General features: G+C 50.4%; 5 protein-coding genes, 1 long non-coding RNA gene and 2 pseudogenes across 24 annotated transcripts; 2 read left to right on the forward strand and 6 right to left on the reverse strand.

Moving 5' to 3' along the window:
* The first annotated feature begins 10,026 nt into the window (after positions 1-10,026).
* Positions 10,027-57,628, forward strand: PIK3CD (phosphatidylinositol-4,5-bisphosphate 3-kinase catalytic subunit delta). Of its 8 annotated transcripts, XM_036228377.1 has the most exons (25): positions 29,276-29,435; positions 31,116-31,232; positions 35,524-36,123; positions 44,865-45,037; positions 46,934-47,162; positions 47,262-47,491; positions 47,863-48,042; positions 48,350-48,499; positions 48,911-49,000; positions 50,028-50,249; positions 50,853-50,949; positions 51,041-51,171; positions 51,681-51,731; positions 51,818-51,985; positions 52,078-52,199; positions 52,373-52,516; positions 52,676-52,775; positions 52,908-53,086; positions 53,164-53,276; positions 53,479-53,557; positions 54,081-54,248; positions 54,689-54,812; positions 54,973-55,118; positions 55,360-55,492; positions 55,926-57,628. In XM_036228377.1, the coding sequence occupies exons 4-25, from the start codon at positions 44,897-44,899 to the stop codon at positions 56,061-56,063; spliced, it is 3,135 nt and encodes a 1,044-aa protein (XP_036084270.1). In that variant the 5' UTR covers positions 29,276-29,435; positions 31,116-31,232; positions 35,524-36,123; positions 44,865-44,896; the 3' UTR covers positions 56,064-57,628. The 8 variants fall into 8 exon arrangements, with proteins under 8 accessions (XP_016019063.1, XP_016019064.1, XP_036084270.1 ...); XM_016163577.2 differs by lacking the exons at positions 29,276-29,435; positions 35,524-36,123 and adding an exon at positions 10,027-10,139; XM_016163578.2 differs by lacking the exons at positions 29,276-29,435; positions 35,524-36,123 and adding an exon at positions 10,779-10,954.
* Positions 57,629-58,629: 1,001 nt separating this feature from the next.
* Positions 58,630-113,660, reverse strand: CLSTN1 (calsyntenin 1). Of its 4 annotated transcripts, XM_036228406.1 has the most exons (19): positions 113,355-113,659; positions 88,528-88,650; positions 79,687-79,716; positions 78,363-78,558; positions 76,599-76,807; positions 75,137-75,286; positions 74,854-75,039; positions 72,727-72,975; positions 72,235-72,356; positions 68,123-68,285; positions 65,281-65,337; positions 63,944-64,101; positions 62,700-62,848; positions 62,202-62,428; positions 61,631-61,801; positions 61,095-61,240; positions 60,094-60,229; positions 59,587-59,771; positions 58,630-59,271 (listed from the first exon to the last, which is right to left on the reverse strand). In XM_036228406.1, the coding sequence occupies exons 1-19, from the start codon at positions 113,443-113,445 to the stop codon at positions 59,077-59,079; spliced, it is 2,943 nt and encodes a 980-aa protein (XP_036084299.1). In that variant the 5' UTR covers positions 113,446-113,659; the 3' UTR covers positions 58,630-59,076. The 4 variants fall into 4 exon arrangements, with proteins under 4 accessions (XP_036084299.1, XP_036084308.1, XP_036084302.1 ...); XM_036228415.1 differs by lacking the exon at positions 65,281-65,337 and having other exon boundaries at positions 113,355-113,660; XM_036228409.1 differs by lacking the exon at positions 79,687-79,716 and having other exon boundaries at positions 113,355-113,500.
* Positions 102,358-102,476, reverse strand: LOC118604993 (annotated as a pseudogene).
* Positions 113,661-116,798: 3,138 nt separating the features above from the next.
* Positions 116,799-121,996, reverse strand: LOC118609340. 5 transcript variants are annotated; one of them, XR_004953302.1, is made up of 6 exons: positions 121,560-121,923; positions 120,888-121,081; positions 120,556-120,724; positions 120,333-120,457; positions 119,648-119,733; positions 116,799-117,473 (listed from the first exon to the last, which is right to left on the reverse strand). It is a non-coding gene; the product is annotated as an uncharacterized LOC118609340 (long non-coding RNA). The 5 variants fall into 5 exon arrangements; XR_004953303.1 differs by having other exon boundaries at positions 119,648-120,457; positions 120,888-120,992; positions 121,560-121,996; XR_004953297.1 differs by having other exon boundaries at positions 119,648-120,457; positions 121,560-121,994.
* Positions 121,997-132,777: 10,781 nt separating this feature from the next.
* CTNNBIP1 (catenin beta interacting protein 1) lies at positions 132,778-176,770 on the reverse strand. Of its 3 annotated transcripts, XM_016163604.2 has the most exons (5): positions 176,542-176,770; positions 156,331-156,415; positions 151,731-151,849; positions 151,021-151,111; positions 132,778-135,197 (listed from the first exon to the last, which is right to left on the reverse strand). In XM_016163604.2, the coding sequence occupies exons 3-5, from the start codon at positions 151,824-151,826 to the stop codon at positions 135,139-135,141; spliced, it is 246 nt and encodes an 81-aa protein (XP_016019090.1). In that variant the 5' UTR covers positions 151,827-151,849; positions 156,331-156,415; positions 176,542-176,770; the 3' UTR covers positions 132,778-135,138. The 3 variants fall into 3 exon arrangements, with proteins under 3 accessions (XP_016019090.1, XP_016019089.2, XP_016019092.1); XM_016163603.2 differs by lacking the exon at positions 176,542-176,770 and having other exon boundaries at positions 156,331-157,474; XM_016163606.2 differs by lacking the exons at positions 156,331-156,415; positions 176,542-176,770 and adding an exon at positions 152,447-152,819.
* A 13,666-nt stretch (positions 176,771-190,436) lies between these two features.
* On the reverse strand, positions 190,437-198,878 carry LZIC (leucine zipper and CTNNBIP1 domain containing). The gene is made up of 7 exons (XM_016163597.2): positions 198,314-198,878; positions 195,316-195,424; positions 194,149-194,284; positions 193,742-193,840; positions 192,364-192,459; positions 192,096-192,177; positions 190,437-191,614 (listed from the first exon to the last, which is right to left on the reverse strand). Exons 2-7 carry the CDS (start codon positions 195,414-195,416, stop codon positions 191,556-191,558), a joined length of 573 nt encoding a protein of 190 aa, XP_016019083.2. The 5' UTR covers positions 195,417-195,424; positions 198,314-198,878; the 3' UTR covers positions 190,437-191,555.
* A 38-nt stretch (positions 198,879-198,916) lies between these two features.
* Positions 198,917-220,397, forward strand: NMNAT1 (nicotinamide nucleotide adenylyltransferase 1). 3 transcript variants are annotated; one of them, XM_036228448.1, is made up of 7 exons: positions 198,917-199,074; positions 199,766-199,892; positions 205,768-205,842; positions 214,769-214,937; positions 216,022-216,205; positions 218,283-218,425; positions 218,743-220,397. In XM_036228448.1, the coding sequence occupies exons 3-7, from the start codon at positions 205,831-205,833 to the stop codon at positions 219,141-219,143; spliced, it is 909 nt and encodes a 302-aa protein (XP_036084341.1). In that variant the 5' UTR covers positions 198,917-199,074; positions 199,766-199,892; positions 205,768-205,830; the 3' UTR covers positions 219,144-220,397. The 3 variants fall into 3 exon arrangements, with proteins under 3 accessions (XP_036084341.1, XP_016019081.1, XP_016019082.1); XM_016163595.2 differs by lacking the exon at positions 205,768-205,842; XM_016163596.2 differs by lacking the exons at positions 199,766-199,892; positions 205,768-205,842 and having other exon boundaries at positions 198,949-199,074.
* Positions 220,398-241,612: 21,215 nt separating this feature from the next.
* On the reverse strand, positions 241,613-241,731 carry LOC118605270 (annotated as a pseudogene).
* Between the last annotated feature and the right edge of the window lie 12,238 nt (positions 241,732-253,969).

Genomic DNA, 253,969 nt, shown 5'->3' on the forward strand with positions numbered 1-253,969 from the left:
CACTGTGGGCTCGCAGGCCCAGAACAAAAACACACCACAAATAGAAATCAAAGTCTGAGAAAGAGTCGAGGAGCCGTGACCTAGCCGTGGGAAAGGCTGTGTGGCCTCAGACGAGTCACCGGGCTTCTCTGAGTCTGCTTGCTCATCTGTACAGTGGAGACATCGTGCTAACCTTTGAGGCCCTGTGAGAAGGTAAGAGAAGATATAAGATGCAGGATGTAGGTGTGATGTTTAGGCTAAAAATAAAGCCCCTCGTGGCCAAAGGGTCCCACGCTGGAGTCCCCCTCGCCGCCCCCGCGCCCCCGCAGCGCGGCCGGGGCTGCCCCCCCGACCACTTTCCTGTAAGGCTGCGGGTGGAGGGGCTGCTGCGGCCCCCGCCCGGGCCGCGCTTCTGCAGCCATGCTTTGCTCTCAGGCACCACTTCCTGTTTTTCTCCCCAACGAATTTTGCACCACTGTCTTTCATCACAGAGAGCTGGGGGGCTGGTGAGGTGAAGGCGACGCCTGCCTGGGGAGGGAAGCCGGGGGTCAGGGGGAATCCAGGGGGTCATCTAGAAGCCGGGGAAGGGATGGACGTGCTGCCAGGCTCTGGACTCTGTGGTCTCCAGCTCAGGTCTCCAGGCGATGCTGCCGGCCCAGACCGGGAGGCTGCCGGGGGGGCCTGCGAGGCGGCCGAAGGGAGGAGCAGAGAGGGGGCCTTGCTCTCATCCTCAGTCTGGAAACATCGATTTTTCCTAGGCTGGGGGTGAGGCCTAGGGATGGACTGAGCCAGGCTGGACCTGCAACTCTGGTGCCGTGAGGGATGGAGGGGCCACTCTGAGAGATGGGTCCAGCCTCCCTGCCTCCCTGAGGCTGTCAGCCCTGGAGCATCCAGCCCGGAGCCACTGAATGTTGGCTTCCTCCTGGAAGGAAATGAAGGAGCTGTTCCCACACTGGCAGGCCCCTGGCCCCCTGTCCTGCCTCTGCCATGGCTGCAGACCTGCAACCCCTCCCTGGAGCAAAGCCTGACCGGTCCAGCCATGACCTCTCCACTCAGCATTTCTGCAGACTCGCTCATAACAAACGCTCTCTGGGTGCCTGACACAGAGCTCCGGTCCAGGCGGCCAGCCCAGGTCCGTGCAGGGTCCCTGCTCCCAAGGTGGCCGAGCACACAGGCCGTCACAGTGGGGATGGTGCAGGCTGCACTAACGACCCCAATCAACAAGGGAGCCAGCGGATAATATCTATGCTGAGTAGTCAGGCAAATGGAGTGATGGGGACGCAGAAGAAAGAGCTGGGAAGGGCACTCCAGACAAAGGGAACAGCATCAGCAAAGGCTGAGTCAGAGAGAGAGCCCGGGGTGTCCTGGACCTGTGGGTCACAGCTCACGGTGCAGCCCCATCAGCTGTGGCCAGTGGGCAGGTCTGCGTGCTGAGCGCCTGCCTTCACGTTCACATGAGGGGGACTTACCTGAGAAGGGGGCCAGGCGGACAGCGTAAGAGCCTAAAAGATGAGAGCGTCTGCCACAGTCCATTCCGCCCATCCCTGCCCAGCACACGGCCTTGCTCCACTCCCTCCGTTCTTCCCAGATAGTCCTACCCCAGCTACTTCTGCTTAAACCTTCACAGCACAAAGTCAGCCACGAATATCTCTTCCTTTGTCCAGGGTGGGGCAATCCATGTTGCGTCAAACTGATGCATCCAGGCCTCCACCCCAGAGCTGCCATGTCCAGCTGACACCCACCCCCATCTACTTCTGCTGGATCTCCTCTATGGTATCTCGTTGGGGTCCCCTGCCCTTCATCGATGGATTAAGACACCATGCTAACTTCTCCTACCACCCTTGATCTATGGGAAGCACACGCCGTGGACGAACACGTTCCAGATGAGTAGAACAAATGAAGCATTAGGAACAAACTCTCATATGGGGTTTGCTTTGCTGGTTACCTCCCGTGGCTCCTGGGTTGGTGAATATGGCTGTCCCCAGCTCTGCCCATTGGGACAGAATCCCTTGTCTAAAGTCTTTCAGGCCCACCCTTGAGAGGTTCATGGGAAAGATTTTTCTGGGAGAGGACGCAGCTGCCCTAGCAGCCTGCCTCTTGTTGGCACCCGTATGTGGGCCAGGTTTTCGGGTTTCCTGGAGCTTCAGTCCCCATAAGACCCTAGTTGAGCTGCCTGTCGATTTTATTTTGGGTCATGTCATTTTCCAGTACCTGATTCCATGAAATTCTGTCCAGTTCGACATGGAGCCTTAGACTGGGCCATGCCCTGGGGCTCGGGTCTCTTCCTCCAGCCAAAGGGTGAGAAGAGGAAACCATCATCTGGCTTAGGGTGGAAGGAAGGCGTTTTCTCCAATTTCTCTTGGAACGCTCCCCTTGCCTACCCCGACGCCCACTGACAGTGGGAGGCTTTACAGGGACTGGAGGTTGAGGGTTGTTGACCTCCCAAGACACCTCGCAGTTATCCCCATTCCGACTGTGAGCTGGGACTTACTTCTCTGTTCGGTGTGCCGACCTTGGTTGCCGTCAACAGGGCGTGGCAGAGAACGTGCCTGCTCCACGTACACGTGCATGATTACCTGATGCACGGTAGTCACGGGCTATAGGGAAAAATAATTACCCTTAACGGAGCGTTTGCCCTGCTTTTTCCTCATCTTGAGCAGAATTAGACCGAAGTTTGTCTTACAGCACCTTCTGAAGGCGGCTGGAAGTAATTCGCACCCCAATATCCTAGATGTTTGCCACCCAGGTTCCTAAAGCTTCAGTTTTGGTTGGCACGTGTTCTAAGTCCCATGAGACCATTGAATATGGTTTAATGGATCTGTTACTACATAGCAAGAATGGCCAATGTCCCATCAAAGAATTAGGAATGCTCGTGGTCCCTCACTCTGCCTCAAGACGTCTAGTTTCAATACTTTCTTTGAAAAACTGTTTCTTTCAGCATCCCATTTCTGATACCTCTTTGTGTATTAATTGGGATTTTGTGTTCATTTGTTTCAAATAACGTAAACCAACTCAAAAGAGCTTGTCCTGGGTTGAACATCGTCTCTCCGAAATTCATGCCCACCTAGGATCTCAGAATGTGACCTTAATTCAAACTAGGGCCTTCACAGATCTAATTCGTGAAGATGAGGTCACACTGAATTAAGGTGTCCTTATGAGAAGAGGAAAATTTTGGACACGGATGCACGGGGGGAATGACCTTTGAAGACAGAGGAAGAGATTAGAGAGATGCATCTAAAAGCCATCGAATGCCGAGGGTCGCAGGCAGCCCCCAGAAGATGAGAGAGAGGAACACAAAGGCCTGCTGGCTGCCACCAGAGGATAAGACAGAGGCATGGGACAGACTCTCCCTCCCAGCCTCCAGAAGGGACCGTCCCTGCCGACACCTTGATTTCAGACTCGTCACCTCTGGAACTGTGAGAATAAATTTCTGTTGTCTTCAGCTAATCCGTCACAGCAGCCCTAGGAAACTGACACATGTTTTAAGCAGAATACAGGGGAAGGCCTAGGCTGTGGGGACTTTCAGAAGAACTCGAGGGCAAGAATGCAGTGGGACCTCAAAAAGATACAAGGACCGAGAGCTGAAAAGTTGCCCGGAATCTTATCTCCCATCTGTGACCCTCTCTTCCTCTCGGCGCATCTGCTTCATGGTTTTCTCTCATCCTCTCTCGGCACAGCATCTCCTTTGCTTTCTTTAGTCCTTCCGATACACACAAGAGGCCCCACAGCTCCCAGCTGACGCGTCTCAGCGCCCAAGCTCCAAGCACCTGAAGAAGAGTCGCTATTCTCTGGGTTCTAACGCCATAGTCCTGGGGAAATCATTGATTGGCTCACCTGGGGTCAGGTGATGACCCCCTGGTCCAATCAGCTTGGTCAGGCTTGAAGGCAAGCCTGCGCGCCCAGAGGATGCTGGTTGGTCCAGCCATGGGATGCGCAGGAGGCAGTCCGAGAGAAGGAACTGGGCACACACCCCACGAGCGCTGTTCTCGCCATCTGGACGTTTCCTTGGCTCAGAGCTCCCATTGGCTGAGGTCCTGCCATCGCTGACGGTCTTTCCTGGTGACAGAATTCCCAAAGGGGTTCTTCTCCTGAGTCCTCGCCCTTGTTACTGATGGACGAGGCAGGCATGTGAGCATCTGGCTGCAATGCGATATGACCGGAGCCTGGACAGAGTGGAACACCTGGTTATCCCAGGACTGGCGTGAACAGCAGTAGGAGAGGTTAGCACTCTCTGACTTGGGGAGAGGAAATAAAGGTTTATATTTTTGCATTTTTATTACGTGTTTGGCAAAATGTGAACAGAAAGGAAAAAATGGAAAGAAAAACATTGGTAACCCTCCTCCCACACGGCTTTCACTGTTCTAAGTCCCCACCAACCACGTCCACGTGCCCAGAAGCAGTTCTGCACTGAGCCTGGTCACGTGACGACGTGACCATTTCCCATGATGCAACGGGGCTCCAGGATCGCCATTTCCTTGGCTGCATAGTATTCTACCACGTGGCTGTACTGAGCCTTTCTCTGAATGGTTCTGGCCCGGGGAGAAGGATTCCCCTCTGCGATATTGAGGGACACATTTCTCCCTCTCAGTTTTGGTTTGTGAGTCAACATACCGCTCTTGTTTGTCCAGTAGACCCCACAGCCTTCCAGCAACTCAGGGTGAAGCAGGTGACTCAGAGCTTAGGTGGCTGGTGCTCAGAAACTCCCACCTGTCGCCTGGCTCTTTTTAGTTTCACAGCCTTTCTGAAGTTGGAGTAACAAACCCCATTTTATAGGAGAGGGAACAGACTAGAGGGTGTTGGGGGCAGAGCTGGGTCTCGGGGTCCCCAGAGGAGAAAGATCAAAATTACCCCCACCCCAACCAGGTCAGACCCCAGGGTGGAGAGTAAGGCCTTGCCTTCTCGCTTTCTGCACTTCCCCCTTCCCTGACTCTGCCACCCCCTCTCCTCCCAAAAAAACAACAACATTGTATTCCAGGCTTTTAACATAATGTCTCTGCTTTCTGCATACCCTTCCTGGCTCGTCCTCCCTCTCTCCCCACCCCAACCATTCTAAGATCTTTTTTCTTTAAATAAGCTTCTAATTTTAGAATAGTTTTAGATTTACAGATAAGTTGTAAAGATAGTATAGAGTGTTCTCATACCCCCACACCTGGTTTCTCAAACTGCTAACGTCTCTCAGTGCTGTGGTACCTTTGTCACAACTAATGAGCCAATATTGATACATTATTACTAAGTCAAGTCTACATTTCATTCATGGTTTACCGTGGTTTTTACCTAACGTCTTTTTTTCTGTCCCACGAGCCCATCCAGGACAGCAAGCACATAACATTTAGTTGTCATGTCTCCTTAGGCTCCTCTGGGCTGTGACAGTTTCTCAGGCTCTCCTTGTCTTTGATCATCTTGAGTTTTTGAGGAGTAACTGGGCAGAGAACTTTGTAGAACGTTCCTGATTTGGGGTTTGTGGGGTGGGCGGGTGTGTCAGCGTCCTCTCATGACCAGACAGACTTATGTTTATGGGTCCTTGGGAGGAAGACCAGAGGCAAAACGTCATTCTCATGGCATTGTATCAAAGGTGGTGTTTGCCCAGTGGGTGTCTCTGCTAGAAAACTCCTCTTTATTCCCTATTTCATACTTTCTTCTTCTGAAGGAAGTCGCTAGGCAACTTCCACACTTAACAGCAGACAAGGTACCTACATAACTTAGTTGAAATTCTTCTGTACAGAAGATTTACCCAGTCTCCCTCATTAATTTATTCAATCATTGATTTATATCCATCCGGACTCATGAATATTTATTTTATACCCTTGGGTTCTAATCCAATACTACGTCATTTCGTTGCTCAAAGTGTCTCAGATTCAGCCCTTGGAGAGTGGTTCACCTCACTACCGTGTCCCTTGGACAAGCCTCCATCTTCGTGGTGTTTGTCTTTGTTGTTGATTTGGGGCACTTCTTGACGTCCTGGCACGCTAAGATGTTCCAGGCTCATCCCCTCTATTTCCTGCCCCCGTCCTAAAATCAGACTTTTTTCCAAGGAGACCTGGTTCCTTTGAGGAGGGTGAGATTCGAAACGCAGACGTAGGTGCTGGGTGTGTGCTCGTTGCTACTTCGGTGTTACTGTTTCTGGGACTTTAGAGGTAGCAGAGCAAGGAAACGTAGTGTCTGTGGTATACTTTAGCATATGTAAATCACGGCCCAACACTCCCCAGCTCAGGCTGGAACCCTCCTCCTGCTTCTCATCACTCAACCAAATCACAAATCCCCAGCTGCCCCCTCTCCAGATTTTCCTCCTTGCTGCTTCCGCCCCACTCACCCGCAGCCTACCTGGTCTCCTTGCTGGCCTTCCAATGGGATGCTGCTCAGAGCCTTTGCATTGGCTGTTCCCTCTGCCTGGGATGCTCTTCCCCCAGACTCTGGTAGGGTTCCTCCCTCCCCTCATTAAGATCATCACTCTGCTCCAACATCCTGACCTCAGAGAGGCCGTCCCCTCCCCCACCTCTCTCTCTGTCTATCCCGCCTTCTGTTTCTTTGCCGTACTTACCACTTCACGACACTGTATCTTGTTTTAATCCTTCAGGGAGGGCAGGATTTTGGCTAGTACAATGCTCTACCCCAGTGCGGAGAACTGTAGCAGCCACAGCTTGCCGAATGAGTCAGTGTTGCGAAGCCTGGATCACCCCCGGTGTACTGAGGTGTGAGGCCAGGTCCACCTTGTGACCCCAAACCCCTCTGCTCCCCCACCATGCCCTTCCCACAATCCCTTCACGCCCTGGACTAGGAAGAGCATTAGAAGATTTGTTTAAAAGCCAACCACTTTTTCTTAAATGGTGACTTCGTGTCCTTAAAAGTCACATTTCTCCAGGAATCTCGAACCGTCCACGCTACCCTTTCATTGTCACCACCGTTATGTTGTCGGGGGCAGCCGCTTTCTAGTTGTGCTGACTGAGACCTGCAGTGAGAACTGCATCTTACATCTGACTTAACGCCCACTCGCACACACCTGTAGACAGAACGAAAGCCTCAGGGTGTGATATACACTCTTACTGCGTAGAACATCATCGAATATTTTCTACTGTGCTCCGCTGTTGCTGCTATTATTGAAAAACACTGTTCCAGAGCAGAGACGTCTGGTCTTGCAAAGCACAAAGACTGTTCTAGAAGAAAAACTCAATAGCTACACTTTCTGGGTGTTCACTCTGTGTCAGGTACCGTTATAAGCATTTTACATGTATTAATTCGTTTAATCCTAGGAACGATTCTAAATGTTGAACGCCATCATCAGCGTCCCTGATTTTTAGATGAAGAAATGAAGGCACAGAGAGGTTATGTCACACGCCTGAATTTCACTGCCCACAGCAGCAGTGGCGGGAAGTTTGGCTCCAGGAAAGGTGCCCTGAACCATTAGGCTTCGCCACTCATTTCTTGGCTAATGCAAAAGAACAAGAGTTAGAGATGGACCATTTTTACTGTGCTGGGAAGGAAAGAAATAAAAAAATTAAAGTGGGCTTCCTGCCTGGACAGGGCCTGGAGGCAGGTGTCTGGAGCCCTCTGGAGCGGCTGAGCAAGTGAGCTCCTCACACCCGCAGCCCTGTGCCTAGCAGTCAGTGTGCCTCTGGCCGCCCTGAGCTACCCCTGCAGAGGGGGATGCGTGGGTGTCAGTGATGGCGGAGCCGCTGGGTGTCTGTGATGGTGAAGCCGCTCAAGGTCGAACAAAGCCTCGCTGCTTACTGTGTCTGCGAGAAGCTGTGGAGGCTTTTGGAGGGGGAAGTTCTGCAGGTGAGAGGAGCAGGGACAGAAGGAAATGGCTCTGCGTGCTCCTCCATGTGGCCTGCAGCCTGCCTTCTGTCCATGTGAGCCTGTCCACCAACCGGTCTCCGCCTTAATAACTAACACCTCCTCCGTCTATAAATGGGGCCAAAGGATCCCCGGTCCAGAGCTCACGTGAGTGATACAAAGTGACTTCTTTCATAGCTAAGGCTGCATCTTCTCTACTGTCACTGGTCCGTTTCATTTACAGTTCAAAGGGAACTTGAAGTAGCTTCCTCCAAAACACTCATGACAAGAGTTAAAAATAAAGTATGAAAGATCAGACACCGTGGAGGGGGGCAGAAGGCAAGTTGATCAGGAACTTGGGGGAGAATGATGGCTGACTGTACTTGACATTGCAGTTAGCCTCAGTTTCCTGGTCCCGCAGGCCGAAGAGAGGACTGTCCTATGGTGTGGTTTCCAAAAGGAAGTACGTCAAGTTTTTGGGAAAGTGAAATTTTCAAAAGAGTGAGGATCTGGAAGCAGTTAGACATTTACTGACGGTGTGGCCTTCCCAGGACGATTCGAACTTTCTGAGCCTCAGTTTTCATATCTGTGAAGTGAGGACGATAAGATTTACGTTGTAGAGCTGTTGCCTGTCACAAAGCATGATTTGATTGGCTGTCAGCAAATACATATTCAATGACGAGTTCTTCTGGATGATGCAAAAGCATTCCTCATCTGCCCGTTTCTTACAATGAATCCTGGAGGCCAGGGACCGGTGTTTCACACGGCAACCTAGCAGAAGCAGGGCTGGACAGGCACCAGAAACCTCAGTCAGGGGAGGCTACTTTTTCAGATTTGCTCTCTGAAATGCCCATTTCTCTTTTAGCTTTTGGCAGGATCGCCCTGGATGGGGGTTAGAGACCTCTGTGGAGGGCTGGGGATCCGGGCCTGAGGTCAGGTGAGGTTGCTACCTTCAGATGTCTCGCAGGAAGGACGTGAGGGTACTCTTCTGGGGACAGACCCTCCATTCTCCCCCTAAAGAGACCTGTGGTCCCTTCTGGCTGCTCCACAGGTATCCGGTTGGGAGTCCAGAGTCAGTAACACACTCCTCTTGCCCAAGTTCTCTCCTCTCTTCCTGGCTGAAAACGGAACCATCCCTACCTCTCCCTTTGTGGCTGGTCCAGGGAGGCCAGTCTCGGGTAGAAGGAGGCCTTCTCCAAGCCTCAGATTCCTCATCTGTTCAAGGGAACAAAACAGCAGCCCAGACCTGGTTGGGAGGGTGCTTTAAGCCACTGTTTGTGGACCAAAAAAAAATTAAAAAAAAAAAAAAAAGGAAGAAGAAGTTCTATGGAAAGTAACCTCTCCAGGGGTTATCTGACCATAAATTCCTAACTGGGCAGGACCTGGTGGGTAGTCCCCACCCCCTATATAAATTCTTTAGTGAAAAGCTAATCTTTGCCCTAAGCAGCCCTGTCCATTGTGTCTGTGCGTCTCGGTTTCAGACACCTTTGGAACGCCCCGGTCAGCCCTGTCCTTCTAAATCTGTGCGCAGAGCACACGAGCTCAGCTATCCTGGAATCCCGGCCAGTCTCACTTTCTCCCCCCTTCCTGTCGTTTTCCTTACGTCTCCTCTTTCATTTCGAATGCGTCAAAGAAACCGCAAAAACTATACTCCGGGACATTTGAGATCTTGCTCCTTGGCACGTGTCTTCCGTTTGACTCAAACTCATTAAAAAATTTCTACAGGTTTGGACGTTTCTTAGTTGACAGGCTCATCAATCGGCTGGCTCCTCCCCCCGCCGACCCCCACCATACCCTAGAGTGATTTAGAGTCACCTGTGTGATCTTGGGGAGCGGCTGGGCCCCTGCCCCCAAGCTTTTGGCTGCCCAAAGCCTGGAGGCCAGCGCTTTCGCTGCGGGGCTGGGCCGGGCGGGAGCTAGAGCGCTGTGCTCGCTGCGGCCTGGGCTGCGCCCTCACACCCAGGTACCCCGGGGTCTTCTCCGGCCATTGCTGAGGTTCTTTGGGTGTGTGAATGTGGAAAACCTGGGGGCGGGGGTTGTGGGCTCCTGGGGTCTTTATTTGGTTGTTTTCCTTGTATAAAAGAAAACTTGTTTTGAAGAGGGGCAAGGAGCATTTCCAGAGGCACCTGGGGTGATGCCGCTCCAGCCGCAGACGGGGCAGGGGTTCGGGGAAGGGGGGCGGAGGGCGGGGGAGCAGAAGAGGCGGCGGGAGGACCTGTTGTTTTTCCTGTAGCAGTAAAAAGGAAACAAAGTGGGAAGTGGAGTGTGCGGGCTGTCAGCAGGCGGGGCGCCCCGGCCGCGCCCCGCCTTCCTCCCCCAGGCTCGCTGTAGCACAGCGCCCTGGCCGCGGGCGCCCGCCGGGCCGAGCCACCCCGGCCGCTCCGGGACCGGTAAGTGCTCGCCTCTGGCTGCGTCGGGGGAGGTGAGGACGAGAGGACCCGGGCGCGGGGCTTCGGGGGAGGAGGGCGGCTCGCGGAGCCGCGGGGTCTCCCCGCGCGCGCTGCTGGTGCGCCCTGGCCCGGAGCGCCTCCGCTCGTCGCCTCGAGTGCACCCTGCGAGGCGCGGTCCAGAGGCGCCCCGGCTGCGTTCCCGCGGGCGATGCGCGGGCGGCCTTCCTCCGGGCACCCTCCTCCGGCCGTGCTGCCCGCCAGGCCCGCCGGGGCGCGAGGGGAGAGGCGCGCACACCTTCCCGGCCACCTGTGCCTGCACGCCCTCTGCAGCCCGGGCAGCGAGGACCGGGCTGGACAGAGGTCGCCGGGTGGAGCAGAGCCGGGCGCCCGCTCCGGGCTCGTGGTCGTTCGGCCGGGTGCCTCGGCACAGCACCTGGGGCGCCGGTGCCGCTGGCGCGCGACCAGCCACCGGATCTGCGGCCGAGCCCGGGTTAGGGCGGCAAAGCCGCCTCCGGCTTTGCATTTCCGGACTCTTTTTTTTTTTCCTCTTCTTCTTTTTAATACTCTTTTGCCCGTAATTCAGCCTGAATGAGGCTTTTTTTTTTTTTTAAACCGAGTTTCCTGTTTTTATTTAGGCTTCCTCCTCTGCAACTCTTTTGAAATCGAGGACTGGGATACAGGGGGCCCTTAGGTGGGGACCAGTGTGCGGAGCACCGCGTCCCGGCTGCGCTCTGCCCTGGCGGGCGACGGAGGTCCCGAGGGCCGGAAAAGAACTGAGGGAGGCCCTGAGAGGCGCGCGCCCGCAGGGGAAGAGGGTGAGGATGAGATTTCCGGGGCCGGGGTGGGGGGCGCTCTGGGGCGACCCAGGTCTCAGGTCCCGGCGCGGCACCACTCTTCGGGATCTGCCCTGTTTTCGGATGGATCGCTCCGGGGCCCTCGGATAAGTGAGCGGCCTTCGCCTGCTCGGGTGCCCCCTGCGGCCTGAGGGGGTATCAAGCGGGGCTCCTTCGCCCCGGCTCCTGCAGAAGCCCCATCAGGCGCCACCCTCAGAGATGTCCTGCGCAGTAGAGCCTGTATGTGCGGGCGGGTGTCTCTTTCTGGGCCCGCGGGGGGCGCGGGGTGGGAGTGAAACCTTCCCCAGAGGCTCGGAGGGGAAGGCTCACTGCCCCAGGGACCTTGAAACCGAAGGCTGGGCTTCCAACTCGCTTCCGGAAGGGCTGGATCCCGCTGCACTGCCTGACAGTGCCTTGGGCTCTTGTCAAGTGAATGGTGCCATAGGGACGGCCCCCTCCCCCCGCCCCAAGAAATGATGGGTTTTTACATGTGTTCTCAGTTAAACAACCTCAGGAAAATGAATGGTGTGGTCTCCAGTTTCCAGTGCAGAAAACTAGGGCTCCAAAAAGCCAACTAACTTGTCCACAAGCAGCTTACAAGCAGCTCTCCGAAATCCCAGCTTGTTTAGACCCAGTGGCCTTAAATATCTGGAAGGTGCTGTTGCCCCCCAGTTGAGGAGCATGTTTCCTAATAGTTCTGTGTGTGTGTGTGTGTGGGGGGGGTGTCCTTTCAGAGGTGCAGCCTCTAACGCACCCACCTTGATACGCCTGGGTAAACTTGCTGCTACCGTTAGCCACCAGCTTTGTTGGATATGATAAGTGCGGGTGAAGATTCTTCTGGTTTAGGAAGCTGGTACCGAACACAAGGAGATAGAAACAGATCTTTCTCTTCTGCGCTCTCTGGAGCAGACATGTCCAACCCCGCAGCATGTCCAAGCCCTGCTGTGGTTTGATCTCCCTCTCGACTTTGGGGTTCTGTCCATCCTGGCTCCGGAAAGCACTGCCTAGAGCGTGTCGAGGTTGATGATTCCCCTTGGTGCTTTCAGAACCTTGTACAAGTAACGGAAGACACTCTGGGGAGCAGGCATGGGGTGCTCTTAAAATCTAGTTAGCAGTGGCCTGCTCTAAAGACAACCAGGCTCGCCTCTTTCTGAGACTCGCTCCCCCCGCCTGTCCCTCCCATGCTTAGAAACAGCACTGGCCACTCTGAGAATATAGATGTTTCCGGAATTAGGGCATGCGCCCCTGAGGTGGTCCTGGGCACGTGATGTCCCCTTCCAGCAGGACAAGCTGCATTTCTGCAGCCTGGGTCCATGCCCAGGACAGGCGCATAAAGCATGTCCGTGCACGATGCTGTGGGCTTTATCTTTTCTTTTGCTTTGCTGTGTTTACAAAGTGTTTACTGAGATCCAGCTGCAAGCCAGGGGCCGTGCTGAGAACCAGGCAGGCAGACTGCTAGGGTACCAGCCTCTGGGGGTCCTACAGGACACAGACAGTCCACACATAATTAGAGACCAGCCTCAGGTCCCGTCAGCTTCTGCGCCCAGCACAATTGTGTAGAGTGAGTTTGTGGGGGTGTGAGTGGGGGGTGAGGGGCCAGTTCCTGCTTTACCTTGTTTTTCTTCAATTGCACTGCTAAAGGGAGAAGTGAATGTGCAACTTATGAAGCAATTCCCCTTTGGCTGGGTTATTTTTCAAAATCATTTTTGTTTAGAGAGCAGTTCCCTCCTCCCGGAGGCCAGCTGCTTGTGCTGGTCGGGGCTCCGCCAAGCACGTCCTTACCTTACTGTGGTTCCTTAGAAAAGCTCTCAGACACTCCCCAAGGACAAACAGGTTTCCCAGCAAAGCTGCTGGAGGGGCAGGGCCAGAGGGACATGGTCCTGTCCCGTGACGGAGGGACGCGTGAGGTTGCTGACCGCCCGCCGGAGGGTGGCAGGAGCCTGACCGGTCTGGGCGGGAGGGAAACATGCTCATCTTTGTGGCAGTGCCAATGTTTCATAAATGACAAAGATTGCAAAATACCTCCTCTCTCCTTGCAGTTAGTGTTAAAACGGAATTTTCTTTAATTGGGCTTGTGGAAATCCCCCGCAATCATATCAGAAATGCTGCCAGTTTCAAGATGGAAAAAATAACTTAAAACACGGGAACGTCCCCCCCTCACTCTTTCCTTGCAAACACTGTGACTTTCTGTGGGTCGTCCCAAACTATGGCCACTCTCCTCTCCCTAAGGGAGTTCCCCCTCCAGCCGCACTGGCTGGATGAGTATGAGAACCCCACCTCCACACACACACACACACACACACACACACACACACACACACACACAGCCTCCCCAGAAGTGATATCTTCACCTCTCCTGTAAGGTCAGGGCTTCTTCTAGAAATGGGTGCTTTCCAAGGCCACCTCCTATCTGAGCCCAGAGGGCGAGTGGCTGGGAGTAATGAGTGTGGTGTGTCTGCAGGGGTTAGATCCTGTTTCACTCACATTGGGAGAAATTGCCTTCTACTCAGACGCAATGCCTGGAGAGTGACAGTGGGCGGGGCTTTGGGGGGCGAGGGGGTGGAGACTCAGGCGCAGGTAGAAAGCAAACTGCCAGGTTGGGTTGGGATTTTCCAGCCGGGAGGGATGCTGTATTCCTGTCTTGTGGCTGCGGTAACAAATTACCACAAATTTTGTGGCAAATTTTGTGGCTCTATTAAAATAACAGAAATGTATTCCCTCATACTTCTGGCGGCCAGAAGTGCGAAATCAAGGTGTGAGCGGGGCCCTGCTCCCTCCAGTGGCTCGGGGAAGGGTCCTCCCTGGCCTCCTCCAGCTTCCGGTGGCTCCAGGCACCCACTGACCTGTGGCAGCACCACCCCAGTCACGTGGCCTTCTCTGCATCTGAGTCTCTATCTCTCCTCTTCTGTCTCTTGTAAGGACACGTATCATTGGATTTAGGCCCCACCTGGAAAATCCAGAATGATCTCATCTCAAAACCCTTAACTTTATCATTTCTGCAAAGACCTTTTTCTCACATTAGTATTTTTGCAAGTGATTCATAGTTTCCTGGGGTGAAAACTCGGACATATGTTTTTGGGAGCCCGTTCAGCCAGCCGCAGGTGGATGGGAGTGTGTCTTCTGGGATGTTCCGGGGAAGTGCTGCAAGTAACCAGGCCCCCTGCCTCTGGCTCTTTGTGCTGCTTCTTTTGGGGACCTCAGGCAAGGATTTCGGAGTCCGTGGAGGTCTGTGCGCCCCCATTGTCTCTAGCCTCCTCCTCCTCCCTTCCGCCTCCCCTTCCCCAGCTTGGCGAACTGACAGCCACCTCGGCTCTGCTACAGCAGCCTCCCTGCTCCCCAGGGTCCAAGTAGCAGAAAAGGAATTTTCTGGTCCTTCTGAGGAATCCCCTGAAGACTTAAGTCCGTCACCTGCAGAGAGCTGCTGCAGGCCTCTTCCTTGTCGCCTTTCCTGGCCACCCCCCCCTTCTCTGCAAGGGCCACGTCTCTGGTCAGGTCCCCTCCCACCCCGGGCTCCCCTCCTCTGTGTGGGGCCACACGGCCCTCACACTTGGGGGTTTTGTTTGTTGAGCAGGCCCTGGGGGAGGTGGGAGCAGAGCTCAGCGTGGCTGCTGTGTCCCCATGTCCTCCTCCGGGGACTATCATTGGGGGGATGGGGCTGGAAGGGTTTTGGGGAGCTCCCCAGTCATGGAGCTTGTTTGGGGGGGTGGTTGCAATAGACGGTGTGCTCCATGGCTCTTGCCTACTTTCCTCCCCAGGGAGGGGGCAGAGCCTTTTTTTTTTTTTTTTTGCTTGGATGTGAAATCTGGAAGACGTGCTTCCCTCTCAATAAGGAAACAAGATCAGAGCCCTGCTACTGAAACTTTGAAAAGTCATTTATGTACGGGTTGGGCGGGGCGGGGTGGACATGGGAGGATCGCCACAAGGAAGAAAAAGTATTATCTTTTGAGTCAGCCAGGCTGGGTGTTTAATCTCAACCACTTTTTATCTGCTGGGTGAACTTTGGCAAATAGCTCAACCCTTCTGAACCTCAGAATCCCTGGCAGTAACACTGGAATTGAAATACCTACGGCCAGTCTGTAAGGTTTCACGTATTGTCACACGGAAAATGCCAGGCTCACAGAACATGCCATGTCTGTAAAGGAGCTGGAATGTAGTGGGTGGTCCTTACGTGATATATTATTACCCCACTAGCTCAGCGTAGACACTTTCTTTCTTTCTTTTTTTAATGCGTTTTTAATTCACTCGTAACTAGTAGGCATGCACTTTTTTATCTTCAATTTTGTTTCATTGTGGTGAAATACACATGACGCAATTTATCATTTTAAAGTCTGCAGTTCTGTGGTGTTTACACATGCACATTGTTGTGCAACCATCCTCATCATCCATCTCCAGAACTTTCATTGTGCAAAATGAAACTCTTCGCCCATTAAGCAACCACATTCTGCTTTCTGTGTCTACTCTGGGTGCCTGAGGTAAGTGGGATCGCGCAGTATTTGTCCTTACGTGACTGGTTCGTTTCACTTAGCATAATGTCCTCGAGGTTATCCATGATGCAGCATGTGTCAGAATAGTCTTCCTTTTTAAGGCTTAATGACACTCCATTGTATGCATACACCACACTTTTATTCCTTCCTCATCAGGGGACCCTTGAGTCGCTTCTACTTTTTGGCTTTCGTGACTAATGCTGCTATGAACCCGGATGTACAATCATCTGTTCATGCCCTTGCTTTGAATTCTCTTTGCACATATACCCAGAAGTGGGTATGCGAATTACATGTAATTGTTTGAGGAGCGAGGCGTATGCTTTTATGATTTGCTTTTTTCCATTGATTTTTGAGTTGACATACAATATTATATTAGTTTCAGCTGTATAACATAGACATTTATATACCTTATGAAGTGATCTCCACAATAAATCTAGTACTCATCAGGTACCACAGCTAGTTATTACCATATTATTGATCACATTGCCTATGCTGTATGTACTTCACATCTATGTGACTTTTTATAACCGGCAGTTTGTACTTCTTAGCTTCCTTCATGTAATTTGCCTTTTTCATTTAACATGGGCTCATTACATTTTCCTACCTTGCTTCATAACCTAGCCATCCTTTTTAGTGGCAGTATAAGTGTCCTAAAGCAGGACATCATTATTTTCTTAAGCATCCTCCATTGTGGGACATTTATTTGCTTCCAGACACACACACGTGCACACACACACCACTCTCAAAACACTGTAATTGACATTTTCAGGCATATGACTTTTTTCATGTTCAAGAATGATTGCATCAAAGGCATTGAACTTATTTATAGCACTTAGAGCTGAACGATTTTCCAAGAAAGATTGGACCAGTTCACCCTAGTGATATGTAATAGTTTCAGGACTCTCTGCCAGTGTCGAATAAAAAAAAAATGTTTTACTACTAGGTCTAAAACGTAATCATCTTAAATGTGATTCTTTTATTGCTTACGAAGTTAAATAGCTTTCTTTTTGGTTGCTAGCTGTATGGATAGTGTGAGGTGTAATGTGGCAGTTACACCCTTGAACTCTGGAACTGGATGGATTCAGTTTCGAACCCTAACTTCCCCACTTCCCAGCTGTGTGACCTTGAGTGGAATCCTTACCTTTTCTGATCATCCGTTTCCTCGTCTGCAAAATGAAGCTAATGAGATCTATTGTTAGGGTCATCTTCTGAATCAATGTAAACTAGATAATGAACATCACCTAGCACATAGTTGATACTTAGTAAATATTAGCTGTTATTGTTAACATCAGAATTTAATTTAATAAATCTCCATTCACCCTCAAGATTCATCTTGTTTCAACAAGGAGAGACAGTTTATACTTAAACCAAGGGGATTTAGATTAGCACGGGGGTTGACTTTTCTGTACTGAAGGCGGGTGGTCCTAGAAGATGCTGACAAAATAGACCCTGTCCTTGTCTGTCTGGCCAGATTTGGGTCTGAACCTCCCTGGGACAAGCAAATGAACCTGTGCTGCGCGATGCTTCCTCACTGAGGGATGAGGAGGGGCTGCGATGGGCTGTGGGCGATCTCGAGGTCCCGACAGGGCTGTTTCTGCAGGAGCCTGTCCTCCTTTGTTCTTGCAGCCTCCTTAGCGTGGCAGCGAAGCTTACTTGTGGTTGAGTCTGACTGTCCCACTATGGACATCTGGTTGCTCCTTCATGCAGTTTGGGAGCCTGAGGCAGGCGCTTCGGGGGCCAGGACCCTGCGGGCTTTGGCATCAGCTTGGGTTTCTGCCTGCAGAGCCTGCTTTTGCAACCCTTCAAGTGGGCTTTGGGAGCCTCAAGTGACAGGGGACCCGAGTCAAGCACACGGCATGTTTACTTGTGCTTAAAGTGTGTGCTTTCCTCTTTGCTGCTGGCCTCGTCTAAGGAGGAAGTTCACAGAACCAGGATCTTGGGTTCATTTAAACTGTTTCAGGAGAGGTTTCTTCTCGTGGGGGAAAAACACCCAAAAGCCCCAACTCTTCCCCTCACCTGACCCTCTCAAAAAACTCCATTAAAAATGTTTCCCGCGTTCGGTGCCAATGAATGGTTGAGCGAGACCACACCTCCTGCTTCTCACGATTCCCGGACAGGAGCCGCATGGCTGGGTCGTGCACCTTTCTTCCCCCTTGTGTGGCATCATGACTACTTGCAAAGTGCAGGCCATCCACTGTCGTTTGGAAACCAGCGACGAAGGGTGGTCTATTTTTAAATGAGGTGCAGCAGCACATCTCATACGTGGTAGTTTCTTAGGATGTGTGTGGCTTCGTATTTCCAGCAGGAAGCGTGGTGCACGAAGGCACAGCGTTTCGAGAACACATAAAGAGGACACGACGTCAGTGTCCAAAGCAAGAGCTTTAGAGTTAGACGCGAGTTCGGATCTTGGCTTTGACACGTAACAGGTGTGCGACCTGAGCAAGCCGCCTTACTTCTCTGAGCCTCCGGGTTTTCATCTGAACATTAGGGTAGTAACAGTACTTCTTTCACTGGATTGTCGTGAAGGTTAGAAACAGGGGAAAACCTGCAGTCAGTAATGGGCACGGTAAGGGAAAATGTAGTCATCCGTTATCTTATTTGACCGTCTATGAATGATCCGTAGGAAATTCAGAGAGCACATGTCAATAAATACCTCCTTTTACAGGTAGATATCGGAATCGCTTTGTCCTTTGTTATCTGCCTGTTCCTCTCTGATATGTCGCAGCTGGAGGTTTAGTTTTTCAGCTTTTTTTTTAACCCTGTGAGGTCTGAAGGAGTTTGGGGGACAAGAGCTGAGGACCGTGGAGGTTCCCTTCCTTTCCCTGGCAGGTGGCAAGAGCAGCCTTGAACTAGCTTACCCGGCCTGTACTAGTGACCTTGGCCGTGGCAGTGGATCCTGGCTTGGTCTCGTTACCTGTCCGATGAAGCCGCGAGATGGGGTCCCAGGTGGGTGGGCTGCTCTGGGGCAGCCACCTCAGGACCGTTTGTGCTGCGGGTTTGTGGGAAAGTGGTTGGGAGAAGGCCGGGTGGCTGGCAATGACCTTGACCCTCACGGACTGTGCTTCTCCAACTTTCCCACCCACTCCTCCAGCCAGAGGATGGGGTGTGCAACCCTGGCTCGCAGCAACCCACCCCAACCGTGACCTCGCTTTGAAGCTTCGAGTTTTATTTTTAACATGAACGTTAATTTTACATGCTATGCTCTGATAAATCCATGTTTATTTTACTGTGGGGAGTAGTTCCCCCTAACTTTTCAGTTAGATGGATGCTCTGGGAAGATGTTTATGTTTTCTTTTTTTTTCCTGTGGCTTCCGCTACTCCCAGCACCGTATCTCCAACCGTCATTTGAAAAACATTGGGATTAGGGCAAAATAGTATGGAGAATGACTCAGTGAAAGTTTTTAGGTAGAGAATATTAAAATGCCGCACCTCGAACAGTTTCTTTTAATTTAAAAAACTTAAAAATGCACATTGGTTCACTGGTCTGCAGTTTTATAATTCTCCCCAGTCTAATTCAACAGAAAGTTTGCTTTAATGACTTGTCCTTATTGAGTTTCTAAAGCATCCTTCTTCGTTTTCATGGAGACAGCTTTTCACACCCATATTTCACTCACTTATCTACTTACTGTGTTGTGTAATTGCAGAGGTGAACACCCGGGCACATCTAGGGATAAGGGTGGGGACCGGGGCCTGGCATCTCGGCACTCCGAGGAGCAGCCTGCTGGCCTGAGTGGTCAGCGCGCTGAGGACAGCGGTCAGGGTGTGTTGAAGAGGGCCTGGAGAGCCGGATTCACTCCTGATTCTGCTGGTTAGAGGTCGGCTAAGATGCAGGAATCCCAGAGCCTGGGCCGGAGGCGGGGTTTGATGCAGACTCCCAGCTAGACTCCAGCAGCCCCGCACTCTGAGAATGGGCACGGCGAGGTCTGGAAGGGGGGCAAGGTCTGGAAGGGGGGCGCTGCACGCCGGTTCTTCTGTGGCTCCCATCAGCAATGTCCTTACGGGCTCTGCTCTGAGCCACCTCCGAACGGCCACCTTCGTTAATCTAGCTTGCTATTTCTTTGTCTAGTAATGACAACAGCAAAGACCTTTGTAGTGTCCACTCCGTGCTAGGCAACGGTCGGGTACTTCGGAAATACAAATTCACTCAACATTCTGTGGTCAGTACTGTTGTGACCCTCGTTTTACAGAAGGGGGCACCAAGGCACAGAAAGGTTTAGAAACTTCCCTGGGTGTGACTCAGCCGGGAAGCGGCGGAGCCTGCTCCTGACCCCTGACCCCTGTCCCATGCTGTGTCCACATGTGGATGCTTGTTTCCCAGGAGGACAGGTGATGGGCTGGATCCGAGGAGGGAGGAGGGGTGAGTCCGTCGGCTGCGCAGAGTGGCCTCCCAGCCCCGGTCTCCCTCGGCCCCTCTGTCCCCAGGCTGTCTTCCCTGTGCCCTCTGGTCCCTTGTCTCTGGGGGAGCTGGCTTGCTGGGCTCTGCCTTCCTGCAGTGGCAGAAGCCAGGAAGAAGCAGCTTCTGTATGCAGCCTGGCCCACACCCAGCTCTGTCCGGAGGAAGCAAGGCCTGGCCTCTGAAATCTCAATGGCCTCCTGGCCCAACTCTTGACACTCTTAAGGGAAGTCGACCTAAGTGTTCTCGAGCTGGTGGGGGACCCAGCCAGGGCAGCGGGACTCGAGCGTCTTCGCGGCCGACGGTCCAGACCCGGGGCCAGGGAAGCAGTGTGGCGCAGTGGCAGGCCCAGGGCTCAGGCGCAGGCCGTCGACCCGGGTCCACCTCTGCCGCTCCCGTGTGGACCCTCCGTGTGGACCCTCCTTGAGCCCCACTCCCCCGCTTCGTAAACAGAAGGCCTGCCTTAGGGGCTTGTCGTGACGATTCAGTGAGAAGATGGGCATGAGGCACCTAGATCGAGCTGGCTTGTGGCAGGTGCTCAGTGATGGGGGTGCTGCCCGCCGTAGCCCCAAAGTCAGGCCTAATGAACGACGCAGAGACCCTTGCGCTGGGACAGAGTTGGACCTTGTCCCAAAGGCTCACAGGGGTAGAAGTGGGCTGGAGAGCTGCTCCGGGGGTGGGAGGGGTTGGCGCAGGAGCACCTGACAAGGACAGACTGACCAGGTGATGGATGACGGGGTGAGGTGTCCAGAGTCGTCTGTGTCGTCCCCAGTGCGTGCAGACCTGGGGTTTCCTGAGAACAGGAGAGGAGGAGGACATGTAAGCCCCTGGCCCAGTGGGGAAGGGGGCCGGGGCCTGAGTCCCTGGGTGGGCGGCCGGCTGCAGAGCCGGCTCCGTGAGAACAGAGTAAACTGCTTAGACGCTGAGACCTCCGTGCGGGGAACCTGTCTCCACTACCAGCCTGTGCGTGCGCGTGTGTGTGGGGGGTGTGGGGGTCAGGCTTGTTGGACTGAATGTTTAACTGGTGGGATGTGATGCCATCTCCAGGTAGATAGTGTCAAAATTTAATTAAATTCTTGGACACCCCCCTGGTGTCCAAGAATTCTTTGTTGGTGTGAGGGGACCTCCCCCTGATTACGGAACTGGGCCTGGGAACCCCATTCATCACTGACCCTAGAACCTCAGCACCCAGTGGTTCCTCAGCTTTTTCAGATTTTAAGTCTTTTCAAAAAGCTGCGGAAACCCGCCCCCACCTCCAGCCCCAAAAAAGGCTCCTATAGATAAGAACGTTCTTGCGTATAATTCCATGGGGTTCCTGGTTGTCCCCCAGGTTCATCCAGGTCTCTGTTGGGATTCACCGAAGGGCTGTTGGGTTCCGACTGCTGGCTTCTTTTCATTGAGATTCTGAATCCAAAACCCACTTCAGATGCCTGAGGCCTCCGGACCACAGGCTTCTGACCATTTGTTCAAAATCCGCTTGAAGCCACCTGAACACCTCTTAAGTGCCAACATGGAAGTTTACTCTGTGCCATTTAAATCCCTTTCTTTGTCCTACATTGGCTCCTCTTTTCGGGGGGCGTTCAGCAAGGACCAGCTTCCCCGTTGTCATTTGGTGACTCCCCACTGTAGGATGGCTCACTTGCGAGGCCTGCCGTCCTTGGGGAGAGTTGCAGCCTGTGGTTTTGTGGCCCCCACTTCTGCGTGAAGGGCCCGGGCTTGGACAGGGGGAAAGCCCACCTGTGAGGCCTGGTGTAAGTCACGGGTGGGAGTCAGGGCTGTGTCCAGGTTCTGTGTATGGGGCTCCAGGAGGCTTGAGACCAGGCAGAGTCTCCTGAGAGATTAGCATGCGAATCCCCTTTGGCTGAGTGAGCGGGACTGGCGTTGAGCCCCCCACACCATGGTGCCCGGTGCCCTGAGATCTTAGCATCACGCTCTCTGCCCTAGGCCTGGGGAGGCACCCCCCCACCCCCACGCACACACACACACACTTCAAGCACCTCAGCCCTGCGGGTGGCCAGGCTCCCTGGTGTCACCCCAGCTCAGGACCTGTGTCCTTGCCCAAGCACCTCTTCCTCCTTAATTAATATAATGAGCTTTACTGAGATAGAATTCACACACCATAACATTCATGAAATGTGCACAATTCAGTAGTTTTTAGTATATTCACAGAGTCGTGTGGCCATTGCCATCACTGATTTTAGAATATTTCATCACCCCAAAAAGAAAAGCTGTACCCATTGGCAGTCAAACCCCAACTCTTCCCAATCCCCCCGGCCCTCGGCACCCACTCATCTGCTGTCCGTCTCTGGGGATCTGCCTCCTCTGGACAGTTCTTGTACGTGGAGTCACACAGGATGTGGTCTCGGGGGCTGGCTGTTTTCACTCAGCCTGTTGCTTCTTGAAGAATATGTCTGGCTCGCAATTACAGTCCAGGGGTTGTTTGTACTGACCATCTATTTGGTCACAACTGTTGATGGGGCCTCTGCTATACTAAGCCCGGAGCAGGTACTGGGCCACCCAGCTGCCATGGTGGTGTATTAGTTATCGACTGCTGCGTAACAAATTACCCCAAACTTAACAGCTTGAACAACGAACACGTATCATCCATCCTACCGTTTTTGTGGGTCGGGAATCTGGTAGCAGCTGGGGAAGCGAGGTTTTGTTGGCAGGCCTCAGAGACTCGCCTGCTGACGGCCAGATATCTCAGTCCCTCTCCACGTGGGCTTCACAGGGCAGCTCGAGTGTCCTCACAACATGGCCACTGGCTTGCCTCAGAGTGAGAGAGGAGAGGGACAAAGAGTGCCCGAGACCGAAGCCCCAGCCTTTGATAACCGAATCTTGAAGGTGACCTGCCACCTCTCTGCCATATTTTGGTCATACAGACCAACCCTGCTATGAATGTGGCTAGTGGCTGCACAAAGGTGTGAAAACCAGGCAAGTGACTAGATCTAGTTTCATACAGAGCATGGCCTGGCGATGCCCAGCAGGCGAGTTCATGAGAGGACCCCAGCGCCGCCCCTAGATGAGCCTTGGGTCAGCTATGACTCCTCCGGGTTCCATGCTCTATTTAGGCCTCTTCCACCTTCCCCCTACTCGGTATTTAGAGAATTTAGCCTGTAATTATGTATAGTTCCACCAGATCGATCCACTTCTGGTAGAATAATTTATTTATTTATTTTTACTATGGTGATGTTGGCTAACAAAATCGGAACCGGTGTGCCAGTAGAATAGTGTTCGCCGATGACTGCTAGTCGTATGGATGGCGCTCGGAGGGCCAGGGCCAGCTGGGAAGGCTGAAGAGTGCTGCCGAACTCTCGAACGGCTGAGGGCTGGCACCACCTGGAGGTCTCTCCATTCACGTCTCAGTGCCTGGGTGGGGATGACTCAAAGGCGGAGCTCAGTTGGGACTGTCAACCGAGCGCCTGCACGTGGCTTCTCTTTCTGGCCGGGGCTCCGTTACCGTGTGGCAGCTTTGGGCTGTCACACTTCCTTCTTGGTTCTGAACCAAGGCAGAAGCCACATAGTAGTCTTTTAAGACCTAACCTCTCAAGTCACTTAACATCACCCCCGCTACCTTCTTGAGGTCAAAGAAGTCACAGCCCACCCAGATTTAAGGGGAGGGACAAAGACGGCACCTCTCAATGGGAGATGTTAAAGAATTTGCCGAGGTGTTGTAAAACCTCCACGGTGAATAGAAAGCACTCAGCACCATGACTGCCGTGTGGTATGGGCCGGTAGGAGCTAGCTGCTGCTCCGTCTGCTGCTACTGCCCATCCCGTTACTGCTTGTAGAATCTCCCAGGTACTGAAACTTAGCACACGGAAACCAGATGCTGGGAATCTGGCTGTGGGACCCCGGCAAGGCCTGCCTGCTCCCCGCCTTCCCTAAAAGATCTTTCAGGAGCAGCTCTGTGAGTATGATTAGTCTAACGCTGTCAGATTTATTCTTCGCATTTGGACTCAACTTAAAAAAAACGTTTCTTAGTTTAATTTTCTTTCCCTCCACGGCTTCTTACACACATCGAAAGGTTTCACAAGGAGATTCTAGATCAGTTTTGTGAGTCCGCAGGGGATTTTCGACGGCCCCGATGTGTGATTCACACAACGTCCTGTTGTTCAAGGGACCCTATTTCTCCCCTTAAAGTCCTCCCAATAAATAGTCACAATTGATCTTTTCCACAAACAGAGGAATACTTTCTCGTCTCTAAGATATAAAGAAGGCTAAGACATGGTGTCCTCCCACGAGGGTCGCATACTAGAATTGGACACCTAAGAAGAGGGTCGCATATAGAATTGGACACCTAAGGCGCACAGGAAGCAGCGGCAGGATTGGAGGCCCGGCCCGAGCGCGCCCCCCCTCACCCCGCCCTGGCGCGCCCATGCTGTGGGATCGCTCCTTCCCGCCACTGCCTGCAGTGGGCGCTGCGCGCGTTTACAGGAACCAGCTCTGTAGTGATGGGAACTTTTCCAAGTCTACCCTTTTGCTGGGAGAGTCCCTGCAACCATAAATGCTTTTGGGGTTGACACTTGAAAGAATGAGCATTGCAAACATGAGCATTTTTTTCTCTGCTCCCTCCCAGGTCACAAACTCTAGACGTCTCAATTAAGGCAGGCTTTGGGTCTAAGCTAGGGGACTTGGCGAAAGAAAGAAAGAAGCTCCCAGTTCTAATTAACTTTGCTTTTTAACTACCGATGAGCCAATTTTTGAGTTACCTGGGGGTGAGAGTCTCAAAGATTAATGAACACACGTAAAGGCGGCAAGAGCACAGGGGCCAGACACCCCTGTAATTAGGCTCCCTTATCCTTGTGCCTTGAGAATAAAAAGATTGGGGGAACAAAAGGTTGGGGGGGCGGATTATGTGAATAACTATGGAAACGCTCTCCCCTTTGAGGAAGATTATTTCCCAGAATCCCCCGTTTTCCCAGTAGAATTAAAAACAAACATTTAACGTTTTTTTTCTGTCGTCGTTAGTTCTTTGCTTTTTTTTTTTTTTTTTTTTTTTGTGGCTATAGCCTTCCTAGTCTTGTCCCCACTGAGCATCTTATCTGACTACACCTAAAAATGCCATAGAGGAGGAACAATAGTTCTCCCTCTACCCTTCTAGGTTCTTGGCTGAGACCCCCCTGTAATAAAAAGCCAGACTTACAGGAGGAAAACATTTAATTGCCTACAAAAGCACAGAAGCCCCACAAAGATGGGAGACTCCAAGACGTGACCAGAGCAGGAGCTTTTACACCTTTTAGTCAAAGAAACAATATATGTGTGAGGACAAAGGGGTTCGGGCTTGGAGCAGTAAAATGGTGAAGAAGGATTAAGGTTTGTTTGTGCAGCCTTTTGGCCCTGGAGTCCCTGTCTCTGGTGATAAGGATGCCCCTAGTCCAGAGAGGGCGGCTTCACACATGAGGTTTATCTCCTGCTTTCAGAAGGACAAAGGCTCAGAATGGTCCTTGCACTGGCTGTTTCTCAACTACCTTTTAATTCAAAATAATATGCCAAGGTGGCACTATTTTGGGGTGACGTATTCTGACCCTCTAACATGCTACGCGCCAGATTTGAGTAGGAAGAGCCAACCAGAATTCCAGAAAGGTTATGGTTGGGGTATTGGTGGGCGGCTGGGAGAAGCTGACATTTGATCACAGTGAGGTTACCTGGGAGTGTTAGGAGAGGGAGAAAGGAGGAGGAGGGACTAGGAAGGAAAATCAATTTTCCTCTTACAGAGCTTGTTGAATATAGCCAGGGCTGTCTGGCTGGGAGCAGAGGCTCAGCTGGCTTCCTGCCTCATGCTTGGAAACTTAGTAGCAAGTAGAGGGGTGGTGATCTAATTTTTCTATTTACTCTGATTTTCTAACAGTAGTTAAGTGAATTTATTTATTCAATAAACTACAGCAGTTCCCCGCCCCCTTATCCGCGGTTTTCACTTTCTGCGGTTTCCATTACCCGCAGCCAACCTCGGTCTGAAAATGTTAAATGGAAAATTTCAGAAATAAACAACGTGCACGTCTGACATTGCATGCCCTTCTGAGCAGCATGATGAACTCTCGTGCTGCCTGGGATGTGAATCATCCCTTTGCCCACGGGATCCACAGTGTTCTTAGTTTCGCGTACTGTCTTCGCAACAAGCATTTTCGCTGCATTTTTGCCACATAACTGGCCATGAGGCAATCGTAGCTAGCCCTCAGAATGGTCTGTATGGTGACAAGCATTTGCTCCAGATGATGATGATTTGCCCCATGAGTCGTCTTCTGATTTTGAAATATTTGCCATTGGGAGGAGAGAGCCGAGGGCCCTCTTCAAGGCTACGATTAGTTGAACCGCATTTCCCATAGAGTTGAGACAACTGCTTAGGTACGATCCACGAAATAGAATCAGTTATTTGTGCAGTATTGCCATGAATTGACAGACATTTGAAATAAAGTGTTAGTAGCCACTTAGGAGCTGCTTGGGTTATCGGTATTATAGTTTACATGGTATTGCAGAGTTGTGTCCAAATCACCCTTATTTTACTTAATAATGTCTCATTCACCTCATTTCATCTTATCAGGTAGGCACTGAGTCCAGGAATGGGGAGATATTTTGAGGGAGAGAGACCATATTTCACGTTTTATTATAGTATCTTGTTATAATTTTCTATTTTATTGTTATTGTCGTTAATCTTTTACTGCGCCTTATTTAGAAATCTGACTTTATCATAGGTATGTATGTATAGGGAAAAACGATATATACAGGGCTGGGTGCTATCCGCGGTTTCAGGCGGCCACTGGGGGCTTTGGAACCTCCCCTCCGTGGATAAGGGGGAACTAATGTAATTTATTCATACCTTTAGCTGTATTTGAGAGAGGACACCCGAGCCTCAAACGAGGAATCAGGAGGCTGGTTGTTCTTCTATCTCTGCCACGAACTAGCTGTGCTACACTATCACCCGATATCTTTGTGTGTTTCCCATCCGTGAGAGCAGAGACCTACCGAGAATATGCTACATGCTCTAGGCACAGGACACTTTCCGTATATCTGTATTCATTCACTTACTTCTCTCCCACGCACTTTATATGATGTGTGTTTCTGGAATTCGTCCGTGCAGTTCCAAGTATTTCTTTGTAATACCAGAAGGACGACTTTTGGTGGCTTTTGCCATTTCAAAGAATCTTGGATTTTTCTCTGGGCTCCAGAGGAACCAGTACCTGAGACTCTCCATTTAAACCCCGAGCGAGGTCATCGGGGTCCATTTCTGATGAGGACCTTGTGTTTGAGCGTGGCTTGCATTCGGACCTGTGCTGTACAGAAAAGGAAGTCTACAGAACTGAGGGGGAGGGCGCCCACAGCTGGGATGGGCCAGTGAAACCACCGACGCCTGCCTGCCTCTTGGAAAACCTTGGTGGCCTGGGCCTGTCCATCATCATCCTTTCCTGGCGGGGGGTTAGGAATACCACCTCTCCCCCAGCCAGGGTGGCTGTCAGAGAACTCTCAGCTTCTGTCTGCCCACAGACGGCTCAGCTGTGACTTTCAGTGGCTCATTTCTTATCCTAGGATGTAGCCTTTGCCCCCTTCCCCCTTCCCCCACCTCGGTCAAGGGCCGTGCACCAGGGGGCCCAGGCACGTCTCTACCAGGAAGCCTCTGGCAGAGCCCTGGGTTTGGGGAGCTGGGCACATCCCCATTCTGGAGCCCATGCTCCGCCTTCTGGAGATTGCCTGCCAAGCGCACAGCTCTGCCTGTGCGGCTGAGCATTCCCAGTGTGAATGGGCAAGACTGTGTGTGTGTGTGTGTGTGTGTGTGTGTGTGTGTGTGTGTGTGTCTGCAGTCTTGGTGTCTGTGGCATTGCGTGTCAGTTTAAGCAATTGTGTGTGCACATGGAGTGTGTCTTTGTGAAAGTATGCATCTTCGTGTGTATACGTCTTTGGTCTCTGAGTGCATGCGAGAGTATGTGACAGTGTGCCACTGTGTGTGCTGGTTTACAAAGCTGTGCCCAAATGCGTGTGAAGTGTATGCGAGTGTGTGTGTGTGACATCTGGGGACAGGGTACAGAGGGGGGATTACCTTCTCCCGCCCTGACACCCCGCTTTCTCCTCTCGAGATACTCGGTGCGCCAGGATCCTGGGGCGCTGGGACCCCAGCCCTGACAGCGTTGCTAGGTACTGGGGGCAGCGACACAGATCAGTGAGGGTCACGGGACCCCCTACGACCCCGCCGCCTGGTCCTCTCCTTCCACCCTTCTGGCTGAATTTGGCGACTTGCGTGCTCTCAGCGACGCTGGGGCCGAGGGAGGCTCTTAGTGGTTCAGATGGGTGGGCCCTGCCTTGGGTGCCTCACCTGGAAAACCCGATGGCGGCGGAGACGCGCGGAGCACCTGGACCACCACGAACTGTTCCTCCACCCATGTCTGCCCCGCCTGGTGGGACACCTCTGGGGTAATTCCGAACCTCACGCTCCCCTCCTCCTCTTGTGTTCCACGGTGGCAAAGGTTTAAGTCCAGGGCTGTGAACCGAAAGCACGTTCTGAGGGGACATGGGACTCTGCAGGGCAAGAGCGTTCGCGTCCGGAACCAAACCAAGGCGTCTCCGACGCTCTGCCGCTGAGCGGCGGTGGGGCTGCGTGCGGGAGGGCGTGTATGCGTGTGCGCGCGCGCGCGCGTGCGTGCATGTGTGTGTGTGTCTTAAGTTCCTTGCCCTCCAAGCCTCGGTTTTCTCATTCACAGCCCCCACCTTACGGCGTGATGCCGGGATAAACACCGCAGCGCCTGTGAAGGGCAGGGGGTGACCGCGCCGTTGCGCCCGCGCTCTGCTCGCACGCATGCAGTGCATTGTGATGGAGAGGCGTTATTGAAAGTCCCGGGCGAACCCATTTATTTTCTAAATCAGACTTGTAATGAGAACCCGGATGGAAAGGAATGACCGGCGGCTGAGAAACAGCTCGCAGCCTGGATTTGAGCCCAGAGCCCGGGATGGCCAGTTGCTCGGGTGACCCTCGCTTCCGATCCGCGACTGGGTCCAGTGCCACACCCTTTCTAGTGATTCCCTGGGAAGCCGGGAGCAGAAAGCGGTTTGGCAGACGACCAGCCCTCGCTCACTTTGCAAATGGCACTTTCTGTCCTCTGGTTACGAGGCGGGAGGGGAGGCCTGGGCCGGCGCGCACACGCCGCGATCTGGCGTCGGACGGCCGCGCGGGCTCCGGGATCCCACCGTGCAGGCCGGGCGGGTGCGGATCCGGCCGGGAGGGACTGCCGCCCGAGCAGCTCCGCGCCTGGCTGCCGCAAGCGCTCTAGCGCTTCGCCTGGCTGGGGCTGCGAGAATTTGGCCACGGTGCCCGCGCAGCGGCTGGCCCCGGCCCCGCCCCGGCCCCGCCCCGGCCCCAGGGAGCCCCGCCCCCGGCCCCGCCCGCGCCCGCCCACTGCCCCGGCCCCGCCCCGGGCCGCGCCCCTCCGCGGTTGCCCCGCTCGCCGGCTCCGCGCCGCGGGCCTGCCCCTCAGGCCCCCGCGGGCTCCGCGCTGCCGCCTGGAGCCTTGCGCCCTACCGCAGCTCAGGGACCCGCCTGCCTCGTCCCCTGGGCAACCGTCTCCAGGGAGACCGGGCCCCGCCCCCGGCACCGACACCGGTATGGAGCCCACCTGTGCGCGCGTCTGCGGGGTCCCAGTGCCCCCTGCCGCACGTCCCGCCCCGCCCAGGGCCGGGCTTTGTCCGCCTGGGGCGATAGGGGGTCCAGGGGCGTGGGGGCTGGGGGAGCCTGGCGTGTTCTCGGGGCGGACTGGACTCCGCTGGGGAGGCCGGGGCAGGGGGCCGCGCTCTGGTGTGGGCTGCTTCGTGCCCCCCTTGCCTGATCTCGTCGCATCCCTTTTGTGCCTCCCAGGGGCCGGGAATCGGGGTGTCCCGCTGTCGCCCTTGATGGGATGAGCAGGGCCCTCAGCCTTTCAGGACAAGCTGTTTACTTGTCAGGGACCCAGCAGTTGCTGCGCGCTTCCTCCCCTCCCCCTGCCCCCGATTGGGGACGGAGCATCCTGCGCTCTGGCCGTTCCTAGCGTTGCCTCCCAAGCTTTGCCCTTGAACCCAGGGGGCTAGAGGGCGGCAGACCCAGGTCCTGAGGTCCTGGCCAGCCTGAGCAAAAGACCCACCTTTCTTCCGGGGAAGAGCCTCCTCGCTGGCCGCCCTCTTGTGAATTCTGTCCCGGCTTCGTATTTCCTGACCTGAATTCCTGAGGACGAATTCCTTCCTTGCCTTCTCTAATTCTTCCCTCTTTCGGCTCCATCATGCCTTCTGCTTTGTCTTTCCTCGTTTTGAACGTGCTTTCTCTACGCTCATGTCTCATTTCCCTGTGAGTGAGCTGCTGTTTTTCCGTCCTCTTGTTTACTCCATTGGTCATCAATGGAAGTTATTTCTTTCTCGATGCTGACCTCTTGTTTCTCTCAGTGCCTTGGGAAGTCCTTGCCATCCTCCCCTGGATGCTGAGTGAAAGAAGCATCTATAAGCCCAGGCTCCTGGGCTCCTGCAGTAGAGTCGTGGGTGGGTGGGGGACACCCCTGGGGGTGGGGTACCCCCTTCATGCGATTGGGCTGGCAGCAGGGAGAATCCCCGCTTGGGCTTGGGAAATGCGTTCTTGGAATGGATACCTTTTTGCAGTGGTTTCCTAGTACTGGACTTTTCGTCTCATGGAGAAGCCAGTGGTTTAGGCTTCCTGTTCCTCAGGAGACCCTCCACCCCCACCCTGGTGGAGGTCCGGGGTTAGGTGAAGGGGCAGGTCCTCCTTTCTGGGGGCCAGATTATTTCCAGGTGCTGCCCGCAGAGGCAGCAAGTGAGAGTCCACCTCCCCATTCTCCCTCCGTTTTCATCTCCAGGACCTGGGAGGGATCTTCCTTTATGATGCAGTTTGGGTCTTGAATGGGAACCTCAAGTTCACAAACCTGCTTTTTGCAGCCATCGAATGGAACCGGGGCCCAGGCTTGGCTCAGATCACTTACTTTGCTTTCAGAAACCAAACAAGACCAACAAACAACCCTAAAAATGATCTGAGTCATCTGTACGTGTATCTGCTCCTGCTGCAGACACTGGGAATGCTCCTGCGGTTTGCTTCGGTACCGCCAAAGGGAGCTGGGGGTGGCACTGCCACAGATGGTGAAAAAGGCCCATCAGGCAGGATGTGATTGGTTTGCAAAAAGGGAGCCTGGGAGAAACAGTCGCTTTTGAGCTAAAGTTCTGTAAGGGAATGCACAGGAGGTTTCTGGGGCTCTTTTAATTTTTTTTTTCTTTCTTTTTTTCTCATATATATTTTTTTCCCTGACAGATAAGGGGAGCTCAGAGTCAGGCAAGGACGGAATGACGCTCACTGATTCCAAAGCATCTTTAATCTGCCAGGCAGAGGGGCCTTTGCTGCTGGTCTTTCTTGGACCATTCCAGAGAGGTAGGTTGGACGAAGGAGACAAATGGGGTGGTGGGAGAAGGAGAGGCGTTATTTTGCAGACCGGGTAGAATTTGAATGTAATTCCCCATCCTCCCTGGCCGTCCAGCCAAAGGAGAACCTGTTTGTAGGACTAGAGCCAGAAGGAAGAGAATGACCCATATTTGATGGGAGGGAAGGGAACTAGACCTCAGCCAGCTTCCTCCCAGAGGGGTGCTGCCTGGGAACAGGGGGACCAGCTTTGCTCTGATGAGTCCTCAGGGCACAGTCTCAAGCCACAACATTTGTTATGTGACTTGCTTCCGTCATGGTAGAGTTGGGCCGGCCGGTTTGGGGAGAGAAAAAGTAAAACACTCTTCCAAAAGAAGTGGATTGAGTTTTTATAACTCGGTATTGCTTCTCAAGGAGTCCTTCCTGGGAACATGGTTACTCTAAGAGTCAGCAGTAACCATATCCGTAATAGGATGCTCCTTGGAGCTTCTAGAGCATTAGTTTGGAAGAAGAATGTGATCCTCCTTGTGCAAATGAAGAAACTGAGGCCAGAGACTGACATTGGCTGGGCACTGGCTCAGCAGCCCTCTCAGGTGTCCGGGACGGCTGGGTATGGTTAGCAAGCTCCCAGGTCAGTAGGCTGGCAGTCCCTTCTCGAAGCTCAGTGGGCACTTGCGTATCCTGTGGGCATACAGCTCCTTCCGCCTTGTCCAGGCACTTAAACAGCTCTGTCATCTGAGGATGGAATGGGGAGTCGGGCCCCAGCGCAGCGTCATCCTCGGAGGTCTCCCCGCCACACCTTAACCTCGTTTTCTCTAGATCTTCATCCGTACGTTCCATACTTCTTTCTTGGTGTGGATCTCTTTTAAAAGATCAGATTAAGCAGAATGTTAACCCTTAAAACAGGTAAAAACAAAGAGGCACAAGCAGATGGAGACTGGCCCGATGCCTTCCATCCAGCACCTGCCCAGCCCCACCACCCTCCCGAGGCCTCGGGCGCCTCCGTGGGACCCCAGGCCTCCCTGGAACGTGGGCGAAAGCCACAGATCACGTAGACCGGGGTCGTGGCGATTAGAGCTTCTTCTCCACACTCATTTCCATTATCTTGATTCCTGTTTCAGAATGTGTCTTTTAAGAATAGTTTTTAACTCTCATACTTCTTTATTTATAAAAATACCTAGTTCCTGTCAAAGATTTGCAAAATACAGAAGGAAAACAATAAGCATAACCCCCTGTAATCCAACCCTCCCCCCCTCCCATTGTTTTTGGGAATACCCTCCCCTACTCCCCGGACAGTCTTCTGCGTGTATCTTTGGGAAACTTGAGTTTTTAATTTATTGTTAAGTATTATCATGGGCTTCCACATAAACATAACCGATTGAATGTACGTTTATTTCTGCTGTTTCAAAAAAGCCCGCGAAATTGAGAATAAAGGTATAAATCCTTAAGAAAACAGAAAGGTAGATGATAGAGGAGGGAGGATGTGAACGGAGCACTCGAAAGAGAGGAACCAGGTGCGTGAAAGGGAAGCCAAGCACTAGGTGCTGAAAGTCCCATGCTGTGGGGGAAGCAAGCCCGAGTGCCCGCAGGACCCCCCGAGGCTCGTGAACGGGGCTACGGAGCATCCCCGACGTGGGGTAGAGGGCGGCTGGAAGCGGGAAGGTTGGTGGAAAGTGTATGTGCCAGACCCCTTGCTCGGCCCACATGGCCAGGCGGCTCCTAGCTCTGCTCGGGCCAGCGAGATGCCAGCTGAAGCCGAGTAGCTCAGGGCCAGCCTGGGCCAGGGGCGGCCGTGAGGAGGTCCCGCCGTATTGAAAACAGGAGGGTTAGGGGAGGGTCTCCATACTGAATAGGAGACCCTCTCTTTCCTCGGCTCCCAGAATATGGCAGGCTGGCTCATATCCACCCCCCAGGCAGGGCCTTGAAGAACTTCTTTCTGAGAACACTGACCTTACGATAAAAATGACCCTCAGGTCTACGGCCATGCCACCCTGAACAAGCCTGATCCCGTCGGATCTCGGAAGCTAAGCAGGGTCGGGTCTGGTTAGGAAGACCGGGTGTTGTAGGCATAAAAAAATAAATAAAAAATCAGGGATTGTAAGCTGACAGGGTCCTTGCAATCTGTGAGGTTAACCAAGGGTTGCCTCGCAAAAAAACAAAACAAAACAAAACAAAAAATGACCCTCAGATACTGACATTTTGGGAAGCCCAAAAGTTAGCTCACTACTTCATCACTTCCCATTGATACCTACCAGGCAGCTAGCCCTACCTGTGCACAAAGAGCTCTTAGCGCCTCTCTCTTAGATTTAAATGGGCAGCCACGGATCATCCCACCTAGAAGGAGGCCTCCAGCATGAAAGACAGAGACCCAAAGGAACAGAAAAAAGAGATTCAGAAATCATAAACATGATTGTTTCAAAAACAGAGGAATAGTGCTCGTCCCGTAAGCGGCTGGAGGTGACCTCTGAAAATGGTTCGCTGTTTACTTGACCCAGAAAACCCCACAAAACCATGCAAACCCAGAGGTTCCAATCTGCGTGTTCATTTTAAGAACACTGGTGAAACTGCCTGGACCATCAAGGGTTAGCATATCCAGAAAGTCACCAAGTGTCTGAAGGATGTCACTTCACAGAAGCAGCATGTGCCATCCCGTCGTTACGGGGCTAGAGTTGGTAGGTGTGCCCAGGCTGGACAGTGGGGCTGGATACAGGGTCAATGGCCCGAAAAGTGCGCTGAACTTTTGCTGCACGTGCTTAAAAATGCAGAGAGTTTAGATGTGGACTCCGGTCATCGAGCACATCCAGGCAAACAAAGCTCCCAAGATGTGGCACAGAACTCACCGAGCTCATGGGCCGATGAAGCCTTACACGAGCTGTCCCTGCCACAGCGAGATGACCCTTCCTGGAACATCCAGATTGTCCCTAACCCAGAAGACGAGGTTGCACAGAAGGAAAAGAAATCCCGGAAGAAACGGAAGAAACAAAAACTTAAGGCCCGGGAGTAAATTTAGCATCAAATAAATGCTAATAAAAGTTGTTTTTTTTTTTTTTTTAAGAATATTCATAAAACAGTAAGTAAAAACTTCAATAGAATAATGCCAGAAGATTGAATAATAAATTTCTGGAAAGTAGAACAGAAAGACTTGCGAGATGGAAGAACGGAAAGGAAAGATAAGAAAGTTAGAGAATCATTTTGGGAAGCCCAATATCGTCCTCACACGAGCTCAAGAGAAAGAGGGGAGAGATGTGGAGAAGAGGAAGTTATCAAAGAAATGACAGGAAAACCACTCTAGACCTGAAGGAGCTCCTGCCCTGAGAGTCTGCGAGTCGTCCTGAGCACAGTGAATAATGAAAGCAACACTATGTAAAAGCAAGAGCTATCACTACAAGGCGTCATCATGAACTTTCAGAACCCCAGAGATAGAGAAAAGTTACAAAAGGCCAACAAAGAGAAAAGAGGCCACGTACAGAAGACCAGAGAACAGAATGGCGTTGAATGAACTTCACAAAAGAGAGCAAGAGAGCGGGGCTGGTTCCTGCCCCACACCAGAAGCTGGAGGACAGCAGAGCGACTCCTTCAGATGTCAAAGGAAATGGATTTCCAACCTAGAATTCTATAATTGTCATTCAAGCAAAATATTAAGGTTTTTTTTTTTTTTTTTTTTTTTTTGGAGCGGGGAGGGATGGACATGAATTTTCAAAAACTTTACCCACCCTGCTTTGTATCCCTTTTCAGGGAAGATCCTGGAGGGTGTGCTCCGCTAAAACGAGAGGGTAAACCAAGAAAGAGGAACAAGGGGTCGGATGTGCAGTTATCTCTTGTTCTCATTGGGCTCAGCTGCCAAACTGGCCTCTTGTACTAAAGCTATTAGTTTACTTTGTGTCCTGGGAGTGGGGAGAATAAAAGAAATGCTCACCTACCCCCACCCCCCATGGGGACTGGAAAGTATTCACTTCCCAGCCAGATGACCGGGGCTCCATTGATAAGATGCTCCATTGACACAGAAGAGAGGGAGGGCGCCTGAACCGAATCCACGCCTGGCCTGTGGCGGCGGTGGCAGCACCGATGGGCTTCAAGGGGGAGCTCCTGGCCCCGCAGTCGCGGAGGCGCAAACCGACACCCGCCGCTCAGGGGCAGTAGCAGCGGTTCTGCAGCCAGACGGGCATCGCGGACTCCGTGTAGCAAACTACAATTACATTTCCTCATTCAACTTTCTGTGCTTCCTGGAGCTGAGAATGGCCTCATCTTTTCATCGGCTTTGTTTTCAGTGTACTGACTACTAATCCTTCTTCAAACTCTCCAGCAGAAATACGAAACGCCTCACGAGGCAGCAAATCTGTCATCACCTGTCAGCAGCGCCTTCCCTGCTTAAGCAGTGAGAGCTGGCTTCTTTACCTGAAACCAGGTGTACCCTGGCTGGTGGAGAGGATGGTGAAGGGGATTCCCGGAACGATGGCGAAGAGACGTCTCAGTACTGCGTAGCGCTGTGCTGCTGGTCTAGCGAGCAGCCAACAGGCCCCACGTGGAGCAGGATGGCTGAGGGTCCCAGGAGGAATATCTCCCAGAAGAGAAAAATGGAGCCGATGGATTCGTCGACATCTCTGCTGCGTTGTGAGGAGTTCTCTCGGAGAGTGTGGGGAGAAATTACACGTTCGTACGTAGGAAACAAGGAGAATGAGACATGAGGCAACTATCAAAAAGACGAGGCGACAGGAACAACAGAAAGTTGAACAAGACAGAAAATAAAGTCACGGCATACCGTGCGGCTTTCGTGTGTGGCTCAGGTTTGAATAACATAAGCACCGATGTTTGATTAACAAAAAATTATCACGTCGTGATATTCAGAGGAGGGAGGAGAGCAGGTGTGCAAACATCCGTGTGTGGGAAAGCACGGACTCCCAAGGTAAGAAGTTCAAAGTTGAAAATCAAGAAATATCGGTATAAACCCGTTATTTAGAAACGTAGAGATAAACATGCGAAGAAACACCAAAATTGAGGTGATTATATTTGGATGCGGAGGTCAGGGGACTGCTTTTTCTTCTTCTTCTTCTTCTTTTTTTTTATTGCTGCAAACATTTTAGTTGTGAGTAATTTTACAAATCATCTGCTTGCATAACTTTCCCAGATAAAAGTCATTATTATGACAGCCATGTCCACCCATAACATAGCTGTTTTCATTTTCTCTCTGCTTTCTGAAATGTTTTGTTCACAAACGTGTTGTGTAAGGTAAATGCGTGTGCATTTTAGTGTCGTTTACTGGGGGGAGAGCTTGCAGTTCTGTGTAATGTGCACAAGTGTCAAATGAGTGCATTCACTCAACCGTTAAGTTAACGTGGGGCACTGTTGGGCCATTTCCTTATTATTTTTGATTTATCACTTTCACAAATAATACCACAGTCAATATTTTTTTTTGCATATAGCATTCCTTTAACTTTGAATTGCTTTCTTAGGACAATGCCTGAATTCCCCAAATTACCAGATCTGAGATCAGGCATTTTTTCTATTAATTTTGATGTGTAGCGTCTGGGGACTCCACCTGGCGCAGGCCCAAGCCTCCCCTCCCCCCAAGGTGGGCCATGAACTGACCCTCGTAAGGGATAGTTGGGATAGAATTTTTTGCAGGGTAGTTGGCTCTTTTTTATCCGATGGCAGCAGGAGTCAGAAGTCTTTTTTCCCCTCCAATATAGAACAGAATTTCCAGAAACCCACACCTCTCACCTTTGATGTCTGTCTTGGTTTTCCCCAACTGAGGATTTTTTTTTTCTTTTTAAATATTCAAATTAAAACTTACCGTCCTATTAAAAAGTATAGCCTCATGGGAGATACATTTTAAGTGGGAGAGAGTAAAAATAAAAGAAGAAAAGAAGAAGTTTGAAACAGAGAGGCAGAAGTGAGCAGACCAGACACCAGGCGTGAGGCCGTCCGTGGCCCGGTTTACCTTCCGAGCAGACACTGTTCTTCCATCCATTCTCCTCCTAAACTCCTCCGACCCCTTCTTCTCCTGTGGTGGGAGCCGGGGTGTCAGACACCCCTCCAGACAAGCCCTTTCTTTCTAGTCCTGGGCATGGACTGTGGCATGTCTGTCTTGCCCGGCCTCTGGCTTCCGGAGCTTCCTGTCCTGCTCCCTTTTTGAGGACATGTTCCCCACCTGCGCTGACCACCACGGGACAGTAGCTTTGCATTCCGTGACCTTGGCGGCGCTGCGTGTGTTGGATTTGCCAGGCGTCCGTCTTGCTGTGGCTAATGGCTGTGGTCTCCGGGCAGCTGTAGCCCGGGGCCACCCCGCGAGACACACCGAGATGGTCCCCATGAAAGGCGTACTTTGGGAGGACAGCACGTCCATCCTGAAACTGTGCCTGTCGGGGCCCCTGGACTGTTTGCTCTTCCTTCTGTTCTGTGGATTTGGTTCTCTCTCGAGCTTTTTAGGGACAAGGAGCTTCAAAGCTGGGGAGCTGGGGTGCCTGCTCCTCAGCAAAAGCAGAGGCTCAGGGCGTCGTGTGGCTTGCAGGGCCCAGTGCGGTTCCTCGTTCCCTCCGGCCTTCCAGCTGCCCCCTGGGGCCGGGGCTGATGGCTTCCCACTCCCATGCTTGCCTCCCTCCCTCCCTCCCGTTTTCCTCACAGCCGCCAAAGCGATCTTCCTTGTAGAGTATAAAATCCCGTCATCTCGGTCCCGCACTCCAAATGCCCCAGCAGCTTCCAGGTCCACCGACGGCGAAACCTGACCTCCTCGCGTGGCCCACGGCCCACCCGCCTCACTGTCCCCTCGCCCTGGGACTCCCGACTCCCAGCTCCCAGTGCCTGCTCTCCTGCCTCAGGACCTTTGCACTTCCCATTCCCGGAACCTGGTTCGTAGAGCTTTCCTGGATCCTTCTCATCACCGGGGCCTCGGCTCCGCTGTGATCCTGCCCGAAGATGCTCCTGGACAAGGGAGGCGCCCCCTGCCAGCCCCTTTCTGTTGCACCCCTACCGTCTGAAATCAGCCCGCCCAGTCATCGTTCTTTTCCTTCTTCGCTTTTCTCTCATTAGAACAAAAACTCCACGAGAGCGGGGATGGGTCCTGCCCCATTCCCCATGCTCAGATCAGTATTCATTGAATGAATGAATGACCAGGACTTGGGGCTTGCAGCCTTCTGGGACAAAGAGGGGCGCTTCGCATCCTTTCCCGCCGAGGGTCTCCAGGAGGATGGGTGGCTGAAGGATCGCTGGGGCTTTTCCTAGCTTCCAGAGCAGGGGCTGGTTTCTAGAAGGCTCCTTTAAGGCAGACATGCAGGGGCCCTTCCGGGAAGCGGGCGCTCTGGGTAAAGCACCGTCCACTCCGCTTCTGAAGTGCCCACTTGCCACAGAAGTTGGGCGATAGGCAAAGTGTCCATTTCACTCCCCGTGAGAGGGCAGCTGGGAAGCAACACTTGAGGAGAAGGACTTTTCGAGGCTGAGAAGTACCTGAAAATAAATAAACCCAGGTCACGAGGCCCGACGCGGATGCCGCCCCATTCGGCACGGTGCGAAAGGCCGGCCTGTGGGCCCGGCTCCTTGTCACGGCTGGTCTTGTGTCCTCCCAGCCTCAGTTGGTGGTAGACACCTGGCGTATGCGTATAAACCACCTTCTAGACGTTTCTGAGGCTCCTTCTCTTGAGCCACAGGTGTTGCACAGATGTTTTGTCCCAGAGTTAGTCATCATCTCTCTCCACAGGCAGATCCACAGGAATGACCTGGCGAGACCTTCACATTCCTGCTCTAGAGAGACTTCTGGAGGCTCATGGCATGTTTTGCCTAGGGCATCCTCAGGGAGAAGATGTTTATTGTATAAATAAACAGGACACACTTCTCTATTCCCTGCTGCCTGTCCCCTACATAGAGCTTGCTGCGGGTGACTCATGCGCTGCCTTGGGAAGCTACTCCCCAGGACATGTGACTGTAGCCCCAGAAAGCCTGCCTTTATGTTGACAAAGACTGGGCAGCAGCTCCTGGTCCGAGCGTCAGCCACGTCGGCGATGGCCACTGGGAAGATGAAGTCTGACAGATGTGGGAGTGGCCAGCTCAGAGCCCCAGGGCATTGGCGTTTCAGAGGGAATGAAAGGGATTCTTCGGCAGTGTCCAGCTTGGGACAGGCCACCAGCCAGCAGCTCTGCTAGCCCAGGGGACTCTAGATGGGCCGCGACCTCATTCTCAGTCTGGAGGGAGTGTTCGTGGCTCTGGGATACTGCATCCTTGGCTTGCCTTCCTTCTGAGAAATATGTTACCCCCCCCCCCCCCCCGATCCCTCACCCCCGAAGCTGCCAGCTGGGAAGGATGATGGCAGCATAAGCACTTTGACTGAGATCTTCGGTTAACTCCTCTGCTGGCTGCTCAGGACTCCGGAAGTCAGACCCCCTCAGACATTCTCAGCTGGAGAAACTGTCCCTGACCTTGGGCCAGAGGAAGTTCATCTAAGAACATCTAAGAGCAACTTGCAAAGGGATGGCGTGGTTCTATGATAGACACCCACAGCCGGGGCTGCTTCTGTGGATCGTCTGGCCAGAGCGGGAAGGTGAAAAGAATTGGGTGCCTTCCCTCCCAGGTCTCCTAGATATTTTATTAATGATTCAGATATGGACTGACAGAAGTCTGCCTCAGGAATCTGGGTGACTCAGAGTGAGGAAGGGTTACTCATGGTTCATTTTCGCTTGATTCCACTCTAGAGCCTTGAGGGTGGTCCTGGCCCTTTCTTAGCCTCTGTCTCTCGGCCATGTGACCTGTCCCCACGGCTCCACCTCTGTGTGTCACCTCCAGACCCCGAATTATATCTTTGTGACCCTAGAGACCTCTCCCCTGAGCTCCAAACTGGGGACCTTACCCTTCGGCTGTCTTCACTGGGTTGTTCAGTAAGTAGCTTCGATTCAGCACGTCCGGAGTGTGGCCCTTGCTGTTTTACTGCTCCGCCCCCTCCCCCCAGATCTGTTTCTCCCTTACACTTTCCCGTCTTGGTAAATTCCCACCACCCGCCTAATCTCCCAAGCCTAAACCTGGCTGGCAGCCTTACCTCTTCCCTCACTGTCCCACATCCCATCCACCCAAGCTCCGAAATATATCTGATTCTCTCCCCAGCTCCAGCTCCTTCTCCTGGGTCCGGCCACTCTTGTCGGTGGCACAAGCTCCCACTGTCCCCTGCTCACCTGCTTGCTTCCTCCAGCATTTCCACACACGCGGCTCCCTCGCCTCAAACTTGCCTCCCGGGCTGCCCGTCACTCTGAGGTGCTGCCCTTGTTCTCAGGGCCCCACAGGACTCGGTCCCTGCTCACCTCTCGAACCACCTCATCCCACGCCGTCCCCTCCCTGCCCCCAGCCGAGGCTCTGGGGTGGCCCGCCTTCTCGCAGCTCTGGGTGGGCCCGGCACACTCTGCCCCTCCACGCTGCTGTGCGCTCCTCGGAGGCACGTTTCCCAGCCCCTCTTCTCAGTCACGTCACCTTCTGATATGCTGCCCGCTGCACCGATACGACACGTGATCGTCACCATTCTTCCCTGCCGTGTACGCGGGTGCGTCTCCCTTCTCAGGGTGGGGGTGGGGGAGGCTGATACACATTGAGGCTGAGCAAACGAGAGTGTGGTGCCTAGAACGTTCCTCTACAGTTGGCCTGCCAGGTCCCATCTGGAAGCACCAGACTTTGGCAAAAGAGTCTAAAAAATGCATCGTAAGGAAGAACGGTCAAAGGCCCTGGGGCCACAGCTGGAAGCGTCGACAGATACAACTCCGTGTGCCTCGAAGACAGCGCAGAGGACAGGGGCTGACCCTGAGAGGCCAGCCAGTTTCCAAGGAAAGAACTTGGTAAACACTAGACGGTTCCCAAAATGGAATGTGTTGCTGTATCAATGGATACTTTCAGCTTTAAGGGACCAAAAAACTCAAACTCAAACTATGTTGAAAAAAAAAACTAAGTAAAACAATGGAGATTCATTGGCTGACCGAACTGACAAGTTCAGGGAGAGAGGCTAGCTTCAGGCACGGCTGGATCCAGGACATTGAAGGATGGCCTCGGGACCCCGCTTGTACTATGCTTTCCCCCATGCTGGGCTCCTCAGGTTCCACCCCTAAGGGCAGCAGGTGGTCACCAGCAGCCATGTCATCTGCTGCCCGAGGAGGAAGTCTCCATGTAAGTCCATATGTCAAAACCCATTATGCTAATTTGCTATTCACATGCCCCTCCTGGAATCCCCGTAGCCCAGAGACGCTGTACGATGATTGGCTGAGCCTAAGTCTCACTCCCGCTTCCAATGGCCAGGGGACCTTCAGGGCTCTGGTTGGCTGGGCTTGGGTCCCAGGCAACGCCAGTGTCCAGGAGTGAAGTCAGTGCATCAGAACCACATGGGCCGGGGGCATGCTGAGTTTGTGAAAATTAAAGTCTCTAGCTTCCAGATCAAGAAACCAAAAATTGCCAGCACCCACGTGCCCCTTTCCCCCAGAGTAACAGCCCTCCCCGAGGGGGAAGCCCCGTCCGTTCTGCCAACATAGTGTTGTCTTGCCCTTGCTTGTTACGTAACTGGAGTCACGAGCACCGGCTCCTCTGTACCTGGCTTCTTTCGCTCACCTTCGCATTTGCGAGACGCATTTGTATTGCTCTGCGTGTTTGTAGGTCACTCGTTCTCGCTGCTGTAGAACTTCCTGTTGGGAGAGGGCACCGCAATTTATTTTGCCATTCTACGGCTGACATGCGTTTAGGAAGGTTCCGAGGCTGTTAGGAATCGCAATGCCGCGGGTGCTCTTGGGCTCATCTTCGGTGCACGTGGACTTGCATTTCCGGGGGGTGTATACCTAGGAGGGGCATTGCTGGGTCAAGGGGCATACGTGTGTTCTGCTTTAGTTGGTACTGTCAGTTTTCCTGTGCTTGTACTAACCTGCATTCTTGGAGCAGTTTTAAAGTCCCCGGATTAGCTGACATCTGTGTCCCGCACATACTGCGGAGCAGTGATGAGTCTGGGCTTCACAGAGACTTGGGGCTTGTTAGCAGCTGGACCATGGGTCCTGGGCCCACATAGAGGGAAGACGTTTCTGCTCTCTCCCATCCCCTCTCTGGCATTTGGTTGCGTCCTGCCCACGCCATCCCGAGTCTTCCTCTCTTAGTTTTTCACACCGCAGTATTTCCCTGCATCCCAGATGGATGTGTGGTGAAGGCTCCGTTTCCACAGCGCTAAGGGGCAGGGGAAGGAGGGCGCGTCTGTCTTGGAGCCCCGTCTGTCCCTTCGGCTGGAGTCCCGGGGAGCTCATGCCTCACAGGTTCATCTCGGCCTCAGGTCACATGGCCCAAGGAGCCCCTGAGTCCCCGAGCTTGGCCAGAGCACTTGCAGCAGCGGTCCCCAGCCTTTGTGGCACCAGGGACCGGTGCTCCTATGAGAATCTAATGCCTGAGGATCCGAGGTGGAGCTGAGGCCGTGATGCTAGCGCTGGGGAGCGGCCGCAGATACAGACCGGCTGACTCTTCGCTCGCTGGCCCGCCTCTCATCTCCTGCCATGTGGCCTGGTTCCTAACAGGCCACAGACTGGAACCAGTCCGCAGCCCAGGGATTGGGGACCCCTGACATACAGCATTGTGAGTGGGTTCTCCAGGAGTCCTGACTAGCCCCAACATTTTAAGTCAAAAAGAAAGCCTTTGGCCCAGCCATTCTCAGAAAGAGGAACCCAAAGTAGGATGTGGTTTTACAATCAGGGGAAGTGGATCCGCGCCGTGGTGGCCGCGTAGGGCAATGTGCAGTCCCGCTGCTCCCAGCGGCTTCCGCGTCCCACCGAGGCCCAGGCCCGGGCTTGCTCGTGAGCCCGTGACGTCCACGTCTGGAAGCGGCCTGTTGCTTTCCTTTCCCTTCTAACAGAGCTGTTCTTTTCCGCTGTAAAACAAAATTTAAAAAGGGGGTGAAAAGATGGCTTGTTCTAGGAGAAGATGTTTCCAGCTCCTTTAATCAGCCAAAGGAATTCAATCTCGAGTATAAAAAAGAAGCCCTACGAACTAATAAGAAAAACGAAAACCCCATAGAAAAAATGGGCAGAGTTTTATAAGCAGGCTATCAGGAGAAGATGCATGTTTCGTGGAAACGCAGATTAAAATAGCGAGGGCATTTCACGCCCATCAGGTCGGCAGAAGTGAGTGAGTTTAACGATATCGCGTGCTGGTGAGGCCGAGATGAAGCGCGTGCCCCGGACCCGCAGACCCGGCTGCCGCCAGCCGCGCGTGGTCCTTGAGGCCCCGAACTGTGGACCCTGTGACTGAGGAGCAACATTTCTGAACTTTTAATTTAATTTTAATTCATTGAACTGTGAGAATGAATACTTGATTCACTTATCTGAAAACTTAAAAGTGTATCTGGAACGACTTGTGTCTGCGAACCTACTCTTTCACCAGTCAGTTGTGTGAAGTCTACCTACAGATGAAGATTTCCGATGAAAAATCTAGAATTGCAGTGTGCTCTACATGTGAAGCAGATTTTAGACTTAACGCCAACGAAGTTTTAAAAATCTCCTTAGTAATTTTTCTATATCGATAACATTGAAATGACGATATTTTGAATCCATTGGGTTAAATATATCACTAAGCTTAATTTTGTCTGTGTCTTTTTTCCCACTGTGGCTGCTGGTAACTTTGACATTACAGATACGGTTTACATTATGACATTGGACAACATTCATCTAGACTCTGACATGTGCGCGAGGAAACGTGAGCAAGAATACATGTCGTAGCATCATTCATAATAACCAAAAAGAGTAGAAACAAACCTTGAGGTTCGTCAACAAGAGAAGTTGGGTAAATAAATCGTGGTTTATTTACACGGTGCAATGCCACACAAGAAGTAAAATGAATGAACTAGAGCTACATGTTATCAGCATAGCCGGATCTAAGGAACGTAAGCAAGTTGCAAAAGACTGTTTATACAAAGTTCTCGAGCATGCAAAAATATTGGAAATTGTTTGTGGATACACATTAGTATAATGAAAGTATACACACATGCATGGGAATTATAAACAATCAGGATGTAGGTGGTAGCAACCTGAAGCCGGTAAACGTGGGGCGGGTGCCGAGGCAGGCACCCGGAGTGGGGAAGACGCTGGAAGACCTTTCGTCGTGTCTGTAACAGTTCGTTACTTAACTAGGGGGTAGGTGTGACTGAGGGGTTTGGTATGATTGAGATATTTCAACAAATTGTTTGACGGCCAAAGCCATTGTTCAGCCACTCGGTTTCCGGTTAGAGAGTTTCAAAGAACTGTAGCCTTCGGTCCTTCTCGAGTCTCAGGTTGTCACACCAGTGTCCTGCCATCTAGTGTCTTCGCCAGCTGGTGGCCATGGCGAGATCTACCACAAGTGTGTGTTCCCGAGAAAGAGTGATTTGGAATGGAATCGGTCTCTTGGTGTCTTGAGTTTGAGCCACTGCTGTCGAGATGCAGACAGAGAGCCTGCCTGTAAGAGATTGGCAGCTCAGCCCAGCGGTGGCCTGGGTCTGTAGGAGCCACTAGCCACCCCAGGCCGGACAAGGCCCAGAGAGGTGGCCTTTGGATGCCCACGGGCCGGGCCGAGACTCCTTCCTGAGCTGTCAGAGGTCCTGACATCCTGTTTTTCAAAGGGTCCTTTCCAAGGACTTACCTAGTACACCTGCGGGGGCTCATTTTGCCTTTGCTTCCTTTTCAGAACAACTGGTGTCTGAGAAGTAAAAAAGCAGGATGCCCCCAGGGGTTGACTGCCCCATGGAATTCTGGACCAAGGAGGAGAATCAGAACGTGGCAGTTGACTTCTTGCTGCCCACGGGGGTCTACCTGAACTTCCCTGTGTCCCGAAATGCCAACCTCAGCACCATCAAGAAGGTACGATCTTAACCTTAAAACTAATCCTCGGAGTTTGGAGCTCAGAGAGAAAGACGAACAAACTTGCACTCACATGCATAGTTTATCAGATTTGCCATCCTCAAATATGCATTTTAAAAGATCGATGATATCCAAGAATTGTTTAAAAACTTGCTGGTGGAGTCCACCTAGCATTCCGAGTTCAGTTTCCCCCAGGATCCGTGCACATCCCTCCGCCTGCACTAGATTTCAGGGGGGTGTCAGGGTGTAGTTCCCACGTGGCCTTTCATTCTCTCCACGGCTGCACCCTCATTTTTGGAACTACACCCCATCCATGGCCGCTTAAGCATTTTATTGGTCTTTTGTCTTTTGGAGCTGTCGTCCTAGTAAACATCATCTTTGGAAATGGTTTTGTCTTGTTGAATAATTTTCAGGGTGAATTACTGAGCCAAAAGAGTAGACGTCTGGATAGTATTTGGTAGCTACTGTCTCGTGACCTTTCGAAGGGAGTATTCTGCTTAAAAAGTGTGGCATTTAATGGGTCATGCCAGAGGGCAAGACCTTAGCTCAGAATTTTAAAAGCAGGAAAAAAAAAAAAAGAGAGAGAATGGACCATTCTTGAGGTTTTTTTGTTTTGTTTTGTTTTGTTTTAATCTTTCTTTCCTGGGAAATTTAAAAAAAAAAAATTTTTTTTTTTTTCCCGTTTCAAAAGTAATGTGGACACATTGAAATTTAGGAACATGAGAAAAAGTAGGAGAAAAGTATCTACGATCTGGCCACATGTTACTGTTACCTGTTTTCTTTTTTTATAGATATACAATGTAGTGTTGTTTTTGTGGTAATTCTCATTATGAACTGTTATATTCATTTATTTCTGAGTTGACATTATAACATCTTTTTCATGTTATTAAGTTTATCTAAATACCATCTTCAGGTTAATCTTATTCATCTGCTTACAGAGCTATAAATGCATGTTATTCAAATGAGAACACTGCTCAAACGTAAGACCGCAGTCCCACCCTGAGTCTACTTCGGTTTCTTCACATGTTCATTTATTCTGGGGGCCGGATAGTAAACATTCCAGGCTTTGCTGGGCTTGTGGTATTTGTCCCAACTACCAACTCTGCCCCGAAGAGTGAAGGCGGCTTGGGACACTATGTAAATGATGGGCGTGGCTGCCTTCAGGAGTCTGGTGTACCACATCCCGCTCTATGTAATTAATATGTGTATTATTGTTGTTTTTATGAAATGGGCTTGAATTCCATTCGCTGTTGTACAGCTTGGTTTTTTCCCCCCACGTAATGATGCGTCTTGGAGCACTCTGTCACACAGGTACCCCTAGGTTCTGGGTCCCATCCCATGCTCTCCCTTGGCGTTGACGGGCCATAATTACCCATCCCCCCAAGGAAGAAACGCAGGGGCATTCTCCCGCGTCCCTCTTCACTGTGACATAGTGGCAACACCTTTGCACTACAGCGTGACCGTCGGATGCAGCTCCAGCGATTCTTAGGGGCACCACGCCCCGAGGCCACACCTGCCACAGAGGGTTTTATGGCCCCCCTCAGTTCAACTTTTCTAACTTAGGGCACCGAGCCCCAGATGATTAGCTGGGGGTGTCTGGAGGTCATGGTCAGTGGGCCGTCTCTCAGAGTAACCTGGAGGGGAGACCGTAGGACTCGGTTCCAGATTCTAGTGCATGCCTGGCACCCTTCACAGGAATGGGGACTCCTGGTGCCCCACGTGGGCATGGCTCCAGGGCTCTGGAGAGGGCAGCGGTCTTGGGGTCTTGCCCTTGCCCTCCTGTCAGGGTCGTGCAGGCCGGGACGCCCAGACTGAGGCCAGCCTCTACCCACCTCCCAGCTCCCTGGGGCCCCGCCTGCCTCGGTCGGAGGGGCTGACGGCCACTGTCCCTCTCAGGTGTTGTGGCACCGAGCCCAGTATGAGCCGCTGTTCCACATGCTCAGCGACCCCGAGGCCTACGTGTTCACCTGTGTCAACCAGACTGCGGAGCAGCAGGAGCTGGAGGACGAGCAGCGGCGGCTGTGTGACATCCAGCCCTTCCTGCCGGTCCTACGCCTGGTGGCCCGTGAGGGCGACAGGGTGAAGAAGCTCATCAACTCGCAGATCAGCCTTCTCATCGGCAAAGGTACCCGGCCGGGGTGGGCCGCGTGGTCCAGGCGGCCCTGCCTGCCCGGGGCACGGCCCCTGGCCCCCCACGCTGACTGAGCCCCTCCCCGCCTCTCAGGCCTCCACGAGTTTGACTCTTTGCGCGACCCGGAAGTGAACGACTTTCGAGCCAAGATGCGCCAGTTCTGCGAGGAGGCGGCCGCCCGCCGCCAGCAGCTGGGCTGGGAGGCCTGGCTGCAGTACAGCTTCCCCCTGCAGCTGGAGCCCTCGGCTCGCACCTGGGGGCCTGGCACCCTGCGCGTCCCCAGCCGGGCCCTTCTGGTCAACGTCAAGTTCGAGGGCAGTGAGGTGAGCCGTGCGTGGCTCCTGCCGGGGCCGCACCCAGGTCACTGTGTCCATGGGGGACGCTGCCCCCGTGAGACTCCCCGGTCCCCTCCAGCCCACTCTCCCTCCCAATAGCATCAGATGCTATTTGTGAGGTATCCATGCATGCGAGGGACTCAGCCAAACATTCCACCGGGCAGGTTTGACTAGGCAGAATGACCAGACGGCCTTGGCCATCGGTCTGTTCATCCGTCCAACAACTGTTTCCTGGGTACCGGCCGTGCGCCTCTGTCAGACCCCGCCCTCTCAGGGCTCACATTCAGGGGGCAGCGGGCCCACCCCTGCGCCCCAGGACCCCGCGGGCCCTCCACAGGCAGACTCTCCCTCCCCCCCAGGAGAGCTTCACCTTCCAGGTGTCCAGCAAGGATGTGCCCTTGTCGCTGATGGCCTGTGCCCTCCGGAAGAAGGCCACCGTCTTCCGGCAGTCCCCAGTGGAGCAGCCCGAGGACTACGCCCTGCAGGTGAACGGCAAGCACGAGTACCTGTACGGCAGCTACCCCCTCTGCCAGTTCCAGGTGAGGGCCGAGGGCGGGGCCTGGGGGCCTGGGTTCCCCGCGGCCTGGGCTGGGGTCTAGTGGGGGTTGGGGGACCTGGGTCTTTGCCCCCTCTTGAGCCCGATAAGCCAGGCCTTTGGGAGTCACAGTGAGAGTGCCCCCTGCTGAGCCGGCCCTCTTATGAACATGGGGAGGTGGGTGGGGCCAGGCAGGGCCAGCAGGAGAGGTCAGAAGGGCCGGAGGCAGGCAGTGGTCAGCGTGGGGGGTGCCCCGGGCAGCCAGGGAGGGCCGGGCCTCCCGCCGGCCGCTCACTGCACCCGCATCTCAGTACATCTGCAGCTGCCTGCACAGCGGGCTGACCCCCCACCTGACGATGGTGCATTCCTCCTCCATCCTGGCCATGCGGGACGAGCAGAGCGACCCTGCCCCCCAAGTCCAAAAGCCGCGCACCAAACCGCCCCCCATCCCCATGAAGAAGGTGAGCCGGCGCCTTCCTCCCCCCTCCCCTCCTCCCTTCCTCCCATCTGTTGTCCAGCCAGAGCCCCCTGGGCAATGTCCCAGGCCGGTGGCAGGTCCAGGGGCCCCTCATCTCATGCCCCTTGGCTGGTCAGCCTGTGAGCTTGGCAGCCAAAGCAGCTGGCTGACCGCGGACATGCCGGGCCAGAGGCCTGTCCGAACTGCCCGAGGCAGTCTGCGGCCTGAGCTCAGGAGTGTGGCCCAGGCCACCAGGGCAGCAGGTTTTCTGGCGAAGGATGGCGTTGGGAGCAGGGAGCTGAGCCTCGTCACAAACCTGCAACGCTCTCACCCCGCCCCCAAGAGCCACCCAGCCTCTGCGTCCGCGTGCCCTGGTGGTGCCCTAATGGCCCTGCTTCTCCCCTCCGCTGCCCAGCCCTCCTCCGTGTCCCTGTGGTCCTTGGAGCAACCCTTCTGCATCCAGCTGATCCAGGGCAGCAAAGTGAATGCCGACGAGCGGATGAAGGTAGGAGCTCCTGAGCCGGAGGGGGGAGCGGGTGTTTTTTTGCACAAACAAGGTGGCTGTGGCCTGTAGGGGCAAGAGGAAGAAGGGGGGGGGGTCACATGAAAGCCACCTGACCACATTACCCAGCATCCCTGACTGGGGTGGTTGTGAGCTGCTTCAAAACAGGAAGGGGGGAGGGGAGCAGGCCGCCGGCCAGAGAGGTGGATTCGTAGAAACCCGGCCCAGTGAGTTCTGGGTACTTGACTCTGGAGGTTGTGGGGCCAGGCCCAGCCCAGGGACATGAGAAACCACAGTCGGGGAGTGACAGGAGTTGGAAGAGGGGCCGCTCCAGCTGGGCCGGGCACCTTGGGACGGCCGGGGGTCGCAGGTGTGGGGGAGGAGGGCGTGCAGCACGTGCTCGACCCCAAGGGGCCAAGCCCACTTCCGAGCTGGTCACATGCCCCGTCCCCCCAGCTCTTGGGACAGCCTGCAAGGTCCGGGTCTCATTGTCCCATTTGCAAGATGTGAAGCCGGGGTCTCTTTGGGGAGCCCTTTTGTCGGGGTCGTTTTGCAGGCAGGCGCGTCTGGGTTCCCCTGGTGGAATCCTGGGGTACCAGGCAAAGGCAGCTTTCAGGCTGGGCTGTCACGGCAGAGCTGGGGGACGCAGGGCCGGTGTTCACGCACCGTTCAATCCTTCCCAACCACAGAGGCTCCTAGCTGTGGAGGGGGCCCGTGGGCGTCAGAGTCAAAGAGTCCCTGGAGTTCCCGAGGCCCCGATGAGGGCCCCATGGTGTCAGTGGGGAGCTGAGACCCGGTGCCTGCGCACGGCCCCCTGCGCCCCTCCCTTCACCCCTGGATCCCCACCTCGTGGCCGCTCCGCCCACCCAGGCTGGCAGCATCCCCCCCTTCCACGTGGGACGTGGGATGCGGACCCATTTGGAATGAGGACATTTCACGAGATTCTGGCCTCAGGCGGGTGGGAGAACTTGGGAGGGGAAAAGGGACCCGGGCCCCTGCCGCCTGTCACCTGTGCCCGCACCTTCGCCAGCTGGTGGTGCAGGCGGGGCTGTTCCACGGCAACGAGACGCTGTGCAAGACGGTGTCCAGCTCCGAGGTGAACGTGTGCTCGGAGCCCGTGTGGAAGCAGCGCCTGGAGTTCGACATCAACGTCTGCGACCTGCCGCGCATGGCCCGCCTCTGCTTCGCGCTGTACGCCGTCATCGAGAAGGCCAAGAAGGCCCGCTCCACCAAGAAGAAGTCCAAGAAGGCGGTGGGTGGGGCCGCGGGGAGGCTGGGGCCAGGCCTCAGAGGGCCGGTGCACTCCCTGCTGGGCCCAGGCCAGCCCTGCAGCCCCCCGGGCGCCACGGAGCCTGAGGACACCACCCTCCCACCCTGGCTGCGGCCCCGTGGTGTGACGGCTCTGGGTTCCTGGGCTCGGGAGCAGGGCAGCTCTGAGCCTGGGCCTTCGGTCCTTGGGGGAACCTGGAGGCAGCTGCCTGGGGTGCAAGGACAGATCGCTGTCCTCACAGAGAGCCGGGGAGCCTGAGTCAGCAGTTGGCCAGGAAAGCAGTGGTGGTTGGGCACTGAGTCACCAGGCCCCGGATGTGACTGACCGCTGAGCCATGCTGACTCCTCCATAGCTGAGCGGGGCAGCTTTCTGGGGCCAGTGTGGTTCGTTTGGGGGTTCCTCCAGAAGCCAGGAGTGGGGATGCAGCTGCAGCAGAAGGGAACCGAGAGGTGGCCAGCCTTGCTGGCTTCCTCACGGGGAGTCTGGGTGCGGGCGGGGAAGCCGGCCTGGAGGCTGGGCGCAGCCGTCAGAGGAGCGAGGGGTTAGTGCCGGGTGCTGGCCGTGACGCGCCTCGTTCTCTCCCAGGACTGCCCCATCGCCTGGGCTAACCTCACCCTGTTCGACTACAAGGACCAGCTCAAGACGGGCGAATGCTGCCTCTACATGTGGCCCTCTGTCCCAGGTGGGCCTAGGCCAGGAGGGAGGGGTGCGTGGGGCGGGGTGTCCCCGACGTGAGGCATCGCTCCTGCAACTCCATCTGTCCCTGTGTCCAGACGAGAAGGGGGAGCTGCTGAACCCCACGGGAACCGTGCGAAGCAACCCCAACACCGAGAGTGCTGCCGCCCTGATCATCTGTCTCCCCGAGGTGGCCCCCCACCCTGTGTACTACCCTGCCCTGGACAAGGTCAGTGAGGGCCCCCGGCCACTGGGGCCCGGGACCCACCCTGTTCGGAGGCTGGGCGACTGAAGGCGAATTTCGTGATGCTGCCTCTGGGGCTCCCCGGGGTATGGTCCCTGCACCCTATGAGTTGCCCCGGGTAGGCCCCAGTTCGCCACACGTATTTGGGGACTTTCTTGACTCTCTGTAGTCCTCATGTGCCTTAGAGCTGTGGTCCTCAACCGGGGGCCACGTTGCCCCCAGGGGACCTCAGGCAATGTCCAAAGACATTTTTGGTTGTCACATTCAGTGGGAGAGATGCCCCTGGCTTCTCGCGGGTGGAGGCCAGGGATGCCCGACAGTGCCCGGACAGCGTTTGGACAGGGATGCCCACCTCCGAGAGTCACTGGCCAGCTGTGCTGCCGCCTGCGCCGGGGCCTCGCCGTCTGGCCCGGGCCCGGGGGCCTCTGCTGACCGGGGCGTCGCCGTCTGGCCGGGGCCCGGGAGCCTCTGCTGACCGGGGCCTCTTTCCGCAGATCCTGGAACTGGGGCGGCACGGGGAGCACGGCCGCTTCACGGAGGAGGAGGTGAGGGGGGCACCGCGGGCCGGGGGGCGACGAGCCTGGCCCTGGCGCGGGGCCGGCTGCAGCCCTCACCTGCCTGCGCCCCTCAGCAGCTGCAGCTGCGGGAAATCCTGGAGCGGCGGGCGTCGGGGGAGCTGTACGAGCACGAGAAGGACCTGGTGTGGAAGATGCGGCACGAGGTGCAGGAGCGCTTTCCGGAGGCGCTGGCCCGGCTGCTGCTGGTCACCAAGTGGAACAAGCACGAGGACGTGGCCCAGGTGGGCTGCGGGGGGGGGGCCTGGGGGCGGGGGCCGCCGCGGGTCAGGCCCGGTCTCCGCCCGCCCCGCACCCTGACCGCCAGCTCCCCCAGATGCTCTACCTGCTCTGCTCCTGGCCCGAGCTGCCCGTCCTGAGCGCCCTGGAGCTGCTGGACTCCAGCTTCCCTGACCGCCACGTGGGCTCCTTCGCCATCAAGTCCTTGCGGAAGCTCACGTGAGTCCCCGCCCCCCCCCCCCCGGCTTCACCCCGAATGCCCGGCAGTGGGCCTTGGCTGAGGGCCCGCTCTGGAGGCCGGCCCCTCGCCCCGGCCCTGTCCCCCACGCTGGCCACAGACCCCTGTCCCGAGCCATGATGCTCCAGGCACTAGCCACCTCCCCTCTCTGCAGGGACGACGAGCTCTTCCAGTACCTGCTGCAGCTGGTGCAGGTGCTCAAGTACGAGTCCTACCTCGACTGCGAACTCGCCAAATTCCTGCTGGACCGGGCCCTGGCCAACCGCAAGATCGGCCACTTCCTCTTCTGGCACCTCCGGTAGCTGGACTGCCCCGGCCCCTGCATCTCCCTGGGAGGCCGAGAGGAGGAGGGTTGCCTGCCGGCCTCGCGTCTCCGCCCGCCTGGGCATCCCGTTTGGGCCCCGGGGCGCTGTGCGGCCCCGCCAGGTGAGGCTCAGCTGCTTCCCCCTCCCTCCAGCTCCGAGATGCACGTGCCGTCGGTGGCCCTGCGCTTCGGCCTCATCATGGAAGCCTACTGCAGGGGCAGCACCCACCACATGAAGGTGCTGATGAAGCAGGTGAGGCCCAGGGCCCAGCGCCCTCACCCCAGGCTGGGCTCCACCTCTGGGCAGGGTCAGCCAGGCCCCTTCCGAATCACCGAGGCTGCCCCGCCAGGCCTGCCCATGCCGCCCTCCTGTCCTCCTGTCCAGGGGGAAGCGCTCAGCAAACTGAAGGCCCTGAACGACTTTGTCAAAGTGAGCTCCCAGAAGAGCCCCAAGCCCCAGACCAAGGAGCTGTTGCACCTGTGCATGCGCCAGGAGACCTACCTGGAGGCCCTCTCCCACCTGCAGTCCCCACTCGACCCCAGCACCCTGCTGGCTGAAGTCTGGTGAGCCCCGGCTCGGGCCTCCTCCTGCCCCCCGAGGCCCGCGGAGGGGCCCCTGCTGACCGCCCTGTGCCCGGCAGTGTGGAACAGTGCACCTTCATGGACTCCAAGATGAAGCCGCTGTGGGTCATGTACAGCAACGAGGAGGCAGGCAGCGAGGGCAGCGTGGGCATCATCTTCAAGAATGGGGACGGTGAGCAGGCCAGGCCCCTGGGGGGACCTGCTGAGCCCTTGGCCTCGTCTCACCGAGCCTGCACTGCCCTCAGGGGACCCTGGGGGGTGGCTTCGGAGGGTGAGCAGAGGGGAAGTCCCAGGACTCTGGGGCCTGGGCATGGCGGGGGGGTGGAGAACCCACTGGAAACTCATGCGTTTCCTTCCGGGGCTGGGGGGCACAGACCTCCGGCAGGACATGCTGACTCTGCAGATGATCCAGCTCATGGACGTTCTGTGGAAGCAGGAGGGCTTGGACCTGAGGTGAGGAGCCCATCGTGCGTCTGTCCCTGCGCCAGGCCCAAGACCCTGTCCCTTTGGAAGGGTCCCCTGCCAAAGCTGACATTACCACCTCAGGAAAAACGGCGGTTCTAAGACGAGCAGGGTGCAGATCATTACCAAGGCCAAGAGGGTGGTGATAGGGCCATACGGAGAGGGTGGAGGCCGGCTCTGGCCCAGCATGTCTCGCCACTGTTCCCTGTGCCCCAAGCATCCGTGGCTTCCTGCCCCTTGTCCTTCCAAGCCAGTGGCCTTTTCTCTCTGAGCCACCGTGAACTCGGCCGTGGTGCTGGCCTTTGCTCCGCGTCTTGGATGCTGGCACCAACGTCTCCAGAGAGCCTGCCCCGGGGCCCCAGGAGTCACGGGCTCCTCCCCAGCTGCCGCAACCCCGCTCAGCAACTCGAGTAGCATCTCCTGTGGCTAGTTTAGGTGTGGCGCTCAGCCCCAGGGACAGCCCCTGACCACGGCATTTGCCTGTCCCCCCGCCCGCCCCCTGCCACCTGGCTAGGATGACCCCCTACGGCTGCCTCTCCACGGGGGACCGCACGGGCCTCATTGAGGTGGTGCTGCACTCGGACACCATCGCCAACATCCAGCTGAACAAGAGCAACATGGCGGCCACGGCCGCCTTCAACAAGGACGCCCTGCTCAACTGGCTCAAGTCCAAGAACCCCGGGTAGGTTTCGGGCCTCGGGGACAGGTGACATGTGCGGTGTGGGAGTCGAAGGCGAAGGCAAGGGCCTGTGACAGTCTCGTGGCTTCTTGGCTCAGCCGGGGACCAGCCGTGTTGTGCCTGTGGCGGGGTGGGGTGGGGTCCCTGTCCCCCATGTTTTCAGCCATCTATCACCATGTAACAAATACCCCGCGCTTGGGGACGTAAAGCCACCACCATTTATTGTTGTTGGTTCAGACATTGTCAGCTCGAGCTGTCTCGGCTGGTGGCTCTGCTGCCGGGGTCGCTTGCCCTCCGGCAGCTTTGCTGGGCCCGGGCTGGCTGTCCACCGCGCCCTGCTGCGTGTGGCCTGTCCCCGCTGGATCCTCGGCTGCCCCGCATGGCAGCAGGGAGGGCTCAGGAGCTGCTGTGACTCAGGCCATGGTTTCATGTCTCCCCCCCAGGGAGGCCCTGGATCGTGCCATCGAGGAGTTCACCCTCTCCTGCGCTGGCTACTGTGTGGCCACCTATGTGCTGGGCATCGGAGACCGGCACAGCGACAACATCATGATCCGCGAGAACGGGCAGGTGCGGCGGGGCGGGGGCCGCGTGGGGGGCGGGCAGGCCACGCCTGTCTGCCGGCTCAGCCTTTCTGCCCTCGGCTGGAGGGAGAGGCCCCGCCCAGCCCTTCGGCTCCCTGCCGCTCCATCCTGGCCCCCTCTCAGCCTTCGCCCTTCTCTTCCCGTAGCTCTTCCACATCGACTTTGGCCACTTTCTGGGGAACTTCAAGACCAAGTTTGGAATCAACCGTGAGCGAGTCCCATTCATCCTCACCTATGACTTCGTCCATGTGATCCAGCAGGGGAAGACTAATAATAGTGAGAAATTTGAAAGGTGAGGGTGTCTCAGACCCCCTGAAATGGCCCTCGTGCCCGGGGCCCCCAGACAAGGTGCAGGGAGGGGACCTCGGCTCAGCCGGCCCTTGGAGGAGGCCTGGGTTCTGCAGGAGGAGGCAGGCCGGGGCTGGGGTCACTTAGGGCTGTTTTCAGGGCGAGGGCGGGCCGCCCGCGGCTGGGGTGGGCGTGGCCGGTGGGGTGGGCGTGGCCGGCTGGACCCAGGGCCCGCCTCCCCGCAGGTTTCGCGGCTACTGCGAGAGGGCCTACACCATCCTGCGGCGCCACGGGCTGCTCTTCCTCCACCTCTTCGCCCTGATGCGGGCGGCAGGCCTGCCTGAGCTCAGCTGCTCCAAGGACATCCAGTATCTCAAGGTAAAGGCCAGGGCGGGGCCCCGCCAGGCGGGAGACCGTGGAGGCCCAGGCTTCCCAAGGCCTGTCTCCCAGCAGCATGATCTGGGCCTCCCCTGCCGCCCCCCCACTACGACTGTGGTGGACCTCACAGGGCGCCCCTGACTCGCATGTCCCTCTCGCTGGCCGGGACCCAGCATTGGGGTCTGATGCAAGCGGCCGGAGGTAGTCCCGGTTTCGAGAGTGGCATCTTATTTGGAGAGTGGGTCAGGGGGCCCATTTTGGTTTGGCATCGAAATAATGAGCTCTTCCATGGGAAGTGCTGGGTGGCCATCTCCTGACGCTTCACGCACTTCTTTTAGGAGGGAATTGAAAATACGCAGAGGGAGGCGGGAGGGGTCGCCCTGCCCGCCCGGCAGGGGCCAGGCCCTCACTGCTCCCGGTGGTTTCGCCCCAGGACTCCCTGGCGTTGGGGAAGACGGAGGAGGAGGCGCTAAAGCACTTCCGAGTGAAGTTTAACGAGGCCCTCCGGGAGAGCTGGAAAACCAAAGTGAACTGGCTGGCCCACAACGTGTCCAAAGATAACAGGCAATAGCAGCCGACCCGACAGCACTGACCCCTCCACGCCCGGCCGACTGATGAGCAAACCTCCGATCCTGGGATCCTGGGAACGGGCCCTTGTCCCCGGGCCTCAAGGCCTGCACTGCACCCCTGATGGGAAGGAACCTACACAACTGCCTTTTGTTTACACTGGTTATTTATTTATGACTTGAAATGTTTCAGGAACTCAACAGCCATAAATGGAAATGCATCCTTAGTGCGGGGGAGGGGTGTTGCCCTTGGCCTCCCCCTACCCCCCGCCCCCATCAGAGCCCTGGGCTTTGATGAGAAGACACTGAGGTGGACAAGTGGAGGCGGCACCCTGTGCAGGGTTATAACCCAGCGTCTTCCAGCTGGCCATCTGGACCCAGCAGACGCTTCTCCCCACCGGGGAGCCGGCCCGCGTCCCAGGCTCCCACTGGCCCGCGTGGGTCTTAGCACCTGGCGGTTACCTGGTGCCTGCTGTCTGGACAGGCACCCTCGCCTGCGTTCACCCCTCCACCTCCGTGCTGTTAACCGAATTCTGGGCAGCTCCCAGAGGAAGCCTGGTACCCTCTACATTCAGGGATGCTTGCTTTTCACTTTTAAAGTGACTCTTGGGTACGGGAATTCTCTCATTTCTCTGCTGTAAAGCGATTTTGTTTGCGGGTAAAAAGTAAACTATTCACTGAACCTCTGTGGCTCGGGAGAACGGCCTCGGCTCCCGTAAAGTATAATACATACTGGTCCTCGAGACACATTACAAAGATTTGAGCTTGATTTAGCTCATTTTGGTCATGGATCAAGGCAAAAGCAGGTCAGAATGTTTTGTGCGATTACCGGTATGCCGCCTCTTAAAGCAGGTTTCAAGGGCGGACCTGAGGTCTCCCAGGACTCCCGCCTTTTAAGGCTGGCTGTGAGCAGCAGGTACCAGAGGTGTGAGTTAGGGTGTGATAGAAACTTCCTCTGACGGTACTTTGCTTGGTGTGGGTCAGACTTAGCCGTAGGCGGATCTGGGGAGCTCTAGACATGCAGGTTCCTGGGCCTTCTACCTTCTGAAGCTGGCTCTAGGGATGGGGCTGGAGACCTGGGCCTTAGAAGCCCACGGGGATCCTGCTGTATTAGCTGCTGGCTTGGGACCTACCAGGCTACACTGCTGATGTCGCAAAGGCCTCGCGAGGCTCCATCGAGCCAGGAGCAGCTGCCCTGTCCGCAGCCCAGGGGCCGACTCCGTCTTGGTTAGAAGCAGCGGGGCAACCGTGTCTCCCCCGGAGCACCACTGACTCCCTGTTCCCGAGCAGGTGCTGAGTGCCGCAGACCCAGCTCACCTGTGAGTCTCCCCGTTATTTATGTAAACGAGGCAGCTCCCTGGCGCACACGCTGCACGTACAGAGCGATTTCTGGCGGGCGCTTGGCCCATGAGCCTGGTGGGGAGAACGGTGTCTATTTTTTAAAAAACCATTTCATGTTTCTTGTGTATGGGGAAGGTGGTAACTGCTAGAGGCTGAGGGCCGGCACCCTGTGAAACTTTGAAATGAGAGGCAAAATCAGATGGAAAGAAATAAAAGCCCTTTTATGTTACGTTGTCGGCTCAAAAAAAAAAAAAGAAACGAGGAACGCGGGATTAAAAACTAACGAGACGGAAGCAGACACTCTCCACCGCAGTTAGAACCAGAACTTTATTACAGCGGAGATGCTTTCTGACCTAGCGACATACACATCGGAGAGGCTGGGCTCGCGCGGACGCCTCGTCTCCGCGACGGCGCCGTCCACTGTCGGAGCAGCGGCCACGGGGACGACACGCAGAGGGAGGGCCGCACGCGACGGAGACGGCGGGCGGCGGCCTCGCGACTAGCAGTGACGGTCGCAGAACGGGATTCGAAGTTATTCCCCCCCACCCCCCGTTTTAGAAATCTAAAATTGTACATGTAAATTAAAAACAAAGTGCTGTAGGGGCTTCGGCTCGGGGCCGTCCTCTCCCCTTCGCCACCAAGCTCGGCAGCGGGCGCCTCACTCCTGGCGAGTGGCCGTCACCCCTGGGGTTCCGGGGTGGGCAGGAGAGCACCTTGCAGGAATCTAGTTCTTTGCCTTCGGGCCGCGGCACGTCCCTTCAGGGAACCTGCTCCCCGACCCGAGCGTGGGTCACCCCAGCCTGCCGCTGTCCCCGGACCAGGCGGCCGTACGGCTGGCACCGCTGTGTCACCCACACGTCCTCTTGCCGGCAAGGACACACATCTAAGTGAACCCAGGGCTGCGCACAGGAAGTCCCGGTGCCTGCACGGGGAGCTGTGTGCAAGAGCCCGGGGACCCCAGCTCCCCACCCCGCTGCCACACGGGAAACAGGCAGAGCCCCAGAGACAGGGCTCCTGGTCTGGTCCCCTCCCACCAAGCAGCACACCGGTCCCTGTCCCCGACTGCCCTGGCCACCCACCAAACCGACACCCGAGGGCGGGAACTGTCCCCCTGCCCCTTCCTCCTTGTGGGGGGTGGGGGGGAGGTGGCGGCAGCCCCCTGGTTCCCCTGCACCCAGGCTCTCGCCCTCGCCTGCATTCCCATCCTGGGTTACACTAACACAGAGGACGTGCGGAGTCCCAATTTATTTACAAAATATTAAAAAGTTCATCATCTACATATTAACCCCCGTTCTGCCATTTTATACATGCACTAGCTTGGAAAAAGTAAAAATTTTTAAAAAAAGAAAACGGAAAGGGATTACCCGGTGGGAGTGAGTGACTTCAACCCCTTGTCAGTGAGTCCGGTCACTGCGGCTTTCCTGGGGGCGGCAGGAGGGGGCCACGCAGAGTGAGGAGACGGGAGAGCGCAGGTGTCAGCCCCTCACATAACTTAAGGGAGATCCAGGCGGGGGTGGGGGGGCCTAGGGTCCTACGCGCCAAGCACGGCAGACGGTCGGCAAGGGGGGTCCGCAGACCTACTGGCCGGAATGATTTGTACATCGTGGACCCTTGGGGCTGCTCGCCGGTGGCAACGGCCCTCAGGTGGGAGGCAGGCGAGGAGGGCGCGGCCGCAGCTCAGTAGCTGAGGGTGGAGTCGTCCCACTCCAGCTGCTGCTGCCGGCTCGCGGCCTGCCGGTCCCCGTGCTCCCCGCCCTCCTCCTCGCTGCTCTCCGACTCGGCGCTCGTGAGGTCGTCGTCCTCGCCGTCCTCGCTCTCCTCCTCCTCCTCCTCCTCCTCCTCCCCCTCGCTGCTGTGCTGGTCCTCGTACGTCTGACAAAGAGACAGCCCCGTGAGGCCAGGGACCCCCCGTGCCCCACGGCAGCGAGAGGGCAGGACCGCGCCGGACGCCGACTCAGGGTCTGTGCACGTGGGCAGCGTGCGTCTGCGCTCTTATTCGGTGGCATGACCTTGAACATGCCTCTGGGCCTCGGTTTACCCTCTCGGGGGACAGGGCCACCTGCGCCCCACAGAGCATGCACGTGCAGCATGCAGACGTGGAGGTGCCGTGGTGCTCCTCTGAGGTAAGCCCGGCTTTGCCCCGGCCTGCAGAGGGTTCTCGGTCACGGTGCACCCGTCCGCGCCTACCTCCATGGGGTTCACGGTGATGGTCAAGGCGGAGTCGTCCCAGTCCATCTCGTTCTCCTTGCCGGCGTCTTGGTCCCGCATGGTCCGCTGATGAGCGGCCCGGATCCGGAACACCCCCAGGATGATCATGAAAACCAAGAAGCTGACACACACCACGATCACGACGGTCGCCGTGCTGGGGACAACTGCAGAGAGAGACACACGGACGGGGCTGTGGCGACGGACCCTGAGCCGGGGCCGCCAGGCCCTGACCTCCTCCGCAGACGCCGCACGCTCCGCCTGACCCCTGGGGGACAGGACAAGGGCTACAGAAGCACGGCACAGGCTCGAGATCAGGGGCAAGGGCCAGTACGTCCAGCAGTGCTCTAGCTCCCTGTGCGACGGGGACTAACGGCCTGAGTGGCCGTAGGCGGCTGTTCTGGGCAGGGGCTGGGCTCCCGGCAGGGAGGGGAGAGGGGTGTCCGCCCAGAGCCTCCCTGAGGTCAGGGCTCCGCCCCACAGTGCTACCTGCAAAGGGGTGCGGGTTGGCCAGGTTGTGGCCCGACAGGTCCACGAAGGAGCGATGCTCGGGGTGAACGAACTGCGGCTGCGCGGCCATGTGGCTGGCGTGCTCCACGGGGCTGGCCGTGTGGATCACGCTCACCTGCAGCAGAGACACAACGGCAGCCCGAATGCTGAGGCGGACACGGGGCGTCGGCACTCAGAAACCACTGCAAAGCCTGACACGCCGCACGTCCGCGGGTCGCGTCTCTGTTCTAGTTCGTTTTGATCGTGTTTTGTGAAAGAATCTGTCCACGGTACACTGGCAGCACCGCGACACCGCCGGCCCTCCCCCCTCCTCCCCAAGGCCACGGCCACGCGGACGGGCGCGAAGCAGCCGTTTCTTTCCTTTATAACTGTCACTCTTTGGCTCAGGTCAAATACTCGTCAGTTCTGCTTGGAAGTCACGGTGGAGACATTTAAAATTGCTTTGGGTCCCTGTCCCCACACCACAGGGGCCGAGTGGTAACGGAGCTGCGATGTGGGCCCCTGAAGATTTCAGAGGAGGACGGGTGCCCTCCGGCCACCGTGGCCCGAGTCACCACCACGGGCTCGGCAGGCGGCAGCCCTGCCTGGGGCTGCCCCGCGTCGGTGGCCCTCACCTGGGCCAAAGGTTCACCCACAGCAGGGCCGCTGTCTACAGCTACGAACAGCCTCCGCCTCCCTGGCCTCCGCTCTAACGCGCTGTCCAACCTCAAGAAACCACCTTTCCCCTGTCCCTCGCTCTGCACCACCTCCCGATCCCAAGGTCCCTCACGCCCTCGGGCTGAGGCTGCCTGTCATAGGGGACCACGGCACGGCACCCCGCCCGTCCACATGTCTCCTACCCCCCTACCCGCACAGGTCTGATTCACCACAGGCCCCTGGGACGAACCCAAACAGCTGCCACCACAAATGCCCTAAAAACTGGAGTTGGCGAACATCAGGGCCGTGCACAGGGCCTTTCTCCACGGAAGCCCCGCACTCACCTCCACCTGAAATTCATTGCTGACGTAGCGTCCATTCAGCTCCGAGCAGACGAGCTTGAACTTCCGGTCGAGCAAGGACCTGGAATGCCAGTTCCGATAGCGCAGGAGGTGCAAGACCTCCTCGTAGCTGGCCATGGTGTCCACGCCTGCAGGTGGACGTGAGAATCCGGTCTGGTGGCGGAGGCTGGGAGCAGGGCCAGGGCCGGACCAGGGCCAAGGCAGGCCGCAGAGAGGCGCCCGGGCCGCCTGGGCCAGCCCGCCACACGTCCTGGCTCTCGACCGCAGGAGCAAGTGCAAAGCGTGCGTGTGTTGGGGCAGGGGGGGGCTCCCTCCCGGGCTCTGCTGCCACACGCCTGACTTCCACCTCCTGTGAGGGCAGGACGCGGGGCAGCGCCTGGACATCCTCATCCCGCTGGGGAGGATGTGTGTCGCTGGCACTGACCCTGGTTAGCCGCCCAACTCCCATCTCCTCCCTGACACTGAGTTCCCGATGGGGGCAAGGTTCGGCGCCCCGAGACTGGCGGGCCCCCCCTCACCTGTGAACGTCATGCCCAGGCCAGAGCTGCTCGCCTCGATGCCCCTGTGCTGCAGGCGGGCCGCGTCCACCTCCAGGCTCTCCCACTCCGGGCTCAGCTCCTCCCCCTCCACAGTGACCTCGCAGGAGTCCAGGTCGTGCACGACCTCCTCAGACACCAGGGACTCTTGAACTGCGAAAACAGCCCACCCAAGAGTAGCAGAGGCTGCGGAACCCAGGGCGGCTCGTCCGCAAAGTCACAGAGGCCTTCTAAGGACAGGCGACGGAGGAACGGGAGAGTCGGTTTCGAGAAAAGGGGCACTCGCATCCAGGAGCACTGGCCACTGGGAAGGCCTGCGATGGAGGCGCAGCTCCAGGTGCGAGACATTGAGTGTCTCCTGCAACAGGGTCGCCCTCGAGCTCCTCGGGGACAGCGAAGGCCCCTCCAGGTGGGTTCCCCAAGGCAGAATGCGCTCTGGCCCCGGCCAGATTGCAGAGGCACACCCAGAGGCACCCACACCTCCTGAACCCCCGAGAAGAAGGGCCCGTGTGGGCAGTGGGGTCCCCGCCGCCCCAGGAACAGGGGCTGTCACCTGTGGGGTCCTCGTCCCCTTCACCATCGGGCTCCACTTCCCGCGTGATGGTGCTGATGATGCGGAGCTCGGGGAAGAGGAAAACCCCCTCCGCGCTTTCAAACTCGGAAGCCGCTCGAGCAAAGTGGTGGACGCCGCTCAGGCTGATCTTGGGCTCCTCGGGCTGCAAAACCATCACGGAGCTGTCGACCAGGGGGACTGAGATGCAGGCGGCCTCGTTAAAACACCTGCCGGCGGGGAAGGGAAGGCAAGGTCAGGGCTCCGAGGGGCAGGCGGAGGTGGCCCACACGGACGCCACAAATACGGACGACAGTGGCCACTCCCGGGATGTGCCCCCAAACACCACTGAAAGACATCATCGCTCAGACCTGCTGGGAATGAGTGACAGCCACCGTTCCTTACAGAAGGGAGGTGGGGTCGTCTAAACACCTGCGCACACACGTTTCCTTCTCGAGGATCAGCGAGCCAAAACAGTTCCTGTGAAGAGTCGGCGGGTACCTGACCGTGCTGCTGAGTTTGAGCCTCCGGATCCCAGGTGTGGGGAACTGCCGGGAGTTCAGGTAGGCGACGTGCTGCGCGGCCTTCTCCAGCTCCCTGACATCCTCTCCCGCCAAGGTCAGCACTGACTGGCTGGGGTTGGCTTCGATCTGCAGTCGTGCCGGGTGGAGAGAGGAGAGGCATGAGGTTCTGACTGCAAGAGCCGAGATCAGCAGCGCTCTGGCCCAGAGGACCAGCCAGGGTGGATTTGCGCTGGTGGTCCAGAGGAGGACGGCGCACGTCATCGCAGGGGCCCAGGCCCTCTTCCGTGGTGGTAACCGCCTGAGGGCAAACCCACCTCTGGTATAAGAAGTTTGCATCTGGCCTTGGTCCCTGGTTTCTGGCACAAACCCTAGGGATTGCCTAAGTGACAGGAGCATCTTCTACAATTAACAACGAGCCTCTTCCAACCACTCCAGGGTTTATCTGACTGAGGTGACTCTTGGTGGGGCCCAAGACAGTTTCGGGATGGGGCCTTTTGCCAGAGGAACCAATCGTGAGATGGGAGGGCTGCAAATTTCACCCACCCCCAGAGCGATGGGACAGGAGAGGGGCTGGAGGTTGAGTCAGTGCCGATGGCCAAGGACTTAATCATTCATGCCTGTGTAGTGGGACCTCCATAAAAATCCTGACGACAGGGCCTGGGGCGTGCAGCCAGTGACCCACATGCGGGTGGCACCCTGGCAGGGCGTGGAGGCTCTGGGCCTCGCCCCCAGTCCTTAGCCTGTGCGGTTCTTACGCTGGGTTGAGTTGCATCCTTTATAGTAAACCGGTAACAGCAGATAAAGTGTTTTCTGGCATTTTCTAAACAGTTCTAGTAAACTGTTGAACCTAAAAGGGGGAGGGTGTGGAGAACGTGGGAACGCTCAACTCTGTAGCCTAGTCAGAGTGCAGGTAACCCAAGGGCCCGAGTCTCACAACCAGCACCTGAAGCTGGGACAGTCCTTGGGACCGAGCCCTTGACCTGTGGGACTGAGCCCTTCGCCTGTGGGATCTGGAGCCAGGTGGTGTCGGAAGGGAATCGTAGGACACCTGGAGAGCTGGTGTCCGGGGAGTTGACTGGTGTGAGAAAAAAACCCACACGTATCACGTCAGAAGCGTTATGAGTAAAAACGGCTCAGGATCGACCACAGGTCAGTCCTCACGCCAACAGCCGTCACCTCCGGTCTAGAAGTCTGTGCAATGCAGGTGACTGCCAGTCTCACCTTCACGCCTCTGCCGCTGTCTTCGGGGACTTGCAGGTCTAGCCCCTCTTTGCAGGTATACAGACAGTCGATCACCTTCTTGTCTGCCAGTTTCCCAGGACGGATCGTCAGGCCAGCCAGGTCACCTCGGAAAAACTGGGTCATGCGCTGGTCACCACCTTCGGAACACGGGGGAAAGGCAGGCAGTTACGCGTGCGGCCCGGAGCCTGCTGCTTCCCTTCTGAAAGTGGTGTTACCAGCGGTGGCAGCTCGATGGGTGGACATGCGTGTTAGTTCAGACCAAGTCCCGTTAGCCTTGCAATCTACATGGAAGCGCAATGAAGAAATTAAACCGTTGATGGTCATGCACATGGCCTGCGGAAGAGAGGAGTTGGGGGCCCCTCGCCTGAAGCCCTGAAACCAAGAGGTCCGCGAGTCCACACACACCTGGCCACTTGCTGGGAACGGTGGTCTAAGCCCACACCTGCCACCACGGTGTGCAAGTGACATGTCCCACCAGCACCAGCCTCTCCGACATTGCCTATCAACCAGCTGGTTCATGCTCTGGGCTGCTTTTATGGCTGAGCATACTCAGGGATACAACCAAACTTGGGGGTGAACCTTCACACACATAACTAGACGGAAGAAAGGGAGGCTTGAAACCCACCCTGCACCTACAAGCCTCATAGCAAGGCCTTTCAGGTGGTTGTTTTATTGGGTCCCATCGTGCCTGTCTCCCACTACTGAGGACAGCTGGGAAGTGAAGAGGGTGTAAGGAAACACCCAGAAAACGGCCCCTGACAGACTGTGGCAAAGAGGCAAACACAGGTGCATTTGCACTTGGCGCTCGACACTAACAATGGAGACGAGCCCGGTGTTCGGCAGGGGTCTCGTTCCTGCTGAGGACGCCAGGCGCGCAAATCACTGCTGGGGACTGAGATTTCTCAGAAACGTGTATTTAAACTTTAGTCTCAGTCAGGCTCAAGTAGCCTCGTGGGTCAGCCACATGAGAATCAGGAACCCCCCCAAACCTGGCCTACGAGATTCCAGTGGGGAGCCTCGTGTAGGGGGATCAGGGTAAAATCTGATGAGAAAAATAACAATCCCATTAGCGCATCGCATTAATGAGTCATCTGCCTGTCACTTTGACTGGGATCAGAGCGGGCTAAGGGAGAGACCACGAAGCCGTGGGGGTAGGGGCTGGGGGGGTGGGGGGGCAAAAGGCCAAGCAGCAGCTCAAATGGAGTCTGGGGCCAAAATGCAATCTGGGCATTTCATGCAAATGTGGAATGAATCGATGTGCCATCTTTAAATGAAACACAAACAATAGTGAACCGTAGGGAGAAAACTCCAGCCACCTGCAGAAGCCACAGGCGCAGGCTCCGTTCCATTGTCACTTTCAACTGCTGAATACTCTGTAGAAACAAAGCAAGACAAAGACAACAGAAAAGGACCTCCAGGTTAGGCTCTGCAAACTGGATGTTAAAAATCAGTTTTCTAAAGCTACCAAACAACAAATCACAAAGAGGAAAATCCCCCTTGGGGCACGTACTCCACCTGGAAGCAAGCTTGTAGCTACCTGACCGCCTTCGCCCGGAAGCGACACCTGCCACCCTTTAAGCCACCGCCCCACACCCTCCTTGCCAAAGCATAGGGCGGATTCGATACAGGAGGAATAAAAGAAAGTCGCATTCGGAATTCACTCATCTCGACCTGCGCTGCGGGGTCCACCATCGTGAGGTGGTGCTTCCACTGACCGCGGAGAAGTGCCAGGTGCACGTGACCCCGATCCGCGCGCGGCCCACGGCACTTTCTTAACAGGGAAGACAGCTGCGCAGACATTAAGGGACGGCACGTGGGAGCGTCCGATGGCTGGTATGTGGTAAGCTTGCAAAAGTCTTTTTCGAAAGCTCAAAACAAGTTCACATCGGTCCAGACTTTAATCTCCAAGCGACAGAGAAAAGAGGGCGTTTTCAACCACTTTTTCTAAACCGGATGGGAGGGCAGAGGAGAAGGAACTTGTCCAGAGAAACTGGCGATCACCAGTGGGGGCCTGGGGCTCCTCGAGCCCCCCGCCCCCCCCGCCAGGCGCTGAGCGAAGGGCAGGCCCGGGAGGCCACCCAGTGACCGAGCGCAGTTTCCACTCTCCAGGTCAGGCTGCGGGGACCACGCTCCACAGCCGTCAGGCACAGGCACTACTGGGCCGAGGGGGTGGGGGGTGGGGGGCGGGGGGGCCTCCCAGAGCGCACACGGCCCCTCCCGTTCCTTTCACTCACTTCGGCCCACGCTCTCCATGGTGAATTTTAAAGAAAGTGGTTTCAAATCCACTGAAAGCAGGAATGGATGTCTTCCTCCCTGTTTACTAAATCTTTCAAGTTTGTGTTTGGTCTGGGAATTTAGGCAGATTTTTCTGGCTGGGGATGCTGAGAGGGCTGAGGTCGAAAGAGCTGAAATGAAGAGAAAGGCACTTCGATGGCGGAGACGTGGTGGTGGTGAACAGGAGCCAAGGGAGGCGGGTGGTGGCGGCACGTGGGGCTTTACCGGAGCCGAGCGACAGAGCGCCCAGGGCCTAACAGTCAGGTCCGCACGGGTGTTCGGGTTCCTATTTTTTAGATAATTACTCAGAAATTGTTGTGTGACTCAAGAAGCAAATTTGAATTGAAAATTTAAGAACAGCCACTAAAAAAATTCCCCCGTCTCTAATAATTTACTCTTCATTCTTCGGTCTCACCGCCCACTTCCTCATGGATGAACTGTCGGCAGAATTAAATCCAGGATTCGCTGAAGAGGTTCACTCTAAAAAATACTGTCTTATTCCTTTTCATTTGCAAGGATCTGCAGGAAAATTATGAAATTCAAATTCTCCCCAGAGCGGCGAAGCTGTCTTGGGAATTGGCCTCTTTCACAAATTGCTAACCCAACTCACAGCACAGGGTTTCCGTCGGGAGGGGGAAAGGGGCCTACTGAGCTGGCACAGGCAGGGACAGTGACACCCTGCGGTGGCACCAGCGTCACGTGCAGGGACTAACGTGAGGCTCAGGAACCCGGAGGGTCCTTGAACTTGGACGGGGAAAATGACAAGCTTATTTTCACTAACTTCTGGTATTTAGTTTTCCCTTTGGTTATGAAGTCACCCACAAACCACAGCGGCACTAGCAGAAACTACGACTTTGTCATCGATACGAATCGCTGCGGCTTTATCACATCGCATTGTTGCAGACATCACAAGAATTGTCGCAAAGCCCCTTCTCACTCTGAAATTACGGCAGTTACTGGACCTGCTGCTAGTCTGTTTTTCATCTGTTAATAAAGCAGCACAGGTATTACTAACTCACACGTTTAGTCTGTTGGTATTCTGATAACTATTTCGATTTAGTTGGTTACCTTCGAAAGCCTATATATTTTATAGACTGGTACTAAATTATCCTGAGATGGAGTCCACAGGCTCCACCAGACCAGCAGAGAGCCCCGTGGAGAGGTTAAGACCCCCGGTCCGGTGGTCCAAGCTCGGGCCCTGGGCACACGGGCTTCGGGGGTTTCACCTCCTAGTGCCATGACGAGCCAGCTGGGCAACTCGGGCTGCCTACCTCTCGGAGCCTCAGCTTCTTCCGCTATGAGATGGGGACATGGACAGCTGCTCCCCCAGACTTAGGAGCATTAGCGAGGTAACTACATAAAAGAATCGGCACACGGTCTGTCACCGAGAAGGCACAAATAAAGGGCACTGTGGCTCTGGTGGCTGTCCCGAGGCCGTCCCCGGTCCACGACAGAGATGCCCACGAATCCTCTCCACACGCAGCACCTGTTAACGGTGCTGCCACCACGTCACCGAGCGCTACACACTCCAGAAGAGTCTGCCGGGCCGAAGCACAGTTCCGTTTCTGGGCCTGACTGCTGCCTCCTTGTTTTCATAAACTTGTCAACAAACAGGTTAATTTCTAAAAACACTTCCTCAATTTCACGCTCCCTCTCAGGGTCCCCAGGAAAGGGGTCGGTTCCTTAACACAACTTCAGTGCGGGCCCGTCAACAGAGCCGCCCAGGAGTACGGCACCGGCAGCGTCCCCAGGAAGGCTACGCCCAGGGCGAGGGATGAGAAGGCAAGGGGGGAGGGCACAGTCACCGAGAGGAGCGCGTGTCCACTGCACGGCAGAGGCCGTCTGACCCCGAGGCCTGCGGGAGAAGGCCGGAGCGGCCCTTACCTTGCCAGCAAGCCCCGACCACGAGCTGAGTCTCCGTCCTGGACGGGTGAAGTGGGTGGTCTTCAGTCACGGAGAAGGGCTCGTGGGAAACGCCGTCCACGTAGAGGGTCACGCTGGGGATGTCCACGTTGAGGACGTAGTGATGCCATTCCTCATCGCAGACCTACGAGGGGCCAAGGGGAGGGTCAGAGCGCGAATGTCCACCTTCCTCTCATCCAGACACAACAATGACAGTGATACAACCGGATACGGAGACCGAATCACCCACAATGAACACCTGTCTTCTCAGGAGGAAAGTTTGTTTTTTTTTAAAGTATCTAACAACAAAACATCTCACCCAACCACATCTTACCCGAAAGGGCCAAGTTAACACTGTCGCCTCTAGGACATTTCAGACCAGGGGACGTTGCTCACTTGTCACATGATGGGGCCCCCAAACGGGGAGCTGCCCAACATTCTTCTGCCAAGTCTTATACCGGCGGGGTGGACACCCACCCACTGAGCTGGTGTCACCTGCTGACTGGCCAGCCCCTTTCCGGATCAGGAGTAAAAGCACCTCCCATCAGAATAAGGCCCACTGCAGAACATGTAATTTCTTTTCCAGTTCAAAGCTGAAGACCTACATAAACCTGGACACATAGCTCTGCTGGCACACCGAGCTAAAACGAGTTCCTTCCTGTCTTGAGTGAGCATCTCCCCAGCTGCGGGGTGAGGACGCTGGTCTGTAGGCCCCAAGACCCCTTCCGGGTCTGGCATCCCCTATTTGGGGCTTTAGCGGAAGAAGCAGACACGCAAGAACAGAGACAGGTAGAGAAACAGGAGCCGTGAGACAGATTTTTGAAATGTATTTCTAAAACACTCGCGCAGTTTACATTTAAATTCTGAGAAACCGAACCAATGAGAAAGGGAGGCTCAAACAGACCTGGAACATCAAAATAAATGACGTAACCAAAGGATGCCACGAAAGAAACGCGGCTGCTCCTGACAGATCAGGAAGAATTTAAATCTCTATGTCATATACGTGTTTATCACACACGCGTATGTACAGACGTACACATGTATGTGACACGAAGAATCTCCAAATAAGGGAGATTGCAGAGTAATGCAATTTCGCGACAGATAAAAATCTTAATTTTAGTCTGTCCATATTTAAAACAAGTTCTATCACAGTATTATTGACTATTTTCCATATGCTATACTTCAAAATGAATAACACCACCAAAAACCTTAACAAGTAAAAGAAAAATGTAAAAACAACAAGAAAGTACAAGTTCTGTAATACATGCTCCTTCAGGAAGCAACATCTGTTACATCCCCAGTTTTTAGAGTACTGCAGGTTTCTCGGGGATTAGAGTAATACTGTATTTAAATATCAGTAGTATTTTGTCAAAATCCATGAATGTATTCTGAGAAGATAGCAGCATTAGTATAATTTTCTTATTTCTCTGAAAACAGGGCGATTAGGATAGGAAAACCCAAAGCTACAGACAACACTTGGTGACAAGGTACCTGCACGAACCCTTGGCACGCGGGCGGGGGGCAGGCGGGGGCTTCTGATCCCAGGGATACGATGGGGCGTGAGGCCACGTATTTTTAACACTACGGAAACCACGAAAGGGGGAAGCAGAACCCTCACACTAGGAAAAAAGCCACCCTGAAGAACTCCGTCTTTTCAAAGTACAGGAAAACTAATTTCATGCAAAAATGAAGGGGAAATAGGATCACAACTCACTCCCATACAGAGTTTTTAAGAGCAAAAAGGAAATTAAGGGGAATAATATCCCTCCGGATAACAAAAGCACCCCTGAAAGACATGCCTACCAACAAGATGGAAACAACCCATTCGAAGGTCGCTAAGACACTCGGAAAGTGACAGGAAATATGAACGAACGTAGATCAAAACGGGAAAAACTCAGAAATGAGGTGACAAACACAGGAATGCATTAAAGAAAGTGATAGGTACAGGAAACGGGTAAAGGACATCAACAGAAGGTAAAGAAAAAATCAAAGTGATTGGAAGAGAATACTAAAAACTTTCCTGAAATACCAAAATGGTTCAAATTATGTACTAAAAGGGCATATACCACATACCTAAGATAACAGATCCAAAACGATCAGGACATAGTCATAAAATTAACTGATGAGAAAAAAAAAAGAAGAAAAAAACACCCTTTGGTCATCCAAAGAAAAAGACCAAGTATTTTAGAAGGAAAAGAAAAGCAGACTGTTGTCAGGTTTTAATAGCAACATTTTATGTCAGAAACAACGGAAAGAGATATTTTCTGTTCTTGGAAATCTCCAATATGAACAAGAGATTTTATATCCAGCCAAAATGACCTTCGGTATGAAGGCCACAGACAAACTCTTAAAACGACATGCGAGAATTACTGCTCCCAGGAGCCCTTCCTGGGAACACACTTCCTACAACCCAAATGATCAGAGACAGGGCTGGCGGCACTCGGCATGGAAGGATACTTCAGTCACAGAAGGACGAACAACCAGACACAGCCTGAGCCCAGATCTGGTCCCACCCTCACCTTCCAGGGCATAAAAAGGATGGAGGAGCATGTCAAATGACACCGCGGGGTGCGCTCGGCCTCGCGTCAACCACGGGAAACCACGGGACGAAAAGCCCGAGTTCCGTCACCAAACAAACTCCGAGAGAGAAGAGAAAAACCTACAGATCAGAATAAACTCACAGGTGCATCGACTAACCACGACGCATGGCCCCTTACCTCAGACAAATTTTAAATACGAAACCACCTTCAAGATAATTGGACATTTGAACAGTGACTGGATATCTGACGATATCAAGGAATTGTTAATGTTTTAAGATGGGAAAAAGTATTATGATCATACTTATCTTTTAACCATCCACATTCCATTATCTCTACACAGAATTAAAAGCTTTAGCTGGGATTTGCTTAAAATTTACTAAGTGGTTTTCTAGGGGGTAATGAAAATTATTAACGATGAGCGGGGCCGACGACGAAGCGAGAGCTGGTGATTACTGAAGCCAGGTGAAGGGCACGTGTGGCTGTTCTTCACACTAACCTGTCTGCTTCCACCTGTCTGAAATCTCCCATAGTAAAGCTTTAATGTAATCAGAAAAACTAACCATGTAAATACAGACTACAGTTACTGTAACAGAACCACACCTGGAATATTTGCCTACATTGCAAAAATGTTTTTCCTGGACTATAGTTCCTTGAAAAACATTGTGATCAAGTTTCTGAGAATGAAATGATCTGTGTAAATAAAAATTTCATCAGCAAGAGATGAATGCTACCAACTGCATTTGCTTCGTCTTTCCACTATCACACACTTTCCTTCTCATTTATACTCCTACATATTCATCTATCTTGTAGCTGTTTCAGACGATGTTATATTTTAACAACTACCGGCACATACCACATACCTCAGCTCTTGCTCACTAACTCCGTGAGGCAAATAAAAATTAAGAGAAGGCCAAAGGTTTCCTTCTGTCCACACCCCAAATCAAAAGAAGAAATGATCTGCTGTGATGTTAATGAAAAGGCTTTCTCAGTTTATAGCAACCTCCCATTTCCTGTAACGAATCAATTTTTCTTCCACGTGGTACTTGCTCTTCATCATGGCAATGGCGGAGAAAGCCGCTCTGCAGAGATGTAACATCGTCAAAAGGAATGCAACGTGATCAAATGTCAAAAGTGCAAACTCCCTCGAGCCAGCACTTCGTGTGGTATCTAAAAGATGTCAAGATTGCTGGTTTCTTGAAAATTTTAGATATCCTGTGGTGGCCTGAATTTGCTGAGGCCCCTGGGGCTTTGTGGGACAATTTGGGAGGCAAGCAAGTGCTGCTGATTTCAATAAATTATTACACAGTATTTTGAATGTAAATCATAACTTTTTTTTATATTAATGTACATAAAATACATGCATTTTATTTTTTTTAAAAAAAATAGGCTTTCAGTGGAAAGATGTTCAATGGATTCAATTTGCTACCTTCTTAGCCGCAGACGTAGAAACCATAAAATCATAAAAACACTCCTCGGAAACAGTCCTGTGCAAGGCCACCGTGTCTAGTCCTCTCTCTGAAAAGACGGCGAGCAGAGCTTCTTCCCGTCACTCACCTGATTCAGCTTCCAGTGGAATTCTGCGGGTTTGTATTTCTTGTCCCCCGGGGGCTCTTGGCGGAGCAGGAAAACGAACCGGCAGCCGTGGACGAAGAGCGAGTAGTGGTGCCGGTTCGTGTCTGCAAAGAGAACGCCAACTGCTGAGCTGCCGGCCTGAGCCCCGAGGGAGACGCGGCGGCCACTTCTTTAATGGACTTTGAAGACATTTTATCGGCCTGAACGAAGTCTCCAGCCGGGCCAAGACCGGGCTTAGAAACGATGCATCTGGGTTTTCACCGAGACGCATGGTCCAATCCACTGAGTAAAACGAACAAATGTCCAAAGACCTGGGCGGTCACCTTGAAGACGGAGCACACCCCAGGGCTCCACGCGGGACAGTGGGCGTAAACCGGCCGGCCCGCGGGGGCCTCCACGGGAGGAACAAGGTGCCCGCCCCCAGCAGCCACTCCAGTGGACACCGAAGTGCCGCGCCTTGCCGGCGACACTGACCCGTTCTGTCCGAACTGCACAGGATCGTCTCCTTCTTCCTGCCCAAGGGCCCGTGCCGCATCCACACGGAGACCGTGAACGGCTCCTTCGGGCTGACGGAAACGAGGCCGTCTGGGACCCTGACGGCCTGAGTGCCGTTGAACTCGAAGACCTGGTCGCTGTCGTGGCCGTTGTCGGTGGGGAGGCCGACGGTCCAGTTCGCAGAGCTGCTTGGGGAAGGCAGCAGCTCGGCAGTGCCGGACGCAGCGCCTGAAACGGCACAGTGCACGTCACACGGTCAGTGCATGTAACATGGTCAGTGTACTTCGCACGAAGAACTCGAAAGGCTCAGCCTCTCGGAACCCTGCTGACTGGACTGTCCTCGTCCCACGCTTGTACGAGTGCCAGGTCCAGTTTACTTCTCAAAGAAAAGGGTTTCTATAAGGAAAATTCATAAATAATAACCATGGATTTAAAAAAAAAGGACAAAAAAAGCCTTACCTGCAATCTCACCCAAATGTATCCACAATTAGCACCTGCATATAAGCACGTCCAGTCCTTTATGAATACGTTATAAAGACAGAATACCATATATTCACATTATAAAAATGGAGTCCCATGTTCATACGTGCAGATCCTGTGCACATTCTTCTACAGCGTAATTTACAACGTCTGCATAGCACCACATCGCGCAGATGGGCCATAATTCATTTAACTGATCTCCCTGATGGACTGCAGTTGTCCCAAATTTTTTCCATGATAAACCTTGCCTGATGAGCACCTCTGCGTGACTCCATGATTATTCCCTTAGAATAAATTCCTAGAAATGGAATTACTAAGCCGAAAAACATGAAAAAATCTTACAGCTTTTGCTACATACTGCCAAGCAAAATTTCTTAATATTTGGTGTGCAGAAGAATTTCTGATTCTGCAAGCTCTTCCTGTCGCCTGGCCCGTGACTTCTCTACTCCCAGGAGCGGCATGATGTGGCTGGAACGACCTGGCCTTTCAAGTCATGTGAGACCTCGGTCCGAATCCCACCTCTGCCATTTCCCAAAGGTGTGACCCTGGGTGAGCGACTTTGCCTCCCCGAGTCTCAACAAATTCCTCTGTGAAAACGAGGTCAGTACCACCTGACACATGCGGAGCACCCAGCGCACAGGAAGCTCTCAAATGCAAACCTTTCCATTCTCCCTACCCTGAAACTAAAAAAATGTTCACAATATCGCAAAGAAATAGCTTTACGAAAAAGTAAGTTTTATACTCACATATACAGCTTAAGACAGAAAATACTCCGGACCTCTTAACTTACGTAGATTTAGGTTCATGATCGTGAATATTTGGACCCAGAGTCATAAAACCCCTGAGTAGGCTCATTGGCGGGATGAGCCAGCAGAGACCATACTTCTTCCTTTGGCTTATTTGCCATATAACGACTTCCAGTTATGTAAAGAAACCGGCCGGCTGCGCCTCAGCGTGGTCAGGAAAGGCAGACGGCATCGGAAAGCGCTCCCTGCCGACACTCAGGCTCTCGGAATACAAAAGACCCTTCTGACTGTGAAGAGGCCATTTCAGTGACTGGGAGTTTACCACCCAAGGCAAACACTCTTTCTCGGCGTTCTCCGTGGGAGGCCATCCACACCTCGCCTCTACATCGTTTAGATACACTAGAGAATGTTCCACTGACAGGGAAGACAAGGAAGCGGGCCTTCGGTCAGCTTCGCAGCCCTGCTGCCTCCGGCCTCTCCACGCTGCGGTGCATCGGGTCTGCGGAGGCCCCAGACCACATGTGGCTGTCTGGAGCTTTTTCTGCTTATCGGTCGACAAAAGCTATTGCATTGCCTACAGTTTTTTCTTCAGTCCTTAAATAAACACCTCGCTTCATTTAAAACTCACTCCGCCTATACAATACCCATTTTAATGGCTGTCAGGGTAGGTCAGAGAAATACTTTCTTCAAACAGTGGTTCTTAACATGGACGCACACAGAACACTTTGAACAGACTCTGAGGGGCCACGTACCCCTGACACCCGGCCAGCATGAAAAGCAAGCAAGGCGGCAGCAGCCATGGCGGAAAGGTGGGATCGCGAATGCGTTCCCACGTGCCAGGGTCCCTGTCGCCTCCGCGAAGACTCCCGGGCTCCCTTACCACACAGCCGGTGCAGGGACTTCTCAGAGTAGGTGTCCCGGTCGCAGCCCTTCCCGATGTGGCCGGTCTCCAGCTCCACCGTCACCTGCACCGAGGCCACCGACGCATCGCACGTCTCCAGGTGGATGTCTGGGAAGAGGGCCAGTGCTCCCGTGCCCGGCTCGTACTCGACCCTGTTGCTCCATCCTGTGTCGGGCCACAAATCGAGGAGAACTCGCTTTAGTGTCTGCGGCGCACAGGCTTTAAGAACAGGTGCGAGAGCACACGCGAGAACGGAGCTCACCTTGCCACGCGGGGGTGCAGGTGGGCTTGACGCTGATCTTCACCAAAACGTCTTCTGTTGCCCTCTTCTTCCCGCAGTCGTAGGCCGTGACCGTGAGCTTATACTGGTGCTCCTTCCCGTAGTTCAGCTTCTCCGTGTTCTTGATGTAGCCTTCCGGAGGGAAAACACAACAGTGAGAACCCAAACCCACGCCCGTCTGGACCTCCGCTGTCCTCTGCTGAAACAGAACATGCACGCGCCTTCGGCCCTGTACAATCGGACAGGGCAATACACTTACGTTTGAGGTCATCTACACCCGCCCTGGCTTTCCCGAGCTTGCACACACACTGCCACCATCTCTAAGGATTGTCTGAGCAGAAGGAATGAGCCCACACAATTCAACTCATTTATTCTTACAGGATTTTTGTTTTTATATTTACTTTTAGATTTACCAGTTAATACATAAGAGAAAATAAAAAGATAAAACAATTCAACGACTGCAACTATTAAACACTAGATCAAGCTGCATTAAATACTTCATGCAAAAGATTCGCTTTACTAGAGAGAAAGATTTCCTAACCTCGTCCACCAGAACAAAAGCCCACTTTGAACGTGAGGACAAACTGTTTGCAATGTCCACAACTGCACCAAAGATTCTGGGCTGGTGCTGACAAGGGAGACGCTATGTCATCGTCCCAAAGCCATAACCTAATGAAGCAGCTGAGCTCTAGACTGAGCTTATTATGTTAATTACTGCGAATAGAGGGGTCTGGCAGTAGGGTGCAAACCTTCATCTTTAGGATGAGGCAGATTGAAATCTGATGGAGAACAGAAGGGACAAACCAAAGGTCAGTCTGATTGAAAAAAGAGGAGATAAAAAAACAAAAGTATGTTAAGCGGGGGATTCTTATTAGATTTTGAAGGGAAAGGAAAAAAAGAAGAACATCCCATAAGAAAATACAAGACTTTGAGAGGACAGAAAAAAGGATTTCAGGGGACAGAGTAAAAAGTCAGGAAACAGACACACCATGTTAGATCTCTGCTACGGACTGAATGTTCCTGTCCCCCAAAGTTCGTGTGCTGAGGTCCTAACCCTCGATGTGATGACATTAGGAGGCGGGGCCTTTGGGAGCGACTTAGGGTTAGACGAGGTCATGAGGTCATGAGCGTGGAGCCTGGTGTCTTTACAAGAAGAGACCTAAGTGCTCTGTCTGTGAGAAGGGGGCCGGCCGTCTGTAAGCTGGGAAGCAGCCCCTCACCGGACTCTGAATGGGCCGACACCTTGATCTTGGACTTTCCTGCTGTTTTAGCCGCCCGGCCTCTGGCATTTTATCATAGCGACCCCAACGGACTAGGACCAAGAGTGTCTCCAACCTGTAGTTCACTGAAGTGCAAAGTTTGGGTTTGAAACCGACTGGCTTAGAAGGGGCAGTCTGCCCGGACTGTCCTCCGCAGTAAGGAAAGCTCGCTCGTCCGTTCTCACCATCTTTGTCGACGGCGAAGGGCGCATCTGGAGTGACGATCTCGTAGCTGCAGATCTGGCTGAACTGAGGGGAGCAGTCCGCATCCACGGCCTCCACCCTCAGGACGCTCTCGTACTGCTTCCCCTCGACCACCGTCGCTTTGTAGGACTTCTCCTTGAACACAGGTGCGTACTCGTTCACGTCGCTCACCTGGATGTGCACGGTCGCTCTGCAGGAAGGGAGAAAGCTCTGTGCTTTGTCTTGTCGCCCCCAGATACTCTGCTGTATCTTTAAAGTTCCCTTTTTCTGATTATTTTGTAGTATTGAATTTTACAACGAAGATAGAAAATCAAACTATTGTTTTTAATTTAGTGTGGAGACAACGGAAAGTTAAAATAGGAATTTTGATGGATTCTTCCAAGTACTAGGAATAAAGTTGCTGGCAGGAAGGCCTGGAAGTCTCTTGACGATGTGGGATGGGGCACGCAGAAGGGAGGTAAACTCGATGAGATAATCTGTTAGCTCTCTAATCATAGTTAAAAATATTTTGTTGCAAAATTCAGAAAAAAACTCAAGCCAAAGGAAGAAAGGGTAAGAAATAGAAGATGGGAAACTAGGAACATTAAAACACGTTTTGTCCTGATCCTAAGGAACAGAGACGGTTAGAAACCCATGGTCGGGACGCCACCCGTTGTCTACTCAACCCCTGAGGGGCGGCGCCGCGACCTCGGTCCTGCCCTTCCCGGGGAGCCCCGTGCGGCCACGTTCCACCCGCCCCGCTGTGGGGAGAGGAAACGAAGACGACGTCTGGCCACAGAGAGGAGACTCTGGGTTCCAGGGTTACTGCTCTGGGTGCGTTTCTGAAGCAGTCAAGATCTTTGATTGAAATTAGATCTTTTTCAAGGAAAATAGTTACATCTCACTGTGAAAAGGATGAGAAGTGATTCACCAGTACTCGGCAACCCCGCTACTCACCAAGAGCCTCCAAACCCCAATGCCGACCATCCGGCCACCATCCACCACCATCCCCCATCCATCCACCATCCACCCACCTATCCACCACCCACCCACCCATCCCCCCACCATCCACCCATCCACCATCCATCCACCATCCACCATCCACCATCCACCCATCCACCACCCACCCACTCATCGATCTACCATCCACCCACCCACCCATCCTGACCCTCGCAATGGTTATGTGACATCATCTCACACACACACACACCTCTTTCTTTAGTCAATGTACTAAGTAAGAACTGAGACTGAACAAAATCGAATCTGCCTAACGTCAAAGGGCGAGGAAGCAGCGGCGGAGGGCAGCCTAGACGCCTAAGTGCGTCTCGTGCAGAGGCTTCTCAAGTCACCAGGAGCCCTCGACGGGCGGGGAGGCTGTGAACGCCCCCGGGATGGGGCACAGAGACCGATCGGCTTTCCTCCACCAGCTCAAACGAATTTCATGCCCTTAGAATTTAAACAAACCTACAAAATATCTTCTTAGGGAAAAAGTAGGCTTTTCATGTTTTCACTAGAGGGCCTTGGTTTTTTTCCCAGAGTACTTGGTGGGATATAATCACGCATCTTTCGTTTATTCCACACCTGCCACGTGGCCTCCTCTTGCTGGAAGCCGTGTACAAGGCTCTCTGACCAGACTGCTCACAGCCTCACTGCGGGTGACCGAGAACCACCTCCTGCCTCACGTTTCAGAACCACGCAGAGTCCTGGGGGCGGGGCCACGACGGTCACTCGGGTTCCCGCACCCGCGCCCGGCCCAGCGCACTCACTTATGAGACTTCTTCGCGCCGGCACCGTCGGGCCCCTTCCCGCAGTCGTAGGCCTGGATGGTGAACGTGTAGTCTTTCTGCAGCTCGCAGTCCAGCTTCTCCTTAGAGCGGATTATTCCCTCACCAGTGGACTTATCCACCACCACCGCGTCGAAGGGGACATTCTGCCCATGAATTTTAAATCCGCAAATCTCACCTGGGGGGGTCAAAGGAGCACAGGTTAGAATTTCTGCCACACACCACATGCACAGACCCCTCCTCCCCCAAAGAAAATAAACAACAATTCGGCAGCCAGGGGTTTAGAGGGTCTGTGGACAAAGCAGGGGGCTGTGCTTGAACGGGGTAAGTTCTGGGGCTTTAGTAAAAAGAAGCATGTCTGGCTTCCCAAGCAACTTTTTAAACTTTGCATCCACTCATGCAGGAATACAAAAGAGAGAGAAAATATAGACAGGCATTTCACAGGAGTACTTAGGACAGCTCCAGGGTCAGGGCGGTCTTATGAGCCCACAGCCGAGGCCCCGTAACACCGAGAAACTGCCCCAGCTACGGGGACCGCCGGGCAGTCATTCTGATTTAGACCAGACAGAAGGCTAAAACGCACAGTTACGTGTTGAGAGAGCAAGAAGTGTGAGATATAGGTTCAGCACCATAATTACAGAAAGTCTGCCAAAAAAAAAAAAAAAAAGAAAAAGAAAAAATCAGAAGAGATAAGTCTTCCTGTGCAATGAGCCTGGCTAAAATTAGGGAATCAAAACAAACTACCGAACAAGAAAGGTAGAAATACCAACGTTTCAGGCATCCATTTCAACAGCCAGCGTCACACTGAAGCACAGTGTGTGTGACGGGAGGGACCTGCTGGGTCCCCTGTCGGACCAGGACAGGAAGCCTGCCCGGGACTCAAGAACGTCCAAGTTGGCTTACGCGCTTAATCAGGAGTTCAAGTCTAGGTTTCTGTGCTTGCCCATGGGAGAACAAAGGTGAACGTTTCAACGTATATATAAAACTTCACAAAATGTCTTTCACATGAAAATAAGATTGAACTCTTCCAAAATTATGAAATACAAAATGGTCATGAAGTGACTCTCGTAAGAGAAGATGTACAGTATTATCCACATAGTTCAAATGGATGTCTGATTTACAGATATTTCTAACCAAGGGTTTGGTTACAAACAAATTCTATCGATATATTTCAAAGCAAATAGAGGAGAAGAAATTGGGGTAAAATAGCATGACAGCTTCTTCTGTTTAAGGGCTGATTCCCAATTTTATAAACAAAGTTAGTGGGTTAATATTCATAAGAGGGAGAGAAAGAACCCTTTATCACCTTCTTTGGTGACTGTCACCTCAAAACTCTCTAAAGGGAGAAAAGATAAACCCATGTCAGTAATACAGGAAAGAAGGAAGACGGAACAATCAGAAAAAGTCAAAGATGCACATGTGACATTGAAAAGCTTGACATAATTTAACAATTAGCTCAGTAGCCATGTGTTAGAATTTGCTGTAACAAAACTGGGCCTGCAGGAACAAAATGTCTCTCTGGATCCTACTTACCACAAACTACTGCATGATTTTGAAATTACACTAACCTACGGATGAAACATCACTATGAAGTTTCGCATTGCCCTCAGGTGTCAGGACTTTTAACGAACATGAGATGATGATGGTATACTACTTGTCCTTTCACAGTTTTCAGATTTTCGTTTTCATGCTAAATTCTTGTGCTCAGATTCTGGTAACATTCAGCTCATCGTTAGATTTAATGAAACAAGAGGTTGGAGCAACAGTTCTTATTTTAACCCTTTGTTCTTGAGCCGAGTAAATTACAATGATTTCTAACCTAAGCGTGGCTCTAATCTAACCAAGGCGACATATGTAAACACCTTTCTGAATGGAACATCTGCTTAAATGTGGACCGAAATGAGATTCGGCACTGTGGAGAGGCTCGAATGACCATCCTCAAGCCGACGTCGTCCTGCTCGCCCGGCCCCAGGACCAGGACAGGAGTAGGAAGCGGAAGGGCAGCGTGGCCCGGCTGAGGGCACCTTATGTCCCCCAAATGTCCCACCGCCTGAATTCTCCTGCTTGTCTTTTTTTCACAGTGGTTTTACCATACATTTCTATATCCCCAAATGGCGTTGTTTTGTTTGGCTTGTCTTTGAGGTTTGAAAAACGGCGTTGCACAGTATGGAATTCTTGTGTCTCGCGAAAGCTCAGCCGTGCATGTCCGAGACCGTCTCACCCCGACGGCTCCTGCAGCTGTGGTGCGACCGTTCTCCCTGCTACGCACGGTGGGGACCCGGCGAGCGGACACCGGAACGGTGTCACTGCGTGGCACGGAGACAGCACCCAGCCAACGTTCACAGTTTCTGGAAGCACTTTCCACTGTGTGAGCAAACTTTTCTTGCTGCCTGTGAGCAATGCTGTTAATGCGTGTTTCTGTACGTGCTTCCTGCCGCACAAACAGCCCCTCTTTCGGTCTGTGCTGGCCAACGAGGCAGCCACCAGCCACGCGGGGCGGCTTCGAATTAAACCATTAAAACCGATATTAAAAGTAAATAACATTAAGAATTCGGTTCCTCCGTCGCATGGGCCGCATTCCGAGTGCTCGGGGGCCACACCTGTCCGGTGAGTACGGACAGGAGGACGTGGGAGCCGGCTGCCCCGTCGCCCCGGCAGCCCTACGGGACCGCCCACCCGAGGGGCCCGGGACCACCACGGCCTGCAGGCCAAACCCACCGCGTGTGTTTCTGAACAACCAGCGTGCTAAAAACGGTTATCCTTTGAAATATTTTATAAACAGCTACAGATACCAAATATTTTATAAAATGCATCAAAGTGTGGGTAGAAAAAGGCCAAAAAATGTCATATGGTGGGATGAGAAAACTGTACGAAGTTCGGGTTTCAGGGTCCGCGAGTGACGTTTTCCCAGGACACAGACACGCCCGCTCGAGGGCCGCTCGCCCACTCCACCGGCAAAGCGGGGTCACCCTGGCCGCCACGCCTGAAGTATCCACTGTCCAGCCCTTCACAGAAAAAGTCTGGTCACTGCTCTGGAGACGACCAGTGAGCAGAACTGCGGGGCGCAGGTACGTCACACTGTCTTCCAGAAGGTGCTGCGTCACCACGCTGTATTTACACTTTTGGGGTGTATATTAGTACTGCATACCATGTTTTAAAATAAGTCAAGCTGCCTAGCTTTAATTCAGAGAAAATTTGCCAGTTTCTGACTCAGAGTTGACTGTTCTGCAGTTCAGTCATCGGCTGACGGAGCTGAGTGACTGTGTGCCTTCACGACAACGGCCACTACGCAGGTGAGTGCCGGTCTCGGACCTGGATCAAGTGTGTGACCTGGGCCAGGCCACCTCCACCTCGCTCCGTCAAACGAAGGGGTCAAAGACACTCATCATCCGACAACGCCCCCGAGGTGGTTTCTGGGAGGACAGAGCTGTGTGCCAGCAGCTCACACTCCCTACACCTCTCTCCCCTTTGAGATTCCACGCCGGGAGGCGGGGGAGGGAGACCAGGAGTGTGGGAAGGCACTGGGGTGGTTCGATTTTATGAGTCGGGTGCCGGGGAAGGCTTCGTTGACAAGACAACCTCTGAACAGAAACCAGAGGAAGCTGAAGGAAGAATTTCGGATGTGAGGCAGCGAGCGCAAAGGCCCTGAGGCAGCCCGGGGCCTGGCCTGGCTCCGGACAAGGAGGCCGGTGCTGCTGCAACGAGCTCAGACAAAGACGTGGCATCCGAGGCGACACCGGCCACCACGAGGACAGCAGCTCGTCTGTGAGCAGAAATCAAAACGAGTCTCCTGTTCTGAAAGACTCCATCTGGCTGCTGTGATGAAAACAAGCCTGTGGGCGTTCAAAGATGGTCACTGGGGTGCTCCGGGGGGGAGGTGCTGATGGCCGGAACGGCGGGGGGTGGGGGGTGGCGGGGCGGGGGGCGGGGTGGGGGGGCAGACGTGGGCAGATCGGGGTGCATCTGCAAGCGAGGCCGCCGCTGTGGGTCCGTGAGCGAGGACCCACGAGGAGGCAGGTCTGGAGAGGGGGTCTGGGAATTTCGCGGGAGCCCTGGACATGTGCCTGTCCCACAACTTTTGGAGGAACAGTGTCTCAGGAAGGCACGATTGTCAAATACAAGTTATTCTGAAGCTCCTTACGTATTTCCCGGCTGTTCTCTGAACACCTGGATCCACTGACGATGAGAACAGCAAAGACGCGCACTACGCCTCAGCCGCGCGCCCCCGACGCCTCGTCTACACGCCCCCGACGCCCCGACCGCGCCCCCAACGCCTCTGCCGCGCACCGCCCCCCCCCGACCGCGCCCCCCCCACGCCTCGTCTGCGCACCCCCGACACCCTGTCCGCGTGTCCTCCACCGACTGCGCTGACGTTGGCGGCCTGAATGGGCGGCGCCCACAGGTTCTGGTGCCCCAAATCCACGGGCACTTAGGGAACCGCGAGGCAGGCCGAGTCCTTTTGCCTACGATGACGGAACGGCCGTCTCGCCAGGCGACGCCCGGCCTTCCGGGGCTCCAGGCTCCGGAGGACCTGGGCTCCCAGACCAGCCGAGCGACCCGCCCTACGCGTCACCACCGAGCCATCGCCTGCGGCCGGTGGTGGGGCGCCCGCCACACGGTCCGTCCGTTCGGTCCATCTTGGACCACGTCTCCGTGAGGACGGATCCAAGCCCGGCACGGCGTGGGGGGGGGGGGACACGGTGGGACCTGCTGGGGGCTGAACTCAGGCAGCTCTGGGAGGAAGGACCAAGGAATTTTCAGGAGGACGAGACTTCGTAAGTGACCGCACAGGGAGAGTTAAAGAGTGAGGGGTGACTGCCTGGCTTCCGGCTGATGGCGCCCCTAAAAGACTAAGGACCCGCGAGAGAGGCAGACTCGGGAGAGAGGCGACGTGCTCCGCTGTCTGGCCACTCACCCCCGCAAACTTCTTGGCTCCGGAGCATTTTAAAGCCAGACGTTACACTGTTTCGTCCACACAAAAGCCACTAGAGCTCTAGCAGGTAAAGACTTTCTTTGACAGAACTACAGTAACGTTACACGGCCAGCAACACTGACGGCCCCTTACACGCGCTCACGGTGAGCATCCCGCCGCCTCCCAAAGCACACTGCTCACGGTCTTCCTCCCCACACCTGCCACCGGCTTCTGCCGGCAACGCCCCAATCCTCCTGGGCGCTGGTTTCCTAAACTTTAAAGTCGTCTCGGACCCATTCTCCTTCCCTCTCCTCATCCTGGCATGTGCAGTTCTACTGGTCACGCACGCAGGACGATTACGCCCGCGTCCTCACAGAGCAGTTACATGCACTGCATGGAGTGATATCCCCGTGACGTGCAGAGATGCCTCTCTTCCTCTTCGCACTGCGAGTCCTCTGTCCTAGACTCACCTTCTCTCCACCTGTGCGAGGACAGACCTCTCAGCACAGCCCTCCCCTGTGCCACTGCCTTTCTGCCCGGCCCCTTCTCATGCCGGTCGACCACGTGCCGCCGCTCAGCCAGGTGGCGCACGCTGGGAACACCCCACCAGGTCCCCGGATGAGTTCTCGGGCTGAGCTAGCCCGGGACGGGCCAAACCTTTCTCTAGCTCTCTCTCCCTTTGCTCCCCTACAATCATCTAAAACAGTCAAAAAGAACTTTACACTGAAGAATTTTTTTAAAGCAAAACATAAAAATGTAACCATGGATGAACTCAACGTGCAGGACGGATGTGACTCCCCCATACCCACAATCCCGTGGGGGCGCTCGGAGGGCGGGGTGGGGGGGGGGGCCTGGCTCTCAGCGCCCTTCCTCGCCGGCCTGGGCAGCCTTGGCCTTGGGCAACCCCCGCGTTCCAAGTCTTTCATCACATCTGAGCACGGCCTCCATCCGTGCTGCGCTCCCCCGAGAGGGGGGCGTCTCTGAAGCCTCGCTGCAGCCTCCCCCACTCCCAGGCCGTCCCGCCCCTATACCGCAATCCTAATGGAGGTCATTAGCTCTGGCTCGAAGAGTTAGGCTCCCTGTACGCAAAGAGAAACCCATTCCAACTAACTTAGGCGAACAGGACTCCACTGAAGAGCCATCGGGAACTCAAAGACTTGACTGCAGGCCAGAGAAACGGACCTGGAAAGCAAGGCAGCTCGAGAGACCAGGAAACGGGCCACGACAGGCCCAGAGCACACGGTGGACAGATGGAAGGCAGCCTCGGCCGGTACTAGCACCTCCGTCCCTCGACTCAACAGCCGATTCCAAGAAGAGAGGGCATCTGGTCAGCCTCGCATGGGCCTTCAATGCTTTTGGCTGGGGAAGGAGGTTAAGGGTTGTCGACCCAGCGATCTGGACCCAGTGGGAGAGAGGTTAGGGGCGTTAACAGCAAGCACCCTGACAATGTCCCTGCTGACCCATGTCTCCCCGCTGGCCCGGCACCCACGCCCCCTGGCTGGCCGTCTGGGCCCGGCGCCTGCAACCCCTGGCTGGCTGTCCAGGCCCGGCGCCCGCGCTCCCTGGCTGGCTGTCCATGGCCGTCCAGGCCCAGGGCCCACGACCCCCGGCTGGCTGTCTGGGCCTGGCACCCACGCCCCCTGGCTGGCTTTCCATGGCCATCCGGGCCCAGCGCCCACACCCCCTGGCTGGCCGTCCGAGCCTGCACTGGGTTTTGGTGACTGGCCCAAGCTCAGTTCCGGGACAAGCGCACGTGTGGCTCCCATCGGCACAGTTTCTCATGGTCCCTTAACAAAAACCACGCAGCCGAGGGTGTTAGCCCCACGGCCCAGCTCAGGGGCCAGGCTCTGGCTCCAAGCTCCTCGCCGAACACAGCAACGGCTCTCCGTGTCTGAATGCCAAGAACTGCCCAGGAAGCTTGTTAAAAATGCCGTCTGCCAAGCCCATCATGCCCAGAAAGTCCTATCCAGCAGCTCCGGGGAGCCCAGCAATGGGGGTTTTGCTACCAGGCTGTTCTGGTGCAGGCAGGCTGTGGTCTGTGCCTGCAGAAGCCGCGAGGGGCAGTTTCCGCACCTGGCCTCGCGGGCGGGATGGCGGCGGGCCCTCAGCTCCGCCCTGAGGCCAGACTCGCAGCATGGGGAGTGGCTGGACACAGCATGCAGTCCCCAAGGACCTGGATGCAGTATCGGGGTCATGCAGGTGCCGTCACACTGCAGGGGACGCTGTGAAGCCCGGGCTGACCCCCAACCTTCTGCTCCCCGACGCTACATGCCACACAAGCTAACGTCTGCCTCTCTCTCTGGAAGCCATGACAGTTCCCACCTGGTCCTGTCCCCGTCACCCCTCACCGCCTGCCAGTCCAGCCATCCTCCAGGGAGCTGCAGCCCAGCCGCAGGAAATCACGCCGGCCTGCACCGCCTCGCCTTCTCATGAATCCAGTCCTTCCTGCATGGCCCCCCCCACCCCTGGCACTGAGCCAGGAACCACCCAGTATCCCGGGGTAGCTCTGTCCACGCTGGTTTTGCCCTCCCACCTGGGTACCGGTGCTCTGAGAACAGAGACCCCCTTTACGCTGCTTAGTCTTCGGAAAGCCTAGCGGACCCTCCAATATTTGATGATTACGGACCCCAAACATTTTCTGAGGCAACTGCATTTGAACTGAGTTCATGCTAGTGGGTAACTGTTACTATGTAATTTCTGTCCTAACATCCAGATGTTTACTTAAAACTGTTATGCGACTGAATCTTGCTTTATGTTAACTAGGCTAAACCACATGAAATGTCTGACATTCCATTTTCTCAACTATTCTGATAGATTTAGTATATAAAAATGGTAATTTCGTGTGGTTTCATCCAATATATGCAACTCATTGCTACAAACACAATGTCTGCCCTGTTACATAGGCTCAACAACAAAACTGGAGGGTGACGTGTAGTTAATGCCATCGGCCACCCTCAGAGCACAAGTCACATCAACCACAGAGAATACTAAGAAAATTATCACAGATCTGAGTTGGTTCTAATTAAATATCAACAAGAATAAATTCCTCATTCTTGCCCTCAATTTTCTTTTGGATTCTGTTAATACAGTAACTGTTTAATCTCGTAAAATATCTGTAAAATACTCCGCCTGGAAAGGCGTGGGACCACCCACCACGGGGAAGCTGATGAAGGGGCGGGGCTGCCTGGGCTTCTGGTCCAGGAAGTGAAGAAGAGAAACCGGTCGAAACCGCAACAGCGCGGCCGGTGCCAGTGGCTCCGGCTTTTCACTCCCATCAGACACACGAAGTGGACGTTTTCCTACCCGCCTCTACTCAGGTGTCTAGCGGATTAAGGAAAAGGGGCTGAACGAGGAATTGAGTCGCTTTAACTTCCCAAAGCACCTGACAAATGCCAAGACTTTATTCTCTTAGTTCCGTCCCCTCCAAAAAAAAAACCTGACCAGACCCTGGTTCAACACGAAGGTCTCATGAGTGACGAGTTACGACACACTTCGGTGACCGAGCGCCCGACATCACACGTGTCCTTATTTCAGAGCTTTGCTGAGTGGCTCTGGGGGCGACCCCCACACACATTCCTGTGATGGGTAAGACCGCGAGCCAGAACGTTTGCAGCGTGCCAAAGACGACGTCACGAGAGCAGTCATGGGGGACCTGTGAATCCAGGCTGGGCTCGGACCGCCGCACTCCTGGGCTGTGCGACGTGGGCTCAGTCCTTCCTTCTACAGCATTTAGGGAGTGTCACTGGCCCCAGGCGCTGGTCGAGGCACGAACCACAGGGCCCTACGTGGCTGACACTTCAGAGAGGAAGAGAGGCCCGAGGGAGTAAATGCAGAACTTCTAACTGTAATCGCTTTAAAATGCATGAAACGTCATGAATATTTAGGTCCACTCACAAACATGCACTAGATACTCCTATTAAAGTTCCTTGCAGGGCACTGAATGTCAAGCTCGTGAAGGGGACTGCGTAGGATCACTGAATGTGGCACGCGTGGCAAGTGTGTGTACATACGTGTAACTACGTGTAACACACACAAATCTACTCGGTTCAGAGGAAACCAAGATGCAATGCCAGAAGCGATTTTAAACGGGAGGGGGACAAACGAGGAGACCACCCGAGCTGCGAGACACGCACTGAGTGCACGGGCGCCGCTCAGACGGCCGCCTCTCCCGGCCACCCAGCCAGGCTCCTCTCTAACTGGGGAAGCCCGTCTCCACCACGGACTCGGCACTGGTTCTCGGGGGACCTTCCTGAAAACAGGGTGTGGCTCTCGAAGAGAAAGAACAAATTTATTTTTTAATAGCTTTTCAAAAACATATTCGTCCTCCTCAATTTACACAGTCAAGTTAATGAGAGAGAAGATGTGGCAAGCTAACCGACTTTTTCTCATTTGCCCCTAGGCCAATGCCAGGCATCGACACAAGAAATTTTGTCCTAGAAAAATATTGAGACAACTGCTCTTTAAAAATTAAATCCACGACGCCGGTTTGGCTCCGGGGCGAAGGAAGCTGCAGAGGCACCTTCTCCACCAGCGACCAGGGGTCACCACGGACATGGACGCGCCAGGAAGCAAGGCCCGCACGGCTCCCACCTGCCAAGCACCATCCAGCGTCGGGAGGCGGCACATGTCCCAAGTGACCCCGGATCTGTCCCTGCAGTCAGACCGCGTCCTATGAAATTCCTCGACTGTAAACATTTACTGGCAGTTCCATCTGAGCCGAAGGACCTCTCTACAGAGATCACGCGACGTTTTCATGTGAAGTCCTGCCAGGTACCTGACACCGAGGTCGTGCCGGGGAAACCTCGAGCTCTGGCTGCTCAGCCCCCTGCCTCTCACCGCCAGCAGCACCTGCAGCACCCGCGCACAGGTCAGAAGCGCAATGTCTCGGGTCCCCCCAGGCCCTCTGCACCCAAACACACATTTTAGCACCAGCCTCGGGCGCGCTGGGCACTCACTCCCTTTGAGATGCACTGGCCTGCGCGCTGTCTGCCTGATCGCATGAAGACAAGGAAGGGAACCATGCGATTAAATGTTCTGCTTTTCAAGCTCAAGTACAGGCTTCTGTGGGGCGCCCCAACGATTAAAATGAGAAGGGAAAGCGTGGTGCATGGGAGGCACAGACAGACGGCTCTGCCCCGAGACGCGCTCGGAGAGGGAGAGACGAGCAGCCTGGGACTGGCGAACACGCGCCCCGCAGAGCCCACGCGCCGGGAGCAGGGGCGGGGCGCCCCGTACCTGCGAACCGCAGGGGCGCGTCTTTGTCCAGCGCAATCAGCGGGGGGTCGAGGAGCACGGCGTCGTCGTTCTCCGTCACGATGCCGTGGTAGGTGGGCTCCAGCCAGGGCTTGTGCTTGTTGGCTGTGTTTGAAAAAAGACAGGAAACAGGCCAGATTAGAGCGATCATCTTAAACTCGACTGCCGCAGACATCCACTATTAAAATAATAAAACTCGTCAGTATGGAAGGCAACACCTGTATTTTTTTTTTGCAAAGTTTGGCCTCCAGACCCAAAGTGGATGAAATTCTAAATTCTAGAGTAACGTAGAAATGATCTGAATCCAGGAAGTACCCAGAACTAAGAAATTGCTCTAGAAATTAAAAAAAAGAAAAAAGGCTGACTATAGACAAACTGTTTTCAGATCACAGAAAAGTTACAAAGAGAAATATTTAATACAATATTCTTATCTAAAATTAGCATTACAAACAAAAATGTAAAACCAAGATGCAAATGAGACAGAAATATAAAATTACAAACACACGGTATTAAAATTCACGACGACACAGACTCGTCCACTCCGGAGTGAGGCCGACGTGGCGTCAGTTTCCGGCTCCCCTGTCACTCTGTGGCCTGGAGCACGGAACTGACCTCTCGATCTCAACTTCCTGGTGTGCAGGCCAGGGGCGCCCCCACGGGGCCGGCTCCCCTAACTCGGTGATGTTTTTCCTTCCACACTGGACTATAACTGCTGCTTCCGTTTTCAAGGTGAGAACGGTGCTGGCTGGCAGGTGCTTACCTGGCACAACCCATTTTCAGTTCCTCCCACTCTGCTTAGCCTGGCCTGGCTCCCGGGGGGGGGGGGGCGGGGTGTCTATGCCCAGCCGTGGTCCCGCTCCGGCCCCCGCGTCCTCCCTGGGCCCCCGCCTGCACCAGCACGTCCCGGGCTCCGTCTCACAGCTGGAACGCCTCCGTTCTCTTTCCTGTCACCTCAAGCGGGTCACCAGCTCATGTCCCACCTCAGGACGTGCATTAACCACAGGACAGCCACTCCATCCCCCGTTAAGCTGATTTGATTAAAAGGGACGGTGCGGAACTTTATTGCCAGGTGGGTGGTGCCTATTTGTTGAACGAACTACCCGGATTCCTTCCCGTAAGTGCAAGTCAATCCAGAAGCACCTGAGACTACAGGTACGTGTTTAACCATCTCCACCGTCACGGCACCATGACGGGGCGACACCTTTTTTGCTGTCACGACGACCGGCAGGAGACAACAGGAGAACATGACGTGGGGCCGTGGCGGGGCCTCCCCCGCCCGCCAGCGCGGCGCGCCAGGCCCAGGTGTGGCAGGGACGCCACGCCCCCAGCCCCGGTTAGCGCCACGCCCCCGGACACGTGCGCACCAGCAGCGAGCCCTTCGCCTCTTCGCCTCCGCCTTCAGGGCAAGCCCAGGCCCCCGGGACTCGGGCCTCGGTGTTCGCTGGGCAGCGTCGGCTTCGCAAGGCGGGGAGAGGGCGGGCGCAGAACCCCGCGAGCCGCCGCCGAGCCGCACTCGGAAGCCGCACTCGCAAGCGGCGAGGCCGGGCAGTCCTGCTACACACCCTTCGCCGCTGCTTTCTGAAGGCCGCGCACAGACGCGGCCGTTTCTCGTCATCCGGGCGTGACGGCCTCGTCCCCGCCTCCTGCACCCACGCTTCACACGGCGGCCACACAGACTCTTCTCGGGACCGTGCTGCTCAGACCTCCGGCTCAGGACGGTTCGCACCAAGGCCGCCGAGGACCCGGCAGCGCCTGTCCACGTGGGACCATCTCCCTACCCACACTCCCACCCGTATTTACCGCACTGGAAATGAAAACCAAGAGAAGCTGTAATAAGCAAACCCAGTACGCGTTAACATAACATGTTTTATGAACGCAACTCAATTCTAAGCAGAGTGGCCACGTTTTACATCTTTGCCCATCTTTGCAGCGCCGGGCTCTCGGCTCGCTGCAGCCGGACGCTGCGTGGTCACACGGCACGCGGCCTCCAGGACCCTCCCCTGGGCCAGGGGAAGGACAGAACGTCAGCACTGCAACAGCTCTGACCTCCCAGGTCCCCCGACAGTGGCTCCGGGACCCAGGCGCCTCGGGGACCCAGGCGCCTCGCTGCAGGTGGCCGTTCAAACGTTCCCGCCTCGGACGAGGACCGCGCTGGCGGCTCTGCCCCCGGCCACTCCCTCTTTTCCCTTCTGCTGCGCGGCGCCGCCCCGGGCACCGGGCACGGAGAGGCAGCAGCGCCAGCCTGGGACCAGGGGCGGGGCGGGGGGCCTGGCTTCCTCCACGGGCCTCAGTTTCTTCACCTGTGAATTGAGGAGAGCGACAGTACCCGCCTCGTGGGCTGCTGTGTGATCAAGCTGGCCACACGTAACATGCTCACAGTATCAGACACGCAGGAAAGGCCACAAGGTGCTGTTGTGACTTCTCCTCTACTCGGACCGGTACAAAAACGCAGATTCAGGGAGGTTGTGACCTTTTGTTCTCTGCTAACTAGCGCTTCATCACCCAGGAACTATTTGGCCCATGAAAGGGTGTGCAAGGAACCTCACATACAATACAAGTAAAACCAGAGTCCTGGGTTGTAAGTTCTCTCATAAAGAAGTGCGTTTCAGTGCTAAGAATCAAAAAATAGGTATGATTTCATGTTGTAGACACTAGGAAGGTGTTTTTCGTTTTGTTTCTGGTAGGTGGAGGTGAGATCCTGGGGTATCTGTCCAGAAAGGACCTACTGTGACACCAAACCTAGATCATAAAGACCCAAATTTAAGGGCCTTTAGAAAACATCTTCTCCCCTCACAAAAGCTGCTCCTGGGACAAGAGGTTTGGTCAAGAAGAGAATTCAGAAGGTTACAGCCCCCAGGACCCCCAGGACGGCGTAAGCTAACTGGTGGAGGGCCCTGCGCTGTGGCCCTCGGGCTGGGAGGCGTCCACTGAACACGGAACAAGCTCACACTGCAGTGAGGCTGAACCTTTGACCCGCTTGCTGAAACCCCCATCTCCTCCAGATCTGTCAGGCCATGCGATGACGCAGGCCGGCACACGGCCCGGAGGCAGAGATACGGATCAGCAGCTGCGTCACAGAAAGCACGCCCAGACCGCCGCTGTGCGTCACTGCCCTCTCGTTTTAAAACACAGAAACTGTTAATTCGCTTTACTGTTAACAGTGCACCATTAATAGCAATAGTCAATTACAATGTTTTCATACTTAGTTTTATTAATAAAATTGTAAGTGTAGCAAATAAAGCTGAAGATTATCCCAATATACGTGTCCATAAAACTCCTCAGACTTTAAACCAATGACTTTACCTCAGTAGGAAGGTAACAATACGAGGCAAACTGCAGAAAACCTAAAACTGCAGAAAATATAACAAGGTAGTAGCACAAAATACGTTATTTCTGCTACACTAAGGAAAGACCTGCAGCTGAAAATGACTAATGGTTCAAGGCAAAAAAATAACTTTATGGCATTATTCTTAATTCCTTTATTTTTCCCCAGTATTCTCACTTTATAATTAAAAATTTCTAAATTGCTTCTTTAAGCTGGCAACAGAATGAAAAGATGTTGGCCAGTTCCAAAGACTGAACTTTTTAAATATTTAATAAATGATATTTTTAATATTTCATCACATTCAATTGGCATTATAAAATATTTATAGTAATAAGTGATTGATATTTCTGTAATCATCCCAAAAAAATCACAAATAAAGAGACTACCAGCCGTAAGTCTAGGAAACAGGTCACCCAGGCCGAAAGCCTGCCTGATTCATGTCATCACATTCTAAACCATGAAAAAACCAACGATTTTTAAAATTATTATTATGGTGGCATTGGTTAACAAAATCCAGTAAGTTCCAAGTGCACGATTCAACAGTAAGTCACATACGCACTGCATTGTGTTCACCGCCCACAGTTAGATTTCTTTCTGTCACCACATATTTGACCCCTTTTATCCATCTACCCGCCACCAACCCCTCCTACCCTCTGATAACCACTAGTCTACCGTCCATGTCCACGAATCTCTAAAAGCCAACACAATTTTGAATGGCACAGCATTAAATACTGTCATAAAGTGGCAAGGCTGGCAATCAGACCTATAAATATAGGCTGTGTCTGGGATGCACGCCTATTACCTTAGGACGTGGCTAGTTCTTGAGGTTGTAGTAGATTTTAATCGTTAAAACTTGCTACTGATTTAAAAATCAAAGTGAGAAGAACACAGAAGTCAACTTCTGGGTTATCTTTAAATATAAAAACGTATACCTTCCTAGTACGTCAACTCTGTAGGCAAAAGAGAGGGTGGCCCCTTGTCCGGGCCACGCAAGTCACAGGCCCCTCAAGGTGGCTGCAGAGCTTGCATGCTACCGCCCTGACATCAACCCAGCACCACAAAGGGCTCCCTTCTGATGATTTGTTTACAAAGAGAAATCTCTCTCCCAAAAGGAATTTGGTGAATGCCCCTTCTCATTCCATAACACCTAGGTAGGTCATACAGGCCCAGTAGTGACGTAATAATAAATAATGACAGGAATGTGTTAAGAGACTGTAGGCATTTCACCAGTAAACCTTAGATGATGTTACATGTTTTGTTTGCACGTTTAACCTTGGTCCATTAAAAGAATCTGCAATTAAGAAACACTGCCACTAGGTGGCGACAGGTGCCTTTGCTTGCAAGCTGCAATTCCAGCTCCTGACTTACTAAAGGAGCAGAATGCCATCCGAGCAGACCCCTTGTTAAAGGTATGCAGAGAAAAATGCCTTAAATGATGTAAGTATAAAATCTCCAGCTAATTCTTTTTCTCAAAAAAATCTAGAATAAGAAAAATATTCATACAGCTTCAAAATGAAAATTAAAAAGTCATACATGCTGACGGACTCCCCACGTACTGTTCCCAGTCATAAATTCTTATTTAGACTAGACCATCCCTGAACCTCCAAACCCGCTTCACGTCAAAGGTCTGGCTTCACATAGCCACCAACTGCCTTTGTTCCACAAAGTTCTTCCTGAATGAACACCGTCTATGCCAAAGCACGCAGCCAGGGGGCGGGCTCTGGGGGCAGAGGGTCACAGCCTGCGGCAGAACGCCAAAGCATCTAGGGCCACCCACGGCCACCCACACGCTAAAATGAGGGGCTGTGACCCCAGCGTTAGGGAGGGTGGTAAAAAACCAGAGACGGGAACAATTCACTCAGGGCTGGGGACATCACCAGTCAGCAGAGACCAAGGGGGATAACCACGTAGCCACCGTCTGAAATGTGGCCATGTCCCTTGTCAGAGGGATGCGGTGAGGCTCTGGAGGGTCTGTCTCCTGGAGGGAGGTGAACCTCCCACCCCGGGGACACAAGCTACTTCGGCTCCTAACACCTGGGCCAGAACCAGTCACGTGGCCCCACCCAAGTTCACCAGGGTGGGGAAGTGCCGCGTGTCCGGAAGAGAGAGCTGGAACCACCTGAGATCAACTCTAGGGACCACCAGAGACACACTGGAGACCTAAGAACATCCTTAAGAGGGATTTATCCTTTTGAGGAGGTATTTTAAACAGAATAAAAATACATACAAGGTACAAAGGCAGAAAAGTCTACGGCTCATTCTGGGACTAGCAAGACCGACAAAGGAGTGGCCCTTGCAGCGCAGGGGGGAGGCGCGGCTGGGGAGGGGCCTGAGCTGTGGGTTAGGGTGACAGGGCCAGCACCCCTCTCCTCTGCTACACCAAGGAGCTCCCTCAAGTCTTCAGACAGCAGGAACCGTGCAGTCTGGCAGAAAAGGCAGGAACCATGGGATCAGCTAATGAGTGGATTCTCTTTCTGACTCAGCTGTCACTAGGGGCAGAGGTCTGAGGCTGTCGAGACCTCGTTTTACCCCTTTTACTCAGCAGAAGGGAGAAGGAGACGTATGAGACAGAGTGATTACTCCTGACTGGAAAACAAAAAGCAAACGAAAACACTTGGGATCTTTTTTTTTAACAAAAAAGGAATCAAAGTTGGTACGTGACAATCTGTCTGTCTTTTAATAACTGGCTTCTTTCACTCAGCACGACATCCTCAAGGCTCAGTCATGCTACAGGTGCCAGAATTCCCTTCTTTTTAAGGCTGAATCATATTCCATTGTGTGTATCTACCACATTTTGTTCATCAGTTCATCCAACAATGGTACTTGGGTGACTGCACCTTTTTCTTACTGCGAATACTGCTGCTTTGAACATGGTTGTACAAGTATCTGTTCCAGTCTGTTTTCAATTCTTTTAGGTATAAACCCAAAAGCGAAACTGCTGGATCATAGGGTGATTCTATTTTTAATTCTCTGAGAATCTGCCAATATTGTTTTTCATACTGGCTGCGCCAACAGTACACAAGGGTTCTGATTTCTCCACATCCTCAACAACATTCGTTATTCTCTGGGTTTTGACGGTAGCCACCCAATGGGCATAATTAAACACGTTTTATACCAAGTACTTTTACCTTTCTATATTAAGTACGATACGGAAGTTGATGGAATAATGAACCGCATGTGCCCAAGATTCAACCACTGTAGTTACCAGCACAGGACCGACCTTTGACTTACACACTCCCGTTCCTGTCACCGGTTCCAATTATTCTGAAACAAATCCCATTCGTCCTGCAACCTCGCCCCTCGATTCTTCAACATACAACTCTACAAGATACCGGCTAAAACTGACCATGACGGCAACGTCACCTAGAAAACTCACAACTCTCTAACATCACCGAATACACATCAGGTTTCCTACTTACCTGATTGTTTTAGTATGTCAAATAATTTAACTCGATACAGCTCTGTGATTTAGCTATACCATTAGGCAAGAGACAACAGCCACAAGGCTATTTTTGAGAAACTAGGGTGTGATGATCTCAGATGTGCCTTTATGAATTAGGATTAAAGAACAAGTGGGATGAATATTTCTGATATTAAATCTGGCTTAAACATAGCATCCCCAAACCTGAGAGACAAGTACCCAGAGGTCTGTCACTAAAGTTCGTAACCTTTTCACGGGCTCTTTTGAGAATTTAATGAAAGGCATGAATTTGCTCCCAAGGAAAAAAAAAACAAAAAACAAAAATACACAAATGCTCAGCAGGAAGTTGTAGGGGCTTCGGGCACCGCAAAACAGGGAAGAATCTCCGTTCCGAACAGTGATGATCTAGCCGATCTGCGGCGAGGGGGCGGATGAGAGGGGGCGGATGAAACTGGAAATCGAGTTGTAAAACAAGGTTTCTTTTACATTTGTGGTTGTGAAATTTTACTTGTATTTCACTGGTGTGTGGCTGCAACATCTTAACAGTTCACTGAGACTTCTCTGCTGCTAACACCCCGACCCCACTGCAAAGAGCAGGGGAGGAAACAAACAGCTGCATTTTTAGAGGCAGAGCCTGGGGACACAGAAAGGTTCAGAGTAACAAAGTTGCTCCTTTGAAGCTGGGATGACAGAGGAAGCGCTGAGTAATGACGAGTGCAAGATGCTTTCGCTGAGGATAATTTTTTAAAAAACAGCAACTTCCGATTCGTTTTCTAGATGGACACCTCTGTTACACTGTTCAGGAGGTTACATGATGCAACATTCTTACGTCATGGGTACGAAAGGTGATGAAAAGGAAACTCCAGACGGGTAGGTAGGTGGACAGACGGACAATGTAAGGATTTCCGCCTTTATGCTAGCTCCAGGTGTGTCCTACAGCGGGTCTGTACTCACTACCTACGGTGCAGGATGGGGACTGACCCTAAGCTACCACGGACGGTCAGCATATTCAGGGGAACTGTGAAATTTTTATAGAAATCTCTGACAAATGTTTCCTTAAACGTTTCCATTTAAAGAGGCTACCCTTCAGTTACCCATTATCTCATTTTTCTACCACTCGGATTTTCATAGTTACAATTTTCCAAAGCAATTTACTATCATAGTCACAAATTTTTCTAGTAAGCAAATGAAATATTTCACTAGCACGAAGTGCAGAAGTCAACTGCTTTTCTAATCAAATTGTTTTAATTCAAGATTTACCCCACAGAGTCAACAGGCCAGGCGCCAACACAAAGTGTAACCACACACAAAGTCTAACGATAACGTGGTCCTTACTTATTTAACCTCCTGAGCTTCAAAAAAAACTCTCACACATCACATTGAGCGCCTCTCATTACATGTCACAAATGTGACGTGGCAGCCACTCTAGCATGGGAGCCTCGTGACTCACTACGAGATTTCCAAGGGCAAAAGCTCTTACACGACACTTCCGGAAGTTTCAAACGGTGACAGGGAAGGTGCACAGGGAAGACAGTCCTTAAACACTTAAGAAGTCAGGGGCCTAGTGGATTCAGCCGTAACGACAGGAGCCTCCAGGTGTGAGTGCTCACAGGGTCAGAGGGTTTCTCTCAGGTCCCAGTAATGACCACCCAGGCCAGCCTCGCTCCCTGCTCGGGGGCACAGAACTGCCCCCTGGTGCTGGAGCCCTGCCCTCGGCTACAGCCTCCCTGGGAACAGAGGAGGCACTAGGCCTGAACCCCGTGACCCCCCAGGTGACACATGAAGATGGTGTTTGAGGCCAACATCCCCAGGCACCTCGGGGATCCTCTCTGACCAATATGCTGGGGTTAGGTGCCCAGGGTCCGGAGCCCTTCGCAAGCTCCACGCCCTTGGGTGGTGGCTGGTGGGTATGAGAACAGAGTAGCCACCTCTCGGTTTTGCAAGGCGCGACAGGGTGGGGGGCAGGGGATGGAGTTGGAGAACGTGTCTTCCTCATTCGGATGTTTGTCTCTGTGGTAAGGGGAGGTGGGAAACGAGAAAGTTTGTTTATTAAAATCGGTGTCCAGAAAAGGGACCCCAAACCAGAGGGCAAAGAACATGCCTCGACCCAGCACCCGCAGCGCGGTCTGTGCTGGGGCGCAAGGCGGAGTGTCCTAGGTGTCCTCCCTCAGCTACACCTCCGGGGACGCGCCCTGGAGTCCGCATCCGCCAGGCTGACCGGGGGCTGGGCAGGTTGGAATGGAACATTCTCCAAGGATTTCGATGCTCTCGCCAACAATGAACAAAGCCTGTCACAGAAGGCTCACCTGTCACAGACGCATTCGGAGTTACCTTGTCAGAGAAACTGGGCGACTTTCACTTTGCTCTCTTGACCACTTTCTTGCTCTCTGTGCGCCCCCCTAGTCCCCTCCGCACCCCGCCCCCACCCCCAGTGGGGGCCGGTCTCTGGCTTCACTCCTCGAGGACAATGACTCATAACTGGCGCAGCTAGAGCCATTGGCTCCTTGCCCCCCCCCCAAGCAAAATCCTCTCCCGCATGACTATTAATTCTCTGAAATGTAACATCTAGAATTTCTCACAGGCAGAGCAATGCAAAACTGCACACCTTATCTTCAGCGTCAGGCCCTGTCTGCCGGTACTGCTGGGACCAGGTCCCTGCAGCGTCCCCACAGGCCGCCTTCCAGCGAGGCCGGCCGCGCGGCCCCCATCCAAACGTGCTCCAGACCGCCCCCGCCTCTTCACCTGCACCAAATCCAAACTCGCCTGCTCCCGCTCCCATCTCCTCGCAATTCTGGCCAGCTCGCTGTGAGTGGGGTGCTAATGAAGGATGACTTCAGGCACCCACACTCGGATTTTGCAAAGAACTTCAATGATTTAATATAGAAGTAGAAACTCAGACGAAATATGCAAGCACCCTGCAAGCTGGCAGAGGAAAGTGTTTCTGGAACAGAGTCCTTTAACGCCTCTCAGTTCGTATCTTACATGCAGAGAAATTATTCAGAGTTCATGTATTTTTATGCGGTTTTCTGCAGAAGGGATCCTGCAGCACGACAGGAACGCGCCCACTGCCAAACCGCTACCGGGCCCCGTCCAGTTGCTGATTTGTACCATCCATTTATCAATGAACTCTTCCGATGGAAGTCCATCAGAAGTCCAGTTATGCAAACAAAGTACATGCCACGTTTCCCTAGATTTCCTGTTTTGCAACATTATCAGAAAATCCAGGCCAGGTTTGCCCTTTTCTTTCTCCTTTATCACATTTGTCTTGCATTAAAATAAGACAGGGCGCTGTCCTGAATGGTAACATAATAGTCCAGTGGTAATTTCCAAATTCTGTGTTTTTTCAGTCTCCTGACCTTCATATACAATGGAAAACTTTATCATACGCACTTCAGAAAAGGCCACGCAGTATTCAGGACCTGCTGGCATTCGCTAGCAACGCAAAGTTCTCAACAGCTGTTACCTGAAGCACTGTCACGAGGTGACTAAAATCCTCTAATAAACCCAGGATGGCTAATCAGAAGAATCAATACTCCGCCCTTGCTCCCTCATTTTCTGTTCCTTTGTTACATTCTTACAATATTAATGATGGCAAGATAAATGCTTTAGCATTGAGTTTCTTACATGATAAAATAAATGTAATGTTTTTACAATAAACACGGAAAATAAAACAGCTCCATCTCGCTTTGCCACCGAGTCTCTCAAGAAGAAAGCTGGTATCAGAAAAGAGCAGAATCAAGACGATGATGAGGGAACTAAAGCCCAAGACCGGAGAGACAAGGAAGAAGGGACGTGCTTCCCGTGAGTTTCTGGGGTGCTGTGAACCCCAGGACACTGAGATAAATCATAGGCAGAATCGCTAACCTACACCGCGGTCGATCTTTAAGGGATTCGCGAAGCGTGTAACACCTGGTTCTAAATGAGAAAAAGATGGATACGCAGTTTTAAATTGTATTTCAATGAGTTTGACACTGATCCCGGACGAAATCCCACCTCCTGGTGACTGGCAACGAAGTGGCGAAATGCAAACTGGATGAAAATAAAGGCAGGTGGGCTCAGACAGGTTTACAAAGGTCCCTGAATCACGAACCCTGGACACCTGGGCCAGCCTCTCGTAACCTTCCGAAGGCTCTCACACTTGGTTGGCTCTCTTCGACGTCTACATCAAGTCTGAGGATGACATGAAGCTAGAATGAATGGGTAAAAGTCAGGATTCACAATTACCTGGCAGGATGAAGTGGCGGGTCCCGTGTGGCAAGGTGAAGTGTACCCAAGACGAACACACCAGAACAAAGCGGCAGGGCAAGACACACGGTTCGACGCGGATGTGGAGGGAGGCCTTGAGGGTTCAGTGTGACGGCGCAGCCGAGAGGCTTCGACAGGGGATGCTAACCCCGTGCCGGCCGCTCCAGCTCCGCACGTGTGTGAGGGTCTCTATTACACCGCCTGCCCATCTGAAAAGTGGCATCTGCACCCTGAAGCACCTGAGGAGAAAGATACCTGGCAGGCCGGCAGATTTCCGAAATAAACAGAGGTGAGAGACCCAGAAGGGCCAACGCAATCCTGAAGGACGATAACGAAGCTTTACATAAAGCTACAGTGATCGAGACGGTGTATGGTACTGGTGAAAACAAACAGATCAGAGGAACAGAACACAGAGCCCAGGAATACAGCCGACGGATCTCTGACGAAGGAGCAAAGGCAACACACGGGGACAAAGTCTTCCTTAGCGAATGGTGCTGAACAACTGGACGACCACGTGCAAAAAAAGGAAAAAGAATCTAGACACAGACCTTACATCCTTCCCAGAAAATTTACTCCAAATGGACGTAGACCCGAATGTAAAATGCAAAACTATAAAACGCCTAGATGATAGATAACACAGGAGGAATCCTAGATGACCTTGGGTGTGGTAATGACCTTTTAGATATAACACCAAAGGCACAATCCATAAAGGAAATAATTGATAAACCAGGCTATGTTAAAATTAAAAACTGCTCTACCAAAGATAATATAAAAAGAAGGAGAAGACAGACCACGAACTGGAAGAAAACATTTGCAAAATATCTGATAGACTACCATCCAAAGAACTTGACAAAAGAAATCAACCTACACAATTTAAAAAAATACATATACCTCATCAAAGATATATAGACAAGAAAAGTAAGCACATGAAAAGATATTCAACATCATATGTCATTAGAGATTGCAAATTAAAACAATAATCCACTAACACCTATTAAAGTGGCCAAAATTCAAAACACTGATAAAACCAAATGCTGGTAAGGATGTGGCACAACAGGAATTCTCATGTATTGCTAGCAGAAATGCAAAATGATACAGCCATTTTGAAAAACAGTTTAGCTATTTCTTACAAAGTTGAACATATTCTTACCATATGATCCAGAAGTCATACTCCTTGGCATTTCTGTAAGTGGAAAATTTACGTCCACACAAAAAACTGCACATGGATCTTTACACCAGCTTTGTTTGTAATTGCCAAAACTTGGAAGAAAATAAGATGTCCTTCAGGAGGCAAATGAAGTGTGGACCAGCCAGACAACGGAATACTATTCAGTACTAAAAACAAATGAGCTCTCGAGCCATGGAAAGACGTGGAGGAAACTTAAATGCTCGTCACTAAGTGAAAGCAGCCAGTCCTAAAAGGCTGCACACCGCAGGATTCCAACTACGTGACAGTCTGGAAAGGGTGAGACCATGGAGGCGGTGCCAGGCGCCCGAGGGGGGTTAGGAGAAACAGGCAGGGCACAGGAGGTTTGCGGGGCGGTGAAACTCCTCGGTATGATGCGACAGTGGTGGTTACGTGCCATGTGTCTGTCAAAACCCATGAAACGTGCGATACTAAGAGTGAACCTTAACGTGAACTGTGGACTCTGGGCGACAAGGCTGTGCCCACGCAGGCTCCTCGACGGTGACAGCCGCACCGCTGCGGTGTGGGTGCCGGGGGTGGGGCAGGTGTGTGGAAACTCTGCACTTTCCACTCAGTTTGCTATGAACCTAACGCTGCTCCCAAGATAAAGTTTATTACTTTTTCAAAAAGCTACCTTCATTTTACATAATGGGAATTTTACCTCAATTTCTAAAAGCGGGGAGGAGTTATGGGGAACAGAGTTCATAAAAGAGCAAACATGTAATGTTTACGACAGTATTCTAAACACGGAATCTGTTTACTCCTCCATCCCTATGAGATAGGTACTATTATGCCCCTTCCACAGATGGAGAAACTGAGGCACGGAGAGATTAAGCAGCCTGTTGTTCCAAGAGCGCAGAGCAAGTGAACGGCAGAACTGGGACTGGCCCTGGTCACCCAGCTTCACCATGGCCATGTGCTTACCCACCCCCCTCCGCTCCCACAGCGGCAGCATTTGTTCTGTGGAGACCCAGAGGCTAAACGTCCTGACACTGGACACTGCCCTCCACGAGGAGGATTTCCCTGATCAGATGAGTCGCAGTGGAAAGTAGCTGACCGATGCCGGTGCTCGCTGTAGAGACGGACCACACACCCAGAGCCGCACTAGGTCATTTCCCTCTAAAGCTCCTGTCAACTCCAAAACTCCAATTTGAGCACAACCTGCAAACTTCTGAGACACTCTTGTAAAAAAAGTGTTGCAAGATTAAAAAGAATGTAACTTTGTTAACACAATATACCCTTTCTCCAGAACCTTTAAAACTCCTCTCCAGTTTTATACCCTTTCCTGACTCAACCCCATGTGAAAGGTTTGTAACAAGTCGCACAAATTTATGCTGAATATTATTTATTGCAGAAAGACAGAGGGCTAAAAACACGCTAGATTGGTTTCTATTATATTCCTACTTTTCATATTCTGAGCTATAAAAATATCATGCTGACAATAACTTCAATTGTTTCCTCTTTGGTCAATGGGCTTATTGAGCTAAATGATATCTAAAATCCCTTTTATTTCTAAAATTCTAGACTTGTAATTCTGAAACTGATTTTTCTTTTTTTAGGCGAGGCAACCTTTGGTTGACCTCACGGATTGCAAGGACTTTGTCAGCTTACAATTCTTGATTTTTTTATTTTTTACGCCTATAGCACCTGGTCTTCCTAGGTGGTCTCCCATCCAAGTACTAACCAGGCTTCACCCTGCTTAGCTTCTGAGATCAGAAGGAATCGGGCTTGTTCAGGGTGGCATGGCCAGAGACTGAAACTGATTTTTAAAGATTAGCAGATTTTTAAAGTTTAGGGGTTTAAAAGTAATTAACATTTAAAAAATATATTATGGTGACATTGATTAACGAAAAGTAATTAACATTCTAATGCAATGACATACAGGTAACCAGATTACTTCAGTAGGAAGACAAACTGCCAGATTTTAAAAGCACGGGAAAGACTTTTTATTATAAATGGGAAGAAAGGACTAGAAAACCTCTCGAGGGGAAACTGGATTTGTGAAATGAAGTCTCTCCAAAAACTAGATCACTGGCAATCAGGAGTAACTGGCGAAACAAATAAGTAGACGACCATTCCCCACCCTGACAAACAGCACAGGTACAAGCCCATACAAAATTTATTCCGATTCTGGGAAAACACCCAAGATCTTTCAGGAAAACAAAGCAAACAGCAGTGCAGACTTCTTTAATCATGGCAGTTATAAAAAGCATGTTTGTTTGTTTTACAATGAAACTGGCAATTTAAAGGTCTCAAAAGGGCCACCTTGTGAGAGGGGGAAAAAAAAAAAAGGTCATCTTTTTTTTTAAGTACTTAAAAAAAGCTTGATTTTCTGGATCTCATTCTACGAAAAATACTAATAAGTGTCTACTACCAAAAAAAAAACCCAAATAAAACTGATTTTAATGTTTACTTTTACACTTTCTCACCTGTTCTTGCCTCATTAAGAAGGCGTCCTTTAGTAAAATTTAAAAGAAAACCAAAAGTAACAATCCACAGACCCATAAGATCCTGATTCCACACTTGGAGAGTGCGGGCTGCCTTCCTCCATGGGCCCCTCCCTGGGAGGCCGCAGAAGGTGCTGGGCTCAGAGGCAAATGCGAGTGAATGTAAATGAGAGAGATGAGTCTAGGGATAAGCTGAATTAACTCTGATTTGTTTCTTTTTAAGTAAATCGTTTGTAAGTTTTGGCTTCGACCATGACTTAGGAGCAAATCGCTGGTGAGGTCTCCCCTCAAACCTGCACTTTGCCGACAGCCACTGTCCAACGGCGCGTCATCAGAATGCGGCCTGAGGATCCCGGGGATCCCCAGGACCCTTTCAGGGGGGTCTGCAAGGCCCCCCCCTTTTCCAGCTACGTATCTGTGTGAGGTCACATTTTCTTTACGTACGTCAGTCAAACAACAGGTAACAGCAGGTTGAATGCAACCCCACTGTCTTCTCCTAACCCACATTAAAGAGATTAGCCGAAATGTGAAACGATGCCGGTCCGCTTACTAAATTTCTGTTTGGGGAAATATAGTCCTTTTTAATTAAAAATGTTGTTACCATCTAATGGATTTACTGTTGCTATTTTAAATAAATCAACAATATTTTAGGTGAGTCTCAGTTTAATTTCTATTAGAGTAAATATTGATGGGCAAAACCCACATACACAAGCTCTTTGAGGTCCTCAGTGGTTTCTGAGCACGCGGTCTGGGACCCCTACAGGGTTAAACAGAGCCCACTGCTTTCCTCTGATGGACTATTATAACCACCACACCCAGGACAAATGTTTGTTAATGAATGATCACTGAGAGAGTTATAAAACACCCTGTATAAAATGAATTGTGTTTAAAACTTTGACTATAGAGGTATGTTTTTACATGGGAAAAAAATCTAGATACATAACACATGGGAAGTTTTAAGACTAATGATCTCAGGTAGTATTTTAGATCATCTTATTCTTTCTTGCACTAGAGTGTACTTTTCTTTTTCTACAGTAAGAAGGTAGGGGGACACCCGGAGTAGCATTTCCCAAAGTATGTTCTATGGCAGCGGTCCCCAACCTTTTTGGCACCAGGGACGGGAGCTCCTGTGAAAATCTTGGGCCTGATGACCCGAGGTGGAGCTGAGGCGGTGATGCGGGTTCTGGGGAGCGGCTGCAAAGACAGATGAAGCTTTGCTCACTAGCCCACGGCTCACCTCCTACTGTGTGATCCAGTTCCTAACAGGCCACGGGTCAGTACTGGTCCACAGCCCAGGGGTTGGGAGCCCCTTTTCTATGAAATACTGGTGCTCTGAAATGCTCCAGGGAGAGTCCATGATCAAGTCAGCTGGGTGAAAGTTGATTACACCCCCCACTCAGCAATTCGACACACGCCAAGTACACTTCAGACTCCGGAGTCTCAGCATAGCGAAATCTATTCAACAGCAGTTACCAAACTTAGGAGACCAACAGATATCCCTTTAACCAAATAACACCTGTCCACGCAACGTACTTAGGGAAACGCTGCCTTAGAGACCAACTTGCCATCCCACACCCTAACTACCTGCAGTTGAGCCTCTAACGAGACCTTTAGACGTCACTATGTCACCATTATTTAGAATGGATGACTTCTAGTAAACACATACAAATCCAATCAAGATGATTTGAGGGCTGTGTAAAGTACACTTCTCACATCTGCTTTAGTAAAATACCTCCAACGAAGGAGTAACTTTGACACAGATGTAGGAATTCACGAACAGTTTTAAACGGCAACTCTTAAGTATAATTTTCTTTGATGAAAAACGCTAAGTACATTTGACTGTGATTCACCCCTTTGAATAACGTGTGTTCTCTGAAAGGGTGACCTGCACCGACAGGCAGTTCCTGGCGCGGGAGCCGCCCACCACGCTCACCTCCCATCCCCCACTCCGGGCCAAGGCTGGGTGGGGGGAGACGGCGGCTTGCTTCCCAGGCTGCCCCCCCCCCTTCCACCTCGTACTGCCTCCTTGCTCCAGGTGCGGGCCAAGGTGTGCCTGGTGAGTGACTGATGCCCCCAAATCTTTAAGCTTTCTTCCACTTCAAGGTCTACTGACCACAAAAATTTAACAAGCACGTCATTGTGGGTTTATATCATTATTAATACTGTGACAGCGTGTACGCTGTTTTACTGCGAATTTGCCCATTTTCGCTGGCATGGGTTAAACAGGTTTCTGGCAATCACTTCGGGTGCTGAAAACAATTTATAACAACGTTTCCTGGGGAAAAGACAATTTGAGTTCTAAATTCAATTCCTGATAGACTGATATTACTTTTTCAGGTCACCTGGGAATCCGAAATGGGTCCCAGGAAGCAATGCATCAAGACGAAGCCAGGTTAAGGCAGCTGACCGTCACTCGAAGATGACACAGAGCTGAGGTGGCCACAGAAGCCCAGCTGGGGCGAGTCCACGTCTCCCAGGTAACCGACTCTGAAAACAGAGCATCTCAGGAGAGATCTTAATCTGACCAGACCCGGACTTGCTGGCCAGCACTGGAGGGGCCTCAGACGTCAGGGTTCCGGCACTGCCATGCGCCCGCCTGCCTCAGTTTACCGGTTGAGACTTGGATTTCCAGAAGACCAGAAGGCACAGTCAGGGCCGCTCTCCTGCAACTCAGCCAGGCTTCTGGACAAAACAGAAACTTCAGGAAACCCTCTCAGCCTTCTCCCTCCAGGCAACCAAAAGCTGGCCAAAGCGGCCATTTGCTCTCTCACTGCCCCTGGCCTCACTGTATCCACCAGCACTGACAACCACTTAAAAAAAAAAAAAAAAAAAAAAAACAAGGAAGACAAACTTCCCTTTTAAAAAGAATTACTTTTCAAGAATACTCAGAATAATTCTAGAAAAAATGGGGTTAATACACTTTATTAGTTGAATAAGCAAAGTGTATTAATCACTCGCATTTACGACCTAAAACATTTCATCAAACAAATGTCAATGCGGCAATTATTACTAATATGAATCACCATTAGGAGAGAAAGCAGAGGCTACGTTATGAAATGATCCCATTGGTACTTGTTCCTCCAGTTAGTAAAGGTTTAAAAACATCAGATTTCATATGAAAAGGCATTTAAGCCATTTCCTATTCCAGGCTTTGAATGTGTAGAAGAGGCTTATTAGCTGCCTCTTTTAATTAAGCAAGAGAAGGCTTCATGCACTGGGGAATGGACTTCCTAAACTGTTGCCAATCGAAAATGCTTTTATTCAGGAATCACGGCCGATATTAACAGATATTGACAAACAGCTCAGCAGCAAGGTCAGGCACCTCGCTAATTCGGGGCTTTACAATCCGGGCGGCCTACCGCTAACGCGACACCAGCAGCTGAGGTGCCGGTCACCGCGTCCCCCCATCCACGCTTCAGTAGTTGTACCCCAAAGTGAGTCAGGCCTAGGGGGGAAATGAAATGCAAGCCAGTGCATTTTACTGCTTAGTAGCCCTTCTGATAAATGTTGGAAATATATAGCAAAAAAAAAAAAAAAAAAAAAAAAAAATGAGATTACCCAAGAATTTTTATTATTTGTTATTCTTCTTACTAATTCATTAACAGAAAACTGGCATGAATTAGTCAAGGCGTTTTAAAGGTTAAAAAAATCTGCTTGACGCCAAGGCTTTAATCCTCCAATTAAAAGTGACCCTGCTCCTCAATTAGCCTCACAGTCTGTCCTTTGATAGTTTCTGGGGGACAGAGAAGAGTCCACCCTGAGGCCACCAGAGACTAAGTCTTCCTTCCAATGAGGGGAGGGGGCAGGAGGGGTGCCCCAGGACACCCGTGCATCAGCTGGCTCATCTGAAAGGGTGCCCAGAGGACCAAGGGCTTTGGCTAAAATCTCAGGGCCAGGCCTGCATTCTCCCTATTAATGCTCTGCCCTATAGCTCATCGATGCTTAGGGCCGGCTTCCTACGTGTGACAAGTCCACGCCTGGTTTAATGCTATTGCCACCATGAAATTCTTAATTCTTGAACAAAGGGGCCCTGCACTTTGATTCTGCACTTGGCCCCATGTATTATGCAGCTGGTCCTAGCAATATTCATCAGTAACTATACCTGAAGCACACAGAACTAAATGTGACTGGAGTCTGCTGCATTGCAGATGGAGAAATACCGTTCGTGAAATGCCGCTTAACAACCTCATACGAATCATCCCCAAGTTTTACATATCTTCAAGTTATGACATTCGATTTTTTTTTCTTGCTGGTCCTTAAAATGAAAGTACTGTATTATAAAAGAAAAAAATTTTGAAGTATTAGGAAGAGCTCAGAATAAATGTCTTTGTTAGACTGTAAGCAGGTATTCAACAAAGATGACATTCACTGTTACCGAGTTTTAAAACTCATTTTGAATCGAAAGACATATTTCTAAGTGTTTTATTCTACGACTGAAGACTGGGTAAATAATGAATAGTAAATTAAAGAATAAAAATCAAAGGACCAGACAAAATAATATACTTCAACGGAGCACACTTTTTAGCCAATTAGCCTAGCAAGAATTTAATGAAGAAATGGCATTTTCTAACCTAGTTGTAGTTTAAGAATTCTAGTGACTCTTCCAGTCTCTCTGATAAAGTTAAACCCTGCTCCTGAACTTAGTGACTCTGCTTGTGACCAGGCTCACCTCCTCCCGTCCCCCAAGTCACTCAGCGGGCAGCAGCAACGCGCCAGCTAATTCCTCAGATCTCAGGCAGAAATCAGGGCCTGGCGGATGGATGCTGAACAGCAAAAGCTGTCAGCTCTTCTTAAAGTGACAGGTGGTAAAGAGGCAGCGCTGCGGGACTGGATGCTGGCAAAGATCTGGAGGACTGATAAGATTTAGTCCTAAGGAAAGCCGACTAAAGGCTCAAACGCTGTCTTAAAAGGGTTCCTTTGTGTGCCACCAAGTGCCCAGGCTGAAAGATCAATTGTCAGGGACGAGTGAAGTGAAGGTCTGTCCATCTTACAGGAAGGCCGCTTCAATGCAGAGAACAGACCTTTCAAGGCTCCTTTCAACTCAAAGTCTAAAGTCCGAGGTAGAAATGATATGGGAGATGATGGCCAGGGAAGGAGCTGGTTGGATGAAATGCCGGTTTATCCCGAGAGCAGGAAAAACAATCAGCAACTTAAAAGTCTAATAAAAATTCTGACCTTTGAAATACACACCTGATCAGAAAGCTGCTCCTGAGGTGATTATGAAGGTCGCGGGTGAATGCAGGATGGTGCAGTCGCTTCAGAAAAAGAGTCTGGCAGTTCCCCAAAATGTTAGGTACAGAATTGTCGTAAGGCCCAATAATTTCACTCCTAGGTATACACCCAAAAGAACTGAAAATATACATCCACACAAAAACCTATGCACAAATGTTCACAGCGGCATTATTCACAGTAGCCACGAAGTAGGAATCAACCCAAATGTCCATCAGCTGATGGACGGAAAAACGAATGTGGTACGTTCATACGATGGAACACTGTCTTAGTGTCTGGGCTGCGTTAATGAAATAACATGAATGGATGGCTTCCAGACAAATTTATTTCTCACTCCGAATGCTGGGAAGTCCGGAACCATGCCAGCGGATTCCGTGTCTGGTGAGGGCCACTTCCTGTCTCCTAGCCATCTTCTGTGTCCTCACTCGGTGGAGGGGACAGGGGGCTCGCTGAGGCCTCTTTTCTAAGGGCACTAATCCCATTCATGGGGGCTCCACCCTCGTGACCTTGTCACTTTCCAAAAAGCCCTGCCTCCAGATACTGTGACCTTGGGAATTGGGTTTTGACATATGAATTCTGGAGGGACGCAAACTTATAGCAAATATTATTTGGCTATTAAAAGGAATAAAGTTCTCACACGTGCTACAACATGGATGAACCTTGAAACGTCATGCTAAGTGAAAGAAGCCAGTCACAAGAGGCCACACATTGTATGATTCCATTGCTATGACATGTCCAGAAGAGGCAAGGCCACAGAGACAAAAAAGAGATTAGTGGTTGCTAGGGGCTGCGGGAAAGGGGATTTCGGAGTGACAGCTAAGGGCTATGGAGTTTCTTTTTGGGGTGATGAAAATGCTCTGAAATTAGGTGGTGGTGATGGTAGCATAACTTAATATACTAAAATCACTGAATTGTGTACTTGTAAAAGGGTGAATTTCACGGTGTGTGAATTGTACTTCAATAAAGCTGTTTACATTTTTTAAAAGAGTAGATGTAGGAAAAGTCTTTTGTCCTAAACAATGAGTTAAAGAAATTACAGATCGAGGTAGACTTGAAATGCAGCACGCTCTATAGAAGCTCTTTTCGCAAGAGAAATCGGGCTGATCCAAAACAGATGACTGAAAGATAATATTCACTCTAGCCAAAGGTTAAAAAAACCACACACATGACTCTTCCTTTACTATGTTACCTACCAGCTACTTCTTACTGGGGTTTTGGAATGGAAGAAAGTTAACTTTCAGATGTGTTTTATAGGTTTTTAAGATGTTCTAAATTCGGTTACTTTGAAATAACTGAATCTTCGCCTAGAACTTTAAAAATAAAGCCTTAGCAACAGATCCAGCAAAAAAAAATTTAATCTAATAATATCAACCTACGGCTCGATGAGAAAATGAACAAAAATATGCCTAACATAGGGGAGAAAGGACCTACCAAACCAGGGACAAGTGACCACCAGGGTCCAGTCCCTGGGTGATGGCGGCTCCACGCAGGAGCTGGGCACTCCGTGCTGGCCTGGCACACGGGCAGGGGAATGTCACAGTTCGAGGGTTCCTCCTGCCTCTGGCCTTTGCACGGTCTCTACTGGTGTCAAAATGTCACAGTGCAAGAACACAACACTGCATAATCATCCCCACTCTTTAATCCATATCCCTGAAGATCCTTATTTTAAAACAAACCAGTATCTTAGATCTCATTTATAAAAGACAACATTTCGCCGAGCACCTCTGCTCTTACCAAATCAAGACCATAGGAAAAAGCGAGGTCTATTTTTAAAAGTATAATGATCTAAAACCTCAATTAACCCAAATATGTGAGAAATAGACTCTGGGTAGTTTCCAGGATAATCAGATTTCTTATTTTGTTTCAACTCTCATAAACGAAAATCCTATTAGAAAAAATTACATTTTCCTGTCTTAGAAAACATTAATAAAAATAATTCGATCCTTTCTTTCTCATGTCCTAAAATTCTAACATCCCTCAGGTTCCTCATTCTAAACATTAAAAGTTGGTTTAATAAACTTAATCAAGCCCCAAAAGCAGCGGTCATGAAATTACAGCATTTTTTAATTTCAATACAAAAATAATGTTATTGTGTTACTAAAATTTCATTTAGTTTCGTATTCCTCCTAAAACTGAAATATTGCATTTTTGCTCAAAAATAAAACAGTACTGCACAAATAATGCATATTAACTAGTAAAACTTCCTTTTGACATAAAATTCCTATGGAACTGCTAGATTTTGTACTTTTTTTCTTAACAGTAGTATGTAGCCAGAAGATAGATTCTATTTAACTGAAAGTTCTGGTTAATCAGTTACACTCTTAAATCAGAATACATTCAGAATTATTAATATTTTATTATCTTTAGAAGTTAGAGGTCTATGTGGAAATGACATTTACTTTAACAATAAAAATGTTAGATTAGGTATAATATTGAAGTCTACATTTAAATGACTTCTTCCTCAAAGCTGTTTCTGAAAAACAAGGTAACAAATTAAGAAACCATTTTCTAAAAAGCTGCCAACTACAGCATCTTAAAAAAATAGATTCAGAGTGGTAGCCACAACAAAGTAAATAACAAAGGGTGTTGGAATAAGATAAATCCTATGGGAATAAAAACAAGAGACGGAGGGAAGGGAGGATTCGGAAAGAGAGATGAGATTTCAAATAGGATGGTGAGGAGAAGCCTCACTGATAAGTCTGTGTACAAATAGGAAAATAACAGTGAACCCTGTTTATTTGGCTTTGAAATGCATTACGTGATTGCATTTGTTTTTTATTATTCATATGAGCTTTCTATTTTCCCTATTTCAATTTTCTGTTTCCTGATCACTGACTAAAGAAAAGGAAGGCAGCCTAGGGTATGTCGAGGATATTCCTCCTAATATTCTGGTTTATTTGATGTTTTTTAAGAACTAAAGGTACAATTAAAGTGAAATTTAGGGTTCTCCATAAAATGACTAATTAACAGTCAAAATGTAACTTAGATTACAAAACCTAACATTCTCTCCAGCAATCTACATGTGAGCTTTATCCCATTGATATTTATTATAGGTAGCTAGGGCATGAACTTAATAATGTCATATTGTCTGCAGCAGTAAAAAAATCATATATTAGTCAAAACGATCCTTTTCAAATAAGCCCACAGAACACGTCTCCACAAAATGCATAGTTTTACACATAAAACTCATCATAAGATTTCAAGATGAAATTGTTTTATTAGCATTTCATGTAATATTCAAGAGATATTCTCTAACTTGCAAGCTAAAAAAACCAAATGTAACAGCATAACTGATGTTTAAATGTTTTTATTTTGAAGACTAAGAATTCTTAAGTACTATAAATGCACCAAGAAAAGCCTAGAGAAAGTTATCAAATTACAAAAGACTCAAGACCTCTTTCACCTAAGATTTGTTAGGGTACCATAGGCAAGATATTTGACATTGAAATTTATACTGTTTAAGTATCCCAATAGTGCTATTAGGCAAATTAGCCCATTTGCTATTTCATTAATGAACAGCAAATATAGGTGAGTTGACAAAAAAAAAAAAATTAAAAAACATGGATTTTAACAAGAAGTGTTATCACCAACTAAACTAAATATACTTGAACTGTTCCCCAAATACCCAACCCGGGCACATATTTTTAAAATGTGTTTTTCCCAAGAGAAGCAAAACTTTGACATTTTTTTCTTGGATACATTAGACTTTCAGATCTTCATCCCACATCTGGAAAGAACATTACAAACAGCTTGATGTAACTTTTGAAAATCAAACTGAGAGCAATTTGATACTTAGCGACTAAGCTGAATCTGACAGTCAACAGAATGTCAGAAATGAAATAAAAGAAGTATTCAAAGTTTATCATCCTCCATGTGATGAAGGGAACATGGAACAAAAGCTGCATTTGCCTCTTCTGCCCTTTAATTTGTTAACACCATACTTCTCTCCGTATGTCATGCCAAGGGAGAGAAAATAAGAATAATAAAAAAAAAAAAACTTGCCACATTGAAATATGACCGTTTCATCTACCCTTGCATCAACCCCAACCCCAAATTCTGTTTGATTACAAAAGTCAGAAGAATAGATCCAACTACTCTCCAGATTATCCTTGGATTACTTTGCTCCAAGGCCAAGTAAAATGGTTACGATTCCAAGATCCACTGAGAAGCATCTATCTGCAATGCGTAAGCTTTTCGTTGGCAAGATCAGTCAACATCAGAAGGCAAGTAACGTTTAAAAGGTTCTACGGACGAAGGTTGAAACAAAACAGTCAATTTACTATGAAATATTTTTTTTGCCAAGGAACCATAAAACCATCTCGGCCCTAAGAAATCAAGGAGGACTTTCTTGTTTCTGTTGAGGCCATCGAAGCCCTCGCACGATCTAAAGTACAGTCAGGACACCGGCACCAGGGCGTCGGGGCTGGAGAAACGATTTCTTAAACACAGGGTGAGACTGCGGCCGTAAACCTCATCACAATCTCACCTTCGGGTACAAAGGTGGGAGGGGAGCAGAAGTTTCAGCGGCGGCTGAAAGCGCCCTGGGAGGCGGACAGGGGCGAAGCCGCGGCGCAGCGGCAGAGACTCGGGTCTCGCAAAGGGATGCGGAGGAGGGGGCGCTTATGTAAGCACACACCAGAACCTGCGCGCACCCCCAGCCCGCACCCCCAGCCCGCTGCACCTCCGCGCACACGGCACGCGAACGCGGCGTCTCCCCCGGGGCTGCAGCCCCAGCCTGCGGGCGCTGCCGAGGGGCATGCACGGACCCCTCGGCCCGTCTGCACGTCCCCCAAACCCGCGCCGCCGCCACCGAGCCGCGAGGCGGGCGGCCCGGGCCCAGGTGCCGCGCGCGGAACGGAGCCTGGCGCCCCGCGGCGCCTGCAGCGCGCGCCCCCGGCCCTCGCCCCCCGCGCCCCGGCTCCGACCCCCGCGCCCCGCCCCGGCCCCGACGCTTACCTCGCGCGGCCCAGACGCCGCGGCCGCACAGCAGCCCGGCCACCAGCAGCCAGGCGGCCGGGGCCAGCGCGGGCGCGGCGCGGCGCGGCATCGCTCGGGCTCCCGGCGCCGCGGCCGGCCCGAGGCGGGAGCGGCAGGGGGGCGCGCGGGGCGCCGCGCGGAGCTCTGGCGGCCCGGGGCCGGCTGCGGGGCGCCGCGGCGAGCGCTGGGGTCCGCGGAGGAGCCGGCGCCGTGACGCTGGGCCGCGCGCTGCGGCCGCGGGCGCCCTCCCCTCGGCGGAGGAAGCGCTTCGCTGGAGGCGGCGGCGGCGACTAAGATGGCGGCGGCGCTCTCTCTCGGGTCCGGCGAGGGTACCCGGCCGGGGGCGGGGGCGGGCGGGAGGGGAGGGGCGCGGGGAGCGGCGGCGGGGCGCGCGCGCGCGGCGGGCCCGGGGAGCGCGCGGGCTGCGGGCGGGGGCGCGGCCGAGGGGCGTGCGCGCCTCCGAAACCGCCGGCGAGCCGGGGGCGCGCGCCCGCCCGCAGGGACGCGCCCGTGGGTGAGATCCCGAGCGGCTGGGAGGGGCGCGGGGACTGAACCCCCGGACCCAGCTGCGGCCCGGAGCATCCGCTCCTCATCCGCACGCGCGCGCCCCGGTTCCCAAGCCGAGCGAGCGGTACCGCAGGGCCCGCGCCTCCCCCTCTGTCCCTCTCACCCCCACCCCTAAGGAGTGCAGACCCCGCTGGAGGGTGCAGGGCCCTGGGTCCCAACGGCCCGGGCCACTTCGGGCAAGTCACGTCGCCTCCTAGAACCTCAGTGTCCTCTTCCGCCAAGCAGAGGCGACGAGAGGGAGCCCTCGGGCTCGGGAAAGGTGTCCAAGGGGAGCAGGTCAGCGAACCGCGCTCTGAGAACAGCCCAGGGCTGCGCGGCGCGTGCTGCCTGTGTGGGCTGCAGCCCTGCTGGAGGCGGGGGATTGCCTGTTCCGGGGAGTCTCCGGAGTGTGTAACTCACTGTTCCTCCTTTCGTTGATGAAATCCGTTTCTGGCTTTTTTAGGGGTCGCGTGTGCGCGTGCCCTTTCCAGATCTTAGTGTGATGCTAACGGTTCCTTAGAAATGCGGACATCCGAATGGGTGAAAAGGGTCCCTCGGGAGATCCCGACAGGGGTCTCTGGTCTTCCCCCTGTCCTCCTGTCCTGGGCCTTCCACCTTCCCTTCACCCCTGGGACCGCCCCACGCCAGAGGAAAGAACTGGAACAGTCATGGAGGACTCCTGTGAGCCAGGCACTGTGCCTTATGAGACGACGTTATAGGCTCCATTTTGCAGATGAGGAAACGAAGACAAGTGAAATGACTTCCCTGGTTGCCATAACTACCGTAAAAAGAAAAATCAGGCCGGGGACAGGGCAGTGGCATGAGGGAGACACCAACAGCAAAAGTTAAATGCCAAATGTTAATCCTTCGGGCTGCAGGACGAGCTGTTGAAGGTGATTTGCTGCACGAGGACTTGTCACAGCCGTGTTTGCTGAGAGGGTCGGGCTGGCTGGTGAGACTTGTGGAGACCGGCTTGGGGTGGGGCGGGCACTGGGAGGAGAATGAGTCACTTGCTTTGTGAAGAGCAGCGGACGCATTTAGGAGAGTAGTGGGTGAGGAGCCCAAAACAGTAGCTTGAGGCCAGATTGTGAGGTGCCTCAAATGACAGGCTGAGGGAGTCGAGCGTAGTCCTCCTGCAGGGCACAGAAAGGCCTTGAACAGCAGTGAACAGAGGGGCGATCAAGTGTTTCAAAGCCATCTGTAATGGATATTTGCTCTTCCTGCCTTTTGTCCCTCAAAGGCATCCTCCACCAAAGCCCGAAGAGTCCATCTCTGCTTCCCCTGCCACCCCCTCCCCTGGGTCCTGGAGGACTAGGCTCCCCTTGGGTGGACCCCTCCCAAGGCTCCTGCTTGGCCCCTGCCATCCCCTGGCCATGCACCTCCACCCCTTCCAGCTGGCGCGGCAGAGTCATCCTCTCCAGGCGTTGCTGTTGCTTCCTGGTGGCTGGGGCCCTGCCTCGTCAGGTCCAGACAGCTCTGCTGGGCCTTCCACCCCTCAACACCAGCCCCGCCCTGCAGCTGACCTCAGTGTCCGCAGTCTCACCACTGAATGCCAACATCACATGGCACACCCTCCTCCACCTCTGCCCTGAGCCTCAGGTCCCAACAGTGTACCGCCGGGCTGCCTCCTCCAGGAAGTCCTCCTATCAGTCCCTCCCTCCCCAAACCCCTCCTGCTCTTAACCACCTGAGGCTTGATAATCTGCTACTTTCTTCTGTCCTTTTCTTCTCTCCACTCTTCTGGTGGGAAGGACCCAAATGGTACCATCGGACGGCCCTGAATGCGAATCCTGGCTCCCTCTCCTGCCGATGACATTGAGCAACTTACAGAACTTTGAGCCTCTGTCCTCACGTGCGAAATGGGTTAACGATACCTGTTTCCCAGAGTTGTGAGAATTAAATGAGATGATGCAATTAAAGTGCCTCACAGAGCCTAGCACACAGTAGGTCTAAACATGGCAGTTCCTCTTTATTCCTCAGGAGCCTTCTGAACTACTAATGTACTGCTGAATACACACACAGTAGCTACTCAATAAAAACCCAGGGACGAACTCAACAAATTGCTTTGTTCGTGTTTTGCATTCTGTTGATCACACTTCGCAGGGTAGAAGGTGAGCCCTCTAGGTTTCCCGGGACCTTTGAGATTTACAAAGAAATCAGAAAGGTATAATCTCAGAACTGTGTTTTGAGTCAATAGGCTGATGCCAAGAAGGAGAATGTAATGTATGCAGTTCGATTAGAAACTCAAACAAAAGCTCTGTGGTGTCTGGAATCGTGATCCCTTTATCTTCTTTCCCTCGCTGTCCCTTAAAGAAACAGATCAAAGACATCCACCTGCCGCTGGGCAGACAGACAGCCAGTAAGCTCAGTGCAACCTGCACACGCTGAGATTTTGCCCACAGGAGAGTCAGCCCAGCTGCGAGGCTCAGCGTGAGTGTCCAGGAAGCCATGAGCTCCATTTCCGGGTGGCCTGACAATAGCCTCGGCCATATTGGCACTTTTCACAAATGTCTCCGCGTGATGGATTAGTTAATCCTCGAAAAGACCTTATGATGGGGATCAATGCAGACTTGTGCTATGATTAGCAGAGAGGGGCTTCGCCTGAGCTAAACCAGCCAAGCCAGGGGCCCTGGAGCAGCGGGAAGTGAGACAACATCCCGGCCTGTCCTTAGGGGATTCTTAGACGGGAGGATAAGGAGGTGGCTTTGTCAGCTGGGCAAGGAAGACTTGAACTTCTAAACATATAGTCTACCCGTCTGTGCAGTGGGAAAGAGGACACAGAATTTCCAGGATGCTGCATCTTTTGGAGTGATTCTTGCTAATAACAGGCTCTGTACTGAGCTCTTTACCTGTAAATGACATCATTTATGCTTCTAGCAACGGTTTCCAGAGGTACTTTTATTATTCCAGATGAGAGTAATGTAACATTTACTCAAGAATCCACTGCTAAAAAAAAAAAAAGGACACCTGAGATTCAATTTTATGTCTGCCTGAGCCCCAAACAGTGCCTTAGTCGCTATGTGAAATTATCAAAAAAAAAAAAAAAAAAAAAAAAGCCCTTCCTAGGACCCCGCCCCCAGCTGGGAGCCTGCCTGCTCCACTCCAGTCAGAAGTGGGGCTTCACCACCCTACAGCTGTATGAGGCCATGGGAGCAAGTCCTCGCCTTTCATCACCAGGAAGACCATTCCCAAGTCCAGAGTTGTCGTGAGGATTAAATGGGATCTCGTGCAGGAAAGCCCTTCGCCAGGAAGCCAAGCCATTCTCACGATGGCGTGTTATCACTGTTAGCTCTGGGAGCCTCACCGAGTGTTTATGGGACCAGGCTGGAGCTGGGGGCAGGTCAGCAGCCGTGGCAGTCGCTGTCCTGACAACGCACGTGGGAGCAAACGTGGTCCAGGGCTGCTGGGGAGAAGCTTGCGAGAATCTTGATGACAGCCACTGACTTACAAACCTCCAAGGGTACTAAAACCACAGCCACCAGCATCACCACCAGGGGCCCTGTGTGGCCCCATCTCCGCTTCCAGGGGCCTGGTCAGGTCACTCCATCGCCGGCTGTTAGAAGGCATAATAATGAAAGGAAGGAAAAGGATGTGTGTTTAGGCTTGGGAATCTCGTTGGACAGACCTGGATCAAACCCATGTATCCACTTCCTCCCCTTATGTAAAATTTCAATTTAAGCTTGTTTTATGGTTATAGTTACTTGCATGATTCTAAGCAAGGTGCTCAGAGAAGTCTAGATCCATTCCTGTCTCCTGACCCCTTCCTCCCTTATAGATTACCATTTTGTCTGTTTTGAGCACATCCTTCCATTGTGGGATTTTTCTTTTAAATACAAATATTTGAATATATTTCTCTCTCTTTCTTAGATAAGGACGATGTCACACCTGTTGTTCTGCATCTTGCTTTTTTCACTTAAAAAAATATCCCAGAGATGGCTTCATCTCAGTATACAAACACAGTCTTCATTCCTGTTCATAACTTGTGTGATATCATATCATGACATAATGAGACACAGATATTTGTTTCTCATCTTCGGTTCCTAGTGCAGAGCTCCTAAATCCCGTGGGATTCCCTGGGTGGCAGAAGCATCTTTTATTCTGTTGCAGGAACTCTTGGTGAGATTTAGGATGGGGACTCGTCACCAGAAAGACCAAACCATGTTTAGAGGCTTGAAAGTTTCCGCCCCACTCCACCCCCAACCTCAGGAAGAGATTGAGTTAATAATCGATCATGCATACATAATGAAGGCTCCATGAAAATCGAACTTTAGGATTTGGACAGCTTCTGGGCCAGTGAACACATCCACGTGCGGGGCGGGCAATGCACCCCAATGGCACAGGGACCAGAGCTCCTGCCCTAGGAGACGCTTCCAGACCTCGGTTTTACGAGCCTCTTCGTCTGGATGTTCATTTGTATCTTTTATAACATCCTTTATAATAAACCGGGAGAGGTAGGTAAAAGTGTTTCCCTGAGTTCTGTGAGCCATTATGACAAATTATGGAAGGCAGTCGTGGGAACCCCCAGAACTGTAGCCGAGTCGGACAGAGCTGTGGGGAACCTGGGGCCCCATCCGAAGTGGAGGCAGCCTTGTCTACAACTGGATTAAGTTGTAGGACTCCCAGCTGGTCCCCACAGAGGATCGGAGAATTGCCTGGTGTGAAACCCCACACGTTCGGGGGTCAGAAGTGAGTGGAGACACAGTTTTCCTCTATGTGGACGTGCGGGAGTTTATCTCCCCAGGCCCCTGTTGACGGGCAGTTTCCAGGCTTTTATAAAGAGCTTGGCGGCGAGCCTTTTGGTCTCCTTTGCCAGTTGTGCCGCTTTCTCCCTCTGTGGCCTCGCGGGAGGTCCCTCCCCTCTCCCATCTCGGTGTCTCCAGCGCCCGCCTCCCCGGGTGGGTGTTGGGGACAGATGATGAGCCAACGCACGCTTTAGCTGTTCTTCTTCTTCATTGCTGCCCACGGCTCCGAGCTTGAAGCCTCTGGCGGTGGCAGAAACCCTGACTTAGGAAGGGGCATTGCCACAGTCCCCAGGGAATCGGGTCGGGCCTGAGGGCTGGTTTCAGGCTCTCTCATACTTTCTATGGCTCTCCATTTGCCAGGGAACTAAGGATTGTCACACACGAAGACCAGCCACCGCAGGCTGGTGAAAATTCCCGGTTTCCCACAGAAGCCAGGCAGCTCGCTTTCGCAGCGCCAACTCCCAAAAGGTGGGATGAAGATTGGGGGTGCCCTGCTTCTACTCCCTCCCAAAGGTAACACACAGTATAACCCCCTCCCCTCTTCAGCTGGGCAGCTGGGGGATGCACGTGAGCCACTCACTTCCACATGTGGCCGAGGGGACCGCGCGGCTATTCTGCGGGACAAATCACACACCCACGCACGACGCACACACCACCTGTGGGCAAACGCCGTCCCTCCGAGGGCACAGAAGCCAAATTCGATGTGTCCTGTCTGCACACGACACCACGATGGGAAGAACTGGACCAGGTTCGGGGGCGGGGGGGGCGGGCAGGGAAAGGCGAGGGCAGAAACAGCCCAGCCTCCCCGGCACCACAGAAGAAACGCAGCCACGGTTTGGGGTACAGTGCAAAGAGCACCAAACCTGGGTTCTCCCCATAGCTCCACCGTACTTCCCGGAACTGAGGAGAGGTTGTAGGGTAAAGTGGTAAAAATAAAAAATAAAATAAAAAAAAAACAAAAACCATAGGAGAACGCCTTACTCACGGGGTCTTGGGTCTGACAGACCCGGGTTCCAGTTAACAGCAGGGAAGACCGGACAGCCTAATCACACGGAGCTTCGGTTTCCTCATCTGTAAATTGAGCGTCATGATAACGGTAACCTCCCTTGCATCATTGTGAGGATTAAATGAGAGGATGCATATAAGGGGTTTCGCTCAGTCTGTGACGTATAAAAGATGCTCAGTTAGTGGCGGCCGCTCTCACCGTGACGACAGGGGCGAGGATGCCGTATGGGACTGGGCTTTGAGACGTGGAAGGAGCTGGTGATGGTTATCGCTACTTTCACACAGCACCTTCAGGTTCGTGTGTGCTTAGCACGTGCCCCTTCTCAAGGACGTCTGTATGCATTTGGGAGGCACAGCGATCTCCCTGGCTGGGGTTTATTTATCCCTATTTAACTGATGGGAAGCAGTTCAGAGGGGGTGAGTGACTTGCCGAGACCATCCGGCCCTCAGATGAGGCTCCTCTGGCCTTTGTGTGCTTCTTCCTCGGCCCTAGAGCTCCCCGGGCCAGCAAACTCCAATCAAAGTCCAAAGCCAGATTTCAGAATCTCTGGCCCTTTCAAGCTCCAGATCATTTAATTGCTTGGGTACCTCTTTTTTCTCCTTCCTCATCTGTGTAGCAGGATTAATCACCCCCCAGAGATCCAGAAATAATGAGCACGACTCACACAGGCAGTGTTTGCTGTGGGCTGGCCCTGCTCGAAGCGTTCTGCGTGCATTATCTGATTTCATGCTGCCGGCAATCACATGAGATGAGTACAATGGTTATCTCGCTCTTACAGAAGAGCTGGGGCTGAGAGAGGTTAAGCAATTTGCTCAAGGTCACACAGCTAAGTGGCAGAGGCCGGATTAAAATGCACATCTGTCTGGCCCCAAAACCAAAGCTCTTACCTGAGACATCACTGTCTCCCAGAAACTGCTCTGGCGGTGAAAGTGTCTACAAAACCATGAAAAGTCAGAGGGCCGTCAAATGGGAGAACTGCTTGGCTGGTCTCCGTCCTGCTCAGCAGCTCCGGGAGCTCATGGTAGGGGAGGGTGGTCGGGTGGGTGAGCCAAGACTCTGGGGTGGCACAGTGAAGGGAAGTGGATGTCCCAGCCTAGGACCAGGCCCCCTACCCCGTCCCAAAGGGCAGCCAGGAAGTCCCCTCTGTGTAAGGACAGGCCTGCTCTGATCGTCCCAGGCCAGTTCCCACCCTCACGCACTGCACGCCTGGCCTTCTCACCTGCACGTGGCCTTCTCCGAGTCACCGAGCCCTTCTAGAGCCTTCTCTCATTTAACCCCGAGTCCGTCATTTCCTAGCTCTGTGGCCTCTCTTCTCTTTCATCATCTATAAAGTGGGATCGTCATGACAGGTGCCTCACAGGGACGTCGTGCGGATTCAAGGTGATAATGCATCGGAAGTACTCGGCACCGTCCCTGGCACGAGGCGAGCGTGCAGTGCACGATGGCTGTCCTTCCAGCCAGGGCCCCTCTCGGTCAGCGCACACCCCAGGGTGCGGACAGAGTGACTAATGCTTCTCTCTCTGCCTGCTCAAATCCCGCTGGTTATTTGGGAGCCCTGAGGCCCGTGTCCTTGCACGTCTGACTAGGAGGCTGAGTCAGGCATCTTCCTCCCAGAGCCTCCCTTCCCCAGGGCCCTGACCATGGGCCCCAGGCACCTTCGGGGCTGAAACATCACAGCAAGCCTTGCTGCCACAGGCTCAGGCTGGTGCTGTGCCCTTCTCCGTCCAGCCTGCAGGAAGAGCCAGGGGAAGGGGCCGCTTAACGGGGGAGGGGCTTCGCTGCTGGCCCTTTGTGCATGCCAAAGGCCTCCTGTCTCCAGTTTCCCCTTGGGCCTCAAGGGACAGCAGGAAGGTAGGGGGGGCTCCTGCCTCCTCCCCCAGATTCTGCTCACCTGTGGCCTCCTGAAGTGGCAGTGCTGGGTTTCCATCCGCTGAGCGCATTGATTCAGGGGATACAAGCGAGGACGTGCTCTGTCAGAGGGAGTCGGTCCTCTCCCCCAGTCAACCTCACACGGAGCCCTGAGAATTCCCAACGAGACTTGTGCGGCCAGCTCAGGAGGAGCCAGGCAGGAGGCCGGCAGAGCCTGGGAAAGGCAGAGAGGCAAATTGCAAGAATGCACTGAAGCGAGAAGGGCCTCTCTCGCCCTCCACCCAAGCCCTGGGAGGCAGGGGTGGGTGACCTATGGCCTACAGGGGAGGGGAGAGGCCCAGCTGAGGAGTCTGCCAAGCCCATCCCCACCCCGAACCCAGGCTGCACTGGCCCGGCTAGGAGCCCTGACAGACTGAGGGGGGCAGGGAACACTGCCTGAGCCGCAAGACCAGAGAGCTGGAGAGAGAGAGAAGAGGCAGATGGGGAGGCCCAGGGCGAGGAGCCCCAGACACACACTGGGGGGCGGGGCAGAGGATGCTGTCTGTGAGGACCGAAGCTCTTGCAGCCACCTCCAGGCCTGGGAGGGTGCCTTCTAGCAGAAGGAGGCAAGCCTGGACAGGGCAGACTGCAGACAGCCTGTTCCCAGGGCCACGGAGACACAAAGCCATCAGGGCTGCGTGCTGAGAGGGCAGAAGGAAGCGGGGGCAAGAGCACTTGTTATCTGCCCCTCCCAGTGAAGTGAAGGAGGTCTACCATCTGCCCCCGGGTCTGGCTGCCACCCAGGAACGGGGGAGAGGTTGTGTCACAGAGCCTCAAGTCTCCAAACCTGCCCCAGGACCCCAAATAGTCGCCACCCTCATGGGGGGCACCCCACAGAGAACAAAGCCACCTGTCCCAACAACCCCAGGGGCGGGTCTGCCCGGGCTCCAGCCAGGTCGTCGCTGTGCCAGGACTTGCAGAAAGGTCTGGATGCCGTATCCCTTCCACGCCCTTGTCTTGCCCATGGCTCCCAAGGCCAGGCCTGGGTGCCTGGTTCTGCACAGGATCCAATCGGGCTGCCAAGCATCCCCCTCCCCAAGTTTCCCTCCACTGCTCCCCTCGGAGCAGGATGAAGGGGAAAGGGATGTTAATTTGTGTCTTTGCTAATTTGAAAAGGAGCATAAACAGTGCGGCTCGGAGGCACCGCTCTGCCGAGGGTGTAGTTTAAGCCCAATTATGTGCGATTAGTGCCTTTGCTCTTTGTTCCCATGGCATATTAATTGCAGATGTGGTATTGTGGCAATTAACACAATTATGGGCCCTCTCTTTCTTCCGGCAGGCCATAATCCACATGCTTTCGGCCAAGGAGGTGGGCTGGCGCGATGGAGGGAGATGCCCGCTGCGGAGAATGCCCACTGTTACGGGTTGACTCGTGTCTCCCCCAAATTCATATGTTGAAGTCAGAACCCCTGGAATATCAGAATGCGACCTTATTTGGGCATACGTAGGGTCTTTACAGAGGTAATCGATATAAAATGAGGTCATTAGGGTGGGCTTTAACCCAACATGACTGGTGTCCTTGCAGGAAGGGGAGATTCGGCCCGGAGAAGGGAGACGACAGGACCAGACGCGAGGACAGACGCCCGGGGCGGCTTCTCCCCGCAGTGCTCCAAGGGAGCCGCCCCGCCAGCCCCTTGATTTTGGACTCGTAGCCTCCCGAACCGAGGCGATAAATTTCTGCTGCCAAGTCATTTTCTTAAGGTGGGCCCAGCAAACTCAGAGCCCCGCGCCTGTCCCAGGCAGAGTCCCCCAGGTGGGACCTGGAAGGCTGGGGGGTGGGGGCACCAGCGTGGCTGTCTGCTCAGAAGTTTCAAGAAGGGACGAGCGGCGAGAGCCATCGCCTCCCTCCCGCCAGGCGCCCCGTCCCCAGGGCCCGCCATCATCGGTGGCACCGCTGTTCCCCTGGCCCCTGGGCCCCTGTTCGCCACGGCGCTGCTGCTGCCCCTTCCCTCTGCGGCCATCTCTCATCGGTCACCTGGCTCGGCCGATCCCGGGTGCGTCACTTCCTTTCCCTTTGCCCCCTGTAACCTGGATGACAGAGGGTTACCTGTCCAATAAGATAAATAGGGTACGTGCTATTTTCCGGGTTAAACCAGTTATAACGGTCGGGTCTCCGCACAGTGTTTTACAGCTTACCAAAGACCTGTTCTCAGTCCACATTTACAGCTCCAGGCGGGGTTAATATCACCACCCATCTCACAGGTGGGGGGACGGAGGCTCGGAGAAGTTGCACACAACCCCTAAGCGTCAGGCCTCAGACTTGAGCTCTGATTTTTGCACCTTGTGCTCTTTCTCCAAAGCAGCAGTTCTCACGGGCTCTTCCGCAGAATACGTAAACAGCTTACGGGTTCTGTGGTCAGATAGATGAGGAAAAAGCGAAATAAAATGGAGGTTTTTATTGCAGGACTTCTCAGAACCTTTAATATACTGTGACTCTCCAAAAGGATGCTACACGGCACGCAGCATTTGCCAGCCTTCTCTTCTGCGGGACAGCTGCCGGCCCAGGCGGGGCTGCACGACCCCACAGTGCCGCTCCAGGGCGACAAAGCCAAGTCTACGTGGGGAAGAAGAAAACTGATCTTATCTCAATGGGCAGGTCCCCTTCCTACCCCCTGCAGCTCTTCCCCTGTCCCTGTGGCAGGCTGGCTGAACACCCACGATGAGTGTCACTGTAGGAACGCTTACCCTCTGCGGTTCAGCCAGCATCAGAGTCCAGTGGTGACAGCTTGTCCCTGGTCACACTGCGGGCACCACCACTTCCACTGCATGTGGCTCTCGTGGCCATCACGCTCTCTCTAGCCTGCCCCATCCTGGCCACAGGGAGGGAATATGACCAAATCCCCAGCAACTGTGATTGGCCCAACAGGTGCACATCATCCAAGCAGAGCCAATCAGAGACTGCCCTGGGACTGTTTGGGGCCACTGAGGAAGAACAGAAGCTGTTGGGAGCCATGTTCTGCTGCAGGAGGAGAAGGTCTATCTGAAAGGAGATGATGAGAACGAAAGGCAAAGTCAAACAGAAACAAGCAGAGATGGACCTAGAGGGAGAGAATGTTCCAGAGGCATCGAGTCCCTCAGTTCCAGTCCCTCAGACTCTGGTTTCTGCAGCCGTGGCCTTAATCATGTGAACCGCTCCCAGGGCTTCCCCAGTGACAGGAGCCAGTTGGAATTGGGTTTATGTCACCTGCAAATGAAAATGTCCTGACCAATACAAGTCCCTGAGCCCCTTCAGTAGCCCAGAATTGATTCTGGGCTCAACAGGACATGGGTTCAACAGGTCCGTGGGTGTGGGGTGCCAGGGCCCAGCCCCACCCAAACATGCCCTAAGGCTCTAGCCAGAGAAACAGATAGGACGCTCTCCTCTCCGTGGGGCCCAGATTTCCTTGTCGACACAGAGTTTAGTTCAGAAAGAAGGGCCACTGTACCTGTGGGTCATCCAGGGCTCCGCAGGAGAGCCGATTCAAGGTCAAGGTTGTTCATTCATCTGACAGACCTTTACAGAGAGCTCACAAGATGTTGGATCTGGGGACACAGCGGTGCAGATGGTTGGCGGGGGCCCTGATCCTCGAGGCTTAACTTCCAGTGGGAGGAGCAAGACATGAACGAGCAAAGAAAGAAATTCATAAATTAGGTTCAGATTAAAAAAAAAAGTGAGAAAATGGGAAAGAGCGTGTCAGAGTGGAAAACAAAATAAGGTGGTCAGTGGGGACCCTCTGAGGGGGACCATGGTCTGGACATCTGTGCCCCCCAAATTTATACGATGGAATCCTAAGGCCTGATGTGCTGGTGCTGGGGGGAGGCGCTCTGGGAGGTGACGAGGGTAGCGCCCGCATGAATGGGATGGGTGCCCTTATGAAAGAGACCCCGCAGAGCTTCCCAGCGCCCTCTACCGGGAGGACAGCGGTCTGCGACCTGGAAGAGGACTGTCACCCAAACGTGACCCGTCCGGCACCCTGATCTTGGGCTTCCAGAACTGTGAAAAATACATTTTAGCTGCGGATAAGCCATCCAGTCTGTGATGCTCTGTTATACCAGCCTGAGCGGGCGAAGACAAGGCGGGACGCATGAGCCGACGCCAGGAAATTGCGGATTCGGCCGTGTGAGAGAGCCTCGCCCGCGGAGGGATCAGCAAGCGCGTGAGCCCGGGGGCGGGTGGGCTCAGCACGGCGGAGGGACCACGGGGGGCCAGCGCTGGCCCTGAGAGCACAGGTAAGGGGTCGGGGAGCAGGGGCTGCAGTGGTAGGAGGTGAGGTCAGAGGTTAGCAGGGGTCAGGCCACCAAAGGCCTCAGGCTGCCCAGGAGAGGGAGGAGAGATCTGATCCTGAGTGCAGAGGGCAGCCATTGCCTGGCAGGGTCCCGGGTGGGGACCTTAGCAGTCCTACTTGGTCCCAGGAAAGGAAGTGGCTCCCGGACACAGCTTTTCAGAGAAGCCCGTGGGCTGGGAGCTGACAGTATTCTCTGATCAACAAGAGTCAGAGTGCCACACGGCCCGGAAGGTCTGACATCACTGATGCGATCTGGTGGTCAGGGGAGGCCAAGTGACAGACACTACAGAAACACACAAGCCCAAGACCCTCAGGGCGCAGGACGACGCCACACTTCCTTCCTCACCGCGGACCCGGGCAGACGGGCAGCCACCTCTGGACCGTCATCAGGCCTCCGCCTGAAATGACCCGTCACTTCTGCCCACATTTCATTGGCCAGAGCAAGTCAAGGCCACACTTAAGCCGACAGAGAGGGAGAGGGGGACACAATCCTTCCCTGTGCCTGGCAGGTAGAGAGATGGGACTGTTTGGGGAGCAGCACTAACGACCTCTACACCTCCTGCATTACAGATGGGAGACTGAGGCTCGGACACATGGAATAGAACCACCCCAGGCTAGCGGCAGAGCGGGCTATGGCACCCAGACCCTGATGGAGGCCCAGGGCTCTGTCTGCAATGCCCTCCCCTGGCCCCGGCCTCCTCTACCTAATAACCTTGAAGAGCTTAATCTCATAAGCTTCTCGTGCCCTCCAAGCACAAGCATGAGCTCATCCTCCCAGCGTCTGGGAGGAGGGACCAGGTACTGGGACACCACTCCGGCCCCTCTCACTGCCTCCTGCTCCTGCACATGTCTGGGGCCCGGAACAGATCGCACAGCCCAGGGGGAGGTGGCAGGAGCAGGCCCAGGCTAATACCGGCAGCCGCCCATCCGGTACCAGCAGAAGCCCCTGGGGCCGGTGGGGAACGCAGTGCTGCTGGCTCTCCCGCCGCGGCCAGGCTCTGGCCTGGACCCCCGGCCTGGCCCGGCCCTGACGAGTCGTCCCCACGTTTTCCCTTCGGAAGCGGTCTCCTGGGAGAGCTGGGAGCACTTCCCAGCGGCCCTCCCTCTCTCTGTCTGAGGGCTGGGGAGGAGCCAGGCCCATTGGCTCTGCCGCCCCCCCTGCCCTGACCCTCACATGAGCCTCCTGAGGTGGGGGGCAGAAGGACAGCCCCACAGGTAGATGCAGGAGGTCCCAGGGACCCTCCCGGCCACCTCGGCTCCAAGTTGATGAGGTCTCACTCTGCCTCGCCTCGTTCACACACACACACACACACACACACACACACACACACACACACGCTGCGCTTTTCCGAGCCAGCCTCAGCAGCCTCCACCGCAACGGGGCATGTCTGTGACCCTCTCATCGCTGCCTCCCAGTTCGCACACAGTAGGTCCTCGGTCAGTGTTTCCTGAATGACCGAATGCCTGGCAGGGGCCCAACGGTGCACCTGGGCGGGGTTAACTCTGGAAGTCCTGGCGGTCTGGAGGCCAGCCAGGTGGCTCGGGGCTCGCCTCTGAAGCAGGCCGGGTGACTGCGAGGACCTGTAACAGAAACTCTGAGGAGCCGGAGTCCAGGCTGTGCCCTCCGTGACTTCTCTGCAGGGTCAGCGGCTCTGGCTGGTCTGCGGGGGTAATTCAGCAAGAGAAGAGTCCACAGACCACCTTCCCCTGGGATGCTGGACCGCCTGGTCCCCCTACAGGGTTGGGTGGGCAGGGGCAGCCAGCCCCTACAGGCAGAGGGCTTCTGAGGGAACCCGCAGTGGCTGCACACCGGGCCTGGCCAGGAGGGGTCAGCTCAGCCGGTGAGGCCTAGGAGAGGTGCCTTGGGCACTTTGGGAGGTGGGGGCAGGATTTGTGGAAACGGCGGAGGGCAAGGTGAGGCTGGCCCACCTGAGACTTGTCCAGCCTCCCCCTTCGCCGCGGCCCCTCCCCCGCTCCCTCACGGCCGGCTCCCTCCGCCCAGCCCCGGGCCTCCCTCTCTCGCTGTTCCTGGCCCCCCCAGGCGGTTGGTGTTTTTCTTTCACACAGGACAAGTGAGGATGCTCAGCCTATGGTAAACAAAGGGCTATTTTTACCGCCTCATTGTTTCCTATCTCAGCGTCCTAGGTCCCCAGCCAAGGCACACCTTAGGCCTCCCTCCTTGCCTGCTGGAACCACAGGCTCTGTCCTGCCCGGTGCCAGCAGCTCAGCCACCTGCCGTCCCTCTGGGGCTGCTTGGAACAGACGCGGGCTGCAGGGTGAGGCAGTCGGGGAGGCTGGGAAGGGGCACAGGGTGTGCCCAGAGCTTGGCCCGGCAGGCCCACTGCCAAGGTAGGCAGCTCAGCCCCCTTGCACACCCACAGCCCACTAACTCCACGGCCTGTTTGAAGAGGCCCCCTAAAGCAGAGGCAGCAGCCAGCCTGAGGGGAGATCGAAGGTTGGGGCCAGCCCCAGGGTTAGTGTGGCTGGTGCAGGGAGACAAAAAAGAGACCAGATTTTGAGACCAGATTTTGTTGTTTTGAAATTCTCTCCAGCCAGTATGTCCCGTGGCCTGGGCCCAGGCAGGCGAGCCACTCCTGAGGCTCACACTTCTAATTCAGACAATGTCCCCGGAGGCAGGTGCCATTATTATTCCGTGCTCCAGACTGGGCTCGCAACTGACAAGAGTCTGGATTCGAACCCAGGGCTGTGTCTGAGCTGAGTGCAGGAGGGCCTTCCCCCCATCACAGCCAACACTCTGAGAAGACTTAGGGGCTTCGTCCCAGCTCTGCTGGACTCTGGGCAAGATGAGAGGGAAGTGGCAGGAGGACCCTCAGGCTCTGGGGGGCTGGAATCTATGAGGGGGGCAGGAGGGGCGAGGGGTGCTGGGCGCTCAGGGCTCAGAGCACAGCAGCTCCCCCGGCCCCCTCTACCGTTTGCTATGAAGCAGACCCGCTGCAGTGGGAAGGAGCCTCTGACTGATGGTTTTTTTTAAACCACTTGATCATGATCAAGGACTTAATTTTATCCCGTTCCCTGGCTAGCTCTGAGCACTAGCAGATCCCTGGGACACAGGACACCCACCCCCGGGCCCTGCTGGGCTTCACCCTGCCTGTCCAGCCATGACAAGGTCCATCTGGGGGCCTCTCCACCTCAGTTCCGCAGGTTCCAGAAGGCTGAGGGACTCCTGCCCTTCCCCCACGAAAAGCTGCTTAGCAGAGGCAGAGGTCTGGGTGGGGGCGGGGAGCAGGAGGTGGCTCCGTCAAGGGATCCTCTCAGCCCTTTCATCCTCATCCAGAAAGCGTTTAACAAGCACCTGATTGGACCTGGGGCTCTATCCCCTCCGGGAGCTGCGGACAGGGCCTTGCTCTGCATGGCTTTGGAGCAGAGAGGATGGGGGTAGGGGACATCATCATGGCGACTCAAGGATGACCACATGTGCTGACTCCCCCCTGTGGGTAGGTCACTCGGTAAGCTCGTCTTATGTGTTATCTCACTAATTCTCAGCGACGGCCTTATGGAATAGATGCTCTTGTTTTTCCCTTTTTTCCAGTAGTTAGATAGTTCGCCCCTGAGTCACACAGCTGCCAAGCGGCGGGTCCAGACTTCGATCGCACCGGCTGGCCTCTGGAGTTCTTGCTCTGAGCCGGAACGTCTCCCCTGCCCCCAACTACATAAAGACATAAAGATTATACAGTGGGCGTGAAAGGTGTGGACAGAGGGTGAGGAGAGCATAATGCTTGACTAGGCTTTCACTGGGTTCAAAGCAGTTCTGTGTAGTTTGTCAAAGGTACAAGTTTTTAAATTATTGGTACCATTTTATGTATGAGAAGACTAAGGCCGAGACTTGCCCAAGGGCTCAGAGGTCACAGTAGTGAGGCGGGGCTGAGACCTGGCTGTGGTCCCCAAATTCAGAGCTCTTTTGCTGACCCCACTTGGGGACAAGTGTGCTTCCAGGCCGGACTGCCGGATGCTGACTGTGAACAGGAAGAGTCAGTACAAAGTGGAAGAGCAACTTATTCTAGAAAAAAACAGCTTAGCCTGGAGGAGAAATGCTAGGTCCCCACAGGGAAGCATGAGCAGGTGACAGGTGCGGGGCAGGGGTCAGAACGGCCAGCTCCAGCGGGCCCCATGAGTCAGTGGGAGACCAGCTTCGGGCCCTGTCTGGGAGGGTGGGAGTTTCATTCCATTGTCGAGGGCTGGCCCGAGGACCCGGCACGGGGTTAACCCACCTGACGAAGGTTCATTCACAACCTACCACGACCAGATGTGATGGGGCTTTGAGAACACGGGCAAATTCCAGACTGGTTCTGGGGTCACAGAGCTGGCCGTGGAGCGGGGACTGGGCAACCTCGTGATGCGTGATTTATTCCCCACCCGCACCCCCCACCCTCCTGTCAAAGCTGGAAGTGGCTTCAAACAGAGTCTGGGGTCGGACTTCTGGGTCCAAGTCCCGGCCGTACTGTACTGACCTTCAGCGAACTGCATAACCCCTACGTCCTCATCTGTGAAATCACATACTTACCTCACACCTGACTAAAGACGGGCAGATAAACGGCTACACACCTGCACGCAGGTAGCACCCAGTATGCATGTGCTGCGTTAAGACTGAGACATGGAGACACCTGCATAAAAGAAGTTTGTGAAAACCCACCCCCTTCCACGGCCAAGGCCAAGGGCCAGGAGGCAGAATCTCTCAGAGGCTCAGGGTCTGAAGTCCCCTGCAGAGGCCGTGCCGGTGGGGCGGGGCTCCCACAGGTGTGCAAACAAGGCGGGCACCTGTCGCACACTCTGCTCCTTCCCTGGGGAGGAGGCCCAGGTGGAGCGGGGGTGCAGCTTTCATCAGCTCCTCTCCTGACCTCCCGCCCTGCCCCGCAGGCCTGGCAAGGCATCCACAGGAACCGTCCATGAGGGGTGGCGGGTGGCTCCAGTGTCGAGGAAAAAAGGGAAGGCGAGGCACTGCTGGTACGCAGAGAGCATTTCACTACCTTTGTCTCTTGAGGACTTTCTGTAAATTATGACTAGCAGCTTGGTCCACCAAGGTCCCCGCCCCCCCTCAATCTCCTCAACACCCAGCCATTGCCCCAGAAGAGAAGTGTTTTCTAAACACAGTCTCAGGTTAGTCTGGGCCTCCTTTATTCTCCAGGAAAGGGAGAGGAGCAGGTGGCCCAGGGCAAGGGAGTGGGAGAGGGGACCTGCCCAGGAAGGCAGGGCAGGTGGGTGGTGGCAGGGTCCCCAGGGCCCGCAGGGCGCCTGCTCCGAAGCTGGCTCCCGTCTGCACCACCAAACTAGGTGCCACGGAGGGATCGGTTTTCAGTGCTACAAAGAGTCCTTCCTGTTCCCAGGCTGGAGCAGCCTGGATCCTCACAGCTGCTCTTCACCTGCAGGGTCAGGGGGTGAAGCCCTCCCTTCATTCTCCCCAATGCCCCTTCCCCCCAGGGCTGGGAAGCACCAACAAATGGCAGGGTGCCTGCCTTGCTCCTCAGCTGGGCCAGGCCTCCCTAGGGCCCAGCCTGCACCCTGCTCCCTGCCCCTGCCCCCACTGTCTCTGGTCTCGGCAGTCCATGTCCTGCCTGTGGGGGTCATTCCTGGCTGCAGGCACCAGCTCTCAGGAAGGTGGACCCAGAAGGTTGCCTGCTGTGTGGGCCGAGGGACTCTGACAGACTCAGCCTGTCCCCAGTGTTTTCCCGTTGCCTGCTGAAGTGGCCCCGCTCGTCTTTCGTGTGTGTGGCCTAGTTCTCATTAGAGACCTGGGAGCTAGATTGCTCTGGAAAGACTCCTCCCTCCGGGCTCCAGTTCCCTCTCTGCTGGGGCCTGGGCAGGTGGAACCAAGGCCAGCCCGCCCCCCCCCCCCCCCCCCCCCCCCGCTTAGGGCCCAGCGTAGAAGAGCTGATTAACTCTAAGGCTAACTAATACCGTGCCACACAGAAGACCGGGTGGGGGCAGGGGAATCCTACAGCTAACGTGAGCCCTCGACATTGTTTTCCATTTCTGGTTAACAGAGCTGCCTTGCTTTATCTTTCAATAACTGTAAACTCCTTCCTGGAAAAGGAAGTTAGAAAGACAGACCAACTCAATATTAGAATGAACGGAAGTAACTTGAAGATGGAACGCGCTATCTTGTGAGACAGTGAGTTCCCCAGTCCTCAAGAGGATTCGAGCAAAGGTGGGACGAGAGCTTGTCGGAGATGTTCCAGAGGGGCTCACACGTCTGGCCACTGCATGGACTACTGGGCGACCTCTCATATTTCTCTCACACTAAGACCGAATGATGTCCACTGTGCCTGCCGCAGCACTTAGCACCCAATGAAACTCTTTGTAAAGGAAATATAAGTGGTGAGTCCCTGTAAATAAGGAAAAAAAAAACAAACAAAAACAAAAAACCTAAATGGGATGATGAAAGGTGAAAACAAAAAATTCCAGAAAATGCTTCCAAAGCAAAAATTCCTAAAGCATGTATGAGCTCAGCTTCCAAACCTGAACTACAGCCACACAGCAGTAAGCCTTCCATTTCCGGGATGATGGGAGAGGTGGGTGCTCTGTACGAGCTTTTGTTGCAAGCATTCTGAGAACCACCTCCATCACATAGGATGTTGGGGTGTCTAGGATGAAAGGGTTCCTGCACCCCTGGAGGGTGCTCAGTGTCTGCTCAAGAGCATGGGGGGTTGATGTCTCCCTATGATGACATCTGGAATCTCCAGGTCAGAAAGGGGGCTGGGCCTGCCTACAGACCTGTCAGCTGGGCCGGGTGGGTCTGGAGATTCTTTCACACCCTGACTGAGCACCACTCCAGATCACGGACAATTAAAGGAGCAAACTCGTCTTCTCATCCCTCCGTGGCACCTCCCTGGGGAGGGAGGGGCCCGGCAGCACAGCCCAGGAGACGAGGAAATCAGTGAATGCACCTAACTTTGAGAGAGGAAACAGCTCACGCACCAAGCTATTAAAAATCTTTATTGTTAAGTTTTTTTCTCCAACAGATATATTTTTAGTTGAAATAAGAAGCCACAGCAACACTTTCACTTTTCTTCTTCAGAAGATGAGACAGATCAGGGCCATCACTGTTACAAGAAGGTGGCCCATGACCTTGACAAGGACAGGCTGGGGTAGAGAACATACTGTGGGCTCAGACGCGGACCCTTTATGGGAGCTACAGGTACACAGAGAGGGAGCAGCCAGCAAGGCTGGCATCTACCCCTGATAACAGATGTCACAACCTGGGGGAGGGGGAATAACTCACCTTTCCCCAGGGGCTCGGCTGGAGCTGCAGCCACTGAGCTGTGAGTGTGCATGGGTGTGTGTGTGTGTGTGTGTGTGCTCGCACACTGGCCCCTGGAGGAAGATGCTCTCGGCCCCTGCTGGGGTCCCCACAGTCCTCGGGTCAATGGCCTTTGCAGTTAACGGTCAGCACCCTGAGCCAGGGCCCGTGTGTGGAGGAGGGCACTGTGTCTAGGCCTTGACACAGAAGTTCTCCTTCTTGGGCAAGACTCGGCAGTGTGAGCCGCCCACGGACCGCGGGGCTCTCCAGGGCTCAGGCCTAGGACACCCTGGCATTCAGCTCCTGTGGTCCACAACGGCCCCAAGCCCAGAGAAGGGGAAATCCGGCTCTGAGAGCCTTCTTCTGGCTCTGGGTTCCCAGGGCCAGAAGGGGGCCTCAGCAGCCTACTGTGGGGGCGGGTGGAGGCTTCCCCAACCTGAGGCCTGCTTCTTTCTCTATCTCCCCACCCAGATTCCACTCCTGTGGGAGACGTAGGGAGAAGGGCAGGCTGCCTCCAAGGTAAGTGGGGAGGGCAGGTGAGAGGATGTGGGGTGCTTACAGCCTTTCAAAGACCCCTACTCTGCACTGTGTTTCTGTGGCCCCAGCGCGGGCCAGCCTGGTGGGCCTTGCTCAGTGAAACACGTCATAAACAATTACGCCGTCCCTTCCAGGCTGACAGAGAGAGACCCGTCGGCAGGCAGTGCATTGAGGGGGACAGGCCTCATATGCGAGAACCCTAAGTGCCGGCCAGGACCTACTGCCCAGCAGACCCCTCAGGAGCCCAGCTGGGGGAGTTCAGCGGGGTGGGTGTTCAGCTTTGTGAGCCACGCTGGGGCCTTTGAGCTGGTTCCCGACTCCCCAGCAGAGATCTGGGCTACACTGTGGGGTCTCACAGCCCAAAAGAAGCTCCTGCCCTTGACAGGAGGGGCCCCCAGGTGAGGCCTCAGGAAGCTGGATCCCGAGGAATGGTGAAAGCGCAGAGCCGCCCAGTGCGGCGTGCCTCTGCTCAGCACCCGCAGGCGGGGGTGGGTGGGTGGGTGGGGGGCTGACGGAGGTTGAGCAAGTCCATTCTTGCCAAGGGAAGCTGGCTGGCTGCCCATTCCTGGAGGTGACGCACATAAATCTTGGCTGGCAGTCACCTTTTAGCTCTAGGCTGCTCCTTCAGGACAACACAAACCTCCCTGGGAGCCCCGTTTTCCAGCTGCAGATCCTGCTTGGGGTACTCGAGGTCCCCTAGCTGGTGAAGCCAGGTGTGGTCATTAAAGCAAACGCACTTTCCAGGTGGACCCCAGGCTGCAGAGGGTCTGTGTGCAGCGGAGTTCGGGGGAGGCCATGGCAACGGGAGTCATGGGTGAGCCAATGGGAAACCAAACACACATCTCGAAAGCCAATCAAATGCAAACACAAACAAAGCATGTGAAAGCAGCAGCGAGCTCTTTGTGTAATAAATATTGCAAAGCGCACTTGGATTCTTTCCTTTTTTTTTCAAGTCAAATATAACAACCAATGTCCCAAACCCTGTTTTCAGCATTCAGATGAGAGAAGCTGGTGCTATCAGCAGAACACCTGCAGCCAATCAAAGAAGAAAAAAAAACACAACCATTTCCCATTAGCTAGCCAATCAAAATCCTTTTCCAGTTTGAGCAGCCAATCGGGACTCTTCACATTTCTAAAGTGACCTAAATACAGCACCAGAGCTCGGAGAGCTTCCCGAGAAGCTATAAACCGAGGCGCAAATTTTTAAAAAAATAAGAGTCAGAAATAAAAATAAAAGGTTTCTGTTGGTCAAGATTTAAAAATAAAAAGGTTTCTTCCTGCAGCCAAACATGAGTCCATCCCTTTAAGCTAATCATAACTGCATCTCTGGTGTCTCCCTTGATGCCAGCCCCGCTGAGTAGCCCTGAGGTGGGATGGGGTGGGCTGTGGGGTGGGGGGTGGGGGGTAGGGGGTGGAGAAGGTGACCTGCTGCCACTCAGCCAGCCAAGGTCCACACAGATCTCTGGGCCCTTGCCAGCTGCCAGGGTGTTCCAGGGGCTTCGCAGCTACTGCCTCCGGTCCTCGGTCTCCGACCTGGAAAACGCCATCACCACGTCCTCTGCACCTGCAGCAGGGGAAAAGAAATTGCTGGATGGGCCTCTGGCATCGGGCTGCAACCTGGGACCAGGCGAGGAGGCTGTGACCCCTGGGTGCAGTGTAAGTCCAGCTTGGCAAGGTGCTTTCTGAGTATAAAGCGCTTTCAAGAAAGCCCACCTCCCCGGGAGCCCTCCCTGCAGCCTGGCCAGGAAGTGTGCCAGCACCTCGTGGCAGGGCGCAGGCGAGAGGTCCAGAGGCTTGCTCAAGGCTACACAGCTGCGAGCTGAGCGTGAGGAGGACCCAGAGCTGCTGATCCTGGGGCAGGGTCCCTCCCGTGCACATCCCTTGCTCCAAGCTCACCGAAGCCAGGGGCCCTTGGAAACCTCCCCTCTTTCTTAAGATTCTTGTTTCCATCCCTTTGGAGGCCCGTGCTCATTCTGATTTCTAATAGCCATTCCTCTTCGCCCAAACCCAACACCTGCTCCAAGGAGCACAGCCAGGCCCATTTCCAGCCTGCAGCCAGCCTGGCTCCTACGAAGACAGATAATGGGCATAATCTTTATTATTATTATTTTTAATCGTGGATTTGAGATTCTGGTCCGGGCACTCATGAAATCACTTCCTTTGTCTCATTTTCCATAAGACGGGCTCTGACACGCAGCCAGAAAAGGCAGGAGGGAGGAGGGAAAGGGCCTGAAACACTGCCCCCCCCAAAGCTGCCGGAGGAGGCAGGGGCTGGCTGGCCGCAGACCCTGCAGGCAGGTGAGCTGATGTGGGTTCCAGGAGCCTCCTGGGCCCTAGCCCTCCCTGAGTCCTCTCGCTTTCTCCCCTTTTTCTAGGGGGGATGGTTCTCGGTTATGCCCAGAACAGTGACACTGTGCTGCCTGTGGCCTTTCTGACATCCTTCTCTTCTGTACTAACTGGGGGACTTCTCCAGGGACGGCGAGATCCGGAGAGGGGACACTGAAAGGCCACGGAAGGGTGGGCCACTGTGCGGCGAAACGGGGTCAGGGGAGGGCAGGACTGCACCCTCGCCCCGCCCCCCAAGTCCTGGTGCTGGCCTTCTCCGCCCCGCCAAAAGGCAGTCCCCGCCTCACACTGGCAGCCTTCTCCTGACCAAGGAGGGGCAGGGGGGCTCCCCGTGGGCGCCACAGGGATGCGGCAGCACAGGGACGCCTTCCATTCGGCACCGGCCGCGAACTGGTGCGACCCTGCCTGCCGCACACCCTGCCCAGCCTTAATGGAGTTCCGCCGCCACCAGCCAACTCCATTCCTGAAAGGGGCGCACGCTTCCGGAAAGGAGCTCAGGTTGTCTGTCTCCTTGGGATGGGGCTCCTCTGCGTGGGAAGCCCTACATCTCCTTCTCTGGAACATTCTATTCTCGCCTCAGTCCCAAGACCACGCGATACCACTGCAGGCAGAATTTTCCTAGCAACCGCAGAGTCCAGGATTACGTCATACCCTGGGTGGCAGCTGAGCGGTTCCCTAACAGATGCCGCTTCCCCGCTTCCCCGAGTGCCGCCTCCCCAGCTCAGCCTCCCCAGCTCACTAGTCAGTGGGGGGCTGGCGGAGACCGCAAAACGGGAACTGTCTGCGCACAGAGCCTCAGCTGCAAGGTGCAGAGGCGGCCTCCTCGCTTCTCCACGCCTGCCTCCTGCCTCGGGGGCTTTCGCACAGGGACCTCGGGCCTCTGTGCTGAGATGCGGGCACAGAAATAGCACTGGCTGCCCCAGGAGGGAACTGAGAGTTGACAGAGGTACTAGCCACTGAGTCCTTGGAATGACCAGGGCTCCCCACAGCGCAGCTTCCCAGTGTGTGTCCCCAGGCTACACTGAGCTGGGAAATAAAGTGACCTCCTTAAGGTTATACAGGGATTCTGATGACTATTTAGCAAGACACCTGCAGTAGAGGATTTGCCTGTCCCACCCGTGCCACACTGACAGCTGGTCACCCCGCCCCCCGGCTGGCTGGGGAAGGCTGGGAATCCATGGTCTCATTTAGGAGCCACCCACCCTGCTGCCGGAGCCAGGCGCGGACAGGGCCGGCAGAGCTGCTGCCTGTCCCGGGCCTGGTTCTGCTCCTCAGGGACCGTGCTGTTTTCCAGGCTTCACCACAGGGATCCTCTTTCCTTTGGGGCCTAAGAAGGTGCAGGCTCTTCCAGAATATCCTCTGAATTATCCTTACCACCAGCTGGCCTGGCTCTCATCAGCCGACAAGGACCTGACTATGGACCTGCAGGCCTCTGGACAAAGACTCACCTTTTCCCAAGCCCTTTCTCAACGAAATTTCGGCCAGTTACCTAACGGAGAGTGAGCTGCTCAGTTATCATGATTCTAGCTTTAGAGCCAGAAGGGGCCTCAGAGGTTGATTACCACACCCCTCCTTCTCTGCTAAAGGCCAGCATGTGGCATCTCCCTTGGGTATTCTCACTGTCCTGGAATCGCAGGGCTCAGAATAGGAAGACACTGCAAAGAAACCAGCAGGCCCAGGCCCCTGCCTTTGAGTGGTGAGACAGGTCACATCCCATTCTACAGATGAGGCCGTGTCCACCTCTTCGGTCTGGATTCAGCCTCGGGGCCTCTGTTCATCCCTTCCCACCACATGTAGGTGAGTGCAGGAGGGGAGAAACTGATCAGTCTCTCTGGCCCCTTACTCTCTAACACAGTAAAAATAGCTGAAACCAGATGAAAACGTCACAAGGAAGAAGAACTACAGACCAGTATCCCTTATCGATATAGATATTCATAATACCTATGATACGCAGAAATACTCAACAAAATACTAGTAAACTGAATACGGCAACATATAAAAACAATGGCACACGCTGACCAACTGAGATTGATCCCAGGAATGCAAGGTTGGTTTAATATCTGAAAATCAATTAATGTGATATATCAGATCGATAGAAAAAAGGAAACCAGATAATCATCTGACTAGACATAGAAAGAAAACACATCTGACAAAATTCAACAGCCCTTCACGATGAGACATCTAACATACTAGGAGTAGAAGGGGACTTCCTCAATCCGACAAGGGGCACTTCCTAAAAACCCGCTGCTGTTATCATACTTAATGATGACAGATTGAAAGCACTCCTCCTTCAAGGTTAGGGACGAGAAAACGATGCCCACTCTATTTCTATTTAATATTGTGTTAAAGACTCTATCTAGGGCATTTAGGCAAAAAAAAAAAAAAAAAAAAAAGAAAGAAAGAAAGAAAGAAAGAAAAGGCATCCAAATTGGAAAGGAAGAAATAAAACTGTATTTGTAGGTGACATGGAACTTGTACATGAAAAATCCTAAGGAATCTACAAAGAAACTACCAGAACTAATAAACAAGTTAAACTTACAGGGGACAAGACCAATATACAAAAATCATTTGTATTTCTGTATGCTAGCAGTGAATAATCTGAAAATAAAGAAAACAATTTCATTTGCAATAGCATCAAAAACAAAATACTTAGGGGTAAATTTAACAGATGAAGTACTCTAAAAAGTACAAAATATCATTGTTCAAAATATCACTGAAAGAAATTTAACGTGACCCTTATCAAAAATCTCAGCGGCTGCTTTTTGCAGAAATTGACAAACTGCTCCTAAAATTCACATGAAAATGCGAAGGGTCCGGAATTGCCAAAATAATATTGAGAAAGAAGAACAAAGTTGGACTCATACTTTTGAATCTCAAAACTTACTACAAAGCCATAGTAGACAAGTCTGGGTGGAATTGGCGTAGGGTAGACATGTAGATCAACGGAACAGAACTGAGAGTTCAGAAATAAATCCTTGCATTTATGATCAATGGAGTTTTGACAACGGTGCCAAGGCAAGTGAATGGGAAAAAACTGAATGCAATGGTGCTGGACAACTGGATATTCACATGTAAAGGATGAAGCTGGACCTTTACCTCGTATCATATACAAAAATTAACTCAAAATGGAGCAATGATCTAAATATAGGAGCTAAAGTTATAAAACCTTTAGAAAAAAAGTAAGAGTAAATCTTCATGACCTTGGCTTAGGAAATGGTTTCTTATCTATGACACTCAAAGCATAAGTAACAAAAGAAAAAATAGATAATTTGGACTTGATCAAAATTAAAAACTTTTATGCTTCAAAGCATACTATCAAAAAAGTAAAAAGGCAACTCACAGAATGAGATAAAAATATTGGCAATGCATATATCTCATAAAGGGATTGGTATCTGGAATGTGTAAATAACATAACTCAATAATAATAGACAACCCAGTTTTGAAAATGGGCCAAGAACTTGAATAGACATTTCTTCAAAGAAAAGACACTAACCGTCAACAAGCACATGAAAAGATGCTCCATATCATTAGTCATCATGGAAATGTAAATCAAAACCACAATGAGATACCACTTCACACCCACAGGATGGCTGGAACCGAAGCATTAGCAAGGATGTGGAGACATCGAGCCCTCCTATATTGCTGATAGGATATAAATGGTGCAGTTGCCAAGTCCACTCTGCCCGCGCAGCCTTCCCCATCTCAGCAGAAGGCTCCTCCATTTTCTAGTTGCTCAGGTCAAAAACCCTGGGGCCTTCCCGATTCCGCCCCCTGCCCCCCACCCCCCATACACGCCATGTACAACACACAAGTGAAGCCCTGTGACTCTACTTTTAAAACGTATCCTGATTACATTAGCATTTCCTCTATCACCGCCCTGGTCCAGATCACCACTACCCCTCGCTAGCCTCCTCTACCCTCTTTTCCTAGATCTCCCCACTTTGGCCTGATGGTCCATTTTCCACATAGCAATCAAAAGGAATTTCTTAAAAACACAGGTCAGATGCTGCCACTCCTAAAGGCTTCTTCCTACAAGATTTCTCATCACACTCAGAGTAAACTCCAGACTGCACACGGTGACCTGTGGGACCCAGCATGATCTGGCCTCTGGCTGCCTCTTCACCTCCCCTCACTCTGCTCCAGCCACACGGCCTCCTGGCTGTCCTCCAGGCATGAGTACCTTGCACCTCGAGACCTTAAAGCCCTTCCCCAAATCCATCTCATAGCTCTTGAACTTCGCGCCAGTCTGTGCAAAGCCACCTCCTCAGGGCTTCCCTGACCGCGGCTTCCAAAACGGTGCCTCGTGCCGATCAGGGGGCGGTCGTGTGCTTTGCTACCCTCGACGCACTCCAGTCACATATCGACGTGACCTTTGTTTCCCCACTGGAAATGAAGGCGCTTTGCTGTCCACTCGCACACTCACGGCCCTGGGAGAGCTCACGTGCTACAGGATGAACTGATATTTTGCAGATGAAGAACCCGAAGCTCAGAGAGACCAAGCGACCCAGCGATTCAGAGGCAGGAGGCGGACCGGACATACACTTCCAAGTCCATGCTCTCACCGCCACTACATACTCTGCCATTTGCTGCCAGGAGAAGGACATGAGTGGCCTCCCCGGTCGCCAGAGCACTGTGGCTTCTCAGACCTCTGGGTGGGACTGGACCAATCCATCCGTCCCTATCGAAATAGAACCAAGACCCCGGCTTTAAAGAAGTAATGCCAAAGCAGCCCTGGCGTGCCTTGGTGAAAATTCAGCATGGAACCCGGAATGCCGACCTGAGAGTAGCCCTGGCCCCAGACTCCGGTCCCACCCCCGCCCCCTGCCCTGGCCTGGCCGCTCTGCCAGACACCTCCCTAGTCCCACGGCTCACCTGCTAGGGAGAGCAGGGCCGAGGCGCCAGTGAGGGCGCAGCTCCCCGAACCCGGGCGGGGCACCCAGCGGGCCGCCCCATCCCACGCCCCGTGCCAGCTTTGCCTCTGTAACGGAGTCCAGTCAAGTGACTGGGGAGAGAAAAATGACAAATATGCAAGAGCTCGTAAAAGGGAAGCTGGCCCCTAGCCGGGGGCGGGAGACAGACAATGGGGTCACTGGTCTGTGTGCAAGCTCAGGACGAATTCACAACAGCCACGTCCTAAGCGGGAACAGGCCCCATGCTCCTGCCCCGCCCTCGGCCCACGGCCCGGCTGACCGCTGGGCATTGCACGCTGCTGTCAGGCAGTCCCGCTCACGCCGGGCGCCGGGGACAGGGGGCAGTGTGGTTTGGAGAAAGCCCCTGGGGAGCCCGGGCACAACCCTCAGTGTCTGGAGAATTACTCTTGGTGTTTGAGGCTCTAAGTTAAAGGTCTTTTCATCAACACACTAAGCCTCAATCTGTTTCCTGAAAAGCCAGAACATCATCCTATCGGCCATGTGTTTATGGCCAGGTCAGTGACCGTGGGTGGGAAAGAAGAGAAAGAGGGACATGGAGCTGGCCGCAGTGCTGAGGCCAATGGGTGGGGCACCTCTTAGACCTGGTGGGGAGGTCCTAGTGGAGTCCCTCCCCCTTTCCAGAAACTTCGGGCTCAGTCCTGGAAAAGTACAGAGCCTGGAGCTCACAGGGAGCTGGACTCAAGGGCCAGGGCAGACAAGGACAGCCCCCAACACCGCCCTCCCTCTCCAGGCGAGGAAGGAAGGGACGGCCTCCTTGCTGCCCGTGACATGAGGACAGTGCAGTTCCTGCTGCTTCTCAAAGCTCCGCGCTGCAGGGGGACACTCTGACTCAAGAGCTCTTCTAGCTCCAAGTGCTGCAAAGTCCAGCCCGGGGCTCATGCTCACAGGTGGCCGGGGAGAGAACAGCCTGAGGGCAAGCCGTGGCCAAGAAACCGACACAGGTACCATGCTCCTGTCGGGTCCCAAAGACTGGCCCAGGCCCCAGCCCTGGGGGAAAGCAGGGCTGAGGTGCCGGTGAGGGTGCAGCTCCCTGAACCCAGGCAGGGCACCCAGCGGGCCGCCCCATCCCACGCCCAGCACCAGCTTTGCCTCTGTAACAGAGTCCAGCCCAGAGTCCAGGACACAGCCACGTACGGATGTCTCTGGACAAAAGCGAGGACTTCCGGAAGCAGTACCAGCCTGGGCATGGGTACCAACGTCTCCGGATTTGAAGCCACGGGCTCCTTCAAGCTCAGCCCCCCAACAAACACACATCTGGGACAACAGCCTCTTTGAAACCCTCGCACCCCTTGCCCGCCTTTGCAGGACTACTCTAGGGTCAGACATTCTGGGGACAGGGATCTTGTGACCTCCCGACCTAAGAGGCCTAGTACCCTTATGAGGGTAAACCACAGAGGTCTGAGAAACTCAGAAATACAACCCTGAAATCCCAGCCTCCAAATTCCCACAGCCGCTGGAGGCAGGAGACAGCAAAGGGAATTCACTTCGAAGCCATCGGGGGAGCCCAGCCTGCCAGGCCCCAGCCATGCTCCATGCTCCATGCTCGCAGCCAGGGGCTGGAGGGGAAACACGACCCCACCTGACGCCCGCCCTGTTCTCCGACCGCATAGCTTCTAGCTGTGGTAACTCCTCGCCCTCTGAGCTCATTATCTGGCTATGAGAACCGAGTCTCCCTGGCTACTGAGTGCTACAGTGGCTCAGCTACCAGCTCTGGGGAGACCGGCCTGGCAGCACGGCTCCTGGAAAACAGGTCCCCGACGCTCCTTTAAGACGGAAAGTCTCCACGGGGGTGAGGCTCAGGCACCACCCTGGACCAGGCCCCCCAGATGAGTCCAGACCCGCTGGGTGGCACGTGCTGTTTTCGGCGGCTGCAGCCTCGGCGCCTGGGGGGTTCTATGTATATCAGCTCTGATGCCCGAAGTTCCCACCGGATGGCTTTTACCCAGAGACAGCAAGACACTGGTTGCCATGGTGACAGCAGCCCTGATCCACCAAGGCCTCAGAAGCCAAAGCAGGCTCCAAGCCTGGTGGCACTTACTGGGCTCCCGGCTGACAACCACATCACCAGGCACCCAAGCTGCTGGCGAGTGGGGCCTGTGGGCCGAGACGTGGAGCCGGCTCCTGGCAGGGGCGCCGGGCATCCTGACGAGCCAGCGAGGGCCCCCTGCGGGCTTGGGCTACCTCGGCGGACTCCGGTGTCCAGGGACCTGGCCCTGCCTACTTCTGCAACGCAAGGCGAGTCCCTGCACATCCGCCTCCGTTTCCTCACCTGCAAAACACGACGAACCACACCTGTCCCACCCACCTGACCAGCCAGGATGACGTCTGGAGGATCGAGTGCCCCAAACAGCATCCGTGGGGTCCTAACTCAGGTTCTACCACACCTGCTCTGCTCCATCCCAGACCGGCTCCCCCAAACCCACATTGCCCCCTCCACACCTCTGCTGAGCCCAAGACACACACCCTACCTCTGGGGTTTGTCTTCCCAGGTGAAGTCCCCATGCTTCTCACTCTAATTCTTCAGTCTCCCCAAATGTAAGCTCCTCCAGACCCGAGAGCTTGCAGACAGGGGGCGGAAGCTGGGAGGGGTGGGTGGATCCCTCCAAGGGTCAGAAGTGACTGGGCCTTCAAGGTCCTGTCAATCTCAAATGCTAGCGGGCCTCGCAGTTGCCTTGGGGTTGTTTTGAATGCAGATTCCCAGGCTCACCTGGCAGCCATTCTGACTCAGTAGGACCGGGGTAGGGCCTGGGAGTCTGTGTTTCAGTAAGTGCCCTCGGTGATTCAGGCGTAGTGTCTGTGGCCCCCACTCTAAGAACTCAACGCCACGACTGTCCCTTGAATTCCACTCTCTGCCCCTTAGCTACTGACCCTTTCTGGCCAGCACTCTGAAGGGGACGTGTCCTCTTGCTTCCACTTCCTTGCCCCCCATTTCCTCCCAGCCCGTGGCCATCTGGCTTCCAGCTGGGGCTCCACAGAAGCTTCTATGAAAAGTCACCACTGACCTCCTAATTTCAAGCCCAGGAGACGCTGATAGTGACCCTGCTGACCCCTCCTCCTTCCAGAGCTCCCGGGCCCCCCGCCCCTGCCGCTGCCCTCAGAGCTGTGTTGTGTGCCCCGCTGCCCTCACTCTGTCTGCTTTACAGGGTGACCCCGCTCAGTTCCAGGCCTCAGCCTCACCCACACCCAGGCCTCGCACCTGCTCCCACCTTGCTCCGGAGCTCTGACCTCGCTCCTGCCCCGCCCTGGACACCACGGGCACCTCCCACTCGGAGCTCGCCTCCCTCCCTCTCAAACCAGGTGCCCCATCCACTGCGACCTTGGTCTCAAACCCCGCCCCGCCTGCTCACCCAGCCTGCAGGCCTCTGAACTGCACTGCACGGCGTTGCAGTTGACGTCACTGTCGCTGTGGCTTTCGGCTGTTTCCCTGCCTCACTCTCTGCCCTGTGGCCTGCCCCCAACACTCACCCTGGATGGAGGACAGTCCCCCCCAGGGCTGTGGTGACCCGTCTGTCCTGAGCACACTGGCCTTTACACCACTTATCCCCCAATCGGCTACCGCCAGACCGGTCTCTTTGGGAGACGTGAAGACACCCGATACTCGCACAGGCTGGGCAGGCTCCAGGGGCTCCCTCAGCCTACAACGTCCTCCCCCCAACTGGCCCCCACACATTCCCACGTCCTCCCAAGGCCCAGGCAAACAGGCTCCCTCTCTGCGGCTTCCTAGGTGTGCTTCGCTCACAGGGTGACCCGTGTGCCCGGAGCGTCCCACAGCCGACCCCGCGTCCGCTCTGCTGCGCCGGCGGCTCGAGGGCGCGGACCATCCCCTGGCACCTCGCCCAGCACGCAGACCCCCGGGCTGATGCGAGCGAGTGCGTCCCCTCACTGGAGGACACGTCTCTGAGGCAGAGGTCGCCTCTCCCCGGGTGTCTGCAGGTTCCCTGGAGCAGCAGGAGGAGGAGGCCTTTGTTCTCCGCTCTGAACAACAGAACCCGTGGCCGCTGCCGCCACCGCCAGGCGGGGAGGGTCGAAGCCGCCCTGCCCGGGCCAGACCCGCAACGCCCAGCGGAGCCCCGGCCTGCGCTGCGGCACACTCTTCACCCTTTCTGGATTTTTTTTCCTTTTTCTAGGACACAAGTTATCACATGCCAAGTCCTTCTGGTTGATTTTTTCAGTTGGATTCAATGTATGACTGATTTTTTGGGCTCGATTTATTATTACCAGGTTACAGGGAGTTGTCATGGAGGTGTTGATTAAAGTGAAAAAAGATTAGCTTCCCATCCCATAGACCGGAATTCTCCTGGGGCCTGACAGAGTTCGTTATCATCTGGAGCCTCTGGGAGAAGCCTGGGAGCCGCACGCGGGAAGAGGGGGCGCCCAGGACCCCCAGCAGACACTCTGCACAGAGGAGCCTCTCACAGACTCGCCTCCCCGGGGCTCGGCCCACACGGGGACCCAGCAAACCCCTGCTCTGGGCCAGAAGCGCAGGCCCTGGACCCACGGGGCTAATGGACATGACACGACAATGGACACACAGACGGAGAGGCCCACAGGCAGCTCAGGACGAGGGGAGGAGATGCCGCCGACTGTGGGAGGCACCAGAGGGGGCCGCACGGAGGACGCGGAGGAGCAGGGGCTGGGAGGCTGTGGGAGAGGCTTCGGGGAAGAGCGCTGGCTGTAAAATGGAGACGACGGTGCCAGCGCCCCCACCCCGTGGGCCGCCAAGAGGGTCGAGTGGGGTGAGCAACTCTGAAGTGCTGTGCAATGGGTGGGCCATGCCCTTGCAGCCGCTGGCTCCTTGCCGGTTTGCCGGTGACCACGGCTATGTTACCAAGGTTCCAGTGTAACCCTGAGACCAAATGACCTATTTCTGGCTCCCTGGCAGCATACCCTGGGCCAGCAGCCTCGGCTTCCGAGGGGGAGAGCCAGCAGAGCCCCGAGGCGGCCCAGCTGGCTCCGGGCTGGGGCCCGTCCCTGGAAAGTCTCTTAGAGGAAGCGTGTGATAAGAGGGAGGCTGGAACGGGCCGAGGGGCCACCACGCCAGCACCACAGCTGGTAGGGCCAAGAAGGGAAGAGAAAGGACAGAGGGCCCGAAACGAAACGGACCATGTCTAGACAGCGCCCCTCGCAGCCCAGGGACACCCTGACAAGGGCCCACACGAAGCACCGCACAGGATGACAGCTCTGCAGGCGGCTGGCCACAGGGAGGCCTTTGCAAAGTGCATCGGGGGCCTGGGCCTGTGCCCCGTGTGGTGCCGGGGCGGGAGGAGACGGAGCTCCCAGAGAAGCGGCCCGTCCAAAGCTGCTGCGGGGCCCGGAATGACGAGGCAATAGAAAACTTCTCCAAATTTGTTCTGCGCCTCCTAAAATACGTTAACTGCCTAAATCACACCTGTTCCTCAGATAAAACACACCCTGCGTATGGCCTGTAAGCCACTTCTAGAGTTTTCCCTAAAATAAATGATGGTTTATACTCCAGGATGTTCCATGTTCACCACGCCCCGGACCCAGCCGTGAGCTTCTTACTCGACCTCTCCGGGCCCGCCACCTCGCCCTGAAGGTGGGGCGCGTGACAGCACCTGCCCCACAGGGCTATCGCGAGGGTTCACTGGGATGACCCTTGTATGCCGCTTCACAAGGAACCTGGCTCACAGGAGGAGCTCGACGTTTACCGTTATTATAACTAATAGCAAAAATGAGAGACAAGTGTCCGGCAGTAAAGGACTGGTGAGTCATGTGGCTGCACATTATGCAATTGCCAAAATGGTTTCCTGAACATTGTTTAAGAACATTGTAAAATTATCATGAGTAAAAAAATGGAAGTTAAAGTGCATATCAAAATGTTTATACTGGATAGTCCCAACTTAATGATGGAAATACATGCGTATTTTTAAAAGGCTGATGGGAAATTTAACGAAAGGTAATAGTGGCTACAGCGATGCGGTAGGATTCGATCCTTAGAGCTTTGCAGTTGTTTCTGCCATTCCCTGGGTTTCTCCAATGACTATGCATTATTTTATAGCCAGGAAAAACGATCCATGTTCGTTATGGAGAGAGGAGCTCTGCTGATAAGAAAGGAATGAACTCAGCATTCTCTCGCGCCTGCTTTGGAAGCTACAGCTGGGCCTTCCCAGCAAGGTGACCTTCCCAGAGAAGTATTGATTTCCTTTGGTTCAAAGTCAGTCCTGCCTGGCTGTCAGCTCCGCCCAGCCACCCTTGGAGACCAGGAGACAGTGCTCAGGGAATTGACTCCATGTTCCTGCCTTCCTGAGGGACCACGAGCTCCCAGCCCCACACACAAACACAAAGAGGAAGCCACAGTCCCAAGCTCAGGGAACTTGGGAGTTTGTCAAGAGACAGACCAGGAGACAGTAGCATAGCAGTGGTGCACGCGTGAGCAGGAAACTGCAGGAGGGCCTGGCCTGGGGAAGACAGAGGAGGGGGTGCGGGGTTAGGGCTGGGCTCTGGGCAGCTCAGAGGCAAATGCAGAGGTAGAAAAGCATGAACACACACTGCAATCTTCTCCTCATGGCAGTAGGAAGCCACTGGAAGATTCTGAGTAAGGGAGAGATCTGCTGATGCAGCCTTTGAAAGGCCCTCTGGCTGGGGGGCAGAGAGTGCACTGCAGGGGGCAAGATGAAAAGTCGAGGTGCCAGTTAGGAGCTGTCTGCAGGGCTCACACAATGGGTGTTCAGATGCAGCCGATCTGAGGAGCTTTAAGGCAGGAGAATGAAAGGACTCGGTAACTTACTAGACACCTGGGGAAGATGGGAGTGCATGATGGGTCCCCAGGACACTGGGTGTGTGGGGGGTACATTCGTCCTGAAGAACAGGGCAGGGGGAGGTGGTGAACGTGGCTCTGCTGAATGGGGGATGTCTGTGACAAGACGGTCAGCAGAGGCTCACACACAGAGTTCTGGGGTCAGGACAGGGCTCTGTTGAAGACAGGAGTGTACATGGCCTCCTAAAAAGAGCACATGAGACTGAGAGGCAAGAGGACGGAATGGGAAAAGCAGCAGCATGATGAAGGGAGAGGAGATGCCTGCAGGGGGATGTGCAGAGAGGCGGACAGTGGGGAGGAGCAGACGGAGGCAGGGCTGGGGAGGGAGGGCGGTGTGCATCATGGGGGAGGGGGGAGGGGAAGGGGGGCTTCTGTAAGGAGGCTGTCACGGGTGGTCTCACCAACACAGGCCAGGCAGGTCCACCATTCAGTTCAGCGCTAGGGGACCACTGGGGCCCTCTGCGGGAACCACTCAGTGGGCCCGGAAGCTGCAGGCCCACACTCTAGGGTCTCCAGCACCTGTCTGGACCCAGCAGATATGGGACACAAGTTCACCAAGGGAAGAATGGGATGGGAGGTGGGCAGGGAGGCCTGGGTGCAGGGTGAGGGGCCCCTCACCCCTGCAGTGGGCCCCTCTCCTCCGTGGGTCTGGGGACGGCAAGCAGTCCCCTCCTAACCCGGAGGGGAAGTGTGCGCGGTGGAGCGAAGGACCCCAGGACCACGGCCACACGCTGACTCATCGGTTGGGCAGCCTCGGGCCCCCTACCGAGGGGAGCTGGAATAGCAACTGGTAAGAGCGGCCAGCACCCGAGGAGGGGAGCTCGGCGGGCATTCGCTGAAAGACAGTGCCACCTAGTGGCAGGAGGCACTCACACCAGGCTTCTGCCGGGTGGTCACGCCCATCACCCTGACTGCTCCTAGGTCTTTGGGGGCTTTTCACGCTGGGGTCCCGAGCACTGGAAGCCATGATCCAGAGTTTTTGCCATCTGGGCAGCACCGGAGACTCTGACAGCAGCATGCCTGTGGCACTAGCTGAGGTCGGCTCTGCCAACGGAGAGGGCAGGCAGCCTAGAATTTCAGCCGAGACGCATCTGGCCCCACGGCAAGGGCAGAGCGGAAGGTCCTGCTCTGCAGTCTGCACCCCCTGGACTGCACTGGTGGCTGTTTTGTTGTTGTTGCTGTGCATTTGTTTGTGGTATCTTCGGGCACACCGAGAGAATAACGGCGTACTTGTGAAGCAATTCCAGGCACAGCCGCCCCCACCCCAACTCACAGTCCACGGGAATTTCGGGGCTTTCTGCATGGCGCGTCTTCCCGGGAGGTTCAGGTCAGGGGTGACCGTGGAGGTGAGGGGCAGCCTGAAGGACACCCCAGCAGCAGAGAACCACTTCTGCCACCAGCCTCCCCCGAGACTCCTGCTGGCTCGAGAGACAGACATGTCTAAGCCAGCCTGGCTGTCCAGGGGACGCCCCACACTCACGAGGGCCTGGCTTCTGGGGCCCACATGGTCACAGCCACAGCCCATGACTCACTCCTGTCTGCTCAGCAGTTTCGGGCCAGGTGAGGTCACCGTGACCTCCTTAAACTACTCGACAGAGCTTATTTTTATTATTCTAAACTGTTGGTTTTAGCTAAGTGAGATAAAATCTCATTAAAAAAAAACTTTTTAAAACTTCCTTTTATTACAAAAGAAATGTGTATCAAATATTTAAAAATTAGTTTTGCAAAGACATGTGACTTGGAAAGTGAAAGCCCCTTATAAGCTCTACCCTCTAGCGAAAGTTTCTATGTGACAGCCTGGTACATATCTCTCAGCTATTTTTTTTTCTACACATGTACACGTGTGAGTGGGGGGTGTGTATGTGTTGTTCCATATACCGACATACAGTTCTACAGCCTATTTTGACTTCTTCCATTAAAAGCAATCTACTAGAGGCATTCTTACCATCCCAGCTCAAGTTCAGGTTAACTCAGTGACCCAAGACCAGGGTAGGAGAAAAGGTAATGCCCCAGGGACTCAGAAACCTGAGGGCTTCAGGTAGATATGGTTCAGCAGCCAGGGGAGAGGGACCCGGGTTAGAAACCCAGATCAGCCTGGAAGAGAAGAGAGCTCTCCAGAAAAAAGGTCCCAGGCGGGGGCGGGGGCACACGCCACACCTCTTATTCCTCCCCAGCTCCCAGAACAGGCTGCCACACGAGTGTAGCCCAGGAGAGCTATGCATGGCGACGGGCTGTCCCAGGGAGCTGCCTGAGCCACGGGCACGTCCTGTATGTTCCTGCTGAGTTGGGTGCACAGGCTGGGTCACGCCTAACGTCAGAGCTTGGGAACTGGGCCCCGTGCCAGGGCAGAGCCCTGTGACATCCAGGAGAAGAAGGGCAGCTTCAAGACAAGCAGCCCTGTGTGCCAGACCTGCTCTCCTACTCGGCCTCACGGACGGGCAAAGGCACCCTCAGCACTCTGCTCAGGGGAGCCCTCTCCCATGAGACATGCCATGGGCCCCACCATCTTATGATCAATAATTCAGACTAAAGGTAATTAAAACGGAGGAAAGGACTGGATACAGATGCTGGTCAGGGTAAGCCTTCGAGAAAGGGAGAGCCCATGGGTGGCCGGCAGGCTCCTGCTGCTCCTGGACAGACAGTGACGCACCCAGAACCCATTTCCAGAGTTGGGCTGCAAGTCTGCACTCCGGGTCCCCTGGGGACTAGCTGCATGGCCCAGGGCAGTAACTTGCTGCTTCTGAACCCGGTTCTTTGCCAGTTAAGTAAAAAAAAATACAAACAGTAGCTATCTACAATTAAGTGAAATGACATGTATCAAGCACACAGTACGTGCCTGCCAGCCAATATACACGAATGTCACCCACTACTATTGTTATGACTGGTTGAGGGCACCCCAAAAAGATATAACTCCTGAGGGCAGACACAGACTTCCAGGGCCTCTGGGGCCTCCACTCTGGGCACCACCAGGAACACCCCAGCATCTGCATGGCCCAGCACGCAAGGGCGGTCCTGCTGTGCCTGCACAGGGGCTGGGTGGGCAGGGGTCAGGCCAAAGGCTAAGGAATGTGGCCCCCAGAGCCTGTGCAGGGAAAGGATCCCCCAGACACCTCCATTTCTGCTTCCTCCAGGACCAGCTTCCCAGGGCTCCTCCCTGGATGCGACCATTGCCAGGGCTTGGCTCTGGCGGGGTGGGGATGGGGGGCTGTGGCCCCTCCTTGTCTGCCTGTCCGTCCCATGGACTGCCACCTAGGAGGGCTGGCGCTATGGTTTCTAAAGGGGCCACGAGCGGGTGCCCGGGAGGGCGCGGCCGGCCGCGGGCCGGGACTCACCCTGGTCGATGGGGTGCTGCGGCAGCTGGCTGAGCTGGCTGCTGGCCACGCCCGCGTAGGTGCGCAGGAACTCCTCCTCGCTGGCCGTCAGCTGCAAGGGCGAGAGAGCTGCATGAGCGGCGGGCGCGCGGCTCCCGAGGGCGGCTGCCCAGGTCTGCGCGATGCCGGCGACGTGTCTCCTCCTTCGCTCCGCTCCCAGGCCGTCTATCCGCAGGACCAAAGGGGCACCCCCGCCCCCGAAACTTGGTTCCCGGGCTGGGCCACTCAGAGCAGACTGGGTTCCAGTGCAGCGCGGCCGGCCGGCAGGAAGACGCAGGCCCTGCTCCAGTCAGTGCTGCTGGTGCCGTCCTGCCCGGTGCCCCGGGGGCGCCCTCCCCGGGGAGAGCTCTTGGCGGTGGGGGAGGGGAGGAAAGGAAGGCCAGCCCTTTGAACTCTCCCTCAGCTGCCCAAACTTGGTGGGGCATGGGGAAGGTGTGTGTTTGTGGGGAGGCGGAAGGTGGGGGATGGGTAGGAAGACTGCCCCCCCAGTGCCCCTGGAACTGGACATCCTGGGTCCTGTGCCACATGAATTAGCCACAGAGCCAAACTACAGGCTCAGCATGCCCCCTCCCCGACCACGGCGGCCACAGGCGGTGGCCACAGCCTTTGCTCTGCCCGCAGCAGGTGCCCCTCGGGGGGCTGTGGCGCGTCACCCACCGCACAGCACTCACGTTCGATCCCATCTTTCTCAGCATGAGCAGCACCCGGACCTTCTGCTGAACGTACACGTCCTCCGGACTCTTCCCGGGGGCCCCCTCGCGGTTCATGCCCTGGCCAGCTCTGGGCACTCCTGCAGAAGGAGGTGCGTGGGGAGGGGACAAGTGTCGGGATGAGGCACGCCCCGATACAGACAGGGTGCCAGGCGGGAGCTGTCGGGGAGTCCGCGCTGCTGCAGGGTCTCATTTCTGAGAGCCCAGAGCCGGCAGCCAGTGGCCTGTCCCTCCCTCGTCCCTACAAGCCAACGGTCAGACTGAGCAGCTAATGCTCTAGGGCAGGCACTGGCAGCCCCTCCGTGCATAGAGCTGTAGGCCCAGGGAGACTTCAGACAGTTCTACCTCTGGCCACCCCCTCCGCAAGGCTCCTGCTATGAGCCACGAGAGATGTTCTGCATGACCCCGAAGTGTCTCAGGTTTTCAAAGCAAGTAACTTCCATAAGGAGCAAGTGACATGATCAGCTGGTTGGGGCCTTTGCTGGAGAAACTGTGAGGTCAGTACCCAGCCCTCAGACACGGAGACAGCTCCCTTGGCCAAAGCCCCTGATGAATTCAAGAGGCCAGCTCCTGGGCTGGGCTCCAAAGAGTCCCGCGATGGGGACAGGCGGGCCCAGGGCTTTGGGGCACAGGCACCCACCCTGGCTCACTGCCACTGTCTTCCCAGGCCACCCCACCTGGCAGAGGGCGGCTCCTGCAGGCAGCGGCTGCGTCCAGGTGGAGCGGGACCCGACCTGCAGAAAGGCCCCAGGAGAGAAGTCCCAGGGCTTCCTCTCGGGGAGGAGCTGGTGGGGAGGAAGCCAGGCATGGAGGGGTTTAGATTACATATTTGTAACTCTTGGATGAGTCAGAAATAACGCAGCAGCTGGTGAGGGTGGAGCCTCGGCAGCCCCGGTGCCAGGGAGCTGATCTCAGGGGACCAAGGGAACTGGGCTGGCAGGCCAAGGACACTCCTCACACCGTCCATCCCTCAGGGGCCAGCAAGCCCTGGACCAGCAGGCTCTCCCAGGCAGGGTGGCTCTGCTGGGGAGGGCGGCTCCCATACAAAGGGAGGACTCCAGGGTGCCAGAGCCCTGAACAGCAGCTTCCCTGGAGGACCACTGTCAACTGCTCGGTCCACCTAAGAGAAGCGCTGGCCTTACAAGCCCAAGCAACAGACCAAAGAGCTGGCAAGTCAGGGCTTAAGTAGCTGCCGTATGCTCGATGTGACAGGGTCCCCTTTCAGAGTCTCTCTTTCCACCACAAAGCTCCAGCCCTGGGCTCCCTAGTCTACTACCTGCTCCCTCCCTTCCACCTCCTCTGCCTTCAGAAAAGGGCTTAGTGACCAGAAATGGGGGGAAAGAGCAGTAAGGCGCTTCGAGGATGGTCTGTGGAGAGGCAGCCCCCGCCGTCCCCAGGGTGGGGTGCACGGAGCACAGAGGAAAACCCCAACTGCCTCGCACCGCTGAGTGGGAGAGCTTAGTTCTGGGGTTTCGCTTATCAGGCTGACCCCTTCTCACAGCCTTCCGCTCCACCACCCCACCAGGATGATCTTTAAAAAGAAGCCAGAGCAGATGACATCACTCCCTGCTTCACCCGAGCTCAGAACGCATGGCGGGCCCTGCCTCCCTTTCCTCGGTCCTCCCCTGGCCGGTCTGCCTTCCCGGCCCCAGTCAGTGTCTGCTACAGGCCAAGAAGCTCTTCCCCCAGCAGCCTTTGCACCGCGGGTCCCCTGGGCCCGGAACTGGATCTTCTCCATCCTTCATCTCAGTCAAATACACCTTCCCAGGAAGCCTTTCCTGACAGCACAGCCCAAGCAGGCTCTGTGCATCCTCCACCACAGCCCACACCTCAAGCCGCACAGCCTGTCCTGTCCCAGGGGTCTGAAGGCACCTCGTTGGGGTACTCGCTTCTGTCTCTCCCAAGCCTGGCTGGAAATCCAGGGCCATGCCTGCTTCGCTCACCAGTCCTGGACCCTGGTGCCTGGCACCGGGCCTGGTGGGAGCTCAATTAACACAGCTCAGTTGGTGTCCCAGCTTGCCTCTCCCTATGACATCTACATCATTTTAGGGCCAAATGTCATCGTGTTGAAAGAGACCAAAGCACCTAACCTAGTCCCCAGAGCTAGACTGAGCTTTTCCAAGGGACTCTCGTTCCTAGTAGCTTGCATGCCATTGGCCATTATGTTCCCTAAAGGCCATCTGAAACGCTCCCCAAAGCCTCCAAACTGGAAGTTTAGGGGCTCCGGGAGCAAAACCTTCCAATTCTGTCTTCGGTCAAGACATTATGGAAGACAAGTCACCAGCCACCAGGTGTCGCTGCACACAAAAGAACCAGTGTTCCGGTGCTGGCCCTCCACACCCCAACCCCAAGGGCTCATTCGGCTCAAGCCCTAACTCTGATCTTGTCACAAACCACACCGCAGTCCCAGGTCCCACAGCAAGATCTGGCCACTCTTTCAGGAGGCCAGCTCTACCCGGCAAGGATACGTATCTGGTTTTGCCGCACATCGCGGGAGCCAGGGGTCCTGGCTTCACAGCGGTGGGGAACCCCTCCCTCACGGTCCTTTCCTGACCAGCCAAGCTTTCTCCAACGGAGACATAGGCTCAGAACTAGCATGAGTGTGTGTGTGCGCACACGCGTGTGCATGTGCATGTACACACTGCAGCCTTTCTGTCCCCAATCCCCGCCACACTCATGCTGTGATGGCTAGGTGGAGAGCTTGCAGGGTGTCGTGGGTGTCTGAATGTGTCACTGGGGCCAGACTGTGCCCACTTCAGCACACTTTCCTGGCAGAGACTGATTCTTAAACTGTTTCTTCCTGCTTTGGGGAAGATTCTTGTCACTTCTAAACATTATGGCCTTCTAGGATTCTTCCAGCTCTCCTAGGATTCTGCCCTGCCTCCCAGCAGGGGGAACACAACGATCCGGGGCGGAATGTGGCGAGCGAGCACACATTCCCGCCCTTCGTGCTCCCAAAAGGACGAGACCCTCCCGACTGGTTTATATAATTCTGCCTTGAACAGAAGAACCTGCAGCAAGGGTGTCAGGTAACTGAAGAGGACAGGCATTTCAGTGGATGGCATGCTACAGGCACAGTAAAGTGTGTTTGGGTCTGATGCCTATCTAAGCAAACATACCATTTAAGTCTCATCACAATTCTGACAAAGCATCCGGTTAACATTATTTGAGAATTTTTATTCTCCCCTGTAGGGATCAGGAACTTGTCTCCATTAAAATGTGTTTAAGTTACGTAAGTCCAAACTGCAACTAATTTAGACACACCAATTATTCATTCAGTCCTCAGCTGTAAGAGCCAAAAGTAATGATGTTCTCAATTATGGTCTACCAGCTAGCTCCATAAATGTCCCCGTTGCCTAACCTGGTGGCACTTCCACTCTAAATCCTAGGTTAGGGACAGCTCTGCTTTCTCTCTTAAGATACAGCATTCTGGAAGCCAACTAGGCACAGGCATGGGTGAGCTAAAGAATGGAAAATGGCGAGGGAAGAGGCTGGTGTCTACATGTCATGCCGTAGATACCCAAGTATCATGCAAAGAGTGGGGCGATTCCAGAGAATTACATCTGATTGGCACAAACGCAATCAAGAGAAACTGAGGTACACACATTTGCTGCAGACACACAGATGTCACCCCTCCCAACGCGTGCACACACGCACACACACACCCGTGTTGGTTCGGAGCCCGCATCTCTGTTAAAGGAAGACTGGCAGGTAACGGACACTGAGGAAGGGGCTCCCGACCTCTGGGAAGGGTCCAAAGTGACAAAGGGGTCCTGTCGCTTCGCTCTCTGGGAGACATCCTGCGCAGTCTCCGCAGGGACCTCGTTTCTTCCAGCACGAGTCCAGCTTTGAGACAGCTGCTCTCATTGTCGAAGAATCGGGAGGGGGCACAGCGGGGCCCGGGAGAGTGGGCTGCGGATCGGTACGTGCGTCTGTCAGACCCCTTCTGATGTGCGGCTCCGAAGGCTGGCCTCCCTTCCACAGGCACGAGTGGCCCTGAACACAAGCACAGCCACCTGCACTCGTTTTTATTTACACACGGGAAGCTAATGCTGTTTGATCACCCACATTTTTATCAACTGAAATATACATTTATATCTTGGGCGATCCTGGATAAGACTGAGTAACCTCGGGCTGGCCAGGCAGCAGGGGTCTTTTAAGATATACAAGCCACCTCTGCCCCATGGGTCCCAGCACTTGTCTTTTATTGTCTGTTTTTTTTTAAAGTGGTATATTTTAAATGCTCACACTTGAAAATGTACATTTACATCGGTACAATGTGTACAATGCTTACAATGCACAAAAATACAATGCCACATGACCATGCTATTCATAGAGCGTCTATGCAATATTAATTCAGAGACTGCACGCATCTTAACAGCCTAAACGAAACCACCAGCACCACGACTTCACCGAAAGAACCCACACATCTGAAGAAAAGAGATCAGAGACAAGTGAGATGCGCTAAGTTCACGGCCAGCCCTTGAGCCTGTACCCAAGGCGCCCTCTCGCTCGCCAACCTGTGGCCACATCACCAGACTTCTCTCCCTGGGGTCCTTACCTGCTTCTGGAAATGAACTTCGGGCAAACAGGTGCTCAACTGCGACGGGTGGGCTGCGGCCGGGGAGAAATAGGAAGGTGCGGCCCTGTGGAAACACAGAACACGGGGTCATGGGAGGAGCCGGGAGGGCCAGACGGCTGCCAGAGTCGAACCTGGAGCACACGCCCCACGCTGACAGACCCGAGACCGCGGGCGGGGAGCTCACGGCAGCGGGCTCTGCTGCAGTCCAGAAATACCTGTGTGTCTGGCCAGCCCAGGAAACCTGCACCAACACCTCTGGGATAAGCTGCTGACTGCAGCTGTGCTCACCTGTCATTTCCGGCCAAAGCAGGTCGCCGCACAGCCTCCTCCCCTTGGGTTAGTCACCAAGCCCAACTGAGATGGGTGCTGGAGATATCGTGGACGGGAGTGAATCACTCCCGGACGGCTGACGGGCAAGTCCCGCACCTGCACGAGCAGGCGCACCGACCAGACCTAACGTGAGGAGGCGGCGCGGGCTCCACCCCCTCCGGGCTCAGACGCGCACCGTGGCCCAGTGCTGGGCCTATGTAAACATAAACACACGCACGCATGCAACACGCACACACAGCTGCAGATGATTTACAACCTACTAGCCTGGCCACATGTCCACGTGTCCCAAAGACACCTTTTCCAGGAATCGAAAACACTGTCTTCTTGTCTTTGCCTCCCACAGACAACCTCACCCTTCGGGTCCCCTGCAGGTGGATCTGCCGGAAGCAAGAACGGAGGGAGACATGGGGAAGGGGGGCCAGCTGGGGCACCAGGGCGTCTTGGCTGCCCGCTGCAGTCTGGTCCTCCTCTGCTGTGGTGGGACAGAGGCCTCGAAGCACCTGGGTGAAAGGTGGCCTCCCAGGACTCAGCCTTGCGGTAAAGACAGGGATGAGAATGATGCTTTGAGAAGCCTGTTCTAAGGGACGTGAAGGACAAAGAGGGGCTTCGAAACCCTCAGTCGTGGCTGATTTCTGCAAAGAACGCTGCTTGCTCACCCGAGGAGCCAAGGGAAAAGTGTTTTCCACAGAGAGCGGGATTTCAATGGCCTCCCCTACGGTGGACGCCACTCTAACCCTGGCTCTCTGTTCCCGTCCCTCTCAGCTAGAGATGGCCCTGAGATGGGAGAGCCACCACCTGCCAGGGCCACCCCCCCCCGCCCCCGCAAACTACCCCTCCGGGAACAGACACTGATAACGACTGATTGCTCTTCTATCCCTCTAGAGAGCAAAGCCCCAAACACCAAGGGCCCCCTGGGGGACTTTCCACCCAAGTTCCTATGTTCCTTCAAAAAGAGGTGAAGACAGACAACTTTCTCCCACTTCTGAGGGCCTTTAATTTCTCCACAACAGCCAGTGAGCCTCCTACTGTCCACGGGGCTCGGCCCTTCGAAGGAGCAGCAGGAGCTCTGCAGTCATGCCTCAGGGGGACAGTGTCTAAGCGATGCTGTTGGGGGGGGGGTGGCTTCTGGGACTGTCCAGGGACTCATGGCCAGCTGCTCTGTTTGCCATTTCCTGACCAGGTCGATGTTCAGAAGGGCCCTAGAGCCAGTGGGAGACAGCTCGCACGCCAGGGGGCCGGGTTCTGTTTTCGATTCTATCACTGATGAACTGTTCAGCGTGAGGCCGGCCAGGGAGCCACCTCTGCACTCGGGGGGGGGGGGGCACACATGTAAAGGTCCTGAAGTAGGAAGAAACTGGACCTTTGGAGGAAGAAGAAGGTGTAGCTGAGGCCTCGGGAGCCGGCACTGGACCAGGTGGGTCTCTGAGAGGTGAGGAAGGCGGTCACAGTGGGGGTCAGGTAGGACCAGTGAGGCTGCCGTGTGGAGAAAAGATGGGCGCGGCTGGAGGGGGCCTCACTGGGCCAGGTGAGAGCTGGGGCTTGGGTGGGGGGTGACGGAGAAGGGATGGTGGGAATGGGAGGGATTGGGACATTCTGGCAGGTGGAACTGTGTGACAGAAACAGTGTAAAAGCCTGGCCTGCCACCGTGGCGGCGGGGAGGGCGTGTGGGGAGGCCTGGCATGGGAGCTGCCCGGAATGCCGGTGCGGCCCCGAGGACAGGCTCAGCAGCTAGGACCGGACTTCCCGGACTACAGAGAAGCCCACAGGGCCTGGAAAGCAGAGCGGATTCGTCCTTCAGCACAGTCGGTACCACCGTGACCCTGCGAAGTGCTCTGGAGACAGTCACGTGTGGTGACCACCCAGATCTGGCAAACGTCTAGGGCCCTCCTGGGAGGCGCCGTGCACCGGATGGGGTGGCGGAGCTGGGCAGGTGGGGGGCCCTTTGGGAAGGAGCGCTGTAAATGAAGGGGAAGAACTGGCACCCCGGCGATGCCACCCGCCAGACACGTGGCCTTAGGGAATGTATTCATTCAGTCAGTCGGTCGGTCAGTAAATGTACTGAGCACCTACTACGTACTGGGATACATCAGTGGAAAAACAGTCAAAACACCCCGAATATATTCCAGTGAAGAGCGAGGACAAAACAAAATGAACAAGAACAGGTAGATAACATAGTACGGAAGGAGGTAACGGGTGCTATGATAAACCGGGCAGGGTGAGGGGCAGGAGTGTGGGGTGAGCCGGTGGCACGGGGTGGGAGGCTTCGGGGCGAAGACACGAAGGGGGGGAGGGAGTGAGCTGCGGGAAGCCGGGAGCAGCGCTGGACGGAGGCGCTGGGGTGCGGACACGTGGGCCGTGTTGGGGGAACAGCAAGACAGGCCGAGGGCGCAGCGGGAGGGGAGCGAGCGAGGAGAGGGCAGCAGGGGGCCGTGGGGGCCTCTGTGAGAACCTGACCTGGCAGCCACTGTGGCCTGGTCTGACTCGGGTTTTAGCAGAACCACGTGACTCGGAGACTAGAGGGGACTGAGGGGCTGGAGCAGGGAGACCGGGGAGGAGGCCGTGGCAGGAATCCGGACAAATCCAGCGGTGGGGTGCAGCGTGGACAGGACATCGGGAGGGCCGGTGGGTGCCGTGTGGCGTGTGGGAAGAGGGGCACGTGACAGGGACTGAGCAACTGCGGTGGGAGTTCCTGTCAACCGAGATGGGGAGACACAGTGGAGCAGTTTGTGGGGGGCGGGGGACAGCTTAGACCCTTCCCATCCCTATGCCTGTCACCTCTACAGGATGGGGGTGACGACGGTACCTACCCCAAGTGCTGGCAGTGACAATGAACAGAAATAGCACATAAAGGACCCACCGGGCATTGCTCCTGGTACACAGCAGGCACTCAAAAATTACTCGCTACTGTTACTAGTGGTGAGATCAGAAGGCGATACAATGGAAGCAAACGACATTTCTGTTACAGGAAGGGGGTCAAATTAAACAAACGGTAAGAATCCAAAGCTTTACAGTATCCCCAGCTTCCTTTTCTCCCTTCTTCCCTCCCAGTTCGCCCGTCAGCCCCCCACTGACTCAAAGGAATGACAAGAGGTAAAGAGCCCCGGGGAGCACAAGCACACGCCCCTGTTCTCCACCTGCTCCCGAATCACTGGGTGTTGCACCTTTCACACGACTGACGCCGTGGACTGGGTACTCCTCCACTGTGTAGGATTCTGCGCAGCATCCCCGGGTGCTACAGTCACGGTCTGGTCAACAATGGGCCTGCATTACGACAGCGGTTCTGTAAGATTATAATGGAGCTGAAAAATTCCTACTGCCTGGTGACATGGTAGCCCTTGTAATTACACGAATACCACTGTGTTACAAATGCCTACAGTATTCAGTACAATAACATGCTGTACAGGTCTATAGCCTAGAGCTACAGGGAACTGAATTTGTCACTCCAAAATATGTCTATTTGGCATAAGGATTATTTTAGGCTGGTTAATTTTTAAGAAACAGCAGACATGGGAGAAGCTCTGAAAACCAAGTAGAAGTTCCCCTTGTAAAATACATCTGCGTCTGGAAGGGACTCTCCATTTGTACCAGGAAGAGGAGGTGATCTCATTGGTAACCTCCCATAACTGAGATGCCCCCCCCCCACATCTTCTTTTGTTTTCAGCTGAAGATGGTATTTAAGGTGATGGGGCTTTCACCATTTTGGCGAGTTACTGGGTTTTCCTGGGTCTCTCCCGTGTATACGGGAAGTATACGTGTTATTAAACTTGTGTTTTTTCTATTAATTGGTCTTTTATTATAGGGATGTCTTGGCAGAGAACTCAGAAGGGCAGAGGGGGAATTATTTTTCCTCCCCTACAGAGCTGCAGTCCACAGTCGGGTGTGCGGCAGGCTGGCCCAGCCAGGGCTGGGGAAGTGCGCTGTGATGTACGCACAAAGAAACCGCCCAATGACGCCTTCCTCAGCACGGATCCCCACCACTGAGCAGTGCGTGACGGTAGGTGCCAGCGGCACTGCCCCCCTTGGCTGTGACGACTGTGGCTGCAAAAGGGTTTTCCAGGAAATAACTTCATGGGGTGATCTGATCACAAATTCCTCACTGGGCCAGGCACTGGAAAGTCCTGCCCCAGGCATGTAACTTCTTTAGTAAAAGGCTTATCTTTGCCTTAAGCCAGCCCTGGCCATCATTTCCGTGTGCCTAGGTGAAACCACCCTCAGGACAGCACCAATCTTGTGAAGTATCCAGTGATCCAATGCCCACCTTGCTTTCTCCCACCTTTAGGTAACCTTCCTTACATTCCCTCCTTAGTTCCAAATGCGTAAAAGAAACTGAGAAACTGCAAACTGTGATTCTAGGAAGCATCTGTCTCAGTCTGTTGAGATCTTACTTGCAGATATATCGTCTGTTTGGCTCAAATATATTTTTATAAAAATTCTCTACAGGTTTGGACAGTCTTAAGTGAACAACCAAGAATGAGATGTTGTCATGTGTCCCCTGGGGGGCAAAGTCACCCCCAGTAGAGAAAATTGTTTATAAAAAAGAAACAGCAGACACATTCTCTAGCTTACTACTGGCCAGGCCTTGTTCGTTTTGTCTCCACAAACAAATATCCCTCTCAGGCTTTACAAGGACACAGATGCAGAGAGTAACTTGCCGAGCTCACTCAGCTCTGGGGCAGGATTCGAACCCGGACTGTCTGAGCGCTTACCCTCATGCTCCCCTGCTCCCCGGTATGTCAGTGGATAAAGACGAGATCGGCAGGGCGAGGGAGCATGGCTGAGGCCTGACCCGCGGTGCTGGCTGGAGCCCCACGCTGGGCAGCACCTCGGGTCCTCCGGCGACATCAAAACTGGGGCACCAGAGAGAATTTCCACAAGTTCCGCTCTCAGTAATTAAACTGCAACCTCCCGGATGCAAGGGCCTCATGAGCAACTTCCTTAATTAATAAATTCCACATTTCAGCCTCCTCAGTCCAGAGCCGGGCTCAGCATTCTCGAACCACGCTCTGCCGGCATGAGCAACACAGGTCTAATGATGGCGCCGCACGCAGGGAGTCGTAGGAGGCGGCGCCATTCTTAGCGGCTGAGCTGGGGATGGGGAATTTGTCCCAAGGTCGCCGACCCAAATTCAAAGCTGACCCAGAGCTCCTTCCTGCTCTACGAACCAGGCAAAGTGGCAGAACAAGGGCGATCATTACTGTTGTTGCTACAGCATTTTCTAAGGGACAGGCACAATGTCAGTCACATTCAGCACATGGTCACATTTAATCTGAGTCCTCTCAGCAAACCTGCAAGGTAAGGATTATTCCCATTTTAAAGATGAGACAACCGAGGCTCAGGGAAGGTAAGTTGCTCAAGGCCACAAAGCTAATAACGTGACAGAGCCTGGATTTGAATCTATGCTCTCTCCAGCCTATCAGCCTCGTCTGGCTCACAAATTGATAGAGGCATTAGCCATTTTAATTGAAATTAAAATAAAAGTCCACTTTACAGAAAAAAGAGCCCCAAACTACTGCCAATCAGAAAATAAAATAAGGCAGCATACCCAATACAGTGAATGGTCCTTGATGGGATCCAGTAAAGGCCATTGCTGGGTAATTGGAGAAAATTTAACAGGGAGTATTTGTTATATAAGTGTTGTATTGAGGTTATGTGTGTTGGGTATGGCGATTATATTGTGCTTATGTTGGAAAATATCCAGGTCCTTAAGAGATGCAGGCTGGAGTATTTGAGGGTAAAATGTTTCGATGCTTGCAACTTACTTTCAAATGGTGCAAGAAAAGAAGTGTGTGTTTACAGAGGCAGAGAACGTGTGAGCGAATATGGCAAAATGTTAACATTGGTGAATCTAAGTAAAAGGCATCCAGAGGGGTTGTGTTCACAGTACTAGTCCGACTTTTCTGTAGATCTGAAATCAAAATAAATCAAAAGTCAGGGAAACATTAAAAAGCCACTAGGGAATGGGGAGGGGCAGAGGGGAGAGGATACGTGTGGACTTCCGTCTGTACCCCACCTCCTCCAGTGGGGAGCAGCTATGAAGCCCGAGGGTTGCCGGGCCCTTCTCTCTGGCCACTGGTCTGTCTGCTGGCCCAGGAGTGATTCCAGAACTCTCAACAATTACCCTAAAACACCTCCTACCTCCGGGGTGCACTCTGTTCCAGGTGTGAAAATTTCTGAGAAGGCCCTTTGAAGAAGGTTCTCGCAGCATTAAAATCAGATCCACCTGACCTGATTCAAAACAGCCCAATAACCAGAGCCAGCGGCCCTGCCCAGCTGTCCTGCCGACCACGGGGAAGGCATTGACACAGCCAACCGCAGGCAGGAGGGGGTGCCTGGGGTGCATCCTCCTTTCTGTGGCGTGACTCCTCCTCAGGCCACTCTTGCACATGGCACTGCAGGCACGTCACACATACCAAAGGGCTGCAGGACAGGTGCAAACCTGCCCAGGAGCCAGCTCCCCCAGGACCTGCACACTGGACAGGAAGCGACAAGAAAGGGCTCCTCGTGCAGGGGCAGGTGGCTGGATCCCAGCTGTCTGCCACGTTCCCTGGATGGCGGGGACTCAGTCGGGGGCATTTGGCAATGTCTGGGGACATTTTTGACTGTCATAACTGGGAGGCTGCTCCAGGTAGGGGCCGGGGATGTTGCTAAGCACCCCTGACGCACTGGACAGATCCACTACAAGCTGTCTGGCCCCATGTCTGCAGCGCCAAGGATGAGAAACCCTGCCTGGTGGTCACCCTGGAGCGACCCGCTGCACCAGGCTCCTTCAGCCCCTCTGGGCCTTCGCCTCTGCTGGTCCCTGGGCCGAGCTCGCCCCTCCCTACTGACTGTTCACCTTCTGTCTTCTCCCCTGGGCAGCCCTGAAGACTGCGTCTGCACACCTCCCCCCGCCCCCAGCACCGCCCTGACGGGCACCTGGGTGCCTGCATATCTGTTCCCATCTCCACACTGGGAGCCCGCCCCCTGGCTGGGCAGGCCTCAGGGTGGTGTGAAGGCCTTCCTAGCCCCCTAGGCAGCCTTATTCTCAGAGACATGAAAAAAAATGAACCCATAGCTCATTATATAAAATTCTCATAAGAGAACAGAAAACTAACACCTTTTTTCCCCCCCAGGTCTCCAATATTTTCAGAGACCCTCGAAATGGCTGTCGGTCTTTGTACTGAATAATCTGGACAGATGAGATAATGCTGCCAGTCACATCTGGAGCCCGATGCCAGATTGGAGGAGCCTGCGCTAGAGTTGCCTGGGAACCACGAAGCCCCTCGAGGCGTCCTCACCCCACAGTCTAAGATGCACAAGAACCGAAGGAGCCCGTCTGTGTACAGCAGATGACGGTGATGTACCTGGACTGGTAGAGGCATCTGTTTAGAACTTACCGTTTATAAGATTTAAACTGTGATTTTGGCCTGATTGGTAAAAAATAAAAAATAATAATAATACAAAAAAAGTTGCCCAGATTTCACTGTCTCTTCGAGAAACCCACCTTTTTATAGCTAATAAAGAGCACCTGGCAGGCCTGCTGGGGGAGTGGAGGAACCGAGAACAATGTGAACAGGAAGGGAACATGGAGCCGGAGGAAGTCACCGGCTGCCCACGATACTCCCTGTACTGGGCTAAGCCCTCGGGCTCTGCAGTTCAGACCAAGGGACATGCAGACCAAGGGACATGCAGGTGGCGGTTTATCTCCGCACAGTAGGGGAAATGAGGACAGAAGGCAAGAAACGCATCTTTCGACCTCATTTAAAAAAGAGATTCTTTTTTCTTCCCAGAGAACAGCTGGAGCCCTGAAACCTGGCCAAGCTGGGAGCCTGAGACCTGTGGTCAGGAACCAGTGAGCCTACGAAATCCGGCTCCGGATCTTCCTCTGATTCACTCTGCCCCGTGACCTTCAGCCTCTGGCAGGTTCCAGGGGCTGGGTAATGCAGAATCCAGAGCCCTTGTCTATTTATAAGTGAACGTAAGGGCTGGAACCCTCATCTCTCAAGCGGGTGCAGGTACCCCCAATCCTGGGCAGGAAGTCTCCCAGGCTGGACCACCTTTACCACGGGCTGGGCACCTGGCACTGTCAAAAGCCCAGCCATGCAAGCTGGTGTCAGAAGGACCCTTTTTCTCTTGTATGACCTAGATGAGCATCTGAGATGCCCCCAGCATGCATGCTGACAATGACTCGCTGAGGGAAAATGTCATTTGCACAGGGAGGAAGCTGAAGTCAACCTTAGGCTGGGGGGGATCAGTAGTTCTAAGCTTCATAATCCCGGGAAAGGAGCCTGGCCAGGAAGTCTCACGGACCGTGGGACACCTCCAGAGGCCAGATTGTTCATTTCGACCCACATAATCACCATCTGCCCTGCTGCCCACAGCTATGCCAACTCGTGCAGAGTCACCAGCTAAATTTTAATTTAACTGAGAAATTTTAAAGTTTGCTTTTTTCTTTTTTTAAGAGAAAGAAGAAACTAACATATCACTATTTATCAGGAGCTGCTTACAGTTTTTTCACTCAGAGCCATATGGACACATTCACGCCACCCTCATTCTCTCAGGGGCAAGCCTCATTCTCAGAGGCAGGCCCAGGCATGGCCCGCCCGGCCCGCCCAGGGCCCAAAGGCAGGCTGGCCTGCCCAGGAATCACCACCCTCCCCAGCGCTTCTCCCTTGCTCTTGCTCTCCCTGCATCAAAGTCTCCTGGAATTGGATCAAATAAATAAGCCTCCTGAACCAGGTTCGCTGCAGCCACTCAGAATCGCAGGGCCATGAAGGCTTCTGGTTTCCTGTTGCACGAATTAGGTCATTAAATCTTCGGGTCGCCTGCAAGGCAGGAGCTCACCCCTAGTTGTGCTTCCAGAGCCAGCCCCCTGCTCACTGCCCGGCTCTGGGCATGACTCCCCTCAAGACCCAGCTGAGGCTCTAGGTACAGGCTCCAGGGGGAAACTTCTATAAACTCTTAAGAAAATAGGTTTTAGGGTTACTGCCTCCTACAGGCTTTCCTACAGGCTTTCAGCAAACAGGTATGTGTTAATTTGCATATAAATATACATATGTTTGTTTACCTTGAAAACACACCCATACCCATTACTACAAAACTGCACGGGTTCATCGCACCTGCAGGCAGGCTGGCCACTGTTTGGATAACTGCTCTGCCCTGTGACACAGGCCGTGCCTTCCCTCCCCTGCCCCTCCAGCAGCTCCTTCTGAACAAAAATAATCCAAGGAAGGAGGCAGCCTCCCCTAAGGGGCTGCTGAAGACTTGGTTTCCTTCCTCCCTAAATGTTGAACAAGCTGATAATCAAAATGGAAAATATTTTAAACAAAGGCAACTCCAGAATCTGTGCGCGTTTATTCTGTTCGCTTGCTGGGGGAAGTAGCACAAGGACAAGAACTCCCGAGGGGTCACAAAACTCATCCCGTCTGAAGGAAAGGATGGTGACGGCAGGAGGGGAGGTGAGGGGTGACCAGAGAAAACACACGAGCCGCTCCAAGGAGACCGGAAAACGCAGCGCCTCATACAGCAGGAACCCACCCACAGCCACCTGGAGGGTTTGCTCAGGGCCGGGGCCACCACGGAAAAGCTCTGGAGTTTGGATGAAAAGGACTGGAGGCCACGGGGGCCTGGGTGAGGGCTCTAAGAAACTGTCCCCATTTCCAGTGGGTGTAGGCATAAACACCCAAACAAGGCACACCCCAATAACCCAGTTCAGGAGCCAAATCCCCATCATCCATTTGTAATAACGTCCCCCATTCCTCCAAAGCCTCGAAACCATTAGTCACCAAGCCCCAGAAAGGGAGCAGAAGCTCCTGGCAAAACTGGCCTATTAGCGCTTCCCTGGCAAAAAGACTCCTGCTTTTACAGGCCGCTACCCCCTCAACACTGTCACATGTTGCAAACGGAATCCCAGGAGTCTTTTCCAAGTCCACATCCACAGAACGCAAGCTGCACCTGACCTGCTGCAAAAACTTAGCTGAGAGGAAAAAGCTTATTTCAAGGTTCGCTGAGAGCGAGGTTAATTATACCACACACTGCTTTGATGGTATTCCTGAGGATGAAGACTTCACGTCTCAGAGCACTCGGCTCCTTTGCAAATCTACTTGGAGCGCATAACACACTGTCAAATCCAAAATGCAGGCACCACTGCACGTCGGCTCTCACCTGCTGCTAGAAAAGTCGCGGAAGTCCGCCAGAAAGATAATCATGAAAACTTCCAAGTCCAGAAAAGAAGAGCTCGCCCAAAATAGAAATTCCTAAGAGAAAGGGAAACAGACAACTGTGCCACAAAAGAAGGGGAAAGGGATGAAAAAACCAGGACAATAACCCGGGAGAGCCGGGCAAAGCCAAGGGGACCGTAACCAAAATAAATCTCGGATGAAACGCAATTGTTTTTCTCCTCACCTCTTTATTTTGAAAAATGTCAAAGCCACAGAAAAGCTGAAAGACCAGTACAGAGAACATCCCCACACCTGCCCCCAGAGTCCCCAGTAGTTCGCATTGTGCCGCATCTGTCTGGTGTCTCTCCACGCTGTGGGTCTACGGAGGCATGCCTGCTTCTTTTTTCTCCTGAGCCATTTGCAAGCAAGCTGCAGATATCACGATACTTTGCTAAGTGCACCATCATATTTCCTAAGGCCATTCTCCCACACAGCCGCAGCCCTATAGTCACCCCTGGAGGAATTTAATATCGACCCGCTAATATTATCTGATGTGCAGCCCACATCCAAATTTCCGCAGCCCCCTCCCCTCACTCTGGCCTTTACTGTTTTTTTAAGCCAGGATCCAGTGGAGGATTGCAACTGCATTTGGTTCCCACGCTGCTTCACCTCCTTTAGCCTAGAATGGTTCACCAGCTCTCTTTGTCAGAACATTAGCAAGTTTTAGAGTCCAAGACCTTGTCTTTAGGATGTCCCACGATCTAGATTTGTCCAATAGTTTCTTTTTAAGTAGAGTAAGATTAAACATTATGGCAAGAAACTATCAGAGCGGGCATTGTCAAGGTCCCAGTGGAGGCCCACGAGGCCCATCTGCTCTCTTCCTGGTAATGCTGGGTTTGATCCTTTGGTTATGGAGCAAAGTTTTAAATGTTAAGTATATTAGAAGAAAATACAGGAAAAGAAAACAGTGGGGGAAGAAAATAATATGAACTAAAACCTAGAAGTGATTAAAAAAAGATTTTAAACGTGATTATATAAAAATCAAACTGCAAGGAAAAAAAAACACAATCAAATGAACAAAGACAGTGATACATGTGTAGCATATATCACAGCTTTAGCACAAACTTCCTTAATATAGAAAGACCACCTGTAGATCAACAAGAAAGACTGCGAACCCGAGAAAGAAGTGGGCAAATCACGGATTGTCTATAAATGGCCCCTAAAGATATGAAATGATTTCCCCTCTATTTCCCCTTAAGGAAAATGCAAATTAACATTATAATCACATACCACTTCTCACCCATGGGATTAGCGACAATCCAAAAGTTTGAAAACTTCTGCCAAGGTGTGAGGGAAACAGGTACTCTCGTACAGTTTTAGTGAGTAAATACAATGTTAGTATCTCCATGGAGGGCAATTTGGCAATATAAAAAATTTTAAAAGGTATACCTGTTGCTCTAACAATTCAGCCTGTAGGAATTTACCCTATAGATACACTTACACAAATGCACACAGATCTATGTAGAAGAATATTCCTTAATAGTAACAAAAGACAGAAAACTTAAATGCTCACCAACAGGAGACTTGATTTTAAAAATTAAAATATAACCAATCAAAAGAATGCTATGGAACCATTAAAATGAGTAAGGTGGTTCTAAATGACCCGAGTCAGACAAGTAACTTAACCTCCCCGTGCCTCAGTTTACTCATCTGCAAACTGTGGACAATAACAGCATCTCGTTCGCAGGGTTCTTGTGAGGAGTGAATGAGTTAAGCCAGGGAAAGCGCTTTTAACACAACCCGGCACACGGGAAACGCTCGAGAGGTTGGAGGTGGGGGTATGGACAGGTCTAGCATTCACTATGAAGTGAAAAGAGGAAGGTCCGGGCCACTGAGCACTACGGTGTGGAAAAAACAGTGCGCGCCGGGCCCGTGTGTGCGCACACGTGTCGCACGTCTCCGGCGACGACGCACAGGACGTTGGTGAACACTGGTCTCTTTCGGGGCTGGGGATGCAGGGAGGAAGGGAGGTTGTTGTCACCATACAGCCTTCCGAATTGTGTACCATGTATCTACTACCTACTTCAAAAACAAATTTTTTTTTTTAAAGAAAGTGGAATGAGGCTGGAAGATGAGAAGGGACGTTCCTCCTCTGGGGGGTCCAGCTCCACCATCATCACTCGCAGGCCTGAGGCACCTCTTCTCTTCTGGGAGACAGGAAGTGAGGCTGGGCAGCTGACACCCGGAGCGAACAAAAGGCACATGCTACCTGCCGGGCGGCTGCAGCGGCTTCGCCCAGGTGCGCCCAGGTGCGAGGAAGGACGCTCGTTCTGGCTGCCTCCACTGCCCTGACTTGGATCCCGTGTCCCACCACGAGCTCCAGAAGGCTGCTCTGTGCAGCAGGAAAGCAGAGCCAGGGCCCCGGAGAGACGCCCCCACAGCCAGCTTGCCGGCCTATAAGCCCCGCCATGTCCTCCCAAACATTCCCGGCACCTCACCTTCCTGTAACTCCAGCCATCAGCCAGAGGAGCACTGTGTGCTCTGAAAGGCCACGGGGCAGTGCCAACGGTGGGGACAGACACAGACGGCGGGGGGGGTGGGGAACGGAGCACCGTCTGCCTCGGTTGGGAAACCGAGGGTGGCGCACACGGTGCTCGGGCAGGTCTGAGATCACAGCCTGGCCGGAGCTCACCTTGGCAGTGCCCCTGCCCCACCTTTCCCTCCCTCCTTTGTCAATAAGATTGGATTGATTATCCAGGGGCTCGGAACGACCACTTCATTGGAGTAAAGTCCCCAAACCTTCTTGGTGGTACTCACAGCTTCACGCAGTTAAATCAGGCTTCCCGCTCCACCCACCCCACGCCTGACTCCCACCAACGCACACATAGAATAAACATAAAATTACAAATGGAAAATCACTCAAATGTCTTCTACCTGCAGAGAACAGAAGAAGCCGAGCGAAACACACTCGGTTCCTATTCCTGCAGCAGAAGGACGTTCTACAGCAGAAGACAAGGGTCAGGACCATCTGCTGGAAGCCAGGACGGCCTGGGGCAGGAGGCTGTGAGGCCTCATGTGGGCAGCCAGGTCAAGGCTAACCCATCTCCTTGGAAACTGGGTCCCTGGTTTGCCTGGTGATTTAGCAGGAAGAGCAAGGGTGGGGCTCACATTGTGAGGGGTGTTTAAATCCCTGAGGGACCCTGATCCCCACAGGAAGCCCCGCTCGCCGAACCCAGGACTGCCGAATGACAAGGCGGTAACTCCATCTGTCTCGGGCTGTTACTCAGTTCAGGATCCGGACCACAGGATTCCACAGCAGGAAACATGTGGGTCAGATACTTAGGAGACACTCAGGGCAGAAAAAACCTTAATTGGAGCTGGTGTCCAAAAGCCTCCCACCCAGCTCTCCACGTGAGAGAGGATACAAAAGTGGGTCACATTCTCCCAGCTGAATTGGTGTCTCTGTGGGCTCCAACCACACTTGAAGAAGTCCAGGGACACTGAGTGACCTGTTCTCCTTGCCAAGCCAGCCATTTCCTCCTGATCAGCCGCTGAAGGATTCTGCCCCACGCCCCACCCCCAGACTGAGGGGCAGCTGATTAACACCAGGAGGGCGGTGACATGTCAGGGACTGGGTAGAAGTAACGTCACCCAGGAGTACGCCACGCTGTCCTGCCGCCTTCCTCGCTCCGGCTGGGGGCAGACACCTCTGCCAGCCCTTTGCCCTGTCCGCCCCGGCCCGGCTCGGGGGAGAGAGAACACCGTGTGCTTTCTCACGGACTGCTGGGCCTGCCTGGCCTCTCTCTCTCAAGGGATCGCACGGCTCGTGCTGGGCAGGCTCAGGGAAGAACGGGGCTCCCCCTACCCCGCTCTGCACATACGGACCCCAAATGGGGGCCTGGCGACACAGGTGTCCACAGGCATCAGTTCTTTCGGGAACCCCACGGGCATGCCAAAGACTACCAAGCAGCTAGCCCCACAGCCCGCCTGCCACCATATACCTGCTTTCCAAAACTGGCAGGGGGACACCTGTCAGGCAGGGAGAGAATTCTGGAGTGACAAGGTCATAAGAAACCTGATTGATTGTTGGCATAACTTAAAAAAATCTTGAAAAGCGCCCCAAGACTTAATGCCCTCCCAAGGCAGATAGATACCTATGGGGGCTGATGTGCACATCTGGAAATTATATCCTGACTCCCCTCCAAGAGTTTAAAACACTCACTAACACATTCTTTATTCACACGACTCCAACTAGAAAATAAGTCTCTTGGCCCTCGACTCTAAGAGAAGAAAGAATTATTTTTACCCTGCTCACCACAGAATTCCCAGTGGAGCCTAGATCATAATGCAAGCTCAGTAAATATTTATTAATTGAATTAATGGATTATTAGGAAGGAAGGACGAATGGGGGAGATAGCCAGCACTTCTGAGTACCTCTGTGTTCCTTCCTCACTTCTATTATAAAGACGTCACAGCCAAAGTTGGAACCCCAGCCCTCTGACCCCTTCTCTGCCCGCTGTTGGCGGCCCTTGGCCGTGTGACGACGCATGGTACACACACCTGCTTACAGAAAAGACTATCCAGCACAACACGACCATGAAGAATAGAGAAGTTTCTTAAGTTTCCTTAAACTTCAGAAGAAGGAAAAGAACATTTTGGTCCAGCTACGCCCATAACAAAAGAACACCTTTCCCTCCGCGGACTGTGGTCTCCCCTTTTAATAAGGCTCATGGAGGATCAGGGCATAATAGGTCTTTAATAACCGAGTAGAACAGCAGTTGGTGCCCAGCACCCTTTCATAACAGAAGTTCAAAAGCACTTTGGCTCGAACATCATAATGCCCCTGCGAGCTATGAAGGCACAGATATCATTATCTCCATTTACGGTTGGGGAAAGTAAGGCAAGGGGAGGTTAATTAGCTTGCCCGAGGTCAGGAGGGACAGGGAAGGGGCGTAGGATTCAAACTCTCGGCGGCAGGAGCGAGCTAACTCTGGCCACCCTAACGACGCGCCCACGCTAGGCTTAAGGGAGATGCTTTCCTTCTCTGCTGTTTCTGCTGAGAAGCTCAGAGCTCGTGCTTGGGAGCCATACTTCCCGGGTTTCGGTCCAGCTCTGTTCCCAACTAACTTGACCTTGAACAAGTTACTTAAGGTTCCCAGGCCTCAGTTTCTGAATATGTGAAATGGTTACAGCGGTGTGTATCTCAGAAACCACAGGGAGGATTAAGTGAGACGATGCACGTAAAAGGCCACTGTCATTCATTTTCTCCTTTTCTAAATGAGCACATATCACTCTCATAACAAAAAAACGCAGTTACATGAGAAAAAGGTGGCGCCCACTCTGGGTTTAGTTTTCACAAGGCCATAAATGACATATGACTAACAGGCGTTTCGGATTCTCCCGATAAAATACCCCGGGACCCCAAAGGTGACCTGCAACATAAAAGTCCTTATTTGATTCCCACTAACTTCTGTTGGCCTCTCAAGGTTAAGAGCAAGTGGCGCCATGGACAAAGGGATGCCTGACTGAAGGTTTGAAAAGCTGGCCAACTGCACCCAGCCTAGCGAGGCCAACTCTGGATTCCTGGCAAGCTGAGCCCTGGGTTTGACATGCCATTCTCTGAGTGCCCAGACCAAAGACGGCCAACGCTTTCTAGGTACCACTGTGTTCCTGATCAAGTGACCCGACAGGAGTTGTTCAGAGATGACAGTGTGGCTCAATCCTGGTAATACTCCGCAGGAGGCTGGAAGAGAAGTGGGGGGCTCAGAGAGGAAAGCTGCCCAGTCAATCTTGGTACACGCCCAACAGAGACACTGTGACATATCTGTGTGGGTGTCCTTGGGGCGCATCTGAAGAACAGCAGCAAAAATCCAAAGTTACTTTGGTCACTGCCAAGATATGAAGCTTTAACTCATTCAGAGATGAGCAGAGAACACGGGACATGCATAGGACAAGATGCTAAGAGCTGGCAACGCTCATTCATTCGACTCACGAAATGTGTACTGATTACCTATGTACTCGGGGGAAAAGAAGGCTCAGTGTAATGGGCAGGACACACAGACACACACCTGGACCTCCACTAACCTAGCTGATGGCCCCACATCTCCTGGGTACCTAGGCCAGTAAAATGGGGAATCCGATGGGAATAAACTGTACACTGCTGGCCTCCTGGCCTCCACAAGCCTTGCCAGGACAAGGAGGGCCCACTCACACCTCTCCTGGAACCCTGCTCCTCCTCCCAGGAGGAACCACCAGAAAAAGTTCTATGCAGTGGCTTCTCACTGTTCAGAACTAAAGAGTAAATTCCAAACTTCTCCCTGTGGCCACAGATCCGCCTCCTGCCAACTCCCCGCACACCTTGCTCCAGCCCTGCTAGGCTTATTGCTCGGGCTCCTGCTGTCCTCTCTGCCTATCATTCAGGTCTCCATTCAAAGTCACCTCCTCAGATCTGGCTAAAGTCATGACCTTCACCCTCATCCCAGTCACTGCCCACCTCACTGCCCTGTTTTATTCTTCCTGTTTCTCTTTTAGCCATTCTAGGCTATTTTGTTCACTTGTTTACTGCCTGTCTCATCCACAGAATATAAACTTCATTAGACCATGTATCTTGGCGAGCTGGTTCTTGGCTATATCCCCAGCACCTACAACACTGCCTGGCACATACCAGGTGCTCAGTAAGTCTTCCAATTCCACACATATTTACTGAGCGCCTATAAAGTTTAGGTACCGAACTATAACAGTATACCAAGACACTACACAACACCTCTGCCTACAAAGAGCTTTTGAATCTGTTGGAAGACAAGATTAATAAATCATGGTGAAATAATAGCTGCCACTTCAACCAAGCAGGTGCTCAGTACCCAGTGCTCTTCTAAGCATCTGATAGGTGCTACTTAATTTAATCCTCCTAACAACTCCACGAAGGAAGTATGATTACTGATGGGGAAACTGAGGCACAGAGAGGTTAAGTTACTTGCTGAAAGTCACACAGCTCATAATGGCAGAAACAAGATGCACACCCAGACAGTCTCGGTACAAAGTCCAAGGGCTTTACTTCCTATTGGCTGAGTGTCAGCACCCTCAGCAGCTGTTCCCTGTAGGCAGAACTGGAGAGAGAGCAGACTCACGAGGGACGGGCTGCCCTGTTCTCTGACCTCAGCGAGAGGGAGACCGCCGGGTTTACGCCCGTGTTGCATACTGGATGAGGAGGGAGCTGACAGGAAGCATGGTCTAATGCAGCGACAGGGTCAGGATGCCTGAGTTCTGGTTTTAGGTGCTATGAAACACCCAGGCACATCAACCGGTACTTGATGAGTTTACTTTTTGTACTGATCCAGATGCTGCGAGGGATGCAAAGATGAGTCCCATAGACATGCTGGCCTCAGCAAGCTCAGAGTCATGCCCGTACACATGGAGCTGAAACAGAGGCAGAAAGTGGCGGCTGCCGTAAGAAGATGCACAAACTGCTATGGGATTTTAACAGTTATTTAGCCTCTAGGGGCAACAGGTGCCAAACCATAAAAAGGGCTGGTTTACAAAACCCCCAAGGCCCTCTAGCTCTGACAGCACAGATCTGGAGCAGCACAAAGGTCAAGTTTTATTCTGGTTAATGGTTCAAAGTTCATAGCCACTGACTTGTTCTCCCACCTATGAGAACAGTCCCAATTTCTTTGGGCAACATCTTATAGCAGCGGAGGGCACTAAAGATCTCTCATTTAAATAATGCAGCCAGATGTGGGAATGAAGCCAAGAGTGTTCTGCCCTCCTCCACCTCTCCCTGGCTTTTAAGCCCACAAACCCTTTTACTTGAAGGAGGTGACCTTTCTGTGAATACGGTGTTATAATGTGGAGACTGCTCCTTATGCGCCTCGCTCACGCCTCTATCCCCAGTGTCTAGCGTACCTCCTAGCTCACAACAGGTGCTGAGTAAGGTCTACTGAGCTAAACCTGAGCATAGTCAGGTCTAGAAATCCTCCACTAGACAAAGAAATCTCGGTCGGTGTTCCTGGAGTTGCTTTACAGCTCTCAGCCTCTCCCAGGGAAGCAGACAAGTTGCTTGCTATTCAAGACTCCTCCTCACTTCTGCTGCTACCACCCTGGTCCCCCAACCTGCCATCACCTCTTGCCTGACAGCTGCAATAGTCTGTCTCCCAACTGGTATTCTTGCTTCTGTTTGCTCCTTGCAATCCAGTCACGATCTAGCAGCCAGAACAATCTTTGAACACTTAAATCTGACCTTATCACCTTTCTGCTTAAAATCCTCCAATGGCTGCTAACTGCACTTGAAATCGAACCCGAACTAGTTCTTTCCACCTTCATAGCATTTACCACTACTGAAATTATTTTTCCTTCTTATTCTTTGACTCCCTCCTCTAGAATGTCCTGCTACAGGGCAGGGGCTGTGTCTGTCTTCACCTCTGTAGCCCCAGTGCTTGGAACGGTGCCTGCCACATAGTAAACACTTACTATCGAATGGATGAATCTCCATCCCATAGAGAGAACTTATAATTACGAGGACTACAAATTTCACCAGGAAACCGTGAATGACACACTGGCATTTAACAGCTGGGACCTCTATTTATGATTCAAAGTCCTGCTTTAAATCAGAAGAAACTTGGGATATCTGCACACTTTAATGGCCCAAGAGATCAGTATCACCTAGGGTCAAAAGCCAGGAACTAGAGCCCAGCAGTTTTAACAGGGAGCTCAGAGCCAAACCACTCAGGGACAGAACCTCAGAACAAACTCTGACTTGCCTCCAGGTCCCTTACCGACACACCTTGTGCCTCGATTTACCCAGCAGTTGGCCAGGCACACTTCCCTAGGTTCTGTGAGTAGCAGAAGAAAAAATAATTAACAGTTATAGCATACTTAGATTGGAGGTGCTGCAAGCTACACGTCTCATCATCCGTAAAACTTGATTTGCTGCCGTACCCGCCTCCTCGGCCTTCCTGGGGCTAACCTGACAGTGGGTACTGCTCAGTCAAGTTCAGCACACAAGGAGGGGGGGCACGTGGGACCTAACAGGCTGGGTGTCCAGACCTACGTGTCCTGGTTACCAGGTTCAAGAAAAAGGAAGGTGGTTGGGGTGGGGGTGATGAAAAGGAGGTGAGAAGTGCAGTTTGGGCTCCAAGTGGTTAATTCTGCAGACTTACATATACAGCGGGCCATACAGGTGAGACATGTGCCTACAATGTGTACCTTCCAGGACCGCTCACTGGGAGAGGTGGAACGGGGAGGGGACAGTTCAATCAGACTGGAGAGGGGACGCGCAGCCCAAATGGCCAGACCTTGGCAGCACTGAGTTTGGGGAAATATGGAGGAGCTCTATACACGGGGTCCGGATGCTGAGAGTGGGGCTCAGGTGAGGGAAGACAAGAGGACGCGGGACCCCGAGTGCTGACAGGCGATGACAACCAGCCGACGCGGTGAAATGAGCAGCAGAGTGGGTGGCACGGACACCTGTGGAGGCGACCCCCAGGAGGCGAGGACGCCCGGAGGGTGGTCTGCGGCGAGCGGCGGGAGGCAGCGGCGGCTCGGCGGGGCGAGGAGGCCGGGCCCAGCCCAGGGCGCCAGGCCGGGGGCTCAGCCAGTGGGTCTGAGCGGGGTCGGGGGCGCCCTCCGCGGCCCCTCCCCGGGAGACAAAGGGCCGGCGGCTCCCCCGAGCCCGGGCGCGGCGCGGGCCCCGGCGCTACGGGCGCGGGCTGGCCTCGGCGCTTACCTGGGCCGCCCGACCCGGCCTGGCCGGCGGGGGCTGCGGGTCCGTGCGCAGCGCGCGGCGGCCTGTTCCGGGGCGCGCTCAACCCGAGCAGCCGCGGCGGCGGCGGCAGCAGCAGCAGAAGCGGGAGCGGCCGCCTCAGCCTCCGCCTCCCGCTCCGTGAGTCACCGCGGCGGGGAGGGAAGGAGGCGCCAGGCCGCCGGGGGAGGGACCGGCGAGGGGGGCGGCATCTGGCTCCGCGCGGGCGGCGGAGGCGCGGCCACGGCGACGCCCCGGGGTGGAGGGGCCGCGGCGGGCGGGCTCCGGGGGCGGGGCCTCGCGCTGGGGGGGCGGGGCCGGCGTGCGGAACCCTCATTGGCTGCATCGGTCAGCGGGGGCGAGGCTTCCTGCCGCAGGGCCGGAGCTCACTGGGCTCCTCGAGCTGGGGGCGGGGCCACTAGCCGGGCTGGTGGAGCAGGGTCGCCGGGAGCCGCGGAACCGCAGTCGGAGCAGAGGGGAGGAGCGGAGCCGAAGGTGGGCAGGGGAGGGGGGGCGGGAGCAGGGGAGAGGAGGTGGCCTGAGGGCGGAGCCCCGGTCCAGGATGGAGCTGACGCTGAGGTAAAGCGGCTTCGCCTGTCCCTCGCTGCTCCAGGAGCATAGTAATCCCATAAAAAAAAAATGGCCTCACCCATACACGGGTCTGGATTTACAAATGGGAGCTGCCAGACCGGGCTTCCCGGTGAGTCCGGTTTACCCAGGACCCCTGGAATTCTGAAATGGACGAGGGTGTTAGACATTTAGAGGCGGGGTCTTCCTGAGTCTTGGAGCTGGGAACATTGCTACCCTTTGAAGCAGTTAGGCCCGCACTTGAAGTGGGAGCCACGGAGCCCAGAGAGCCCAGGGACGGGCCTCCGTGGGTCCGTTAAACGTGTTTCGGTAGTGAGTGCGTTTTTCTGGAGGAAAAGGGGTCCATGATGAAATGTTTCTATGAAAGTCCGACTCTGTTATCTGGCTCTCTCTGGACAGAGTACAGAGAAAAAGAACCGTTGATGGGCAAAATGCCCATTTTTGTCTCATTTTCATTTGTTGTCTCATTTTCAACATTTAACAGTTACAGTGTGACACTAGCCGCAGTTTAGAAACCCTTCTGTCCCGCTTACCGCAACCTTTTCATCCCTTTTTTGTCCCATCTGATTCCACTCTCCAGACATTTCTTCCCCTTCCCTATGCAAGAAAGATAGAAGATGCTTTTCCTTCTGACTTTACTGTGTTTATATTCTGTAATGTCCATATTACTCTTTTATTTAACACTATTGTAGTTACAACTGAGTAATACTTTAATTTTATCAAAAGCTTCGAGAAGCCAGAAATAGATGTTAATCATGTCTCTTACCCATCAGTGTTTGGACTACCAAGCCAGTAGCAAGAACTCAACCAGTATTTGCCAACACAGTGTACCAGCTGGTCCTTCAAGTGTCCCAGAACACAGCAATGCAAAAAAAAAAAAAAAAAAAAATGTGCGTTCAAATTATTTTATGTAAATATTAATATTTAAACAAATGAATGAAAATCAAACAAATTGTAATCATGCTAAGTGAAATAGGTCAGACAGAAAAAATTGAAAACCACATGATATCACTCATATGTGGGATATAAACCTAAAAGCAACAGATAAACAGGACAAACAGAGACTCGTGGACACCGCAAAAGACTAGTGGTTACCAGAGGGGAGGGAAAAGTGGAAGGGAGGAGGTAGCTGGGATAAGAGGAGTCAAATATGTGGTGACATTGAAGAATTTTAAAAAATAATTTTAAAAAGTCAAGTTGCTTGCTATTCAAGACAAATAATAAAATAAATTATATTTTTAAAAAGATATGCTTAAGGATGAAGGTGGGAAAGGAATGCATAAGATGAAAATATGTCAATGTGAAATGGATCCTTTTCCTTTTTTCCTTTTTTCCAAATTTTCATAAATACAGTTTTTATAGTTCGAAATTATAACAAGTTCATCAACACAACCTATAAGTCAACTACTGCATCAGCTCAGAGCATTTCTGGACAGATAGCAGTATTACTTCAGGATTAACTCAGGCTCCATCCATCTGTAGGGTTTTAGAATGGAACGTTGAAGGCTTACGAGATAGGGAACATCTGTTCTGACAGCCCAGCACCCGTTTCTTCTTCTTGCGGAACTGCTCCTCCCCACTCTCTACCCCCCTGAGGTGCCGATGAGGCTACCAATTACAGTATCTACCCTCTCCCTACACAAAACAAACAAACAAACAAACAGGAAAGACACAGGACCCAAGCTGGACCAAGCCAAGTGCTACATTCTCTTGAAGCTGGCTTAGTAGTAGCAAACTGCACCAATCCGAGTTCTTCCCTGAAACTTTCTGAATTAGAAATGAAGAGAAGTTCTCTCTTTCCTATTGGATCGACTGTAAGGATGTGACCTCGAAAATGTTAACACCGTCTTCCATCCCCCACATGGAAAATTCTGAAAGAATGAGGCAATGTTACTGGACAGAAAGATTTGGAGCGAGGGAAGGGGAAAGGGAGAGAAAAGTAGAGACCCCTAACAGTGTGTTCCTCAGTTTCAACAGACCTTGTACCAGCTTTGCTCACACCACCCCACACTTAACAGGCCCCCAAATCTGCCTCTCCTCCAGTACCACCCGCTTCAGGAACTGGCACCACTCCACCCAGCTGTTTACACCAGCAACTTAAGAGAGTATCCATGACGCCACTCTCTCCTTTATCCCTCACATCCGGTCTATGTTGTTTCCACCCCCAAAGCATATCTTGAATCTCCCCCTTCCCCCCATCTCCACTGTTCTGTCCTAGTTTAACCTGTAATCGGCTCTCCCCTTCATCCGGCAATAACTCCCAAGTGCTCTCTCATTCAGGTTTTCCTGACCACCCCCCTAATCCATTATCCACACAGCAACTAGAGGTATCTTAAAATGTACTAACATTGTCAGACCTCTGCTATTCGAAAAATTCTCTTTTTCATAATGAAGTTCAAAAGCATGGCTATGAGGCCCTGCATCATCTGGATCCAGCCTGATATTGAAGCACCTTTGCCTACTGGGCTCCAGATACACGCAGGCCTTCTCGCTATCCCTCCATCACAGGGTCCTTCTTTGTGCTTAAGGACTTCTGAATGTCCAATTCCTTTTGCCTCAGTGGCTCTTCCCTACGTTTCCCCACTTCATCTGACTGAATATTTGGTCTTCTTCGGTCTTCTGCAAGGAGACTTTTCTTACCCTATGCTGCTACATCCAGTCCGGTGTGGCCATAATTTCCTAGAGGACAAGGACGTCGTTGTGAACCATCCCCATCGAGCAAGGGCGGTCCCTGGCACATGCAGATGCTCAACAAATGTTATCACATGAATAAATACACGTCTAAAGACCCCACTCAGGACTTTGCCTCCCACTGGCCAGCCACTCCTACTTCCCCACCTCCAATAACCCTCTGCTCGTTCTTCACTCATCACATTATGGTTCTCTATTCTATCCTTTCAGCTTTGGCGAGGGCTCTCTATGCTCCCAGATAAACATACATCTTTAAATATGTGCTTTCTGGAGCCAAAAAACCCCTCTATCTTCTATACCAACAGTCTCCAACCTTTATGGCACCAGGGACCAGAGCTCCTATGAGAATCTAATGCCTGCTGATCTGAGGTGGAGCTGAGGCCGTGATGCTAGCGCTGGGGAGCGGCTGCAGATACAGCTGAAGCTTTGCTCCTCGCCTACCGCTCACCTCCTATGTGGCCTGATTCCTAACCAATACTTCTACTCTATACCAAAGGGATAACTACGACAGTAAAATTTTCAGGCCAAGTATGAAACAACAGTGGAGCCACAGAAGGCTGCAAAGAAAGAGAGCTATTTCGAAGCAGTTACAGCAACAGTAGTTGTCCAATTTTACCCCGTAACAGAACCTTCCTACCTATGAGTTGAACAGGTACAAAGTGAGAGTGGGGGAGAAAGGAAGAGACTGTTACTGAATAAAAAGAGATTTTTTTTAGGAAAGAAAAAAATGAGAACCAATTTTTTTTTTGAGAACCAAATTTTAAACATTAATAATTCCCAGTTATATGGGAAGTAAAAAAAAATTGCCTTTTGCCGTGGTCCCTGTTTGTCATCCTGTTTGCATTTGGTACAGCTCTAACTGCTCTGAGGACAATGATAAGGAGGCTAAGCGCACGGGAGACAGAGTGCCACAGTCACGCGCCATTCTCCTGTTTCGCCTTGGCAAATAACTTGTCATCTGATTTTACTTTGGAGATAATAAGGAATTATTAAACACGATGATGAAAGCATTTTGTAGATCGGTGAATATACATTTTGTGTCATGAATGGGGTATGTGCAGCTGGGAACATCTGGCCCTCTGCCAGCCTGTCCCCAGAGTGTTGGTTTCCGCAGCATCTAATGGGTAGATCCTCCCCGCACCACAGAACCCTGCTTATACTGTACTTGGGAACAGCATAAAGAAATAATTACTCATTTCCTTGGCCGAGTTTTGGTAGACCAACATGCCTTGTGAACGTATTTTTTTTTTCCTGGTAAGTGAATTATATCTGCAGCCTCCAACATTCTAATCACTCAGTAAAGACAAACCAATATAGGACCTCGATTTGGATCCAAATACTCAGCCTGTTAGCTTTTCAGCATAGTAGTCTATCACTTTTTTTCTCTGATGGCTATCATCCAATTAAGTATAAAAAAATTTGCATCTCTCAAAGCAAAGAGCCTTTATTCTCTGGGAATAAAGGATAAAACAGCTGTCACTGCTCCCAGCACTTACTTAGTGCACCTGTAGGTGTTGCAATGTTATCAGTGAATTCAGGTGAGACTGAAACAACCATTCCTGGCAGTTCCTTCTGCCCCACTGGGGTGCAGACTTTCCCGTAGTTTATTGTTATAAAATAAGTAGCATGGCCTGTTACTACTAAATATTTGTAGCTTTGCTCCTACCCTTCACCATTGTCAGAGTAGAAAATTTTCAAGCCTATCCGAGACTATAAACCCTCCTGTTTCACATTCGAATGTTTAGCTAGGGGTTTTCTTAAAGCCTCTTTGCTATTTCTTCAGACTGAGGTATGGCTTTGCAGTAATGTGACAGACAGATTTAGCATTTTGGTCCAGCAGAGATTGCTCAATCTAAATGAACTTTGTGGTTTGGTCTGCTCCTCACCCCTCTCCCCTCACTTTCTTCATTACTATTCTTCCGGGAAATTACTTCCCATTAGCTGTATTTGCCCCCAGCTGGCGAATCAGATGGTGCTCTTTTTTTTTTATATATATAGTTAATAAACACTAAAGGCTGAGGGCGGAACATATGCACCCGGGTGCCAGCTAATGAAGAGCCTCACATGAAAGCTTATGCAAAGGGGACAGGCATGGTGCAAATGTCCTGGGATCCGAGATTACGCACTCTTCTCCCACACACTGCATAACAGATAGAAATGATTATTAATTATTTAAGCAAAGAGCATGAGAGCCAACACAGGCAGGGGGAAAAAAAAAAAAAAGAGGAAGCTGCACTCAGGGATCCTCTGCTGAGATCATTTTAATTAGCACAACTACAGCGCTAAGGGAAATATATCAAGATACTTCATAGCTAAAGAATTTCAAAAAATTCTCCACATTTTTTCCCTTAAAAAAAGGTTACATTTGTATACATTGCTGACAAACTGGAATATGCAAATGATGGCTTCCACAGGCTCCCTCCCATGATGACATGTGTGTATGTGTGTGTGTGTGTTGGGGGGTGTGACATGGGAAGGCTCAGTCCGGTCTTCATAAGTTCCAGTGAATCCTGAGGCTGCGGGTTTCAAGTGTCCCCTCAAGAGGCGTCTTTCTTCCTTCTACACATTAAGGACGGGGAAACTCCGGAGTTGAGGCTTCATCCAACCTGAGTTCCTTCTTTGTACTTTGGACGGAAACCTTCATGGGATTTTCACTTCAAATTTCAAAACTTTTACCATTCCTGGTAGGTCTTACTTTTTCTTGGTGTCTGTCATGATACCTAGAATGGTTTCTCCCTACCAGATAAGCTGTGACATTATTTAAAAAGTTAACTGAAAAAAGGCATAGTTTTGGCCTTATTTTCAAATTCTTGGGCTATCCTCACTTGCTGGAAACTCGTGGGTATTTCTACTACAGCCCAACTATTATTTGTCCCCTTCCTGCTGCTGACACATGGTTTTCATTTCTAATTCAGTAACATTTAGAAATCGAGCTCATTATTCTTATAACTTGGCTCTATAACGAACAAGAGACCGTGTTTCCTTTGCAGGTGTCTTTTTCTGACCCTGTCCTGGTATTCACACTTCTTTACACTAAATTCTTACAGGACCTTTCAACTGAATTAATTCAGATCTTCATCAACATCACATGTCACTTATTCTGTAGCCCCTGACTCGTTCAAGCAGTCTTCAGTCAAAAAGTATTTATTGAGCGAATGCCAGGTGCATGTCACTGTGCTAGGCAAGGGATAAAGCAGCAAATCAGACAGATTGTCCTTATCCCCATGATGGGTAAGGCAGACGCCGATGCGTTACAGAACTGAATAATTCATTGCACTATATAGTTAAGTGCTAAAAGCTGAAATACAAAGGCTGTAAGATCACATATTTGGGAATCTAACTTTGTATTGAGTCAAGGAGAGCTTCTTTAGGAAAGTCATATTTAAGATTACACTGGAGGTGTAAGTAGGGGTTTACTAGTAAAGAGAGACTAGAAGAGGATAGCACACAGTGGGACCATAAAAAGGCCATAAGGAGGAAAGAGAGCATGGTGAGATCAAACGACTGAGTGAAAAGGCCAGATGGTTGGAGGGCAGTGATGGAGAAAGAGGCCCCAGTGAGGCCGGCAGAGGCCGGGCCCAGATCGTACAGGGCTTCATAGGTCATGCTAACATTTGGTCTTCATTCCAAAAGTAATAGGAACTACTGAAAGGTTTAAACAAGTATGTGACATGGTTAGATTTGTATTTGAACTATGGCTTTAGCATAGTGAATCAACTAAAATAGAACAAGAATGGCTTATTAGCTATTTCTGCATAACGAACCACCTCAAAACTTAGTGGCTTAAACAAGCATTTGTTTTTTGCTCAGGGGTCTGCGAATTGTGTAGTGTGGGTCTACTTCAGGCTATGAGTTGACTATGACTGCTGAGTTGGGCTGGGACCGGCAGGGTGTAGCTAAGGGTAAGGATTAAGTCTGCTCCACGTGAGTCCTCATTCTCCTTGGACAAGAGGCTCCACCAGCAAACCCCTCTTACGATGAATGGAGAAGTGCAAGAGCATAAAGCCGGACTGTGGAAGCACAGTGAACACCTCTCCAGGAGTCGCGTCCGTAAACACTCCATTGACCAAATCCAGTTTCACAGCCAGGCCCTAAACAGTGGGATGAGGAAGTATGTTCCACCTCAAGCGAGGGATGTATGAGTCAATATCTGTTGAGTAGCAAATCTAGTATATCAAAGCAGCTCTGATCAAAGTATTTTCCATTGAGGGAAATCAAATAAATGGCAGAGTCTAGCCACATGCTAAGCCACCTTGCTTTAGCTTCTAAACCGCTTTAATTTTTCCCAAACCCTTTAACGAATAGGATATAAAACTGGTATAACATTATTAGCTTAGAAGTACTTTGACCATTTAGGGAACAGTTTAGGGTCCTTGACCCCAATTTTTTGAGGATACAGCACATACCATAATGATGAATGGTTTTACAAGTTTTCGGGAACAAATTGATCCCTTTCTGTGCTTACTTCTATTTAAACATGAGATTAATTTCCTCCTGTCAGGGCTGGCTCGAGCTTGCCCAGAAATGCTCAGTCTTCTGCCAATTGCTCCAAAGCTACCAAGTCTACAATGGATTCCATATGGGAAGGAGAGGAAGGCATAGTAGGTCTCAATTTATTTGGGCGGGTCTGGCACACTGCTATGTACTCTCATCAATTTTTAGATTTAATTTATTATCTTTTGCATTACAAAATAATTTATTTTTTTGAAGGGAAGAGAAAATCTGTCCCCCCACCCACTGCTGCCCAAAGTCCTGATTTCTTATTGCACATTCTTGGGCTCAAGTTTAACTGGGATTCATCCTTTCCTACCATTCTTACCGTTAGGCATGCATTCACAGCAACAGTCCTGGGTCTTTAATAAGAAGCTTGTCTTGCTGTGGACATCAATATTTTGGCGGGGTGTGAGGCTGGGGCAGGGGAGAGTTCATGTAACTTGGGAGCAGCTCTGGGGAGTGAAAGTGAACTATTTTTAGCTGAATTCAAGGGCAGGCAATTCACTTAAAGGATCCAAAGGCTTTAACAATAGCTCAGACAGACTTTAATGAGTAGTTAGACTGAAATAGCTCCAGGCTCCAGGGGGTAGCCCAGCTTTCCTGGAAGATAAGAAGGCGCTTGTATGGTTTGCACCATGAAGCAGCGTCAGCTCCTTCCATGCCCCTAGCACAGCGCTCAGCATGGGAGCATCTCTGCTCATCTTACTAATTGGTGGCTAAGGACAGACAGAAAAGAAAGGGACATTTATTTCACCAATAAGTAGAAAACGCTTTCTAAATAAAGAACAGAAGACAGGCTCACAGAGAAGAGGAGGGAGTCCTCAAGAAGGCATACAGGTGACACTTGGGACTTTTTAAAACAACTTTAAGCAGGCAATTTCTGTTCAGAGTAGGAGACACATAGAAACAGCATGCTAAAGAGGCTACAGTGTCTGGAAAGATAAAGGGACTACTTCCATTTCTGCTGCTAATGACACCCTGCTGAGACAGACTATAATATTAACACACGAATTCCCACAGACCCAGTAACATTCTTTCATTAGGATGTCCTGGGTTATTATAACATCACTGAAAGAAAATATAACAGAAAAAGTAATTTGTTACCTCCAAGAAAGGTAAAAACATGGGTAACAGAACTGTGCGCTTTTCCCCACATTATTTATGATCTTAATTTCCTATTACTTCAAGTTATCTAGCGTACGAATATAAGCTTCCTTTAGTCAAACCAGACACAATGCCTCTATTTTGTATTCTCAAAATGTTTTTAAGATTTTAAATAACTTTAATAAAAGTATTATTTTACTTTTATACAGTTCCTTATACTGTAGTTTCAAAGCAATTCATACAGTCAATAACCATTCTTCACAAAATATCAACATGAATTTTGGAAGGAGACTTGACAAAATGGGGTAAAAATTACGTATAAGAGTAGCAGAATTAGAACTAGAAATAGAATGACAAGGTTCAGGACACACCACCCAAAAGTATGGCACCTGGGCATACTGAATTTTTAAGCTGAAGGAATCTGAGAAGTGGCAGGTGCAGGAGGGCTCTCTCACCTTCCCCAGAAGCAGGTCATAAAACCCTGATGAGAGAAGTGCCCTCCTAATCCCTGGAGGAAGGAGCATCCTCATCTCCAAACACAAGGGGCATAGAAAGGAATCTGAACAAACAGATCTTGCTAAGTTCCCGTCAGGTTACCACCCTTAGCTTGCCCTTGTCCTACATCTCTCCGTGACTTTCCACTCTCCATCAAATCTAGCATAAACACACGCAGGTTTAATTGTTTTTCTGAGTCTTCATTCCATTATTAAGGCTCCCATGTCATGTAAAACTTAAATGAATCTGTATGCTTTTCTCTTGTCAATCTGTCTTTTGTTATGGGGTCTCAGACAAGAACGTAAAAGGGTAGAGGGAAGATGTTTTTCCTCCCCTACAGGAGTATTCTAGCTTTCTCTCTATTTAATATCCTCCAAAAGAACTGAATCATGCAAATATTTTAATGAGATATGCAGTTTACAAGATCAATTAAAAGATAAAAAATTATAAAGAGATCACTTAGATCAAATTGTATAGTATTATTTCCAAGTGTAATATTTTTTACAATATACAGATACACATCTGAAGTAATATTTCTAAGGACCCAGCTAACTATGATAGAATAACAAATATATTCTTCTATTGTTAGGTTCATTTAAAGCACAATTTTATCATTGTAAAATGAAACACTTGGTGATGCAGCAGGATATCTAAACTTCTATTAATTATATGAACACTTAAGTCATATTTTAAAAAAAAAAAAAAGGACTCCATCCAATATCTTTTAGAAAATTTAACAAAAAGAGCCAAGAAATGTATGGCGTTTATCAGCACTCAGTAAATGTCTGATGAGAGAATGACACAATCAGAAGGGGGAGCAAAAACTTTCTTTGCACCTACGGTGTCATTAGATTTTTCCAAAACATGTTTTCTTCTCTTCAATTTCAAGACATCATCCCCACCAGGGAAAAAGCGCATTGAGTTTTGCAAACCAAAAAGGCCTCCCGTACACAGTTCGCCCAACACTTTGATTGTAACAAAAGTAACTTGGCATAATCAACCTCCCACTCGGGCAAGAATAGCACTGTGGGAGGTCATGAGGGCCTTGTGGGGGCAGACATGCCACTGGTCCAGTTACACTCTCAGGAGAGAGGCAGGCATGTGGGTGAGCACACGCTCACATCCTCATTTCTCCTCCAAGCTCACAATGCATTTTTCTCTCTCAAGTGCAAAGTGGATTCAGGTACACCTATATGTACTCCCTTATATGAGTGTTGCTCATGCTATTCTCCTGCAGGGGAGCGAACCACTCCTACTTCTGGGAAACAGGATGAACAGAAATGCCACAAGACTGAGGGCGGGAGACTGAGATTTCACCTGTTTGCTCCAAAAGTACAAATGCTCCTTTCCTGAGTAAATGTGAAACAAAATATTTAAATAAATGAGTATAAGCTCAGAGCTTTAGAAACCAAATCTAAGGCATAATTTACTGACTTAGAATAAAATTGATGTAATTTACCAAGACCTAGATTAAAATTGAGATGCTAACCAAGTTATTTATTTTTCAAAGATGAAGTAGTAAAAGCATCACGTTTTCTAAGATCATGATCAAATCAGGATTAACTCAACCAGTTATAATCTAATTCAGGCCAAATATTTGCCTTTTGCCTAAATTACCTCTTTCATTATCGTTGAGGATAAGTGCTTCAGTTTTCAACTTGGCCTATTTTACGAGCATTGGAGGAAAGATACCAAGCCTAAAGACACCAGGTTTACATATGGGCCACCCAAAACACATTAATCTCCTCTCACAGGAAAGAATAGCCCCATGTGATACAATTGAGCAGTGACAGAAAAAAGTACCTGACCTATGAAGACATTTTAGTATATAAAAAGACATAATTAACTTAAGCCCTTCAACCATGTATTGAAATTATGACTATAACATAAAATCAGAGGTTCTTGTGGGAAGGCCTCAAAAATTCATGGTCACAGTTGCCAGATACTGGGGGCAGAGGATCTGTGGCTGATGCATAATCTTAGTGAGAACTCTGGCCTGCATAACGGTCCTCTTTTCCAACTCAAAACAAAAGTGGTGGCTCTCCTTGATGTCCTTTATAGAAAACCATTTTTTTACTTGTTATTTTTAATTATAGTCCATAGTCTGAGTTTGTATGGAATGTGATCGTCTCAGAGAAAGACAAAGATTAGGAAGCTTCTAACCAACAGCCTCAAACCTCTCAGCTTTCCTGGTCTCTGCTTGCAACAGCATGGACTCTTGAGAACATGGCCGACTCCTTGTGTCTGAGGCCCTTTCAGCATTGCAGTCTCTCCACTTTGCTATTAGTGTGAGCAGGGAGAGGGATTTCAAAAAGAAGTGAGTCGGGAGGCCAAAAGGCCATATTCTAAGGGAATATATAGAAGAGACTTATATTTAACCTTTTTTGTGACTTTATAAAAATAGTAAATGCTAGTTAACCTAGTTTCTAAATCTTTAATTCCATGGTCAGACAGACTGGAAGCAATTACAGCTTGTTCATGGGGTCTGTGGGAATGCTGAGTTTTAATTTACATATTAATGCTGGAAAACATTTTGAGAGGCAAAGAAGAGCATTCTTTGGTCTTAATAATGAATAGAATAAGAAAAAAAATGGACAGGAAAACGGTTGAAAAGCTCTAGGCAAAATGGTCTGGGTTTATTTTTTTCTGTAATAATTTCAAGCTATCCAGCATTCACCGTAATAAGATACCATTCCAATGGTGGATTTGCAGTCTTTTATTTTGCCTAAGATGACCATTCTTTGGCTGAGTGTCTTCAATAAAAGGCCTCACAATCAAAGTTAACAATCCATCTGTCCCAACTCCAACTCTTTCCTGGGAACGACCCATTTTATTTCTCAGTTTCTTCCTCCACCACCCACTTAGAATACTTATCTTACCCCTCGCAAGATAAAACAAAACATTGAAACACAGGAATTGTTTTAAATTACTAGATTTCATTAAACAACCCAGTTGGACACTTGCTCATTGGGATTACTTCTGTTTCAACCCCAGTTCTTTGAAAAATTCAGGAATTCTTTTCATTAAAATATTAGCTTGACCCAAAGATGTAAAAAAGTTAGCTGCCTCAGCATTAGTTATTGCAGTCTGAGACCTCCCAAGAGGTCTAAAAACTAGAAGATTAACTACACCGCACTATGAACGGGGAACATAGTCATTTAATAACTACAGCTATATAGAATTTTCAAATTATTCACTTTTCAAATTATTTTTCTGAATTAAATACCTAATTTGTGAAACAAAATACATCATGCGGCCCTTGAAAGAATTGTTAAGTGGTGAATTCGGTGCGATGCAAAACTTCCTTCTGCATTAAGGAAGAGAGGAGAATGAATGTACAATAATCCTGCGTGGTAGGTGGGTCCTATTATCCCTGCTGAACAGAAGAGGAAAATGAGGCTCAAAAAGACTAAGTAATGTACCAAAGGTCACATGGCCATGACTGGCAGTGTCTTGCCAGGCATGACAAACCTGACCACTTTTAAAGGAAGATTAATTTTAAATTGAGTACTAGTCATTACTTACAAAATGAATACATTAAAGTAGTTAATGACAAAATATTTCACTGACATTAGGCTTATAGAGAGTTTAAAGGAAACCAAAAATAAGTACTCCAGATTCATCTAGGCTCCTTTCAAATACAAATTATTCTGAATTTTCTGCATCCTACTGCTGGAGAGGAAGGAGAAAGCTTATCATTCCTTAAAAAAAAAAAAACACATACACACGTGCTCACACACACACACACACACACACAGAGAACAATTCCATTCCTAGGTAAATAGCCAAAAGAACAGAAAATAGGTATTAAATACTTATACACAAGTGTTCATAGCAGCATTATTCACAATACCCAAAAAGTGGACCCAAAAAACCCAAATGTTCATAAATGGAAAAACGCAATATAGTATCCATGCAAGGAAATATCTTCACTCTTGAAAAGGAATGAAGCACTGATACATACAATGTGGATTATCCTAAAAAATATGCCAAGTGAAAGAAGCCAGACATAAAAGGTCACATATTGTACGATTCCATTGACATGACACGTCCAGAAGAGGTAAATCTATAGAAAGTAAGTTGGCCTTGGCTCGAGGGCTAGGAGGAAGCAGGTACCTGGCCTGGCTGCTTAGTGGGTGTGAGGTTCCTCTGGGGATGATGAAAACATTTTGGAACTAGACAGCGATGCTCGTTGCAGAACATGTGAATGTACTAAATGCCACTGAACTGTATGCTTTAAAATGGTTAATTTTATGTTACATGAATGTCACTGTGATTTAAACAAAAAGCACAAAATAATGAAATAATGATGACTGACCATAAAGCCCTAGATGAATAGCAGGTAATTTGCTTTTTCTTGGGTTGTCACAATTTCAATGATTTTTTGACTGTCATAAACCAATATATAAAAAAATTATCCATTAAAAATTCCAAATAAGGCATTAATATAGCTGAGGTCCCCTAATTTGTTCAGTTGGTAGAGCACCTAGTTCAGTTTACAGTATACATGAAGCGTTAAAAATGTTTTTAATTTGTATAAAGTGCAAAAAAAGAATACTGAAAAATACATGAAGAATATAAAGTAGCCCAGAGCCCAGGAAAGAAGCTAACATCTATGCATATCGGGAAATCTATATATTTGAACATATAGAGAGATGTAAACACTCAGGAGAGAAACCTGCTTTTCCTCATAACTTATTTTGAGTTTCTCCAAATACTGAATTGCAAATAGTAATTTGTAGTCACTGCTCTCCGGGTTTCAGCAAAGAGGTCACACACAGGGAGGGCCTCTAGCTGCCACTTCCAATTGCTTCCCTGGTGAAATAACACAGGAGGTTAAGTTACTTCAGCAGACTCTCAACAGGGCGCCCATTGTTCCAAGCTCAAAACTCACATACAATGGGCCCCATTCAAACGGACAGCTTACAGACTAGGGAACGGTCCCTTAGCGACAAGTTTTTGTAGAGACATCAAATTTTTATAAACACGGACTTGCACAAATACGTGTTAATTATTTTTTAAGAACAGCACAGAGTAAAAAAATAAAATCCAATGGACACTAAACGGCGAGCCTGCACATCCCAGTCTTATTCTCAACTCTCTCTGATGTGACTTCAGCAAGTCACTTGCTCTTTCTGAGCCTGTTTCCTTGTTTATAAAATGAATATGATTTCTAAGATCACTTAGAACTCTTAACATTCTATGAACACATATGAGGTTTATTAATGTTGCTACACTATTCACTCCAAAAGGTGGGGATAAATTGTGAGCAGAAAAGAACCACTAGTTCATAACTTTTCATGTACTATCAGCACTTAAATAGGGAGCCTTAACACAGTCAGAGAAACTGTTTTCTGTTCTCTCTCTTAAACAGACAAATCATAATGGATAAGGTCCAGTGAGTCCCTCCATCCTAACAAGTCCAGCATCACTCAAGCAGATAGCTCCCTACAAAAAGCACAATGATGGGGCATAAACGGAAGCCATGAGTACGTTTTTTCTGTCACATTTTCTTAGATTACTAATGCACTTCAAGGATCTCTTGATTTCTTTGCAATGACTCAAAATCCCCAGCAGAAAATGCCATTTACAAGAATGTGATCACTGTCTCAAGCTTCCACACCATGTCATTTTTTTGCTTTTTCAACCTCAAAACTTGCCAAAGCGAGAACTTTGTCTCCAGAGCCTAAGGAGAAAGACACATAATAAATGAAAAGGTCAATTCAAATACATTTACAGTTTCAGGTAAAGAGGGGGAAACTTATCACATAGACATTGAAATATACAATAAAATGAGCTACTATGAGTGCATTACCCCTAAACTTTCCCACTGTATCCCAATGTCCTTCCCCATGTAAAAACAAGTCAGCTACACAGGGTCATTTATTGGTTACAAACACTTACTCTAGCTATAGGTATGAAATAGAATACATAAAAACTTAGTTTCTTTTTATATTTATATTTAGCTGACAAATATTTTTAAAACATTAGACTATGTTTTTTTTTTATTATTTATTAAAATGTATTGGGAAATAAACCCAATAAAAGAACACAGATATGGTTTTACTGCTCAACGCAAGAAAAGGCATCCTGTCATCTCACCCATGCCATCTGTCAATCTGGAGCAGTAATTCACATCCAAGTTTCAGAAATACGAGAGTACTCACCAAGGTCTGTCGAGACTTTCTCAAACTGGCTGAGTACAGCACTTGCATTTGCTAACAGGAAGGCCTCATCATCCGCAGTCAGCTAAACGAAACAAAACAGCCCAGCAAGGTGGGTTCACATCTAGACAAGCAATTCTAGGAACCTCCATTAAGAATGTCTCAGGACCACAAAGTAGATCACAGATTAAGAAATTCCGTATCAAATATTTCACGCTTTTTATAGAAATAAAAATATTATATTATATTATATTCAATTAAACATGGGTACCTTCTCTCCAAGTTTCCTGAGAGCTGTCAGTATCTCCACTTTCTGTTGAGTATACAGGTCTTTTTCCAGCTTTCCTACCATGAGATCTCTATCCATCTGCAATGGATGAACACAAAGCATATGGTATTTAAGTTAAAAACATTCTGTGTATAAAATCCAGTTCTTTAGATCTACTTCTTCAAAAAAAGATCCTCTCGCTGATGAATATTATGAAAAACTACAAAAATAACTCAAGACAAACATGATAGAAACGCTATTATATATTTCTTATAAATCTTTTATTTTTTTTTACTTTAAAATTTTCTAGTTCTAACAGATCTTAATGGCAATCATAACCATTGTCAGTTATAAACTCTACTGAGGAATTAGTAGGTCAATAGCTTTCTTTACAGAAGAGCCATCCTCTAAGAACTCATTTCATTAAACTGAGGTGTGGTCTATAGGCTTGAATGAGATAACCGGGATCAGCTCTCCTTGAACTTTGGTTAAATATCATCTTATCACTGGAAACACTAACTGTGTATATTATGCATTGGTACTATTCTATGTGCTTTTCACATGTTACATATTACATGTAATACATACTCTAGACATATTGCTTCATTTAATCCTCATAGCAACCATAAAAAGTAGAAACTATCATTATTTCCTTTTACAAGTGGAGAAACTGAGGCATGAAGAAGCTGAATAAAATAACTCCCAAGGTCACAGACCTCCATATGGAGTAGGGATACAAATCCAGCCAGGATGACCCAAGTCCATGCTCATAACCACTGGGCTACTGAATTACCAGTGGTTGCAAATAACTTTTAATGCTTTAATCACATTATAAGTCTATAAACCTATAAACAGGCTTCCTGAAGTATCAGGTTTACAAAAATGTTTGAAATTCTTAGATGAGAAAGGCCACACATGCATAAAACGATGCTGTTAATGAATTCTAGGTGGGATTTCAATTCAGAGCTTTGAAAGTAAATGGTAAAACCTTAAAGGTGGGGTCCATTGCAGTCAGTGTAGCAATGTAAATTGTTTAAACAATAATTTCTCAAAGGACTAATTTCAACAATTTCTTATAAACAGACTATTTTTTTACAGCAGTTTTAGGATCACACTAGATTGAGCAAAAGGCACAGAGCTGTCTCACATACCCCTTGCCCCACTCACACGCAACTCTCCGTTATAAACACTCGCCGCCGGAGCCACATGTTTGTCACAACTTAGGGACCGACACTGACACGTCACTCACTCGAAGCACATTAGGCTTTACCTTGGTGTAGTACGTTCTCAACTGACCAATTTTTAAGCTTCTGCATAACGTAATGAGCAAATTCTTGGGCTGACATACACAGAGCAATCGGATCAATTTAAAGCACTTTACCTCTGCTAACCTGGTCCGAAGCTGACCTGGCTGTTTCTTTGCAAACAATCTGATGACCTCTGGTGTTTTGAAGGCCTGGCTGATAGCTGCCTGGATAGCCTAGAAATACAAGAAGGTAAAAAGTAACCAAAATATTCCAATGAATCAGATATTACAATAATTGATTGATGGGTCTTCAATCATTCTTAGGTCTTTGTTCATCACTGTTAGAATTTTAGTTTTCATTTGCTATTTCCGTGCAAGTCACTGAAATCGAATACATAAATAAAGATCTGGAAGGATACGCTATTTTATCCACAAGTAGATACTCATCTAGAAGTTAAAGCCCCCAAAAGGTATACATTTTCTATTGCAAAAAAATAAATAAATAATAACCTGTGTCACCAACATCAGTCAATTATGCTTACCAGCTGCATTCCACTGAGTTCATCTACCAAAGTCATATTTCCAGACATAATTTTCTTCAGTGAATCATTAAATTCACTTAGTTGCTCCAGAGTTTCCTTTTTGGTTTCTTCATATTCATCTGTATCAAGTTCCTCTCTGAAGTACATGGAAAATAATATAGAAAAATATTGGGTTCCAAGTGAAAAAAAAGCAATCTTAGTATTTGCATACTAAATCTTGATACACATACTTACAAAAAACATCTTGGGGGAAAAAGAAAGGAAACAACAAACTACTAATGATGGATGTTTCAGATATTAGCAGTACAGGCTTTTTTTCTGCATTTTTCTTTTACCAAAATGAGGCTCACTTAAAAAACCACATACAACTTCTTTTTAAGCTGCCCATGAATCAAAGGTTTAACCTTGGGCAAGATACTTAAGATAGCCAAGCCTCAGTTTTTTAATCTACGAACTGCAGATGATAGTGCCTACCCTATAGGGTTGCTATGAGCATTAACTGAAATATGGAAAGTACTTGGCATATAATAGGCACTTGCTAAATAGCTGTTATTATCATTATCATTAATGGTAAGTAAAATTTTGTGCACCTTGAAATACAACAGCAATGCAGTACTTGTCATCTGAGTTAGAGGCTGTTTTTATCTACCCATCAAACAAGCCACCAATTACACTTTTACTACAAATAACAAAAGCTACTATTTATTGAGCACCTACTCTGGGCCAAGCACTGTGCCGCCCCCTTCATTAGTGGTATTTACTGAGATTGTCAAAAAAGGCAGTGAACAGTCTTGGTCCTTTGAGTAGACAAGGCTGAAAACACACCAGAAGTTCAAGCAGTACCTTCTGAGCTTGATACCTGGCAAGGTTATTTTAATACTGAAGACAAGGTAGATGGCATTATTTCCACTTCACATGTGAGGAAATGGAAACTTAAGGGAGTTAAGTATTTTTTCCAAGCTCACACTCAGTAATCAAAGACTTCAACATCCCAGCTTTTACAATTCCAAAGCCTGCATCGAATTTGTTTCTCCAATAGACAAAGCACTGTGAAAAACTCTACAGTGGAAACCGAAATCACACATGAGCCTGCACACATGGAGTTTGTCATTTAGCTGCACAAAAAAAGCCATTTTACAGCATAGCAGCACACAATTATAGTATTACCTGCATTCCTCCAGATCTTGTAATTGCTGCATTAGTCTATCCAGCTGTTCTTCTAAATTCTGCTTTAATTTGCTTGTCTCTGTCTTTCCTCTGGAAGCCATGTTAATCTCTAAGTAGAAAAATAAACTCACATACAGTATATATTTGGTTATTTTAAATGATTCAACATACAGGTAAAATTTAAAATAGGCTATACTCTTTCTGAGCTACAGCTGTGGGGAAGATAACAGTGCAAAGAAAATTTCGATTTACACATAGAAGTTTAAACTCATATAGTAATAACATCCCACGAAAATGCCTGATAGTCTTCTTAATCAATTTGACAATTAGAAGTCTTCACTATTGGTCTGTCTTAAACATTTTTGATACATGAAAATACAAATTTATAAAGAAACAGATCAGGTGTGACTTTGCTCTACAAAGAGATTCATTATAACATTCTTTTTCATTCTTATCAAGTTCGCTCCAGGACTTCCCACTGGTCCTATACGCATTTACCTAATGCCCTGTGGGCATGAACAACTTTTGATATGAATTTCTTCTTTGGAAATATGCTTGTTTTTCTGTTGAATTATCTTTTCCTTACTGATTTACATAAAATGGATCTAAAGACTTTGTAATTATCCTATAAGTATTATCTCTCCTGTCCGGACTTTAAATTCTATTTATGGTGTTTTTGTCATGATAAATTATTTTTAATGGCCAAATGCAGCTATCTTCTTCTTTAAGTCTTCTTAGTTTTGTGTCCCATGAAGGCAGGCATTAACCATTTCAAGATTTAAAAAAATATGCTATTTTATATTCTAAAACTTTAAGCCAACTGCAACTTTTTTGTTAATGCTATGACGTAGGGGTCTTCTATTTTCTTTCAAATAGTCAATTGCCCCAACGCTATTTACTTAGGAATTATTTAAGCCACCTTTAATGTACTCAATACAAACAGACTCAAGTCTGTTTCACTGATAATATTCTGGTGGTAAGGCATTACCTTGATATTTTAATTATTATAGCTTTAGAGCTGGCGAATACTGATAACAAATTGTTTTTAATACTTTGAGGGTTTCCCCCCCCCAGTAATTCTTGGTTATTTTTGTGCATTTTCTCTTCTAGATGAATTTAAGAATCAGTTTGTCAAGTTTCCTTTAAAATTCAATTGCAATTTTGACAGGGATTACAGTAGAGACTAACATGGAGAAAATCCGTATCTTTGAAATTTGGATCTTCCTATCAAGCAATAATATCTCTCTATTTATCTAGGCTTTATGATTTTTAAAGAGTATTATATTTTTCACAAAGGCCTTAAACATTAGCTATTCTTAGATATTTTGTACTTTCTCTTAATATTGGAAATAGGGCTTCTGTTATTACGATTTCAAATTATTGCTGGTATAGAGAAAAGCTACCGACTTTGTTGATGTATGTATTTCCTTAACATTTACAGCATTTAAGTTTTTCCATTTATAAAAATTAAATAAAATGTGTTTCCTGAAAGAAATGTAAGTCTAATATTAGGTATAACCAGTCATCAAAACCTAACTCCTAGAGTAACTTATTAAATGATTTGATATGTGAACTTCAATGAAGAGGGTTCCATACATTATATGTAAAACAGAACTAGTGAAAATCTATTCTTACTACTGTATCTTTAAAAACTGTCTCAGCTCATCTATAATCATACATACGTAAATATAAACATTACATTATAGCCAGAAGTATAATTTATTATAGTTATATTTCATGTATAATAGGTTAACCAAAAGTGTAATTTCTTATAGCTATGCTTCATGTATAATTTCCCCTGGTAATACACATTTAAATTTTATTTTATGCCACCCTGAACAAGCCTGAGCCCGTCTGATCTTGGAAGCTAAGCAGGGTCGGCCCTAGTTAGTACTTGGATGGGAGACCACCTAGGAAGACCAGGTGCTGTAGGTGTAAAAAATAAAAAAAATAAGGGATTGACAAGGTCCTTGCAATCTGTGACGTCAACCAAGGGTTGTCTCGCCTAAAAAAAAGAAATATTTTAAATCTGTTGAATTTTCTTGTAAAAGTCAGGGCGAACCCAAGATAAAACTGCAAAGTGTCTTTCAGGATTAATTTCCTACAGTCTAAGCACGCTGAACTACTTGTTATTTCAAAACATGCCAAGCACTTCATCCTCATTTTTCTTCCTACCTCTCAAGCCCAGGTCACTCATTCTTCAGGGTGAAGCTCAAATTTCACCTTCTCCATAATGCCGCCTTCTGTTCTCCCTCAATCACTAGACTGTACATTATTTGAGAGTAGGGATTTTACTTTCTCTTTATACACTAGCATCTGGCACAACGCTGGGCAGACAGAAATAACTGGTATATGAATAATGGGATACATAATTGGTAAATGAATAACAAGAATTGCTTCTACTGCATTTCACATCTCATTTTCTATTTAGCACTTGTTTCTGCATTGAATTATAAGTGAGTTCATTACAGAACATTCTCTTCCTCTCTAGACTGTAAAGGCTTTGAAAGCAAAAACGAGTCTGATTCCAATTAGCTCCCTCAGCACTTAATACTGAATATTCCATAATTGGATGAAGTGTATAAAGGCGCAACGTATTTTAATGAAGTAGAGCTATTCTAAGTAAATTTTAGGGAAGATGGAGGCACTTTAAGAGCCTTAAACTGTGTTACATTATTTGAGATTTATCCCAGAAAGATTAACTCGCTGGCACCACCTAGTATTTAATAAGGGTGGTGCACCTTTACCCAAACTGCCAGAAACTGCTCTCAAAAACTGTCACCTGAAGTGGAATGCTCACTCGTCTCTTAGTATTCTGAACTATGCACAGAGTTGACCGGTTTCAAATTGTATAAATTTCCAATTCTTGAAATTCCAAGTATCATAAACTTGAGGAAAGCGAAAATGTTCACCAGAACTCTAAGAAGCTCAAAGTTCAAACCACCTGGGGATGGAGTTGGCTGGAAAAAGAAAAACTATTAACAAGTAATTTACTTACTATGTACAATCTCGGTTTAAAGGAGTCCAGACAAACTTCCACTCGAGCAGCCTGTAACTGAAACACACTCCACTCTTTCTAGAAAGACATCAAAGGGCCCGGGAGTTGGAGGGGTCGAGGGTGGGGACAGCGACCCGTTTTCTCGTTCGACTGCCCCTCCGGGGGATTTTCTGGGATTTTCCCTAGCGAGGGTATTACTTAGGAAAACCCCGCACCGGGACACGCCTCGACGGAAGCTGTCACATCCAGAGGCACAGAAAAGGCCAGGGCGGAGAGCACACCTTCTCCCGGCTGGAAGCGAGTGGCGTTTGGACCCGACGCGGTCAGGGAGCAGCTCGGGCCACCGCCTCCAATCCCACCTCCACGGGGGAATTTGAAGCTCCCGCACTTGGGTCCCGCGGCGGCCGAGCTCGACTAGGCCCCGGTTGGCACCAGAAGGCGCCGTGAACCCGCCGTCCCCGACGCTTTTCAGGTCCTACCCGGCCCGAGCCCGGACGACCTCCCCAGGACCTCGGGGCTCCCTCTCGGCCTCTGTCCACCACCAGTCCCCAGGCTTCGGAGCCAGGGGCCCCGCCTACCTCACGGTCCCGGGCCGGCGGACGCGCGCGGAAGTAGCACTTCCGCCGGACTTAACGCCATTTCCGGCCTCCGGGAGCCAATAAGAGAGGCCGCGGGTGTTCCCCTCGCGGTGTCCCCCTCGCTGGCGTTCCGGCCGTGGGTCGTCTCCGGGAGGGCTCGGACCGCTTGGCCCCGAGGACGTGGTAAGCTCGCTACCCCGGGTCCCTGAGAAACCGGTCTCTAGGGGCGTCAGCCCAGCGCCCCTTTTTGTCGTAGGCCTAGAGGCGTCCAAGATGTTGGGCCTTAGTCAAATATAACTGTCCCCGAGGCAAGGTCATATTCAAGTTTGGGGCAAGGAGTCTTGCCACTTCGTCTTTCGATCTCTCTATTTAAACAGTGACCTCGGTAAATTTGCCTCTAGCCTTCGTAAAGGTGAATTCACCCTGGAGTATATATATATTTTTCTCTCTAGAAGAGGCTCTTGAGCTTGGCAGAGGAGTTGGGAGGAAGAGGAATTCTTTTTTCTCCGAAATCCTTCTCCCCGAAACTATAACATGCTAGATCCCTCTGCCTGGAAGCAGTTTGACACTCAGCGTTTCTTGAGAAGACTACTACTAGCTGTTGGGCAACGCATTAAAAGTTACTCAGAAATTGGGTGGAAACCATTTTCTGGTGTTCCTAGCTCATCTCCTTGAAGAGCCTGGTCCACAAGAAAACCTCAGGGCTTATGGCAAAATTGTTTAAGAAAGAGTCGTCTTTAAAACTAATTCTTTTTTCGGCGGACCAGAATAAACTTCCAACTAAGGCTACCATAGAACTCTACCAGAGTGATTATGACTGTGAGTTCTGTCTGATCGTAGAATTCTTTGCTTATTACCATAAATTGTTTTCCAGAGTTACAATTGGATGTGAAAGCACTGTTCTAGCCCAATGAAGAAAAGACTGTTAACACATAGATTGGAATGGTTCTAATAGCCCACCTTACAGAACGTTTCAGATTTACAGATTATCCATTGTAAAAGTAAGTGCCGGTTATGTTAATGTGTTTATCTCTAATTTCTGATTTGTGAATCTGTGTTGAAGTGTCAACCTTTTGAGTAGTATGAAACCCAATGACAAATAGGGTCAGTGCCAAGCAAAATAAAACTGGAAATACACCTCTTTCACCATTTGAAGAACTTGCTGAATAAACACTTACTCACTTTGTACTTCCCCTAATTTTGATAATGCAGTGGTCTATTCAGGCATCTGTGTTGGGCCTTGAAGCTGGAGGAAAGGCCTCGCCATACATGCATCGTATTTCCCTTCTCTTCTTTCTCGCTGACTTAATCTGATCCAGTGGTTCTGTGCTCAGGGTGTTCTTACATACCTTTGGGTTCTTGTTTAGAATTTCTGGATTATGAAAAAGCACCCCTAGTGCATAAATAAGAGAAATTGATTTGAGTTCCAGTTCTCAAACAAATACAGACTCCAAGCCTTGGGGTGTAGGGAAGGGAGAGAAGAGAAGAAATTGGAAAAAGAGGAATGATAATGTTAGATAGCTAGTCATGGGAGAGAGCATTGGGGAAAAACCTCAGAACTGGGAGTCATAACTGGGAAGCCAGATATAGAAATACCTTGCTGATAGCATAGATATCTCTGGATATTGGTACATATCGGAGATATGGCTGGTTCTAGACCGCCATAATATAGCAAGTATTGCAATAAAGTGAGCCATAATCTTTTTGTTGCTGGAGGGTCTTGCCTTTAATTCACAAAAAACCCAACACCTGTGAAGCACAATAAAGTGAAGCATCAATAAAACGAGGTGCAAGTCTGTAACTACTACTGGCAGCGGAAGGAGTTTCGGACACTTTAACTTGGACTTGGGATGGGAGCCTAGAGAGTGCAAGTTGCTCCAACTGGATACAGAAAATGCTGGGGCACATGAAACTTGAGTGGTTAACAAGACATACCATGAACCAAAGGCTCTCTGAACAGGTAGAGCCCTTTTAAATGTCTGCCACTAGACAGCTTGTAGCATTATAGGTGTTGCGTAATGGTTAAGAACATGAACTTTTAGAGTCAAGGTTGTTAACATGAGCGGTGAGATCTTGAGCAAGGTCATCAACCTCTCAGCTCAGTTGCCTCATCTGTTAAAAAAAAATAAAGGGATAATAATAGTACCTACTTCATTAGAGTGTTGTAAGGATTACAGGAGGGTTTAGCATATTGCTTGGAACGCAGGAAGAATTCAGTGAATGTCACTATCGCCATCATCATTACAGTTAAATAAGCATAATTGGATATAAATGTATTTATAAGGAACGGCCCCATCCAAAGAGAATGAGTGACTGTATTGGCATTCAGTTAGAAGAAGCACGTGAGATAAAATGAGGATTCCATAAGCAGGAACCCTGAAGTTTTCTGCCCTTCCGTCATCGGTTTCCCAGTCCTAGGCAACCATTGCTCTGCTTTCTGTCACAGATTGAATTATCTATTCTAGAATTCCATACAGTTGGAATTATACAGTGTACGCTTCTTTATATTTTGCTCCTTTCACTCGATGAGATTGATTCATGTTATTCGTATCAGTGGTTTGTTCCTATTTATCGCTGGATAGTATTACATTACATGGCTATACGAACTTTGCTCATTCATTCATTTATCTCTTGATTAACATTTGAGTTGTTTCCAGTTTTTGGCTATTATAAAGTCAAATCGTGCAGTTCTTTGTGTGGACATATGTTTTCATATCTCCCCATTATTTTTAAGCTATCTTCTTAATTTATAGCTAAAATCCTTTGTTTATGGCCTCCTTAAGGACTTTCCTCCATCAGTTATTCCCTTTCTTGCAGCTTCTGTGGCTTTCTAATGGTGCTTTTTTTCTCAGCCTACCAACATTCTAATTCTATTCTTCAAAAAAAAAAAAAAAAAATCAAATCAAATACAGTAAACAACCTTCTCTTAACCATGATCTCCCACTGCAGATAGTGTTCAGTGTTTCTGGATTTTACTGTCAGGTTCTAGTCTCTCTGTTTCTGTTTACCTACTAGACCTGTCTGCTTGGATGTCCTGTGAGTACCTCAAATTCAACACCTATAAACCACTAGTCTGTCTTTATGCCTTCCCTCCACAGCTCCCAACCTCTGCTTCCCGATACTCTGTTGACCAGTGATACACCATTTACCCAGTCACTTAAGTCAGAAATGTTCTCCCCTCTCCTTGTCCTTCCCTCCTCACTACCTGACCCACTTGTAAACCCTTACACCATCGCTGCTGTCATTACCCTCTGTCATCTCTCATCTGAGGGATGGAACGCTCCAAAGCAGTACTTTGCAAAGTTTGACAACTTCCAATGTCTCTGTTTCTTCTTCTGGGTCACACTTCTGATGTCAAGTCTCAAAATCTCTTTGCCTGGCCCTAGATCCCCAAATTTTCTCTGAGCATTCCTCCCCCTACCACCTCCTTCCCAAGGTGCGTTCGGGTTTTCCATTACCCGAGAGCATGATCCATTTCAAGATTTTCTTGGTTTGCTTGCTTGGCAGCTTGCATGCATGTTTTGCCTGTGGATGTCTGATTGTTCTATTCACATTTGAGAGAGAGGCCATCCTGTGAATTGCTTTTGCACGTTTGCAAACATTCCATAGTTTATTCAGTGTAACAGCATGAAGTACAAAGTTCACTGCCACCTGTTTAGTCTGCAATTAATACATCAATAACAAACTGCACATCAGGATCAGCAACCAATCTTTCCTGATTCTGCATTTCTAACCAGCTTCTGGGTGATGCCCACACTGCTGGTCCCTTTTATCTTCACTCCCTCCCTCGGTGATTTTATCCAGTCTCGAGGTTTTAAATTCCATCTGTATCAGATGACCCCAAACCTCTAGTCAAGCACTTCACTGAAGTTAGCTCTGTTCTCCACTTGTCTGCTTAACAACACCATTTGAATAGCTGTTAGACACCCTAGATTAACTATCTTAAAAACAGAACTACTGATCTTCCCAAACCTAGTCCATAGCCATCTTTTTCTTCTCAATTAAATGTAACTCTATTCTTTTAGTTGTTTAGACAAAAAATTTGAGTCATCCTTGACTTCTCTTTCTCTCACATCCCATGTTCCATCATCCATCAGCAAATCACATTGGCTCCTCCTTTATTGTATATCTAGAATCTAATGATTTCTCACCATTTCTGTTGCTACTACCCTGGTCCAAGTCAGCATCAACTTTCACCTGGATTATTGGAGTAGCTTCCTGTCTGGTCTCCTTGTTTCCACCCTTATTTCCCCCTACGTTCTGTTCTCAACTTCAACAGCTAGAGAAATCCTTTAAGGAGTTGTCAGACCATGTCACTCCTCTGCTCAAAACTCTGTGGTGGCTCCCTCTTACCTCTCTGCCTACATCTGCTACTACTTCTTCCCTGTTAACTCTGCCTCAGCCATTCTGGTCTCTGCTCCTGGAACATGATGGGCATCTTCTGTCTCAGGGTTTGTGCATTGTTACCTCTTTTAGATCATCTTTCCCTCAGATATCTGCATGGCTCACTCCCTCGCTTCCTTTAATTCTTTGCTCAGATGTTACTCAGCCCTTTCCTGACCACCTTATCTAGAATTCCAGCACTCCTTATGCTCTTCCCCTGCTTTGTTTTTCTCATAGCCCCATTATTTAAAGCACTTTATATATATGTATGTATGTATGTATTTTGATTATTGTTTGTCTCCCAACACTAGAATGTAAGCTCCCTGTGGATAGGGAATTTTGACAGTTTTGTTTACTGCTTCATTCCCAGCATCTACAGCATAGTAATTGCTCAAGAAATGTTTGCTGAACTATGATGAATGAATGAGAATTATTTCTAAAGTGCACTGGTTCATTAAACCCTCTGATACATCCCATTCCCTATAGGATAACATCCAAACTCCCTATCTTGCCTCTGAGGATGGGGAGACCCTAAAAACTCTTTCAATCATTACATGTTAACTTTTTAAGAATCCTAATAAAGTAGAAAAAGTCTTTGTGGAATTTTTTTTACCTTTCCCCAATGAAATGTTTTAACTATGACACATGTCTAATTAGGAATTCCATTAGTACATATCCTTATTTTTAATGTAAGTAGAAAATATATATTGAAGAGTAATGATATATTGATACAACCAAGCTTTTAGATTAAGATGAGCATTTAGAATTTCAATATTCAATTAAATTTAATTAGTAATTAGATTTTTTTCACTTTTAGGATTTAACAACTGCTATAAAGACTAATTTTAAATTCCAGGGCTTTTTAATTTTAAAAGAAAGTAACATGTCAACCATCAACTATTTTTTTTCTTATAGTAAATTTAATGAGTTTAATGCTTGATGTTTTTAGCTTCTCAAATTTCCCTTTACATTCTACCAGAAGGCTGCTCATAGGTACATATACGAACATTTTGCTTATAACTTCAGAGATGCTATAACTCTGAAGCCAAGGCCCCAGATTAAGATTCCCTAAAACAGAGCATCTCCCACAAAATAGTTGTTCATCAAAAGTTTCTTCCCCTCAGAGCAACTATAGGTCATAGAAGAGAATTTCATTTTGAGGGAGTATTGTTGATTGTGACTATCTAAATTATGAGGGAGCTAAAAATAGCAGTGTTATAATTTTCACACAAAACACTGTCAGAATTGTATAATTTATATATGGTAAGATATCAGTGCATAAAATAAATGTTTCTTAATGAAAACTGGTGGAACCAGATTTAGTTTTGGAGGAGATGATAAAACCATAAAAATAAATGAAAAATCAGTTTTATAGGTTAGGAATTAAAATGCTGGTTCACATTACACTTTAAGTTATGCTTGTCAGTTAAGAAGCATTTCATTTTCTGAAGATGTGTTAAGAATGTGGCATCATTTCAAGATACAGAAATACCCAGCAGCCTTGACCTGAAGAAGCAGCTTTTTGCATTTAGAAACAATTAGGTAAAGAATCCAAAACAGTGAAAAAAGGTTGGGTTCTGATTATATTTTGAAGGTGAAGCCATTAGGATTTCTTGATGGGGTGTAGGAAAAAAAGAAAGGCAGAAAAGGTGACTTGAAGTGCTTGGCCTTAGTGACTGGCAGGGTGCAATTGTCGTCAGCTGAGATCCTCGAGTAGATCAGGTTTGGGTGGCTGGGGAGTAAGATAGTGCAGGAAAAAAAAGTAACTTTTGACAAAAATACTATTTTAGGACAAGTGGATATTTATCTGACGTGTTACTATTTGGTTAATGAGGTCTAGGAAATGTAAAATGCTGTTATTTTAAAATAGTTTCTGTTAATTTTAGTAATAGGACTATTTCAGGGCATTTCCTTGTTAGTGTATGAGTTACTCAGGTTTCTGATCCCTAAGTTTTAGCACTATGTCCTGGATATGGAAGGTGCCAGGAAATGCTGGTGTGGTGGGTGGTTAGTGTGTTGGTTACGTAAGTTCCCCTCCGGCAGGTGCCATGTGAGCAGAGCCGCGGAGGGCTGTGCCCCTCACAGATGTGTCGGGAGGTGTTTATACTGAATCTGGTCCTCCTGCCAGTGGACACAGCTCTTTTCCTCTAGAAGTGGCGCTGTCTCCACCCCTAAAGACGCTGAGAGCATCCGTAACTAGGTCCTGCTTAAAATACCGTAGAATCTGTGAATACACAGAAAAAGAAGACAAAATATGTGGGTCAGTTGGCTATTTTCTAGATAACACAAAATTAGCTGTCGTGATGCAGAAGATTGTTGTAACCTACGGAGGAGATTAGGATTAATTTCGCTCTAAAATTTCTCACTGCATGTTTAAAGAGGCAGTGAATTGGCCTTGTTGAAATATACAGTCTGAATCACCGTTCTTTTGAAACTAAACCTTTGTTCATTACTGAGATTTATGTTTTCCTTCTTCCTCACTTATTTCTATAGCAACCATGCAGCTGATACTACTAACTTCATTGAAAGGAAAAAAGAGTTTCAGAAAGTCAAGTAATGATCTTGAAAGTATGTATGTTTGTGCATATTTATGTATTTTGATCGCGAAAATATTTAATAGGACATCCTTCTTTGGGTTAAATCTGGTTGCGATGTCAGTCCTGCGATTTTGGTTGAACTGTTTTATTTTCCTCCATTGTCAGTGCTCACTGGTACTTAAATCAGCACTCTTCCAAATGACTGGTTTCGATGTGCCTCCTGTTGTCATTGCTCTGATGCTCAGCTGACCGTTTCATCTAGGAGTAGCAGGGTCGGGGATGGTCATGCACTTGCCGGCAGCAGTCAGGTGGCAGTGCTGCTGGCACAGGCTCAACCTGGTGAAGAGTGCACTTGGGGCAGGAGACCAGCAGGGCTCACGTGCCAGCTTCAGACTGTTGGCTTAGCATCTGGTCCGGGACAGGTTACACCAGCCAGCCAAATCAAGCCCCGGCCAGAGAACAGCACTGTACGGATAAAGGATGGGATCAATTAAAATGGAGTGGACATAACAGGAGAAGGAGGGCTTTTTCTAGACCATTATAACCCTCTTCTTGCTTGATTACTCCTTAGCATCTGAGTTCTTGTTTTAAGAGGAACCAGGGCTTCCCCTTGTGACGTCTCAGTCCTAGCTGAGCAGGTACTTCCTTTGAAGGACTGATAAGCCTTTGACAAGATAGGTTACTTGGGAAGTTTTCTACTTACCTGTAGAAACCAAGCTGCTCACTGACAGCAGCACAGACAAGTAGTAAAGTTCAGGAGTCGTCTTTTCCTTTATTTGGAAGGAAAAAAAGCCCTGTGAGAAATACTTGTCTTTTCATTGGAACTCATATTTAAAATGCTTTTGCTGCAAAGATTTAAACAAAGGCACCAACTTAGCAAGAGATGGGAGGCTTGCTGCTAACGTGCCAGACCCAGTCCAGCAGTTCTGCTCTTGATTAATATTGTCTTTTTAAAAAAAAAAATTTTTTTTTTAGTCAAGTGGGATCTACCCACAAAAAGAAAAATCTCATGGAATTGTTTTAACTTGCCCTGGTGACATATTTTAACTGCGACATGTGTCTGCCTAGGAATTCTGTCTCTACATATCTCTATTTTTAGTGTAAGTGGAAAATGAATATCAAAGACTGATGGTGTGTTGTGTACAGCCGAGCTTTCAGATTAAGATGAGCGTTTAGAAATTCAGTATTTAAAAACGCACACAGTCAGTTGCCAAAACCGTTAGCACCACGGTGCAGACTCCTTCACCCAAGGATCCCATGCCGAACACGGAAAACATCCTCTTGAGGGCTTGTGGCACCGGTTCCATCCGGGTCAGCAGCACAGTAAAACCTAAACGGACAGCAGGACAGCGTCGTCCAGGTGCAGTCATCTCAGGAGTACGTTCTTGAACGCAAACCTACACAGAAGGGGTTCCGTTGCTTCCCTGCTGCGGGACAGAAATGCTCAAAATGTGGCTAGGCTCAGGTTTTCCTTCACTAGGTCGCGTTCTTATCATTGGCTATGCCGGCGGTCATAACTGGCGATTTTTGGAATAACTCGCCCATTATCTCATTCAAACCTTATAGCAAAAAGCAAAACCGTGGGGCGTTTTCTAAGTGAGGAAAGGGAAGCTCGGAGAGGCTGGGTGGCTCCTGTCGTGCGGAGGGAGTGACGGGCCACCCTCTGACTGCGAAGCCTGTGCTCTTCACCGCTGCACATGCTGCCTCTTGTGGAGCTGGGATTCAGCGGGACTCTTTCTAGAACAGTGCCTAAGACAGTCAGTAACTAGTTTTTAACCTTGTAACAAGCTCCACATTTCAGAGTCTGCCTCTTCTGTATCACTTTTTGACTTTAAGTTGTCAGGTCCCTGTTTTTCTGTCCACATCATGTCCTGCTCAGTAACTGTTTATTGACTGGGTGATTATATCTGCCATTTTTAGATTATGGCTGTAAAATATTTTATAACAGCAACATAAAATATTTGTATTTAACTTAATTTAGTTTCATATTCAAATTGTAGAACTAAGAGAGTAATGAAGGAAGTTTTAAAAATTCCCTTCACCCGAATTTTAAGTGTGACCTTTTTCTTCAGTTTCAGTCTGTGAGTTCCTAAAAACAGGAGGTTCTGTCTTACCCATTTTTGCTCTAGCAAGTAGTAGATGCTTAATAAGCGCCTGACAGAGAGAATGCACACTTACCAATCGTGAAGAAAGTAAAGATGATACTACCAACCAGGTTGGTAAGGAGAGGTCGACTGCAGTATCGAGAAGATCTGGGCCTAAAAATCAATACATTGGGTCAGGCATTAACTTATTACTTATTAGAAGGAATCCACACTGTAACCGTAATACCAGAAGGCACTGCAACTCGAATTTTAATCCTAATTCTGGCACTAGGTTCATTTGGCTCCAGGGAACTCATTTCTCTTAAGAACCTTGGTTCCTTTACCATGACTGCAAATTACTGCTGTAAAACAGTCCACAAGTAATATTAAGAGTTACTAATATTCATAATTAGTGGACAAATGAAGTTCCCCATTTTTCTAATTCATGTTAATGTGATGTTTTGGTGGAAAATATTCTCGTGGCAGTTCTAGCCTCTGGAGTAAGGACATAGGCTTTACTGCGTGCGCACAGACCTGTTGTAGTGGAAGTCGGCAAGTTTGGATGAGGCTGGAATGAGAGTCGAAGTTTCCACTCCTTCTTCCTCACTTAACACGGATTTTCAGTTTTCAGGTTTTTTTTTTTTTTTTTTTTTTTTAGAATATCATTGTTCTTAGAACTGCAGTGTTTTTTATTTTGAATGTATCAGGTTGTATTTGCTTCCTTTGTCCTGCGAGAAAGTCATTAACTGACTGACTTTTTCTGCCAGGACTAATTTCCAACATAGACTGTGAAATAACACATCAAGTCGCGATCTGGTCAAGTGTGCCTGTTGCCCTCTGCTCTGCAGACTTTGTTACTGCTGGGCGGTTGGCACTGGTCTCTGGGGGATACATACATTGAAACATTGGTGCCCTCACTGTCTCCCACTTAGCGGGTTCTTATACGAGAAGGAATAACTGTTGATTAAAAGTTAAACTCGATCTGCCCAAATCCGGCCATTCTCACTGCACTGAGTTGACGTCAGAGAGGTGAAGCAGGTGACTGCCATCAGTAATGGGGCACACACAGTGGGGCAGGTGCAGTTAAACACGTGGTGGGAATCGCAGGAGGCACCCGAACCGCCTCCACGGGTGAGACACGCCGAGCCGCCCGGTGAGGGGCTGGCCGGCGAAAGAACTTACCTTAGCAGAACGTAAAACTGGAGAACCAGAGCGCTGATCCCAAACAAGAACACTGTCACTTGGCTGCATGGGACACGGTTACATTATATATTACTGTTTAGTGATAAAATAGCTTTATGAAACCAAATTCAGGTTCTGTTTCAGAATAATGTTACATTACACCACAGATCAAGTTGTTTTTTTTTTTTCAGAGATGAAGTTTTAAACATAGCAAAGATGAATTGCGATCCATTCCTTTAGGACAAAATTATGTGTAAGAATACGTCAGTAAGAATGTTAATAATAGCTGCCGTTTATTGAGCCCCTACTGTGTAGGGGGCACTGTTGGTCTCTCAGGAGTCTAGAACCTTGGTTCTATTATGACTGTAAATTAATGCAATAAGGCAATCCGCAAGTAATCGTATGAGTTATTAATATTTATAATTAGACAGGTGCGTCAAACATTTTATGTGCATTTTTCTCAATTAAAATGCATAAATCCTATGTGGTAGGGACTATGGTTCCCCATTTTATAAGGAAACCGAAATTCAGATTGTGTCTTGTCCAAGGACAAACACCTAGTAGTAAATAGGAGGGCTGGAATTTGAACCAGGTCTGAGAGTCCTAACCATCCCCCTATGCTGTGACAGCTTTGCCCCTAGCCGTGTGGTTCACACCGAGTATAACTCATAAACGACCTACCACAACTCAGACAACCAAGTGAAGTCTGCTGTTACTGCTCAGAACATTTTTGAAATTCTTTTGAGATTACATGTATATAGTTTCCATGCCTATAAGAAAATCTTCCTTAGTAAAACTAATAGTTCTGTCTCTTTCTTCACCATAAATTCTATTAGTCACCTTGATAATTTATTAATTGCATTTAGCACTGAATGACTTTAGGGTATTTGTAGAAATCAGATTTACCTTCCAAAAACAATTCTTAGAGAAAGTACTCAAAGAAATAGGGAATTTCAAAGTATACATCCAGACTATTTAAAGCAATGACACATTTTTATAACTAGAATACAGTTACATGCTTAAAGTTATTGTTTTGAAAGGAATAGCGTCATTTTAGAGGTATAAGTTCCAGAAGCTGTTAAGTCAGTCACATTAGTTAAGTCAGCCACCATAGATAGCATCCTTAAATGTGATGAGAAAAATCAGACAATTACTATTCTTTTTTAAAAAGTTAGTGTTTTAAAAACTGGCTTAATGTTCACGAAATGTTTCGTTAATGTTTACACATTAATGTTTTTAAAACCTAAGAAGGTCAGTGATTTTAAAATTGTAAGTAGAGTTTGGTTAAACTTCAAGACCGCTTCAGAGAGAAATGAACTTTTTGTCACAGTGGACCGGGGAGGGACACTCACAGCCGGAACCGATGAGATCTCGGCAGCCAGCAGTGCAGGTGATAGGCTGTGTGCGCCAGACAGAAGTGAATCATGGCAACTGGTCCTCGAGCGCCCGGAGCAAGGCCAGGAGGATCCGGAAGGTCCTCTTAGAGCTTCTAAACCACTTCTGCACTGGTCTTCACCTGCTGCGTCCCACTTCCCATGGAGAGGAACAAATCCTTGTTTGTTGCCTTTTTTTTTTTTTTTTTTAAAGGCACCCTGAGCTATGATAGGAGCTCCCTGTAACTTAATTCTTCTGTGGCTTTGCGGGTCAAAAGTCCGGTTGGAGCTCAGGTTGATTATGTTCACAGCGAATTAATAGATCTGAGCTAGATATTTGAGACAGGTCTTGAATGTGACAAGGGAAAGCTGTCTTTAAAAAGCTGAGAGATCAGCTTCCCCCAGCCCCTTCCCCTGGGGAGGACCCCGAAACCCGAGCCCATTCCCAAGGTAAGGGAGGGGCTCCAAGCTCTTCTATTCCATCATCCTTCCCTGCACGGCAGGCAGCTCCCTTGGGGACCATTCCCCCCCCCCCTCCCCCCGCTGTCAGCCTTACTGTTCTTCCCACTCACAGCTCTAGCTCTGTCTCCCTTGGGGAATGGTACCTGAAACCTGAGGTGGGCGGGGCTGGAACTGACTGGGCTCCAGCTGAACCCAATGCCTCCATCATGGTCCGTGAGACCATGGTCAGTAGCTGGCAGGATACCCTGAGTTTCCTGTGTGCCCAGGGCACTGTGGGATGTTGCATTCACCCCACCCCATAATACCATAGGTACTTTGGGAAATGCGGGAGTAGGGGTGAGAAGGCTGGGAATGAGCCCCCAAGAGAATCTGGTATCATCCTTGGGGTGATAATTGAAAAGTAGGACATTTAAATCATTCTTACCAATGAACTCATTTTTTAATGCCATGTGGAGCATCACTGACCTCTCCTTTATTCCCTTTCGACAATTAGTGTCCCTGTGATCCCTGCCACTGTGCTTCGTTTGGGGAAGGCCTCAAATATTTACTGAATGACTTTTTCTTATTTCCATTCTCATGGACTGTACTTAAACTGAGACACTCAGGACTTTGTAATTGGCCATGCTGTCTTGTTTTGCCCCTTGCAGGTCATTTGGTCCTGTCCAGAACGTCCACAGGGACTTTGGGTCCATGCTGAAAGGTCCTCGATATTTGATTTTGTCTAGGGAAACATTGGGTTCATGATTTGTTACAGAATACAAACAGTGAGCCTTGTTCAAATGGTAGGGGCATTATTTTTCATATAATTCCTAAAGAATCTTGGGATTTCATGTTGATTCTTATTCTTCCTCTTCATGAAGTTTGGCAGGGTTACTCTGAAGTCAATGAGCAGTTGCTCCCAAGTGTATATTGATCCGGTTATTGGTTCGATACTCCTATCTGAATAGTTTTGGTGATACAGGTTTGATTCTGTTGGTATCGTGAGGTTGCGGCCGTAGACGAGTGTGACCACCAAGAACCTGAGTGATAACTAGTTCATGGTTTTGCTGTTCGTCTTCAAGGACCTTTGGGTGTCTCCGTGTTGATTAAATAATTCAGAACTGAGTGATTTGAGTTTGAGATGGAAAAGGTTCACTGAGTACCCAGTACAATGGATGAAAAAGACCCCAATTAAGACGCATTAGTGCTGCATTGCAGAGCACTGGGGGTAAAGAGAACATGCTAGAAATCTTCCAAAGAAAAAGCAGGTTGCATAAAAAGGAGCAAGAATCTCAACGGCATCTGACTTTCAAAAACAGTGTTGGGTATGAGAAAACAATGAAGAAATGCATTTATGATTTTAAAAGAAAATAATTTCAGTTTAGAATCCTCAATTAAGCTGTTCATCATGAAGGAAGAATAAAGACATAATCAAGCATTTTATCTTCCATGTATTCTTTATTATGATGCTACTTGAGGACGTGCTCCAAGAAAATTAGGAACTAAAGCATGAAAATCAATGACGTGGTCCTAAGTAATAGAGGATCTAAGGAGAGAGATTGGAAAGATTTCAGAATGACAGCTGCACAAAGGATTAGAGATTTTCAGTCCAGATTAGAGTTCCAAGAGAAAAAGCCTCCAGGAAAAAACAAAACAAAACAAAATAAAAAAACCCACCAGATTTAATAAGAGTTAATAGTATTTAGTTGAACCATTTGAAATTGGTGTTTTCATAGATCAAAAAGGATTGAACTATGGCAACATGATATGCAGCATTAATAATAGCTATTTTCCTGGTACGTTTACTACTTGCCAAAAGCAGTTTTATGTACATGTATTGTCTCACTTAATCCTCACAACAGTCATTAGGTGGGCTCTCTTATTCTCTCTGTCTTAAAACAGAAGAACTGGGACAAAAGCAAGGTTGGGTTAGGGTCAGGTTGCTCAGGGTCATCCAGCACACTCTAAGTGTGCGAGCTGCGATGAGAACCCAGGCAGTCTGGTTTAGAGCACAGCTTCTTAACTGTCATGCTGTACAGGCAGGAGACTGGTTGATACTCTGTGGAATCTGACCACTCCACTGTGATGCTGACAGCCAGGTGACGGTGTGCAAAAACCCACTATGCAGAGCCCTGCCTGCCCACTCAGGACTGCCTGCCAGCTCCTCCTGCAGGAAATTTAAAATGCATCAGTACTGGTAGAGAGAGAAGAGAGGATGATGCCTTGGAGAAACAAGGACAACAAAACCATAAAAAAGAAATACTTAGAGGTCAAAGGCTTTAGAAATTAAGGGTGTAGTAGCAGAAATGAAAAGCTCAACTGGAGGATGAAGTTGAGGGTATCTGGAAATCAGAGCATGAGGTATAAAACGAGAGACGGTAAGAAAATTAGACCAGTCCAGGGGCCTCAGCTCTAAATAACAGGTGTTTCCAAAGAGACCAGAAAAAAATGGCAGAAAATCATGAGTGAAATTATTAATGGGCATTTTTTGGAACCGAAGGTTATGACTTTTGAGATTGAAAGGGTATGCTCAGTGGGTCAGCGCGATGGGTGAAAATAGAGCCACAGTGGATGAAAATAGAGGACATCATTGTAAAATTTCAGAACACTGGGGACAAAGAGATCTTAAAAGCTTCAAGGGAAAAAAGAAATAAGTCACCTTCAAAGGATCCAGAGTTGAAAGTGACTTTGGATTTCTCACTGTTAGCACGGCAGTTTAGAAGCAGTGCCTTCAGAATTCTGGGAGAAGATGATTTTCAACATAGACTAGAGATTATATATATATTATGTATATACATACATACACATACAAACATATATAGGTTTGGAAGAGGACTGTGAGAATGTAAGAGAGTTAATCCTCCTAGATCATAAGGAAGTAAATAGGCACTATTTATATTGGACAAGTTAAGAAATAGCATTGAAAACACATTATATGTAGAATCTGCAAAAGAAATAGCGGAAAAAGTTAAAAGTGGCTGTTTTTAGGGAGCTGGATGGAGGGGCTGGTGAGCGGGATGTGGTTGATGACTTGGTTTTCATTATGGGCCTTTTGTCGCCCTGCGATTTCTAAATCTCTATATAAATGAATTTAATAAAGGTTTTTAATAAAAGTTTTAGATCAGATGTCTTACTCCATTGGGTTTATGGAAAGGTCAAATGGAATAGTTTATATACAAAGGTTTGTAAATTATAAAGTATTCAGTGGAAAGCGATAATATGCTCATGTTGACTTAGAGGCAGTTGCTGTTTTGAAGGTAGGTTGTTGGGGAGTGACATTTGACAAATGATAATGACATCAGTTAACTATTTAGCCACAATAGGGCAGTCACAGAACCTCAGCAGCATACAACAGTAAACGTTCGTTTTTGCTCGTGAATCCAGGGTCAGCTGGTGGGTTTGCTGATCTGAGCCACCAGGCTCGGCCGACCTCCCGTGGGCCTGCTCTCGTGTCTGAGTGAGTCGTGGTTTGGCTGGTCTCAGGTGGCCTCTGCCGCGTAGCCGGTGCTTGGCTGTCCACCAGCAGCAGCACCAGCTCGCTCCCGGGTGTTCTGCCACCCTCCAGCGGGCTGGCCTGGGCTTGTTTTCATGGCAGAGGCAGAAATCCGGAAGAAAGGCCTAGGCTCACAACCGGGACAGTCACATCTGCCACATTGTTTTGGCCCAAGCAGGTCACAAAGAGTGGGAAGGAAGCAGAGCCCCATCTTTATTGTAGGAGCCACACATTCACATTGAAAAGGAAGGATGGAGAAATAGGACCACGTCTGCAATTCTAGCATAATCATCGAAGCCAAATATTTTTATTCATCTGTTTGGAATGAGAACACAGAAGGGCATCAGAAGACCTATGACTGACTCATTTCTTTTTCCTTTGTAGACAACAAGGGAGGTGTCAGTTTTCCGCTTAGATCAGCAACTTCAAATTCTTAGCATGGAAAGTTCAGAGAAGACAGACGTGGTTCTCCTTGCGTGTGGCTCCTTTAATCCTATCACCAACATGCACCTCAGGTTGTTCGAGCTAGCCAAGGACTACATGAACGGAACAGGTGGGAACAGTGACGGGGTTCAGAACACACTATCCCCAAACATGGCACCTTGGCCTACCGGGTATTTTAAGCTGAAGGAGTTAAGAAAATAGGAGAATCAGGAAGGTCCTGTCGCCCTTCACCCCCGAAGCAGGTCAGAAACCTCCCATTGAGAGGTGCCCTCCCTGTACCTGGAGGAGAGGCACATCCTGATGTCCGAAGACAAAGGGATGCCGCGAACAATCCAAACTTACGGGTCTTACTAAGTTTCCCCGAGTTTACGTTCACTTGCCTCACGCTCTGGGCGCTGTCCTATTCCCCCACTGCTGTCCACTCGTCGTCGACCCTGGCACTGAAACGCTCAGGTGTAACTTTCTCGGGGTCTTCATTTCCTTGTGCTGCTTCCACGTCGTGTACACGGCACGTTAAACAAATGCGTATGCTTTTCTCCTGTCGGTCACCCTCGATTTAATTTTCAGACCCAGCCAGGGACCCTAAGAAGGTTGAGGAAAACTCTTCCTTCTCTACATTCCCAAGATTTATTTTGTCTTATTACATAAAGGATCATGCTATATGCTGATAGATAGATGGATAGGTGCTCAAACTCACTAATAATCCTAATAATCAGGGAAGTAAAGTTTTTAATTAGATATATTTTGTTCATCACATGGACAAAAATTTTTAAGCGTAATCACGTCGAGTACCAGGGTTTGGGGACAGATGGGCTCTTATTTACAGTAGGTGGACAATACAAACTAAGGCTTTTTCAAACTAAGTGTGACAGCATCAATCGACTTAAACTCTTGATTCAAATTGGGGGATGGGGAGTTCGTATTTAATGGGGACAGTATCAGTTAGGGAAGGTGAAGAAGTTCTGGAGATGCATGCTGGTGGTTGCACAGCAGTGTGACTGTCCTTAATGCCACAGAACTGTACACTGAGAATGGTAAATGTTATGTCTGTTTTACCACAGTTACGAATGAACGAATAAACCTGAATCGCTGTTTGGAAGGGGGATCTTCGATTATAAAATCACATTGACATTATTTCCTGTGCATAAAATTTAATTTGTTATGCATCATGTCAAATCTAACTCTTTATCCAGGGAAATATAGAGTTATCAAAGGCATAATTTCTCCCGTCGGAGATGCGTACAAGAAGAAAGGACTCATCTCTGCCCATCACCGAGTTATCATGGCGGAACTTGCCACCAAGAATTCCGAATGGGTGGAAGTCGACACGTGGGAAAGTCTTCAGAAGGACTGGGTAGAGACTGCGAAGGTGCTAAGGTATTTACAGTGAAATCCGCTTTGTCAGTTTTCTGGACATGGGTCGGGGGCTTCTTGGCTTTCGGCCATGTTTCAGCGCTGCCTGTGTTTGTGAACATCGAGATTTACAAAACTGTCACGAGGCTTGGAAAGGCTTAGGCCGTGCCGTTCCCGTGTGGGGTTGTTATAAGGTTGCAGAGCAGCAGGGCGTGGGGTTCCTTGGCCTGAGTGTCTTTCACTGTTTTTTGAAATGGTTGCATGCCCGTTATACACTCGGGTAGAGTGTATACGTAGAGAAGCCTGCCTGGCCTGTCCGTGCCCCAGGTGAGAAAGGCGAAGTTGTAAGACGCTGTCATCGCCGTCGGTCCTCTTAGGTGTAACAGAGAGGCAGGTGACGTAAAAAGGAACAGCTGTGATGCGGGATCGTGGACGGACCTGTGTGTGTGCCGCTTCCATGACAGCATATCGGGGTCCCGTGTCGGGGTGCTCATACCTTCGAGACACTTCCAAGGGTTCAGAAACCAGAGCGGGTAGCATCTAGTTATGACTTAATAATATCTTGAGTGTAAAACAACAGGGCTTCCTGGAAAACATTTCTGTCTAACGACTCTTTGTAGGGTTCTGAACCTTCCGGTTCTCGCCGTATTAATTAGGGTTCAACTAGGAAATAGAAACCACTCCGAGCATTTTAAGCAGAAAGGGACTTAGGTGCTCATGCAAAAGTGTTCAAAGGGCAGGAGGAGCGGGAGTTGGGCCTTGTTCAAGGTCATACCTCCTCAACTGCAGTTGGAGTTCAGGAACCTGTTCCTGCCTCTGCTCCCACCACGGCTGCCGTTACACTGTCCCATTCTCCTGAAGTAGGTGCCTGGACAATGGAATATGGAGTCTGGCCACCATGCTCACGCTGTGAAATTACTCGTCTGGCTTCCCTGCAGAAAGATGGCCTCTGCCCGCCTCCTTCCTTCCAAATCTCTCCCAAGCGAATCTCATCAGCAGAATCTCAGTCACATCCAGAATCGGCTGCGAGGACCTCTGGGAAATGCGTTTAGGGTGGAATTGGACGCTGAGCCAGCAAACCACCTCTGGCACAGCGACTGACTTTTCAGGCTTGGCAGGGAGAGTCGCCCATCAGCCACCCGCTCCTACATCCCCGCCTTACCCAACCCTCTCTGCCTTCTTAGTAGCCTGACCGTCCATTACATTTGCAACTCAGCTATTCAAGAGGAAGGGATTTAGGGCCACAAAGAACCCATAGTCGGCTCCCACAAGGGAAGCTCATGTTATCCAAATAACTTTGTACAGTTGTTAACAGTGGACATCCTGCTGCCAGCCCAGAATAAAGCTCTATGCAGGTCCTTCCCATGGTCCCTTCCTTTAGGCCTCAGGCACTTGCCCTCCTTTAGAGCCTTATCCTTGGCACTGTGGTTCACCATTACTCGGTCAGGCCACACCCTTCAGCGGTCAGGTGTGTGGGCTCTGGAACCAGACTGCTGAGCTTCAAATCCTGGTTGCTTCTCATACGCTAAACGACCTTGGGCAAAAGGTCAGTGTCCTCTCTCTGTGAGGATAATAAACAATGCTGATGTGATGGTGGCAATAATACCGTTTCTTTGCAGTACCCAAAATATTTACTCAGTCAAGCTGTTACTGAATGCCTCCTGCGTTGCAGGGACTCTGCGACACTTTCTTTCCACTTCGTGAGTAATAATATTTATGACACGGGGTATGGAGAACATTCAATCACATCATCCATGCTAAGGGTTTAGTATATATATATATATAGTTCTTGGTCCATAAATAACCTTAACTCTTATTATGACACAGACATGTGAAGCGTAGAATAGTTGACAGCTACCATTTGTTGTGCTCCCAGGGTTCTCCTTGCTCTCCATTCCCGATAGCCAGGACCCAGGACAACAGTTACTGGTCAGCATCCCTTCTGACTGGCTGGATATCGTGTGTACCTGTGATTAAATGTTTTTAATGTCACCCCACCTTTAACGTTGGATCAGAGGCTTTGGGACATCTCCAGAGGGGACAATATTTTAGTTGAGTGTTGTGAGAAAGAGGAATGTACTCTTGCTTTGTCGTTTTATAGACACCATCAGGAGAAACTGGGGGCTCGTGTCTGTGATCACCAGCAGGACTCACCAGGGCTAGAAAGGCCTGGACGGAAGAGGAAGTGGACTGAACAGAGTCAAGAATTTAATCAGAAGAAATTTCCAGAGCCCAAAACAAAAGGTCTGTGTGTTTTACCTAGACTCACGGATTAGAGGTGATAAGATTCTAGAGATGCTGAGCAAGCCCCAGTGTGGGTGCCTGGACAATGCCCCTTGTAAGTTTTATGATAGGAGGGAGGTGGAGCAAAAGGCATCCTGAGCTTATTTCTCCTCCAGGAGTCCTCAACTTCTGAGGTGTCCTACATCTCTTTTGAGAATCCGAATCTGATAAAAACCTTGAACCTTCTTTCCAGAAAAGCACACACACACACATTCATCTTGGAGTGGAGAGTTATTAGAAAAGCAAAGCTCTGAGCGATGTTTTCTTTCTCTTCCCAGATGGGCCAAAGATAAAGTTGCTGTGTGGGGCAGATATACTGGAGTCCTTCGGTGTTCCCAACCTGTGGAAGAGTGAAGACATCACCAAAATCGTGGGCGACTACGGGCTCATATGTGTCACGCGGGCTGGGAACGACGCTCAGAAATTCATCTATGAGTCCGACGTGCTGTGGAAACACCAGAACAACATTCACCTGGTGAACGAATGGATCACCAACGACATCTCATCCACGAAAATCCGGCGAGCCCTCCGAAGGGGACAGAGCATTCGCTACTTGGTACCAGATCTCGTCCGGGAATACATAGAAAAGCATAATTTGTATAACTCTGAGACTGAAGAGAGGAATGTCGGCGTCATCCTGGCTCCTTTGCAGAGAAACACTGCGAACGCTAACTCATGAGAAAGTCTACAGCGTGAAATTTTGGAATTCCTTTTCAGAAATTTGAAATCATCTGCGTCTTAGTAACTGAGGAAAGGAATTGTGATCCTGTTTCATACACTAAAGCTTAAAAGTTTGGTAAAAATCAATAGTAAATTTAAATCAGGCTAATTTTTTTCTTTTTATAAGAAGTCACTAATAGGAATGTGTTCAGTATTATGGGTTTTTTAAGAATGTACAAATCCCTTTAGTTTTAAAACACGAGATTAGCAGCACTAAAACCAGAAGAATATTTAGTCAACCTAACTACAAAGGACATCCCAGCTTTACCACATAAGAGAAGCAAAGTATGAAAAGCCAGAGTCCATTTACAATCCTAACTTTGTTATGAAGGGAATGAACATTTTATGCACGCCTGCTCCTGGGCAGTCTTCCCTCAGCCTGGCCAAAGAAGTGCTTCTTAAAATGGTGATCTAGCAAAAGGCACCCCTGATGGGTCATCTCCAGCTGTGCAGAGGACAGGGTGTGAGTGTGCCTGGCAGAAGCTTTAGGCCGATGGTTCGTTCTCTCCAGCACACATCAGAATGGCCGATTAAGCTCTGCTGGGACACACCTGCCTAGAGGGCCATGTTTGGAGGTAGGGAGTGGGCACCGCGCCCCCGAATGTTCAGGAGGGTGCACAGGTGTTTCCGATGCCCGCCGGCGGTAGAGAGCCTCTGCTCATGTGTTTTGCACGTTCACTTAGCACAGCCCCACCGTGGCTCTCAGGCTGTAGGCCCCGCTTCAGAGATGACGTCACACTACCTGGAACAGACTGGACCACAGCGAATGAGGGGTCAAGAATTTTATCAAGTGTCAGTGCTCTAAGCCTTTATTGATAGCTTCATAATCAAAAGACAAATGGAAACGCCCACAAACATGAGGAATGCCTCGTGGGGTCAGCCCAGCGGGTCCAGATCAGACTTCCGGGGGCTGGTGGAAGCCATGACCTCAGTCTAAAACTTGAGTTTCTGAAGCGCCCCGCTGTGTCTGTCCCAGCCCACTGCGAATGTGCCGCTCGCGAGTTACGCAGAAAAGGGGTCAATTTTCTTATACTTTTTCTCTTCTTATCCTTTTACATGGATTTTAACCAAAGCAGAATCCTCAAATAATAATCAAAGTCAGAGCTTTCTGTTAAAAACACAGGCTTGTTATATGATTTGATACAGATTAAAATTTTGTGTGAGTTTTACCAACTGGTAAAGCAAAAAGGCCAGAAATAGCTTTTAAAGAATAGTTTTATGGTCCATGAAAATCATTCTGTGCTAGAAACAGGACTAAAGTTAAATTTCTAATGCAAATAGAATCATTTACCTTTTTGCAGCTTTTATACCTATACCGCTCAAGATGAACAATTTATAGCAATTGTGTAGTCAGATCCGAATGCACAGTATAAAAAGGGAGAGTTACAGAAAGACGGCAAATGTAAGTTCGAAGCTCTCCATACGTGTTAAAGCCAGCAGGCCAGATTCTTGAAGACAGGAAGGGGTGCAGAGCCTGGCAGCCAGTTTTTTCTTGTGTCTGCTGAGGTGAATGAAAGGTTAGAATCTCGGATCACAGAGAATGAAGGTCATTCTTCCCCTTCAGCCTTGTGTAGTTTAAGAGTTGAGGCACTACTGAAAAGTGACAATCTAGAAACGGACAAAACTCTCAAAATTTAGCCTTGACTGTCTACGGCCATGCCACCCTGAACAAAGCCTATCCCATCCGATCTCAGAAGCTAGGCAGGGTTGGGCCTGGATCCATCTGATCTCAGAAGCTAAGCAGGGGTGGGCCTGGTTAGTACTTGGATGGGAGACCACCTAGGAAGACGAGGTGCTTGCCGTAGGCCTAAAAAAATGAGGGATTGTGAGTGACAAGGTCCTTGCAAGCTGTGAGGTCAACCAAGGGTTGTCTTGCCAAAAAAAAAAAAAAAAATTGATTTCTTCTCCTGGACACTTAGTCCATCTGAAGTATTCTGTGAACCACAGAAAGTTTCCAGTGCTGGAAACTTCTCTTATATTTCCTACCTAGAATTCCCCATCTCCTGCTCAGCTATGAGTATATTGACCTCAGGCCACTGGGTAAGCATGTGGGGGGCGCCTGGAGGTCTGGTACTGGCCCATGACCCTTTGTGGTGCTGTTTATGGATCAACAGCTTTGTGCATTGATTGAATGAGCTGCTTGGCTTATCATCCCAACCCCAAGGGGGCTGCTAAGGCCACAATAGATATTAGCACAGCTCTAGGTGCTGTCGAGGGCAGGAGTTCCTCTTTGGATAATGGAAATTAGAACAACAACTTCACAGGGGAATAAACATAACCGTTGTGGCCTCCATACCGTGCCTTTCTCATGATCTCTCTTGTTCGGTGCTGGTGTTTTCATGTGTGGTACTGCTGTGCCCCTTGCACTGTGAGTTAAACGCAGCAAGCAAACCTGCAGTAGAAGTTCCTTTTCCCGCAGCTGCGTCAGCTCCGTTCAGTTGAATGTACGGCACGAGGAGAGATTTTTTGCCGTCGTTTAGCTTTTTAGTGGGAACAGACCTTTTAGATAAGAGGAATGGGTTCTTCTTGGCGATCAAGATGTGGAGACTGAACCACAGGGATGATTTGGGCTTGTCTCCTTGCATCAAAGGCTGCTCGACCCCACCCCCGGGTAGAAGGAACATCCCCCAAGGTCAGTGTCCCCGGGCCTGCGAGTGAGGGCTACTCTCTTCTGACCCAACCTGAGTCGCCTCTCAGGGAGCCGTGAAGTCACTATATTATGAAATAGAATCCTTTAACACCTATTTCTGGATGTCTTGGGTGGTCCAGTCCTCCACCATTCTCATCATTGTTCCCAAATGCAAATGTTCGTAACATACCACGTGCACCGCAGCATGCACCCCAAAATGAAGGGGCGTGAACAGCGACCGCCTGCGAAACGTGCCCGGTCTGCTTGTGGTGCTGTTGAACCTCAGCACGCCGGCACTTACTGAGCACTTCCGGTGTGCCAGGTGTGTGCTAACAGGTGCCTGGTGTCGTAACAAAACGGCACAATTAGGTGACTGGTGTAAATGGCAAGACAGGCCCGAATGCGTAGTTTGTCTTCAGAGCCTGTACTCCCAGGCTTTCTACACCCTTGTAGCATTGTCTTTTCAAAGAATCTTTTCACCAAATCTTGAAGTTTTCACCCACCCTAAGTGGATGAGTACAAACAAACAAAACTTTCAGCAATATGACAGTCCGATGTGTTCAGTCCACACAGAAGGACTAAGTTGAACTTGCCCAATGATGGTTCTTTGGAACTAGAGCAGCGAACGCCCGAGGGAGGAGGCGACTGAGCCACAGTTCACTGTCGCCCAGCAAATGAGGAAAAGGCAGCCAGATGTCCACACTGGCACTGCGATGCCAGCCGAGAGGGAGCCGGCAAAGCTTCTGCCGGGGAGATGGGTTTCCAGTGGCGGGCGTGCCGGTCAGCTGATTGCGGAGACTGTCACTTGACTCTCGGGGTCCCTTTCTGTAAATAATGCGATGCTCTCCGAGGCCCCTTCCAGCTCTGCAATGTTACTGGCCTGATGGAGCGTTGGCTCTCACACTGCCCCTCACCGCTCTGAGCTGCCAGCTGTCCCTTCCCTTCTGCGTGACCAGGAAAGATTTCTTGGAACGCTCATTATGCAAAGTGCCAAGGGGAGCACACAGTAGGAGACAGCCTCTGCTGCCAGGTCGCCTTCAGTTAGATGGCACGAAAAAATGCTGCATCTCAAGCATCGGCAAGGGACTCTCCAGAACCACCCCTGAAGGCTTCCTGAAGATGAGCATCCTCGGGCCTTGCGGGACAGGTGTCCGGGATGGAGGGTGGTACAGGCAAGCTCCTCGCTTAAGCTGAGATAAATTTTTCCAAACCAGTGGTTGATGTGACAAAAATTTACATTTTAAGACATTAAGGGTAATAGCGAACACAGTCGAAATTAGTAATAATAGCATCATGAACCCCCGCGTAGCCATCACCCAGCTTCAAGCGTGACATTCTGCTAGCCTTGCTTCATCTACACCCTCCCTCGTTTTTGTTTTGTTGGGGTCTTTTAAAAGCAATTCCGGATGTGTAATTTCATCCATAAATACGTCAGAGTGAGGAAGGCTTGAGTCTAATCTGTACTTTAAAACCATTGTACTGAAGACTAGCAGGAGGATCTGAGATGCAAAGGACAGTGAAGGAAGGAAGGAGGGTTATTTTTCCCAGAGTTTATTTTTTTTTTTTGAGGTATAATTGACATATATTAGTTTTAGGTATACAACATAATGAGTTGTCATTTGTAATCGCATAATAGTCACAATAGGTCTAGTTAATATCAGTCACCATAGTTAAAAAATGTGTGTGTGTGTGTGTGTGTGTGTGTGTGAGAGAGAGAGAGATGAAAAAAAGGGGTGCTTTTGTTGTTGTTTTTAAATCATTTGGCCCTGTTCAGTCTGCTTCAGGGTCTCAGGAAAAACAACTTTGTTGGAAATCGGTGAGAAAGAGTAAGATCCTCGGATTTTGGTGGCCGTGCTGGCATTTCTTTCTCTGTGACGCAGTACAGAAGGGCGAGGTGAGGGCCCAAGCGGTCTTTGTCTGTCCCAGCACAATCTTACCTTCTTCAAGGTAGATTCTTGGGGGCCAAAGTTTCTCTTGATTAATAGGCTTTAAAATAGTGCTGCTGAAAGCTGTGTCACCAAAGTAGAAGACCCGAGTCTCCAGCCACACTCTTGTTGAAAGAATGGTACTCGTAAAGTACTAAGTATTTTGTTTACCATTTGTTAAGTATCCTCACCAAATAAAGCCTGCTCAGAGCCGAACCATAATTAGCTTGTCTTGTGCCCTCAGGTGAGCTGGAAAAAGCAAATAGGTTGCTTAAGGGAACAGGAGTACCTTGATTTTATTGTCTGTATCTGGATGCTTTACACTGCAAGTAGCAGGAAGCTCAATCCCAAGGGGTTTAAACGGTCAGGACAGAGGGCAGTGCCGCAGGATTCAGGGTTCACGGTGCGGTGAATCAGCAGTGTTGTCAAGCACCCAGGTTCTTGCCATCTCTCTGCTCTGCTGGTCACAGTGTCCTAAATCTAGTGCCCCTTGAGCTGTAGGATGGGTACCAGTAGCAAGGCTTCCTTGTTCATGTTCAGAAGTGGAGAAAGGGTGGCTCCCCAAGGCTCTTTGTTAAAATCAAGTGTCTTTTCCAGCAGTCCTAGCACAATTCTCATATCTCATTGGCTGATTCAAATTCATTTAAGCCTGCTTGTTCCTAAAACCAATCACTGGTAGAGGAGATAGGATTTCTGTGATTGACTTAGCCTGGAATGGGACCAAGCTCCTTAAGGTACTGCTTCCTTGCCTTACGGAGGGAAGGTACAGATGGTGTGAGGCTCACTACAGTCCACACAATTCTTTGCCGGGCTGGTATCCGACTCCATCAAGTGACAGAAGAGTGGCTCTACTACAGGCGCCCCTCATCAGTCCCCTCCATCGCTGTGTGGGAAGAGCAGTGTTTGCACACAGGTTTAGGACCTCGTTTTGGCCATATTTTTATGGTTTGCTTTGCTCATATCAAATGGAGTAAAAGAAAAGGCCCCCAAGTGGGTCGAATCTCTCCCCGCTTTCCTTTCCATAGATAACTTTTGGTCCTTGTCTAGAAGACAGATCTTCAGATTGTGTAGAAAATTATTCTTTATCCCATAGGCAAGTCCAATCTATGTCCACTTCAACTGAAATCTGACATTATTCCTACAAGGCGGCCCTTGCCCAAGCTGGCCCAAAGCCATACCAACCAGCAGAGGTGCTAAAATCATAATGTTTGTGATTTTCATTTTCAGGCCAATGTTTAGAACAATAAAATTTTAAGGCTAGGAAGTGAGTTCTCCATATCCTTTTTCCTAGTCATCCAGAATTTAAATAGGCGTCCTGCTCCAGAAATCTGGTCAGAGTTCAGAGTTTTGTGCCCGTTCAGTGACAAGATATAGCCGCTTCCAGGATTTGAAAACAGCCTGTCAATAGGCCATCATAGGAATCAATGTTTCACAGTTGCGAGAATCAACAGCCTCATTCTGGGTCAGGCAAGGCCACTCTGGTCTCTCAAGAAAAATGGCATTTCTCTTTTAGAAAAGGTTGTAGCCATTCAGCCAACAAACATTAATTGAGCACTCGCCAAGCACTGCGCTCAGCCCTGGGGACGCTGTAGAGGTGAATGAGATGAGTATGGGTTCTGCCCTTGAAATTTTAATAAAAAAGGTAGTCAACAAACCACAAAAAAAACGATTATGGATTATGATAATTACGAGGCTAGTAAGCAGAGATGGGTTGCAGAGTAAATGTATACTAGAAATTTATCAAAGGCTGTTCTGAAAAGGTGACTCAGAGAGTTTTGAAGAGATTCAAGTATTTCTAACTTCCAAACCAACTGAAAAATATGATTGAAAAAAAGCAACAAATGGAGAACCAAAATATCACCTTTATTACTGGTAAAGTCTAGGTTAGAAGTTGCATCTTCATGTGAGGGTCAAAGGAGGGGTAAGCACCTGTGGCAGGCTGTGTTTTCCAAGGTGGCTGTAAGATCTCCCATCCCACATGCTCTTCTTACAATGCGACATTGAGCGATAAGGCCCATGTCCCCTCCCTTTGAATCTGGGTAGGCCTATGATTCCGGTGGAAGTGATGTTACATGTCTCTGAGACTAGGTCATGAAAGATGATAACAGTGTCTTCCCAGTTCTCTTGCGACATTCTCTCTTAGGACCCAGCCACCCATGCTGTGAGGGAGCCCAAGCAGCCCGTGGAGAGGCCCACGTGGAAGAGAACCTGGCCCCCAGCCCGCAGGCCTGGCTGGGCTCCCAGCTAACAGATTGCCAGCATCAATTTGCCAGCCATGAGGCTGAGCCGTTTTGGAAGTGACTTTTCCAGCCCTCCAAACTGGAGTCAAGTTACCCCAGCTGATGCTGCGTGGAGCTGAGATGAGCCATCCCCTGTGAACCCTGCTCAAACTGCAGGTTCATGAGCAAGTTAAACATTTTTGTTATTTTAAAACCATTACATTGGGGGGAGGGGAGACAATAGTAACTTATACACTAATTCCCCTAGTTTAGACTTTGGAGCAGCCCACCAGAGGGAAAGTTTGGGTCTGTGAAACAGACACATGCTCAAGTCCATGTCAAAAGGAGAGAAGAAAAAATTGAGATACCCTGTTTAGAATCATTGATAGATTAACTCTGCCTAGTTAATAAAAATGATTCGATGGCAAACAACCTCCTTCCAGATTTAGCTGTGAAAATTCCGCACCCTGGGTTCTCCTTTAGTCTTAGGGGCATCCGGATGGGTCCTCAGCCGGGTAAGTCATCCCACCTCCATGAGGAGGAAGTAAGAGTTTGGAAGGAGGCCAAAGCATTTAGGGAAAATTCCTCTCTGTGGAGAGAATACTTAGAAAAGACTGTCTCCCTAATAGTGACTTTTGAACTGGAAGGCCAAAGTCGCTAACTGTGCAAAAAAACAGAAAAACATCCCAGGAATAGGGCACATCTTAAACAATGACCCTGAAGAAAGAAAGGGTTTGACCTCTGCACAGAACCGTCACCATAACATAGCTGGTGTGACAAGTTCTTGAGTCAGAATGTAATGCTATTGGAGAAGTATCCAGAAGCCAAGTCAGGAATGAATTTACGGAGGAGAGTGTAAATTTCCACTTAAGAAAAATAAGACAACACTGAAGGAGAGTGGTCAGACCTGAATTACATTTCTCAAAAGCCTATCCTGGCTATAGAAGGGAGAATTGTTTGGTGAGATCAGAGCAGAAGCAGCAAGTCCAGGGAGGAGGCAGGACGTGATAGGGGCCTGGGTTAGAATGGCAGCACCCACAGGACTTGCTGATGGATGGGGAACAGGTGAGTGGAGAAGCGAGCCATCCACGGCATCTACTGGGTTTTTGGCTTGAGCAACCAGCTGATGAGTGGTGCAATTTACAGGGAAGCAGGAGAAAAATTTTGTTTCATGCTTTCTGTGTTGGATGTGTTAAGTTTGAGATACATCCAAGTAGGCAGTAAGAGGAGGCACAGGAGCTCAGGAGTCAGGCTGCCTGGGTTTGAATCCAAAGTCTTCCACCAACTCTGTGACCTCGGGCAAGTTACTTCTCTTTGTCTCAGTTTTTGTCTCTGTCAAATAGAGATAACAGAGTAATTATTGGAGAAGTAGGATTTTGTGACAAATGATAATATACACCATGATTACTCAGTAAATGTTGGCTATTAATATGTTCGAGTCGAGAGATCATGGGAGGGATCAGAAGTGGATGCATAAATCTTGGAGCCAGCCTGTACACATGGAGTTTGTGGGTAACGTTCAGGTTAGCTTGAAAACCATAGCGGTGCCACTTCTGTGTTAGGGCTTTGCCAGATCGTCACCAGCAACCACTTATCCCAGGACTGCTTGATAGGTAAGAAGGTCTATTTATTGAGACCATCAGAGTCGGGTTTATTGTTATATTATTTGCAGCTAACACTGTAATTAATACCATCAGTTTGGAAGAGATCCCTTGGTCATTAGCATGCAGGCAGAGAAAAAAGTGCGGCCAGAACGCACCCTGGGGTACCCCCTTCTGGGGAGGTAAAGCAGGGGAGGAGGAAGCCCCGAGGAAAACGGAGCTTCCGAGGGCGGTAGCAGAGAAGCAGGAGCGCGCGACGCAGAAAGCCAGGAGGGCTTCTAGGAGGGAGTGTGGCGGCTGCACCCCCGCTGTCCCGCCCGCGTCGCCCCCGTCCCCGCCCTGCCCAGTGACCTCGGCGGCTGCTGGAACCTGCTCAGCGGCGACAGCTTCGAGGGCTTCGTGCGGCCTCGGGTAGGCGGAGAGGCCGCGGGCCGTCGCGCCCGGCTCGGGTCGGGCCTGTCTGCCCGTGTCCGGGCGCGGACGGCCACCTGCCCGCCCTTCTTCCCGCGTGCCCCGGTCCTCGCGTCGCCGCGCACCCCGCGCGTCTGTCCGCCCGCCCGTCCGTCCCCCTCCGCGTCCCCTTCGTCCCCCGGCCTTTCCGTCTTCCCGGTTCGCCCGTCGCTGTCCCTCCGTCCGTCTGCTCATGTCCTGTTCGTCTCCACGCGTCCCAGGCTCCTGTCCCACCGCGGACCGCTAAGAGAGCACCAGCCACCTCGCGGGGGAACTCGAGGACACCAGGGGGTCCCGCTCGGTGACGGGCGCCCCTCGCCCCGCGGCCGCCCCTCGCGCGGGGCCCCGCGAAGCCGGCCCCAGGATTCTCCGCGCGCAGGGACGCCCCAGGGGAGCCCCCGGCCCGCGGCGTCGGCGCCCCGGGAGCTTGTCCCCGCCGCGGCCAGGGACACGAGCGCCCCGCCCGGCGCTGATGCTGGGGCGCGCCAGGTTCGGGAACCACGCTGGACATCTTTACTTTTATGGTTTCTCCTTCTTCCCGCGAGGACTTGACGGGGGACAAGAAACCCAGGCCGCCTCCCCCTCTCCCTGCCTGCGGGACGCAGTCCCAGCCCGAGGAGGGTCGGTGGGTGCCTGGAGGGGTCGCTCGCGTCGCCGGGTGCCGAGGGCGCGCAGCGGCGGCCAGCAGGGGTGAGTCGTGGGCAGAGGGGGTCCGACCTTCCTAGAATTCCTTTCCTGCCCCCGTGGTAGGGTATCTCCTTTCCTCACGGGTCCCCAGTTTGTCCTGCCCTTGGCCTCATTCTTTGGACTGGGTGGATCTGAGCACCTACAACGTGCCAAGCATTTTTGCCTAGTTGACACTTTTGGCAGGTCGGCCAGAGCTGCTAGGAGTCTGCTCTGGCTCTGTCTCCTTTTATTTGACACTGAGCCTCAGTTTCTCCACTCGTACATGGGTGGGGGCGGAGTCTGTTTTTATTGTGGTAAAATATGTATAACATAAAATTGGCCGTTTTAACCATTTTAAAGGTACAGTTCTGCAGCTCCACTGTGTCTTTAAGGTCTCTGAGCCCACGGTAGGATTCTCTCCCCTTTCTCACTGAGTAGGGAAGCCCAGAACTTCTCAAGCTACGTCAGATTCAGACTGGCGCAAAACCTTGCAGGAAAGAATTTTCCTCTACCTCATCTTAGGTTCATTGGCTGGGGCCCTGTAAATTAGACTAACAAACGACAGATTAACGAGGGCCAAACAAACCCGTACCACAGGCGTCGTCAATACACGCAAAAGGACTCAGCAGTGAGTGCCTCAAAGGGGTGCTTAGAACTGGAGCTTATGTATCGTCTTAGCAAAGAGCGATAATTCTGTAGGGAAGTGACAAGACAAAGAAGAGGCGTTGGAGTCTCCAGGGGGTGGCAAGTGGTGGGACAGTAAGTATACGGGGGAACTAATGGAAGCTAAGAGCTAGCTAGTAAAGTTTAGTATGTAGAATCGTCTCCCTGACTACTGTCCAGCCCGGTACAGAGGGGCGTGGCCGGGGGAAGATGGAGGAAAGACTGTTCCGTGACATCACATCCACCTGTCCCACACGCTGGCCCTGGGGCAGAACGGAAGTTACTTTCTGCAGTCCCCCCTTGGAGACCGATCGTAATTGGTATTCATTCTGGCATAAATCAGCACCCCTCCCCTGCCTCCCACTCCCTGCTGGTTCCTGCGACAGGTGGTGTCCTGACCTGACCCAGCAGGTAATTTCCAGTACCTAGTAGCATACACAGACTGATACCCATCACTACTCCCGCCCCGCCGCCCTCTACCTGTGTAATTCTTAGGTGCCTGCCAAGCGGCTGGGGGATCCATTTCATCTTGCTGTTGCCCAAGACATGCCTCCTGCATAAGTTCCCCTTGATAAACTCTATTGATTACCAGACTGGAGAGGCCAGCCTCTTTCTTCGCCCCCCCAATTCCCCCCCCCCCTTGTGCAGGTAGACTTACGGTCTCCAGGTTTTTCCCCGGGTCTGTGTGTATGAAACAGGGACACCTTTACAAATTGATGTCCTGCATTTAGGCAAATGGGGAGGGCAGAGAGCTTTTCTGCTCTCTGCCTTTTCCCAATTGTCTTCAGCTCGAAATAACCTATATGCCAAACTGGCATATTTCGGGGCGGTAGATTCTGCTGCCCTTCGATCTGAATCGCATTTCTTCTGTTTCCAATTCATAAGAAGAAAGTAGTGCTTATTCTTCCCAAAGGCAGTGGGTCCTGATATTTTACTCATCTCCCTGCCCCAAATTAGTGGTGACATGTGAGCGTTTCTTCCCTCGTTGCTCTGGCTAGCATCTGGCTCCATGTGTGGAGGAGAAAGCATTAAATGCCAGGCGATGGCTTCGAATGGTGCCTGGCTGTGCTTCCTTTCTAGCAATTTCCATGGCAAAACTCAGAGAAGAAAACAGGGTCAGAGTCACCATTGCAAGCGTGAGAAGACATCTTGTGCTAAGTCTGTTTATCACAACGCAGCCTTCTGAGTGTTTAGTGAGTGTTTTTCAGATCGTATAGTAGAATCCTTCACCTGTCCCCATAATGTCTTGCTTTTCTGTACGCCCCGCGATGATGTCTTGTTTGATACTTTCCCCTTCGTGATTTCAACAGAGGCTCATCAATTGCCTGCCACTGCATGACGTCCTGGAGGCTGACAGAGGCTATTTATTTATTTCTTATTTATATGATTTATATTTATTATCCAACTCATTTCACAAAGGATTAGCCATATCGTATTGAGTCAATATCCTGTCTCACAACTCTTTTTCTTTCTTTTGGTTCATATTCCAGAAAAATATTGGATTCAGACAACACCTTAACTTTAATTTGCAATCTATCTTCCAAAAGAATTATAAGTATACTGAGGCTTTCTGGAATAGAGGCTGTGTAGTGTAACAGAGCACCAAACCGGAAACCCAGATCGCTAGCACTTAAATTGTTGGCAGTAGAATCAAAGTCACGTAACCTGCATTCCTTTAGTTTCCCCATCTGTTAAATGAGGTGCTTGGTCCAGATCCGATATTCTAAGCATATCTACATTACAAACCAAGGGGTCTCAGCATTTTATACAATAGGTGAGATCAGCCTTAAAACTTATTGCCGCTTCCCATCGAGCTAGGAAGAAAATGATTTGGCACACATTGCTATTTGTGTGGCAAACACTCTTCTGCCTTCCATATGTAAAGCACACTCCGGAGTCAACCCATTTCTCCCTGGACAGAGAAGGGGCTTGGGACCGGACAAATTAAGGACCTTGTTACTCAAGGACCAGCAGGAGCTTCTTAGAATCAAACTCTTGTGCCTTACCCCAGATTCCAGATGTGGGATCAAAATTTGCATAACCAGAGAAGCACCTAAAAATGGCGTAGATGATAGAGGCTTTATCCATCTCCTCTTAACGCCACATCACAGTTGGGACGGAAACACGGCGCAACCAGCAGAGTCACCTGGGAGCCAGAAGCACTGCAACTAGGGGAGAAGTAATTAAGACGTGAGGCTGCTGTCCCTGAACGGCTGAGTGGGACAGAGGCTACAGCAGCGGCAACTGGAGACGCCTCTTAAAGGGGCCATGTCCTCAACTGTGAAAAACCTGTTTGCTCTGAGCACCAGTGCTGGGTCGGTGCTCAGGGGGCACCAGGGACTTACGGGGGACACTGAGTTGTTGGAGTGAGGGCCAGTGGTGAGGCTCTCTTCTGGACGGAAGTGCCAGCGGTGTCTCTTGTCCCTCTGCTGAGCCCTCACCCTCCCGGTGTGCGGACTCGGTGCTGTCACAGCAGAGACGTCATCAGACTGGGTAACAGGTCACTCTGCCCAGAGGACTCCCCGAAACTCCGCCTCCCACACCTCACAGCCCCACCCAAGTCATATCCAGGTGTGTCCTCGAGGAGCCAGGTGCTCCTTGCTGAGCAGTGCCAAGACTCACACTGGTGGCAGCTGGCCTCGGTTTCTGGTGTGGCCTCTTGAGGCAACTATAAGCACGGCATCTGTGGATTGCTTGCTGAATCTTACCAGGTGGCCCCGGAGGGGCAGAGCCTTGGGCTAAATTTGGCCTCCAGCTGAACCCTTCTCAAGACTGTGCCCCTGGACGCCTACTACAGAAAGCCACGCCAATAAGGGCAGGAATGAAGTTAGACAGATAAAGGCAAATATCACATGACTCCACGTACATGTGGAATCTAAAGAACAAAATACACAGCAGCAGCAACAAAAACGGAAACAAACTCATGGATACAGAGACTATTTTGAGGGCTACTAAATGGGAGGGGGTTGGGGGACAGTGAAAGAGGGCAGAGGGATTAAAAAGTACCGATGGATAGCTATCAAATAGGCATGGAGATACAGAGTGTAGCATAAGGAAAATCGTTAGTAATGTAATAAATATGTAAGGAGACGAAGGGTACAGATTAAGTGGGGTGATGATCACTTTGGGAGTTATATAGAGCTCTAATCGCTATGCTGTACAACCGAAACTAACATTGTATGCCAATTACAATTCAAAAAAACTCATCGAATTGTACGATGTAAATCTGAGCAACTAATTGTTATATTTCAATAAAGTGAGGGGGGAAAAAGAATCTGCATAACCAGATTCTCAAGCGATTTGGATGCAAATTAAAATTTGAGAAGTTCTGTTCTTTGATATATCAATTCATCAGTGGGACAACTTGCAGAGCATAAATACTATAAAACCGATTGTCCCTACTTACGTATGTTCTAACGCTAATTTACACAGCAATATTCAGACCTTTCATGAGGACTTCTGCTTCTGGTAAAGGCAAACTATTTGTACTAACTCTTTCACTGAAGACAGCTAAATTAGGCTACAGCAAATATATATTTTTAAAAAACTTCCTAGGGAATTTAAGTGCTACCAAAATAATAAAAAACTAGCAGACCGAAGTCTGGGAGAGAAGATGGAGGCAGAGAGATGAGCCCAGCACTTCAGGTGGCTCTGACTTTCGGGGTATTTGTGAGATGAAGCTGCAGTTTGGGGAACTTCATGGAATTAGGGGGATGAAAGCTGGGGTCCTGAAGCTGCTCCAGAGGGCTGGGGCGGGGTGGGGGGGGCTGGACATAAACAACATTTGAAGAGACCATAGTTTCACTTTGAATCATCTTTGGGGATACAGAAAACTCTCAAGACCTGACCTTGAATTAAGGTGCTTCCAGAGAGCTAATGCCCTTAAAAGTAATTAAAAAAAAAAAAAATCTCTTTGGAGGAAGAGAACATCATGTGAGGTCTTAAATTGTTTCTACGAATAACTTTTCAAATACAATATCCAATAAGCAATCAGAGTTAATCAAGTATGTTAAGATATTAAGACCCTGTGACAAGGAAGCTCCGGGAGGCGTCATCAGTTGTGCCTGTCGTCTTGATCGTGGTGATGGTAAGACAGGTGTTTGCCTTTGTCCGATCTCATTAAATTACACACGTGCAGTATGCGCGGTTCTTTGTTTATCAAGTATACCTCAATAACGCTGCTAAGAAAGACCCCGATAGTAAGAATCAATAACAATAACAACAATAGAAACAGGGCCTCCAGACACTGGGATTTTTGGAAATAGACTACAAAGCAGTTATGCTGAGCCTAATTTTGGCAGGGAAGGAGAACCTCTAAAAAGGAACATCGGCCAAGTTGAAAAAGAAACAAGTAGAAATTCTGGAACTGAGAAATAACAATGTAACGTAAAACTTAGCAAGCCCTGTTCTTCAGCGTCCTCTCTGTGCCCCTGTTCTCAGAGGTAAGGCACAGGGAGGAGGCCTCTCTCACCAGGGTCTTCTGACCTGCTGCTTCTGGGAACGTCAGAGCCCTTTCGGCACTGGCCATTTCTCAGATTCCCTTAGCTTGAAATATTCTCTATACCCAGGTGCCATATTTTGCGGTGGTGTGTCCTAAACCCCATTGGGTACAGTGTTTGTTTGGGATGATTTAAAAAAAAAAATCTGGCAATGAATAATGGTGATGCTTATGCAATAGTAAGAAGGTATTTAGTGCTGCTGAAACTGCATGCTTAAAAATGGGTAATGTGGTCGAGTTTATGTATATTTTGCCACAATAAAAATTACTAAAAACTTTGAACTACAAGGAGACTAGTAGAAAACCTACACTAGATCCTATGTTTCATTAAAAAATTAAAGCTCCTTTTAAATTCAGTTGTTTGAACGGATTAAGTACATTTTGTGAATTAGCATTCTCCCTTAATCCTATGTCTTATGACTTTACACAGTGAACTAAAGCATGCGTTTTAAACACAGAGGTTTATATTTCAGGTGAACAAAGATGGCTCCTGTAATGGAAACTAGAAACTCCTTATTGTTATCATTGGATGGAAGCGTAATATGACCAGGAAACCAGGAAATCTCCCTTTAGGCTGAAAAGAGAGCTTGAGATCTTTGTCCTGGCTGAATATTTAAGATAGTAAAGTGCTTAGTGAATTATTCAGTGTCTGACATTCAGATTCTTTTAAAAATCAGCACATGGCTCGGTCAGAAATTTATGACACTGAACTTGAATAATCGAAGTGCATTTAGGTTCAAGAAGATGGTTTTCAGTTTTCTTTTGATCGAAGCAGATTCTCTCCCTGAAGGGTGATTTGAATCACTCTGTTTTCACTGTCCTTCTTGGTTATAAATTCCTAAAGGACAGAGACAGAGTATTTACAACTTGGATTTCTCTACCCTCCCCCACCCCAGTAAAAAGTATTTAAATTAATTTCATTTGCCCCAAGTGAGGGAAGGAAGTCCAACAACTATTTACAAGTGTCTTGCCTTAAATCTACTGTTCAACGGGCTCCACAGATCTTCTCCAGCTTTAATCTGTTAACAAAATATCATTTAGGCACTTCCTGTGTGTTAGGGACTGTGGGAAGATGTACAAATAGACGAAATGCCTTCGGTATGGCACTTCCTTGTCCTAGAACTTTGCACACACTAGGCGTTTAATAAATTGAACTTGGAGGAAAAGTAAGTGATAGAAGACATCATACAAGTGTAGGATATGATTATCGTACGTATAGGGAGAAAATGCTCTTTTTTTGGAGAAAGGTAACGGAAAACTTAAATAGTCACCAACTTAAAACTACCAGCACGTAATAGTTAAAGGAGTTAGGACATACCTCGTTTCATTGCACTTCGAAGCTTTATTGTGTTTCGCAGATGTTGTGGTTTTTACAAACTGAAGATGAGACTCTCCACCAGTAAAAGAGTTATGACTTGCGTTCTTAGGGCGGTGGGAACCAAACCTGCAATATCTCCGAGGTATGCCCGGATATAGATTGCATGAGCACAGAAAGCAGGGCTTCTAAGTTAATACAGCAATGAAAGGATCTGTAGGGGCAAATTATCTAAATAAGCAGGAAGTATGCAAATTCTCTGCCTTTTTGGAGGTATTGTTTTTCAGATCACAATATTTGCCTAAACAATAAGTGGGCCATGGGGTTTTAGAAGTATTCAGAATTTGGGGTTATCTTAAAGTAATAACATAGGCTCTCGGTTTTGCCAGGTGAGTCTGCATTCTTCTTAGTAATAATCAAGGATCCTGCTAGAGCAAACCAACATTTTCTCCTCTCTCATGCAGAGCTTGGTCACCTGGGACAATGACAGACTCACCTGTGTCCAGAAGGGAGAAAAGAAAAACAGAGGCTGGACCCATTGGGTTGGAGGGGATGAACTCCACCTGATACTCGCCACATTTTGTTCTTGATTTTTCATGAGATGTTATGGTATTGAAGAAAATGTTAAACAGGAAAACTGTGACCGGTTATCTTACCATTTCGACCCCACAATCTTCAGTTCAGCATGTTACCTTCCAGTTTCTGTCAGAATATTCTGTCTTTTCACTCAATATAACAACATACATATTGCAGGTTCTAAATAATTTTTCTGTTGAATTCATCATGTGTCAATTGACTATATATAATAAGGTAGCAAACTGGATGCACCTTCAAAGTGCCAAGGGACTTTGAAAGCTCAGGTCACAGTAAGAAAGTATCTCTTTTAGCAAAGCTGTGTTCCCTTCCGCCTCCGCTTGCAGGCTAATGAGCTCTAGTCTGGCTGCCTCTCACTCATCCTCTCCTAGGATTTGACTGAAAGCAGCGACAAGTCACCAGCAATAGTTCTGACTAGTGCAAACCATAGTTCAGAGTAAGCAAATAGCTAAGGAAAGGAAGTTCTTATTTATAGAAGAATGCCAACTAATGGATATGAAAAGAATAATAGATAGATTTAGAAGATTGCCCCTTTTCGACCCTTAATGAAAGCATGGATCTGGGTAATGATCATAAGTGGCTGCTAAAAGCATTAGATAAAGAGTTAATAGGTTCTTTAAATGGATGAGTCAGGCTGACACCACCCAAATGAACCAAGCCATGAATCTCATCACTCAGAGTGGGCTGAGCACTGTGTGTGGTGCGATGATAGGTACAACAGTAGCACCTGTGAACCCTTTTCAAAAGAGAAAAGGCACAATCCAAATCAGCCTGTATATCCGGCTACTGATTTATAAGGAATATGGGGAGATAGAGGGACGTGTTACACAGCAGCACCGGTCAGATATAGAATGTGGTGAATTCGATTCTAGAAATAAGTGGTTACTTTACTCAGTCACAGTGTGTAAAAATGGGAGCAAGGAGAAATTTTCTAAATTAGAAGAAGTGAAGAAGTTAGAGGCACATCAATCAAATGTAATATATGATCCTTGTTTATATCCTGATTCAAATAATCCAACCATCAGAAGACATCTTCGAGATAATTAGGAAAATTCAAACATACTGACATATTTACAGGTAAAATTATATGTTTGAAAGTTGCCTTGAACTATTCCAGCAGAAAACAAGATAGCAAAAACAAAACATTACCTGTATAGATGCAACAGGGTTGCATAATTTTTGATATTATTGGAGCTGAGTGGATGTGGGTGCTATAGACAGAACTGTGCCCCACCCAAGTTCATATGTTGAAGCCTTAACCACCAATGTGACTGTGTTTAGAGACAGGGCCTACATGGGAGCAATTAAGGTTAAATGAGGTCACGTGGGTGGGGCCCTGATCTAACAGAATTAGTGTTCTTATAAGATGTTACTCTCCCTCTCATGCTCAGGGGGAAGGACGTGTGAGAATGAGGCACTTGTGCAAGCCAAGAAGAGAGCTTCACCGGAAACAAATCTGCCGGCACCCTGATCCCGACATCCAACCCTCAGAATGGCGAGAAACACATTTCTGCTGTTTAAGCACCCCCATCTGTGGTATTTTGCTGTGTCAACCCAAGCTTAGAAAGATTTTGGCACCAAGAGGTGGGGTGCTTCTATAATGAATACCAAAAACATAGAAAAGGCTCTAGAACTGGGAAATGGATAGAGGCCAGAAGAGCTTTGGGACACATGCTAGAAAAATCCTGGGTCACTGTGAAGGGACTTCTGGTAGTGATATGGACGTTGAAGGCCATTCTGATCCATTCTCGGACATGGGGATCATGTGATTAGAAACTGGAGAAAGCTGTATTAGTTAGAAATGTGTTTAGCATCAACTAATAGAAAGTGTGACTAACAACAGCTTAAGTGTGTAGTTTTATTGTTATGGTAATTTTTCTTTTGAAATCTCATATAACGAGTTGAGAGAGGCCGTCCAGCTCTGGGGACGCTGCTTGAGGACACCAGAAAGGATCCAGAAACTTCTCTCCATCTGTCCCTCTTGGACAGAAAGGACACACACCAACTTCAAATTACTTACCTTTGAGGAGGAGAAAGAGGTATAGGCTAGGGGAGCTTTAATTTCTTTTTTTCTTGAAGTCAAAGAGATGCTTAAATTGCTCTTTCTTTAAACAGTCGCATTGAAACATTTCCCCAGCATGGGTAGTTTTCCTTTTCTAGCAAGAAAGGCCTCACAGTGGGATCAGACACGATGGGAATGAGGAAGAGCAGGATTCTGGGAGAGGATGAGGCAACTGGAGGCTGGAAGCTGCAAACAAAGGCGCCCGGGGCCCTGACAGGCAGCCCTGAACGCTGGACCCTGAACGCTGAGATTCTTTGTCCATATTAATAATTCGAAAAGCAGCATGTGTACCACGGGCTGGTCCCTAACTATTCAGGAAACATCGAAGGGGCCAAAAGCCAAACAGGGAAAGATGAACAACGATGCAGGAGAGTGGGGGAGAGAAGCCGCAGAGTCTCTGCCCCAAAGAACTGAAGACAGGGACTCGAATATATCCTCGGACACAAAGGTTCCTGGCAGCGCTTTTCGTAATAGCCGAACAGTGGAAATAAGCCAAGTATTCACGGACAGGTGACTGGGTAAACAAAACATGGTATATCCATACAATGGGATATTATTCAGCCATATAGAGGAGTGAAATCCTGACACATGCCACAGTGTGGATAAACCTTGAAAACAGTATGCTATGTGAAATGAGCCAGTCACCAAAGACCACTTTTATTTGATTCCTTTTATATGAAATGTCCAGAATGGGCAAATCCACAGAGACAGAAAATAGATTGGAGTTTACCAGGGCAGAGGAGAATGGAGAATTATTACTCAATGGGTAAAGAGTTTCTGTTGGGAGTGATGAAAGGGTTTCGGGGTTAGAGGTGATGGTTGTGCAACGTTATGACTGTGCTAATGGCCAATGAATTGTACACTTTAAGATGCTTAATTTTGTTGTGTGATTTTTGCCCTGAAAGGAGGTGGAGGGGGTCACTGTTATTGGGGCTGCAGTTCTCAGACCCCATCCTACAGAAAAGCCACCCTGGGGGAGCGTTTGTGATCTTGCTTCCTGGCATGTCATCCGTTTGGCTCAAATAAACTCATAAAAAAAAAAAATCAAAAAAAGAAGAAATAAAGGGGGAAAAAAGCCACCCAAGAAGAGGAGTCTGCTGTTTAGATGCTGGGCCCTTGAATGTGCCGTTCTGATAAGCAGCCCAGGAGATTTTGACATAGTCAGGGCAGGACAGCACTTTGACACCTGCGGGCCAGAGTATCGGATAGGACATCCACCGGAGTCATTTGCTTGTCTTGATGGAGAGGGGAGAGACGGTGGTTCCAGGTGCCGACGTCTTTGGTACATGAAGGGACCGAACTGGGTGTCTGTAGGTGAGAAGAGCTAAATAACACGAACCTTAAAGGGAACGAGGGTCACAGAATAATGGGGTGCTGACGATAACGGGGTGGCAGCGGTGACTTAAGAGGAAGCTGGCCTCACATCGGGGAAGAGAAGGGCAGCCATCAGACACCAGCAGCTCCAGGTTCAGTGCAGACGAAGAGCGTGTTTCCCGATGTCTTAGTTTACTGTGGCTGCCATAAAACACCACATACTGAGTGGCTAAACAAGGGAAATTACTTTCCTCACGGTTCTGGGGGCCGGAAGTCCAGGCTCACGGTGTCGGAAGGCCTCCCTCCGTGGCTTGCAGACGGCCCCCTCCCTGCCGCATCTCACACAGCTTTCTTCTGGTGGACGCATCCCTGGTGACTCTCCCTCCTCCTAAAAGACATACGTCCTGTGGATTAGGGCCCACCCTCACGACCTCACCTAACCTGATTACTTAAAGGCCCTGCCACATTGGCGGTTAAGGCCTCCACGAGTGGATTTGAGAGGAACACAACTGAGTTCATAACACCGGAAAATGTGGAGGCCTTCGTCAGCCATAGGACAGGGAACTTTGGGACGAAATGGAAAGAACAGATTTTAGGGCCCAAGTCCCTTAGGACTCGGCCACACCATTTCTCTGCAGAAACAGCCAACTTTTAAGAGTCAAAGGAGGAAACTGAGCCGACACAAAAATGGTTTCGCAGCTCCCCGTGAAAATCTGAGTAACTCTCTTCCCTCCTTCCCTCCGCCCTTCCTCGTTTTCTCTTTTTCCCTGCTCTCCCTCCCTCTTCCTCCTTCTTTCTCCTACCTTATGATCAGAAAATGGTTCTTGTAAAAACAAAAACAAAAACAAAAAAACTCCCCAGGCCAGCAGCCTGCGAAATCAAGGTAGGACATTGTTTTACTTTTATTTTCATACCCTGCAGGTCTTTGTTTCTTTAGGCATTTTTAGAAAAGTTTTAAGCGTAGAAATTAACAGGAAATTAGATGAGAAATTGAACAGAAAAATATGGCTTCCTAAGAAGAGTCTGACTGGCATGCAGCTTTCGATGGGGCTTATTTTGGCTCCAGGAAACGTGCCACGGTGAGGAAGGTTTTCCTTTCGGTCGGGAGCCGTCTACTCCTGGGAGGGCTGCACTGATTTTTCTGGATGGCTCTGGGTACAGCTGCTAAATGTCCCTTTGAAGAGGGGGCCCAGCGTCTACGCAGGCCACCCCGCAGCGCTGCAGGAGCCCGATGTGTGGGAGGGTGACTGCGCTTGGGCTGTTTAGTCCCCAAAGTTAGTGCTGAGCCATCCTGCGCCCCGCTTGGCGAGGAGCTGGCTCTCTGGGAAAGCCGTGGGGAAACAGACTAGATGGAGTAACGTCGGGGTCTCCTCTGATGCTTCCGGAGGGACAGGAGCTTTCCAGGGAGTGGCGCACGCTGCAGGTCTGGCTCCGTTACCCCAAATACGGGAAGGGGCCGGAGGGCCGTGGAGGAGAGCGGCCGCCAGGGGTTTTGCAGCGAAGGGAGCTCAGGACCGGAGGGTCGCATCTCCCGTAGCTCGGGCTGCGGCGGAGGAGCGGGGAGGCCCCGGCGCGCCCCCTTCTGGCCCAGCCGCACATCCTCCGCTCCCGGGCTTTCTGGGGAGGGAAGGAGGGCCCTTGTTATTTTTTTGTATTATTTTTTTTTGAGATTTATTTTTTTAATTGTGATAAAATACGCATAACAAAAAAGTATCGTTTTAACTATTTTTAAGAGCACAGTCGATGCGCATTAAATGCATTCATATTGCTGTGTGACCATCACCACCATCCTCTGCAGAAATTTTTCACATTTCTGCACTGAAACCCTGTCCCGATTCCCCATTGCCTCCGTCCCCCACCCCCTGCACCCACCACTCTCCTTATGTGTCCATGAATTAGACTATTCATCTGAGTGGAATCATCTAATATTTGTCCTTCGTGTCTGGCTTATTTTACACAGCTTAAATCTTCAAGGATCATCCGTGCTGCACCGTTAGTTGGAATTTCCTTCCTTTTAAAGGCTGAGTAGTATTCCACTGCACTGCTGCGTGGATATACCACTTTTTGTGCATCTGTTCATCCCTCGATGGGCGTTTGGGCCGTTTCCACCTTTTGGTGCGTGAATGCATGCTCTCGTGAACACGGTGTACAAACACCTGTTCGAGTCCCTGCTTTCAATTCTTTCAGGCATAAACTCGGAAGTGGGGAAGAGTATGGTGGGCATAGAAAGACAGAAAATGCTAGTTCACTAAAAGAGAAGTTGAAACAATAGGCGATAATAAACCACTTGCATAATGTTTGCTATGGGTCAAACACCATTCTAAGTACTTTATGTGGATCAAATCATTAATTTTTACACCATATAAACTTGCCTTCTTATTCTCATTTTAGTTTTTAAATTTCTATTTATTTATTAGGCGAGGCACCCTTGGTTGACCTCACAGATTGCAAGAACCTTGTCAGCTTACAATACCTTATTTTTTTATTTTTTATGCCTACAGCACCGGGCCTTCCTAGGTGGTCTCCCATCCAAGTACTAACCAGGCCTAACCCTGCTTAGCTTCCGAGATCAGACAGGATCAGGCTTGTTCAAGGCAGCATGGCCATAGACTCTTATTCTCATTTTATAGAAGAGGCTCAGACACACATTGCCTCACATTAAGTAGCTCGCCCAAGGTCACAGAATAAGCTTGGGGAATTCTTGTTCCTCCTGTGTTTCTCTCCTTACTTCTGCTGTTTGGTTATTAGAATGCCCTGGGATGGTTTCCATGAAGAAAACTTTCAATTATCCATTTCTTTATGCCTTCGGTACACTGTGCTGATGATGCGCTCGCGTGTCCTAGTGGCTGGGATACGTGAGCTGATGCTACGCTCTGCATATCGCAGGGCTCCACACACATGGCGGTATCACCCCCTATGCCGGGTCGCCGGTGCCAAATTTGGACGGGATCCAGAAGATGTGTTCACTTTTAACTTCAGAAGAAAAGTGAATAGAGAATTTGACAACAAGCAAGCTGAAAACGCATGTCTCCATTTTTGAAGCCCCTGAGCTACGTGCTCTTTCTCAAGGCTTCATGCAGCGGCTTGACTCATCATCTCCAAGGCTGGGGTGTGATATCCAGGTCGAGATTTGCCAGAGTCTGCTTTTGACCTGACAACCAAGCAGGTTGAATCAATAACATGATTAAGACATATATATATGTCAGTTAGACCTTAATAAAGTTATTGAAAAGCTATTGAAAAAAAAAAATCACCCTGGTTCAGAAATGCACAAGCTCAGTGCTAGAAAGGCTCATCCTTAACAAAGGAATACCTTCTAGGAAGCACCTCCATGATCTACGCATTCTGGATGCACTTAAAGAAAAAAAAAAAAGAGAAAAAGGAAGAGTTGGAGAAGAAACAACCTTCCAATTTTGCTTGGGTTATGACTCTTGATAATGTTTTTTTCTTAATTTTAACAGCTTTATTGCGTTACAATTTATGTGCCATAAAAACTCACTCATTATAAGTGTACAGTTCCATAATTTTTAGGGAATTTATACAGTTGGGGAACCATCCCCAGCATCAGAGCATGTCCATTACTCCGGAAAGTTCCCTTGAGCCCATTTGCTATTATTTTATAGCCTCTTCATTTGGAGTCTCAGACAATAAACTCAACGATATCCTTATAATGAATATTTTTTATACTCGCTTTTGTTTTTGCCCATGGCAAGAATCTCTATTTCCAAGATCTTTCGTAGGATACTATTTTCCCTAATTTTCTTGCCCTCCTTTCTTTTGAAAGGTCTTCTGTTCTCCACAAATGACAGATCTGCCTTTTGATATTTACTCGATGTGCTCATTAGCATTTAATTATATCTTCAGGGAACAATGTTTTGGGACCTTTGCAAACTCTTCTAATCAGTCACAAGAAACAAGCTTTTAGTTTAGGTTGAAAATGACAGGTATATTCCTGATCCCATCCTCTCAGTGAAAATGTTTTCTGTGAATATATAAATCAGTCATAAAATTACAGGATAATTTTTTTTTTTTATGAAGAGGTGGAGATTTAGCTCATCACTTTGAAAAATGCTTATTTTAGTATTGAGAATGACAGGTCAGATTATGGCACTGGCAGCCCCAAGAACAGTTAGAACTGACAGAAGGTCAGTCAATAGACGAAGCCCTGTACTCTTATCATTCAAAAATCTGGGGCAGTGAGCATCGTGGTTGCCTCTCCAACATCCATTTTATGCCTTCTCCATTTCGTCCCAGCCATATGCTTAGGATGGCCATACCCCTACTCCTGTGAGTGAGCCCAGATTGGTTTAATCATGGTCAGCATTTCCTTCCTACATCCATCTGATTGGCTCAGGGCCAGGTGATGAAAGCATAGTTGGCCCAATCAGAGTGAAAGATTTCTATCTATCAATGGTAGTCAGAAATTTCATTCTCTCTCTATTTCTGTTGCCTGCCTCCCACTTTTTCAGGTCAGGTGGGTGAATAGTCTTTTAGTATCTGAAACAGTTTGAGTAAGATTTTGTTACTTGCGTTGTAACGGATCCTTACAGACATGCTTTACAATAACACTGTAAAGTATTATTACTCAAATACTATACAATAAAAACCCAAAGATTAGAGAAACTAGACAGTTCGCTCAAAAGCTACATGATTCTAGAGCCCGAGTTATTTACCTTATGCTATACTAGTTCTCCTACCCCGTTTTCCTGTACAGTGAGTGATGCTGGATGATAACACTAGACCGAACAAACAAAACATATATTCCAAATATTACATATGCAACTTGAGCTTTCTATTCAAATACACGAGTGTAAGTAAACCAAGGAAAATATTGGAAATTTCCAGGAAAAGAAAGCAGTAATTGCATTCCAATAAAGAGACTATGTTCTTTTTAAGTCAAAGAAAAAAGGGATGCTTGTGCGTTAGGTGTGCTAGGATACAAAAACAAAACTATTCATAATCGTATTGTTTATAACTGGAAAGATATGTTCATCGAGAATGAAATGGCTCTTTTCCTCTCTGGCTGCTGAAGGACAGACTGCCATCATGAATGACACAATCACTATCTGGAACAGGAAGTTCAGGACCAAACAACTATTTCAGCAGGAACAAAAGGTCTTCGATGTCCTTCACCCTAAAACAGAAATTCGGGAAAAACTAGCCCAAATGTACACTACTACACCAGTTGTCGTATTTGTGTGTGGAGTAGAACCTGTTTCGGTGGGTGATAAGGCAACTGGCTTCAGCATTATTTACTTGGATTTCCTGGATTATGCAAAGGAAAATGAACCTGATCTTGATTTGCAAGACATGGCCATGTGAGGTGATTGTGCAGTTTTTTTCCTTGAGAAAAAAAGAAGTGAAATGAATAAATAAATTGTGGTGTGTTCACACAATGGGATATTTTACAGCAATGAATACAAATAAACTATATAAGCTAAATACAAGAACATGGATGAATCATAATATGAACAAAAAAATCAGATGCAAAAAAATACTATAGCATAATATCATTTATGTACAATTAAAAAGTAGGCAAAACTATTGTTTTGAGATGTCTACATATGTGGTAAATTTATGAAGAAAAATAAGGAAATGATCAATGGGAAAGTCAGGATAGTGACCCCTCCAGACATTAGTGACAGGTTGTCATCAGGAGGGCATGGGGGCAGAGGGGCGGTGACCAAGGTTCGGAAACGCCAGATTCCTTGACCAAGGTGGCAATACATAAGTTTTACTTTATAATTAGTTTTATGCACATCTCTGTATATGTGTTATGTTTCACAATGAAATATTTTTTTGGAAAGAAAGAATATACCTAGAGAAACGGAAAGGAGTTAAAATATTCCTTTGACTGTTTGCTCTGCTGTTAGGACAATTTTTCAGAAACAAAGGTATAATCTCTGATGAAGTCCAGTTGCAGAGAAACGTACTAAAACATCATTTAGAAACTTGTCTCCCAGAATTGTGCAAACTAGAACTGCTTTCTGGAACCTCATTTTAAATGCATGTTACCTAGAGACGTAATAAAACAGGAATTATATATACCAATGGAAATAAGTGTTCGAATCAAATAGGTTTATTTATAAGTATTTTCATCTCTTGATACACAGATACCACACTGATGAACACTCGTGATTTTTATGTAGTTGCATAAAAAGAGAAACGTGCCTTGTGTTTTACAATTTGCGTGGTTGATTTACATTTCTTTTAACGGTTCTATTACCTACCCAATAGTTCTTACGCAGACACACTGATGGAAGTTGGGGGAGGTGGGAGTATTTATCCTTCACTCATATCAAACTTATAACCTTATCAAACACAGCAAGTTATATATTTTTTAAATGTTTTTCTAAATTCAGTGTATTACTTTTTCCTGTCTCTCTGGGTCTGTTGTGACATCAGCCAAGTCACACTTGAGGCTGGTGGAAATATTAAGAAAGAAAAGGAGGGAAAAAAGGCACAATTCGTATTCTTTAGTTCCTGATACTATGTACCTCGCCTCTCTCCCCAGATTCCTTGAATCCGATGCGACCGATTTACTCCCTTGTGAGGTGGTTACCTTCCACGATGTCCCTTTCCATTCTTTCCTAAGAGTAAAGAGAAAGGAAGGTAGGTGACTTATGATAAAAATATAGCCGAGACGTAGAATTTCCTCCAGATAATACTTCTTTTCACTTAATGAGGAAATACAGATTCAAGTTGGCGAGTGGTTCACCAGATTAAAAACATATTAAACCTTTTCTTAAAAATCAAAACACAACTATTCATTAGCTTTTAAAAATTAAACAAAACTCTTCTAATATTAAATTTTAAGTATACTATTAACGGAAGAATTTTTTATTCAAAAGAGATAATGTAAGTCCATTTGGCTGTTAAATGAAAGTGGCGTCAAAATGTTCTCACTTTCCAGGGGATTGTAAAAATGAACGGTCGTGTTTTAAAATACAGGGAAATAATGGTACAAATTGAGATCATTGCAAGGCCCTTGAAAGATTTCCTTCAGAATATCTTCCTGCTGCAGTGAGTCAGAGCTATAATCTCTTTTTCCTTAGGATTCCTCTAGGACTTCCCTTGTGTTTCTTTTATGGCACTTAGCACTTTTGAGCATGTATTACAGTTCTGTAAGTATTTTATCTGTCTCCTTGAATGGAAGTGTCTCATGGGTACGTAACACCTAGTGTGTCTGGCTTTGCCACTTCGATTTCTATCTCGCGTGATGCTTTACCCGCTATAGGCTAGAGTAGGCGAGAGACTGAGTTGGTGGTGCTGGGTTCTTTCCTGGCTTTGGGAACCACGTCTGCCGAGTGTGCCGAACAATCCCAGACATTCGCTGTAACCATGAAACCCTATGAAATAAAACCCTACTCCAAGCAAGAGGAAGTCTGAATTCTAAGCCCAAGGAAGAGTCAGAATAGAAGAATTTCAAACAGTTAACTTTAGAGACGTTAGGTCAATCACAGGCATTGCCTCTGATTCTAGCCAGAAACAACATAGAATTATTAACGAGCCTCAGAAAGCCGTAGGCATTCCTCGTCAGGCAGGCACCATCATTTTAGGCAAGTAGAAGTTTAAAAAATAGAAAACAGCTAACATCAAGTCAATAGCAATAACAAACAAGATCTAGTCCTTAGAGGCCTTGTAAGAAAAATATTGCTACTATTTTTCTTTTAAGATTTTTTCCGACTTATAAGATAAGGATATACCTCTCAGATGGTAAAGCATTCAAAGACGACGCCAATAGTACACAATCGAACAGTGCTGTTGTTACTCCCTACTTTTTCCTAAACCTTCAGATTTTCCCCTCTCTTCTAATACTTCCTGTTACCATGAAAGATGTGATATTATTTCTCCCAATGTTCAAAACAAACACCTCTCCCTCTGGCTCTGCTCTCTTTTGCCACAAAACTTCTTGAGAGAGTTGTCTATACTTTCATTTTTCTTCAGCATGCTCTGACCAGGTTCCTGACTCATCATCACTCCACAAAAACTGCTCTCAAGGTCACCAAGAAACTGCTCATTGCTACATGTAATGGACAATCTCGGTCTTCATCTGACATGATCTACCGGGAGCGTTGGAAACAGTTGCTCATTCCGTCTTTCTTTGAACACTATTCCATTGATTTATCAGATTCCATAGTCTAGGAATTTCCCTTCGACTCCAAGGCCAGTCCCTGTCTGTCTGTCCCTTTTGCTGGTTCCTTCGCCACCAGTTGCTTGTTAATGGTGGAGGCCTCAGGGCTCCGTCTGGAGACCTCTTCTCTTGCTGTACTCACTCCCTTAGTGATCTCATGCCATCTCACGACTTCAAATTTTATCTATGCACCGAAGATGCTTAATTAAAGTCTCTAGTCTATACCTTTCTCCTAAACCCCAGATCTATCTATCCAACTGTCTCCTTGACATCTTTACCTCAAGGTCTAGTAGAAATCTTAAGACTTAATATGCTGAGCTCCTTATTTTCTCCTCAAAATCTACTCCACCCAGAGTTCTCCCCATCGCAATAAATGGCAACTTCATCCTTCTGTTAATAGTTGGAGTCATCCCTGACTTTTTTTTTTTTCATTCTCACACTCCACTCCTGAATTCTGTTGGCTCCTTCTTCCAACTGTATCCAGAATCCAACCACTTCTCCCTACCTTCACTGCTGCCACCTTGGTTAGAGCCCCCAGCACCTCTCCCCTGCATCATGGTTAGAGCCCCCAGCACCTCTCCCCTGCATCCTGGCACCTCTCACCTAACAGATCTCGGTGCTTCTATTCTTTCTCCCCTACAGTCTGTGTTCAACATAGCAGCCTGAGCGATCCCTGTACAACATAAGGCAGAGCATGTCACTTTTCTGTCCAAAACTCTCCAACAGCTCCCATCTCAGAGTGAAAAGCCACAGACATCACCCTGCTTTCCTTAACGCTTGTCCTGCTTGGGCCACGCTGGCCACCTGCCAGGCTCATTCCTGACTCAGGGCCTTCCGTTCACTCTGCTCCTAATTTTCTCCCTCTGACATTTACTTGGCTCACTTCTTCTCTCCCTTTAGGTCTTTCTTCAAATGTTACTTGCTTGGTTAGGTCTTCTCAGACCACCTTCTTTAACGTGAAAACACCCATCGTTTTGGCTTTATTCCTCTTCTTGGATTTATTTTAATCCATAGCACTCATCACCTTTTTGTATTCTATATAATTTAATTATTTTACTTGTCGTCTGCCTCCCTTGGTGGATGCAAGCTCTGCGAGGTCAGGGGTGTTCGTTTTTGTTTTTACCGCTCTTACATCTCTGTACCTAGCCAATGCTCAATAAATGTTTTTTGCCTAGTCACGTACTTTTCTAGTTCCTGAAGTTTTAGCAATAAACAAGATAGACCGCGTCTCTGATCTCGAAGGGTTTACATTTTCTTGGGGGGAGGCAATAAACAAGTAAGCAAGTAAATAATATTATTTCAGATTTTGACACGTGCCATGAAAGAACTAAACAAGGATGTGATAAAGGGCGATGGAGAAAGGCGGGTGACTTTAGAGAGAGTGGCCAAGGAGGGCTAACTTATCATTAGCATGCAAACCTCACAAGCATACGGACCTTGTCTGTCTTCCTATCTTGCTCACAGCCGTGATGGGATTTCCCAGGATGAGGGGATGGAGTTCTCAATTTGGAATCTGTTAAGAAATAGGAAATAGGACACAGAAAAGTGGAGATTAAAAAGAAAATCATCTTACTGCTAATAAATGAATTAATACTTCATCCCGAAATAAGAAATACCTAACTAGTCGATGGCACAGTTGGACAATTGGAGGCTCCCCCACGGAGGCAGATCCTGGCCCAGTGAGCTTATTTCAGCAAGGAGAGCAGACCGGAGTTTCCAGGCAAGCAGGTAGGGTATCAGAGAGCAAGCCAGACGGCACCGAGTCCAGCACATTCAGGTAACTCTTTCCTGGGAAGAGTGAGTTGAGATGGCAGTGTGAGGCTGGAAGCGGCATTCCAATTCTCTCTCCTCCACGGAAACGTAAGAAATAAGACGTGTTTCTTCCTAACGTGCTGTGACAGCATGAAAACTCAGGTTTCCTGCCGCGGGGAGAGTGGCGCCCTGATGACACCGGCTGTGTCCTCTCTGGATCCCCCCACAGTGGCGGTGAGAGCCGATGCCTCCCACGGGCCCATCCCGCAGGCAGGATGCCATATTTATTCAGGCCCATGCCCGCAGGCGGTGGGATTTCTCTCATGGGCAGCTGTGACTTGGGGACACCCGTCTGCTTGGCCAGAAACGCTCTTAGAACTGCTCTGCAGAGCGAGACCCTTCCCACCCAGTGCTCCTTCCTTCCCCCTGTCCTGTCAGTGGTAGCAGACCCACGTCAGACCTGAAGTCTCTCCCCACCTTCGCCTCTAACCTTCACCCTTCACATGCATTTCCCCATATACGTCCCTTACGTGTCTGATTCTATCTGGGTGTCTGCTTCTCAGAGGACCCAAATGTGCATCCTCAGCAACTTCCTCAGCACGGACGAAAGGGCGGAAAGTGCAAAGTGCTCAATAAATACTCATTAAATAAATTAATGTACGGATGAGGAGATGACATTCGAGTTAAACACCAAAGAATAAGAAGGAAACAGCCATGCAAAAAGCCAGGGGAAGAGTTTATCAGGCAAAGAAGACACCAAGCGCCAAGGCCTCGAGAAGGGGAAGAGCGTGTCTTATTGAGGGGTAAAGGCCAGTGGGGTCGAGGTACAGGACAAGGGGAGTGTGGTGTAAGACGAGGCAGGAGAGTCAGAGGGGACCCAACGCCATAGGATCTTACAGGTCACGACAAGGAGCTTGGGTTTTATTCAATGAACAATGGGACGTCACTGGGGGATTTGGACAGGTGAATGACATGATCCCATTTATGTTTTAAGAAGGTCATGCGGACTGCTTTCTGAAGAGCGGGTTGAAAAGGGAGGAAAACAGGACCAGACAAGAACTGACGGTAGCTTGGATTCAAGGATCGCAAGGGAAATTGAAAAGAAGAGAACAAATAAGTTTATAATTATTTGGAGTGGGACCTACTATAATTTGCTGATAAGACTGTTTGAGGGGAAGGAGGAGTCAAGGAAGTTGCCGAGGTTTTGGCTTGGGCAACTGGACGGCTAGCGATGCGTTTACAGTGGGGAGGGGGTAGGGGAGGAGCGGGCAGCTTGGTGGAAGCAAAGTGTCTATTAGGCAGCCCAGTACGAATGTCAGTCAGGCAGCTGGACAGAGTGGAACTCAGGGGAGAGATTTTGGCCACAGATATGTACTTGGCAGTCAGCGTTTAGAGCCCTGGGACTGTATGAGGGCCCCTAGGGAAGGAGGGTTGACGGAGCAGAGGACTCAGCTCTGAGCCCTGCAGCTCTACACTTTTTAAAGGGAATCTGAGGAGGCAGCTAATGAACCTGAGAAAGAGCTTCCGGTGAGGCAAGAGGAAAACTAGGGGAGTGTGGTCTCATGGAAGCCGATTGGGGGAAAATGTTTCAAAAACACGGAAGCACTCCACTGAATGCTAAGAGAAGATGAATGAATATTGAAGCCAGAAATGGAACTGGTTGGTCTTGGCCAAGTGGAGGTTGTCGGTGACCCTGACGAGAGAATTTTCTCAGAATGGTACAGACAGGCCAGGCTGGATTGAGGAGTAAGGGAGGGAGTGAGAATAATAAACAAAGCTAACTCTTTTGAGAGTTTTGCTCTCAAGGGAAGCAAAGAAGGGAGGCATAGCCCAAAGGAGAAGTAGGGTTAGGGTAGGGATTTAGAGCAGATATGTGTCCAGCGGGGAAGGAGAAAATGATGCCGCAGAGGAAAGGGTATAAGACCTGGACCAAAGTCCTTAAAAAGGAAGGCGGAGAAGGAATCCAGAGGTAGGTGAAGGGCTGGCTTTTAATGGCAGTAGAGAAAACAGAGTATATTTACAGATGTAGGGCTGTTTTGTAGAACCAAAGGAAGATAAATTTTGATCCAGTGAACTCTCTATGTTCTGGCTTGAATAGAACCTATCCTAAAAGATTATATATTCTACTAAGGAACAAAAAGAACAAACTAATCAAAAACAGACTCACAAATATAGTGGACAATTTGGTGACAGACAGAGGGGAGAGGGGTTGGGAGGCTGGGAGAATGGGGTGAAGGGTTAAAGAAGTACAAATTAGTAGTTGATAGTTGGGCACGGTGAGCATGGCAGAGGGAATACAGTTAGCATTAATATGATGGCTAAGTGGAGGGCCAGGGGAGGGAGGGAGCAATTGCAGGGATCGTTTTATGAACATTATAGATGTCTAACCAATATACTATATACTTGAAACTATTTTAAAGAAATAAATTTATTTTAAAAAAAGATTATAAGTTCTGGAATTCATTTTACTAATGTCTTTTAATTGATGAAGTGATTTTCAAAAAATTTTTGAGTAATAAAAAGCCACACACTTCTCTTTTGTACAATAATAAAATCTGCCCGAGTATACTTTATTTTCGGTCTCACATTTTAATTTGTTCTATGGTCTCCTCCTTTATCTGCTGCTAGTATTAACAAATATTTTTGTTCACTGCCAGGTAATTCTAAGAATTAATTTGTCCTGGGCCCTGATGCTTGGTAGTCCCCAAGGAAGGCAGATTATTTTGCATGGTCCAAAGCAGGTAATGTAATGCTCGAATGGAAGAAACTGAACAAAACAATGAAAACATGGGCTAAGCGTCATGGACACCTCCGAGACTCTATTATTTATGATATTGTGGGAAAACGTCCTCTAATGGAAGCGGTAGAAACTCCAGCACTTAGGTTCAAACACATATGTAAAAGGCACTAGAAGGTATTAAAGGGATTCATTGTAAAAGATACTGAGAAGTGCAGTACACGATCAAAGAGACCTCATTTCTAATTTTGGCGATTTTATAAAATTATGTTATCTTTGCAAAAAGAGTAGTTTAGAATTGAAGAAAAAGAAAGGGAATGGAGTTCCATGTAAATGGTAAAGACATCCATGTATCTTAGTTTTAAAATAGTGAGATGGCTTCAAAAAATCAACTCTATGTCAGAAAACCCAAATGTCATAGATCATAAAAGGTTAATGCTAGATAAGACATGGAATTTATGGTGAAGAAAATACTGTGGCATAATCTGCACTACTCGGCAAATGAATATTCAATCAGTATTTTATCTTACACTTTTTGAATAATCACTGGGTGCTAGATATTGTAAATAGACAGAGATATTTGTATGATAGAGAAAAAATTCAGGAGTGGTATTAGTTTCGGAGGTAATTAGGATTAGATGAAATCATGGGGTGGAGCACTTATGAATGAGATTAGTACCTTTATTAGAGGTACTGGAGAGCTTGCTTCCAATCTCTGTCCTCAGTCTGTGTGACTGAGAAGTCACACTCTGCTCTCAGTCACAAAGAGAAGAAGCTGGAAGTCTGTAACCTGGAAGAGGGTGCTCACCAGATCAGACCATGCTGGCACCCTGATCTTGGACTTCCAGCCTCCAGAACTGAGAAATAGATTTGTTTTGTTTCTAAGCTAACCAGTCTATGGTGTTCTATTATAGCAGCTCAAACTGACTAAGAAAAATATTAAATAATTAAATATGCCTTGTAAAAGTGAATCTACTACATCAGAAGCACAAGCAACAAAAGAAAAATAAATGAAACTACATTAAAATAAAAAAAAATATTGTGCTGCAAATGATACCATCAAGAAAGTGAAAAGACAACCCACGGAGTAGGTAAAAATATTTGCAAATTATATATTTGATAAGAGAATCGTAACCAGAATATATAAAGAACTCTTACAACTCAACAGTAAAAGGATAAATAATTCAATTCAAAATGAAAGACTTGAATAGATATTTGTCTAAAGATGAACAAATGGCTAATAAACACATGAACGAATGTTCAACATCAGCAGTCCTTAGAGAAAAGAAAAACAAAATCGTGATGAGATACCACTTCACATCCGTTCGTGTGGCTATCATTAAAAAAGACGAACAATAACAAGTGCTGGTGAGGATGTGAAAAAATTGGAACCTTTATACATTGCTGGTGGGAATGTAAAATGATGCAGCTGCTTTGGAAAACAGATTGTCATGTCGCTCCAAAAGTTAAACATATCATTTAGTAATTCTCCTTCTAGGTATATACCCAAGAGAACTTAAACCATATGTCCACACAAAAACTTGTACATAATTGTTTACAGCAGCATTACTCATAATAGCCCAAAGATGGAAACAACCCAAATGTCCATTAACTGCTGAATCGGTAAACAAAATGTGATATAGCCACACAGTGGGATTATTTGGCTTTGTATGGAAATAAGTACTGACAAATGCTGCACCATGGGTAAACCATGAAATCATGCTAAGTGAAAGTGGCCAGACACAAAAGGTCATTTGGTGTGGGATTCCACTGATGTGAAATGTCCAGTATAGGTAAATCTGCAGAGACAGAAAGTAGATTAGTGGTTGTCCAGAGGGAGGGGAGGGGAGGATGGGGAGCGACTGTTAATCGTTTTGCAGTTTATTTGGAGGGTGACAAAAATGTTCTGGAGTAAGTGATGATGGTTGAACAACGTTGTGAATACACTGACCATTGTAGGCTTTACATGGGTGAATTGTATGGTATGTGAATTATATAGCAGTCATGATGTTTAACAAAAGAAGTGAAAATATGAATATCGGTGTCACCAGGAGTCCAAACTTAGGCTCACACAGAATTCCTTTCCTGGAGAGCAGATAACATGCAAAGCCAGCAGTGGTCTAATTTTACTCACAAATTCCCTACATATCTGTCAGGTTACTATTTTAAGCAAGTACCAAAAAAAAAAATTCTCTTTTAATTCTGGAACGTAATCTTTAAGATTAT

This window comes from Rousettus aegyptiacus, unplaced genomic scaffold (genome assembly GCF_014176215.1).
Source record: "Rousettus aegyptiacus isolate mRouAeg1 unplaced genomic scaffold, mRouAeg1.p scaffold_m13_p_1, whole genome shotgun sequence".
Taxonomy (NCBI): domain Eukaryota; kingdom Metazoa; phylum Chordata; class Mammalia; order Chiroptera; family Pteropodidae; genus Rousettus; species Rousettus aegyptiacus.

Coding starts and splice junctions, on each gene's coding strand:
- PIK3CD (XM_016163577.2), top strand. CDS start 44,897: ATGCCCCCAGGGGTTGACTGCCCCATGGAATTCTGGACCAAGGAGGAG. Junction 50,250..50,852: donor AGAAGAAGTCCAAGAAGGCG/GTGGGTGGGGCC, acceptor GTTCTCTCCCAG/GACTGCCCCATCGCCTGGGC. Junction 51,732..51,817: donor GCCGCTTCACGGAGGAGGAG/GTGAGGGGGGCA, acceptor TGCGCCCCTCAG/CAGCTGCAGCTGCGGGAAAT.
- CLSTN1 (XM_036228406.1), bottom strand. CDS start 113,445: ATGCCGCGCCGCGCCGCGCCCGCGCTGGCCCCGGCCGCCTGGCTGCTG. Junction 75,287..76,598: donor CTTCGCCGTCGACAAAGATG/GTGAGAACGGAC, acceptor TCCCTCCGGAAG/GCTACATCAAGAACACGGAG. Junction 61,241..61,630: donor CCTGGGCATGACGTTCACAG/GTGAGGGGGGGC, acceptor GTCCACCTGCAG/GCGTGGACACCATGGCCAGC.
- CTNNBIP1 (XM_016163603.2), bottom strand. CDS start 156,646: ATGACAGGTGAGCACAGCTGCAGTCAGCAGCTTATCCCAGAGGTGTTG. Junction 151,112..151,730: donor TGAGAAAGATGGGATCGAAC/GTGAGTGCTGTG, acceptor TCGCCCTTGCAG/CTGACGGCCAGCGAGGAGGA. Junction 135,198..151,020: donor GCAGCACCCCATCGACCAGG/GTGAGTCCCGGC, acceptor CCCCTGCTGCAG/GTGCAGAGGACGTGGTGATG.
- LZIC (XM_016163597.2), bottom strand. CDS start 195,416: ATGGCTTCCAGAGGAAAGACAGAGACAAGCAAATTAAAGCAGAATTTA. Junction 192,178..192,363: donor TCAGGAAACTTGGAGAGAAG/GTACCCATGTTT, acceptor TGTTTCGTTTAG/CTGACTGCGGATGATGAGGC. Junction 191,615..192,095: donor GAAAGTCTCGACAGACCTTG/GTGAGTACTCTC, acceptor CTTTCTCCTTAG/GCTCTGGAGACAAAGTTCTC.
- NMNAT1 (XM_036228448.1), top strand. Junction 214,938..216,021: donor GGACTACATGAACGGAACAG/GTGGGAACAGTG, acceptor CTCTTTATCCAG/GGAAATATAGAGTTATCAAA. Junction 218,426..218,742: donor TCCAGAGCCCAAAACAAAAG/GTCTGTGTGTTT, acceptor TTCTCTTCCCAG/ATGGGCCAAAGATAAAGTTG.